At 41.7% G+C, this 288358-nt stretch overlaps 9 protein-coding genes across 36 annotated transcripts; 7 read left to right on the plus strand and 2 right to left on the minus strand.

Moving 5' to 3' along the window:
* Positions 1 to 633: 633 nt before the first annotated feature.
* On the plus strand, positions 634 to 3804 carry sike1 (suppressor of IKBKE 1). The gene is made up of 5 exons (XM_052059837.1): positions 634 to 1116; positions 1816 to 1921; positions 1997 to 2139; positions 2269 to 2382; positions 3428 to 3804. Exons 1-5 carry the CDS (start codon positions 958 to 960, stop codon positions 3560 to 3562), a joined length of 657 nt encoding a protein of 218 aa, XP_051915797.1. The 5' UTR covers positions 634 to 957; the 3' UTR covers positions 3563 to 3804.
* A 1390-nt stretch (positions 3805 to 5194) lies between these two features.
* micos10 (mitochondrial contact site and cristae organizing system subunit 10) lies at positions 5195 to 7101 on the plus strand. Its single transcript, XM_052059852.1, has 4 exons — positions 5195 to 5351; positions 5886 to 5933; positions 6018 to 6118; positions 6906 to 7101. The coding sequence occupies exons 1-4, from the start codon at positions 5288 to 5290 to the stop codon at positions 6912 to 6914; spliced, it is 222 nt and encodes a 73-aa protein (XP_051915812.1). The 5' UTR covers positions 5195 to 5287; the 3' UTR covers positions 6915 to 7101.
* A 1085-nt stretch (positions 7102 to 8186) lies between these two features.
* Positions 8187 to 14089, plus strand: htr6 (5-hydroxytryptamine (serotonin) receptor 6). Its single transcript, XM_052059806.1, has 3 exons — positions 8187 to 9821; positions 11621 to 11755; positions 13730 to 14089. The coding sequence occupies exons 1-3, from the start codon at positions 8934 to 8936 to the stop codon at positions 14087 to 14089; spliced, it is 1383 nt and encodes a 460-aa protein (XP_051915766.1). The 5' UTR covers positions 8187 to 8933.
* A 483-nt stretch (positions 14090 to 14572) lies between these two features.
* tmco4 (transmembrane and coiled-coil domains 4) lies at positions 14573 to 24027 on the minus strand. 2 transcript variants are annotated; one of them, XM_052059772.1, is made up of 15 exons: positions 23707 to 24027; positions 22991 to 23141; positions 22711 to 22885; positions 21721 to 21748; positions 21064 to 21193; positions 20834 to 20931; positions 20365 to 20508; positions 20088 to 20207; positions 19627 to 19791; positions 19035 to 19171; positions 18775 to 18859; positions 17836 to 17898; positions 17360 to 17477; positions 17093 to 17210; positions 14573 to 15373 (listed from the first exon to the last, which is right to left on the minus strand). In XM_052059772.1, the coding sequence occupies exons 1-15, from the start codon at positions 23747 to 23749 to the stop codon at positions 14885 to 14887; spliced, it is 2064 nt and encodes a 687-aa protein (XP_051915732.1). In that variant the 5' UTR covers positions 23750 to 24027; the 3' UTR covers positions 14573 to 14884. The 2 variants fall into 2 exon arrangements, with proteins under 2 accessions (XP_051915732.1, XP_051915734.1); XM_052059774.1 differs by lacking the exon at positions 17836 to 17898.
* A 2797-nt stretch (positions 24028 to 26824) lies between these two features.
* Positions 26825 to 44800, plus strand: vwa1 (von Willebrand factor A domain containing 1). Its single transcript, XM_052059798.1, has 8 exons — positions 26825 to 27104; positions 33009 to 33119; positions 34516 to 34632; positions 38044 to 38601; positions 40773 to 41102; positions 41196 to 41471; positions 42804 to 43073; positions 44347 to 44800. The coding sequence occupies exons 3-8, from the start codon at positions 34548 to 34550 to the stop codon at positions 44373 to 44375; spliced, it is 1548 nt and encodes a 515-aa protein (XP_051915758.1). The 5' UTR covers positions 26825 to 27104; positions 33009 to 33119; positions 34516 to 34547; the 3' UTR covers positions 44376 to 44800.
* Positions 44801 to 47012: 2212 nt separating this feature from the next.
* LOC127596808 (ral GTPase-activating protein subunit beta-like) lies at positions 47013 to 76696 on the plus strand. 13 transcript variants are annotated; one of them, XM_052059701.1, is made up of 33 exons: positions 47013 to 47218; positions 49666 to 49887; positions 50120 to 50322; positions 51318 to 51484; positions 51669 to 51855; positions 52952 to 53083; positions 53549 to 53727; positions 54067 to 54135; positions 54528 to 54679; positions 55476 to 55707; positions 58113 to 58148; positions 58965 to 59166; positions 59405 to 59572; positions 59737 to 59851; positions 59952 to 60099; positions 60502 to 60566; positions 60686 to 60824; positions 63452 to 63582; positions 64065 to 64247; positions 64350 to 64498; positions 64716 to 64903; positions 65001 to 65104; positions 67084 to 67239; positions 69370 to 69579; positions 69741 to 69899; positions 71418 to 71583; positions 71660 to 71782; positions 72527 to 72663; positions 72745 to 72853; positions 72971 to 73049; positions 73156 to 73304; positions 73568 to 73734; positions 74965 to 76696. In XM_052059701.1, the coding sequence occupies exons 2-33, from the start codon at positions 49711 to 49713 to the stop codon at positions 74998 to 75000; spliced, it is 4617 nt and encodes a 1538-aa protein (XP_051915661.1). In that variant the 5' UTR covers positions 47013 to 47218; positions 49666 to 49710; the 3' UTR covers positions 75001 to 76696. The 13 variants fall into 13 exon arrangements, with proteins under 13 accessions (XP_051915661.1, XP_051915659.1, XP_051915663.1 ...); XM_052059699.1 differs by having other exon boundaries at positions 47111 to 47282; XM_052059703.1 differs by having other exon boundaries at positions 47111 to 47282; positions 67087 to 67239.
* Positions 76697 to 78774: 2078 nt separating this feature from the next.
* Positions 78775 to 164819, plus strand: prex1 (phosphatidylinositol-3,4,5-trisphosphate-dependent Rac exchange factor 1). 2 transcript variants are annotated; one of them, XM_052059687.1, is made up of 42 exons: positions 78775 to 78830; positions 78947 to 79451; positions 96303 to 96368; positions 96559 to 96681; positions 102401 to 102505; positions 106484 to 106585; positions 107530 to 107691; positions 111748 to 111881; positions 112104 to 112219; positions 115184 to 115333; positions 119633 to 119780; positions 126395 to 126495; positions 127996 to 128099; positions 128375 to 128424; positions 129125 to 129200; positions 129764 to 129836; positions 133485 to 133630; positions 135102 to 135194; positions 139880 to 140028; positions 140103 to 140188; positions 142360 to 142499; positions 143359 to 143503; positions 143855 to 144030; positions 144164 to 144325; positions 144877 to 145087; positions 146164 to 146431; positions 146876 to 147094; positions 149078 to 149166; positions 149973 to 150055; positions 150919 to 151009; positions 151096 to 151224; positions 151555 to 151596; positions 152242 to 152459; positions 152981 to 153083; positions 154406 to 154549; positions 156957 to 157071; positions 158078 to 158144; positions 158291 to 158335; positions 159260 to 159435; positions 159527 to 159629; positions 162954 to 163021; positions 163102 to 164819. In XM_052059687.1, exons 2-42 carry the CDS (start codon positions 79317 to 79319, stop codon positions 163142 to 163144), a joined length of 4956 nt encoding a protein of 1651 aa, XP_051915647.1. In that variant the 5' UTR covers positions 78775 to 78830; positions 78947 to 79316; the 3' UTR covers positions 163145 to 164819. The 2 variants fall into 2 exon arrangements, with proteins under 2 accessions (XP_051915647.1, XP_051915648.1); XM_052059688.1 differs by lacking the exon at positions 158291 to 158335 and having other exon boundaries at positions 78776 to 78830.
* A 1821-nt stretch (positions 164820 to 166640) lies between these two features.
* kcnq2a (potassium voltage-gated channel, KQT-like subfamily, member 2a) lies at positions 166641 to 193995 on the plus strand. Of its 11 annotated transcripts, none has more exons than XM_052059746.1 (17): positions 166645 to 167155; positions 175499 to 175589; positions 175685 to 175811; positions 175903 to 176078; positions 177459 to 177584; positions 177696 to 177806; positions 180006 to 180101; positions 180193 to 180287; positions 182319 to 182378; positions 183285 to 183314; positions 185537 to 185742; positions 186820 to 186837; positions 187489 to 187594; positions 188216 to 188347; positions 189636 to 189704; positions 192098 to 192191; positions 192312 to 193995. In XM_052059746.1, exons 1-17 carry the CDS (start codon positions 166848 to 166850, stop codon positions 193128 to 193130), a joined length of 2664 nt encoding a protein of 887 aa, XP_051915706.1. In that variant the 5' UTR covers positions 166645 to 166847; the 3' UTR covers positions 193131 to 193995. The 11 variants fall into 11 exon arrangements, 8 of the variants coding, with proteins under 8 accessions (XP_051915710.1, XP_051915711.1, XP_051915712.1 ...); XM_052059754.1 differs by lacking the exon at positions 186820 to 186837 and adding an exon at positions 183948 to 184001 and having other exon boundaries at positions 166646 to 167155; XM_052059748.1 differs by lacking the exon at positions 189636 to 189704.
* Positions 193996 to 196137: 2142 nt separating this feature from the next.
* On the minus strand, positions 196138 to 217387 carry slco4a1 (solute carrier organic anion transporter family, member 4A1). 4 transcript variants are annotated; one of them, XM_052059764.1, is made up of 12 exons: positions 217214 to 217387; positions 208817 to 209891; positions 207474 to 207564; positions 206070 to 206191; positions 205361 to 205472; positions 203350 to 203504; positions 202740 to 203004; positions 202065 to 202227; positions 200846 to 201024; positions 200613 to 200677; positions 200035 to 200183; positions 196138 to 199243 (listed from the first exon to the last, which is right to left on the minus strand). In XM_052059764.1, exons 2-12 carry the CDS (start codon positions 209637 to 209639, stop codon positions 199073 to 199075), a joined length of 2295 nt encoding a protein of 764 aa, XP_051915724.1. In that variant the 5' UTR covers positions 209640 to 209891; positions 217214 to 217387; the 3' UTR covers positions 196138 to 199072. The 4 variants fall into 4 exon arrangements, with proteins under 4 accessions (XP_051915724.1, XP_051915720.1, XP_051915721.1 ...); XM_052059760.1 differs by having other exon boundaries at positions 202065 to 202230; XM_052059761.1 differs by lacking the exon at positions 217214 to 217387 and adding an exon at positions 210979 to 211104 and having other exon boundaries at positions 202065 to 202230.
* Between the last annotated feature and the right edge of the window lie 70971 nt (positions 217388 to 288358).

A 288358-nucleotide genomic window follows, 5' to 3' on the forward strand; every position in this document is an offset into this window, starting at 1 on the left:
GTGCCCGGTGCTAGTGGCTAAAGCTAGCTTGCTATGCTAACCTGGTGGGTCCTTGTGTGGGGTGATTTATGCTCAGAGGAAAACGTCTGCTCCCACCAAGGCCCCAAAAAACACGGCGAAGCGAGGGCGAAGGAGTGCAGTTTAAAACTCGCCCTCGCTACAAATTGTATACACCCGCTAGACATACTCATACACGTGTTGAAATATAATAAGGAACTGGAAATGATTATAAAAACTCACCCCAACAGCTTTCAGCACTGTCACCAGCGCCGCTAGAAGCAGCACGGCACATTACGTAGTGAGTCTGAAGGCAGCTATCGCGATATTTGCCAAACGCTCGAGAGCCAAAGAGTATACAGGAGGAAGAGAGGAACTTCTACCCGACTTGTTGTTGTTTGTTCACCCACGATTTTAATACAGTATCCGTGAGCAATTCTGAATACTTTTTTAAAATTAACTTTAATGAGTGTTAATCAGTTGGCCCACTCTCAGTACGACTTTTTTGTAAGGTGATTTTATTTGAAATGTGTTAAATTTGGCACCGCTGATTTGTTTTCTGGAGTTTAATGCCCCGATATTTGCCACCGATGATACCGCACATTACCCTATCAAATACAGGGGGAAAAAAACAACGGGAAAAAAACATAATTGCGGAAGTGGCGTCATCATAGTGCCCCGGGTAGAGATACGAATTTGACTACAAAACACATACTGCATTATACGTGTTTATCGACCGAAATTGCGAGGTTTATATTCCATCGGCTAGTTTTTATGGTTATAATGTTATTTGTTATATGTAGTAGATAAACGCGTACCCGCAACAGACTCTGAGCTATCTTTAGTGCACCAAGACAACAACGCTAGCGTCGGCTTAACACTACGAGGTTGTTTTAGCCAACAGGAAGTGGGCTGTGTGAGTAATTTGTCAGCGCTACATTGACGGTCAACATCAGGCAGATGGCATGCACTTTGGAGAAAGTGTTGGGTGATGCGCGGACACTGCTGGAGAGGTTAAAGGAGCACGACACAGCCGCCGAGGGCCTGATCGAACAGTCCGGGGCCCTCAATCAGAGGGTGCATAGCATGAAAGAAGTGGGAAATACTCTTCCAGACAAGGTAAAGGATAAAACAAACCATTCAACACCTAACAACGTTAACTGCAACTATTCCCTTGTGTAGCTATACCGAAAAGCCCTCAACGTCTGAATTATTTCCAATCAGCGTAATATTCTGCATTTTGTTTGGGTTGGGTGAGAGAAGAGTTGTCTGACCATACGTGTCCTGCGATTGACTACTGACCAGTGCATGGTCTAGCTCATATGTGTCAAACTGCGGTCCTGAAAGGCCGTCGTCCCGCATTTTTTTTCAATCTTTTCCTGTTGTAACACACCTAATCCAAATGATCAGCTAATCAGCAAGCTCTTCAGAAGCCTGATGTACATCCTGTTCATTTGACTACGGTGTGTTGAAACCGGGAGAGATGGAAATCATGCAGGACAGCCATCCTCCAGAACTGCTCACCTTCCAGGACTGGACTAAGATCACCTCAGGCAAGAGCTCAATTCTAGCTCTTTGCTTGGGGTGAGCTTCTCTGTCATGAAAATTGATGGATGGACCTAACTATGGCTAAAAAGCAAAAATGCATGGAGTCTTCATGCAGTCAACGGAGCAGCCATTAGAAGCAACCTCTAAAACGCAAGGGATTAATTTTTTTCCCAGCAGGTTTATGATTGTCAGTAGATGTGCAAGGCTCAGCAGCCAAATAATGTGTGTGTGTGTGTGTTTACATAATTCATTCCGTCTCTTTTTCTTCAGCATGCAGATGACACTTCGGAGATCCAGGAGATGATCAAGTACAAGCCTCATGTCCTTTTGACTCAGGAGAACACTCAAATCAAGGAACTCCAGCAGGAGAATAAAGGTTTGGAAACATAAATTCCCTCTGTTCTGTCTGTATTCCTAGTGTGATCCTTTGACATGCATTTAATGTCTGCAGAGCTCTGGTTGTCTCTTGAAGAGCATCAGTACACGTTAGAACTGATTATGGGCCGTTACCGTAAGCACATGCTCCAGATGATGATGGCCAAAGAGGAGGTGGACACCAAACCCGTCCTTACACTCCATGACGACCATGCAAAAGTATAGTGGCTGTCTTTACAATATTCACATATTGCTACAATCCAACACAGAGAAAAATACAGTTGCAACTTAATTTCATAATCCTCAAAATTCATGAGATTGATAAATATCGTATTGGCTTTTATTCAGGAAGTGCAGACCCAAGTGGAGCGAATATGCGAGATGGGCCAGGTGATGAGACGGGCCATGCAGGTGGACGATCAGCGCTATTGCTCCATTCGAGAGAAACTTGCCCAGCTGGAGGTGACTATACTTATTTTGTCCCATTCACAGAGATAAGCCCTCGGCATGGAGAAGAAGAAAAAAGATGCGAATAAATGTTAGTTCCATCCATGATCCGAACTGCTTTATCCTCATCAGGGGCGAAGGCATGCTGGAGCCTATCCCAGTTGTCTGGCTAAATATAAAAAATAAACCGAGGAAGAAATTATTCTGCTGAATCTTTTGTCAATATTTATATTGTGTGATGTGCTCTGTTTTCAACCATTGTCATGTTCAGAAATTTGAAAATGTAAAAGAGAAAATGTTTCTACTGAACAACAATTTTGAACAACTGGTGCTTTAACACAAACGGAGCAGCGTCACATAAAAATTGAGCATACAACAATACTGAATTTAAAAAATATTTTTTACTAACACATAAGTGGTCAAATGTTTGTAATCTTCACGTGGTGAATGTTCGGCAATAGTCTTAAAAATCTGCGTTACGGCTGGCGCTCTGAAACATGAGATGCCAGGGGAAAACTGCGCTGCAGTTTGTACATGCGGTACTCAAATCTAACAGTAAGACATGTCTAGAAGGAAGGGCAAAAAAAAAAAATTATCAAGAAATTAGAGTTTTGTAAATGTTAACCTGTGAACTGTTAAAATTGAAATTTGTTTGGTGTTACAGAATTACAAACCTTAATACCTTACCTGAAAGACATACAGTACATGATTACTGATGTAGTCTTGTTTCACGCCACAATACAAATACAAGTTGTGGACCTGCCAAACTTAGATTAATATTAAGAATAGTGTTATGGTAAATGATTGACAAGATAAGGGGCCTATATAATATACCATTTTACATGACAAACTAAATTAAAATTGCAACACATAGATGTCGAGTCTAGACCTCCAAATTGGTTTTCCAAGGTTATCTGACAGTGCAATGACAAAAGAATGGCGATTCTGGTCATTTTTGCGTCTTCTGACACAAATTGCAGAAAAAAATCTTATCGGACAGTGTTTTGGTTACCTGTTGTTGTTGGTCCCCATTTGTCCCTTGTCGCATTCTCTTGGTCAGATTGAGAACAAGGAGCTGCGAGACCTGCTGGCCATCAGTAAGGACTCAATGGCAGTGGCGAAAGAGGAAAGCACCCAGCCAGCAACTGCAACACATCAAATCAAGCCCCAGCCGGAGTCCAGTGATTTAATGTGAAGTGCTTCATCTGGAACTTTTAGGGCTTTAGTCCATGTTATTGTGTTCATCATGTTAAACCATAACATTTTTGTATTGGTGCAAGTTTGGATGATAATTGTTGATTTTTCATAATTAGGTGCATGGTCAAATTGATGTTAATTCAGTGAATACTTTGAAAAGAACAATTGTACAGTATGAGCAAAGGAATTTTGTTGTTTTAGGCCAAAGATATATTTAATCTATAAACACGTTTGTTTCTACCTCTGCTTTTCATTCGCTTGCTCATCATCACCCATGTAATACATTTTACTTGAAGCAGCCAAATGTATGTTGTGAGCTGTTTAATGCCAACACGATGTTTACTTTTTAACGCAAATTTAAGGCTTTACAGCAGCCATGTCCAAGTCCGGCCCGGGGGCCAAGTCCGGCCCGGGGGCCAAGTCCGGCCCGGGGGCCAAGTCCGGCCCGGGGGCCAAATCCGGCCCGCGGTCGATTTTCATCCGGCCCGCGGTCGATTTTCATCCGGCCCTCGGCCCCTGTCATAAAATCAGTGCCGTCTGGCCCGCAGGTTGGGCGCAATGGAACACGTGTTGCATTGACTGAGGTCTCGTAGACTGGTGAGTGATGTTTCATAGAGTACTGCTTCCCTCTAGTGGCTAAATGAGTAATAGCATTCACTAAATGAGTAATAGCATTCACTAAATGAGTAATAGCATTTAGACACTAGGGGGCATCACTCACGAGTTAACAAGACATCACTCCGTGTTTATATTGACTGATATGTCATATTTCAAATGATCCTTGCAGTTGTGGATATGTGTATTGCTTGTTCATTTCCCCGTTGTTCGAGTCAAAGGTTTTGTGACTATTGAAAAGTCATGGTGATACATTTTGTTTTAAATCAATCAATTTGCACTCAGGAGACTTCTGTTTAAGAAAAAGTCAAGTGAATAAGCAGTTGCATGTAATATGAACCAAATGAACCAAAAGAAATTCTTAAGATTGTTGAGATTAAAATAAAAATGGAAATGTGAAACAGACTGGCTTACTAAAATTTGTTGAACAATATTGTTGTTCAATGTAAAGAATGTCAGCCAAGGTCGGCCCCCCGACATTTTACCACATAAAATCTGGCCCCCTTGGCAAAAAGTTTGGACACCCCTGCTTTACTTCATTATTCGTATTCATCATCTCCAAATGTGGCCACGCGTCTTCATATTGGAGTACTGTACTGTACTTCTTTGTCATACAATCTACCTATAGTTGTCTCAGGAAATCAGAAATACTATATTAAAAAAGGTGTACTTTTGTGGCAAACCAAATGTCTCTCGTAAAATTGTTAAATACGATCTTAGCAATAAAACTAACGTATTTTGGGGAAATCATGACAGCGTTTATATTCTTCGGAAGTCAAGTCCGTGTAGTTCCACCCTGACGCATAATAATATCGCGAGAACTATGTGCTGCGTTCGCGTAAACACGTATAAGTGGTTGTTTCGGTATGGGCGTTGTATCGCACTTTCGTTACATTTTGAACTTGTTTTTGCGATGGTCTCTGATTTTCCTGATTCTTATTAGTTATATCTTATTGTGGCCTAATGCGGTCTACAGCCCCTTTCTGTCATCGGTGATTATATTTTTATTCTTACTTTCCTCCGAGCTTTTATTGATAACAATCGTACATGAAAGCAGCACGAGTCAGCCTTTTGACACTTGGAGGCTGCTTCAAGCTAAGAGCTCAGCATGTCTGAGAAAGAGTTGGGACAGAAGTGGGACCGATGCCTTGCGGATGGCGTCATTAAGCTTGGTAAATATGCCCCTATTTCTCTGTTCTTACTGTGATTATGGCAACGATGTTGAACAGAATGAGCAACAGCTTCTAAAACAGCAATTGTCATTGAGTGATGAGGTAGCTAGCTAGCGAAGGGCAAGCCACTGACCACTAAATAACAGTTATTTTTTACACGCACAAAACATCTCTCGGCACTTTTCAACACATATAAATCATAACATTTACTATAATGATGGATAATTCGTTCCCAATGTTTGGAAATTAAAATAAGTTGACTAATGTATGTGTGAAGGTTGAGCAAGTCCAACTGCAATAGCATTTTACGCCTTTATTTAGGATGATAAGACATTTGCTTGTCGCAGTGGTAATAATTATTTGAGAACACCAAGTATTTAAAAATGTACTTTAACACCATGGTCCACTTACCGGTAAATATTGCGTGGTGCAGCAAATCACACTGTTATGAATAATGAATATGAGTGTTGCTAATTTATTATGGATGACATTAATTGTTGTTCACAATCTTGTTTGTTTGTTTTTTTTTCCTAGGCACAGGTCTGGGCTTGGGAATTGTGTTCTCTGTCGTCTTCTTCAAACGTAAGTTAACTTCTGATGCTGTTCTACCTGATGCACAGACAACTAACGGATGCTGCACACAATACATCTTGTCTCTGATTCAAGGGCGCACATGGCCTATTACGCTTGGCTCAGGGATGGGCCTTGGCATGGCATACGCCAACTGTCAGACTGACCTGAGGTTACATTATTTGTTGCCTAAAAAGGTAAGTAAGACTGACACGCACATACACACACAAAGGTCACGATATCAGGTACACTGGCACATTCAAATGAAAAAAAAAGTGCCTTGGCAAATATCGGAATGCATATTCCGATATTAGATTAATATAGTTAATTAATATAATTAATTAATATAGTTAATTAATATATACAGCTTTTTTTGTAGTATATCCTTAGAAGTATAGCTTTCAATCAATTAATCACTGAGTTTAACATCCACTCAAGTAAATAAAAGCCTCTCTCTATGTCTATGCCATGATATTATTTTGTCCCATTCTATAGCACTTTTTTGACAAATGAACATATGAGAAGTGATTTGAAGACATTTAATCATGAATTGACCAATCATTAACAGCTGCCGCTGTTGTGAAAGCGCTATATAAATCAGCATGTATTGTATTGTATTAGACAACAGCATGTGCAGCGCCATACTTAGTCAAGCTTTTGTATATTTGTCCTGAAACTACTTGCCATGACACCGATTTTTACACTACTCTTCCAATTCAGATTATTTTATGATGCACCTATGATTTGAATAAACTATCCATGACCAACATCACCACTTGTAAGAGCACCTGTTGTACTTTTATCCACATGTGTATCAGAGTGTATAAGCACATTCAAAAGATAGCCAATGTCAAACATGTTGGTCCTCTACAACCACCGATTTATAGTCATTTTTGTTAAGGCGATGTAAAAATAGATTTTTATTTTTCATGAGCTGTATCATGTTTCGAAGTTGATGTAACCAATGTGTGTTTTCTTCAACAGGACCAGTAGTCTCAAGTCACCAAAGGATTGTTTTTTTTAACATCTTTTGTTTTCCTTCTGTGGGAGTCACCATTGGCAACGTCTTCCCATTATAGACACACATGTCTGCTCGTTGGAAGACCCTCTTCGAGTGTGGCTCTTTGTATGCTTGATCAGGACCGTCTGTGTTTATGTATTAAAATCAGTATGAAAACCACACCATGCGATGTTTGTGGTATTTCCACACAAATGCTCGTAAAACAAAACGGATGCACTCCTAATATGAGATGAATATGTGGATTAAATCTAGATTAAATGAGAATGGATTTAAAGGATTGGTTTGTTTTACTGGTACAGTTGCTGGGTATTGAAGTGAGATGGGGTCCATCATTCAATTTTGAAAAAGCAGCAAGTAAATAATAGTAACATTTTGCTGTGTTTAATTTTCTAGATCAGGCCGTGCAGAGGCTTTCCTTTTATGTACTACTTATATTCGACTTCTGTCTTGTTGGCTAACTGCCAAAATGGTTACCTCTTGTCAGAGATGGCCAACACCATTTTGCATACTACGAGCGATGGCTCATTCATTCAAATCATATCTAAACATCACAATGGCATAAAAGTCTCTTAATTCTAATTGACCCAATATTAAATATTGCTTTTTACTTCGTTTTTTGTTCCTGCTTGTCTGATGAGTGAGTGTGCAAGGCTGTTATATGTGTGCATTATATTTCATGTAACCATGACCGGGTGGTATTATGAACAATTGTTTCTCCGCCATGTTGTGAAAGTAATTAACTGAAAGAATTGACTGTACTTTACTTCAAATGTACCATAACGACAAAATGGCCATCACAACATGCTATTTGACACCCATTATTAGTTAATTTAAAAAAAACATATTTCTCTCTCCCTATATATAAATATATATATATCTTCAGTCTAAACACAGACTGGAAACTGACATTTGTATCTAATGAGCAGGTTTGCGCCACAAAATTTTATTTCACCAACATAATTATTACTGTATATGTTTTATAATCAATAAACAACTACGGTACCTTCAAGTGAAGCATACGTTTCCGCTTGGCTCAATAAAGGTTGGGAATCACTGCTTTAACGGATGGCCAATTTATTGAAAATCATTGCTCTTTTAAGTTGGGAATACATAAAAACAAATTGCAAAAAAAAAAAAAATTAAGCCAAGTGAAATACAGTGGGAGGGATTCTAGTCAAAGCGTGATTAATTTATTAAAAAAAAAACACCTCTCAATATAGTTTGAATACAGAGGCTACCGTGAACTGGAACCTGACTGTAGTCAAGTTAACAAACCCCTTTTAAACGAATCCTTTTGCGCATGAACCTTTTTATGAAGCATCCCAACTTCATCCATTGGTACAGAACGCCATGACCAAACATGGAGCACCACCACCCACTCGAGTGCCTATGCCGACAAATTAGTATGTCTTGGCTGTGATTGTGCATGCTTATGCATTAACAGCCCAACGCTTTGACACACTCCTTCTCAGAATCTGTGCGCCTTGGAAGGGGAGGCGCGCCAGAGTGGCCGATGCGGGGATTAAGGGGAGAGAGAGACTAAACGCAGCGTTACAAGGACCGTGATACCAATGCACCTCGTTAAAAATGAATTAGGTGGCGTTTTTTGGTTTTTTTTTTTGCTTCCCTGCTCTTATCTCACAGAATAGAAAGAAATCCGGGCAGAGCGTAAGCTCACCGCAGCCCTATGAAGACAATCGCAGAAGGGGCGGTGAAGTGGATTTTTGAAGAATATCTTGTTTGGCTCCTTCATATACTTGGATGACTCTTCTCTTTGGGATCTTCGTGGCCATTGGGTGGCTCATTCCTGCTCCTTGTTGTGGATGGATTGATGAGACTGTTTGGAATTTTTTGAAAGCATCTCTTAAGACTCGAGGAGACAAGATGTTCACTTCCGGAACTTCATCTAGTTAATCAAGTTTGTATATGGCTTGTCTCCAAAGAGACCGCAACGTCTGGAGCTAGTTTTCATTCACTTACCAAGCAACACCATGCCCGACTCTGGATCTTTCAGAAGCTACAACAGCAGCTTTCCAAGCAGCGGTGCTTGGAACATCAGCGGTGGCGGTCCCTGGTTGCTCGCCTTCCTGCTGACCGTCATCATCCTCATCACCGTATGCGGCAACGTGTTGCTCATCGTGTTGGTTTTTGCCCACCGTTCCTTACGATGCACCTCCAACTGCTTCTTAGTGTCCCTGTTCCTGTCAGACCTCATGGTGGCGCTGGTGGTCATGCCCCCAGCCATGCTCAACGTGCTGTGCGGGGCCTGGGTGCTTTGGCCGGCCTTCTGCCCCGTCTGGCTGTCCTTTGACGTCATGTGCTGCAGCGCCTCCATTCTCAACCTGTGTATGATCAGCCTGGACCGCTACCTTTTCATCATCTCGCCACTGCGCTACAAGCAGAGGATGACCATGCCTCGGGCGCTGCTACTGGTCGCAGGGGCTTGGGGGTTAGCAGCGTTCGCCTCGTTCCTGCCCATCGAGATGAAGTGGCACAGCTTGGGACACTTGAGTGGGCAGCCTTTGTCCCCGGAAGGGGGAAGAACCAATATGAGCTCCTACTCGGACTTGCTGTACCCGGCATCCTATTTCCAGATCCACGGCCTTTACTTTCAGTGCCGCCTGCAGGTCACGTTGCCCTTCGCTCTGGTGGCATCCTTGCTCACCTTCTTTTTGCCCTCTAGTGCCATCTGCTTCACCTACTGTCGAATTCTTTTGGCGGCTCGTAGGCAAGCCAAGAGGGTGGCGGCCCTAAGCCACCCACCGCACCCTCATCCCTCTCTCGAGGAACCATCTCAGCCTCCTTCACTCGGGGATGGAGCTCACCAAGATGGAGACGAATGCAGTCACCAGGAGGCCCCAGTGCCACAGAATATAGCGGTAAGTAAAGGTACACGATAGCATGCTGAAGTACAACTGTTAGAATTGGATCAAGTAAGTCCACCATGCTTGACCATTCAAACAAGTACAAAAAAACAACAACATTGATTTACGAGAGTTTGATTCATGAGTGCAGGCATGCTTGAGCAAGGTCCAGAATGCTAAGAGGTCTAAGAGGCCCTGAACGGTACAACTAAACAACCAGACATACATTTCAGCGCAGTAATTAGCGACTATCATCAACCCGTCCAGTACTGCACTTTTTGATCTTTAATAGCCACCGTAGTTCTCCGCTTTGGCGATGCGAATATGAGTCAGTCAGTCTGAGAACTTCACAAGTGTCCTGTAGTCCCCACCTCAGTACAGTTACTAAGACTCCTCGAATTTGAATGAAAATACATTTTATAAATACATTTTTGTCTTTAACCCTTGGGTCCTTCAAATGAAAAAAACCCTAAGTTACGCATTTTACAATTTTTGTAATGATGTATTTTGTGTTATACAAACATTTTTTTTTCAAACACTCAAAATGTTCAGAGGCATCTGTGCTATCCATACATATATAGATTTTATTAATTCTTTGGGATTTTTTATTCTTTATTTTTTGCAAAAGAGAAAAAAAAATTGTGTCTGGAGGTCCCAACCAAGCCCTACTAACAATCCCGACCGGACGTGTTCATGTAAAATGCATTGGTTTGAAGCCTCCTGCAAAAAGGCAAACTCATTTGCGATCCTCTAGCGCCACCACAATTGGAATGACCTCAACCGAACAATGTGGCATGCATACGTCTGTCCAAGCGAAAACAAAGCGATTGACGTAAAAATTGCGCGAAATGCATGTTTACATATTAGGTTTACGATGCATTCAAAAAATATGAATTATAATGGGTCTCAATGGTGCAAAATATGTAAATTGTCAAGATTGCGGAATCAAAACCTTTTTTATTATTGCTGCAATGCCTGAGAATCATCAGCCGGTGACGTCATGAAATTTAAGCCATTTTAGAACTCCCCCATACGTTTCAGCTCTCTCGTGTTTTTCCGAATGCCTTTGCCTTTGATTCAAAGACATAATTTTACATTTATCGCAACCGGTGGACTACGAGGGTTTAATAGCCCATTTTCCCCACCCCCCAATTTGCTGACAACCCACTCAGCTGTACTACAGTGGTATCGTTCCTAAAGGTTGGAGATAGACACAAAGTGACTCTTCCTTCAATTGTATATGACACTGTCACTTTAAAGTTTAGCGCCAGCTTCAATTTTGGCAATGTTTCCATTAATTATGTAAAAAGTGTGACATCATAGCAGCCTGACATTCGTTCATCAATGAATCCAGGTTAAAAAAAAAGATGCGCAAAATGCAAACTCAGCAGTTTAAACTGTTTCAAATTTCATAACTTATTTGGGTACCCGTACTAACAAATATACAGGATACGAGACTTCAATAGCCAGAGTAAAAACTAAAACTGATGACACGAGAAGCTGATCCCAATTCAAAGCAATGCGAAAATAGACTTTCACACATAAATGATTGGAGGAGGGTGTCAGAAAGAAAAACGTGGCAAAATGACTGAACAATAAACAAAATGGCATTCCTTCTTTCTCTGATATTCACTTAGAATCTAAGTGTACCCATAAATCTGCGGCTATAAATCTACGGTAAAATATATATATATATATACCGGTATATATATATATATATTTTTTTTTTACATAGACAATGATCCTGCAATACCTACTACCATCTTTTGTCTTAATCAAGCTGCAATACGTTTACATTTCACTTCTGACTGTAGCCATCAGTGAACAGTGAGCGCCATTTGGCTCACAGACAGGGTCGGAGGGCACTGAAGGCCAGCCTGACCCTTGGAGTTCTTCTGGGACTTTTCTTCTGCACTTGGCTTCCCTTTTTCATCATCAACATGGCTCAGGTCAGTCTTTTGTGTGTGTGTGTATTTTCTCCGACATTTTCATGGCATTTTTGATAGTGCCTGGGTGAATCTATAGTACTTGCCACCAGTTACCTGAACCTCAATGATTGGTTAGGAGTTGGGAAATTGGCAAGCACACTGACAAAGTAGGGAGAAGAAAGTATAGATATCATCAGACAAATAAATACCCAAGTATAGACAGGAAGGTTAAAAATGTCAGGAAGTACTGGTACAAACACCACTACAGGTAGTAGTGCCACTAGACTACTTTTACCCATTTTTTTCTTCCTTCACAACCCACCTAAACCATCATCTTTCTCAAAGCCTCATTGATGAAAATGTTTGCCTCCTAACAATAACCTTGAAGTCTGATGAAAATGACTCATCGGTCTGATGCTGTTCCAAGAATCAGCAGCAAATTAGTGGAGGTTTTTCAGCTTCCAGTCTGTGGTGTCCAACCGAGTCAGAGGTTGTTTTGTCACTTCTCTCAAATGAATATGTATGCGTGACCATTTCAGTGTGAAATACATGCATAAGCAAGATCCTTGGATACAGGTCTATTTTTGTATTTTTCAGTCACGGTTTCAAGTCCAAGCTGTCCAATAAAGACATACATGCATTGCAGATTGGCATTTCGACTGTGTGGCTGACTCATTCCAGATTTAAGAAAATAACGTTCAGTCATCACCACTTATGCTCGCTATTTATCTTCACTTGTTGATTTTCATCATTTCAAAACCGCTCCAAAACAGCTCCTCCATCTTCATCTGTGATGACACTTGTGCTGTTTTTCGAGCTTTCAGTGCTGCAGACATTTTGATTTCCCATCTGTGCCCTCTCACAACCAGCCCCCCTTCCGACCTCCCGAGCCCAAAACTGCATCACACAGAGCAGCCTGTGCCTGTTCACGTCTTCCTACTCACACTCAATGTGGCATGTGAAATGCGCGCGCACGTACACACCTCTTTTCTCTTCAACTACCCCCCCCTTCCATTTAATCTTCATCGTATTGGAAGCTGTCCTCTAGCAGCTGTCTCCTTTACCTAGTCCTTTTTCATTTGAATGTTTATGAATTACAGTCTCACTAAAATGCATGCACTCCGATACCTAGGAAAAAGTAAACCAAACAAAAACATTCATACTAATACATTAACATCTAAATACAATTTTGTTGTTGTTGTTGTTTCACGCTAATTTCATGGTGGGCCGATGGGTCCAGTGGTTAGCACGTCGACCTCACAGTGCAGAGGTTGTTCGATCCTGGCTCCAACCTTCCTGTGTGGAGTTTGCATGTTCTCCCCGGATCTGTGTGGGTTTTCTTCGGGTATTCCAAAAACATGCATGGAAGGCAGATTGAACACTCTAAATTGTCCCTATGTGTGAGTGTGAGCACAAATGGTTGTTCATCTATTTGTGCCCTGAGATTGGCTGGCAACCAGTTTGGGTTGTACCCCGACCATACTGCCCAAAGGTGGGACAGGTGGGATAGGCTCCAGCACCGCCCGTGACCCTTGTGTGGATAAAGCGGATCAGAAAATGGATGGATGGATGATAATTTCATAGGAAATTTAGATCTCAATGGGATAAGTGTAAGCAATAAAATGGGCGGGACCAACCGGTGAATGTACGCCCCCCCACACCCCTGAAAAAATGATGTCCCCAGCATTGAGCCATTTATTGTAAAAACAAAATAATAAATTCAAATTATGTTTTTAAATTGATTTTAAACAACACCACATAATAAATCTTGTTAAATCCTCTTGAAAAATTCATACTATTGTGACTCACAATCACCCCTTGAGGTATAAAGTTGCATTACAAAAAACATATAAGGCTGCAAATACAGTAGAGTTGTTTCTCACAACTCCAAACTGAAACAAATGGATCATTAGTGTCTCATCACCGAGGACAATATCAATATCTATTCAACTTGAAAGAGGGGTGAACTTCATTTGGCTGTGTTAATTCATTCAGGCAGTGTGCGAGTGTGTCCCCCTGGCGCTCTTCGACGCCATCACGTGGCTGGGCTACTGCAACAGCACCATGAATCCCATCATCTATCCACTCTTCATGAGGGACTTCAAGCGAGCACTTGGGAAGCTGTTGCCCTGTTCCTCCTCACGGTTGCCAAGACAACCGTCGCCAGCACTCTCCCTGTCCCTCCGCAACTCGGGAGAGCCAAACATCTGCAGCACACCCCCGTCCCCTCTGACCTCTGACACCACACCTCCACCTGCCACCGCCACAGACGCCGTGAATTTGGTGGACGCTGAGCATGCTGGGATTGAAGTGCCTCTTCTTCTTCTTCCCAATCAGGTAGTTACATTAAACTGAATGACTGGAAGAATGAGCGGATGAAGTCCAAGAGTGCAGAGGGCTCACTTGCGCAAAAATGGTCATTCAAGGACGGCACAAAACTGCTGAATAGCAAACGAACATTAAGTGCGAGAACTCATTCTAGTGGAACTCATAGTGTACTTTTTTTTTTTTTACAAAAAACTAAATTTAACATTTCAATAGTAAGGAGGTACTGTTTGTCTTGCATGTAATTCCAAATCTGCAACAAATTATGAGGCCTACTCCTGTCGTCATATAGGTGAATATTAGACCTGGTGTAAGTGCAACTAAGCCATGTCTGACATCAAATGGCGATATCAAAACTTTAAATCACAGTCAACCCCTGCGTACTCATGGTTTGGCACCTGTGGGTTCACATATTCTTAGATTGTTTTTTTCATTGCTTTTCCTTTTTTTCTGGGATTTTTACCCCCATACCCACCTTCATTTTCTGTGGAAAACATATATTGAATGTTTATCATCGGGGTGGGGGGGGGGGGTTGTAAATATTTTGTTGTTGTTGCAAATACATTTTTTTTCAACCTCCTGCGCCAATTTTTCTTCTTTTTTTGTAATCAAGGGGCCACTCAGAGTGTGGTCGGGGCCTGCATTCGGCCCACGCACAGCCCGTCCCTGCCCTAAACCGCCCCCCAGTGCCTTCAATTTTTGTACAGAATCCAATTCACATGACAAGTTTGTTAAAATTCCTCCATTCCTCAAAAGACTCTTCAATACTAAAACAAATAGTGGGTAAAAATCTTGAATGAAGCAGCTGGTCCTAGAGCAGCCTTCTTAGATTTTCGGTCCGCTTTGTGTATGACTGTGCTCCTCAGTCCAATATGGATCATCCCAGCTCCATGAGACGCGGTCATCGTCCTGCTCTTCATTCTCATTAAAAACAGGTCTGTGGTTAGTGGCACTCTCCTGACAGGGAGGCACATTGTTCCTGTCGCTGGGTGGACTTTTTGACACATTATCGTCACTAGTGATAGCATCCAACAGGTCTGAGATATCAGGGACATCCCAGCCATCGGCGATCTCCGTTGTCCTTGTTGAGTCCTCACCAATATCTTCCATAAGAGTCTCAGCCTGCTGGACTGGACTTTGGGTTTCCCGCAACTGCTGCATGATTTGGATTTTGTCCGGGGCATCTACTAGGTCCTTAGAAATAGTTACAGGCTGAGGAAGCACGAAGGAAGATCCCGGGACTTCTTTGGTAGGAATTCCCACCGCGACCAAAATGGTTTCCATTTGACGCATGTAGTCTAAGTGACCTTTCACCTGGGGAACATAAAAATACTAAATACATGTCTGTATTTCTTTTTTTTTTCTTTATGAACAAGATTTCTTTTATTACTTTGCTATTATGTAATTTTTTTGTAAAACCTTTTTTGATATCGATAATGGAGAATTCAAGTTAAAAATATTCTTTGAAATGTGCTCCCACTAGTCTAAACATGCTACTGTATTTTGATTAATATTGTATTGGTTGAATAAGAATGAAGATGATAAATTAACCAGTTTTCATCTCAAGTTAAAAATATTCTTTGAAATGTGCTCCCACTAGTCTAAACATGGTACTGTATTTTGATTAATATTGTATTGGTTGAATAAGAATGAAGATGATAAATTAACCAGTTTTCATCCATCTCAGGTGGCTACCATTTTGACATTATACAGCCCTCAGCTGTCTGAAACTGACACAAAAATACTCTGGGGCTGCCATTGCCAACGGTGTTCCACCAACACAATATTAATCAGAATACTGTTTTTAGACTTGTGCGAACAATGAAAAAAAAGACTAAAAACAACTTTTCTGTGCTGAGACTTCGTATCTTTGTACTCATTAAAAAATGTTCAGTGTGTGGTTGCTGAAGTGCATTGTGTTATTGTGCTATTAAACCGGGGCTTATTCAAATGTTTTCAAATAAACTGGTTTCACCATTTTTGCATACTATTTCAATGTTTTCATTTCAGGGATTTATAAATCACTGATCTTAAACTACTGTAGTGTTTGAAATTTAAGTCACTGTACTGTGAAAACAAATGCAGTGGAACCACAAGTTATGAAGTCAATTGGTTCTGTGGGCCCGTTTGAAACCTAAAATGTTTACAAATCATTGAAATGAATACAAAAGCAATTAATCCGTTCCAGTCCCAAAACTAAGTTTTACTTACCTTGCTTTTACATGTGGTTAAAAACAAATATGATGAAATAGAGAAAAAGTGAAAATACACTATTAAAAAAGTACAACACTTAAAAATAACCTTGCTGATTTAGTTTAACTAAGGAAGGGAAAAGGGGAGGAGTACAGCTACAGTATTGAAAAAACCCATTGATTATTTTTTTTTAACTCAAAGCTGAGATTGATTAATTCCTTTTTGCATTCCATTGTTTTTTTTTTCCAAGAATGTCATATGATGCTGCGGCTGTGCGCTTTATATACATCTGATTAGAAGGAAATTTTAAGAATCGGAATTACCATCCGAATTACTTTGATCTATTCATTTATATTTGTAATCTTCATCCAAAAATATTGTAGCTTGCTTTGTTCTCCTCAGAACAGATCAAACCACCAATAATTTAAAAAAGAATAGAAGAATGAACTGCAATCCGTTTGGGAATTTGGAAATTAACAAACATCAATGTAATATAAATGTCGCCCAATCTTGTGAAAGCGGACTTTTCTGCCGACTGACATTTCTGAACGCTCTTATTTATACCAATGCTGCATTCCAAACCAGTTAAATTTGATGCATTATATTATTTTATGATCTTGATCTATTACATGTATGCATTTAATCAATTTGATGATATTTGAAGCTCCATCCAACAAGAGTGTCTTAGTTGGCAGACTTCAAGAGATGTGACATTTTACAGTTGAATGGTCACGCTGCGGAAAGTGCTACCGTGAACTAATTAGTTGTATGCACTTGAATACTTACTAATACTTCAGTGATTCTATCCCCCGAAAATAATGAATAAAAAAATGTGCTCACCACAGAGGAGAGGTCTACATTGATAACACGGCGATCCTGGGTGCTGATTGGCTGTAGCCCAGCAACACAGAGCTGAGCAGCTGAGCTTCGGTACAAGAACCCCAGGAGCCAATCCCCTCTGAAAGGTGGACAGGGAAGAAAGAAAATTTAAGTGGGCTATGATTAAATCACAAATCAATCCTCCTGGAAAGACAGCAGCTGTTAAATAGTCGAAAAAGATTGCAACTTGACACCCAGCGTTTCCTCCAATATGTAAACACAGATTACCTGCAGTATCCATTGACTATTTTTCCAGCCACCACCCTGGTCATTCTCTCCCATGCCTTTTCCGAGCCATCTACAGGAGCACCTAGCAGGACCACATCCTCAACAACACCTTCACTACCTGGAGAACCGTAACAAAACAAAACATTTCTATGATTTATGTGATTTTTCCTTGCGAGTGATTCATGATAAATGCCACAGATTTTCAATAAGAGACGGGTGTGGACTGCTGGCAGGCCAGTTTAGTACTCATACTCTTTCACTGTGAAGTCAGGATGTTGTAACGTGCAGAATGTGGCTTAGCATTGTCTTGCTTAAATAAGCAAGACCAAAATCATCAGATTAGACCTATTTGCTCATGCAGTTGTTGACAAAGAGGTGACCTCGCCATCTCGTTGCTTGTAAACAGCCGAGCCTTTCAGGGATACTACTTTTATACCCAATCATGCCACTCAGCTGTTTCCGATTTACTTGTTCACCTGTAAAATGTTCCAAACAGGTGTTTGATGAGCATTCTTCAACTTTCTCAGTCTTTTGTTGCTCTTGTCCCAGTTGTTGCAGGCATCACATTCAAAATGAGAATGTTCCCCAAAGAATAACATTCATCAGTTCTTTGTTTGTTTATTGAACATAAAACATATACAGTAATAATTTGACAGAAAATAAGGTAGATAAAAAAGTTAAAAGAAAAAAATTATTCTTCATCCAACACAGTTATTATGTTCAAGGGAGTAGGAAGAAGTAAAAAACCTATCAAGTCCTACTCCGTTATGTGTTTATATCTAATAAATAATTTTTATATCAATCAGAAAAGAAAAAAGTAAGAAGAAGTCTCCATTAAGGCTCATACTTTACCCTTAACCGTGATATTTTTACAATTTTTGGTTTGTATCAGGATTATATACATCCACACCGTGGCACTCTTGTGTCAATTTTCTCTTGTATTCATAATGGATATTTCAATACCTTTCTCTATTTATCAACTTAGTTCTGATTTATCAATATATTTAATGTTTTGAATTTATCATTTTAACTCTGATTGATGTAGGTTGTTTGAACTATTTTTTTGAATTTGTTTTTGAACTCAGCAAGCGATTTACTCATTTTCAGGTCCGCTTCGAGATTATTCCACAGATAAACACCTCTGATGGATACACTTCTTTGCTTGATGTTTGTTCTTGTTTTGAGTTTTTAGAATAAGTTGGTAACAGTAGGTATCTTGTCCTTGTCATGTTTTCAATCAAGCATGATCACACATCCTCAGTTTGACCGATATGACCTTAAAGAGCATAAATTGGAAACAGCAGCTCATTGTACTCGGTTTTGCCTACGGAGCGGTGCAACTAGCAAGTCGAGATGAGTAAAGTACCACATAATAGAAAAGAAGTAAGTCTTAAGACGAAACCTGATGTTCATACCTTGATCGTTCGCGAGCTCCTGAAGACAGAAGTAGATAACTCTGGCCCCAAGGCTGAATCCTATCAGACTCACTGGCCGCTTCCCCTTGAGATACAGAGGAGAGCCAGATTGCAATCTCAGCAATTCAATCAACTCTTTGAATTTTGAATTGTCTCATTCTTATTCTAACAAGATGCTCCTGAACATGTCTTTCATTTGACACACTACCACGGGCTTCAAACAGCTGCAAACAAATAAATAAATAAAAAACATTTCTTACCTGTTGCCTGCTTCTCAAAACCTGAGCAAGGTGTTTCCCCACCTCGGCCGAGCGGTTCAGACAAACACACCAGGGATTGTCAATGACACTGGCAGCCGCCAGCAAAGAAGCGGGCCATGTCAGAGCCGTTACGATACCTGGACAACGACATTGTCGAAACCTGTCACTGAACACCAAGGGTTGAGGAGCATTGCGTGTCACCCTACGTGTGTGCTGAATACAGTGGAACTCAAACATCCCTTCAGTTTTACGACTTAAGAATTTGGAAACTCTGAAACTGAACTCTGGAAAAATATGCCTCAAAGATTTTAATGTGAGACCTCAGTATATTACGCAAGATTTTCAGTTTGGTGAACATTTAAGGCATTGTTTATTAAACCAAAGCAACATGGATGGACATTGCAACATTATTTTTTAGGCTTTTGGTGACGGGACTCACTTCCCAGGAATAAGTGGGTATCTGTAATCTGCATGATGACTGCTTTAATGCATTATGAATTACTACGGGCAACGGCTACAGAGGTTCCACCCCACGGAAAAACAGATGCAGATGTTTCAGGCAGGCGAACAGCGTGCCTTCTTCTTCTCCTACCTGAGAGAACTGTGTACTTCAAGGCCTCCTGGGCCATCATGCTAACAAGCCCATCCAAAAGAGAGGTCATGGCTGAGCCCAGGTCCCTAAGGAAACGCGACTCCCACACCAAGCAGTACTGCTCTCCGCACTCTCCCAGGCTGCACCAAGGGGCCTGGAATGAGCCTGGATGAAAGCGGTTAGCCTCTTATGTCAAGTCGTCTGGGTGGCAATTTCAAATAGAGTGCTCCTTCGATACTGCATGTTAAGTAACATCTCCTCTCTACGTTAAGTTTCTACAGCCACAATAATACAAGTGGCCATTAACTTTTGTCGGCAGACTATTTGCTAGTTTTGGATCTCATTAGAGTCCAGGTGTACCTAACGTTCTTATGGGCTTAATTAGAAGAATGAAATGTTCATTAATTAGTGCGATGGCATTCAGAGCTCCAAATATAAACGAGACTATGCTCAGCACTTACTGTATTTACCAGTGCAGAGCCACCCCGTCACTGTTATGGTAAGGTGAAGACGCTTTCCAGAGCTGAGCGGCAGAAATTCAAATTCCTCGATTGCACCAACACACTTATTCATCTTGTACCCTGATGAAAAATATAACGTTAAAAACTACAAACCACCTCAATGACAACAAAACCTCTTTGGTTAGTGAATCCAACAAATGGGTAGAAAATAAAACATTACAATGAAGATTTGGGGCAATTAACAGAGACATTTACCGGTACTCCTCTTTTCACCCACCGGTAAGTCCCGCCCCGGCTGCTCCAAAAAGAGAGGCCATGATTGCTATGCCAGTTGCTGAGCCCAGAGCGGCAGCCCCTCCAGCTCCGAGTACGGCGCCGGCCCCTGCTGCCACTAAGGGGGCTGCCAGCCCACCAGTCACACCTGACAAACAAGGATGCAAAAATAAGTGGCATACTAAACCAGTCGACCTCATGATTCATCAATGCTTTGGAACTACTTTTGAGCGTGTTTAGTGTATGAAAAAAAAAAAACAACTGATTCCCCATGCAATGGTCAGGGATATTAATTTACTCAGCTGCAGAAGGGAGCGGGCATTTATTAAGGGTAAATAATGTCTTGTTTATTTTCCTTAAAGCCTTGATTGACAGGTGATCTCTACATTGTGCACCCCACCTTTCACCATGAGATGGCTCCAGTTCTGCTATGGTCACATGATAAACGGCATGGACAATGCATGGATAATCACCAATCAATGTTCCACCACCGACTGTTGCGAGTCCAATGAGGAAGTAGCGTCTTAATTTTCGACCTCTTTCTTTCCTCCGTCGCCGGGATGACTCTTCCCTAGTTAACAAAGCATTGGAATCAGATGCATGAGTTACGTTTTGAAACAATAGTAATAAATCTGTTAATGAATCTTAATGTGAAGCGGAGGTAGACTTTTGAAAACAGTAAGCCACGTGTTCAGCATCTTACTCGCTCTCCTCTCCTCCTTCTGTCAGCCTTTCTCCAAGCGTCTCCTCAAAGTCCTCCAGCTCTTGCGGGGACACTCGAAACAGGCAGCCGACGTGCCGGATGAGCACCCTCGCTCTGGCATCGTAGTGGCCTGAGAGCATGGGGTAGAACATCTCACTTTCAGTTTATTACAAAGAAAAAAATTGGCTGCATATATTATTTCGGTAAAAATATATATAAGTAAAACCTGTGTAAAGTCAAAAGTAAAAAATACAAAACTTTTGACTTTAAGATATGTCACTCTAACTCAATTCTGTAAGCCTTTGTCATTTGCCACTCACCTCAATGTTAAGAATGATAATGTTATTGGTTTTAAGATAAGAAAACCTTTATTAGTCTCGCAATGGAGAATAAAGGTTTTCTTATCTTTTCTATTTTATCTATTTTATTTCATAATTTTAGTAGTGATTTACTTAATACTATGTTTCTGTGATTGTGAAGAATGCTGAAGATGAACAAAATGGCTTGCACAGTTATTCAACATTTTATGGTAGAGTCATTTGGACTGTGGAACACATAATTTATTTTTCAGTATTTCCGATGGCCAAATCAAAATCAAAACAAACATTTTGCACAAAATCCTATTTTCACTGGAATATATTTAGGAAGGTTTCTTACCATCTTTGACAGAGAAAGACACCAAGTCCTGCAATCCAGAAATACATTTGTTTAAATACTAATAAATACAGAACAACATGTTGTGACAGTACAATTACATTTAGTGTTGCTTTATTTAACATCAAAAATTTCTGATTCAAAGAAGACTCAAATTCTTTTGGCATTTGTCAGTGACAGTGCACATTACTACCAGCTACAGGAGAGCTGTTGTGGATTATCCTGATGGTGATGTGTTTTTTTTTCATAGCGCAGAAAGAAACTGCAAAACCTGTGGCGCAATGAACAAGTCAGATAAAATGTGACACTCTATCAAACAGCCATGGAGGGGAACAATGGTCTCCTGTGTTTACTTCATGGCATGTGGCTACAGAACAAGAGAAACTTCTTTTGTTTTTGGTTTTGATAAGAGGCCGGGGGAAGCAGATAAATGGGGCTCTTCTACAAAGCAGGTATTGTGGGGTAAAAGTACAACATCCAGGTAAGGAAGAGCACAATGCTAATCTAATGCTAGCATGTATTAAATCCAGTAAAACATGCCTCATATCAGATTAACATTCATTCATTCATTCATTCATCTTCCGAGCCGCTTGATCCTCACTAGGGTTGCGGGGGGTGCTGGAGCCTATCCCAGCTGTCTTCGGGCAGTAGGCGGGGGACACCCTGAATCGGTTGCCAGCCAATCGCAGGGCACACAGAGACGAACAACCATTCGCACTCACACTCACACCTAGGGACAATTTAGAGTGTTCAATCAGCCTGCCACGCATGTTTTTGGAATGTGGGAGGAAACCGGAGCACCCGGAGAAAACCCACACAGGCCCGGGGAGAACATGCAAACTCCACACAGGGAGGCCGGAGCTGGAATCGAACCCGGTACCTCTGCACTGTGAAGCCGACGTGCTAACCATTGGACTACCGGGCCGCCCTCAGATTAACATTTCATATAGAAAACCTTGTTTATTTTAGTCTCATTTTCTATTACAATGATACCTGTATAATGGGGATGCCGCCTGTAGACATTAGTGATTCAGCTTGCAGGATGGATAGGAAGGTGTCAGAGCCCTCAAAGCCCAGGCCTGACAGGAAGGCCCCCATGACAGGCATCACAGACTCATCCAGGGCAAGCCAGTGGACCAGGCCCTGTAGGTACTGTTCCCTGAACACACTAGTATGGAGAAAAGTAAAACATGGACAGTTGTAACGCCTTTTTTACATATCTGTTTTTAAATTGGACATAACTTGACACTGTCCAACTTAACTTTATTGTTACCTGTTTTCATCCCCGTTAAACAACTGTCCCAGTGAGACACCACACAGTGCAGCATAGGCAAATCGGCCCTGTTCACTCATCTGTCTAGCGATAATTCCCTCCGAGCTTTGTTCACAGGAGGCATCTTGTGTTGCTTCTGCCCCCCCTGGATCTGAGGAGATAAACAGTGCGGTACTGTAGTGTAATTATTAACTCAATCAACGGTGACTTTTGAGAGATCTCGCGTAAAAAGAAATACTTTGTCCAAGGAATAGGCATGGTGGGTTTCACAAACACTGTGTTAAGAATATTACATAGTTATTTTCAGGACAATGTATTTTGTCATGCCTAATGTATATATCAGTGTCACCTTTTAAGCAAGGAAGTCTTTGGTGATTGAGTATTCGACTACGTTCCAGCCTTGCAACTGAAATAGCTCCGACGACCTAGGCTATTACTGCACTAATGAGCTGACCTGAATAACTAACGTGGGAGGTCTGTAAGTGCTTCTTGAAAACAATGTAGGATACAACCACCAAAAAACCACTGTGTAAGAAAGACATCGTATTGGCAATTACAAGTAGTAACACTCGAGTTAGCATATAAACATCAAAACAGATGCGCGGGCACTCTCGGTCACTTGGAAAAGCGAATGACAATAACGTTTTCATAACGTCAACAGCGTCATTACCTGCTCTGATGTCGTGATATTGATAATAACATTTTATTTCACTTACCGGGAGTAAAAGTCGCGTCGGCACTGTTATATTTTGCTTCCATTTGTTTTGCGACGACACAACTTACACGGTTGAACTTTAGTTGCCTTCAAGACTTCCGACCATGCTCGGATAATCACAAGCCTGTTCGCCCACATAAATTAAGGTTCATAAAGAGAGCCACTGCACGTACTATGTTAACCGTTTGGTTGAAAACAACGCTCTATTTTCTCAACGACTATTGTTCTTAATAATATAAAATAAAGTTCCAATTATGAATGGTCAAAGTTACGTAAACTTTCAAAGCATCTCGAGTTGGCAACATTTTCAGTGACGTGATTCCACGTGGCCAAAAAGTGGGCGTAGCCTTCAAAGAGAGATTTCGTCTGTGCGTCGCAAACTTGTTTTGTTTTCTGTACACTGAACAAAAAATAAGGTAAACTAAACCAAACTAAACTAAACTGAAACAGGCTTTGGCACGCCCGTGACCGTAGTGAGGATAAGCGGTTCTGATAATGACCAAATGGATCGATGAATGATGGATTGATGAAATAAAAAATATGAAAAATATGTGTAGCCCCGAAACCTGTTTTTCATAACATCAATATCCCCTTAATCACGGACCTACGTATTGATGATTCTCCAAATGCAGAACACAACACAACAGATTAATTAATGAAAATCATTTAATTTGTACTCCTAAATGTGACCGTTTCATTTTCATGCAGTGGCCGTTTTTCAAAACTAAAACTGTTTACCGCATAAATATTTTATTGACACACTCGTGAATATTCACTTATTATCTTAGAAATCAATAATTACATGTTTACACGTACCCCCTACAATGTACCCCCTAGTTGGGTAAACACTCGTCTAACTTTTCTGTTCTGTTAGACTGAACCGGACAAAAAGATCACAACCCTGAATTAAAGTATAATTTTTCAGTTATTTCTATTATTTTTTATTGCGTCATGTTGGCACATTTGGCGACTACATTTTCTTTAAAATGCTGAAATTTATCCGCAAATATTGCTTTTATTGTCTAAAGCAACGACAAAATATTTGTAGCTACAGTACATGATTAGACGGACTTGGGATAATATATTTACACGTTTACTGCAGTGATATTATGTCAAGATTAGAATTTCAATATTGCTGCATGGGCAGTGGGCATCCCACAATTTCTGTAAAAACGCACTACTGTATTCTTATGTTTTTCTTTTTTTTTTCTTTCTCATATCGAGACAAAATAAAATGACAAAACCACCATTAGAACATGAAGTTTCACTGTTGTCCAATAGGGGACAGTTTCAACTTGCAAATCGATGTGAGGGATGATCTGTCGGATAGCACAGTACAGTACACTACTGTGTACACTTGGCTTTGCTCCCATCCGTTCGACATTTTAATGGGAAAAAGATCTAAATCACGTGTTTAAACAAAAAAGAAGTGCTAAAACTGTAAAACCACACAAGTGAAGGAGGCAGGCAGTCAAAGTCATGTGTAACTGTGCGTTGAGAGTAATCTGTCAAAATAATATCCCTACCTTGTCACTGAAGAATTTCCAGAGCCACATGTGCACTTTGTGTATCTCAAAAAGGCATCCTGTTTATGTTTCAACTCTAAAATATATCAGAACTTGAGCAGTTGCAGACCTCCTCATCTGTGATTCCAAATGATACACAGTAGCTTCATGTTTTGGAATCTCAGTCTTGTGAAGATTTAGGTATTATATGCTACTCAGTCCTACTCATGTAACTGACTAGTGAAGAGAAACAGACACAAATGACGTACTGGACCCACAAGTCCTCAGTCTTGATCTTTTTATCTTGCCAAAACTTGTGTGTATATTGGAGAATATCGAGTGGAAGAAATGTTAAGTGTTTAGAATGCAGTGCTCCTTTGATAGTGATGATGCATGTGAAAACCATAAATAGACAAACAACTGTTCCTCATGTTGGTCACAGGACTTTATATGAAATATAATGCATAATTATTCTTGAATGCAACCTTGAATTCATTACAAAACCACCTATCATCCATCCATCCATCAAATTTCTGCACCACTTGGGCTTTATTTTCATGCCCAGTGCAAGTCTAGCGCATGGCGTGATCCAAATCTGTGCAGAGGTGGGCTCGACCAAGTTTCTGTGTTTTCACAGACACAGTTAAAAATGGGCGTTTTGCGCCGTTTTGGGCGTGACCACAGTTGATTTTATTCGCTGCTCATCAAAGCTGCTACTGTCATAACTTTTAAAAATGACGCACAAGAGGTGCAAAGTCAGATAGTATGCCTCTGTGTATGATTTGCATACTAAATAGAGATGAAGAAATCATCATCATGAAGAAAACAAACACTGATCAGGATTTACAACAAAACAAACTGTGCCACATGATGGAATTAAATGGATTACAGGTAACCAACTCGTTATACAGGAGGTCCTCAGTTTACACCTGAGTTTCAGCAGCGACCGGATTTGTGTGCAAGTTGGAACACGCAGAATCACTGAGGAACAAACACAGTAGTAAGATCATGATTACAGTTAATATTTCTATGAAAACACCCCTAGGCCATAAATATTAAACAATAGCATGCAAAACAGTATGGTAAATGAACGTGTCTTAATGTGCTGCTTACTGACATACCGTATTCCTAAAGTGCTCCACAAGCTAGCTCATTGCATGCTATTTGTACTTCAAAATGTCAATATCATAAATATTCATGTTAAAACACACTTATGCGGTCTTAATATAAAACAAATTAAATATCTTATGTATGGCTGTAACACGGCTTCTTGTCGCACTCCTTGTAAATCTAAAAAAAAAAAAGACACTTGACATCAGTATGGATTTTTTCTTCAAGAACAGAAGCTTTACAAACATTCTCGTAACAAAACAGATGCTTTGACATCAGCTCTCTCTGTCAGTCGTTAGCCATCGATCCGCCTTCCAGACTAAAGCCTCCTTCCTCCACTTCCGCCTAATCTCTGTTTGTGTGTGCTCAGCCTCACAATGGATTACTCATTGGTGAACAGACAGGTAGACGGGCTTGGCTCAAATCAGACAGGTTCAAACAAATACCCTCCTTTTCCCATATCACAAGCAGACAATGACAATCCTTTCCTCCCTCCTGTCACCATGTCAATTGGCAGAAGTTGAAACCAACGTAGTGGACTCTTTGACCTTGAGGGCACTCCCGCAGGGTGTGTATGTTTATTTACGTAAAGTAAAAGCAGGAAGTTGGGAAACAAATGACAGAGGTGAGCTAAAAGAGGACAACATGTTTTGAAATGAATGGCAAGGAAGACTTGATTGGCGGATGTTGAGCGGATCACAAGGGGGACGGTGTTAACAGGACCAATGGAAAGCTGGTCATCTTTCTGTCAGTTTCACGGATGTCAGGATGTTCGTCACACCTGGTGAGGCTTTTGGGTATAAGTTTGAGTTTCAGCCTCACCCGTCCGTGAGGTTCTGCTCTGGTATGTCGGTCAACAGTCAAGATTTGACCAGGTGGGAGATTGTGGCTTTTGTTGCCTTTTGTGTCCGTTCTCCTATTTCTTTTACTTTGTAGTTTGGAGTGGAGAAAGCCGTGGTTTGTCTGATATCTTTAATTGGTTACAAGCTCCACCCTTGACTCAACCTGCCCAGACAAATTCCTTTGCAAATGTGCACGTAATTATAACAGGTGCCTTCTTTTTTTTTTTTTTTTTAAATCAGACTCACATACCACAAAAGTGACTTCAGCTACCTTTTGTGTGCATGTGTCGGTCGATGAGAGCATTTACTGTACTCCACAAGTACGCATGTCATATTACATGTGAGGGCTTGTGTGGGAGTTTTGTATGGAGGTCACTAAGGGTGGAAAGCAGCTGGGGTTGCAGGATGTGAAGCAGAAGTGAGGGCGGGATGAATCACAATGGGAAGAATGAATGCACAATCCAACTGCTATCCTCTGTGGCCTGGATTGTTTTGAAAAGTCTCGGCTAATAATAATAAAATAAAATACAAAATAAAAATAAAAAATAATCACCATGGTTGTATAGCACTTCTAGAAATAACGTTTCTCGATGCATGTATAAAACACCCAACAGCAAAGGGTTTGACGTAACAAAATAACCACATTCAGCACTGTGACTTTTTTTTCCAGTGCAAAGGGCTCTCTTCCGTAAAATGTCCATTTAAGGATGGTAAATTGATAAACAGCAAACCAACATTAAGATGAAAAGCCTTGTCTGCCATCTAGTGGTGAATGGTAACATTACAATTCAAAATTATAACAGGTGCCTTCTTTTGGGCAGGTGCTGCATATTGTCCGTTCGTCAGCTGCAAATTTGCCTATTTTCTGATTTTTGTTTCTTTTTTTCTATTTTTTGTTTTGTTTTAATTACCCCCCCCAAATGGGGGGGGGGGGTTATTCATCAATGGGCCAAATTGCTGCCAGTTGCCAGTCCCTGATCTAAGCTATCTAGCCAACCACAAAACCTGACCCATGCCTCACGCTTGCATGGCAAAAACAGACCATGTCAAAAAAAGAGATTTTATTTGAGCCCTTGTGTAACACTCAGCACAGTACCAGACTGTGATGAGTGTGAGATTTGCCTGTTCAATCCTACCAAGTGTAGTCAGTTTGTGGCTCTTCCCACGGGCTAAAGTCGATGAGTCACCGCTGCTGACCTTTCTTCTCTGGTTTCTGAATAATTGAGGCTTCATTATTTTGTGAATTGCTTGTTCTTTGGGATGAAAGTCATTTGCGCCATCGAGTACAAGGAAGCGCTTGGGGCAGATGGACGGTCTGAATGGAATTTGATTTCCTTTCATATTGTTGAACTGTAGTCGGCAGGCCAGGATTCAGTCTACCGATGCAGTATCACTTACTCTGCTGATGGTTTTTGGAAACAACCAGTGAAGTGTTTCCATTAGACTTTAGGTTCATTCGTGGTCAAGTTTCTCTCATGCAGCTGGAGTCAGGATCCGCCGTGTACAGGAAACCTTTCATCTCAAGAAAGTCATGACCTACATGTAGTCAAACACTGCACGTGCCTCTTCCCTTGTGCCTCATTTGATGGTCATCCCTTCACTTTGCATTTTTGCTAAGCTAATAATATCCATACATTTATTCATCTAAGTTCCTCTGGACAAGAGACCCCATTGTGTGAGCTGAGTTCTCAAGAATAGCCGAGGCTGCTCCACAGAGAACCTGCACTCACCCAACTAGGCTGAACCAAAAGCTGTGACATTTTACAGTGGAAACTTGTGGGTGTTGGCTTCTTAGCTGTTGTTTATTACAAAACAGATGTGCCAACCCGGGCCAAAGACAACCAGTAGTACTGAGGTTTACTCCAAAAAAGCTAGCAGGCATGTGGAAACTTGAATGTGCACTTTCAGCTACTCTGGGAAATGCAACCCAGCTTCTTCAGGGCTTGTGTTTAACCTAACTTGTCCTATTTGTTTAGGGGAGTCTAAGATTAAGCATTTCAAAGTCTTGGGTTCTTGTAGAACAACATTTGAGAATTTGAGGTGGAGAGGTAGCTTCGAAGTGGCGTTTCATATTTTAATTCCAGCATATGACATCGCTGTTAACAGGGACAAATGTCATTGTAACACTGTGATCTCAAGTCTTATTCCCCCGATTCTCAAATTTTCAGAATGACCTACCACTGCCCGTAATATTATCTACCGGCCTCCCCATTTAAGTAATGGATGGAGCCATTCTAAAACAGGTGAACAATATCAATCTGAATAATATCTTCCGCGCATTTAAATTGGGATTTCCTTTGTGATGCACTCACCAAACAATGTCCCTTCGCTTGAAGGTGAAATGCCTTAACAGATGGAGCTAAACAGAAAAATACCCACTGTGAACATACACAGGATGCTGTTTAACGAGGGCAGGAAGGTACTATTGACGCATGTCGGGAGGTACCATTCTGTCAGCGCTTCTCAGGAAGGTAGAAGTCACTCGTCTGCATTTCTGATCATCTTCAAATCCCAGAGAGAGGAAGTACCGGCAAATCCTTTTCACTATTTTTGGCTTGTTTTTTTGGCTGTTATTCACGATGCTTGCAGTGTTTCCTCACTTTTTGTGAGCCAAAGCACTTATTTTAAATTTTTTTGCCCCCAAAAGTTTGAACTCAGAGGTGCCACAGCAAGGCAGGCAATTGGTTGGTGCCTTCAGCCATTTTCAATGGCCTGCATTTGATCAACATTTGCTAGTTTGGAAGTAAAGATTCCGATTCAGAGCAGGATTGAGTATCTGAATAAACGTACATGCAGTTTCACTTTTCTCTTTTACAGTCAACTTACTTTAGGCCAAGGCGGGGTCAATGATCAACCCTATCTTGCAGATGGCGCTTCACCTTTCAGGATGTGTATCTTTCCTCTATCCATCCATGGGATGTGCCTTCATCACCTTCCATAATCATCACCCTTGCATCTATTTTCTCCTCAAGCTTTCGTCTTGATGTTTGGCCAAGTTCACTGAGGGACAGCCTGCATTCTTTCTCTACACATAATGGCTGACACAATAACAAATCTCAAATATCAAAGACTGGCAGAAAGGAAGAAAATACTGCAAGGTATACATCGTGGGGAATTCAGTCAAAGATGACAGAGGCAATCATAGTGCACACTGTCAAAACTGCATGTAAAAAGACTTCTAATAAGTAATTATGCTGACATCGTTCCAAGCTATGAGTTATGAGCCCACTCCCTCCCCCAAAGGATGTGCTGCGAAAGTTCCATTATATCACACCCTCAATAAGATGAACAAAATGTCAGAATGTTTTCCATTGCTGACATTTTACACTTTTTGCCTCTTCCTCCTGCACCTCCCACCGGGGGCACTGCCTGAGCTAAAGTTTACTGCACAGGACTGCTATTGCATATTTCCTTCCCTCAAATGCATCCACTTAGAGCAGGGGTGTCAACCTCATTTTTATCGCGGGCCACATTTTAGTCACGGTTTCCCTTGCAGGGTCGTTATGAATTTTGGAAAACCATAAAAATGTTTTATCACCTCCACATATTACAAACACAGCACACAAAAAAAAGTGATGGATAACTAGTTTTAAAATCAGAGGTCAAGAATAATAACTGTTATTGTGGGTTACATATGGCAATTTGAAATTTTGGTTCATGGAACTTGACATGCTTGATTTGCTTCACCGGCCACATAAAATGATGTGGCGGACCAGATCTGGCCCCTGGGCCTTGACTTTGACACCTGTGACTTAGAGCAAAAATTGCAGAATCACACATACGGATTGAGATGCTTGGACGTGCTAACACAAGACCGTGCGGTTGAAAACAGCTGGAAATGTCTGTGGATTGATGTGCAATACAGTCCAAACGTAGACTGTCATTTGAATGTACACGCGCTGCACACGGGTCAGTCATCTGTGTGTTCTGTATGCTATGTGATTTATTACGCACACGTGAAAAAAAAAAAAGAAGTGAGATATGCTCATACTTTTCCAAGCGAGAATATTCAGCATACCGGTATATCAAGCCGATTTACTGCCAAAAATGCTTGAAAAGGACTCCCATGTGTGGTTATAACACAGCCAATGACTGTGTACAGTACTGCTCATGCACATGTAAGAACATGTTCAAGTTCAGCAGAAGCGTTTCACATATGCCAGGATTGATGATGCAAATGCAATTAGAAATCAAACAGTGCTAGATTCAAGAGGGAAAAGTCCCAAACCTTGCTCAACTCTAATGGTAGTGTAGTGTTTAATCACTAGGTGCGTGTGTCCAAAAGGCTGCGTTCATAGTCAGTGCCTTTAGCGGAACAAAAGACGTATTTCAATCCCGAGTGTCACATTGGAATCCAGACCTTTGTTCAATCCCACTTGAATTCCAGCATCCTTCCCAGTCCATTTATCCCACCGGACCTCCTACTGCCTTTGTTTCCACTTGGCTTCTGTCACACAACACGCATACAAATACTGTGTTTAAGTATTTTTGGTGCCTTCTCTGTGTGCCAGAAGTTCTCTAATCTCTTCAATGGCAGAAACTCTTTTAGCCCCAATGAGTCTCAAAGTTTAAGATGTCCAAAATACTCTGCCAGGGATTTTTTTCCCACTTTTTTTTCTTAAAAAAAAAAAATAGAAAAGAAAGAAAATGGAGGAAATTGTTCCATTTGGGCCATTTGTTGATAACAAAGAAAACATTTGAAATCAGGTCTCGGAGTGCAAATAGACGCTGTTATTGTTTCTGTTAAAAAGTGCTGAAAACGGTCACCTATGAAAACAGCACTTGCAAATATGCATTAAGTAAACTGGAGCAATATAAAGAGCGTTGATCCACTTGTGAATTTTAACATTGACATACATGTCATATTTTCCTCAAATAGTTGCCAAGCCAGAATACAAAGTGCAAAATAAATCAATCCATCAAACTTTACTTATATAGTACTTTTCATACACAAGAATGCAACTCAGAGTGCTGTACAATGCTTTCAAACATTTCAAAATTACGGAAACCAAAAAATATGCAAATGCAATAAATGCATAATGCTCAATCTGCGCAGAATAGTAAGCACTATTTAAAAATTGAAATATTGAACCTTCCTTACTGTTTACTGGGCCTGAAATTACTCTTGCCCAATTGGTTTAAATTACGGTAAACGCAATGGGTTTTTTTTCTGACTCTATTTTTGTTATATAATGATCGACACATCTTTTATGTAGCATATTTGGACTATATTTCATGTGGGGTTTTTTTCTCTTTATTCTGCCACAATTGTACCAATAGAGAGCCGAAATTTGGAATTATGTCACTTGAACCTTGCAGTCCAAACGCGGCCACTGAGTGGGAAAAAGAAATCTCTATTTGGAGATGACGCACCCAGTGATGAATTGGGGAACAGCGTTTATAAGACTGGAGTCTCGCTATGTCAAAGTCAAAACCCAGACCTACCGTATGTCAATTAAGGATGCTCAAAGGACAATTTCGGATAAGACAATGAGTAGACAATTATTTGGTGATGTTACTCCTGATTTAGGATTTAAACTATAGCGTTTTCAGTCTTTCACTTACTTCGGTCTTCATGAGTTTTGTGTTGACAACATTCATCTTCTCTACGTGCAACTTTTTCAAAACACAACAAAAAATGTTGTTGTCATATAAGCACGCAATAAGTTTGACTGACTCTCTAGCCTAAAGGCTCTTAAAAGAAAAAATTGCCAAAGAGCAAAAGTCGATTGAAGATCATCCTAAATCAGATGGTATTCCCCTGTGGTGTTTACAACCTCATATCTATGGCTGACAAAGTGGGAAGAGGATGTTCTGTACTTAAAATGTATTTCCGTCCTTGCAAGGAGAACTATTCTGTCTCACATCCAAGATGCTGAATGGTGAACACGAGCTACTTTACTATTCCTGGTTGGGGAAACTTGACAGGGGAGGCGTGGGGAAAGAACACAAGTGAAGTAAGTCAAGTTGGACAGAAGACGCCTGAGGGTTTTTCTGTTGCGTTCACTTCACAATTAAATCTCACAGTGGATATACAGTAGAAGAGAAGTAGAAACAACTAAGTAAATCTGTAAAACAAAAACACAACCAGTGGTTTTGGTGCTAGAACAATCATTTAAGTTGGAATAACTTTAAAACTTGACATTTATGGCAACAATGTTAGCCCAACAAAAGAAGCACGCAAAACAATTTGGTGAGGTGTTTCTTTCTTATATCTTTAACTTGGGTGACCAATACAGGCGACAATAGTTCTGTAAAATTGGTTCTTTGTTGTGAAAGTGGTAAAGGTTCACAGCTGCAAAATTAAAAATCCATCCATCCATTTTCTGAACCGCTTGATCCTCACGAGGGTCGCGGGGGGTGCTGGAGCCGATCCCAGCTGTCTTTGGGCAGTAGGCGGGGGACACCCTGAATCGGTTGCCAGCCAATCGCAAGGCAAAATATTGAGTTCAATTGCATGATTGAAGTTTGTTGACATTTTGAGTTTGCCCAACTTTTTTTTTTTACAATTTTCTGAAAATGTGTCTGTAGTAGTTGGATAATTAACATCATAATCATAATATCCACCCCCATGCCACCCAAGACCGGTGCAAAAATGAGATCTCACTTGCTGATATGTACTGTATGTCAATCAAAGGGCAAACACAAAGGGGGGTGAGGGGGTAGATGAAAGTCTTGCACAGATTAACAATCTGTTTGTCAATCAGAAAATAAATCCAAAAGGGAAGGACTGACATCTGGTCTTTTTTGTCTTAATCAAGTATGCCATCTACACATCTTTCCGATCATATGAACAGGAAGTAGTGCGCCCTTAATGATTACCATCAAATGAAATGACTGAAAAATATCTTTCATTGAACAAATAACATTTGAGGAAGAAAATGTACTGTAGGTCTGTGCTTCTGACCGTGTTTAGGCCAGACGTGTTTAGGCCAGATAGGGCCTTGCTGTCCCTGACCGTTCATCACTGGTATTAAAAAGAAAAAAAAATAGTAAAGAGCAAACGCAGGCAATAGCATTATTGTGAAACCCTCACATTGCCGGAAACGCTGCACTTCATTACAGTACACTTGACAATAATGTTTCGGGCTCATTTGCGGCGCCGGACCGTCAGACTACTCGTTGGTCGAAGTTGTCTAACTTTCCAGTTTGCGTTTGGGGAGCGTCGTCGTTGATTTTATTCCAAATTAACGGAAGATACCGCACGGCACAAAAATAAATCCTCAATTATGCTCTAACTGGGATTTTATTTTTCAAACTTGGGAGTTCGTCGCTCCAGGTTCATTTTGTGGATGTACAGTCATATTGAAACGCCGCAGCAACACATTAGTGTTTTAATTTTTTTGTAATTAGGTAGGTGGACCAGTCCCTTTGTCGGTGCAGTAATGGAGAGCCACTTGCTGCTGACATGGATGCTCATGTGTTTGCTCCCGAAGACTTTGAATGCACAGGCTGGTGCACCTGAGGGAGGTGAGTCAAAATTATTATTATTATTTTTTAAACAGAAAGGTAAGACACTTATAAAAATACGCTAGCACAATCGCGTCCAGTATATTTGAAGGAAGGACCCCACAATAGTGGTAATCAAGGAAACGGCAGAAAAAAAGATAAGGGACAGAGATGGCCGTTTTGATTTTTTATGAACGACTAAGCGCAGTTTAACCAATTTTTTTTTAATTAGATTTTTTTTACTATAATAATGACGATGCTAATGTAGAGGGGCTGGGGGGGGGCAGAGAGAGAGAGAAAGAGAGGAGAGCGTTTGTATATGTGTACAGTATATAAATACATCTCAATATCGGCATTATTATTTAGAATTAGTTATATTCTGTTACTATTGACTATTCCATTTAATTCTGCATTAACGTGTGTTTATTGGCCAATTCTAGTTGTTTATTTGGTATTGCTTAAGATAAAATAATAATAATAATGAAGCAATATCACATGATCGGTATTGATCTACTCACCAATCTTTTTGTAACAGATTCACTTACTGGTTCAGTAATTGTTTTCCAAAGTAAAAGCAGATGTTTTATTTTGATTAAAAAGAAAACAATAGACTGTCTGTTTTCATGAAGGACAACATAAATCAGAGAATCTTTAGTTTCATAAGGATTATGACACAACACTGTACAATTCCATCCAGATATCTTGATCCTAATGGTTTCAAGCTTTTTGTTATATTCACTTTTCTCTCTTGTCTGTCTGTGTATGAAAAAACCATGATGCATCATAATGTTATTGAGACTCAAATAGATGGTTCCTTCAAAACAAAAACCTCAAGCATTCAGGAGGCTAAACTCAGTGGTACATTATAACTGCTGAGTCTGTCATTGAGAGTTAATATAGTTGTTGTGAGTGAGATGCTGCCACTGTGCTATGTCCATGAATAGGTGATGATCGTGTTGAACCCCCACAAAGTTCAGCAGCAAAAAAGAGCTTTTGCACCTGTCTAAGTGTCATCTATTCAACCTTAACAGATAGAAATAAAGGCAAATCTGTCTGTTTGCAGGGAAATTTAGAAAACAATGGCCCTTTAGTGTGAAATGTAAATTAGAATCTTGCAGACTATTTTCTGTAGTACCTTAAAGCCATCTGCACTTCACATTTGCTTATAAAAAAAATCTCCCATGTGTTCTGCAGGTTGCGAAACCACAGGGTGGGTTGGCTTCATCTTTCAATCAGGAGTCCACCAATAAATCTGGAATTCATTTCTTGTGGGTTAGGGGTAATCTCTGCACTCTACACAAACTCGGAAACGGATGCAAAATGTGGACAAAAATATTGAGACACATCTTAACAGTCACATAATCAGTCAGATTTTTGACTGACCAGTTTGCCTCAACGTGCTGTACTGGTGGTATTCGTACTCACTCTCATGCTACCAGAAAGAATCACTGCTCAAAGTCGGTTGTATTGGATTTTTTAGTACAATTTTCTGATATTTAGGTGGAGTATCATTGTTCAAACGATGCTTAATGTTTCAATGACTCGCAGTAATATTATTTCCATGAAGGCCTATCACGTCTTAATGATGTTCATTATGGTGGTACGTGGAGCACTCAGTATTTTTTGTTGATGGCATTTGGTGTGAAAGGTTTGAGAATTACTGGACTTGATCTTATCTCTTAAATTCTTAATCTTACCAAAATATTTTGATCACTTCTTTTTTTCCCCCCACAGTTCAAAAAGGCATTTTTGGATGAGTTTGATGTGGAACAAACTCACACCCCATGACCTTGAAACCCATCAAACTTTTTAGGAATAAACTTAACACAGAGAGACATCAAGCCCTCTCTCAGAATTGCCTCCATACTGTCCTCCATTTTCTGTACGTCGAGCCTTCATACTTTGGCTACAGATGTTTAAGAAAACAGCATACCTGCACAAAACTACAGATGGTGGTGAGGAAGGCGGTTGTTGTGATATGGCGAACCCCCCACACTCCAAAGTCCAAACAGTGAGACTTATTGGAAAGAATTCTCCATTGAGATAGAAAGACAAGCAGCAAGCATGTGTTTGGATGTGTTAGAAGTGTGTAAAGCTTCACACATCACTGCACATATTGAGACCTACGAGAAAAGGTTCTAATTATGATTACGATGATTCTTTCTGAGTGCATATCTGATCTGTGGCACTTACATGTTTGGTTTACTTTACTCCCTCTCATGGTCTAAAAATCTCACACTCAAATATGCCCTGTTAGGTACTCCCTCTATTGCTGTCACTTTTTGCAAAGCGTGCGTTACCATCCAAACATTCCTTGCCGTCTCTCACATGGAACTACCCGCAGACTGCCCCTCTTCTTTTTTTATAGCCTTCTCTGTTCCCTCTTCCAGCCTCCTTTCTACACTCACCCGACACCCTTTGGCCAAATAATCCTAATTTGGTACCCACCTCCTGCATGTCCCCTAAAAAAAGAAAATAAATAAAAAAATTAAACAAAGTATTTGAATCATCTTCAAATGGAATATCTTGTTTTTAGGTGATGATCTAGAAAATGTTTGTATTTCTGACAATAAAGAAAAACATAATAAACATACCCAGCCAAAACATGACCTCCTTCACATACATACTGTAACTCACTATCCTGAAAAACTGAGAGGCGACTCTTACTGCTGAGCTTGGGAGCTTTTTATAAGCACTCCGACTCTGATGATATCATATTGACGGTTTCACTTTGGGGTTGCTATATTTGTTGTGCGTCCGTCTGTCTTATCGTCACTGTAATTGCAGACGTTCATGCTTTAAAAGCAGTTTATATAACTTGGTGGGGGGGGGGGGGTTTCGACGTCAGATGCTGACTTTGAGAATGTGTAACGTGTATATTTGAGGCATGAAAGGAAACCGCTGAAAAGCTTTGAAATTGCTGAGACTGAGACTGCAGATGAACATCACAATCAACTACTGGTACTCGTTTGGAGAATCATTTGCAGGATGGAGATATGGAATTGTGGGGGGAGTTCAGAGAAAGAGATCCAGATGGGTGCAGATATGCAGTTTTGATGGTGTTAAATTATAGGACAAGATAGTGTGAAAACGAAAGAATGTGCTATCACAGTTTTCCATTTATACAGTTTCTTCTGAATTCTACAGAGCCAAAAATTCTGAATCAGAAAACTCATCCCAGCTGGGCAGCACATGTAACACAGAGTGGCCCAGTTATTGACAAGACTTTACAGTATAAGTAGAAAAATAAACACCAATTGCAATGCAGGCCCGTGTATTTCCTGCTGATTTTTACAAGTACAGTAGTAGGTAAAAAGCAACAAAAAAAATCCCTAATTTTCAAAAATAAGTACATCATCTCTGTCTGGAATATATCTGACCAAACAATGGTTGACTTCAAACTTTTTGCTACATTCATATTTTTCTACACAGTTCTTAACTGCTGCGAGGGGGACGTCCTTTTCCTGTTGGATTCCTCCGGCAGCGTTTCGTCCTATGAGCACTCCCGCATGCTCGACTTCCTGTCTGGGCTCCTCCTGCCATTTTCCCTGGGGGAGGATCAGGTGAGGATTGGCCTTCTCCAGGTGGGCACCCAACCTCGCGTTGAGTTTGGCTTTGATACCTTCCGCACTCAAAGTGGCCTCCAAGGGGCTTTGAGGGGCACCAAACCCCTCAGGGGGGACACCAACACCGTAGAGGCGCTGAAAATTGCAAAGGATCAAGTGCTGAGACCAGGACCTGTGAACGGGGCTCGTCCGGGGCTCCCGAGGGTGCTGGTGTGGCTGACGGATGGAGTGAAACCGGGCGACGTGATTGGCCCAATGACTGAGCTGAGGGAGGAGGGTGTGGCCGTGCTGGTGGTCTCCACCGGCCATGGTAACTATCAGGTGTTGAGGCAAGTTGCGTCGCCACCTGTTGAGAACCACCTGTACTTCGTGGACATTGATGACATGAGCATCATCTTAGAGGATCTGCGAGATGCCATCATCGGTGAGTTGGATGTATATCAAAGCCTAAAACTGAGAAGCCGTTTGAAATCTATTTCCATGATCCTATTGTACTTTGTATTTGCTGTACTTGGCAACCTTCTTTGCATGCGCCGCAAATCGTGCAAGAGTCACAGATTGTGATAAATAATGGAGCCATAGTTGCCAGCGACTGGAAGCCCGAGCTCACGTTTTTACTTTCCTGCTAATTTACTGAAGTTGTAATATAACTTTAACAAGCAAAACAACGGGTGCCCCCTTGTTTGATGAGACAGTGGTGGAACACACACTGTGGTAGTTCTGCAATTTTAGGTCCAGTGCAGAAGGCCTCAGATAATAATCAATCATAGCTCACTGGTTTTCTGGGTTTGGTCATGTGATATTCACAAGCTGAGCCCTTGGGCACTATGATGCAATTTGAAATGGATAAAAATGGGTGGATTTTGCTGCTTGATTCATCTTCTTTAAAATATTGATGAGAATATCATCTTTAGACTAGTGGGGGTGCATTGACCATATTATTGTAAAGAACATTTTTCCCTTTAAAATTACAACATTTACTGTGTATATCTATAGATTTTTTAACCTACGTAATGTAGAAAGGACTATTTTTCTTCTGCGGCAGCACAGCGACTCATATAAGAAGGTTCTGAGAAGTATTTAATGAAAATATTTGTATGATCTCGAAGTGCAGTGCAATGAACTAGTGGCTCGGATGTCTCCCACCCAGATGGAAGGTTGAATCCTGGCTCCAGCCTTTCTTTGTCCCCTTTGTTTCCAAGCCTTCCTTTGCACTCTTTGTTCCTCACACATTAAAAAAATATGCATGCTAGGTTCTTCAAAGACTACGTTTTCTTTTATCTGCCCTACAATTGGCCGTCGACCAGTGGAAGGTGCAACAACAGGCGAGAATTGTTGACATTTATACTGTACTGTATTTGTTTTAGTTAAATTGACAATGCGGCTTTCAGTGGCTGATGATGCCAAATTCCATCCATTTATTTAAATATAAACTCGCTCTGTTTTGCAAAGTCACCAACAAAGTCTTTCTCTTGAAACACTATGCCGAGTCAACAGTGGGCCTCACTTGAGCAAGGTCATTGCTCTTGGATGGACATAAACATTTTTCCACCAAACTGCAATGACCACTTGGAAGTGCCGATACTCATATCATAAGTTGCATTTCGATTTGCTCGAAGTTCCGTGCGTGCTTCTGCAGACACGGACACTGGACGGCAATCCGGACTCATGACTGAGCTCATGTGTAATGAGATAGTATGATCTATTCAGGGATTAATGAGTTGTTACATCCCACGCTACTGTGACAGACACGACACATACAGATGCATATATTCTTTCCTATATATAGACTGAGGAACACTTCCAGTTCTTCGCTGCCAGATTAGGTAGCTGCCTGGACCCCCCCAGGGACTCCTCGACAATTTTACATTCACACTGCTGCTCAAAGCCACATTGCATTGCATGAATGAATTAGTAATACTGTATGTGCACAACAAAGACCAACAGATCATTTTACATGCCCAGATAACACCTCTGTGTTATGTTATTATTTTGCCTCAAGGCCTGACTGGGTTGTCTATATCAAGGTCTTATTGCAGGGGTTATGAATGTATTGAGAAACCCAAGCTGGTCTGCACTCTGGTTTCTGTATCAAGCTGAGACATTTTTAGCACTCTGTCTTGCCCCATCGTCTGAATGATCGTGCGGTCTAGAATACCGAGAAATGTTTTTATATCGTGATTTTTGCATCGGGGGCAAGTACCGAATTAACTGCATAATTAATGTCTATAAATGTACTTGTTGTATTTACAGGTGTATATTTACTGTGTCTGCCTGACCTTGTGTTTGTGGTGGTACTCCCTATGGTATGCAGTGGCCCAAAAAAAACATAGTGGACTCAACTGCAAATTTTCTTCATTACGCTGTGGGATACAAACAACGTGATGATGTTTTCTGTCAAGCAACAAGTGGCAGTGCAAATGTGTTACAAAAAATTCCAGAAGTTTAATTAATGTACTGCAAAGCCCGTATGCTAAGTACATTGATGTTGAAAGAGTACACAGGACTGTAATTTTAGGATGTGGGCTCATACAGATTTGTATTCATAGAAAACATCACCTTTATGTACATATTTCTCCATTATGCCTTCCACAGAGATAATCCGTGCGGAACGTATCAATGTCCGGGATGTGTCGTCGAACGCTGCCACGCTCCAGTGGCGACCTGTTCTGTCCGGTTTGGCGGGCTACTATGAGATCCGCTTTGGTCCACTTCCATCAGGCGGGACAGGAACTGGAGGAAGCGGTCCTGGGACCAGTCCGAGCACTGGCGGGAGTCATTACGAGAGACTGGTTCAATCATCAGATTCCGACACTGTCAGGCTAACAGGCCTAAAGCCTGACACCACGTATACTGCCACTTTGACTCCAGAGTCCAATGAACAAGCTTTTAACACTCTGTCGGTCACCTTCACGACACAATCAGGTTGGATTTTAAACCTTGTAAACTTTGGAGCATGATCGCTTGCCGCAAATATGATCTTTGCTTATATTTTATTTGTTCTCGCTGTCCCACCAGAAATCCAAAGTCTGGCGATGGTCACGGTGTCAGAGTCAGGGCCAACCAGTGTTCGAGTGAGCTGGGCTCCTCTCCAGCCAGAGGCTGTCACAAGTTACTTCATAGAATACTCTGCCCTGCCCACTGGAAAGCTACATACTGTCATAGTGGACAGGCGGCAAAACTCCACGCTCCTCAAGAACCTCCAACCGGATAGCACCTACCTGGTCACTGTAAGCGCCCGGCATTCATCGGGGAAGGAGAAGGCAATGTCGGTCAAAGCCTGCACGCAGGAAGGTGAGCTGTACGAACAACTTGGTGGCTAACTAGCAGTGGCGGAGCATCGGGCCCAGCAAGGCCTTCTCTGCAGTATCTGAAGCACTGACCTCCATTTTCAACTTACATTTTAATATTTATTTCATGAAATTATATGAAATAGTTCACAAAAGTGGGCGGCCCGGTAGTCCAGTGGTTAGCACGTTGGCTTCACAGTGCAGAGGTACCGGGTTCGATCCCAGCTCCGGCCTCCTTGTGTGGAGTTTGCATGTTCTCCCCGGGCCTGCGTGGGTTTTCTCCGGGTGCTCCGGTTTCCTCCCACATTCCAAAAACATGCATGGCAGGCTGATTGAACGCTCTAAATTGTCCCTAGGTGTGAGTGTGAGCGTGGATGGTTGTTCGTCTCTGTGTGCCCTGCGATTGGCTGGCAACCGATTCAGGGTGTCCCCCGCCTACTGCCCGGAGACAGCTGGGATAGGCTCCAGCACCCCCCGTGACCCTAGTGAGGATCAAGCGGTTAGGAAGATGAATGAATGAATGAATGAATGAATGAGTTCACAAAAGTCTATTCTGTTGAATTTGTAGAATTTCTGTTGGCTGCTCCGCTTCTGTCACAGTCCTTGTATTGTTGTTTAAAAATTTTACAAGATGGAATTGTCAATCTGACCTGTCCAGAGCCTTCAGAAGTAGTAGTACTGACAGATGCAACTCAAACTTTACAATATTAGCAATTGGACAGTTTCTTTAACCAGTCAGATATGAAGCATGACTGTGCTGAGCTGTAAATGAATCGAATGATAAAAATCACAAAAAACACACTAACTTAGTGGTGGTAAAGAAGTATTTCCTCAGCAGGGATGAGGGAAATCTAATAATAGATTGACTGCAGGTGAAAATAATCTTCCTGCTGCAAGCATGTCTTCATGTTTTGGTCAGGATTAATGTTTATTCTCATTGTCCATTAACTAAAATAAAATAATAAAATATATCCATAACAGACTGTTCTATCCTACAGCTCGTGTGATGTGACAGTGTTGGTATGAAGAGGTTAAGTTAGGTAAATCCCCATGGCAGTTGCTCACTCCATTGGGAATTGGCTCTGGGATCAAGGTTCCTTCGCTAAGGGACCATTCCCTCATTGCAGTTGGTACCATGCTTGGGCATGCTTGAAAGAGGCCGGTTCGCTTGACTAACATGAGTGCTCCGATGTGTGCTGACGGGGAGTCCACTTCCTTTTCATGGGCGCAAAACCATGGCATGTTGGATAATCATTACGTACATTCTACCCAGTAATTTATGAAAACTGCCACCTTCTATTCTTGTATAGCTGCTGATTTCTGATATGTTTTGCAGAGACTCCAGCCCTGACTGACCTGCAGCTGACTACAGTGGACAGCCACTCATTGCAGGTTGACTGGAAAGGAAGCTTTGATGGTTTGAGGGGCTACTGGCTTACCTGGGAAGGGCAACAAAGAGTGGCACAGCGCTCTTCTTTCTACCTGCCGCCCAGCTCTCTGTCGACACGACTCACCAAACTTCCCCCTTCCGCAAGGGTTTGCGTGTCACCCATTTATAAGACAGCACGTGGGGAGGGACTGTGTTGCATGGCAAAATTTGCATCAGGTGAGCAGCATGCTCAGCATGTTTATTGTTCTAAAAAAATATACAGTAGTGATTGGTAGCTGGCAACCTGTGATTCACATGTGGTCTGTGCCCACACGCTGAGTGGCCCCCAAGCCGCCACTTCCTACAGTAAACCCCTCGCCATCACACATTCGGTGTTTGCTGTCGTGCTTTTTTGTCAATTATTTTTTCTTGTTTGTCCAGTGATAACCCGATATTGTTGTTTTCGCGTGTAATTCCACTTTCTGCCACTAGGGGTGGAACTGTTGTTTACCTTTGTGTAAAGTTGAAAAAATTAGGGAACAGAACGCTCAGTATTCCAAGATAACCCTCTTTTTTTTGCTGATTAGAAAAAGATTATTGAGCATCTCAATTGTCTTTACCTAACTTTCCTCATGTGAATTCTCTCAGTCCTTTCACAGATGTGTGGGTTCCCCATAAATTCTGCCGAGTAAGAAGTTGCCAAACAAACATCACTAGAAAAAGCAGAGTACTTTTATGCAGCTTGCTAAAAATGTGTTAAGTTGTGTAATGAAGTAACAACATATTTGCGGTGTGTACTGCTTAGAACATTGCTCTTGGAAGAGAACGTTTTCCTTTGACATATGGTGCACGGCACATTTGGAGGCCAATCATAATCAATAACAACTTTGCATACACCAGTTAGGCTCACTATTCTTTTTGTTGTACAGCTTAAGTCAGCACCACGAGGCAGAGAAACGACAGGGAGAAACAGCAGCACGGTAGTTGGACAAAGGATACCTAATTTTGTTAGAGTGCCTAAATCAAAGTGATACATATCACTGTGCTTAAATATGGGTCGTAGATGGTGTAGTAGGGGTCACTCAAACATTTTCAGTGGTATCAGTCTTGTAATGACAGGGTTTACTCCAATCTGTCCTTTTACCCCAATCTCACATCTTCGGGCCTGATTTAGATCTGAAAATATTGTAATCTTTTTTTTTGTGTCTACATACACTGTCAAATTCGGTCACTTGACCTATGTTTATTCAATGCAGCCATTCAGACTAATTCTGATTCCAGATCATTTTGATTCTGGCTGACATACATTGAGACTGAGATTAATCCGAAAACCGAGAAACATGCCTGTTACTACATATTAATCAAGTAATTCAAAAACAAGTTAATTAAACACAAAAATAAAAGGTTTTACTTTTCCTTTGGATCTGGTGCTGCACTTTGCTCTCATGCAAACTCACCATTTCATTATTATTTATGCTCATTGTTTTGTGTTCTCCTTCTGCCCTTCTAGATGCGTCAACGTACGGCTACCGATCATAATACTGCCGTAGCAGCGAGTGCACCTAACCAAACATGGAGGCTCACGGCAAAAAGAACAATGTTGACTTTTCATTCAGAATTCTTTCCCATTGCTCTCCTTGCTCCGTGAATATCATCCAGGAATGATGTGTAGCTTGGCGTACTGAGCACTCGTGTGGAAAACATAGACACTAAGGAGTGGTCCGCTACAATGTGGGGCATGCTGTCTGAAAAAAGTTGCAACACAAAAGAACTACTTGTGTTCATATTTCTATTAGCTTGCCTGGTTGAAATGTTTATACTCTGTGTTAATGCTTCCCCAGTCAGGTATAATTTTAGAAACATATCTCAATTTAAAGATTATTGAATAGCATCCAACAATCGTTTTTAATGCAACATTTTGTGTATAGCTGTTCTATTAGAGGCCCATTGGAGTTTGTTAAAAACATAAGCATTCAAACTAAGAAATGTATCTCAGGTCTTTGTTGAAAGGCTATGCTGAGTGTCCATTGGGTGATTGACGTGGCTTGTTTTGGAGACTATTTGTCACAAACGGGGCAGTATTGCCCTAAGCATTTGTTTTGATTATTTTATTTTTTTATTATACACCATACCTGTAAGAGAAAAGTTAACATTTTGGTCTATTCTTATAACAAGTACTTGTAAACATTGCATTTGGCAACTCCTAAATGACAATGCACTGTTCTGAAACAACCCTTCAGTGTGACCTTTGACCAAACAAGTATAATACAAATGTCTTGATTCCATCAGTAATATTTATTCACACCAGGTAACTGGAATATAATTAAAGTTATTAATAGTTAATACACGAGTATGTATTTTTCCATATCAAGGCTGTCACAGATTTAGTCTTTGCTGCCCTCTACTGTCAACAAGCACATCAGCTTACTTTTATTAAAACAGATCAACGTCCCCTAAGAGTTAAAAAAAAACTATTTTATTTTTCTCTTGACCTGTTCTCTAATTTGTCTACTCTACTCAGCTCACAATAAAGCCATTTAATGGTTTTTTTTGTATATCCAGCCTCATTTCTTGGGTCTTTGTAATTTTTCGGTCTTTTTAAATGACAACGGACAAGGTTCAGCACATTTTGACAATCCATTTATCCGTCCACTTTCAACACCACTTATCTTGAAGACGGTCGCGAGGAGTTGCTGATTTCGGGCAGAAGGCAGATTACACCCAAAAGTGGTCGCCAGTCAATCGCAGGGGATATATAGAGACAAACGACCATTCACATCCACACTGTCACTGAGTGGGAACCGATCCAAAGGTGGCCGCACCTGAGTCAGGCGTGTGTACCACTACACCAGGAATGTCCAAAGTCCGGCCCGCGGGCCAAATCCGGCCCGCGGTCGAATTTCATCCGGCCCTCGGCCCCTGTCATAAAATCAGTGCCGTCTGGCCCGCAGGTTGGGCGCAATGGAACACGTGTTGCATTGACTGAGGTCTCGTAGACTGGGGAGTGATGTTTCATAGAGTACTGCTTCCCTCTAGTGGCTAAATGAGTAATAGCATTCACTAAATGAGTAATAGTATTTAGACACTACAGGGCATCACTCACGAGTTAACAAGACATCACTCCGTGTTTATATTGACTGATATGTCATATTTCAAATGATCCTTGCAGTTGTGGTTATGTGTATTGCTTGTTCATTTCCCTGTTGTTCGAGTCAAAGGTTTTGTGACTATTGAAAAGTCATGGTGATACATTTTATGTTTCAAATCAACCAATTTGCACTCAGGAGACTTCTGTTTAAGAAAAAGTCAAGTGAATAAGCAGTTGCATGTGATGTACCTGTTTCAAATGAACCAAAAGAAATTCTTAAGATGGTTGAAATTAAAATAAAAATGGAAATGTAAAACAGACTGGCTTACTAAAATTTGTTGAACAATATTGTTGTTCAATGTAAAGAATGTCAGCAAAGGTCGCCCCCCCCCCCGACATTTTACCACATAAAATCTGGCCCCCTTGGCAAAAAGTTTGGACACCCCTGCACTACACTATCAGTAACTCACTAAAACAATGTTTTTAATAAGTCGGTTAGTGGGACTGCGTTTAATTTACTGTTGCCAAAACAAATACAAATTGTATAAACATGAATGTGTGTGGATTAATCCGAATATATAGAAACTTGCTTAATCTTGAATGAAATGGACACTGAAAGTTTGATTCAAAATTAACAGTCTCGTTTTTTTAATCACACGTTGAACGTTGACTGGGGCGGTGTGGTGAGCGACTGGTTCGCACGCCCGTCTAACAGTGCAGAGGTGTAAGGTTCGATTCTGCCTCCGGCCTTCCTGTGTGGAGTTTGCATGTTCAATTTAATATGCTTGGTTTTTTTAGGAATTCAGGAGGAAACCGGAGTACTCGGGGAAAACCCACGCAGGCACACGGGGAACATGCAAACGCAACACAGTAATGTCAGAGTCCGGCGGAATAAAACTCTGCACCTCAGCATTGTGAGACGGACGTGTTAACAATTCTATCAATGGCTGACTGGGGACCAGTTCAGGGTGTAGTCAGCCTTCTGTTCGAAGTCAGCTGGGATTGGCTTTAGCAACTCCTCGAGACACACACAAAATCTTATTTAGAACAGGCGGTGTAGAAAATGGGTGGATGATCTCTAAAATGTTTTAATAGAAATCGCCCTCTGTGGTAGACGTGCGATCGAACCTGTCGTAAACCGAGGACCGTGCAGAGTTCGAGGTGAAGTCTGTTGCTGTTTATTTGGCAACCAGTTGGAGGCGTCCGTATCACATCCCGTTTCCCGTGTCAAACTGTACTGTACTGTTCAAGCCTTGACATTGCGAAGATGGAGACTGTTAGGGTCTAAACCCAGGTAATAACCTGGAGCAGGAACTACGCCATTTGGATACCTGTTATGACTTCTCAATTTGGGTCAGGTAAAATGAAAACAGTTGCGTACTAGGCAAACGAATGCCTTTCGATTCTGTTTGATTAGTGACCACTGATGACTGGGCTAATGTCAACGACGGCGCTAACTCGGCGAAGCTAGGTTGTAAGTCGAATAAACTATAGCGGTGCATTTGATAACTGTTATGTTAAGCTCGTGGATACGCTCTTCTACATCTGGTGTTATTTCTACCGAACCGCAGAAGCCACGCAGCGGCTATCGCAAGCTAATCGTATATGTTGTGATGTTCCTGCTAGCTAACATCAGCAGGCTAATGGTACCGTTTCCTGGTTGAGATTCTGACCCGAAGCTTAGCATTTACTGATGATTACGGCCCGTTCACAAACGCCTTCGACCATAAAGTGAGAATTTAACAACAATAATGTATGTATTTGAGGCGTATGACTTGTTTTATGCGTCCCCTTTTACTGTCAAACTCTACAGCATTCACATCAAATTGCATGTATTTACACTCTGTCATCCAGTGGTTTTTTTTGTGCATAGAAATGGCACTTTATTTAATATTGTTTTCTCACACGCATCTGAATTGGTTTAACTTTGCATTAAACGAAAACTTGGCTGACGTACAGTAGCTTATGCACAAATACAGGTAGCGTGTGACTAATTAGCTGATATGGCAGCTTTACTCTCATTGGAAGATACAGTAAACATAGGTGCTGAGCCTTGCCAGGGTAATTAACACCCCACAAATACTTCTAATTTCAAATATTGATAGTTAAAGACACAAGTATACTACAAACTAGGATCCCAAAGCATTTATCTTACACTAATATCTAACGAAAACCAATTTGAATCGTAAAGTTTCAAGCAAGAAATTACAGGACTGGTTATTTTGTTGTTTTCTTCATACTCTGTTGGAATAGTATAGTGGGTCTTTTATCCATGCTTTGAAAATATATATTAAGAGCCCATATTTTGCACATATGCAGGTATTTTTTCCATATTTAAAATAGAACTTTTGTCATACATCTGTTGAGCAAATGAGTGGTCTTATGTGGCCCTCCAGTACCACTGATGAAAAATTGTGGCCCCCTCCAGCATTTAAGTTAGGTCAGTAATAAATTATTAGTGCCACATGTATTATTTCCCTTCACTGTCTGGACTCTAAAATGGCCTTTGGTGGTTAGCCGCTAACACTTGCACCTACGAAAGAAGTTGCGTCTACTTTAGGGACCTTGGGTAATTACAAATTCAGCCATAAGCGTTACTGCCGTCGAAGTAACCTATGAAACTAAATGGGACGGTGTGTTACATCAAACACGCTGTAGAAACAGATATGATATGATACCTACTAGCTGTGTGCATTACTGCAACAAAAGATGATTCGATGCGTATCTCGATACACGGGGTGCAATACAATTCAAGGGTGGTTTGATTTGTAAGTGTAATGATTTAGTGGGATGACGATTTGGTTTCAGTAAGGTCCGTTTTAGTTTGAGAGAGTATGATGAATTTGTTGTCATTTTGCATGCATATGAATGGACCTGTCGGAACTGTAAATGTGGCATTTCCTTCAAAGATATATTTCTCCAATTGAAGCCGCTTTGGAAACTTTTTTCTAGATATTCCAAAGTGGAACGAGTTGGCCTTATTTGATGCACTTGCATCTTTTAAATCAAAACCAATTTTCCAATTCAAATCGGCTTTGGTTGCACCCCTGCTACTTATCCTTAAAATGAAATGAATTCAATGGCAGTTTTGTCGACTGTTTTCTCCATTTTTTGGGACATTTTACAGTGCAGTATATAGAATACACAATAAAAAGAATACAAGATAAATACAAATCAAATAAATCAACTAATTTAGAGACGACGTCTATAATTCCATAGTGTCTTGCTTGCATGTTGCCTTTGTTCAAAAATTCTTTTATGACTCCTGTATGTCATTTTTTTCTTCATCACTGTGGGTTTGATGTGACATTCGTGCGTCATCGCAACTTCATGCTGTCCCTGCACAATTCTTCATGTCATGTCTTTAAGTGGTAGAAAAGCTTTGATTGCAAAATAATTTTTTGTGGTCAGTGTCTGACCTTTTTAAACAAAATCAATTCCAAACCATCGAATTGTGGTTCCCTCTTTTTGGCACAAACTTCTCTTCGGACTCCGATTCTATTTTGCATGTGCCCTAAACAGGAATAACAACATTTATGGTCAAATGCTAGCGCAATCTAGGCGTATTGGTTGGAGTAGCTGTAGCTACATTCCGCTACACTTACCATCAATCATTGTTCACATAGTGTAGCAACAGACCTAGCCCAATACCCCACATATAACAAGAACAATATAAACAATAGTGAGCTCCCTGTGTATCACCATTATATGTGGTGAACCTTTGAACGTGTTTGTCTACAGGTGTGAGCATGAGGTGCGAGTAGAAGTGCAGCAGACGTCGGCACCATGTACTCAGAGTGGCGCTCGCTGCAGCTGGTGGTGCAAAGCGACCAGGGCCATCTGAGTGTTTTGCACTCCTACCCCACCAATGTGGGCACCGAGGTGGCCAACGCCGTGGTTAAGCCACTCTGCACGGCCGTCAGCCCTGTAGCCACGGAGAACATCCTCAAGACCGACAAGGAGGTGAGAGAAGCTGATGTGAAAGGCATTGCATTGGTTTGGAATACCCAAGGAAGTCTGCCTTAAGTATGACAAAACAGTGCTGAGATTTGGGATATGAAATGCATTTGTGTGACTGAACTTGCCTGTAGAACATTTAATTTAGCTTTGCCCTCAACCGAAGCACCATTTTCTCTGGCCTTAGGTTTGTTTTATGTTTTAGATATTTATTCATGAAAACGGTTTGGCTCCCAAGGTGAAATGGACCATGGAGGTGCTGTGTTATGGCCTCACCCTGCCCCTAGAGGGTGACACTGTCAAGCTCTGCGTGGACGTGTACACAGACTGGATGATGGCCCTTGTGTCGCCCAGAGACTCGATGCCTCAGCCTGTGGTCAGAGAGCCCAATATGTATGTGCAGACCATCCTCAAACATCTCCACAATGTCTTTGTACCAAGGTGGGTATAGAATATGTGTCTTGACCATTTCTGCATTCGTTGTTGATGTTTGGCCACAGTCTGTTTTGGGTCGTTACGACTTTGTCAGAGAGGATGAAGACAAGTTAACAACCGTTTAACAGAAACAAATTCAAAGTAACTTAAAGTTCTAATTTAAAAATAGATGTTTGCTAAACGGTTGGTTAGCGCATCGACCTCACAGTGCAGAGGTCGTGGGTTCGATTCCGACTCCGGCCTCCCTGTGTGGAGTTTGCATGTTCTCCCCGTGCCTGCGTGGGTTTTCTCCAGGTACTCCGGTTTCCTCCCACATTCCAAAGACATGCATGGCAGGCTGTTTGAACACTCAAAATTGTCCCGAGTGAGTGTGAGTGCGGATGGTTGTTAGTCTCTGTGTGCCCTGCGATTGGCTGGCAACCAGTTCAGGGTGTCCCCCGTCTACTGCCCGAAGACAGCTGGGATAGGCTCCAGCACCCCCCGCGTCACTAGTTAGGATAAAAGCGGTTCGGAAAATGAATGAATGAATGAATGAATGAATGAATGAATGTTTGCTAAACGGTACTGACATTTAACTGTTCACATTATACTGAGCATAAATTCAATTTGTAGCTCGAAACGGTGTCACTGGACACTGCAAATGTTCAAATTGTGCATGACTTTACAGTAGTTAAAGCAATTTATTGAAATCCAGTAAATTTGTTCAGCACAGTTGAGTTGTAGTTCACTTTTTAAGTATCATGCGTTAGCATTTCATCTTGTTTACAAACATTTAGGTGCCCCCCCCCCCCCCCCCCCCAAACAAGCGCTGGAAGACATTTTAAGTGAATCCTGACAATCAAACAAAAATAGTTTTCTCATTTGCCCATATTCAAACACAGTGCTAATGTATGGTCATCATGGGAGGCATGTTTGTTTTAATACTGTATTGCGTCATCTTGAAATGTGCTGTCAGAAATTTCATTTACTCGTGTCAAACTGTTGTCTTTCTCTTCTTCCAGGCCTGAGCAGCACAGCCTGAATCACATCAGACTATGCCAGCAAGTCCTGATTGCTGTCCAAAAACTAGCACGAGAATCACTTTGCATGGTGAGGGAGACCTGGGAGGTGCTGCTGCTCTTCCTACTTCGTATCAACGACACCTTGCTTGCTCCGCCTACCGTCGGAGGTACTAATTGATGTTCTCCCTCTGCTTAATTTGCAGCTCTGATAAATGTAGCCCCTATTCATGGTAGAGATCTATGTATTTCCAAGCAGGAGGTTGCAGAATGAAAACCCAACCTTCTTAGCTGATGTCATCAACTTGCATTGCCTTACTAACTACCACAACTTCCTAACTCATTGTTTACCAGTGGGCGTCGCAGAGAAACTAGCAGAGAAATTAATGGCCGTGCTGTTTGAGGTGTGGCTCCTGGCGTGTGCCCGCTGCTTTCCCACGCCGCCATACTGGAAGACGGCAAAGGAGATGCTGGCCAACTGGAGACATCATCCGCCGGTCGTTGAGCAGTGGAGCCGAGTCGCCTGTGCCCTGACCTCCAGGTTAGGTTGGCAACAAGTCCCATTTCTGTTTCTACGCTATGTCAGACAAGAAAATTTTAGAGAGTCACACTGTACAGGAATGTGCGGTCAGGGGACGCAGGGGAAAAAGAGCCTCCCTGCATGTGACAAGCCCATTTTTTAAAATTACAACAACAAAAAAATCTTGGCGCTTTACATTGTTGTATTTCAGTTCAAACATGTGAATGATTTAATCATTAAAATGAATAAAATAGCTGAATTGATATATTTCTTGTTCAAATACATTGCATTTAGCAACTACACTCATTAATTGCCGATGCAGGCAGTTGGCGCGAGCCCACACATAAGAGACATGGCTAATGTCTTTATATCGTCAATATCCGTATTTTATCACACATGCGCAGCACATGCCAATGTTTATAGCAATCTGTGTCATACCGTATTTCATAAATGTGGGTGACATATTTAGTCTTTGTAATTAGCCAGAAAAGCGACTATAAGTGCACAATGGAGCCAAAAAATTGCCGCTGCCACAGGTGGCGATGCTGAGCTCCATTGGTGTAATGTGTGGAAGATGCATGGCGCTTTTATCATAGACATACCGGTATATAACCACTAGAGGAAGACTCGGACGGTTGAAAAAACAACAATGAGTGTTGCATAATTAAAAGCTTTGTAAACAAATATTTTTTATGAAGGTCAAAATTGAAATACAGGCTAATCTTCTACTGGGAACTGTAGAAAAGTCAGTGCCTCACCAGTTAGGAACCTCACCGCATGTTGCTGACAGAGGGTCACAAAAATCATGAGGCTTGTGTGGGTTCACATAATATACATGTTGGGAAAGTCGTTACTTTTGTCAGGTTTGCGTACTACCTGAGGATTGCAGTAATATTCTCTGCTCCTTCCCACTCTAATAGACTAGTCATTAGTCAATTTGTGTTCTTTATTTCTTTGCTATTTGTTTTTAGTAAATTGAAATTTCCAGGTATAAAAAGTGATTTTTATTGTACTTCGGTGGCCTGGCTCTTTTGCAACTGTATTGTAATAATGGCCATTGAATTGAAGGTTGTCGAAAAGCTGAGTATTATAGGAACATTTGCCATCTTCTATCCAGACTTCTGCGCTTCACCCATGGGCCTTCCTTCCCGGCTTTTAAAGTCCCCGATGAGGATGCCAACCTGATCCCTTTAGAGATGGACAATGACTGTGTGGCACAGGCGTGGTATCGTTTTCTACACATGCTCAGGTACATGAACTTCGCCTAATGTCAGTGCATCCTTCACCTTGCATGTAATGCTGTTTCTCCATTGAGCCTGTGTTTTTGTTGGGGGTGACAGAGGAGCTGTGGCACAGACAAGGAACTAAACACCATCTGTAACTAATTTTGGGGGATGGGTATTGCCTGTTGATACACTATCCTCCAATTACACCCTCAAAGACCGTTTTCAGACCTTCACCCGTGTCCATTAGCAGAAATAAAATGAAATGATTACATGATTCCATATGGAAGAGATAAGTCACAACCAAAACTTTTGTTTTTCTTTAAATTTTCACTTTAGTGATTTGAAACAGAGTGCAATAGATGATGAATGATTAATTCCCCATTTTTATCCAATAATGAATCCTGTCTTTTATTGTACAGTATCAATACGGGCTGTAGCAGAGATAATTCCAAAAATAATTCCATTGTATTGTACTTTTTTGCTGTTAGCAACCCAGTGGACTTGAGCAACCCAGCGATAGTGAGCACTACTCCAAAGTTTCAAGAACAATTTCTCAACTCCAGCAGCATCCCACACGAGGTGGTGCTGCACCCCTGTCTCAAGCAACTACCCCAGATTTTCTTCAGGGCCATGAGGGGAGTTAGCTGCCTTGTGGATGCCTTCCTTGGTAAGGAGATATGAATAAATAAACAAGACTTCCAGCGCACAGTTCTGATCGCAAGCTGGCCAATTTTTAAATGTTTGTTTTGAACATTTAAACAGTATATACAACATCATACTTGCATGAATGCATGCATGCAGTATGAATACACCTAATGAGCCATTTACTGTAACTTAACCCGAATAGGCAAAATCCTCAAGAATTACAAGGCAACATGTTTGCTTTTTTGTGCTTCTACATTAATTCAGTTACCGTACTTGAGCGCTTCCCTGCGAGAAATTCTGACGTCAGTGAAATGATCATAATCACTCCATGTCAGTGTGTATTTTTTTCTCTACACTATAGGTGTCTCAGTTGAAAAGAGAGATGTGCGGGAGAGGGTGTTCTCTTTTTGTCCAGTGCTGCTGTCCCATGGTACCGACACCAGCTGCCATGTTGTATAATATGGGCAAATGAGAAAGTGGTCTGTTCATTGGTGGTGATGACATGAAAAACTCTAGTTCCAGACCACCTTGCAGGTGCATCTGTAACACCTGCAAGGGCTCTTTTGTGGGCAAGAAAAAGTCAATCAGGATGAATATCAAGCACCTGTGATTCGGTTCTAACCACTTGTCTCGCATGTTAACAAATTAATCCTGCCTAAAATCAACTCCCAGATTCAGTTGTCACTCCATTTCCTTCTCTTTTAACAAAAAAAAAGAACAAAACAAAAAACAGAAAAACGCTTTCAGTGATTGTCACCTTCTTCTTCCCATCCCAGCTATTACAGAAAGGCACCATGTCATTCGAACTTTGTGTCTCATCAGGCATATCCCGTCCCAGAGCTGACAGTGCCCCGCCCACGCCGGTCAACAGAATGAGCATGTCTCCGCCACCCTCCATTGCCAACACCACGCCACCTCACAGCCGCAAGCAGCGGCATACGGTCGTCACCAAAACCACGAGCAAGAGTTCTACTGTAAGTCCATTTTATGCACAATGTTATTTGATTGTCCTTTATGTTATTTATTACATGACCTTCCTCCACATCAGTCATTGAAGGGGGAATAAAAAAAAAGCATTTGCAATTATATATTCCATGCCCCCCCCCACTAATTTAAACTTTGTATTGCGATTAATATTGCATTGGTGGATGAATAATCAAGTAGATTAATCCACCCATTTTCACTCATTTTATGGGGCAGCTATTTTGAGGGTACTGCCCTTTGTTGTTGACTGAAATTGACATCAGACTCCTCTCGGGGTCGCATGGCAATTATCATTGCTCACCTTTTTTCTGGATTTGGTCATGTCACGTTGTCAGTTTGGTCCACAGGGGACATTGATGTCAATTTTGGTTGACAGCAGGTGGGTGGTGCTGGATAAAACCTTGGCCTTGTGAGATATCTGAACAAAACGGATGGATTATCCATCCATCCATTTTCTAATCCGTTTATCCTCACGAGGGTCGCGGGCGTGCTGGAGCCTTTCCCAGCTGAATTTGGGCAGTAGGTGGGGTACACCCCAAACTCGTTGCCAGCCAATTGCCTGGCACACATTAATAAACCATTTGTGCTCACAAACACACCTCGGGACAATTTAGAGTGTTCAATCTGCCTGCCATGTATGTTGTTGGAATGTGGGAGGAAATCGAACCTTGCACCTCTGCACTGTCAGGCGAATGTGCTAACAAATCGGCTACTGTCCCACCCACAGATGGATTAGTTATCTTAATTCGTATTCATTCGTTGAATGTGGCATCTTTCCCAATGCAGGGCAGTGTGAGTCAACCAACAAAAGCATCCCAACAGCAGCAGCAACAAACTTCTTCATCTCCCACACTATTGTCCAGCCCAAACCAGAGCAGTTGGGAGTCGCGGCCGCTCCCTGCTCCAGCGCGACCAAAAGTCAATAGCATCCTCAACCTGTTTGGCCAGTGGTTGTTTGACGCTGCATTGGTCCACTGTAAGCTCCACAGCGGCCTCAGTCGAGACCCCAGCATGACTGGTAAGTCATGAGAATACCTCGTTCTATCGTTTCCATTCCATGCATGGGCAGTTGGGTGTTTTGCTGCTGGCCAATTAATATGCCTCTTTTTGTGGCATTTTCTGTGTTTTTGGTGTCTTATTTTTAACTGTATGTTGTTGGGATATGCTTTCCTTTTTCTTTGTCAACCATTGACTTTGAAACTTTTTGTGTGTGAATGTGTGGAGGGCTTGGTAAGAAGACTCTCGCCAGATTTTAATCCATTTACATTATGCAACAGCGTAAACCTGACTACAATGCACCCTCCGTTTATCGTGGGGGATGGGGATACATTTCAGAGCCATCTTCAATTTGTGAAGATACTGTATACAGTGATGTGTGTTTTTTTAATACCTTCCATAGTCTTGAAACATACTTAAACATATTGCAAGAAATTTATTTAACTTTAGAACTTTATTAAGTCACTTTTTTAAGTATTCCTTCAGCACCTGTGCTCATTCTCTCACTTGCAGTTCTCCAAACAAGGCAAAACCTGCTTATATCCAGCATTTTTGCCACTCCCAGTTAAATTTTACAGAGCCATAAAACAAAAGAGAATCAAACATTGTGTTTTTAAAACACCAAAATGTTCAACGAATCCCCATCATTTCATCAAATGTCAGCTGTCTTATTGCTGTCATGACAAGTTAATGGAAATTAACATGGATATCAACTCTAAACCAGGGGTGGGCAAATATTTTTTGCATAGGGCCACACGAGAACCAGAAAATATTATGGAGGGCCGGATCAAAAGTGTGAACTAAATTCGACATAATATTAATTGGATTTCTTTATTTAAAAAGCAGTATTTTGCATTTTTTTGGCACGTTTTTCAGACTTTAAGAGTACATTATTCCGTCGTATCGAACGGGATTTGCTTGACTTGGCGCTACTGCGGGCTTCCATATCGTCTCCCCATTCCTCCCTCTGCTCTGCAACTTCAAGTAACTGTGCCACCTGGCGTTGAAATGCCTGTCATTACAAGTCCAAATGAAATGAATGCAGTCTTTGACATCGAACCTTAATTGTGTACCAAGCTTCGGCGGGCAGGATTAAAAAGACCAGCAGGCCTGATTTGGCCCGCGGGCCGTAGTTTGCCCACCTCTTCTCTAAACCTTCAAATAATTGATAGCACATCAATGCATAACAAGTACAACATAGAAGAATATTCAGAGTCATATGTGATCTGCCCTGTGGGAATAATGACTATTACTTAATTGGGGACCTTTTCTCCCACTTACTGTTAATTATGCTTCCTCACTTCCCAGTAGAACTCAGTGCTGCCCAGCATGATGCAGTGCAGCGTACTAATAAATTTAAGTTGAGCAACTCAAAATTCGGACTTGCCTGCACCGTATACTGTAAGAACCCATAGAAAACGGTCACTTAAGAATCCGCAGTATAGCAGGTATGCAACAGACGATCTGCTATACCGCAAGATGAGCCAAATATATGATATGTGTCACAGCTTGGGTGGGGCCAGACACATTGCTGTTTGTTTATTGGTCGACGGAAAATTGCGACTTGTCTATTACAATGTGATTGAGTTTATTTTGGCGTGTGGTTTAATTCAAACCTCAGTGAATATCGCAGTTCCAGGCAGAAGTAATATTGGCGGTTAAAAGTTTCAACATTGCATTGCCGCATATTGCGGACCTCGGTTGGAACCTTCGAACGTCCAAAACTTTTCAGAAGAGCCCAGAAATGGCCTATTTGTTTAACATTGCATAATCATAGAGCACAAGCCATTTTCAACACTATAGATTTGTCAGCAATTTGTTAAAAAAAACACCCACTCTTGTGGACTGACCACTTGTGTATAAGTAGCGAGGATTGAGGCACCTGCTTGAACGGCACTCGTGATCAGGAAAGTTTGCACTTTTCTACACGGTTGTAAGACCATGCAAATATCATCCATCCATCCATTATCCGAATTGCTTATCCTCACGAGGGTCTTCGGCAGTAGGCGTGTACACCCTGATCTAGTTGCCAGCCAATCAGTAATTAATGAGCTTGACCGGGCACCGCCTGTATGATGACAAAAAGAACAATCTTTTTGAGGTGATGCGTTTAATTCACTGAGTGACACACCTTGCAATTAATTGCGGCGAGGTTCCCCTTCAGAGCTAAGGCGACTTTTTGGGAATGCAATCTATGGTCATTCCAAGTCCACTGAGTGACAGCATGCCGAGTACTTGCTTATACCGCTCCCTCTCTTTCCCCATCTTTCTATTTGTGTAGTGTCATGTATATGCTTCTCCGGTGTCTGTTTATAGTGAGTCAATGTCATTTATAGAGGACAACAACAGCAAAAACACAATTCATGCCTGAAATGAATTGGCTGATCTTTGATTTTGTGTCTCTCCACTATTTCTGTTATCTTGCAGCCTCTTTTATCCAAATTCTCCTTTCTTATAAATCTTGTAAGTAGGAACAGCAGCTTTTTTTTCCCCTCACTTGATTTGCGTTTCTTGATCAATCTTCCCGTTTTTGAGTTGAGTTGCCCCATGATCATCGCCATTACTGCCATCCTTTTACGTTTTCACTCCTCATCATTCCCCCAAAAAGAACCCCCCCCCCCCCCCAAAAAAAAAAAACTTCATCAGCGTAATCTCAGCGTTTTCTGGAAGTGATGGAATGATTTTCACCAACTGACCACCTGTCTCGACCATAACATTGCCAGTATGTGTTTTTATTTTTTATTTAATTTCCTTGGGTCACACTAATCCTTCTTAATTGGCTTCAGATCATCTCAAGTTCAGCTTCATTTTGTTCATTTTGTTTTGTCCGTTTGACTTGATATCTGGTTATACTGGTTTGGTGCCTCAATGCATGAAGTGAATGATCTGTGCGATGAGTGGTAGTCATTTAATTGCAACAGCCAGAAAGCTGACACAGGGATTTTGTTTTGTGGTCTTGCAACAGGCGTATTTAATTTCCATTTACCTTGTCATGTTTTATGTCCCTGGGTAGCAGCACTTTATGGCAAACTCTTTGTGTCAGAATTCCCTCTATTGTATGCTATGGAATTATGTGAGTGTTTCGATTGTCATGGATGTATTAAGTTTGTGAATGTGATATCATTTTTGTTTTCTTTTGATGGTATTTTTTACTTTCTTTTTTTAAATGCTAGCATCTAAGTTCGCTTCTCCTCTATGTGCATGAACACTAGTTATGTACTTGAATAGGCACCTCAGAATTCAGGGTGCTTTCATTCTGTCTCTTCCCACTCTATGCAGCAATAGCCACACAAGTAGGATTGGAGCTGAGAAGGAAAGGTTCCCAAATGTCCACCGAATCAATGGTGTCCAATCCCATGTTTGATGCAAATGAGTTCCCAGAGAGCTATGAGGCAGGCCGGGCTGAGGCCTGCGGGACTCTATGCCGCATCTTCTGTAGCAAGAAAACCAGTGAAGAAATTCTACCCGTTTATCTATCCAGGTAACATCACACACTATCTGATAAAATGGCATATTTTCTCAAGAGACTCTAATCGATGGCAATTCAAATAAGCACTACGCCTCAAATTGACACCTCCCCTATGGGGGGGCAGGTGGAGATGCTCATTGGTTGTAATTCATAATTGTGGCTACCATGTTAAGGAACCTAATTTAATATCATGTCTTTTATGTAAAATCTTAGAACAATATCGAGAAATGTCTTTTTTCCTTTCCACCAGGTTCTACATGGTGCTCATTCAAGGTCTCCAGATCTCTGATTACATCTGTAGACCTGTCTTGGCCTCCATCATTCTTAATTCTTCCTCTCTCTTCTGTACTGACCTGAAGGGCATCAATGTGGTTGTACCATACTTCATAGCAGCTTTGGAGACTATTGTACCAGACAGGTCAGGCTAGTACCATGTTGCAAAAAGTTTCAGATTGACTTTAACATGAATTGTGTATCTGTTTTTTTTTTTTAATGCTGGGCATCATTTGTCGTGAATATTTCCACTGGTGAATTCAAGACATAAGTTTCTTGAAGTCTACTTGCTGTGGTCATTTCTATTAGGGAGCTGTCCAAATTCAAGATGTATGTAAATCCCACCGATCTGAGGAGAGCCTCCATCAACATTCTACTGGCCATGCTGCCATTGCCACATCACTTTGGCAACATCAAATCCGAGGTAATTCATAGCTTTTATTCACTCCCTGAGCTTTTCTGGAGGCGAATGTCCTGTACAGTACATCCACTTCAGTGTTGAGAGGGATGGCGTCTCTTCAAAGGTTCTGTTGGAGGGCAAGTTTAACGAGGAGGATGGATTGCCTCACGACCAGCCTGTGTCTTTTTTGTCCCTGAGGCTGCGCCTCGTCAATGTTTTGATCGGAGCCTTGCAGACAGAGACTGATCCTGCCAACACACAGCTCATCTTGGGTATCTGCTGCTATTATCTTTCCTTTATTTCAAGATGGGCATCGATCAGTGCTTGCATTTCAGGAAAATGCTTGAAACATTTCATTTTCAATGGAAAAAAAAAGGATCAGATAGTCAAATGAAAAAACAAAAATTCAATAATCTGCAGATATGGTATACAGTGTTTTAAATTTTAGAATTATGTCTATTTCCAATCTATTTCTTTTTAATATCATACGGTGCTCAACATAAATCAGTCCAACATTTTATGAGAAAACCTTGAGTTTAGATTTAAAAATTGAATTTCACAAGTGTTCAGCAATATGTCATTCTAACAGAGTGTTCTTTTGTTTGATTGTGTATTTGTAGCCAGTGTTCCTTTCATACTTTAAGTTGTCCTTTCAATCTGTTCTCGCTTCTCAGGTGCAATGCTAAACATTGTTCAAGACTCGGCACTGTTGGAGTCCATAGGTGCACAGACTGAAACAGTAGGTATTAGTTCTGTAGTAGTAAGATTTTTAAAATTATTTTTTTAAAGATAATTAAAAAATGGTATTCTGCTCAGCGTTTAGTCCAGGCTTCTCATCCGCTGCTTTGATGTTGCTAGGGTAGTGTGGATGGCGGCCACACAACGGCGAGAAACCACAGCAGAAACAATAGTGGCATTAGCTTCACCAGTGGGGGCAGCACGGAGGCTACCAGCCCAGATTGTGAGCGTCCTGCCCAAGCCTTGCTTCGAGACTATGGTAGGATGCATCAACACACACAAAAATGTATTCCTTTTACAGTTTATGGTACTACGGGGATCCCCCACTGATCGCAACAGTTGTGTTCCAGACCCATCCACTTTATGTACAGTAAATATATGCGATATAGAGAAACCATATAAATAGTTTCAGCTTTAAAGTACCCCTCTCACACTCTGTAATCACACTTTAAGATAAGATATCCTTTATTTGTCCCACACTGGGGAAATTTACAACACACTTAAACATGGTTTGAACTCACACAAATAAAATGGAAGCATCTTGGCATCTCTCCGTTGGGTGAGTGTGAGCATTTAAACTTGCCAGACGACTGCAATCAGCTCCTTTGCTTCTCTGGGTTGTGGCTGACCAGAAAATATGTGGTTACATGCATGTTGCATCTAGCTGTGCAGCCACACTTGGCCTCGTTCGGCTGGGAAAGTGTGAGCATTTAAGCCATCCGACCGCAATCACCTCCCCGCTTGCTGTGTTGTGGCAGGCCGAACTCTCCTCATTCAAGCCAGAGACTGTGCTGTGGCCTGTGCCCATTCTTAATTGCAAATTTCCACGATAGAAACATTGATACGACGATTAGAGAAATCTGTAATGCAGCGGGGGGCATCAATACTAGGGATGCACTGAAAATCTTGTGACTACAAATTTCTTTCTGAAAATGGCCCTCCTGTGTAGTTTTGGTTTTGGACGGAAAGAGTTTTATCACTGAAAATGCACAGCCCAAAATGGTATGTTGTGATGATTCGAGTAAAAAATTTTAAAAATTGCTTTGATAAAGGACTGGACACTGATAGATCATGTAATGTCATTCTGTAAATAAAACTCCCATGACATTATTATATATTTAGCAATTAAATGCCAATACATCATATTGAATAGATAAGATAAGATATCCTTTATTCGTCCCACACTGGGGAAATTTACAGCCTCCAGCAGCAAGAATGTATGTAGAAAGAAGAAAGAAGAAAGAGAAAAAAACAACAAACATCTTTCAATTAAATGCAATATGAACACAAAATGGATAAATCGCAGTACTATTTACAATTTTCATTCACATCATTTAATTGTTATTATTGTTATGATTGTTATTTTTTATTCATCAGCCTGACAGCAGTCGGTAGGAACGAGCGTCGGTATCTCTCCTTCTTGCAGCGCGGGTGTAACAGTCTCTGGCTGAAGGAGCTACCAAGTGCTGTCAGGGCGGGCTGGAGGGTGTGGGAGGGACTGGCCATCATAGCTTTTAGCTTAGTTGGCATCCTTTCTGATCTGAACTGAAATAATAATACAAAAAGATGTCAATATTTTGTCACTAGTACCTACTCAAAGGAAGAAATTATAAAAATATGAAGACAATAATGTTGCCTTCTGGGGGTTTGTGCGTTTATTTTCAAGTCAGTCAAGTCAAATTACTGGTAATTTAGATAGCCCTTAATCACAGAAAAGCCTCAAAAGGGCTTCACATGGCCGCAGTTGACAAATATTAACGACACTCAAAACCTGAAACGAAACCCCTGATATTTACCTCCAGGAGGGCAAGGAAAAACGGAAAAAAAAAAAAAACGAAAAAACAAATTGGTCCATTTTGGCTGAGATTGGTGTCTCTGTAGCCATGGAATTGTGTGCAACGCTTGCCAGGAACCAGAGAGCTCACAATTAATTTGGCTAAATGCAAAAAATGATCCAGCTGAAGATCTTTGGATGTTTCGATTTCCGATTTCCGGGCCTTGTTTTCCCCATTGCTTGTTTTCGGTTTCAACCACAAATTTTCATTCCAGGATATCTCTGATGAATTAATTAATGACTTTAAATGGTAACATGAATCGTTAGATGCCATCTTTACTTGCTTTCTTGTCTAATTAGAGTATGAAATGTACTAATTGAACATTTTTCCCCCTTAATAGCTAACGTGGTTAAAGTGATGTGCAGATTTAAGAGGCGTTGGATAAAATGCCTCTGTAGGTGATAGCAATTGAAGTTGCTGTGACGCTGTGCTTTATTTCAACTCTCTTCGCCAAATGAAGTTCTAGAGATGCATTATTTTTTCTCCTCTAAACATATCTTTTTCAAGTGTACTGTAGGGCTGAGCAATGTTTACAACATACATTTGTACCATTGAATGTGACAAACTCAATGAAACTACTGAAATAAGACCTTGAATATACTTATAGTCCAATGCTAACGTGACTTAGGGAAAACAACAACCACCAGGCACTCAATTTTGTATGTCCTCTATTTAAACATGATTTAGTGATGGTATACACATATCACAAAAAAATTCTTTAATCTGGAGCCAAACCTATGCGGTGCCAACACTTATTTGAATGCATCACATGCAGTATTGTGTATAAAATTCTTTGTGACATCAGACATTACTGTGGAGAGGGAAAAAAAATGAAAGTTGTAAAGGAATTAATGAAGTAAAATGTTAGCATTGCCCTGCCCTATTTTGTACCATTTACATTGATATCTAGGCCTGGATATGTGCAAAATATGCTCAACCTGTGCCTCCCCCCTCATCCCTTTCTCTTTTCACGCACATTTTTAAACACCAACATGTGGTGTGTTTTCTATGCTGTGCTCTATTTGGTATTTCGGGCTGTTATATGTTTTAGCTCTTCCAGATACAGCGGCAGGCCTGTTGGTGCGTAGCATCCACCTGGTCACCCAGAGGCTCAATTCCCAATGGAGGCAAGACATGAGCATTTCACTAGCTGCCCTGGAACTTCTGGCTGGCCTTGCCAAGGTAATGCTGCAATGGTCAAACCCTACAAACATGTAGTTTGGCTTCTTGTGCCCTACCCATTCTCTTCAAACAAGAACAAGAGATGTAAAATGTAAGGAATATGAGCAAATCACTTCCATATCACAACTGAGCTGCTGTGATCTGAGAGCTTTATATCCTAAAGGTGGCTCAGATTGAGAATGTCTTCTGGACCACAGAATATAATAATAATTTTTTTAAAAATCACATAAATACAACAAATATATACAGATTTGAATGAAATTCCTTTTATAGCTTAAATCCAAATGTAATTTAGCATTCTACCCACGAGGAAGAATCTAATTTAAATTTAAATAAAATGATAAAATAAAATATATTTTAGAATATTACTTTCTGCTCTTCAAACGGTACAAGAGGTGTCTCCTAATTATGAATCAGTGCCACTTTGAGTGAGAGAAACACATAAGCAAAGCACGCTTAAACTCATTTTGTCTTTTATTTAGGTTAAGGTGGGGGTTGACTCCGCAGACCGTAAACGGGCAGTCAGCTCTATATGTGGGTACATTGTGTACCAGTGTAGCCGTCCAGCTCCTCTTCAGTCCAGGGACCTTCACTCCATGATTGTAGCTGCCTTCCAATTTCTTTGTGTGTGGCTCACTGAACACCCTGACATGCTGGATGAAAAGGTGCATGGATCAAATTGAAGAATTCTTAGATGAGCCATTACAGAAAATTAATAATCTATTGTGTACTAGCATACCTTTTAACATAATCTTGTTTTGCATAAGGATTGTTTGGTTGAAGTATTGGAGATAGTGGAGCTGGGAATCTCTGGCAGCAAGTCCCGTCAGGAACAGGAAGTGCGACATAAAGGAGAGAAGGAGCATAACCCTGCTTCCATGAGGGTGAAAGATGCAGCTGAGGCCACTCTATCATGGTGAGATGCAATTATTGTTTATACATAACGTATCAGAGATGATTTTGTCAAATGTTGTTGGCATTGAGTGATTCATTTTAACCTGCAAATTAGGGCTGAACGATTTGGAAGAATAATAATTATGAACCTGAAAAATGTAAAAATCTCCTTGTCTCAATGACATTTTTTTTAACGAAAAACTCATCGTTTTTCCATGTGCTGTTGTGTGGTCATTTAGTATCATGCAGGTTTTAGGAGCATTCCCGTCTCCTAGTGGGCCTGCCTCCACTTGCAGTCTGCTCAATGAAGACACCCTGATTCGCTATGCACGACTTGGCGCCACTGGGGCCAGTAACTTCCGCTACTTTGTATTGGACAACTCGGTCATTCTAGCCATGCTGGAGCAACCTCTCGGCAATGAGCAGAGTAAGCAATTAATTTCTTTTTTTTACATTTTGAATATTTCTAAGAATCACCCTCGGATGAGTGTGAAGTTAAATGGGCTGTGGCCTTCCTCTCTCAGACCCCAGCCCGTCAGTGACAGTTCTGATCCGAGGGACTGCTGGCAGACATGCATGGACCATGCAACTCTTCCACCAACCCAGAGGAGCTCGGGCCAATCAAAGGGTGAGATCACACCCAACATTGCTACATCCAAAATGATTATGTCAAACCAGAATAGCATCAGAGATATATTGGAATCTTTCACCCTCCTGTTGTCCTCGGGTCAAAATGACCCATCACTGTGTTAAAAACGCCCCAAAACCCCCCTAAATGATATATTTTTTAACTTGAAATTTTATGACTTTTCCTAGATTGGCCCAAACTGCAGAAAAATTGAAATGTTTTTATTCACATTTCCATGGAAGCTGTACAAAAAAAGTACAAAGCTGGTCTTCGGGTCAAAATGACCCATGAGGCAAATAGGGTTGAAATCAAGGTCACAAAGTTATTTACACACCATAGAATGTTTCAATGTTTTAGTTGTGTCTCAGATCAATTAGTAGAACACGTGAACAAGAGAGTAGCAGACATAAACAAGACAAGATAGGTGGCGTTCTTGTAGATGGCAGAACTCTTTTTTTGTGGATTTCAATGGGTTATAAAGGTGCTACAGATGACAGGACTCTGAATTCCCTCTGTGCTGACGCCATGAGTGTGCGTTATGACATTGAAGAGGCTCTAGAGCTGTTTTTTTCTGCTGTCCAGCAAGACAACTGATTCAGAAGAGGAAGTAGAGGATGTATCAAGTCAAGTCAAGTCAACAGTATTTATAGAGGATCAGAAGAAGAGGGGGAGGAATATAACCCAGAGTATGATGAAACATCTTCAGAACAAGAAGAAATCCCTGAAGCTGAAAGAGAGACTTTCCTTTCAAAAAATGGCAAAATAACATGGTCCTCAGCAGCATACAACCAACAAGTCAGGCATGCAGAACAAAACTTACAGGAGCTCCTGAGAAACCTGATGATCCACCTTCCACAGCCACTTCCCCAGGGAGGGCAAGTAAGAAGAAGAAATGCCAGTTCAGCCCTCAAAAGAAGGACTGTAAAACACGTACTGTGTGCTATATATAGGTGAAAGAAATATATCTGCAAAGGCTGTTCACTTGCATACTGCGCTACATGTGCTAATTAGTTGAATGGGGTATCTTATTTTTCATATTTTTGTCTTGTATTGTCCTAAATAGTTTACTAGAGGAAAAAAAGAGAGAAACTTTAGTCATTGGAATGAATACAAATGCATCCATAACTCAGTTTCGCACATTTTTTTCCCTTTTCTTAAGCTATAGAAATCCAAGTGAAGAGGGAGAACTATATCACACATAATGTGGTGAAGGATAAGTTGTTTCTTCAAGTAATATGAAATTTGGTGTTTAAAATTCAATTTAGCTGCTTTTTTGGGGTGTTTAGTGAAGATGGGTCATTTTGACCCGGAGGACACAGGGTGTGTACAGGAAATGAGGACAACAGGAGGGTTAACTGAAACTGACATCTCGGGCTAAACTATTACCCATTCATCCATTTTCTAATCCGCTTATCCTTGCAATAGTGATGAAGCCTACCCTCGCCATCTTTGGGTAGTAGGCGAGGTACGCCCTGTACACCCTGAACCTGTTGCCCTCAATCGCATTGCACACAAAGACGAACATCCATCTCCACTCACAATCACACCTAGCGACAATTTAGAGTGTTCCATTAACCTGCCATGCGTGTTTTTGGAATGTGGGAAGAAACTGCAGTACCCGGAGAAAACCCACACAGGCACTTAGTGAACATGTAAACTCCACACAGGAAGGTCACACTGGAATCGACCCCTGCACCTCTGCACTATGCGGCAGATGTGCTAACCAGCTAAACTAATAATCAAATTGAAATCAAGATTATAATGTCATCTTCTGTCAAATCGCACACAGACACATTTTTTTTGCTTGTCTTTTAAAAAATGCATGGGATAAGGACCTTGGAAAAAATAATTGCATATTAAATCACATTTGCAATACTGAGTAGCAAAAACAATTGCAATTAGATTACTGTGTTTGATTATTTTACAAAATTGTACAACCCACATGATCTTCTGTTCCTTTCTCTTTCCTCCTTCCACAGCAGGTATTTGTTCCCGAGGGCCGTCCAACACCAAACAACGATGTCGGGATCAAATACAACGTAAAACAGAGGCCGTTCCCTGAAGAGGTGGATAAGATCCCCCTGGTCAAAGCCGATGTTAGCATTCCTGATTTGGACGACATTGTTAGCAAAGAGGTGAGAGAAATTTCCATCATTCATTTGCAGATTGGCCTGTTACATCTAATTGCTATATTACTGCATCAATTTATGATTATTATTCCTTTTTTTTTTGATGACCGTATCTTATGGACGATAAAGCTCTCATCAGATGTAAACATTGATGAAAAGGTCTATTTTCATATATAAGACATATTTTTTTGTGAAGCATTGTATGTTAAATACTTGATTCAAATGTTGTTTATTTGATAGTGTATCGGCACTGTGCTTTACCTTTTGTTTTATGTCAGACGGGCAAGAAATTCCTTACTCAATACAATACAATACATGCTGATTTATATAGCGCTTTCACAACAGCGGCAGCTGTAACAAAGCGCTTTACAAAACAGTTAACATAAAGTAAAATAATAAACACGACACATAACATAAAACACGGACAGTCATGCTGTTCTAACCACTTTTCCATCACACGCTTTGTTTTTTGAAGCGGTTTGAGATGAAAGAGGAGAGAATCAAAGTGTCCTTTAACCAGTGGATCAGAGACGTCATGCTCAAAATGTGCACACGTCGGCTACAAGCTAAGTTTCAAAGTCAACAAGAAGCTGTAGCATCCATTGACGAAAAAAGAGATTGGTTCACTTCTCCTCTCAAGTCTCGCATAATCCGACAACGGCACAACAAAGAACGATGACTATAATTGATTACGCTTGAACTTGACTTGAATCCCTTTTTATCACAAAATTATGAAGGTGTTACAAAAACAACAAATAGAACAAATTCTAACGGAAGCGTATGCATAGTCATAGAAGTATATTTGTCCATGCCCTACTTGTATCCTTTATTATCTTTAAGTTTGTCACCACCGCATTTTTCAACATCTACTAGAAGTATAGGACAAACTAATGTAGCAGGCACACTGTTGATGTTTGAGGTCATTTCAGGATTTTAAGCACCGTATTTTTCACACTAAAAGGCGCACTGGATTATGAGGCGCACCTTCAATGAATGGCCTATTTTGTCATTTTTTTCATACATTGGGCGCACACATTATAAGACACAATCTACAATGCATCTACTAGATTGAGCTACGCTGAAGGGAAGGCCAACAGAACAATCAGATGTCAGCAAAACGTAAAAGCAGCGACACAGTTCATTTAACCAACAGCAAGTTATAACATTGACTCGTTAATGTAGAACTCTCTTGCCGCTGCTCTATTTCCGTGTTCATCTGCGTAACCGATCGCCTTAAATTTGAACTCTGCGTTGTCAGCATGTCTCGAGTAAGGAGCCGTTTTGGGGTTGACATATTACCGTAATGACGATACACAAGGCGCTTCAGATTTTAAGGCGTGCTGTGAGCTTTTAAGAAAATGGAAGGGTTTTAGATGCGCCTTATAATGCGGAAAATACGGTATGTCTGACAATCTGAAACCTTTGTTACTATATAAACTCAGGTGTGTTGTATTGGCTGGCAGGATGGTCTGTGAGCTACACATATGCTGAGATATTTTTCTCCAGACGCGAGTTAATGGGTGATGGAAATGTCACTTGTCAGGGAAGAAAAGGGTCAAGTGACTGTATTTGGTTACATGGAAATGAAAGTGGTGCTCTTGGGGGGTTTATTCATCTTGGCAATTCATGAGAATCGCTGATGCATTGAAACCACTCCAGAAAATTACCACAGCATCTTCAATCTTTGTGATAGTTTTGCGTCTGGCAAGAATGGAGCCTGCTAGAAGGCAATCAGTCAGGTTGAACATTGCCAAAGGCATCGTGCCAATTTATACATTGCACAAGCAGCAACTTAGACATGTTGGAAAGTTGGTTTGTGCTTCCAATATTTTTTCGAGGTCTCGATGTAACACGTGCCAACTCTTGGGTTGCAATATTTCAAACTCTGGTTGGTTAATTTCATCATTTCGGGTAAAATTGCTTTCCATTCCAGTCCATAAAGAGTAAAATATAAATTTGTCCTCTGATTAAATCCATTTTAAAATGCTGTTACAATGAAGTCATAACCACAGTTGACTCATTTCAGCACTGGGAAAAGATAACGCTGGTTTGGGAATGTGGTTTGTGCAACCAGACGTTGTCCGCCCTCAACAGTTTGACTCTTTAAACATGTTTCCTCTCATCCTCCTTATTCAGCTCGAAGTGCAACACGACAAGCTTCGCATTCTGATGACCAAGCAGATAGATTACGAGAATACGTTGGAGCGGCGCGCTGATGACATCTGGAAGTCCAAGCCTTTCCCTGACCCACAGATAGACTGCAAACCTCCTCCGCCTTCGCAGGAGTTCCAGACTGCTCGGCTCTTCCTCTCCCACTTTGGTTTTCTTTCCCTGGAGGCGCTCAAGGTTTGTCAACATTTCTGCTAAATGCTTTGCTACGGTTGCTAATAGCAAAGGTTATTGAGTATCTTAAGGTGCCGCTATTGTTGTTCGAATTCAGCTAAATGCTATTATTGTGTGATTGTTCCCGAATTGTTACTTCACCAATGTTGGTGAATTATTGGCAGGAGCCCAACAACAGTCGCCTACCTCCTCATCTGATTGGCTTGGAGTCATCCTTGCCTGGATTCTTTGATGACATCAACTACCTAGACCTGCTCCCCTGCCGCCCATTTGACACAGTCTTTGTTTTTTACATGAGGGCTGGACAGAAAAGCAGTCACGAGGTGAGGAAAACTAATCCACACAATTGAGTGTCTGCTATACTGATGAAACAAAAATATATTTTTGTTATTTTTATAGCATTACCAACATCAGTTTTATGGTGTGAGAGACTCAGCATTTTTCCATAGTCAAATGTTACTTCAGCAATGGATGTAGTAACACATAAGTAATGGCCAGATTGGTTGTCTGATGACATTTGTGATGGACTAACCATTAGTTTCCAAATGACATGATCTCAAAACGAAAACCTTATAATAATTAAATTTGAATGCTTGGTCACCAAATCAGTCCGTCAATGCTCTGTTGTTTTCAAAATGGTCCGCTCTTACTCCGTAGCTTTGGAAAGACCTAAGACTGTAGTCTTAGTCTGGTGATGCCACCGTGTCCTGAGGGAAGCATGGAGGATCGAGCCTAAATTCCGGTTCTAAACTGTCACTGCAGTTCTTGCTAATGTGTAATACAAACAAGTGTAATAATAATAATAATACATTTTATTTATAAGCGTGTAGGATTGTAAGTGGCTGGTTCACTTTGTAAAAAGTGCGTACAGTACCTAAGATTCGTAAGAGGTTTTTACGTAGTGCTGTATGGAAAGTTTTGTGTGGATCTTTGAATGCACTCACTCAAACTTCTTGACATCGATAACCAACTTTTTTTTTTCTGATATTGTGATGGTGGGGGCGGCACGGTGGTCAACTGATTAGCGCGTCGGCCTCAGAGTGCAGGGTTCGAGTTCGGCTCCGGCCTTCCTGTGTAGAGTTTGCATGTTCTCCCTGTGGCTGCGTGGGTTTTCTCCCACATTCCCAAAACATGCACGACAGGTTAATGGAACACTTTAAATTGTCTCTAGGTGTGATTGTGAGCGCGAATGCTTGTTCGTCTGTGTGTATGCTGCGATTGGTTGGCGACCAGTTTAGGGTGTACCTATGTGACTGTCGCCACTTAACAGCTGGGGGGCGCTCGTGTTTTTTGCGCCTGTAATGGGCAGCATTTTTCACCGCCTCATTTTTGATCAGCGGAGATGTCGGCGCTGTTGGACAGTCTGCATTGTTGTGGCTGGATGGACGGATGTTCTGGTGGAGATGAGGAGAGAGGAGCACAGATGTGTATTTGGAACTAAGAGTCGGCGTTTGGAATTGAAGAGGATGTAGATGGGACAGGAGAACTGAACCAATCTTTGTGTTTGTCAATGGACGCTGCAGCTTCTTGTTTACTTTCTACTTTAGCTTGTAGCAGACGTGTGTGACGCCACGCACGCTGTGATCATGATGTCTCTGATCCACTGGTGAAAGGCGATTTTGATTCTCCCTCACTCATCTACAACCACTTCAAACAACAAGATGTATGTCGGAATAGTTGTTACGATTGTATTATTGTTGATGTTTTATGTGATGTGTTCTGTTGTATTATTTTATTATTAATTTTTTTTTAATGTTCTGTAAAGTGCTTTCTTGCAGCTGATGTGAAAGTGCTTTATGAATAAAGATGTATTCAGAGTGCTTTCGTGCTGTGTATTTTAGATCCTGAAGAACGTGGAATCATCAGCCAGCGTTCAGCCCCACTTCTTGGAATTCCTTCTGTCCTTAGGCTGGCCTGTGGACGTCGGGAGCCACCCAGGGTGGACAGGACACCTCGATACTAGCTGGTCTCTCAACTCATGGTCTGACAGTGATGTACAACAGACTGGTCAGTGACTGAAACAGAAACAACTTGTCACCATCAGTGACATGAGAAAATTTGAGATGTTTCTTTTATCTTGCAGATGAAGCAGCTACTCCTGAGGACACGGGAGGTTCGGTGTTTAATGGAGAGAAGAAAGTTTTGTACTACGCAGATGCCCTGACTGAAATTGCCTTTGTTGTTCCATCGCTAACTGAACATTCTGGTTAGTGGGGGGGGGGGGGGGGGGGGGCACTGCTCAGTATGGCTTTAGTTGATAGACGAAGGAGTGACTTCTTGTTGAGCCCCAAATCTAAAATAGCGAGTGCGTACATTTGTGAGGATTGAAAAACTAACTATAAAAATGGGTTTGTATGTATATAGTGGAATTTTTATACATTTATTTTTTTATTCTTCAATATGAAACCTACTTTTGTATGCCTGTTACATATAGTTCTTCAGATTCAACTTTAACCTTATTTTCTGTTTTGCTCAGTTTTTTTAAATGTTGGTTTTATATTGAGGGCGGCCCGGTATCCAGTGCTTAGCACGTCGGCTTCACAGTGCAGAGGTACCGGGTTCGATTCCAGCTCCGGCCTCCCTGTGTGGAGTTTGCATGTTCTCCCCGGGCCTGCGTGGGTTTTCTCCGGGTGCTCCGGTTTCCTCCCACATTCCAAAAACATGCGTGGCAGGCTGATTGAACACTCTAAATTGTCCCTAGGTGTGAGTGTGAGTGCGAATGGTTGTTTGTTTCTGTGTGCCCTGCGATTGGCTGGCAACCGATTCAGGGTGTCGCCCGCCTACTGCCCGGAGACGGCTGGGATGGGCTCCAGCACCCCCCGCGACCCTAGTGAGGAAGTTAGAATGTGCTTTTATATTCTTAATTATTTTTAAATATCTGTGCAAGTGCACCGTAAGATAAGGATGACAACTTGGTGTGGTCTAAAAAAAATTTTGTTTTATCTCACAGAGGAGTCATCAGTCCACAGTGACTCAACACTGGAGGCTGACACCAGCATGGACCTTTTGCCTAGTATACTCAAACAGCCCAATCTCACACTGGAGCTATTCCCTAATCACTCGGACAACCTGGAGTCTGTCAGAAAGGTGCAGTTTAATTGATTGAGCAGTGTTTTGACAGGGCAGTTTAATTAAAGATGTGCGTGTGTGTGTGTGATTTTTCTCAAGCTGAGTCCTTTAGTGAAGACCAAGAGATCTTCGAGCGGAAAATCATTCCCACCCCTGGGCCCAGAGACAAAGGTGTTTGTCATTTGGGTGGAGCGCTTTGATGATATCGGTAGGCATGTTTGTAACTGTGGAACACTTTCCACAAAAGCTTTTCGTGTGATACATAACTTGATCCTGTCGTCTTAAAGGGTTTCTTTAAAATTGCTGTGTTTGTTTTTTTTTCCAGAAAATTTTCCTTTGTCTGATCTTCTTGGTGAAACCAGCACAGGTTTAGAAGCAAGCATAAGCAACAGCACGTCCTGCAGGTACTGTAAACATTGTGCTGCTCAAATATGCTTCATTCTGCGTTTTTCTCAAGTCACAAGTCATTCATGTACATTATCACTGCTGTTGATGTTGCTCCTGCTTCAGATCAGGGTTACTCGAGAAGGACGTTCCTCTGATCTTTATCCACCCTCTGAAGACGGGCCTCTTTCGGATCCGACTGCATGGAGCTGTGGGCAAATTTAGCATGGTGATCCCTCTGGTGGATGGCATGGTGGTCAGCCGCCGGGCACTGGGTACTAGCTTCTCTTATCTATGTGTCTTTTGATGAATGTTATTTTTCAGGGATTTAGCAAAGTATTGCATGCAAGCAAACTTACTGGTGGATATCTTGAACTGAGTCTTGTCAGCCAGTCCGAGAAAGTCTTTCCCAAATACAGTTTTTAAAGACTAAATGCAAATGTATCCGTCTTAAAAGTAGACTACAACCGTACTGCACTTAGTGCTTCTGAATCCTCAGACTATCAGGAAACCTACACTTACAACTCTGTCTTCGCAGGCTTTCTGGTGCGCCAAACCATCATCAACGTGTGCAGGCGGAAACGCCTGGAAAGTGACTCGTACAACCCGCCGCACGTGAGGCGGAAGCAGAGAATCACGGAGATTGTGCAGCGTTACCGCAACAAGCAACTGGAGCCCGAATTTTACACCTCCCTCTTCCACGAGGTGGGGGAGGGAAAGCCTCACCTCTAACAGTCCCTGCCATGTCCTGTCTTAACACTGGCTCACAAGTGCACACAAACACAACATGCACACAAACACACACGTATGCTAAACATGCATAAGTCATCGACAAACACAGAATCTTTATATTTATACTGTTCAATTTTGTTATTTATATAAATTCCTATATCAAATCTGTCTGACTTGGAGAGTAAAGTGTGTGTTGGGGGGGGGCTTCATTTTGAGGTCACAACAATTCTGACTGTGCCGCCTCCCTCAACGGCTGTTTACGTGTGACAGAAAATGCAACGTTTTGGTGTTTGAGCCTGAAAAACTAGCATTAATGTACCTGAAGTGAACATTTGGCAAAATACCAGTTACCGTTTCCGTGTCGTCTGTGAAAGGAGAGAACAGGCACTTTTGTTTGTGTGCAGCCTGGGTGGGCATTCACAAATATGTGATTCATACGAGGAGTGGGAATCACACTTAGTCGCGATACAGTCTTTTGCCAGTGGTAACGACAGAATCAAAATACAGTGATTCAGTTAATGATGATTAGATTATTAGTTAAAACATTTGAAATCTGAGACGCATCACTATCGAGAGTACTGAAGAAAGTATACAGAGATGTGGATGTTTGATGCTGGTGTGTCAGTACAGTATTTCTTGTCAGCGATAATGCTACGTTATATTGCCACATTGATTGGTTGTTCCACAATTAGAAACCACAATTTTGGAAAGAAATGTAAGCATATTAGAAGATGATATAATATGTATTCCAGGCCAGTCATTGCAAGTGTTGCTGTGGAAAAAAACCACATGGTGTGCATTTTTTTTTTGGGTTTGTAGCTGCCGGACAGTGTAGCAGTAGTACTAAATGTTGCGTGTTAGCTACGATGTCCTTCAATTTTACAGGCTACCATTTCTGTCTTTAATGCTGCAGTCAGTGTTGACAAATATCTACTTTTCCCCACCAAAATCTTTTCTACTTTTTGTCCGTTTTCAGGCTCAAAAACAAAAACGACTCCCCAAAACAATTTCAGCTGAAATGGTCTTGCTTGAACTTTGGGTTTCTGCTTTTGCTTCAAGAAGGATAATTTGTTCTCATCCCGAACTGCAATACAAAAACACCACAGTCAGCAACAAATAATTGTAAAAATGTTCTCTGTAATTGTGACGACATGATTTTCTTGTTGCTCACACTAATTTGTGTCCCACCACACATCTCCACAGACAGCTGGTGGAATCTCGGCCAAGGTGGAGCCATGAATTGTTTACGAATCTACCGACATCTCATTTCATCGACATGCTAAAGTCTTCCTTGTGCACGCTGGTGGCCATGGCAGCAGCTCACTAGCAGGCACACTGAATTTTGAATGATTGTTATTCATGGGCGCGGGGGTTCAGCTGTATTCTTTTACTGTATGGAGGTGTCGTTTTATATCTGCCTAAACTGGCCCATCTCACAAACCACTGCTGTGTGCATCTGCATGTGCGTTTTATGCTTTACCAGCCAGTCAACCTGACCGAGAGTGCCCCCACCCCCAATCCCCCTACCACATCAAAGGCATTTAAAAGATAACACTGTCACTTTAAGTCGTGGAATCATACAATCCCATTTGAAAAGCTTGTCTGAGCTCAGTGACAACATTTTGGAGTCCCTTCGCTTTATGAAGAAGTATTTGGGATTATAGAATAAGGAGAATCAAGTCCAAACACTACACAAATGACATAACTTTCATCCATCCATTTTCCAAACAGCTCATCCTCACTGGGGTCTCGGGTGATGTAACTTTGCAATTGTAATTAACATGAGCAAGTAATTGCTATTTTACTAGAGTAAAGTCAATATTATAACAAAATAATTTTAAAAAGCCATTAAACTCGCAATGAGTCAAAATTGTACAATAATTTTGTAATCTATTACAAACAATCGCGTGTAAAGTTGTGGTCTTTTGAGGATCCTGCCAACTTTTCACAAATGACAGCAGCACCTCTAAATATTATGGACTGCGTCTGAATTTGTGGACACACTCATAATATAATCTGATAATGATGTGTGAAAAATATGATTTAGAAGTTTTTATGCATTTTGCTCAAGTCCCTATATAGAACCACAGCAGTTAGTGTGTCATGTTTGAAATGTCTTTGCCGATTAATTTATTGGTTCAAGCATCACAGCATTGTTGACATACATATCAAACTTGCAAAACTTTTGGCTGTATAGATCTAGGTTTTTTTTTACATTCTTTTCCTATATTTGAATGGGCCCCTTTAGATCGTGTCTGAAGAAAAAGACAAGTGTGCAGTTTAGTCAACACGGTAGCTTCCGTAATTGTTTGTGTTCAGTCACTGTAATTTTGGTTCAAGGCCCCTCTCACTGTCTTGCCTGCAACAATGTGAACTTATTTATCACAAACGTGTAAAACGGCGAGTGTATTTTGTTCTATTTGGAAAGTCTTAATGCACTGAGCACATTCTGTGTTTATTTTCTTAGTCCCTTTTGGTTACCAGAACATTTCTCGTTTTTGTACCTTTTTTGAATGAGCGTGTATTTGCAAAGAAACCCCTGCTGAAGGAAGAGTTTTATCGTGTGAAAATGTAAATGAAATGGCGCTATGGACTTTTTGACTTATCACATCGAATTGTGTGACTCAATTTTTACTACGGTGCTTTATGCACATGCCTTTTATGGGAAGGAGAACAAAAAACCCTTGGAGGAAAGCCCACATAAAATCAAGATGACCCACCTTGTATCCCGTTACTACTTCACTGGTTGGATCGTATTTAAGGACTTTTGCCATGTACAGACGCGATGAAGGATGATTTGTAAATATACTATAGCATAAGGCATTTACAAGTTGTCTGTTGCATTCCTCACGTCGGGTGGGGAGACAGGTTGTGTATGGTTTTGTGTGGGACGAGTGCCGAATGTAACATACACCCATTAAAGCTATTATTGATATTTTCATTCTCCATTCAGTTTTTTTATGTTTCTTGAAAGTAAATTGAACTTTGTTTTACGATAAGTACTTTTAGATAAATATCTTATCCTCGGTTCCGTTTCTCCGGCAGCGCCAAGAATGTTTACTCACAGTCATCTCACAACCTACATGAAAGAAGTAGTGCCGTCATAACTATGTTGGTAAGAAAAAAAATATATACATTGTATCAAAGGTTAACCCTGGGTGTTTTTTGTTGTTTTGTGCCGTGCGACGTAGGTTACTTTTTCTGCCGCATGTTTTTGAAAAAGTGCATAGTGTGTTTTTCTACCAAGAAAAGTCACCATTATTAGCGTGTGAGGATTGAGGCAGTTAATTACCGTTGTCAGTTGGTGAAGGAGTGAGAAAGTGAGCCAAGAAAATATGGGCGCGGATGTGACAACTCGCCAACAGCTACGGGGTGAATTCTCAAAGCGAAGTAGCTGTATTGGACTTCAAGTCGAGTAACGGAAACAACAATTACGTACGTATAGACATTGCTTATGTTACTCACTTAAAAAGTGAAGATTTGAATTTTGACTTAGAAGTGTTCAGTGTTTACCACTGCACTGGACCAAAATAATTGTACTCTTAATATCTTAAAGGAAATAAAAACACCTTCCTATATATTATGTGCTGCATAGCAATACCATCTGTGGTGGGGTGTGCTCAAGGCCAACTCAACAGTGTAGCTAGGACTTAGACCACCATTTGCGAGAGTGGATGGTTACTTTTCTGTTATGTAACGTTTTGGCCACCACATGGCGCCCTTCCCTAAGATTTCGAAGCCAACCAGTTATGCAAAACCAGTGGTTGTATTAATAGCTTACCCTTTGTTACGTTATCCACTTTGGAGAGTATAGAACAGGGGTGTCCAAAGTCGGTCCTCAAGGGCCGCTGTCCTGCCTGTTTTCCAGCTCTCCCAGGAGCAACACACCCGATTCAAATAATCAGGAATGTCTTAATGCTGCTTCAGAGCTGGCTGATGACCTGATCATCTGACTCAGGTGTGTTGCAGGCGACAGAGATGGAAAACAGGCAGGACGGTGACCCCCCAGGCCCGGAGCTGGACATGCCGGGTATAGAAAATAACTATAGATCTTGCGTTTACAGAACAGGGGTTAGCACGTGTGCCTGGCATTTCTAAGGTTCTGGGTTTGAATCTTGACGTCCTGTTTGGAGAACATTGGAATAGCGAAAGGCCATGTATAATTGATGCCCATTGTAAGTCATCAGGATGAAAGCTGAAAAAAGGTTGACAAAAATCAACAACAAAATTTGAGGAAAAAAAATCGAATACTGTATTTGAATCAACAGGTGCCTATACGCTAGTATGCAATGGCCCACGAAATGTTTGTCTGTCTCTAGCTCTCATCTTCTCTCAATCCGTCTGTCTGTCTGCTGTGTCTGTCTATCAAACATGTGATGGTAGGTTCATTGAACAACTCTGAATCCGTAATTCTGTCCAAGTACTGCCATCATGACCAAAATTAAACTAAAGTAGTGCAGCAAATAATGTACCTCACAACTGAAAAATAGTTCTTAAAGACTAAACACAACAAGGTACATTTATCTGAATTGCATACTTAAGCAGTACTTTTTTCATATACCACATAGTAGTAGTGCTAATGTCTTTTAACGTCAGAAACTGCAATTAATTAAAACTGAACTTTAAACACTTTTATAAAGATGCTCTATTTTACAGAATACCGATCAGTAGCTCACTGAACAAAAAGGCTATACAACCAATCACTATTTGCACTTGCAAACTTTTTGAATGTATATGACCAACGATTAGAGGCTGACATGGGACTGGATTTTAAGCCCTGTCTCATCACAGTCCCAGACCACAGTTAAAAACAACCACAACAACAAAAAACTACTCGTGTATTTGAACTGGAGTTGCCAATTTTAATAATACAATCATTGATAATTATTGGGTTGTAAAATGATTTTAATGTAAAGCATGAACTATTGAGCTAAAATGTAACAATTTGATGAGATGATAAATGATTCCTTGTTTTGTTTTGACTCTTCACCAACAGAGTGGACAGTAGGTAGGGCACTGCCTCACTTGCCTACCCTGACTCGTGTTTCGTATCACAAGTACCTTCCAGGGTATGTGTCGCCGATAATTAAGTCGATTTGATTTTTATCGTGTGTATGATTGCATTTCAATTGCGTTTGAAATGCTTTCACACGCGCGCCCTCAGGCTCAATTATATTCCCGACAGACCATTCATTGCTGCGACCCCCGCGTCCGACCGAAGGTGTCAACAGTTGACTCGCCACTAGAGGAGAGTTGAGGCACCCCAAGAGTGAAGCGGCCCCTCCTCCTCGCCATCCTCCGGCGTCCGCTGCTCGGCTCTCAGCTGCTCGTTGCTCATACAAGCGGACTTCTCCTCTATCTTGCTGGTCGAGCTTCACGCGTGGTGCGCGGTGCTGCGAGCATCTCCCGCCCGGGGACCTTGTTGCTTGGATGCTTCGAAATGGACTGAAGGGTCAACTGGCAAGCCAATTGCGGATACTCGACGTGAGAAGACTACTTTTCTACCCTCCAACCTCTTGTTGCGAGGCACCTTTTTGAGGGGTCCACTCGCCACCATGGACGAGGAAGACGGGCATCAGGTCCACGCCGTCAAGGAGTCGGACCGACAACAACGACTCAGGTTGTGCGTTCTCAACGAAACGTTGAACACAGAGCGGGATTATGTGCGGACTTTGCTCTTCCTCCAGTCGGTAAGTTTGACTTCACCTCTCACCCCTTTTTGCGGTCCCATTTTTACCCTTCACACGTTTCACTCTCGACCACCACGCCAAACTCCGAGCACAAATACCTCCATTTGGACGCGACCTCGGCAGTTTAAAACGATCAAGATGAGCGTCGTGCACATAGCTGTCCGTAAGGAGTAAACTAAATTCATTAATTCGGCGCTACAGACAAAACCATTTAATGATGGATTCTCTGTTTAGCTTTGCTTGTTTTGTGTTGCAGTAAAGCGGAGGTCTTCTCTCGTAAAATCTTAGGAATCTCAACGAGGTTTGGCGTGGACATCAACGACGGCACTTTCTACTACTTGACTTACTTGACTTAAGTTATGCAACTTTTCTGCATAACCTTTACAGCACTTTGCTGTGCATTTATTTGTGCACCACTCGGTCTTTACATCGACGCATTTGACAGCGATTTGTGTTGTTTGCTGTGACTGTGAAGTCAGACAGACATGCTGCGATTTTATCTCACAGGCGTCATTCGCACCTCTCCATTGTGTTTGATTACCCAGGTTCAAAATAAATCAGCAGTGTGCACGTACATTGTTATTCATGAGCAATCAGCACCAAGACCCCCACCCCCCACCACTTCCAGACCAATTTAAGGGAACATCACACTGGCACTTTTTCTATCATTGTTTTTTTTCATATAAACATGAATATCCACGGAGTCTTGCAAATTTCTCCTCACAGAAGTCAGGTGTTGTAGCTGTCGCGTCCCAACTGAAAGTGAATAATGGGCAAACTTTTGAATGATCCGTATTTAATGTGCCAAATAGAGTGCAGCTTTTTTTGCTTTATTGCTTTTTTTTGTCACCACATGGTCAAAAGCCAGTACTCGGCTTCATGTGGCTTCCCTCTGTTTTGAATGCCGCTGTCAGCAAACTCGCTATTGTTTTATCCACATGCCGGTGGTTGTTGAACATTGGCAAGTGTTTGTCATGCAGTTTCCTCTTTCTCATCATTTCTGTCACATGTTTGTGTGCACTTCCCCACTTTGAAACAAGTCTTTTCATCCAACCTTCATGCCGTTATGATGCGGTAGTGTGCTATATTGTTCAGCCATTATGGAACGCCAGTCGAACACTGCACCAGTGTGATGCATGGATCCCAATTATACGATCAGAGTTAAAAAAAATAGCTCCTGTCGACGTCGCCGCCACGTAACAGGCGCTCGGTGCTTATCTTGTGTTGCAAGACGGTTTAGGCAGCAGCAGAGGGACGTGCTCTGTCGCCCTCCCCTTTACCGACCCAACCCCCCTCCCCCTTTCCGGGAGCAGTGATAATGGCGCAGCCTCCAAGATTTATCAGAGATGTCAATGGACCTGTGAAAGCTGGCATCTCCCCGTCTAAGTGGACCGAAGTCAATTCGGGCAGATTGTGTACATCTGCCTGCCCCTTAGTTTTTGATGCATCAATCCGGATTCTTTCTCGGATGTTCCTATTCCATTTTCATCGCGTTGATTGTCTTCTGTGTCAAAGCAAAATGTTTGTGCAGGGCCAGAATATCTTGTTTCAAAAACAAATGTGACAACCTTGTTGGAGGTCTGCACTTTCATGGGGCAATGTGTAAAAATGGTTGCTTTTTCAATGTTCTATATTTTGAAAATGCACGATTAATTTCTATAATATGCGAATAGATATATGTTCTAAAACATCAACAGAATATTTTTTAATTGACTCATAGTTGAACTAATCTCAAATTCTATATGATAGGTCACCGCCATCTTTCTGCTATGGATAAACGAAGGAGACCAATTTAGCGAACTTAGTTCCTCAACATCATGATTACAGTCAATATAACAGATGCCATGCACTTACTTCATCACTGGAGGGAATAATAAAAGTAGTTTGTGATGATGTTTTGCTTGTACCTTCGGCTGAAGAAATTGGTGTTAAGCTTTCGGAGTGTGGTCTCTCTGAGGCAACATAGAGCGCATGCTTTGATCTTAGCTAGTTGCATTCTATTAGTTCACCATTAGATGAACTAGAGACGTCTGGGACGCTTCACAACCATGACTAAAGTCTTGCATGTCAGAATGTTTATTCGTCTCTTCACACAATCACAATGTGTTGTCGGGTATTTAAAAAGTGACTTGAACAAATGAGTAAATATTGGAAAGTATACATAGCATTTCAACTCATGCTATGTTTGCTAACTGCAAGTTAGCTAGAAGCTGGTTGGCAAATGTGGAGACATTGAACAAATTTGTTACCTCATGTTCTTTTTAGAGAAGAGACAGTACATATCCCCCCCCCCCCCCCCCCCCCCACACACCCCCACCACCACACAGGAACGGCTTCAAACTCTCTCTTGATTTTTTTGGGGGTCCATTTCTGAACATAGAAACAGCACAAATGCACGTTTCTCCCCGACAGACCTGCGCCGGTGGACGGAATCTTGATGAAAGCACGTGACAACTGGGCAGAGTCTTGTTGGTGATGGATTTGTAGTGTGACCTGGTCCAAGACACAGACCGCTGTGTATCTGGTCGTCTTAACTGCGCGACCGTCGTCCACGACAAAAAGTAGTGTCGTTTTAGAAGCCCATTACTGTGTTCCATAAACACACGCTGATAAGTAAACCTTGTTTTCATGCGTTGTCATAATAGCATCTTGCTCCAACTGATTCTGTCCATCTTTTGTGATTTTCTCAGTTTTTCACAGAGACATTTTTTGAAACGAAAAACTGACCAGCTCACACAGAACCATTGCAGTGGAAATTACGCTCTTTGTAAACCAGTCAGCAAATTTAGTGTCTCTTGCTCAACCCTTGAAGAACTAACCAACGTCAGAGTGCCAAAATGTGATATAGATGAGTTTGGCGCCCTTCACACATTTTAATATGAAACATATTCATGTGGGATTCAGTTCTCTGTACGTTGTGCTGTTGGAGCCCTGCCGATTGGGTAAAAGAAAAGTGTTCTGCCAAGAGCCCTCCTTTGCTGCTAATCCTTCACTTGCTCTCCATCCAGACTCCAGCTGAGCTTGCCCTCTTACCTCAGCGGGAGCCGAGTCTTTGTTACCACTTAGCTCACAGGGGCGTTGATAAGGGGGTCCCGCCTGTGGGAGCTCAGGACACATGGTTTCCGTAAAGATAGAGAATAATTGAAGGTTCTCCATTTTCTCACTGTCTGCTCTCTCTCTCAAACCTTGTTCTGTACAATACATATCTGTCAAATTACACGTCACCACAGAGTGAGCCCATCACGCTGTTACAGAGCAAAACTGTCCTGGCATTCATTTTCACCATACTGCCATGACCATTAACAGGACAGGTTTGAGAAAAAAAATGTAATTTAGTTTTTGTGTTGGAGTCCCTGACAGTCAGGAGCCAGAATAAATGATTGGAAATGAAGAGGGTCATTTTGTTTAATGGGTTGGGAAGGGATATGAGTGATCTTTGACTTAATTTTGACACAACTGCACTGAGAACTTGTGAGATGTTTGTGTTTAAGGGGAGGCTGGGATCTCAGTTGGGATCCAAACCTAGAAGAGAACCAACTGAATGGCATTGTCTTGTCTGCAAACGATTGACAAAGTGGCATGTTATCAGAAAACTCAGGGAAGCATTATTCTGATCAATAGCATCAAGGCAAGAGTTCAGAGCAGGAAATGCATTTAATAAAAATAAAAAAAGTGCATTTAATCGTCCCATGTTCAGTCAATGAAATTTAGTTGAATATACGTTCCTAAAGCCTTGGCGCTAATTTGAGCTCCACTCAGTGCCATCGCTGAGAGACCTGGTGGAGACCTTTCCCACAGTCTCATTGGAACTTTTCATCTCCGGCAGATATCGAACATCACCTCTTGCACTAATTAACACTAATATTTTTAACCTCCCTTTTCCACCCTTTGCTGAACCCTCCCCAGATCTATAGCTGCACAAAACAAGCCTCCCAGCTAAAGTAACACACACAAAAAAAACATGAGTAGGTGGCGCTAAGGAGTTCATTCTGTGAGCTGAATGCAACCACGTAGGGAATGGTGGGGTGGAAATGGTGGTTGGGTGTTTCAAAAGACGGATTACAGGGTTGGTTTTGTGTTTCTTTTTTGAGGTGTTATCATTGCATATCTCAATTTTCTGCTGGAGTGAAAAGCTGGTTTATAATTACAAGCCAGAGTCAATTGCCATAGCAGTTTTTTTCCCCAGCCACAAATTCCCTTGTTAGCATCTGATCACTGCTTAGTGCTTTAGATTAGCGGGGATCTATTATGGATCAGCTTTGTGTTGAATCTCGCCATGTACAGTACCAAAATGTAGGCCATCTATCTTCTCTTCCTCTATTTACTTACTTCGTGCGGGGATTTCCCTATAGAAGCATAACAATGGAGTTTGCCGCCATAAAAGCTGCAGGGTCTTTTTTGGGACATCCGCCCTCCTTTGTGACTCGTTTCCACCGAAGATCAGTAGAATATAGTCGCGCTAAAACCGACTCCCTTATGGTCATGATTCACTATTTGACATCCATTCCACATAATTTGCTTCCTGCAAATAACTCCATAGTTAGCAGAAGTTTGGTGCCTTGCTCATAGGTTACTGAGCTGTGCATGCAGCTCTCACTGTGGTATTTGGGAGACTCTGGTGCAAGCCTCCCCTCCTCATGCAAATGATGAAAACTGTCCATTGTAAAAACAGAAGACATCTTTAAATATTTAGTCTTGGCATGTGCCAGTACAGCTGAGCCAAAATGGTGGAACACGATGGTGTTGTCGTGATTTGCCAGTTACTGGCCTGGCACACACATTAGAGTGTTTTGTTTCTATTATTATTGCTCAAACTGCCTCAAGTGGGCCTTCTTGACTTACACTAAAACCCCAATCAGCCTCCCCCCGGCCCCCCTCGCTTGGGTTGACGGAGCTTCTCACCTTATCTCTAACGCCTGTTCACGATAGACAACAGTTGTGGCACCCCTTTCTTGACCCTGTGAAAAGTAAATGCCGATTGAGGCGGGGCGGGGGTTTGCATCATCATGCTGTGGGATAATAGGAAGGATCTGGAAATCCTGTCCTTCCTTTGGGCCACACACACATGCGAGATTATCAAAAGCTCAGATGCTGTGTGTTGTTCTGCCTTGTGCGCTCGTTTCTCTGCAGCGTGTTGTTGTAATTGCAAACAAACAGGATGACACACACGCGTGCTTACACACAACACTGCGAGTGCAGCGAGGCCGTCACGCAGCAAGTCGTCTCGACTTCCGTTCAATCTTTAGCATGTGTCAACTTCCTTTTGTGTTCTGTTTCCTCCGCTCCTTCGTCTCAGCCCTGCCCTGTCGGTGGCACACACAAGCGTCAAGTTTCCCTGGACTTTCTCTAAGGAGGGCTGGTATAAATAGCTAACTCTCTGTTTGGCCTCCAACGCTGGTGGTTACAGTGCATTGCAACCTCACCCGAGCTGAAGTCATAGCAGGGTACGCTGCTTTTAAATGTTTTTTTTTTTTTAAACAGCAGGTAGGACAGTTACGATGGAGGCCTGCTGAGGTTTTACGAGGGTTTGGGTCTTTAAACAAGCCATATATTCTCAACGGGCAATGCGTCACACCCATTTTAATCTCGCCTTCCAATGTTGCCAGTTGCTGATATTCTAGTGCTTTGATAAAGCGAAGGGGAGAGAATTAAACAATTCAGTTTGATTGTTTTCAGCTACGGTTAAGCGGCAACAACCTCATAAAAGCGAGAATGTGCTTCTTAGAGTTGTTGAATACTTCCATGAAGACAACAGTGTTGTCTAAACATTTCCCTGTGTGCATGGACTTTTAGAAATGACTGAAAACACTGGTGTTATTTATTAGGATTAGATGAAGACAGCACTGAGCTCCAACATTTTGTTGTTGTTTTGGTTCCAAAGTACATCATCTTGAGCAACCCGTAGCAATGTTATTCTCCCATCTGCTAAAAAAAAAGATCTGTGAAAATGGACGTCAGACAATACTCCGTTGTTGGGTATGTGATGTGAATGTTATCTTGCATCCCGGCCAGACGTGAAGTAACTGTGAAAGGCTCCCGCTGTGTGTCATTCTATTATGTCCGCAGTATACCGAGCAATACACCTGAATGTGATTGAAGTGGACAATTGTGAATAAATTACAGTTGGAGACTCACGCCTGCACAACTGGAAAGTGTGCCTTGCCGATTAAAAAAAACAAAACAAAAAAAAAAACTGACCACTGGTGTTCTTATTGGTGAACGCCACATCCGGTGTTATATATTGTCGCGGCTAGTTTGAGTTTCCAAGTGGCACAGCATGATTGAGTGATTGGTGGTTAGATCTGCGATATGGCAACCGCTGTTCACCCGTGATTAAAATTTCAAATCGTAGCATGTTCGGCCATTCATAAAATCTCATTGCGGGATCCCACATCCTGCGAGACTGTTCAAGTCGCGTTGCCCTTGGTATGTGGCGGATCTCATAGCACTTGAAGACTGGCACGTTGCTTCGTGACACCTACACCATCATGGAAAACAAAGGTGAATGGCAGTTGACATTTCTTTTTTTTTTTTTTTTTGGGGTCACGTGCGAAAATGTGTGTTACTAAGCCATGTTTTTCCAGGCACAAGACTGCGGCAGGAATTTAAGGAATTAAAAGTTAACAAGTCTAAACCACTGTAATACCCAGAGGCATGAGTCAAAAGCCCCACCCTGATCTCACCTCACCTCCTCCCATCAAAAGTTGCTGCTACTGTGTATAAATATTGAGAGGAAAAATATCACATGGTATTATAGAAAATAGGTTTTATGCGTATTAAAAGGTCAGCTAGGGCTCCTTCAACCGAATTGTAAACAGAACCTGTTATATCTTGTAACATGTGTCAAATGTATCTGTTTAAGTGCAGTGTACAGTACATTTATTCATGCTGGATAATCTCGGCACTGAGGCTTGCAGGGGCTTCACCAACCGAAGTAGCAGCCTTGACATGTTTGTTGGCTTCCTCAAGTACAACCAGATGTGTGCCTTCTCCTTCAGGTCAAAAGGTCATTTGCCCATTGGAAAAAAAAAAATCGGCAAGCAAATTTCTAGAACTTTCAAAACCTGTCCAAGATTACCGAATGGTTAAATTCTTTGTCTAATCAGGAAAGGTCAGACTGGAAGTCCCAGTCTGCTTGTGATCTGTGCCAGCAAGACACATGACATGCTCAAGATGAAAATATTACACATAACCCTTTACAATTGGAAAGGGCCGTGCCATTCTGTTACTATATTGCATTTTATATATGTTTACACTATAATTCTCACTGCATTTTGAGATTATTTTAATTATTTAAGCCCTGATCATTTTAATTGGAAATTGATGACAAATGTTGGGAAGGAATGCTAAAGGTCACAGGTGTCAAACTCAAGGCCCATAGGCAAGATCTTGCCCCCACATCATTTTATGTGGCCCGCGAAAGCAAATCAAACCTCCCATGATGCTTGCTAAAATCTCGACCAAAATGTGCAATTCAGAGACGTAAAAAATAAGAGACAAACCGTAAGCATTTTCTTGTAACCAAACTCCTCGTTACAGGAACTTTAAACAATAATTGAATAAACCGTAACTATCGACTTTTTTTATTTGGTGTCAGTCATAATGGTCCTCCAATGAGAAATGGTAACTCAAATGTGTCCCACGACAAAAATGAGTTTGACACACCTCTGCATAGGCGTTGCAGTCGAGAGAGCGTAAGCCACACTACGAGCGGGTTACAATAAAAGACTGACGTGCTGTTAAGGGATTTACCGTCTGTCAAAGGTGTTGGTGTTTGAAGAGAGTTTTTTTCTGTGTGCCTTTTCTAGTGTGCGGCCATGCGAGGTGTGTGGGGGTTGCCATTTAATGTGTGACGTTCTGCTGCTACCGTGGGATGTACGCTAACATTAGCATTCGCTGGCGCTAAATTGACCAAACGTTTGTTTTGATCAATCACGGCAACGGATGAAGATGTCACTGGCATGTTTCGAATCAGCTGATTCCCGTTATCTCGATGATTGGCACGGATGCCATCATGACGTGGAGTGACAGAAATGTAATACGTGGACAGATGACGGACTCAATTACCTCATGAACATTTTCTCGATGAGCAGACAACAGCTAGCTCGCGAGCTAACAGACTTGGGACTAGTCCTAATTACTAGGTCACTCGAAGTTCTTACATAGATGCTGAAGTGCCTCACCGGACGCTGATGAAGTTAGGAAAAGTTAGGAAAACTGAAATGGTGATGAACATTTTAATGCTTTACAAATATTGGCACAATTGAGTACTACCTGTAGTAGTTCTCACTTCAATTATTTTCAAGATTTCAGCAGTTATCTTCAACACATACTGTATAATGTCAGGAAAGCTTTAGTCCATTGATGTTTCATCACCCCGTGAGCTACTGAAAGAAACCTGAATTTTTAAAGTTCTTCAAAGTGGAAGTGAGTTGGAGGGGGTCGGGTAGTAACTGGACAACATTCAAAGAAGACTTTGTTTTTTCGTGATTGCTTGTGCCAAAATAGCTTTCTTTTGGAAGACAGGGAGGGATTGGTTGGAGCGTTGTGGGAGTTTTGAGGGCGCCTGAGAGTAGAGTTTGTGAATTTGGGCCTCAGGGAGAAAGAAGTCTACTGAAGGTTTGCTAGAATCCTTCATTGTGGCAGCAACACGGAACATTCTCGGGCTCTGTTGCACTTTGCCCTCTGAAGAGGGAATTTCGACATTTATTTATTCAATTTCATGCTACGTTGACCCCAAAATAGCCCCAAGACCTCTTCAAAACTGCCCTGTGGCCCTCCTCTTTGTGTCTGGCTCACCTAGCGACCATTCATGGACGCATTCATTATTTTACAGCTCGTAGTTTTCTTGTGGACGGAAGGGGTGGAGTGTTTGCTGGTGACCAGAGAACATGGACACAACAATCTCAATATGTGGTTGGCTTGCACCCTTCTCTCCGGAAACAAAGTGCTAAGCCTCTAAATTCATTCAAGTAAATTGAAAATGACATGTTTTAGCAAAGCCCTTCTTGGTTGATTGTCAAGAGGCATGCAACTCTCTCCATTCTTGAAGAACCTGTTTTTCCTCCCAACTGACAAAGTTGGACACATTTCCTTTTCATTGCCCCGAAACATGTTTTTGCTTTGTTCAGTTTATGTACACATTCAACCATCTGCGCTCACACTCACACTAAGGGACAATTTAGTGTGTTCCCTTAACCTGCCGCGCGTGTCTTTGGAATGTGGGAGGAAACCGGAGTACCCGGAGAAAATCCACGCAAGCACGGGGAGAACATGCAAACTCCACACAGGAAGGCCGGAGTCGGAATCGAACCCTGCACCTTTGCACTGTCAGGCCGACCTGCTAACCAGTTGAGCACGGTGGCGCCCTCTCGGTCTCAATCTTTGCACTCACTTAAAAAAAACAACCAAAATACATAAACCAATGAGGTTGTTGAAACACTCCCCTGTGCAACGTAGTGCATTTCTACACTGCAATAACAAAGCATTTAATGTCACACAAATTATGAGTATTATTATCATTCTAAAGGCAGATTAAAAAAATGAATACCAATCATTCACTGTCCAAGCTCCATTTACCCACTTAAAAAGCCAAGCACAATCCATTCAACTTTTGAGGCTGTTCAACTTTTGATTGGTTAACATTTGTAATTTGTTTCTCCCAAAAGAAATGACTGAAATAGAATGAATCCATTCAGTGGGTCTCCACATTTCATCATTATACACACAATTGAGCAATCCGGTATTTTAGCATTGAAGCCGTACAGGTAAGTTTTTTATCGTAAAACTTGAAAAGCAACGCTGCACACTCATCTCACCCCCGTTTACCTTTGTGCTCAATATTCCCTGTTAAACCCTTAAGTTCATTTTGGTGATACTTTGAGGGTCAACTCAATATCCTTTTGATTAACTTGAGTTGCTTTTTCTTGAATAGCACCATTGAATCCAAATCTTCCAAAACAGACGTTCCTGTCAATAATGATATTGTGTGGACTGGCTCGATGTTGGAGGTCAAAAAGGGTTCCGAGACTGACACGGCAGACGTGAGGGCAGCAGGCTTCTTTACTCATCGCCCATTGGAGCGAACACAAGGCCACACCAGCATATGGTCCATCTGGCTGTTCACACCTTACTGTCTGGCTCTTTGTTGCTGCCCATTAACTGCAGCAGTTAGCAGACCCTCCGACACGTATCTGACCCTTTGACTGAAGGTCATACAGTCACACCGGATGGATAGTACATGACAGTGAGCACAGTTAGCTGTGATAAAGAGTGTTTGCAATGTGTCAGGTGGCAATGATGATGGATGCACTCTTAAATGTAAAGGCCAGGTTAAATGAGCGACCTCTGAGGTGGAATGCAATCAGTTCCAGGATAAGGGGGTCGACCTCAATTTGTTTTCATTGCAAAACAATTTTTGCCCATATGATGGATGAGGAAGGTGTAAGATAGTTCACGCAAGTGATTTTTCAACATTCTAAATTGTCAACAAGTATCAAGAGAGCCTAACGCCCCCTCCCTCCCCCCAAAAAACTGACATCAATAAAACAGGCAACATTTGATAACAAGTGATAATGATTCTTCAACATTGTATACATTACAGCGTGGCTGTTTGGTTACAGGTTGGTTTATGATCCTGATCATTTGAAATTCAATCATTTTCATTTTTTTATTCACTTGCTGAAATGATTTTCTTTAATATTTTCAAATCTAATGCTATTAGTGACAAATTGGTCAGTTTTTCTTTTGTCACTGGTTGAAAACACAAACCTGCAGGTGTCAAAATGAATCGATTATCCAATTAATCAACAATTTCCATAATCAAAACATTGCTTAGTGCCATTGTTAAACTCAAAATTGTCCAAACTCTCTAAAAATGAAAACATTTGCAAACATCTGCTCTCACTTTTGAAAACAGACCACATCAGTAACTGAATCAGTTTCAACGGCTTGGCGAGTACATCAGTCTCTCTCATGTGATGTGACTTAATTGTTCATTAGTTATTGTTGTTATCACTAAGCAACAATTGGTTCATAAACAGGAATCGGAAAAAAAACATTTTGGTAATACTTTGTATTCTTGGATGGAAAAAAAATTTTGATGGCGGGCTCCCTGTGTGGAATTTGCATGTTCTCCCCATGTTCTCAAGCACTTATTTGGCAAAAGATTTTAGAATCCTGTCTCGTGTGTAATGTAGCATTTGTGTATGTCCTTGTACATCGATATTGTTCTACGTTGAAGTCTCGGAGCGGAACACGGGTTCTTGTTTTTTGTCTTGAACTGAGAAAGTTTGTGAAAACCTGAAATAACTGGTGGATGGATTACTTATTTAAGACTGATTGTCGCAGACAGAGCAGTGGCATAAGTAGTCAAACATGTCCTTCTTTTTTTTTTTTTTTTTAACAAAGGCCACACTTCCTTCCCTGAAACAACATCTGCCGCTAGAAGCACTGCTTCGTTTCGCAGACTGTTTATTTTCCTGTCCCGGCTCCTTGTGCCACTTGCCGATCTGCTTGAAAAGATTGATATTTGTGTGCGCCTGAAAAGGTTTGTTTTGTTCTCCTTCCGCTTCTTCCTGTTTGTAGGCCACACGGAAACACACTCGCAGTGGTGTTGCCTGTGCACTTCTGCGGCACTTTGTTTTCACCCCAACTTCTCTTGCATCTTTTTCTACATTCAGCAGCCACATCAGAAACGCTATGATGGAACGTAGTGCAGTGCAGTGCATCTTACAACCACTATGCTGAACATATCGTATACATACCATGAACCGTGCTGATTTTTTAAAAAATGAGCATGATCATCTTTCTACATGCAGAATTTTAACATCCTGTGCTTCTATTGGAACGTATTAGATTGTGCAAGTGTACCTCATGTTGTACAGTGGTGCAATAAAGTGAATGGTGACGCAGCACTGGGCGGTTTCACAACTTGTGTCCTCATCTGATCACCGGAGGTCGATAAAAGAACGTGCGCCTATGATGAAAATCCATCTAGTGATATACTTCTTGAAACACACGCGATGCTTCTCCTCACGTGAGAACCACTTCTTGCTTTCTTCGTGGTATCTCCACAGTGATCATCTTATGGCCACATCGGTTCTTGTTTTAAGTGTGAAAATACTCAACAGCGTTTTAGGTTAGAGGAAATGCAGGGTGCAGGGTGAGAAAGCTACTGGATGTCATACAAAGCCAACATTTGTAACACGACAGAAGTATATCATCCAAAACAAGGCAATACAACAAATCTGTCGAATCATTTGAATAAGTACCACCTAAGAAGCATGGAAATGCGAGTGGAGTTTGCACAACCTGCCCACGTAAACATCTGCGGTTTACCCGCTGCTACCTAGTTGTGCAGCCACCGGATGAAAGCAGCAATCAACTATGTGTCATCTTTTCATCATGAACATTTGCAAATCTGAATGATGACCTTTGGCAATGTTTTCAATTTGCTTTCTATTTTATTGCGAGAACAATTTCCGTTTTTGAGTTGTTTTGGGACATGACCTTACTTGACGTGAGTGTTTTGAATGCACCAGGTTCGTACTTGGCAGCCTTTATAAGCGCTCTACGAAGAGCTAAACTAGCTTATTTGCCTCCTGTGGGATTGCATCATCAGTAGTTTACCTTTCAAGCCTGCCACCCTTTTGGCTCGAGGCCGTCATGTGCAACCTCTCTCTTGAGTCCTTGCTGGCAGTTGGCAAGATGGGATTTGGGTCCCATCTGATCAGCTATTGTGAACAAACTGATGGATGTTGCTGCTATTTTCACTGGCGTAACAATACTTGCATAGTCTGCGAGCAATCAAATGTGAAAAACGGTGACAAACAGGCACCAAGCCAAGAACCTTTGTTATTATATTATTGGGTATATATGACCTCTCAGGCGGCCCGGTGGTCCAGTCGTTAGCGCGTCGACTTCACAGTGCAGAGGTACCGGGTTCAATTCCTGCTCCGGCCTCACTGTGTGGAGTTTGCTTGTTCTCGCCGGGCCTGCGTGGGTTTTCTCCGGGTACTCTGGTTTCCTCCCACATTCCAAAAACATGCATGGCAGGCTGACTGAACACACTGAATTGTCGCTCCCGTGCCGCTTGCAACCTTACTTTGGCCGTTTCTGTCCATTACCATGGCAACCAAGCACAACACTACGCAGACTTCACCCGCCCCGTTTGTACATATCGCTACTGTGCTGTCAAAAGCTCATCCTTGATTCATTTGACATGATTTTTCATGTTCCACTTTGACCCTCACAATGATGTAAGCAAACTACATTTATGGGTGTTGTGAGTACCCATTGGCTGAAGATAAGAGCTTTCCTTTTCTAATCAGGAGATTATGCGTTAATGCATGACCCTCCACTAGACTCACTATTCACCACAGTTATCTGATGTCCGAAAAAAACGCACAAAGGTCATCTGAGATGGCAGTAGGAAACAGGGGCCATCAGCTGCGTCCTTTTGCCTCTCGGTATTGTTTATTAAGAAGTAATGAGCTCAACAACATGTTCAGAGGGGAGAATCGAGTTACGGTGTTTTCTTTTCATGACTCCCGCAGCAAGCAGTTTAGCTACGGCCCACGTAAGAGATAGCATCTTCAGAATTCAGCTCATGCCTTAATGTATTTTGTAATGTATATTAAGGGCTCTGCGGAATTGTCTTCTTGGAGAAAATTACATGAAGGTAGTGCTGGGCGAGAAAAAAAAAAAATTCAGGTCGGACATGTTAGAGGTCGCCAATTTTGTTTTGTTCTGTTTATGATTGTGATCGCACTCAAATGATTTCAGCGTAGGTGATCAAAGTATTGATTTCTGACACCTCACTTCGCATTTGTTTTTTACGTGCACACCCTGCTCCATCTACTGATGTCGGTGTCTGAGACAGGGTGGTGGAGGGAGAAAGCCAGAATATTCTCTCTAAACAAAACTCTGTGCTTTGTAATGGAACAATGACAACAGCCAACACAATCCTGGATGAGGGTGGCCAATAGAGAGAACTGGATTGAAAGGATTTCTTTGTTGCTCTGGCCCAACACCCTTCCTACTATAATCCATCCTGTGACCACATCTGTGCAGCACATTTCATTGCAGGATACTGTATATATTTTTTTGTTTTTAACTCGCTTTAACTTGTACCAGTAGCACTTTACCTATTTTATTTGTTCATCTTTTGCTGTCTTCTAGCCCGCTATAGTCATCATCAGCCACCTCTTTGTCTTATTTGGCACTGGACACTCTCTCACTTGATTGAACTCTTCAGTGTGGACTTGTGACAAATTGCCATATGGGGAGAAAAAAGTATTGTGTACGCCTCAAGCCCAAAGTATTGTTGGTTCCTCCCCAAAATAACAGCCAATATCCCAACAACAGATTCCCTTTATCCCTGGTTTAATTAGAGAGGGGGCACCTCTGTGTTTTTGCATTCTATTTTGGTCTCCTCAGACATTATAATGAAATGTGTGATTATAAGTGTTGGCCTTCTTTAAGGAGAGGGAGCTACTGTAAGTAACACTTGTCAAAGTTGGCGTTGACTGCGAGTTCATTTTTATAGAGCGTTAAGTGTTATGTTGCATCAGACTTGAACTTAAAGCAGCAACATGTTACTTTTAACGTAAAAATTACAGCTTCAAAATAATTTGCATGCCGCAGTAGCTCGTGATAGAGATAAAGAGCATCTCTGCTGTTGCCTTTGAGACCCAGATCTCCACCAGATGGGTCAATGAAGTTCAATGGGTAAATTGGTGATTTTTCTTTTCATGGTATTTTGTTTCCACGATATCACAAGTCACTTAAGGTATATCGTGTAAACTTTGGGCGGCACGGTGGTCGATTGGTTAGCACGTCCACTTCAGTGCAAGGTGCAGGGCTCGATTCCGGCCTTCCTATTGTGAAGTTTGCATGTTCTCCCCGTGCCTACGTGGGTTTTCTCTGGATACTGGGGTTTTCTCCCACATTCCAAAAAACATGCAATGTCGGTTGATGCAACACTCTAAACTGTCCCTAGATATGATTGCGAGAGCTAGCTGCCGGAATGAAAATGAACACGTAAATGTAATATTCTGCACATCGCCCTAGATTACACGAACTGCTTTGATTTTTGCAGAGGGCTTTGGAATCAGCTGTAAATTCTCCGATCGCAGAATCGCAAATTCCTGGAGGGACTGCTTTATTCTCCGTTGCCACTGTTGTACAGACTTGCTAATGACTACTTTAAATTATGATATTATGATTTTATTCGGGGGGGGTGGAATTGATTATTAATTACAGCAAGTACTTGCAGGCATCAAATTGAGTAAATACTGTATAATAATACTGTTCTTTTGATGGTAGCGCTGGCACCCGCAGCGGCTCCTCTTGTTGTCTGGTTGAGAGGGAAGAAATTTCATCTGTGCTGTATGTTGCACATACAGCGCATTTGACACTTAAGTTGTACTTGACTTGACTATTTTTGCCTTGAAAGGGATTTGCAAATCATCGCATCGTTTTTATTTACATTTTACGCAGCATCCCAACTTCATTGGAATTGGGGTTTGTATTACAGTGGCTTGGCAGTAATTTTATGCTTCACAATAGCTTGATGTGGGAAACTAGTCGCAAAAAAAAAAATCAATTACTTTAAAGCTGTTGGTATACCTCTCATGCATTGTCAATCGGATCGTGGCGCTAGGTATGGAGATTTCACGAAACTTTCAGACTTCCTTCGTGCAACTGTTGGCTAAATTCAGTGCCATCAGAACAGAATTGCAAGGCGGGGTTGTACTTTATGAGTGCAACACCATTCATTACATTGACAGGAAAAGGAAGGAGGTAGGCGCCGGTAAAATCTTCATTGGGTGGTTTTTGAATTGACGTCTCTCGCTTTATCCCTCTTGTTTTTTTTCAGACGATGGTTGTCTGGAGTTGAGGTCGAAAGTCAGACGGGTGGAGGAGGTTTAAGACTGTCAGATAAGGGATAATGGCCAGAAGAATGGGGAAGCGATGGCAGAAGAGAGATTCACATCCCTCTTTTCTTTTTGCTGTCTTTGTCCACATGTCACAATTGCTTCTGGCCAGCATTCAAGCAGAAACGTGCACACCTTAACTGAACACCGGAGAGATCCTGTTATTTTCGTTCCTATTGGAAGCAATTGGACAGTGGAGCAGTTATTTAGGTTTCGGTCCTCGACATCCGCTTTCCGGTGCATTAATTCAATCCATAGAACAAATATGCGGTGTCAGAAGGCAAGCAAAGTAACCAACCAAACAAACAAACAAAAAAACACCCTGGTGTGTTTCCATGACAGGACTGCAATAAACATGACATCATAGCAGCGCGACACTGTCTCACCCACTGACGAATTCAACACGGATAACACGCCACAGTTTTGTCAATTTTAAATGAAACAGTGATTCGAAATGATGATTCGATTCATTTGACTGTCGATTAGTTGATTGGCGGATTAAGTTCTTTTCTGTTCATGGCGCCATCAAATGTGGAAAAAAATGTTAATGCTTATGTGGCTCAATGTTGTTTAAAGACTTAATGCCTTACTAACCCTTTTGGGCACAACGATTACTACAGTGGACATCTTATCATGTTATCAGGTTACAGGGTGTATGAAAGGGTTAAAGGGAAATGTCAGGCTTAGAACACATTATTGTATAGAACATTTTGGGGTTGACTTCCCTTTTAAATGGGCCCATCTATCTTTTTCCAAGTTGACGAATAGAACCAATACTTCTACATATAAACTTCAGGCATACAAAATGATTGCTGGACCCTTTCAATGCCATGCGTGTTCCCTTAAATGTAAAGTGAACAGTTTTGTCAAACACACTAAACAGATTTACCGGAATTTATTTTCTCCTTTCCAGGCATTTTTGCACAGAATCAGACAAACTGCAGACGACCAACAATGTCTCTCACCTGAACACGTCAAGGTAGGACTGACTTTTTTTAAAACAACATGAATCTGGATTTCCTTCCACAGTGAATGAATTTTTCCTGCTTTACCCTTCTTTCCCTCATCTGGATCCATCTGTTGGTCACTTCCTTCCTCCCTCTTTTGCTTTTCCTTTATCTCACCATTCCTCTCTATCCTTTCCGTTTAAATCATCCCACTGTGTATAGATTCTGTTTTCCAACATTGAGGACATCCTGGAATTGCACAAAGAGGTGTTGTCCTCTGTGGAGGCCATCCTGCAGCCAGAACCCCAGCCCCATCATGCACTGGGACACGTGTTTCTCCAGTTTGTAAGTCCAACAATACAAAAATGCATCAACAGCAAAAACATGGATACTTTTCACTCTTAACTACAATGCTGGAAAATAATAAGATAAGATAAGATATCCTTTATTTGTCCCACAATGGGGAAATTTACAGCCTCCAGCAGCAAGAATGTATGTAGAAAGAAGAAAGAGAAAAAAAACAACAAACACCTTTCAATTAAATGCAATATGAACACAAAATGGATCAATCGCAGTACTATTTACAATTTTCCTTCACATCATTTAATTATTATTATTATTATTGTGATTGTTATTTTTTATTCATCAGCCTGACAGCAGTCGGTAGGAACGAGCGTCGGTCGGCTCTGTCCTTTCCTAATAAGGGTGTCCGTGTTTGTAGACCAGTCCAGTTTGTCGTTCAGAAGAACACCAAGGTACTTGTAGGAGGTCACCCTCTCTATGTCCATACCCTGGATGTTCATCGGATGGATGTTTTCTCCTTATTGGTATTCAACATCCAAATCAAGTATTGTTCTGTAGACTGGAGCATGCACATGGCTGACAATTCACAAGCACTATAAATTTCCACTCGAAAACTGTGAATGTTACATCTTTTCAGTCAGATTTCGGTCGGACCAAAGAAGAACCCTGGGCTGCCGCACTGGGGTAGTAAATAAATATTTATTATTTCCAGTCAAGAGCAAAGTTGATTAAAAATCAAAATGATGCAAAATACCGTATTTTCTGCACTCTAAGGTATACCTGGAAGCATTCAATTATCTCAACAGACGATCGTGCGTCTTATAATCCGATGAGCCGATATATGGATCAATATTCAGATTTTTTGGGCGTAATATTTGAAATGTTCTGTGAAGCGCTTTGTTACAGTTGCAGCGGTTGTGAAAACTATATGAATAAAGCTGTATTGTATCGTATTGTATGGTATTCGCTTAAGCATAGCTCCAGCTAGTGGCGCATAATGCAACCCCAGCCACTATTGTAGCTTCTATCTATGCGACTTATAATGCACGGCCTTATATATGAAAACTGTTTTAAAATAGGCCATTCATTGAAGGTGTGCCTTATACTCGGAAAGTGCCTTATAGTGCGGAAAATACGATAATTTACTGTTGGTTAACGGTGAGTTTGCACAGTTTATGGGCAGACCTAGCAAATGAAAAGGGGACGTTTTGTGTCCTTACTCAAAAGTCAAATGCCTTGAATGAATATGTCTGGTCAAGTCAGTCGGAGCAACTGTCTCACCGCCTATTACTTGCACACTTTAACCGCACGATAAAAACTGTGAACGTTACTCCCCTCGAACCAGACTGACCCCCTTCTCACTGGAAAATATTCATCTTTAACTGTTTTCTAAATTACTTGTGTTTAGCTTGATTCACAATAGCGCTATTCAATTTGTGCTGTATAGCTTTGAAAAGTTGGACAAGGTGATGTTTAAATGACACATGTAGTGTCATTTAAACTACATACAGTATGTTTGGAGTGTCTCCTTGGCTCTTTCTTTGTAAACATTCCACCCATCCACGCTGCTTTTCACCCCACCCACCACTACCACCGCTCCCCTCTGTTTGAACTCGCATGGCCTCTGGGGACAAACAAAGACGGGTCTGTGTCCTGGGAAGGAAGAGCTGCTGTGTCAGTCTGCGAGGGGACAATGCCTTTTCTTCTGGTCGCACTCCATCTCCAGCTCGCGCTCCCTCACTTTATCATGCTTTGACCAACTATTTTCAAGTCGACTTTCACTGAGGCCTTTGAGTGTCGCAGCCGGGTGCTGTGCCACGGTCTGCCGTGGCCAACAGCATCCTTAAACAATCACGATTAAAATTAACCACGATCAGGGAAGAGCTGTGATAATTACCGGTATGTTGCCGCTCAGGGGACATGAAATTTGTCATGTACATTTTGGATAACTGGGACTTTACTACACGATGTATTTAAATTTGTTTGAGGACATTAATGGGATTGTGATGCAGTAGCTGTAATTTGTTTGGTCACTTTTTATAGTTGGTCCAGCATTTTTTTTCCACACATCTGCACTATGTGAATCCCACACACAGCAACACAACTCCCTTCCGACATGAATATAAGCATGAGCCACCTTCTTCGTCCACCTCTAATACATAAATAGTGAAACCTCATGGGTCATATGAGAGGACATTTTGCCATTTGCCTGTCAATTAAGAAAATTAAAAGAAAGTCAATGCAAAATGTGCCTATGAATTCACATTTGATCACAATCCACAATATTTTTGCCAAAGCACTTTTTGCTTCACTGCCACTTAATAAATAGACAGCAGTGAGTCAAGCTTCCATCCTTCACAAGGGTTATGTGACAGGCACAGGGTTTGGAAACAATAATGATTAAAATGCCATTTAAAGTAATTAAAATATAATGTTTTTTTAAAAAACAACACTTGGTTCAGATAACTGTGATGTCATCACATGATGCCATTCACAGGCCTCAGGAAGCATATTTTAACAGTATCAGAGAATTGCTATGTTGTGCTGTGATGAATGAGTGTGAATCTCTTTTTCAAATGTTCGATTCTGCAATGGCATTTGGCATTTATATCAATAGTCATATATCCCAAACAACTCGGCAATCGCTGGTTGCACAAAGTGACTTTCGTTGTAAGTGTCTGTTGATGACTCCTTCAAGTGGCTCATCAGATAAGACCTTCACACATGTGCCTGAGACGGCAAGGCCGTTCCGTCTGTCAGGGTGGAAAATTGATTACGGGAGTCTTTTTTCCATCACAGCGTGGTCGGACCAGGCCACAGAAAGGTCAGACTGTGGATGAGCGAGCAGGAGGTACTTGGATTTGAAACTGAATTTGCTGGAAAAAGAAAAGTGTGACTACGGTAAATATGATGGAATAAATATGGATGACTGAAGGCAGTATTTAATACTGTTTTTTGTGCGATATACTGAGTCAAAGCAATCAATCAAAACCTATGAATTGATAGTCTGTATATAGTAATTCATTTTGTAATGTAACATTGCACCATGTCAAAAATGAAAAATCCAACTTAGACCATATATGATGTTATTTAATGCGTATTTTCTGTGTAAGTACATTTTAAAAGTTAGAAGTTGTTTCATATTTGCAATCATTCACATAGTTCAAATGCCTTTCAACAGACAGACATGGCAACCTCTGCATAAATCAATCAGCCTGTCCCTGCAGGGATCAATAAAGTTTTCAGATTCACATTACACAGTTTAACTTGATTTCACGAGAATGAACTTTGAAGAAATAAATCGATGTCTTATCTTTACTTATTGGTGAGCCCATTTGAAAACGTCAACGTCATTTCAACTCAAGTCCTGGATAAATTTGAATATACTAGTAGACGTTATTTAAGGAGCTTTGCAAAATGCATTTCTTTTTCTTGCAAACTAAAATATTTTCAGCAACATAACTTTGTGGGACAACCCGGCCGGCAACACTCCCCAAAACATTAAAAAATGTTATGAATATTTCTGCTGTATTCTGCTTTAACCCTTTCAGGGACAATGGTTACTACAGTTGGACAACTTATGATGTTATCAGGTTACAAGTTATCATTATTGGTGCAAGTTTAGAGACACAACATACAGTACATAATCTAACACACTTTATATATCTGACATATGCGGACCGGTATTTGATATGAATAGGCTCAAACGTATCAGAAACACATTCAATGTCATGATGTTGACATGTGGCGTAATGTTTAGGTGTTGTGCTTTGGAGGTATTGCGCTTCTCCTCACGCAGCCCCTTTGTAGCCGCATATCCATTCCGTTTCCTTTTGCAGCCCATGACCTTCGGCAATGATAGCTCTCAGCCAATTGGTTGGCCCCGTCTGGCACCCTCACGTTGTAGCCCTTGACCCCAGAACCGAGGTCAACACCATGACTGGGATTTGATTAACCTCTCACATTGTTCCATAAAAGCAACTGCCAATCACGGCTGATCATGACTATTCAAAGGCTGAGCTATTCATTGAGGAAGCGTTGTTACCGACTGGGCTTAATTTACTACAAAGTTCCTTGAGATGCCTCAAATACTGGTCTTGGAGTCAAGAAATCACAGTTGAAAGACTCTGCCCTTAGGGTAACTCCACCTCTCTGCAGTCCAAAAAGTAATTGCAATGCTGGACCAGAAATCAGAGGCGTCAATATTTGCACAATCTGGGCGTCTCTTCAACGAGTCCTCCAACACTCACGTCATTATGTGTTCTGAACTACAGTCATTATGCTTTCACTTCTCGGAGCGTGACACAAACCTCTCATCAAGCTTTAGAAATAACATTCCAGGGAAGAAGAATATAAATAAATCTTTATGTTTATCAAAGAGCTGGGGAGCTATTCTGGGCACAAGTGGATATCTTTCACTGTTGTCCTGATGTTTAAGTTCAACTCCGTGAATGGAAGAACCCTAATTTACGTGGATTTGATGCGACTGTTTGTTGACATCCAAGGACAGAAAATACTTCCAGGTCGGGCTTTGGTTGTAAGCACACCAACGGCATACACACTTATGGTTTTTGTGCATGAAAGGATTGGTCTGTTGATTCCGCTTAAAACTGCAATGATATATAATTGCAGCTTGAGTGATGTCACAATTGATTTGGGAAATACCACATTCCTCACGTGTGACTTTCCATGTGTATGCTTTTTTTGGGGGTGTTTATGAGCTGAAGTAACATACATTGCAGTGGAACCTCTAAATTCAAAATTGCCACACTCTTTCCTGAGGTGATTTAAAAATGTGTCTATATCTTCCTGCAAAATGCAACTCGGTGGTTATTTTATCGCAAAAGATTTGTGAGCTCCCTTTGGTTAAAATGAGCGGGTGTGCTGTTTAAAAAAAAAGCCCTTTTGATCGATTGTTTGCTTCTGTCCTAACTGTAGAGTGGGTAATCGTATAATACAGGCATGTATTTCAAAATTTAACTCGAGGAACTTTTGGCATTTCCTGTCATGGGTCCTCGCCACAGAGAGTTGCTTGCATGATCATGATCATTATTATTATTTTTTGGTGGGGAGGCATAATTTTCATGCTGAATGCTGAGACTTGTGACTGAGTAGTGGAGCACTGACCGGGAATCGTGCACCACTACACTGCCAGTACATATTTACAAACCTACCTAAAGTTCGATTAAACTCCACATTGTATGACCTCAGGGCCATCTTTCCGCTGCCTTAATGGCTTAGTAATGATAGTGTTATTTATTTGAAGCCCATGTGTTGGGAAAGTTTCGGCGAAATTGCGTAGAACAGCAGTTGTTGTTTACACGTCATTTATGAGGCTCATCAGATTCACGCATTGACCACAACCATCGCCTCATGTTGTACATGGTGTCGCATTGTGACGACGGTAGCTAAGTGAAGGCACATAAGAAGGGCTCACAACAGAAGGCAGATACGTTTCAGGCTCAATTGCGGCCTTCATGGTGTCCATGCATTGCAGGTCTAATGCTAACTACGTGAATAATGTATGACAAACGACTATACAGGATTTCCAGAGGCCAATGTATCAGTTTACATACGTGACATAAATAGAAGTTTCTGAAAGGTTATCAGTCTTCAGTCTATGGGTTCTTTGAGTGCACGTGTTTGAAAAGCAATAAGGCGCCCACAGCAGTTGACAATACACTTGACTTGTCATTATTAACAAGCGGCAAAAAGATTTAATATCTGTCATCCCTATTGTGTTTTTTTTTCTGTTTGGCAGAGGGAGAGATTCTCCGTGTATGGCGAGTACTGTAGCAACCATGAGAAGGCTTTGCGGCTCCTCATGGAGCTAAACAAGATACCCCACATTAGGACCTTCCTCCTGGTAAGAAGACAATTTGGCCTTTTTCATTGCCATTGTTGTATGACTGCACATCCCCCCGATTGCTTTTGTACTTTATCGTACTGAAAAACTGCTCACCACTTTCCGGCTTTGGAACTCCTTCCTCCTTTATTGTGCGTGTCTTTATGTACCGGACATTTTTTATGAGTCCGATATGTTCCTTAATGGTGCTTGTCCTTACATTTGACTTAATTTGCTCCTACTACTGATGGTGATGGCTACTGCCATCATCATCTGTCTCACTGAATTTCCCAGTGACATATTTCTTTTAATGTCATTTCCCTCTCCCCTCTTTCTTTTTTTCCTATCATCATGTCAAATCTATTTCCACGTTTTAACACTTGCATAAAGAGGCCGAGACCATAAAAGGGTCATCTGGGTTCTTCCTGCCTGGACAGGATGCAATGGCTCTCAAGGTCACTTTTGTGTGACACTCTTATAAGTGTTTCCGCTGCCAGCTGTTTCCATGTTTTGACACCCCAAACGTTGGGCCCCAGACAATATGCTCAAAGTGGTGACCAGGATTTGCGGAGGAAATTTTTTAACAGACTTGAAGGGGCTGGGGGGTGGGGGAGGGCGGTCAGCCAGCTGCGTATAGTTGGCAGCCTTGTTGGGATTGGCGGAATGATCCGCTGTACATGACTTTGTTGCCACCAGATGTTTGCTCCCGTAACTTTCTTCTGACCCGTAGGTCTGGAAACGGCAGGATCAGAGTAACAATGTTGGTGTTGACTTTTGACTTACTGTTCAGTCTTCACCGTGCATAACCGGTCCTCCATTTATGTGTCTAAAATTCTGTTTATGTACCGTACTAAGTTCGGATAATGCCATCGGCTTGATCTTGAACCCTTCAGTAAAAACCCTGAAACATTGTCACTAAAAGTACAAAGTCTGCCCAAATGATATAATTTGGTATTTAACTTTTTTTTATTTTTATAAAGACATGTAGGCGCTACAATATTCGGGTTTCTAACAGCCCTAATGTTATAATGTCTTGTAACGGGTCAACAGCTCCGTTCAGAACATCAACAATTTAACAGCTGGATGCTTTTTCTGTGACATCTTTTCCAAAAGAAGGATGTATAATATCAACTGGAGTTCATGTCAAAGCAGTAATGGTCCAGTGTTGTTATCAATGTGAAGTTTGAGTGTTTTTTGCTTTACAGTGTTTCCCTTAAGGCATTTGAGAGCTTATATGGACATGTATGTGTCATGTAGAAATGTTGATCTGATTTTGGGCGAGAAAACGGGGTTTACACCCTCGACTGGTTGAAAGCCAATCAAAGGACACATATAGAGAAGCAAACATTCATCTTCACGTTCCCAGGTTGGGAAAATTAGGAGCCTTCAATGAGCTCCACAAGCAGAGGCAGAAAATGCAAACTACACACTGGAAAGTCGGAGTCAAGATTAAAGCCCAAAGTGACACTGGTGGGATATAATGCAGTGTTTAAATTGTCCTTCCCTGAATGTGACCATTTTCATGCTAATTGGTTCACACAAAGAAGGAAGCCTCTGGAATTCCATATAAAAAATGAAGTGTTAATTACTTTGGAGGTGGAGAAGAGTAGATAAAAGCAAAAAAACCCTAAACAAAACAAAAAAAAGGAGGTCAGCCTGAAGAACCGAGGGAGAACTGGGGGAGTTCTTGCTTTAAAATGGCAAATTATAAATAAGTAGAAAAAAAGAGCGCCTGATTGGATTTAGAAAGTGGGGTACTGGAAAAAGATGGATTGGGGGGATTCTACAGTCTGTTTTTAAGAGGTTTATTTCCTCCGAAATATGATGCACAGCCACCAGTTGAAATCAGTTTTCTTCAATTCAGTGCTTATATGGATCAATTGATCTCGTTTCATCAAGACCAAGGTCCATGTATCAAAGAGACTCAACAGAACTTTACATGAACAAGTTCTTTGTGGAAGTAACATTCAAAATCTTCAACAGAACTAATTTGTTGCATGGCCAAATGCTTCGATCAATGGGATCAAGCAGATTTGGGCTAGACAAGCGATGCTCATTAACATCAATATTTGAAGCAATAATGACAGTAGTTGCTGAGGTTTAACATTGGCTGAGCTCCAATTTGTTCAGTTTAATAACCTATTCATCCCATAGAAATAATACATTTCTGACTTATTCTTGATTTATTGATCACTCAATTTACCTTACGGTACTGATTACTTTTGTTATTTTTTCGGTTCTCACACCATCTCTGACGGAGATAGTTGTGAAAAACAGAGCAGCTTGGTGCATCCTGGGAAATCCCCAAGCAGTCGAGGCCTGTGGCAGGATAACAAAGTGAAGATTCAGGGCAAGCGTGAGACAGCCTTAACCACAGTATAAGCTTTACCAAAATAGAAGCTTTTAAGGCTCTTCTTAAATATAGAAAGGGTATCTGCCCCACCAGACTGAACTGGGCAGAGCCTGGAAGATGTCTCCGCAGGAGAGGAGCCTAATTTCTTATTTTGCTTTTGAAGATTGGGAGAGCTACAAGTAGAGGTGGTCTCTGGGGGGATCCAAGGCTCCGGGATGGTTCAAAGACACTATGGGCTCAATGAAAACACACAAAGAGACATTTGACTTATTCATATCTATGTTTGTCTATTTGAGCTCTCGATTTGGTTGGCATCCAGTCCACGGTGGACTCTTCCTCTTGCCTGAAATCAGCTGGGATCGACTCCAGCAACACCCACAACCCTCGCAAGGATAAGTGGCATAGAAAATGCGGAATACTATACAACACGCAAACATGCGCACACACACCCGTGTATAATACATGTAGTGGCAATACAGCGGATTTTGCAAAATGACTTTTTCTAGTGAATGATAAGAATGAATTCTTGTGGTTGAGAATCATACATGCGTCCTTAACTCATTCAGTACCAGCTAATTCTACACCAAGTCTGAAAAGACGTTTAAAACCGTCTTTGGGAGTGAATGAGTTAAAAGTGAAGTTAGTGAATTTTATTGTAAGTTGAAAAATGGTCATGTGATGTCGCAGCTCAAAACTGACGGAAGAAGATCTGAAAGTGCGAAATGAAAGTTTGAATTTCTGAGGAAAAGTGAGAGGATGTTATCATTTGGTGTCATTTTTTTTTAACCCAAAATTTAAGTTCGCAAGAACACAAGTAATGATAATAATGCCTAGATACTGTGTGTTAACAACAGAAGCAGGATCCATTTGCCACACCTCGGTATGGTTAAAATGTAAAAACAAATTTTTTTTTTTGAAACAAAAATGTTGCATGACACATTCCATTTCATTGATAACAAAAACTTTAGTCTCGCATTGACATACTTTATACCGAGGTCATGGCTTGCGCTGTATAAAGATGTAACAATTTGTATATTTAAAAAAAAAAGATATTCCAAAAATGTGCCGCACCGCGAACGGATTTCAACCCTGCGACTGGAGATGTTGCACATCTTCTCATGCCGCAGGACACTGTTTTGAATTGATATCAAAACAATTAACAGAGGTCAGTACTGCAAGAACAGAACAAAAATGCAAACAAATGCCGCACTGAAGACTACCACAAACAAGGAGCCACAATTTTGCAAACGGGAACGTTTGACTGCAAGAAATAACGTAACAGGCACATCCTAGATTTAGATGATGGAAGTATCCCTGTCATGCAAATTCATTGATAACATGATTCATTCAAGAAAAAAAAAACAACAACAGGAATGAGCAATAGAATTCCAAATCATGAACCAAGTAAGGATGTCATTCGGAATCGTACTCAAAATGAAAGTGAAAAAGAATGCTGGGTGATGCTACTTCTGCCAAATTCACCAACTAATATTGCTAACAGCACAACAACAGACCTCCAGGCCTGAGACTTTCTGCTTATTAAAATTCTTCCTTTCTGTTCAAAGTATGAATGCTGAACAGTGTCGCGTCATGTTAATTGCACGTTCTTTTGGATGTGTTTTTGTGTGGCTTCGCCTCTCCTTCAGCACTGTATGCTACTGGGAGGGAAAAAGAGCACAGATATTCCATTGGAGGGCTATCTTCTCACTCCCATTCAGAGGATCTGCAAGTATCCGCTGCTACTGAAGGTAAAAAACAAAACGCAGCCTAGATTGTTAAATCGGTTTCAATAAAATATTTTTTTAAAACACTACCAGACACATGTTTTTATATCAACTGCTTAGACATTTTTAAGGTTTTATCCAACTTGTCAATGCTAGCTGTTCAATCATTAGAATGTCTCTGAGGAAGGTCATAATAATGCCTTGAGACCTTTATAGGTACTCTATGTCCACAAAAAAATAAATAGAAACATCTCTGTTAGCATCTGGCCTAATTTGACTGTGTGCAACGATTTGACCAGATTTTTAAAATAACAGCTCTTTATAGGGCAACGAACCATATTTGGTAACTTGAATTATAAAGTAGATGTAAATGCCCACTGCGTGCGTGTGTGTGTGTGTTTGTGTGTGTGCGTGTGTTGGGCGGGGTCCTTAAAAGACATTTTTAACGTACTGGCACAATGTCAATAAAAATACTAAATTTCTTCCTAAAAAAGATAATGATGCTAATAGGCTAACAAAATACGACACGATTTGGACCGCGGCACCAGTGATTTGTTTTTACACTAGATTAACGATCACTTACTGCAACGTACAATCCATTGTTACATGTTATTTTGCTGATTTAAGATGGCATTTGTTTCACGGTGTACTGCAGCACAACATCTTATAGGGTGCATGGAAGGGATAATAAATCCAAGCGTTAACTATAATGATGTATATTTTAATATTTCATAAAAGCTATCCAGTCTTATGTGAGAATTTTGTAAGGTTAGAAGAATTTAAGTCAAACCAACTTATGTCCAAACTTGCTGATGGCAAATCAGAAATGGAAGATCTCAATAAGATTGACTCTGGTAGCTCTTAAAATACTAATTGAAGCGTATGATGTAATTATTGACTTCAGGTGACAAATACTGGTTCTCAAGTTTGGTCTTGGTTCTCAAGCTCTCCCCGTTTGTCTACCACAGGAGTTACTGAAGCGGACCCCGAAGAAGCATGCTGACTATCCTGCTGTAGAGGAGGCTCTGCAGGCCATGAAGGCTGTCTGCTCCAACATCAATGAGACGAAGCGGCAGATGGAGAAACTGGAGGCCCTGGAACAGCTGCAGTCTCACATTGAAGGCTGGGAGGTGAGAACAAGGACAGAGTGACAGCAGAGGGTGGCCTGAGTGAGAGCGTGACGATCGTAATCACGTTGGGAAATATATGGGGGAGGCTGAGGAAATGGAGAACATTCCCTTTTGTAAGCTTCCGCTTTGTCATATTGTTATTTATAACATTCAACATTCACTTTTCGCTAAACGACATCGATTTAGGGTTAACCAATATGACGGCACGTTGAGCTGCAACTTACACTGTCCTTGAAGGCCATGGCAGCCTTGTTTCACAACTGGATGGCCGTGAGACAACATAGGGTGGGGGTGGGGGTGGCATGGGTAAACGTCAGAGGCTATGATTGCTGCGGATTCCCGTCGCGATTTATGAACTGTCCAAAAATTAGCCATGGCAGTCGCCATGCAGTTGTCAAACAGAGTTGGCCGTATCAAAAGGGGGTGGAGGGAAAATCAACCTATCAAAACGCATCACATCAAAACGTTAGAGGCGGTCCGTCGCGGGAAGGGAAGCATATACATTTGCACGGCATCTCACACTCCCCCCCTGACAACTTTTCTCCATAAGCCATGTGAAGTAACTTGAATCTAGAGGGAGGAAAAATAAGGCCATAATCCTACGTTTCAAGCAAACAAGCCAACCATGGCCGCCAAGAGCATATTTTATACTGTACGCTGCCTTACTGACTTGGCTCGACGCACAAGTGAGGCTACCTGGTTTGCCAAGTTTGCTGAGCAGATACCATGTGGGTGAATACTGAAAAGTACAGTAAATACTGCACGCGTTGGTTCTCCTCTACTGTTATCTCATTGTATTCAGTGGGGTGTAAGTTTCGCAGATACGAGGCATGCAATTCTGAAGTGGAAACCTACCACCCCAAACAGAGGTGAAAAAAAAGCTAAGCTGCAGTGGGAAAGCGATATGACAAGCCCAACCTCTTATTGACTCATGAATTTTTTTTGTCTCTATTTTTGTCACTGATTGGTTATAAAAGAAGGGAGACAGCTTGATGCTAAACCAGAGGTGTCAAACTCATTTTTGTCGCGGCCCACATTGTCGTTACGGTTTGCCTTAGAGGGCCGTTATGAATTTTGGCAAACCATATAAATGTTTAATCACCTCCACATATTACATACAAAACGCACAACAAATTGATGAATAACTTTTTAAAATCAGAAGTCACGAATAATGAATGTTATTGTGGATTGCATGTGACAATCTGAAATTTTGGTTCAGACTTTAGCAAGCATCATGGAATTTGACATGCTTGATTTGCTTTCGCGGCCACAAAAAATGATGAGGCGGGCCAGTTCTGGCCCCCGGGCCTTGACTTTGACACCCGTGTGCTAAATCGTATAATTGTTTGAGCACTGGACTTTACATCATAGGAACAAAACACACCCATCTTCTAACAGGACTGCAAAATTTACATGGGGGGGGGGGGGTGCAGAATTGCATTTTGAGGGTGAGAACTACTGTATTTAACACAGCAAAATCCTATTTTGCATACAATTGTGTTTGTGTCGGCAAAAATGTTCCAAATGTATGTCTGATTACACTCCACATAGAAGGAAGCTTATCGTGAAACCCTATTTATACAAAATCAAGCTCTGGACAGATTTTTTTTTCATACTATCCTGCAAGAGGCCCACCAATGTTTTAAGAAGCTTTCCATCAAGACTGGACGGGAAAAAGAAAACTGGTAATTGATCAAACATTTACATATAGTGCATCAAAATGTAAATACTGTCATAATTTTTAACCACAGCAACCTTCAGTAAATCATCCAGCATATTTCCTATGTATCCTAAAGAGTTAATTGCCACCAGAGCCAGCACCCTGCAGCAGGGGCACGGATGGGGCTTGGGAGCCGAATGAAGGGTCCAGTGCATTTTTCACGCCTCCCTCACCCACCACAACAGAGGCCTTGTCTCAGGAGGCACCGCAGGGACAATCCACCTACACAGGGTGCCAAGGGGATGCCAACAGGCATTCTGCCCAATCAGAAGAGATGGAGGATGCTGAGCTTTCGTCTTACCAGCCCTTGTGGTTGGAGGGGGGAGGGCTTCTATGAGGGGACCTTTGGAGGGAGTAGCGGTCCAAAAAAAAAACCCCGGAAAGGATGGACCCTGCGAGTGGGCCTCCCTAGTACATCTAGCGATTTGCTTGCCAAAACCAAACCACCATCTTCAATTTCCCCTCCACAAAAATGTCAACATTTGACCGTGGTCATCATTGAGCAGAACGCATCAGAAAACCAAGAAACTGCTCTGTAAAGAGGGTCATGCAAATAAATACTACGGATCTTATAAAAAACTTTAGATCCGTATGCTGATTAAAAAAAAGTTGTGATCCCGTTGCCTTTTTCTTGATGTTCCTTGTAGTTCGTATAATCCCCAACGATTGTATTAATCTCACTGATATTGCGTAAGAATGCTTCTCGGGTGTGCTCAAGATAAAATTGCAGGTAAAATGAGGACCGTATACAACAGAGTCGCACTGTTTACCAGTCTAATTGTTCAGAAATACTGACAAAGGGTTTTGAAAAAAATGTGTCGGACTAGGGCTGGCAAACATTCTCTTGGTACCCTTTCATGAATGTTTTTTTACAAAGTGACATCACCAACAGCTTTTTCGACAGTCATATAGTCTACTTGTTTTTTGTTGTTGTTGTTTTTTTTTTTACTTTCAAGGTTGCAGAATTTGTGTAAATGCCCGATTCCTAGTATTAACACAATCCAAAGAAACATTTTTCATTGCCCAAATAGCATTTACGTAAATACTCCACTCTGTCACACAATAGCATCAGCACGTAACAGCATCAAATGGAGAATATTTTCTTGTGTTTGAATACAGGCATTGTTATCTTACGCCTCTTAGCAACAGGCTAATATACTCCGAAAGACGCCCACTCACACCCAATCCCTAACTGCATTAGTCTCATTCTTGTTTTCCTGTCTCAGCAGACTCTCTTTAGGCTATTCACCTGCAGCCTTAATGGAAGACCAATCTGCTCGTACCCGTACCCGATCGGGCCCAGATAAATTACACACAAATGCACGCACAGGCATGCACATACACACTCACCCGGCTTAACACGGTGCAGTTAACGTGGGGTTAAATCGAACTGGCCTGCGATACAAAATCCGATGATGAGCTTCAGACAACTTTCTCGTTGTCTTTATACTTGTGACTGATGACCTTCCATCATAAAAAACATCCCCACGGGACTCCATAATGGACACTTGAGTGTGGGTGTGGCTGGTTAAGGGGGGTTTCTGCAGAGCTGAAATTTGAAAGACCACAGTGTGGTTTGAATTTGATGTATATACGTATGCTCGTGCCTGGGGTGGTGTCTGCACATGGGTGTATTTAGTTCCGGATGATTAAGAGTGGAACGAGCTGTTTCACGATGCTTAAAGAGACCTGATCATCTTTCAATTTCAGTAGGTGCTGGATTGTCCTGTATGCTCTGCTGATATTTGCGATTTTTTTTTTGTGTGTGTGTTTTTTTTTTTTTTTTGCACAGAGCAAGCGCTTGACCCAGCATTTTCGCCATGAACAAAATTTTGCTTGGTAATGAAAAGATGAGTCATCTGATCGTACCCATTTTTAAATATAACTTAAATACCAATTGAAAATAAATGCGTATTACTTTTATGTGACCGCATGTACTGGTATATTTAGTGTACATCCTAAGTTCAGAATTGATGCTTCAGGCTCCACCCCCTCTTTCCCTCCTAAATGGGATTTCCATTTCCCATAGTAGAATGTCGAGCAAGGTAAACTCCATCTAATGCTATGTTTAGTGCTTTCCTTCCATTACTGCTGCGGCCCGATGACCACATTTACATTAAGTGCAGGGTCGGTTAGGAGCATGGGTGAAATATTCGGGGTCTTCGAGTGGATTACTACCCACATACTGTACAACAATGCACATACCCAATGCATGCGTTTTAAAATGACCCAATTAAAAATGGCGGTGTTGTTTTGCATCATCAATTAAAACAAGCTGTTTGGCCGCAAGATGATTTTCATTACTTTTTTTTTTGCTTTTTTCCTTATCCTTTCAGGGCACTAACTTGACGGATATCTGCACAGAATTACTGCTTCATGGAAATCTCCTGAAGATCTCAGCGGGCAATATTCAAGAGCGAGTCTTCTTCCTGTTTGATAATCTTTTGGTCTACTGTAAGAGGAAGTCCAGGTGAGGAGGAATTGGTGCTTGGAGAACATGATTGATGAGCATTTAGAGAATAGTTTAGGAGGTTGCTATACATTGACTGTTTAACTGTGCCGGATGCAGGATGTGCATGCTTCATGTTTGTGTGCGTTTGTATGAATGTGCAAGTGTTGCAGACGCTGTTTCACTGCCACCGGCGGATGTTTTCCATGCTGAGTGTAACCACACCGCTGTCTCATTTCCTAGGGTTTCTGGAAAAAAGTCCACCAAGAGGACCAAGTCTATCAACGGTCCCCTCTATGTGTTCAGGGGCAGAATCAACACGGAGGTGATGGAGGTGGAAAACGTGGAAGATGGAACAGGTTTGTGTTTACACAGCAATATTAACTTTTAGGGACTCGCTCTCTCAGGTTGTGCGCAGAACAGTTATGGAAATTTCTCTTTTCATCAAAGCACTTCATTAAATGGCTGTCATAGAACAAGTGATATAGCTGACAAAAGTAGAATGGCAGTGGAGCGAAGATCTCTGCAAAGGCCAAACAAACCAGATTTGCGTCGCTGCATATTGAATACTTTCAGAAACACGCTTCCTGAAAATGGAGATGTTCTTTCTTCCCCTTTCTAGTTCCTTTTAATGAAATTTTGAAATGTACCTCATAGAGAATAAAAACCTTCTTTATAACATGATCAAACTTTGAGAAACATCGATCAAAATCAAGCTGACGTCTATAGTTCACATCATGTTTTGGATAATTGTACTTAGATTATGCTGTGATGAAAAAACAAACAAACAAACAAACAAACTTGTCTCGATTGAAAACAGTGTGTGATATGATACTTGTAATGCCTTGCTGAACTTGGGAAGAAGTGAAGAGACAATTGCACAAATCCGGGCAGGATCAGTGGCACTGTGCTTGTCACATGATCAAACTATGGAAATTCAGGCTGGCTGTATCTTGGAGCTTTGGCTATTTTTAAATTTGCCATGTGTCTTCATTTGCTGTCTTGTTTTAGGAATTTGGTCTTTCAGGACTAAATAGTTACGGCAAAGTTTAGCCGAATCTGAAACTCGCTGACGTTTTGGGTGGGGTGTTGTCGTTGCGCTGAGTTTCAAAGAGGATGTAGCTCCCCTCCTCATGTAGAATATCACCTTTTTAATGTCCGATATTCCGTTAAAGGTGTGGCTACAACCGCGAGGTGCAAAAGGTACCTCAACTTCAGCAAGAAACTTGCACTCTGGTTAATGCCGCGTGCCAACGCCTCGTCTGTGGGCTGGATGCGGTTTAGTTCTTAGTGCGATTCAGCCCGACACTGTTGTGAAAAATGTGTCTCGAAACACCGTCTTCCTCTCTTTCACGTGTTTCCTCTTTCTTTTTTTTCTCTTTTGTTCTTCTGTGTGCTGCGAGAATACCGCAAAGACACAAACATAACTCACTGAGTGTTTAGACTATCTGTGCAATCTCATTTTCTAAGATAATAACTGTACGTTTCTCGACTTAATATGTCACGCATAACCAACTCCAGAGTGGAACGAGATAAGAACAGCTAAGTTTTAGCTTCTAAGGCAAAAGTTAAAAATGTCCCCACGGTCTCCTAAACCTGACCAGATGTCGGTTTTTCTATTGATTTCACCAGAAGCAAAAATACTCCCCCAGTTTAACGTTTTCTTCTCCGAATACACACTGGGGCTACTCCTCGTTGGCCTTCAAGTATCGCAAGTATTTATTTGACCTCTGGCCACAAGGCTAATGTAGGCCATGACTTGAGGACAGTCATTATTTAAGTGCTGCTCATCTCCAGCTCTGTGGATGATAAAAAAAAACACACATTCGATTTTTGCTGAGTCTGTCAAAAGGTGGCATGTGGCAGCCACTACAATAAAGTGGTACATCTACTTACGAAATTAAGTGGTTCTGGAAGAAATTTCTGAACTAGAACATTTTGTAAGTAGAGACGTGTTTTTTCCATGTAAATGCCCTAATCCTGTCACGTTGTGCCCGAGGCGATGAAAGATCGCCTCGTGCACAACAAAATAACAAGGTGGATCCCAGGTAAAGCAGACACGAAAAGATCTTGTATGAAACACAAAAAGTCTTTAATAACGAACAGAAAGAGCCCGACAGGGAAACAGTAACAAAAAACGCTGGTCAAATAAGGACCAGGGAAGAAATAAAGAAACAACCGAAAATGCTCGCTGAAAAAACAAAGTGCGAGGGAGAACTGATTAGGCAATATAGCTGTATACAATTTAGAGGCAACGCGAATAACAAGAGTGATGGCCGTAAGGCAAAAAGGTAATGAGGCAACGAGTAATCATTAATAGAGGAATTAGCACGAGAGAACAATGGCACGGCGAGGAATTCTCCGGCAGTGAGAGGACTGCCGGAGCCTCTTAATAAAGGAGGATAATCAGCCCGAAATTACGGACAGGTGTGCAGATGGCGGAGGGAAAAAACCCGCCACCTGCTGGCGGGCACGTGACGTGACAAATCCAAGCCCTCCCCAAATTCTGACATAAATGTTTTATGAAGCATAAAAATGCATCAAAATATATAACAAATACATGTTACAATTTGATTATTGCACAATAGACGAGAGTTGTGCATAATGTACAAAACAAAGAAAACAGTAAGGAATAACAATGATGGTCATTTAACTTCACACGGCGTCCTGATCGTTTTTTGCCCTCTTGTGTCCATGATCCCTCTCAGAAGTGTTTTTCCCTGGCATTTTGGAAAGAACTGATCCAAGGACGTTTGCTCTTGTCAGCTTTTAACAATCCTTTGAAAATGTCCAAGGCAAACATCAGCATAGGGAGCGACCACTGGACTGGTGAACACTTTTTCTGATTGATTCATATTTACGTAAAACTATCAGAACACCTCATTGTCCAAGGGGCGAATGACGAGGATGCTGCATTGACACCTATCTATCAATCTATCTATCTATTTACACACACAGACCACATATGGTTGAGGTCCCTATTAGCCAATGGGATGCCAGGTAGTAGCAAATGGCAAAGCAGCTTTAAGTATGTTGCGTTCATTGAAACTCTGAGCTGCAAGTAGCATCCCATACTGTACTTTTACCTTTCGTATCTTGAAATTTATTTCGTAACAAGAGGCAACATTTTCCTGTTGAGACGTTTCGTAACTTGAAACATTCGTAAGTAGAGTTTTTTTTCCTGTAACCTGCTAGATACTTTCAAATATTGAAAGTCATATGAACGGCAGTGACGAGAGCAACATAGTTTCGTATCCCCTCTTATTCTTGTGATTTTGATGTGCTTTGGTTTGTTGTCAATATGTGCTTTTTTTTTCCGGCAGCGGATTATCACAGCAACAACTACACAGTGACCAATGGTTGGAAAATCCACAACACAGCGAAAAACAAGTGGTTCGTCTGCATGGCCAAAACAGCGGAGGACAAGCAGAAGTGGCTGGATGCCATCTTGAGGGAGCGAGAGCAGAGAGAGAGTGAGTAACATTTTTTAACCTCATTATTTGCTGAGCTGGGGTATGGGGGGCTTAAAATATTCCACTAGATTTCCTCTCATAAAAATATCATTATGGACAATTGGATGCTCTCAACTTTGTGGGAACGGTTTGGGGGAAGCCCCTTTGCTCTTCCAGCATGACTGCGCCGCAGTGTAAATGAGTTTACCTTTTTCTGAGTTGGCACTGTCTAAAACATGACCAATGCGGCTTACCACTGGATTTTTCTCACCCCGTTAAGATGCCCGTTAAAGTCATTGAAACCATGTTAGGCTTTCATGCAGTTGTGCTATTGTGGAGTCTCATCGAGGATATTTGCAAGGCTCCTTCAGGTGATTAATGACTGGATGTGTAATTCAATGAACACTCTAAATTGTCCCTAGGTGTGTGACTGTGAGCGTGGATGGTTGTTCGTCTCTTTGTGCCCTGCGATTGGTTGGCAACCGGTTCAGGGTGCCAACCAATCGCAGCTGGGATAGGCTCCAGCACCCCCCGTGACCCTTGTGAGGATAAAGCGGATCGGAAAATGGATGAATCACACCTTTCACCAAATTAGGATGAAGTTGCTGAAAACTATTTGCCCATTTATAAAATCAAGCAGGCTATAACGTTTGATTGTGTGAGAATCCAAATGTTAGTTCATATCAGTTATTCATAACCTGATTTGAGATTGACCATGTGACCGGATGCTTCAGTTATGTTCACTTAATTCTTTTCATCCCTGATCTGCCTTAGAGAATGTTCCCACCTGTTTGTTGTGGGCCATCTGTCTTTATAATGTTGCGCATTTCACACCGAATGGCTTTAACGAGGTTTGGTGTGTAACATAAAAGGCCACCTGATAGTATTGATGGCTTAAAAAGATCCAAACTGTGATTGTTTGGACACAATTTGGTCGGAAATGCGGGAATACTTCATGAATCATGTTTCACAAGATGGTAATTTTGCCTTTGTAATTTGGGCATATGTGAAATAATCACCCAGAGTGGATTTTAACAACGTCAGATCTGATGAATAAGCACACAGAAGTGTGCGGCAGCTTGCGGTGTTAAATTACGAGCTGGCGGAAACTAACCTGAGGCGAACAGATGCCCGATCAGTCACGGCGCCTCATTTCCACTCGCGCTTCCCTTTTGACAGCCGACACCTCTCACAGTGGTCTTACCTTTCTGTCAGCCTCTTTTATTTTAGACTTTCTTTGTAAAGGTTGTTTTTCAACAAGGCTTGACATTTCACCTGATGCCGCTTGTGTTCAGTGTGTTTTCACGTGTGCTCGCGCGTGGCTGCAATCAATTGTCCGGAAAGAGCTCAATTGTTTACGAACTGTGCGCCAGTCTCATTACGTTATCGGTATTCGGGGAAAAGTGGTTGCAGCGGCACCCTCCATAAATTGCCACAGATTCAAGTGTTTGTCTGAACGTCCATATTTTGAACATGATGTCAAGAGCATTCCTGGAATCTGGAGTTTCATCGCTCGGAGCAGCCCACTTTAATTCACAATGTTTGAATCAAGTCATTTTACCCTCATTGGTTGATCAATCTAAAATATCTTACCTCCGCTCCCAACATCAGTTTTTATTCACACTTTTATGACTTTATATTTAGCTTTCAACACTTTTGATCATATTGTAGTTGATCAAAGATAATAAATTACAACAGAACGGTCAAATAAAATCTCAAAAGCTTTTAATTCAGCAACATTTCGGCGGCTCATGTAGTACGTCACGTTTGTGCTCTTATTTGAAACCAATTAACAGAGAGAAGCAGCATTTTTTTTTCCCACCGCACTTTCCTGCAGTTTTTTTTAAACGTCTGATTTTTACTTAATGTGCAGCACTTTGTTGTTTTAAAGTGCTCTGTCATTAAGTTTAATCGAGTTCTAATCAACACGTGACTGTTTATTGATTTACTGCATGCGTAATTTTGTACACGCAGGGGGTAGTATAATTACAGGGTGTTTGCAAGTCGTGTATTAAATTATTCCTACTTTTGGGATTAAATAATCATCTCTCTCTCTCTCTCTGTCTGTGTGTGTGTGTATATATATATATACATACATACATATATACAGTATATAAAATACACACAGTAGTAAATGCCACTGAATTCTTGTGGGAACAGCCTCCTTATAAAATGTGATTAGGTCATGCTGGTAAGTGAGAGATGACAAGAAGCAGCTCAAGACAAACTGTGGCAGCTGGACAAGAAGCCGAGTGGTCTCTTCGCTGGAAAGACCCCCGCGTGTTGTTCAATAACCCCCATTGTTCTTCAGCTGCCGTCCTATGTAATAGATTTCAACATCCATCACGGCCACCAGTACATCCACCCAAGACTCAATAGACAAATTGCCTTTTTATTTATTCTTTCGTCCCACTCGGGTTTCTCTGACTTCCAATCGCAAATCAACACGTGACACATATATCTCTTGAATTTCTTTTATTTCTCTCCCCCAAAAAATGAAGTCCATGCATTTTCCATGAGTTCAAAAATTATTGGCGATACATATCTTTCATTTGAGAGGCACATATGGGACATGTTAAAACACAGCGCTGGAAATTCAGCATTTCAAACAGTTTGAGGACACTGAGACTTTCTTTTATTTCTTCCTCCATCCATTATCTGAACCGCTTCGGTTCACACTCACAATCACACCGAGGGACAATTTAGAATGTCCCATCAACCTGCCTTGCATGTTTTTGGAATGTGTTTGGAATAAGTTTGATGTGCACCGAAATAGACCTGAGTCGCTTATTAAGTTTCTGACTTTTGTTGAGCAAATGAGAGACAATGTCACAATGTAGTTCAGAAGTTCACCAAAATCCACCAGGGATTTAGGAAGGAGCTCCAAAAGTGGACTCACAGGAGGGGCAGCGCAACTCACAATGGGGCCCTTGCAGGGCATGCTTTGCTGTATATACTGTACTACAAACCACATAATCGTTAACATATCCACACAGAAACAAGATCCCAATCACAATGCCCTCATTAACTCAACAAATGGCTTGCTCAATTGAGATTAACATCTGGGTTTGTTTTCATATTTCCCCACAAGATTAGTTTGGCATGGTATCAAGGTCTAAACAGCTGGGAAGCCTAGGAATGCTTGTTTCTTCAAATAGCCCCAAGACCTGCTTTCATTCTTTGGCTCTGTGGGATGTTGTAGCACTATTGTCCGAAATAGGCTTCTGGAAGATGGAAAAGTGTGGTAAGGAGTCGCGGTAGCCTATTGGTCTCTCAAAGCACAATTTAAACCATAATAATAATAATGCATTTTATTTTAAAGCGCCTTTCATGCCACCCAAGGACACCGTACAGACAATAAGAAAATGTGAAAATGAGTAAACGAGATATTATATAAAAACAGGACATAAAATCATAAAAACATAGGAAATGGAAGAGCTATGTGTTGTAGGCAATCCGGAACAGGTGTGTTTTTAGACGGGACTTGAAAGTGGAAAGAGGTGTGCAGTTTTGGAGGTCCGGAAGTAGGTTGTTCCAGAGCTTTGGAGCAGCGTGACTGAAGGCTCTGGCTCCCATGGTGCTCAGTCGGGCAGGGGGCACTGACAGGCGGATAGAGGACGAGGATCTGAGGGAGCGAGGGAGCGAGAAAGGATATGCAACAGGCCATGAGCCACATAGGCCTGTTAATTGCATTCGATGGTAACTAGTTGTGCCACAGCCCCCCCAAAAAACCCAAAACAAAAACGGAAAAAGGAACGATGAATTTCCAATGCAAGATGTATTAAAACCGTTTTTAGATTCAAGTTGAAAGTGGGTTCTGTGGAAGACCGTTTCTGGCGCTATGAGTACAATCTACGTGACGGTTAGGCACAGTCTCGGATGCTTCATTGCATGCGTACTCCGTGCCCAGCCGTAGGTCATTACATCATTGTTTTCAACCTACATGTACTTGCACAGTCCAGTCGTTAGCGCATTGACCTCACAGTGCAGAGGTCGTGGGTTCGATCCTTGCTCCGGCCTTCCTGTGTGGAGTCTGTGTGGGTTTTCTTTGGGTATTCCGGGTTCCTCCCACATTCCAAAAACATGCATGGCAGGTGGATTGAAACTCAAAATTGTACCGAGGTGTGAATGTGAGCGCGGATGGTTGTTTATCTCGGTGTGTCATGCGATTGGCTGGCAACCGGTTCAGGGTGTCCCCCACCTACTGGCGGAAGACAGCTGGGATAGGCTCCAGCACCCGCCGCGACCCTTGTGGGGATAAAGCAGATCGGAAAATTGATAGTTTTTTAACTGCATGCCACCTTTTCTCTCTCATCGCAGGTCTCAAACTTGGAATGGAACGGGATGCCTACGTGATGATAGCTGAGAAAGGAGAGAAGCTCTATCACATGATGATGACCAAAAGCCGCCACCTCATTAAGGACAGACGTAGGAAGCTCAGCATTGTGCCCAAGTGCTTCATGGGAAAGTGAGTACGAGTCCGCTGTGTGTTTTTCGCAAGAGCTTGTATTCACTGTTCCTGGAAAGTCTTGGCAAGATTTCCTCCGTCTTCCCTCCATCCTCTATATCCTCTACCTCCGCTTTGGCTTCCTATCCCAAAGCCTTTCCTTCATCTTAAGCCAAGTCCTTAGTTCAAGTCTTCCCGAAAAGCGAGGCCAATCTGACGTCATGAATAGGAAGTGGTACCTTGCAGACTTTTACCATCAGAAGACCTCAAACTGAGGTTGTCCCTCTTTCATTCATGTGTATGTAATGCAAAGAAACAAAAGTGCCTTTTAAGACTTCCCGTAGAGATCCACAAATAACGCTTGGTGAAAACAAGAAGCATTATTGAAAACAAAAACATGGGCAGGACTGTCTGGAAAAAAAAAACAACCTTAAAATACCGTTAAGGTTCATTATTCATTTGACTTCTGAGCGATGAGCCACCAAACTGCATCCTCGCCAATTTTGAAAACATTGTCCTGCCGTGCGTCTTTACTGTGATTTGTGCTCACTTGGTTTGCTTTTGTAATTCAATTAATTTTATCTTAGATTAGCGTCTTTACACACATCAGAAATAAACATTTTCTTTGCATGCCAACATGGCCTGGCTTGTTCCACACAACATAAATAAGAACATTATCCTTTTAAATTACGAATTTGCTGTGTGTCAGTGACCTGATCTGCACTGCTGCCCTTTCTAGTCTGGTTCTTCCTCCGCAGACAGATTTTCAACTAGGGTGAACCAAAAATAAGGTTAGTCATTACAAACCATCACTTTTTTTTGGGTGCAAAAATAAAGATGACTAATGGAGAGGAAAACCCAAATAACCAAAGAAATCTTCACCGAGTCTTTGAAACCACCTCAGAAAAAAATGGAACATGGATGACATATTGGAAGATGTGCAAAAAAAAAAAGTGTCAAATATAACCATTTTCTATTTTAGCTGATTTGAAATGATGGATAAATCTGGCTGTTGGTAGATTACACAACTGAAGGTCAAACACATGATGCTCTCAGAGGCTGGAGGACATAATTTACGGATTACTTGTTTAGGTTTCGTGTTACTTTGAGAGTTCCATTCAGCAGACACCGGCAACCCCCTTAACACTGGAATGGCAAAACTCCACCTTTACAATTGTTTCATATTGTTTCACATATATATATATATATATACTGTATATATTTTGCAACTTTGAAGTTGTGACCCCCTTCCCCCCGCAAAAGTAAAAAAAAAAACATTTCACTCGAATCCTGAAACCAATTATTAAAACGATCACGATCTAAATACTTTTAAGTTAGGCTATCGGTACCAAAACTCAGTCCTTTTGAAATGATGACATAACAAACGTTCCTTGAAAATAATAAACATAATAAAGTAGTACTTATATGAATTACCGGTAATAGTCCCTACCTCGGTTTAAGAAAAGTGTGAACACCCTTGCTCATCACACTTCCAAGAAAATACATGCAAACTGCATTGGAAGTTACTTACATAATTCATACTAAAGTTCAGCAGTGCTGAAGAGAAAAGCACAAGAAAAAGAAATTGTTCCTTTCCAAACGAGTGTTTCTGCAGCGTCATCACACAAAGTCATCGGATTACAAAGAGATCACTTGCAGCTCAGCCAGCCAACACAATCCGCGCTCTGGCTTGTTTGTGAAGTGTAATGAGAACCCTTTGCGCAGCGGAGCGGGGGGTCACACTGAAGCGGTCCAAAGAGCTTTCTAAATGGCAAAACTTTGGGGTTTTTTTAGACCTCTAATATGATTTAAAGAACCAGAGTACAATAATATGATGTCATGTGCTGATCCAAATAAAACAGAAACATAAATATAGTTCAAAAAGAGTGCGACGGTTGTGATGTGCCTCTGGCCGCACTTTGCGCTCTCTGCCCTCTAACCGAATACGCCACCGTTCCGTTTGTTCCCATCGGAGCCCACTATTTTAAAATTGTGAGTCATAATTATCATGTTCTGCCCATCCACTTGCATGTCACAGCTCAGTGCCAGCAGTCGCTTTGAATCGGGTTCAGATTGTAATGATAGTCGACGTGCTCTATATCCTTGCTGCCAGTCCACGCTCTCCTCACTTCATCACTCCGTCAAGTGCAGTTGACAAGGGGCAACTCGTATTTGCGTATCTGTCTTACTGACGAATGGGCAGCAGCCAAGGTCCGCACGCTTATTTCATTAAATCGAGTGGCCGCTTTGATAACAGCCTGTTGTCCTGATAGCATAATGTCACCGCCTATCTGATCTTTGTCAGCGTTAATACACATTAACAGATCACATTTCACGTCATTTTTTTCCCCCCACATCGCTGCATCCAAGACATTAGTGGAATGAAGTTGTCATAGTATATTATATGAATACATATATATATATTTTTCCTTGCGTCTTCATGCTAGGAAAAAGACTCGAGAAATAAATGGAATCAGGTCCAAATTCTTTTATGAAGTCATGATCATTCAATCTATTGAATAAATACAACTTTATTCATTCCAGAAGGGCAACTAGGTTCACAGTGTGCTATATGCCTCTCTCTCTCTCTCTCTCTCTCTCTCTCTCTCTCTCTCTCTCTCTCTCTCTCTCTCTCTCTCTCTCTCTCTCTCTCTCTCTCTCTCTCTCTCTCTCTCTCTCTCTCTCTCTCTCTCTCTCTCTCTCTCTCTCTCTCTCTCTCTCTCTCTCTCTCTCTCTCTCTCTCTCTCTCTCTCTCTGTGTGAGATATATATATATATACCTGTGGCGAGTACAGTAAGTTGGGGGTTTTTTTTGGGGGGGGATTGCACATTTGTCAAAAACTTTGCTTGTATGCATCTAATACTAGAGCATTTTATCGCATGCAAAATCATGAAGAGAAGGCTGCGATTTCGGATGTTATTACTATAAGCAACTAAAGGTGGATGTCCGTACAAGAGTTTTACAAATACATACTTATTCCATGACTCAAACAAAAGCAATACAATATGTTGTACATCCAAGCAAAGAAGCACACCGATTTAAAAAAAGAACAAATATGAACCATACAGTTTTACAGCATCCGAACAAGGAATATATCTTTGATTGATTACAATTCTTGATACAAAATATTTTATTTATTTATTCAGTCATTTATTTATTTGTGCGTATGTTTCTTTCTCTGAACATATCAAAGCAAAATACAAACGCATGTCTGTCTGTCTATCTTTTATTCACACACGCACACACATGTAAATGTGTGTGTGTGTGTGTTTGTATATATATATGTATGTGTGTGTGTGTGTGTGTGTGTGTGTGTGTGTGTGTGTGTGTGTGTGTGTGTGTGTGTGTGTGTGCGCATTATAAAAAAGTATTGGATTGATGGATTCATTTCCTTGGTGGTGGTCATTTGCTGCCACTGAGTGTCCCACCAAATAAACAACCAGCATGGGTGTGTCCCACCAGGCCAATTTCCTTGTCACCCATCATTCACTCTGTGGCGCCGGAAGGTTCTCTGCGTTTTCTCTCGCCTGCGCGCACTTCTCCACACATACTATCAACCCTCGTGCCATGCAGGTACACATCATGTACACCTGACATGCGTTGTGTTGCAAAAAAAGAAAATGCACGCCATGCATGGGTTTTAATCCTCGTGGCATGCATTTGTTTTTGCAACACAACACATGTCAGGTGTACATGATGTTATTACCTGCATGGCACGAGGGTTCCGTGGTCATCGTGATAATTCCTTGAACAGCACTTTAACCAAAATTAATCTTGTATAACATCCACACACACTTGAGTTCTGTCGTCAACTTTGATTAACGGTCACTGGCCTTGACGTGAGCGTTCACATACAAAGAGCCACCACGCGCTCTAAACCTGAACACAAGCCACTATGGACATACTGTTAAAAAAACAAAACAAAACACATAACCGACATCGGATGCACCTGGCTGTTCACCGCTCGGAACAAAACAAATTCTGATCGAGTGCTGCCCGATGATGGCTGTCATAGGGTCCAGCACGCCCACGACCGCTCGTGATAATGAGCGGCTCGGGTAATGAACTAATGGATGGATGCAACTTTTTTATGCCGCAGGCTATCAACAAAGGTTGCTATGGCAGATGGTTCAAGGTGTCCGCTCGCTTCTGTTGCATCCTCGATGTGCATGCACACGCTTGGAGACTTATACCAGCTAGGCGTGTGTGTGCACAAAGGGGGTCAGCAGCAGACGTCACACATTAATTACACAGATGCCCGAAAGCGTAATCTAAATGTAAATGCGTCTAAATTCCTCGCGGCTTTAGCCTGGATGCACGCACACGTATGTGAGTGCGCACTCGCGGTCCTGCATTCAAGTGATGTGAGCAGACTGATTAGATTCAAGAGAATGATTCTCTTTTTTTTCCCTTACATGCACCTTGCACATTTCAACTAAAGACAATCAATAAAGAAAGAAAAAAAATCATTGTGCAATAAGCATATGCATCTAGTCTTTGCGTTTGATGAAGTACAGTAACGTCATACTTGAAAAGGGAAAATGCTGTCGACCGAACTTTGGTTCGCATCCTTGCGAAATCCTGCAGGATTTCAGGGTGGATTTTGCAGTCTTTCTGAAAGAAAGAAACCTAAATCTTACTCGTGTGCATGTTTTGATGCAAATATGGAACTTCTGTCTACATCTGTGGAGGATATGTTTTGATTTGGTGTTGCTTACTTTGTTTTACTTTGTGGCTTTGTGGGTAGATACCGTATTTTCTGCACTATAAGGCGCTTCGGATTATAAAACGCACCTTCAATGAACAGCCTATTTTAAAACAGTTTTGATATATAGGGTGCACTGCATTATAAGGCACATAGAATAGAAGCTGCAATAGTGGCTGCGATTGCACTAAGCTAAGGTAAAGCATTACAAAACAATGCAGCTTTTTTTTGATATAGAGCCTTAACAAACCGCTGCAGCTGTAACAAAGCCATGAGAATTGGTCACAAACACGGACATGAAACATATAAATACAAGTTGCATTGCAAAACAATAAATGACAAAAGTTATGACGGCAACCGATTCAACAAAAAGGTACACAAACCTTGTAGGCTCACATCCACAAGTCTTTCTTGTCTCATTCTTCCCTCATTTAGTCAGTAGTTAACTATGCTTTTGGTATTATCTTCAGTTCATAAGGGCTGCACACACAAAGTAGTTGTCTGTTGGAGTGTGTGTTGGCGAATGCACGTCAGTTCGTGTCGGGCAGAACCCTTTTAGGTTAGAATTGGGTCCTGTTAGTCACCACTAGATAGCGTCAGAAAACGAACAAGGAAACACCTCAATGGGGAATATAAAGAGACTGCAACACCATACATTAGGCGCATCAGATTATAGGGCGCACTCTCGACTTTTAGGAAAATTCTATGCTTTTAGTTGTGCCTTGAAGTACGGAAAATACGTTTGTTTTTTTTTTGATTTTCTGTTTAATTTTTCCACCACTTATGCTGTGTCTGATTAAGACTAACAAGTGAGTTGGGGCCTCTCCCAGCTGAATTTGGCGTTCAGTTATCATTCCCTGTGCACATCTTGTTTCAATAAATAACCATGCACACTCAGATTCACATTTATGGGCAATTAAGGGACTCCGATCTGGAGAAGGTTTCAATATAGTTGTGCTTGTATGGAAATGTACTCATTTCTCCCCTATCGATGCTAATAATTAATGTTAATTTGGATGGGGCTTTATCTTCCTTTAGCTTTAAAGGCCCAACATTGATTTCACAGGTGATAGATGTGAAGGTTTTGGTGGATTTCTATAATCTGATTGCTCGACTAGTTTTCTAGCGCTTGTTTGTTTGCATTTTTCTCAGTTGTTAGACACAACGAAAACGCTGTCTCAAATGTTCTGCCTTCCCATTAGTACACAAGAGCCATTTAGCGATCAATAGCACGGTCAATAATACATTGCTCTTCTTGTCATATAGAGACAAAGCTTTGGGCAAAAAAAAAGATGCTTAGTCCACACAAAACATGTTAGTCTGTTTCTCCAAAGTGCTTCTTCACAGTTAATGCTTGAAGAAAGGTTCAAGCTTCTTTGGCAAACAGGATCCAACAGAAACCGTTGGATTCTTCACGTCCTCTCTGTTTCTTTTGGCGCACAAATATTGTTGAGTCTTTACCACCCAAGTGCGTGCCGCCGCTGCCGCTGCTGCCGGATTACTAAAGACACTTCTTTCTTTCACAAAGTGAAACCACATCCAGCTGCTCCGCTATCTCAATTGAAGTCCCAGGAGGTGTACTCCCCCCGTCTGAAGACTGAATTCAGTCTGACGGAAAGTCTTCGCAGCTAACATGTGGATATGTTTCAGATGGCACCGTGTATAACCGATGCAGTGTGTGTAGCTTCTAAATTGTTGAATAAAATGACTCAGCAGATTGCTAAGGTTTTCTGATTTGGTTGACGATCCCCAATTATCAAGTGGTGCAATCAAAAGTTGAACTCACGGCTCTTTCTGATCGTGAATGTGTTATTCCTGTGACTGCCGACAGACCAGCCTGCCCGAAGTACTTGCCTCCCTGAAATCGGCCTGCAAGAATCGAAATAAAGCAATCCTTATTTGACCTCCTTTCTGTTTTTGTTCTTCTCAGCGAGTTTGTATCGTGGCTTATCGAGAGCGGAGAGATCAGTAAACCTGATGAAGGGGTCAACTTAGGACAAGCCTTGTTGGAAAATGGCATCATTCACCACGGTGAGACTACAACACAAAATCGACTTCCTCTCCCTCTCTGTTCTTACTTGTTTATTTTCCGTTTTTATTTTTACCAACCATACCTCCAATATGTCATGTTTTTATCTACTTAGCTCCACCAAGTTTTCATTGCAATTTTGTTCCGTAGCAGCGGTAAGCAAATGCTCCTGAAATCGATTTTCCTTTGAGGGTTCCTTTGGAAAGCCAATGTGCATTAGAAAATTATTTTGTTAAGCTATGAAGAAAAGCATTTTTCTGTCATTTTCACTGCTATTTATAAAACAATGCTATTTTCTCGGTTGCAAGACGTTCACCCTAACAACGTTCAATTTCTAAGATTATCTGGATTTGGGATCCAGGGAGTCATTTCGTGGGGGGGGGGGGGGGGGGGGGGGGGGGAAATAAAAATCAAGTATTGATGGAGACCGACCCTCACAGTTAATCATGCATGAGTCTTATTAAAATTCATGCATATGAATGAGCTGGGTACCTATGAAGGTATGAAATCTGATACCGATTCAAATGAGCACCGCCTTGCACTTCTAGTACCATTCTAGTATCATTTCCCTGCTTCAATCATTCGACTGATGATATCTAAGTTCCTGTTAAAGGGGAACAACAGCTTTTCCCCAAACCTTGCTTCCCATGCTGTTTCTCCTCTGCACTGAAAACTTTCCCAAGCATGACATTTTCAGTTCCACTGACCTGAATTATACATCGGGCAATGAAAGACTAACAAGCAGCTGTAAATAATGAATGAATGAAGGCGGTGGTCCACAACGGTGCTGAAGGGTCTCTTTTCCATCGTAAGTGCACATTGGCTGCCTGGGTTGTTTATTATTATTATTTTTTTTGGGTTCCTATGGAAAATCCCCCTGAAGTCTAACGTCATCGTGACCTACCCCCCTGAAGGGGATGCAGTGCTGACATGCTGGCTTCTGCGGGTTCACACTGAGGTTTTGGCAAAAATGTTGGTCTTGCACACTTGGTGTCAATAAATGAGGTCGACCCTGAGAAGTCGTGTGCACAAACTGAACATTAGCAGTGCATTTAGCTTACCACAGTGCAACCCTGAAAACTCAACTATTCATTTTTAATCTCCTATTTGACACTTGCTAACAACTGCTTTCCCGACGCATTCCTTTGGTTTATGAAAGAAACGACGATGACACCCGTCAGCTCGTTTGCTGTGGCGTCTTCAGCGTTTGGCCAAATAGTTCTTTTCTAGTTTCTGAGATGGGTTCACTGCAAGCGAGAATATTTTAATGCGACGAATTGCTTGGAAGGATGTTAATGGAAATTGATAACTGTCTGCCAGGGTGAACGTTTAAGACCAGTCGTGAATTTATAACCGGAGTTTTCCCCGGAGTGCTCGCTTTGCTCCTTAATCTTGCATCAGTGGACATATAATCAGTTCCAGGATTTTAAGACCAGATATTTTCTGCATCTCAAAATGTTTTCGCATGACAGTTTCCACTCCCCACTCTGGTTTCATTTCAGTATCAGACAAGCATCAATTCAAAAATGAGCAGGTTTTATACCGTTTCCGCTACGACGACGGCACCTATAAGGCCCGCAGCGAGATGGAGGACATCATGTCGAAGGTATTTCATGCGTCACTTTTGTCGTCATCCTCTGTTCTTTTTTTTTTTTTTTCCCCATATAAGACATTGAGGTTATCACTCGGTGATACTCATCTGGCACCGATTTCTGTTCTTTAATCCGATTTGGCAACATTAGGTTTGATATGCGCTGGCTAAAAGACAGGCCTAGGGCCACCGCGGCTAAAAATTTCCCACCTTGAAGCCGTTTGTGTGCTTGTTTATGAAAGGTGTGTAATGTTCTCTGACTCAACCGCAGCGTGGTTCTTTTCTTTTAGGGCGTCAGGCTTTACTGCCGCCTTCACAGCCTCCACACCCCCGTCATCAAGTAAGTACCTGCCCTTTTCTTTGCTGACTTGATTTTCTTTTTCTTTCCCTGCGAAGCTTATCTCAGATAGTAAAAATGAAGTTGCAAAACGGAGAAGAAAGGAGTTTCAAAAGCGCACTGCTCATTTAAAGCACGTGTGGAGCTTTTCATTCCTTCATCCGTCTTATTACAGTCTGGAGCGTTGCATCGGTGCAAGCAAAAACCTTGTGCCAACAAAAATCTTGTATATCAATAAATCCTAAACATACAAAGGCAAATCACTGCATGCCAGATAATTTCAGTATGGCATCTGGACCCGCTTTTTAACTCATTCACTTCCAAAGACATTTTAAAACGTCTTTTCAGACTTGGTCTAGAATTGGCTGGTACTGAATCATACAATTGACATTGTCCACCATGTTTCAAACTTGTTGAGTCAAGATTGAGAACTTGAATATGACAAACATTGAATATGACAAAAATGTATGTACAATTGTGTTGTACATGTTTTTTTGTATAGCGACAGAAACACAAAACTAGTTTGGGGTAGTTGTATAAAACGTGACCCCCCCCCCCCCCCACCACCCCAAAATGAACGGATCAAAATGACGAGCAATCAATGAGGCGTGTTCGTCATTGGTTTTTATTTGACAAATGACAACTTTTTGATTGCACTTGCATTGTATCACCAAATGAATTTGCGCTCTTTTTGTTGCTTTAGGGACAGAGATCATCATCTGAAAACGTTTAAATCCGTGGTGCCTGCTTGCAAACTCGTGGATTGGCTCCTCTCACAGGTACTGTCACTTTGTTTCAATTAAAACAACAGTAAGGAACAATCGTTTTGCTCCATGTCTCTCCTCAAAAGTATGGAATGTCCTGCAATGTCTCTGCATGCACCCTATGCACAGATCTGCGACTGTAATTGACACATGTGATTTAGGGGTTTCCTAAATAAGTGCTGCCTCCATGAATTAAAACACAATTGATTGTTTTACTGTCTATATGGGTGCTCGTGGTTCTTCAGGTTGTGCATGCCTCTTCTGCTTGTGCACACACGTAGCTCGTATCTGACCGCATCATCGCAATCTCTAGTTCTGCCCCCGTCGTCACGGTAACACACGGTGTACTTGTGTGGCATTTAAAGCATCTCCGTTTAGATAAGGTTAGGAAAAAATGCTTTAAAGTATTATATTGAGGCAATGCTAATAGTGTTTTTTTTAAATAAATCAATCTCCAGAGTTGTTGAGTGCAAAATATACTGAAGGCCCCACGGTTTGGTAATCCGCTTTGCGTCAAGGTGTGTGAAGATGTAAACAGGTGATGACGGTGAATGACAGTGTGCGTCATCGTTTCCCAGGGAGACTGTTCGACTCGAGAGGATGCAGTGACGCTGGGTGTGGGTCTCTGCAACAATGGCTTCCTGCATCACGGTCAGTTTTACCCCTGCTCACACTCTATGTATGAATGCTGCTTATCCACCCGAGCTTTCAAGTTTTTTTTTTTTTTGTACAAAACAACTATCTTTAGTAGAAAAGTCAAATAATTGGGTGATTTCTTGAGAAGGACTTGATGAATATGGATTATGTAAATAATATGCATTCTTGACAATATATCTCGAATTGCTTCGAAGCTAAAATTAATATTAACAAATAGTCTGAGCAAACATTGCAACCTTTTTGTGTGCCAAAAAGTGGAAACGATGCTTTAATTACTTTTTTTCTCTTACAACACAAATGCAATCAAATCAAATGCTTAAAACGACGCATTCTAAATAAACACAGCATTGAAAGCTCTGCGTACTGATTGGTTAGGTCGGATATTTATTAATTATAATAACATGTTTTTCCTCTTTATACACTGGGGGAAAAAATGGTGTGTTGAATGTACTCAATTTTAGTTCATCCATCGGTTATGCAAAATAAAATTATCTGGATCCTGATGCATTTGAAGTAGAAACCGCTTGACAAAACAAAATTGAACAACAAAAACTTTTTTCAAAGTACATTTCCACTAGTTATAATTTCGGTTTGAAATCCCATGATGTAATTGTAAGAACAGGCTCCATTTGCCAACCTTTAGTAGAGTTACCTATTCTGGGGTGTCTGTTTTTTTTTCTTTCCTCTTTCAGGGTCAGAACCGTTTTCTTCTCAGCCACTTTCACCTCAGTCAGCACATCTGTTGCCCTTCACCTAGTTCTTCATTCCTCTTATTTCTTATTTTTTCTGGGTTGTCCTTGAATCGCTGCACAGTCCCCGCTGTGTTGTGGTGCAAAACAGGCAATGTGATGACTTCAAAAGCAAAACATTGAAGCGTTGAACTCCGTGTGAAAAGCCACCAGGCCACTTTCACTCGCACACAGTCATTTGCCTCGGCATAACCCTGAACGTTTTAATGTCATCTATGGTGGAAATTTACTAACGGGAAGAGAGTCCCTTGGCAGCAATAACCTCAACCAAGTGTTTCCCAGTAGTTGCAGACCTACACCAATGTCAAGGAGGAATTTTGGACAATCCCTTTTGTCAAAATGGTTTCAGTTCTGCAATATTCTTGGGCTGCCCAGTGTGATTCAGTCATGTCACATCATCTCGGTTGATTCTATTCCATTTTTTTGTTTTGTTTCCATTCTGGATTCGTATTTGAATTTTGATGCAGATTTCCATGTTACATGTCATTTGAAATTTTATCGAGAATCGGGTGGCCCGGTGGTCGAGTGGTTCGTGCGTCAACCTCACAGTGCAGAGGTCGTGGGTTTGATCCTGGCTCCGGCCTTCCTATGTGGAGTTTTGCATGTTCTCCCCATGCCTGCGTGGGTTTTCTTCGGGTAGTCCGGTTTCCTCCCACATTCCACAAACATGCATGGCAGGCTGATTGAACACTCCAAATCGTCCCAAGGTGTGAGTGTGAGCGCGGATGGTTGTTCGTCTCTGCGTGTCCTGCGATTGGCTGGCAACCGGTTCAGGGTGTCTCCCGCCTACTGCCCGAAGACAGCTGGGATAGGCTCCAGCACCCCCCATGACCCTTCGGAGAATAAAGCGAATCGGAAAATGGATGGATGCATGGATGAGAATCTGCTGTTGGGAAACAACCACTTACTGAAGCCATGCCACCGATATTATTGGAAGATTCCCTTCTGAGTTCAAAATGTTTGTTTTGTGTGTTCTGATATTGCTGCAGTTAACCTTTTCATGCAACCTAATAACATGGTAAGCTGTCTACTGGAGTAACCGCTGTTCCTGAATGGGTTAAGCATCACTGCCTTGTCTAATTTTTTTGTTTTGTTTTTTTTGTTTAAATAAACACAGTGCGGTACTCAGTCCCGTTGAATAATTGTTATTATGAGGCCACAGCCTCTATGACTCAGAGGAAATAACTCACTTTGGTTTGAGGAGCCACAAGACCAACGTCACCGCGTGTGTATAATCAGTTTGTGAGGCTTTATGGAACTAGGGTGCCAGGTGGTTTTTAAATTTCTCAGCAGCTGGGTACCTTTGGCTGTGTGCAGCCTGTTGTCTTACATTTGTTTACCCATTATATCACCTAAACACACACACACAAAAACTTCGGTTATGACCGAATCCAAGACAACCACATAAATTCCATTGGTATTGTTTTGTCATTGCTCTTTTTATGTTTTTTATCTGTTTCCCTTTAAAGAAATCAAATGCAACAATTGCATCACCAATTGCCTTTCATAATTACATTTATCCAGATGTTAGAAAGTTAACGCTCTGACTAAAGCCAAAATTATGAAGCCACAGGCATACATAGCACGATATTTTGTGGTCAGACATGTTGGGATCCATGAACAATTTCAGAATCACGCACATTGTGTTGTGATATGCCCGTGCTTGTGCACTGAGTTGATGCAAAATACAGCACAATGAATGCCATCAGTGAAGTATTGTGCAAATGTTGCTCACGCATTAGTATGCCTCAAGGGAATGCGCAACGTGACAAAAACGTTGTGTTTTGTATTTATAATGTCCCGCTCACCTGTTTGAGGGGCCCCATGTGTTTGAGTGAGGCTGAGCAGAGATGAATACGACACTGCCTGCTTCTTGAATCCCCCAGGGGGGCCTGCTAGCTATGTCCTGTTTTGGCTATATTAGTGTCAGCATCATGACCACTCAACCAATAAGGCCTCGTTAAGTGTAAAGAATTGTGCACCGTTAAGGCTTAAGTTCTGTGCGTTGAAAACTCTTGTGTCAACACAACTTTTTGGTAACCACAAGTGTACATAATGCATGATACTACAAACGGCCCAAAACATTTCCAAAACAAACTTTACAAAAACTGTGGACACTTTGTGCTATAGATGCTTTTTACATGGTATAATATACCATATCAATAAAGTATTTGCATTTATTTTATATCTCAATATAGTTTACGGGGGTATGTCAGATCATAGTATTTTCAAATGTCAATCTACATAATAAAAAAGATGCTTCTGAAAACAACATCAAACAATGTATTGTTTGCGTACGAGCGAACAAACATTTCCTTTTCGTATACTCTCCAGCTAAGTGCTTGTGAGAACTGGGTCTTTCGTGGTTACTAGTGAAGCATTACATTTTAGCACAGTTCCAGGAACATGTGTTTGTGTGGAATACCGACCTAAGAACATCGAACAATTGGTGTTCTGTCTTGGCAAAACATTTGACTTTTAAAAAGTAAATATATTTTGTTATCTTTCGTAAGCCAACACGTTACGTTTTGGTCACTACTTGGTTAGCTTGTCAGTTGTAGATTTAGCTAGCAGGGTTCCACAAACATCGATGTAACACGATTGTACATGGAACGAAGAAATTTGGATAAAGATAAAAATGAACAATTACAGAATTAACAACACACGTTTGCTTCCAGGAAACACAGTAAAATAGCCATCACTCCATTTTCACTTTGCCTGTTCAGTGTCACTTCTGAGCTTTGGTGCATTGTGGACTGGTTGCTAGCCACAAACTCACTGTACACAAATGACTGTCGAACTCACTGGTATCTTTTGCTGTGGTATGTATTTTAAATATTCAAACACCAGACTCTCTTTTGTCTAATCGTTATATTTTGTGTTCCAACCCCAGTTTTGGAGAAGAGTGAGTTCAAAGATGAGTCTCAGTTCTTCCGCTTTTATGCCGACGAAGAGACGGAAGGAACCAGCTCCAAGAGCAAACAGCTCCAGCGTAATGACTTCAAGCTCATCGAAAACATCTTGGTTAAATCTCTGGTGGTGAGTGTCAAAATATGTTGGAGGCAAAATAAGTCAAAAGGATCCAAAGCCAATCACTGATGAAAGCAGCAGTCCTGTTTGGACATTGGCCCTTTTTTTCTCACAGTACTGTAGAATACATTAGTTGGTCTCTTGCGCCATCAATTTTGCTTCATTTCTTTTTCCTGGGCAACATATTGGAAGGATTTTTTTTTTTTTTTGCACAACACAGTTAAGGAAGGATTGGATGGATTGGCATGAATAGAAAATCAGAGAGAATCACACGAACACTCAAAAAATTAAAAATAAAAATCTACACTACTGGAATAAGTATATTGAGATGAATTTATACTCATTTCACGGTCATGACTACATGTATTTCTCTAATATTAAAACAAAAAAAAAAACTCTTGCCACATCACCACCTGCTGGTCCAACAATGGAAAATTCATTGTAACGTAGCAATTTTGTCCCAGCAGCATGGTTGCGGATACATGATTTAAGTTTGGTACGATGATATCAAAGTCGGAGAGACAAAATCTGGAATTGGAACTCACATTTTTTAAATGCTGCTTTGCAACATAAATTGTCATTGAGTATATCTGGATTGTGGTAGATCGTGGAATTGAACACACATCTACAGCCCCGGCCCAAATTTGTATTCAGCGTGATCCTTGCGCCACACAGTCAAAAGCATTTCGACACAGGCAATTAATCGGGGGTGAACTGGACCACTTAATCCTTCCTCAATCTTATTTCTTCATCTTCACGAGACATGTTAACTTTATAGAAACCCTTTTTTGTTTGTTCCGACATTTATATGCCCCATCACACACATCAAGGGCCAGGTAAATTTCAGAAACTCTTTATTTACCAGCGACATCTTCCTCTCATCTGACGCCACTATCTCCATCTTATGAGGCTGTGCAGCAGGAAGATGGCCCTGAATGCTCACTTATTGGAAGCCAGCTAATGTGCTTGCTTATGACAACATCGAGCACCCCCGTGAACTGAGCAGTAGAGTGCAAGAAGCAGAGAAGCGGGATGCTCTACGTTATGCACACATATGCTCATAACAGCAAACATACACCATTAGGCGCCAGTGTACTCTTTGCAAAGTTTCAGTATCGGATTAATACACAAGTCACGTATAAACCTCGCATCCTTGACCCTTTCATGCACGAATAATTATAACCTCTTATCCTGATAAGCTGTCCACTGTAGTAACCCCTGTCCCTGAAAGGGTTAAGATGGGTTACTTTCATATCGCTACCAGACCAAGTGAAAATATGAAAGACAGCCAGCTAACAGCTAAGTCTAACCTCACAGTTAACAACAGCAACAACGACGGCCATGCTGTATTGCTAACAGTTTCAATCAAAAATGAGCATTATTATATTTGTGAAGGCAGACTATTCGATTCCGCCAGAAGTGGCCAATGAGTGTATGTACGAAGCAGGTTAAATTGAGTAATTCAATCTTTGTGTGCTAGATTCACCCCGAGGAGGAGGATTACGGCTTTGAGATTGAGGAGAAAAACAAGGCCATTGTGGTGAAGTCTGTCACCAGAGGCTCACATGCTGAGGTAACACACACACGCACGTACACACGTGCACACATGCAGACAGAGTGTTCCTTCTCTCTGCCCCATCACATTAGTTTCTGTAGGTGAAGGCTGTCTAATGTTTGGACGGCTGCTGTCTGTCTCTTTCTAATTCCCTGAAGGAGCTTTGTTGTGATTGGATGTTGAGCCGTTGGGCAGGCCCACTCACATTCCCAAAATAAAACACAACAATTAAAGTAACAATGTGCCGCGTTAATGGTTGCTGTACAAAATGGACTGTGAAACTACTTTGGATAGACAGATGATGCATCTGGCTGAACTCTTCTGAACAAGTGTGAGCTTTGTTGTTCCCCGTTTATTGTAACACTTATTTTGTTCATTTAAGCCTGGTGAGGAGGCATGCTTCATTTGTGAGCTAGCAAAATGACACCACAAACTTACAAGTAAAAAGAAAAAAATCTGCAAATCTACGTGTGCCAAATTTCAAATACCGTATTTTCACGACTATTCGACGCACCGTACCAATGGCCGCAGTCTCATTAATGGGTGACATTTCTGTATTTTACACATATACAGGACGCACCGCACGAATAGGCGCAGTTTTAAAGTGGTAAAACATACGCTTAAACATACGGCATGCATGCATGCTAACACGTTCGCTAACACGTTAGCTTGAAGCACACACTGAAGCTCGAAGCTAAAACACGTTTTTAAAAAGGCAACGAAAGCAGAACTGAGTTCGGGTGTATTTTATTTACAAGGTACTCACGTTTTTTGCTCAAGCATCACTCAGAAAGCCATCAAAGTCGTCATCTTCTGTGTCCGAATTAAACAATTGTGCAAGTATCGGTAATCCATCCAAACCGCCGGGTTCCCCCTCGTTGTCAGAGTTACTCTCGTCGTCATGTGGCTCCACGGAAATGATGCCGGCTTTGCCAAAAGCTCGAACAACTGTACTAGGAGCAACGTTCGTCTAAGCAGCTACAATCCATTCACAGATCTTGGCGTAACTAGCCCGGCGCTGCCTCCCACTCTTCGTGAAGCTGTGTTCGCCATCGATCATCCATTTTTCCCATGCCGCTCGCAACTTCACCTTGAACGCCCGGTTGATGCCGATGTCCAGCGGTTGGAGTTCTTTCGTCAAGCCTCCGGGAATGACGGCAAGCTCGGAGTTCATTTGCTTGACTTTGTCTTTCACCGCTGGTGTGAGATGGGCACGCATGGAGTCGTGCGGAAAACGGCCAGCTTTTCTTTGTAGTCCGCTGGAAGTTGCTGAGCCACGGTCGTCTTCACTCTCATAGATAGATGGCGCCGTTTCATAAAGCGAAAGCACCAAGACGGACCTCCTTTAAAATGTTCAATTTTCAATTCTTCGGCTAACGTTTTCGCCCTTAGTCGAATGGTGACCGTGGAGACGCTTCTGCCGGCTGCTCTTTGATCAAGAATCCACCGCTCCAGTTGGTCTTCCAACTCTGGCCACCTCGCCTTATTTCCACGGAAACTGCGCTTGGTCTTTTTGACTTGGCGAAGCTCGTTCTCCTGCTTCCTCCATTTGCGAACCATGGATATTAAATGATATTAAATTCTCTGGCGGCTGCTCGATTCCCGTGTTTCACTGCATAACCGATGACTTGGAGCTTGAATTGCGCTTCGTAGGCGTGTCTCTTTGTGGAACTCATTTTCGGGGGTTCTTGAAAACCAAAACCGAAGTTGTTTTGCAATAATGCACACACTCACATTTTATACATGTGCTGGTACCTGCTAGAGGCGTGCCTTACACGCCCACCCTTCACTCATTGCCGGACCCACCCCCTGCGTGCCTGTCCTCCCTCACGTCCACCTCTCTTCATATATGTAAATTATGGAGAGAGAGAGATATGTAAATATAAGTGTGCGGACGCACTTCACTGATTGGCCGACCGATTCCCCGCACTTCACTGATTGGCCGACCTCACTTCCGCCTTTTCTCTATATAAACAGCATGTCGGGTCTCAGCCAGATTTTGGAACTCGGCTCATAGAAAAGACGCATCGCATTATAAGGCGTCCTGTCCATTTTGGAGAAAATTTTAGACTTTTAATAGCGCCTTATAGTCGTGAAAATACGGTACACAGGGCTCGACTGTAGTTTGTACGTTGTAATATCACTAATCACCACTAGCTGGCAGACATGTCTGAGTTGTGCTGACACTTGGTTTTATATCCCTATACTGTACTACAATGTGAGTAGGCCAAATATGGTTTTGCAGGACAAACATAGTACAGTGGTACCTCTACTTACATTATGCACAACTCTCATTCATTGTGGAATAATCTAATTGTAACATGTATGTGTTACATATTCATTTTTGTGCTTTAGAAAATATTTATGTCTGAATTTTGGGGGCGCTTGGAACAAATTAGGGCATTTACATGGAAAACGCGTCTCTACTTACAACAATTTCTAGTTAAGAAATTTCTTCCAGAACAAATTAATTTTGAAAAAATATAAAAAAAAATACCAAAAACAAGACTTCTTGCTCTTAATGTCAGTTTCTTGTTCAGCCGTTTTGTGCCATCCTTGAATGGTAATTTTTATGCAAGCGAGCCCTTTGCTCTGAAACAAAACTACAATGTGTGGTTATTTTGCTCAAACCTCTTTACTGCTGGGTTAGGATAATGGATGTTTAATAAATGCATTGAAAAATGTACCATAAAAACTGAATTACATTAGGAGCATGTATTTTGCACGTATTTAATCAATATTTAAAACAGCGTGCTCTGCTGTAATTGTGCTCCACTGCAATTTAAGTATCATCGAAAATTCTGTTTAATAGATTCAAACTTTGAATCTAGTCGTAATATGGATTGAGATGAATTGTGAAGATCTTCACTGGTCACTCATTGATTGATGACGAATTGATTAATAGATGACAAATGTTTACGCCTCAGCACCGCATTTGATTTTTTTGTGTGTGAAATAATAGCTGGATCTTAATGATACAAGTCAGGTATTGTGAGCAATTTAGTTTTTGATCCAAATTAAGATCATTTGACAAGTGTTTTCATTCTACTTGGTGCCATTACTCTCAGTTATTTCAGTTTCCCACATCGCGCGCCTTCTCGGCGTCTGGATAATCTCTCTCTTTTTCTCTCTGGGCAGTATTCACAGTAAACCCTCAATCTGTGCTCTCTTTTCTCAATTCCTCTCTTTCCCTCTTGCTCTTTTATTCATCATCCCCAACCTCTCCACAATAACACCATTGGGAGTTGTGACATCGCCAGTGTGCCAGGGCAGTGAATACGGCTCAGCCGATTCCCATGGGGCTCTGAAAGGGGTTCTCACTCACGCGCGCACACACGCACGCACGCACACACACACTTGCACAGCCCTGTGATACTATTACATCAAGTCAGGCAAACTTCTCTGCTCCTCCCGGTCATTCATCCATCCTGGGCCGTTACCCAGAGTCGGGGCCCCAGCTCAACTAAGGCCATCCATCCGGATGTGTGTTCAAGACTAGACTCACACTGGAGTCACATCATTCTCACAACGTGACCACATTTCATGTCCTATAGCAGGTTGCCACATAGTTTGTAAGTCATTAGTAGCTTGTAGCGTGTAATATTGTATTGAATAATTGTATAATTATTTGAGAACTGTGTTGTACAATTGGCATTATTTGGTGTCGGGTGGTCGTTTATTCAGCGTATGTTATTTTGCGCAACTTCACAACAAGAGGATTTTTTTCAATACAGAGCAGGCTTAGGAATATGCACTTTATGGTTAAGTAGGCCTAACAGAACCTCACATGCAGTAACATTTTGACCTCAGTAGTAAAGGAAGAATCCTACCAGAAGGAAACCTTTGGGGTCGTCTTCCGACTTAAAACAATGGTATGAGAAAGTTGTTGCCTGAATGACATGTACATCGGTAAGAGAGAGAGAGTGAAAATACGGTGGACTCCCACTATTTGCAGGGCATAGGGACCAGGGCGCCCCTCAAATAGCGAGAATCCGTGTGTAGGTCCATTGAAATACAATTGAGGTATTTTTTTTAACCCCCAAAGTTATTCAAAATATGCTGACAAATCTCCCCCAAATTGGTTTATTTATATATAAAACAAAAAAAAAACTAATGATGCATGCAGCTAATATTTCTACAGAATGCCCCACCCCCCAGTTTTCCCCCAAAGATGCATTTTATGTTTCATAGACTGGAGTCATTCAAGTGTTATGTGTGCAGTCAAAATTGACTCACAGAGGTTGGGGATTTGAATGGGTGGAAGGATGGATGAATATTTTTTTTCTTTAGCCGTGGGCAGTATTTCTCAACCTTTACTGTGCCGAGTCACACATTTCACAACTGGGGGGGACAAACAAAAAAACAAAACAAAACAAAACTACCTTGTGCCGTCAGGTGAAAGGGCATGACAATGTCTGTCAGTATACAGCACTGGCATAAATGGAGGACGAAAAGATACATTGTATGGCAAGAATCATTTTCAGAGCAGCTAGTGGAAGATTGAATAAAAACTCCCTGGATGCATTGAATAGTTTCATGTTGGCGTCAAAATTTGACAGTGCATTGAACATGTTCACACTCACACCGGTAATACATGAACTCATTGCATCGCTCTCATGACACTCTTACTATCAGACCACAGGCCTGGTGGGACGGTGTAACCTATTATTAAAAAGATCATCCATGTCCATCTGTCCGTCCAGATGGCAGGTCTGCAGGTGGGCAGGAAGATCCACACCATCAACGAGGACCTGTTGTTCCTCAGGCCTTTAGTCGAAGTGGAAGCCATGATCAACCAGGCCTTCTGCATACGACGCTCCTTGCGGCTGCTCGTGGCCACCAAAGCCAAGGAGTAAGTGAACGCACGCATAAACGTGTGCGCAAGCATGGTTGGTGCTTTGGTCTGATGGTTTATATCTCTTTCAGGATTGTGAAGGTCCCTGACAACCCAGACAGCCTTTCCTTTCGACTATGCGGCTCGGCACCCCCTCATGTCTCTGCTGTCAGGAAAGGTGAGTGACCGATTTCATTGACTTGCTGTACACAATCGTTAAATTCATTCCCCTGTGGCATGCAGTCTGAATACCCGATCGTAGACCTCCACCCAGGTTGCACATATCTCATTGACGTTGGCACCAAAGAGTGCACAATACAAGATCGCTTCCATAGTTGCCATATTTTGCATGTTGGAATACTTGAAATGACATTACTTTCTTTGTAACGATTGAACAGTGGTACCTCTACTTACGGACGTCTCTTCATACAAAATGTTCACGTTACGAAATGCTTCAACAGGAAAATATTGCGTCTTGTTACGAAAGAAATTTAAAGATACCAAAGGTAAAAATACAGTCTGGGCCACCGCAATTCAGAGCCCAAGTTGAGCAAAATCTTTATTGACCAAGAACAATCACAAATGATATCATGTATCGTTAGTGTCTATCACAAAGGTAAAAATACAGTCTGGGCTGCTAGTCGCAGCTCAGAGTTTCCTGAACGCAACGTATTTATAGCTGCTCTGCCATTGGCTATTACCGAGCATTATCCTGGCATCCCATTGGCTAAGAGGGACCTCTACCAAATGTATGTGTGTAGATAGATATGTGTTTATGCAGCAATAACATCTGAAACAAAATGTCTACCTGGTTTAGTTTCAGCGTGTATGTTCACTGGCAAAAGTAGTTTTGCTGATGACAAGTGCGCAGCTGCTGAAGTGTAATTGAATTTACATTTCCCAAACTTAGTTATAGGCCTCCTATATTTCGCAGGCCGGACCCCATTGTTTGGGGATCCGTGCACATATTTCAGCAAACTTATCCCTCCAATGACACCATCAGCGCTGCTGAATGCTTTGAAAGTGTTTATGGTGTCAAAAAGACAAATAACATTTCTGAAATCAAGGCAAGGATGAAGCAACCCGAGCCTTTAGCCACCTGTTCCATTCTGCCCTTTGTGAGCCTTTATTGGGTTTTTATGACCACCTGTCACCCACACTGCATTTGGCCAAGGTTCAAATCCTTAAAAAGATCAAACTCTACTTCCCAGTCGCTTCTAATTATACCGGTTTTCTGCACAATTACACCGCCCTAATCCTAACCAAAGCTGTTGGAGGAAATGCAATCGAACATGGATCACCTAATTTAGTTTCCCTCTGTGCTGTCCAATATGGGTCCAGTGGAGTTGTAGTTAGGTAACTGCTGGCGCTCAAGGGAGGAAATGATGCAAGGGATATTTTTAGAATGGGAGGGATACAGATAATGGAGGTGTTGATTGGGCATCTATTCTGTGAAGCCATTAGTGGCTTAGAACCGCATGTTCTGGGGAAAATGGATGGTCTGTTTTCTTGCTGTACCCAAAACAAAAACAATGACAACAACAACAACAAAAAAAACCCTGAAAGGTTATGTTCTGATAATGTCTAAAATGAATTTCACCCCCCCCCCCAAAAAAAAAAGACATGCAGTGGAAGCTTTATGGTTCCATCTCAATTTGTTCAGATTCTTTGAAACCCCTACAAAATAATGGAAATATTCATTGCCATTGTAAAACGTTTGATTGTAGCGATGCTGGTAAAATAGAAAAAATTGCAACACTTAATGATGAGAAGTAATGAGATGTATCACAAATGCACATGAATTGACAGTCATTGTCTCACATGCGGGTATGAGTCGAAACTTGATCTTCATCTGGTGAACAAAGGGCACCAAACAGTATATGCTAACGCAGGAGTTACTGTTTTAGATGCAAATTTGCTTTCTCTGTGTAAATTTTCTGGTCATATTCTGCTTCTCTTCACACCCTTTGTTGAGGTGGGCCATCCTTTTGCTAAGAATTGTGGGAAAGTTCCGCAAACTGAAGTCTTGTGGGGTGCACTCAGGTCCGACAAAATATAAGAGTTAATCCTGCTCACTTAGCTGAGGTTTAGCAAAATTTGCTGACCTTTTAATGACATCGTACATTATGTACTCCAAAGTTTTTGTTGTTGTTGTTGTTTTTTTTTTTTGTTTGTCCTTGTAGGAATCTGGGGTTCCTCTCTAACTTAGGGTTATCCCTCAACAATTGCCACATGTTTTTAATTTGCTTTCTGTGGTCATCCAGCAGTTTCAGATTACACATGCATACTTTTTTTTTTCTAAACTCAACCGATCTCCCCTTTGACCCTTCTCGTTGACACTCTACACAGGCTGGGAGGCAGCAGGGGCGGGGCTTCAACCCGGGCAGGTCATCCTGAAGGTCAACGGCAACAACGTCAACCGCAGCGACTACCAAGAGGTTCTGGAGCATTTCAGCGCACGACAGACAAACCTCGAGCTTCCCCATGTGGTGAGAAGACACGCGCCAGTAGGAACCAAACATGGCGATATTATTGTTTCATATATATTCTAAGACCACAAGTATGATGACATCATTATTCCACTTTGTGGCATACACAACTCATGTCTTGGTAGGTACACAAGACATGAGCATTAACATTATTAACGCTCCAAAAGTCCAACACGTCGACAAGACAAAACAAATATTTCAAAATAACAAGCTTGTATCTTTCTTCAGGAGGGCCAATCACTGCTGCCAAGAATGTTTCGGTTCAATTTTTATTTCCCGAAGTTGTGTTTGAGTTCAGAAGTTCATTCTTAATTCTACTCGTGGAAGCATCCAACCTGCAACGCTCACGTCTGGGTCACAGGAAGTCGGTTGGTGCCAGGCACTTTTTCACAGGGCTTCAGACAGAGTGGGACGTCTCCTCATTGTATTAAGGGCACTGCAGTGTTTTGTTCTCTTTCAGTCATCCCCCGCCTACTATTATTCTCTTTCCAAATCCTTTTCGCTCACACCCAATGAGCAGGCTCAGCCAAAGTGTGAATCCTCTTTGGTTTTGTTTCACCAAATCGTTGCAGCTTCATTTGATATCAGGATGTTGTTGTTCATGTGGTTGGTTGCACTGCCGGGTTTTTGGGTCGAGCATGGACTGCACCCTCGGCGGAACTTCTTATTTCTCTTTATTAAAAGCATATCCGCATATGTTAACTGTTGGAATTCTGAATGTAGATTAAGGAAAGTGGGCACAGTGGGCACACTTGATAGTTAATCATGAAAAATTAACAATCACTTATCAATTAATTCTTAAATATTCTATTCATGGATGTACCGATTAATATTCGGCTCTACTTTTCTGCATCCTCAGTGTCAGTGGGTGTACCGTGCTTTTGAGGATGTGGAAGAGCTTCAAGGCCCGCAAGCTTTAGCTGAAAAGGAAGAGAGTCCGTTCAGGCCTTACCCTGTAGAAAACGGCTCTGACCACAGTGAGGAGAATGGCACCAACGGAACAGGTGACCGATTATTCGCACATTTTTTTTCTTCTTTCTTTTTTTTTCTCCATACATTTTACACTGTTTTGTGACTCTTTTAAGATAAGATAAGATAAGATATCCTTTATTCGTCCCACACTGGGGAAATTTACGGCCCAACCATTTCATTCTGACCAATGAACTATTGCTGGTTTCTGTATGATTGAGTAATAATGCAACCATAAGATTTCGTCATTGCTTCTTACATCAGGATCAGTTGATTCGAAAATGCATGGATGGATGACCATATGTTACACAATCTGATGTTTGGCGTAAGGGCACAAAGTAGTTATTAATGATTTTCTTTCTCATTTCTTATTCGATGGTTCACAGATTATAGCCTGGGAAGCCTGTCCATCTCAGATGACACACCGCTGGTCAATTTGACTGTGGATAATGTCCACCTGGAGCATGGGGTGCTTTATGAATATGTCAGCACTGCTGGGATCAAGAGCCATGTCCTTGAGAAGATAAAGCAACCCAAAGGCTGCTTTAGTCTCACTGCTAAGGTAGTTTACCAGGTTAAGCCTTGCTAAAATAGTATTTTGCCTTTACTCGTAATTTCCATGAATATGTTATATTAACGTGTGTCACAAATTAGGTGGTATATTTCCTTCACTTCTCTGCTATCTATGCACGCAGATCCTTGAGGCATTCTGTCGCGATGACAGGCTGTTTGTTAGCAATTGCAGCCAGCTCATCTCGCGGAGTGACAAAGTGGTCACGATGCCCCAGTATGAGTTCAGGCACATCTGTGACACCAAGCTGGAGAGCATCCGATGGCGCATCAACAACTACCAGCAGGTATGGAACCCCCCTGGTCTTGCTTCACGAACATGAGTGGAGCGTGGTTCTTGTTGCTGGATATTTAATCCTTTCCAAACTGGTAGACGTCAATTACTTCATATCTCATCTGTTCTTGAATTTCTTTGCATCGTGCTGTTTTGTTGCGACTTTTGGCTGACTTCGTTTGACCAGACAGGTTCTATATCAAAGTGATTTCTTGATTAAACCGATCTGGGGGTAACTAGGCTTGAATGTGATGAGTGAAATTAAGTCAGCTTTCCAAAAAATGTGATCAGCATCAGTTAATTCATGATTTAACAAGGGGGTTGATCCTCTTTCACATAGGGCCAGGACCCCCCCACGCCCCCACTAACCCCTCTTAATTATAATTTATAAAATCACCATTTAAAAACTGCATCTCATGTTTACATAATGGATTATCTTTTTCTCACATTCACATTGGTTTGATGATTTTAATTGCTATTGCCCTTTTCTGCTGCAGTGATGATTAAGGATTGCATGTAGATAATGAACTAGTTCTCGTTGTGTTTCCCATATTTTTCTCCCAGTTTTCCTTGGAACTTCGAAACATGGCCTGGCCCACCTTTAGGCAAGCCAGCATCGGAACCCACCCGCTCAGCTGCATGGACTTTGTTCCTACCAACTTCCACGTCAACCTGATGCAGGTTTCCTACCCCAAAAGTGTTACCTCCGCTGGCAGGACTTTTAGTATCCGCTTTGGACGGAAGAACTCTCTGTATGGCCTCGACCCTGATCAAGGTAGTACAGTACCCCTATATATTGATAAATATTTATACACAATGTTGAAAATGGAGGACATTTAATCCGATTTCAGTTATATTGGTGAAAACAATGCAGTACGTAAATATTCATTTTAATCTTTTGAAATCCGTCCGTGATGGTACCGGGGGTAGTTAGAGCCGACTTAACAGCAGCTCAGAAACGTCTCTGGCTAATTGACCTTTATGGCCAGTGAAATCCCTCAGTGCAGGGAATGGAATGCCATTAGTTCGCTACAGCTATTCCCATAGTACATCCGAAGAGTGCTTCGTTGTTCGGACCCCATTAAGCCCTCTGCCACGTTCTTGCTATTGACAAGTGACTGGTGTTTTTTTTACCTAAGTAAAAATTTGATGGCGCAGAGGTCAAAGGGCAGAGAAAAATTGACATTGTGTGTACATCAGGGGAAAAAAAAGTCTTCACGCAATAATTTTATAAAACAATTCTTTTTTTTCTTTTTGTGAATAGTAGATTTCCTTTTTGATTTACTAAACAGTCAAATAATTCCATCCACTTTCATGAAAGATGTAAATGCAACGCAGCTGTCTCGACAACATCTCTTGCATTGTTCCTCGGGACTTACTTGTGCGCCGTCGGACATCTGCCTCGCAGTTGCACGGAGCAGATGTTCCCATTCATCTAAAAATGCAGGTTTTAAAAATAGAGTACGAGGCACTGCTTTATGTCAAAGTTACTAATAATACTCAGTTTGGATTCCGAGCGGGATTTCTCAGGTTACTGTCGCTTTATTTTGACTTTCAACTTATTTATTTAACTGAACTCTTGTTTTTCAGCCGCCGGAGTGCATGTCAACAAGCTCTCCCTTTTAAATGGAAAGCAGACAAACGTGTTAACTTCATACATTTAAAACATCTGTTGTGGATATCAACGACAGACAGTCGAGTCTGTTTTATTCACCCGCCGCAGCCCACAAGTGTTTTCTACTCTTCTCTACTTTACTCTGCGATATTTGATTCCATTCTTCATCGATTTATCTTTTTTCCTCAGCCCTTCTTATACCCTGCATTCATCTATTCTACTCTTTCCACACCCAGCTCAACTGAACCCGATGTCACACACCCAGCATTGCGTCACAAGCATGGGAGCGCCTTCGTGGAACTCTTCGGGCCCGGATGGGGAGGACGGAGAGGACTCTGTGAATGGGGGCGAAGGTTTGATGGACAGCCGGGGTCACGGCGAAGGCGGCTTGAGCTTTTTGCTCAAGCAGGAAGACACGGAGACGCAGGACGCCTACCTTCACTTGTACAGCCGCCTGGACGTTGCTGTTCGGGAAATGAAGCAATATGTGGCTCAGATCGACGTGTAAGTGGGATCGGTTGATTGTTCCCTTTTCGTCTTTCATTCAACAGGAAGTCTTGACTTATCTTATCATAACATTGGGATAGACGATGATGCGTGTCTCGCCTCCACAATGATATTTAGAAAACTCTGTGGAAAGAGTCGGTCAGTTGTCAAGCCCACATTTTTTTGTGCTCTTTGCTTGTTTAAGGCTGACAATTTAAGAAAAGAACATTCCTAAGGCCCAAAATATTTATGAACCAGGTCAGTGCATAAATAGGAGAGAGCGAAACACGCTCATTTTGAGTCAGTACGGAGGAAGGGGTGTAACATGCAGCAGTGAGTGAAATCTTTGATTGTGAGGGAGGGAGGGAGTCTTTGTCAGCATCATGCAGTGTACTTTGCTGTCGTAAAATGACTGTCAGATTTTATTTTTTAATCTGAATATTTTTTCTTGTGTTTCTGCAGTCTCCTGTCATCCATCACCGAGCCTACACAGATCCAGACAGTTGGAGGAGAGGCTCCCGTCTATGATACAGCCCAGCCCCCTTCTTTGGGTGCCTCTGAGGACAACTGCGACCAGGACAAAGTGGAGCAAGGTGGCATCAAACGGGTTTGCTTCAAGGTGAACGAGGAAGACCAGGAGGACTCAGGTCATGACACAATGAGCTACAGAGACTCCTACAGGTGACTGAAGCATTTCTTGAGCTTTCATGATAGCTTTGAAATACTGTATACTGATACCTGAGCTATCTCGACTCATTGCGCAATATTTTCCCAACATCGGATTCTCAAGTTCTTGGAGACACAGGAAACTCTTGTCTCACACCTGGATTAAACATGAGCAAGTGTTTCAGTTCGTTTACTGACTTCACAAACCCATAATGCAGCTCATCTCCCCCCCCCCCCCCCCCCCCCCATCCTTTTGGAGCCTGACAATTCATTCCAGATGTTGGCATCGTAATTTAAAATCCAATGGCCAAAAATGACTTCAAAATGTTTTGGTCTGATCTGGTTATGTAATTTGCTTGTTGTGAGCTCACTTGAGATTGTGTGTGCGTGTGTGTGTGTGTGTGTGTGTGTTGCCCCACTGAGGCCCGCCCTCCACCACCCACAAAGTTGTAGTTATTGGTTGTTGATGCGGTGGGTTGGTCTATAATCGAGCCAAGCGTTTGGGGTGTGGCCTTCTGGCCCAGTCTCTCATTAAGGCGCCGCCACAACATGTTGGAACTACCTCATTGCAATAAGATGTGATGGGGAATGTAGGCCAGGCTTTGTTTGTTAGTTTGACAATAACTTTAAGGTAGGAGGGTGCACAGGGAGGGGAATATATTTATTCATCATCGGTCTGGGTGGTATTAAATGTGACTGCAGGAAGTGTGTGCAAATATCACGATTAAGTAGCTTCTGTTGCAAACTGCTGTGCGATTGGTTATAAATCTCTTACGTAAATCCTGAGATGACTAGTAGTGAGTTTTAGGGATGTTGTTGATCCCTCCGGGTTTCTTGTTGTTCAATTATGGTTTGTTTGGGTTTTGTTTCTGTTGATTTCCGATCTTTTTTTCTATGGCTCTAAAATGATCCGGGCTTTGAGTAAACGGAAATTATATGGTGACATCATCGCCTCGTGGGCTGGCATGCATGTTACAGTGCATTAAGTCATTGACCGGAGATTGTTTTGACTGTGTTGTCTGCTGCCTGTTACTGTAATGACTAAATTACAGCTGTTCCACTATAGTATTGGCTTTCATTATGACATGCAACTCTATTTAAACATCTGATTACACTGTAATTATTTATATTCGTATAGTATTCCATCACCTTGTGGATATTTCATTCCATTACCCAAGCTTTTGTGTACCGGTTTACATATTTATTCTATTTGATACTTATATGTCTGGTTTGATGCAATCTGCATTTCCTGGCCCTGTACCCGTGGCATACACTATTAACAATGAATCTATACATCGTTTTTAAATCTAAGTTGGACGTGGGAATGTGAATTGTGAAATACTTGATGCTATATTTACTGCAGCCTAAACAAACACATTTATTAGAGCGGGTGCATTGTTGCTTGCTTGTATGAGTGCACCGGTGAATAAAAAGTGAATGGTGAACCTGAGCCAAACCGGTGACAGATTGCTGTGTGAACACAGTCCGCTTAATTGCTGCCATCCTGCGCACCCCCACCAAGCTGACACGCACGCACGCACGCACAGAAACGCAAAGTAGTCAAGCAGGTGATAACTAGCCATTGCCCCCCCTCCCGTGCCATCCGGGAGGAAGAGAAAGACGGTTCTTGTCGTGTGGTTCACTTCCTGCTTGGCCATCCATCACTTTGCTCTCTGTGAATCATTTGCAACACGTCTGAGCCACTCAAGGACGCAGAATTAAAATGGCTGTGTAATTAAAGCCACATAAATCGTCATGGTGCTCCTGCAAATCTCGTTGATCATAAATACCTACGGTATAAATACCAACCTTAAAATAAAAATAACAGTTCTGGACATTTATTATCGTCTTGTTTAGCTTTCGACGCTATCAGAAACGTATTTGACAGCATAATTACAAGATAAAGCTTGGCAAACGTCCTCAGTGGTTGCAGAGAGGAATGGCGCATTTTAACTGTGTTTGTGTTTGTTTGGTTTTTTTTATGTGCTTTTATGTTAGTGAATGCAACAGCAACCGAGACTCTGTCCTGTCCTACACGAGTGTGAGGAGTAACAGCTCTTACCTGGGAAGTGACGAAATGGGATCAGGTAACAAAAACCCGAAGAGAAAAATGTAGGGCAACCCTTTATTTTGTTGTTAGGTATTCATCCAAAATGCCACGCTCTCATTCTCTTTTTTATCTGCTCTTACACACTTTCAGTCCTTTCTTTTATTTTTCTGCCTGGCTTCTCGCCACATTGGAGACTAACGTCCTGATTCAATGCCAGAGCCAACGCGAGGGGAAAAAAAATGTGTCAGTGCATCTCACAACTAACATTGAAACAACTTATGTGCACAAATATTCATGCCCTTAGGTGCAGTTCTTTTTTTTTTTACGCCAACCTTAATAAAAATATGACTTATCATTTTTATTTATTTATCAAAAGTGTACGATCATGACATCTGGCATCACACCTTAAAGCTACAATATTTAAGAATCGATCCTAAAAACAGCTCTATAATTTGTGAGCGGTACACCAATTTGTATCAAGTTTGGAGCACAGTATAGTGTATATTTGTGGTTGCAATGGTGGCCGCTGATCTTTTCCGGATCTTCCACTTCCCTCGTATGTAATATTGATGGACTACCCGGGACTAACTAAATATAGCGTACGTATGGACCAAGGCGCCAAGAAGTGACAGTGGAGGTGTGACCACAGTCATCTTCAAGAAATACGATCCGTTTAGTGAAATGTATCCTTTCTTAGAGTAGAGTAAGCCCCCCCCCCAACCTCCCCGCCCTTTAATAGGAGCATTTTCAAAAAAATAATAAACAAACCTGAAACAAATACACTTTTGCACCGCTGAATTAAATATCCACATCATTTTACACTGTATGTGTTCTGCTTGCCAGGGGATGAGTTGCCTTGTGACATGAGGATCCCCTCGGACAAACAGGACAAGTTGCACGGCTGTCTCGAGCACCTTTTCAACCAGGTGTGTTCACTTTTGAAGAAATGTACTGTATGTATGTGTTCAACAGTGGTCGCACCAAAGTTCTGTCAAGTACTCAAGTGCTTCTCAATGTTGGATATGAGTACCACTGGTGGTACACAGGGCCTTTCGAGGGGTGGGTGGTGGTTGGGGGTGGGGGGGGGGGGGGGGATTTGGAACACTGAATACAAATAAAATGTAAAACTTGCAATACTCTCCAACATTGCATTTGTTTTCCACAAAACATGAAAATGAGACCGCTCATTGGCTATAATCGGCAGCTCTGTTTATCCGTTTTGCTTTTTAAAAAGGATATTTAAGTGTAACAAGTATTTTGAAGGGTGGGGACTTGGTGTGTGTGGGTGTGTGTGTGTGTGTTGTGGTTCTTAATAGAGGTATAGCAGTGGAATGCGCTCCGCCCCGCACACCTCAAAAAAAATAAATAAAAATAAAAAGCCTCCTCTGTTTCGTAGAAAATATCTTGGATGGTATCACCCATGAAAAATGGGGAAACACTCTGTATGAGAGAGAGAGAGAGAGAGAGCGGTGGAGAGAGAGATAGTTACATGCATACATATACACACACAAGATTAGTTGCAAAAAGAATAAGTACTTGGAGTTGTGGGTTTTTGGTTTGTTTGTTTTCACATGGAAGTGAAGCAATTCCTGCCCTGTTTGTTAATTACTTTTTTTGTATGTGGAAAGTTGTGGCGGTTAATAAAGTTGCACGGCAATATTACCCAACAAAAAAGCCCTCCGGTTTGGGGTGAATGCGGTAGATTTGTTTTCATTCATGCGTAAGTTCATTTTTGTGCGTGTGTGTGTGTGTGTGTGTGTGTGTGTGTGTGTGTGTGTGTTGCACACAGGTTGACTCCATCAACTGTCTCCTCAAAGGAAGTGTCATGACCAAGGCCTGTGAGGAGACCAAGTACTTCTATTCCGATCACAGCCAACCAGGTTCATATTTGTATGTTTTTGTATGTTTTAATAGTGTCGCCAGCCACAGGCAACACTCACTTATTTTGCTATTTTTATCTCAACAGAGTTTCGCCAGACGGAAGACTGGACAGTTCGTTGTCGTTATGTCATCCACAAGAACATCCAGGAGGACCCTTGGAACCTTCCCAACTCGATTAAAACTCTGGTGGAGAGCCTGCAGAGATTTGTGGAAGGTTTGTAAATAAGTACACCAATATGTATTCTTTGGCGTTCGACTCAGCATGATTTGTCCTTGATTTTACTGCTTGGTCCTATCCACCGCCTTTATTACCGATTCGTCTTACTGTTTATTGTGTATGTTAAATCGCTCCATGTACAGCACTTTGTATGCAGCGATGGCTGTTCGAAAGTGCTCTATAAATACTGTTGACTTGACTTGACTTGACCTGTGCATCATACGCCAGCATGACTGTATTCAGTGCAATCATATTTGCAATATGTATAGATTTATCGTGGAAACACAATTATCACGACATCCTGTTTTTCATCTTTTTTTTTTTCAGATGGAAAGAGCCAGCTTCTCCTGGCCCTGCTTAAATGCACAGGTTAGTGTAAAACGTCATTGTTTTTAATGCGACGGACAATAAAACTAAGATGACAACAACAATGCAAGAGTTTATATTTTGTCTCTCCCAGCTGGATCCAATATTGTCGCGGGTCAGTGTAGGGTTGTAGCCAATTCCCTGCTTCTCATGGGTTTATGGGTTGCTGTCTAAGTTCTGGAGCAAGCAGTCCAGCAGAAAGAAAGACTTGGCTCCTCCATACTTGGTGGATCTGCCATCATTTTATGCCCTATTAGGTCACTGCAGTATTCTGACGGTCTTTTACTGACTGGCTTTCACATTAAATATTAAAGATGATCATGATTTGCAGTCCATTGCTTCTTAATTGTGAAATGCAATTTTCTATTAGCTGCCACTTAAGTACTTTTTTTTTTACAGGCAGGCATTGCTTTCAGACTTATTCTATTTTTTTACTGGGATTTGATCAGATACCGTAGATTTTTTTTTCCTTCTAAGAACTTTTGTCAACTGAAAAATGTAAATGACTTTGGAGCGTGCATTTTAACCATGTGAAGGGTTCTGTGACTTCTCTTGGGTGCGAAGTACTATAAAAATATAATGTACTTCTTGTTCTTACCCACCTCATTCACTTTTTTCAAATGAGGATTTCCATCTTTCTTTCACCAGACACAGCTCTGCAGCTTCGGCGCGATGTCATTTTTTGCCAGGCCGCCACAGCTGCTGTGTGCACACTGGCCGAGCAGCTGCTTGCCGCATTACGATGCCGCTTCAACAACGCCGGCGAGTACCAGGAAGATAGCAAGGAAACTAGCCGCAAATGGCTGGAGCAAATATCTGCCATTGGCGTGCTGGTGCACTTGCAGTCCACGTTAGCGCCCCATGTGGTGAGGACAAGTGTTGCAGATCAGCTCACATTTTCTATTCCAATGCTTCGAAGTGTCGGTCTATCCATCCATCCATTTTCTAATCAGCTTTTTCCTCACGAGGGTCGCGGGCGTGCTGGTGCATATCCCAGCTGTCTTCGAGCACTTGGTGGTCTACTGTATAGTAAAATCTACAAATTGGAATCCAAGTAATAAGAGTCAGCAAAACATGGAGTTCAAACTGTAAAATCACAGCCATAGCCTATTGATGACATGTTGCGCATAGAATCACTGAAATAGTGTATATGGGAGAAACAAACACAAAGCTCCCGCGGAAACACGCAGTAATTCATTTACATTTTTTTTATAATTAAAGTGATCCCCCTCTGCAAAAAAAAAAAAAAAAAAAGACGACGATCCGAGAATTTGTAACTGGCAGGAATTGATTTGAATATATTTGTTGGAATAGATTTGTGCTTATAGTGCATCAAAACTGTCCTCCCGGTGCCTTTTCTCATCCTGCCCCCTCTCTCCTCCATCAGAAAGAAGAACGGACCATGCTCGAAGACATCAAGGCGGCTCTGTCAGACTTGGACAAAGTCACAGTGTTCTTCAGGCAACTGGAGGATGAATGTCTAGTTGCAAGTAAGATCACAAAGACGTCTTCAGTCGGTCCAGCCCAGTCAATCCAGACGGCTGGTGATGAGCAGCTGTACGGTTAAACTGAATTTGGGATAAAATTGCATAATGTGTGCATATGCTCACTTAGACTTGACCGTAATACTTTGTTCAAAGGAGAATGACTAGTCAGAATAGCAATTTGTTCCATTGCGTCAAACGCGTTAGAACTAAGACTAAGAGCAAAACAGCATAAGAATAATTAAAAAAAAGGAAACTACAGTTGTTGTTGTTCTGGCCATCTTAAAAATAAATGACATCCAGTTATAGCCCAAATAGAGCATCTATAAAACTAAGTTTGTTTTTTTTTCGTTTTTAACCAATAACCTTCTCACACAAAAATGGGCACACTCTACATCTTGCCATATCTATCTTTCTGACCTTTTTTTTTTTTTTAATTGCTTTGTACCGGTATTCACAACCCAGACCCGCAACAATGCTATCGAACAGTTTATAGCGGCAAAGCCTATTAGACATTATTGATCAACCTGCCCAGGACTACTGTAATGGTAGCGATGTGAAGTATGCAATCACCTCATAGTCTCTGCCGTACACATCTCAGCCAATTTCATAGGCTGACAGTTGGTAGGCTTTTTAAGGAAACATGCTGACCCCAGAAAGACTCTGTAAATGTGATCGTTTCATTTTTCTGAGTGGTGTGTCACCATTGTAAAAATCCCATTACCGCTTTTACAGATTCTGGAAGATGTGCTGTGCCACTGTAATAAAATCAGGAGAAGCATGGATTATTTGTGGACAAGGGGCGGACTAAATTATTCTTTTCAATGTTTCTTTGTCTCCAACAGCACTGAGCAATTTTCTGTTGTTGTTTTTTTTTTTAAAGCAATCCCGATTTTTATTCCATAGACACACTTACACTTTATAATGTAGTAAATCAAGTCAATAGCAGTTTTGTGGTCTGCCTTTTGCCCAAAGTCAGATGGGTTAGGCTCCAGCGCTCTGTGGCCCGGAACCTGGGTAAAGTAGCATTGAAAATGAATGGCCCCTTCATGAGCCGTCACCTTATCGTAGTGGAGGGGTTGTCGAGTCCCAATGATCCTGAGGAATGATGTTTTCTGGTGCTTTATGACCCTGGAAGTGTCACACAGGCCCTTCAAGTTCAACAAATTTAACATGTTTTGGACAAAGACTGATACTTGCGGGTGTTTATCTCCACGTCCAGTTATAGAATGCTATTTACAAACGTGTAAATGCTGTCTCCCACGTGTATTCATTGTGTTTCACGGATGTCTCGATAATGGCTCTTTGTCTCTGCCTGTGTGTTGCAGACTCACCAGTGTGCTACCAGGTGGAGGGTAGCCGACAGGCCTTGAAGGTGATGCTCTACCTTGACAGCTGGCACTTCAGTGAGCTACCCAGCCGGCTGCAAAACGGAGGCCACCTCAAACTTCATACCATTCTCTTCACCAGAGGTATGCAGGAGATAAGTCAGTGAGTGGAAACTGATTGCGCTGTTTTAACTAACATCTTACGCAAACAATGTCCGATACGCATATACAAAGTAGTTCTGTGTACTCCGTTTTGTTATCAGTTGCCCAAATATACACGACTGTTCACACTGAGACTTTAAATTACACCTAAACAGACATCCATCTATGATCTGAAATCGCTTACTCCTCTCGAGGGTCATGGGGATGCTGGAGCCTATCCCAGCTGTCTTTGAACACACGCTGAACTAGTTGCCAGCCAATCGCAGGGCACACATAGACGAACAACCATTCACACTCACACTCACAATCACACCGAGGGACAATTTGGTGTGTTGCATTAACCTGCCATGCATGTTTTTGAAATATGGGAGGAAACTAGAGTACCTGGAAAAGACCCACTCAGGCATAGGGAGAAGATGTAAACTCCACATAGGAAGTGCGGAGCCTGAATCGAACGATGTATCTCTAAACTGTGGGGCTCCTAACCAGAAAGACTCATTCAAAAGCATGCTGTTCTGATTGCTCCATTTACTACATATTTCACAGTGGTGTTCGGGAAATGTCACTTAAAACTCAAGCGGTAACATTTTCAACTCTGATTTCATGGATCAAAGGGGTTGCCAGGTGCTTTCATGACACATTTAAGCGCTTTTATCAAATGTGTTTGAAGCCATTTGCTTATACACCTTTCACGTTCCCCCCTTCACTTCAAAAGTGCTCTGTTCTCGGCCAGTCTCAGCCCAATGTGAATACTTCACCTCATGCATCATTGCGCCAGTGCCATAATGTCATCAATTTTCCACAGACAATAACTATTTAGAACACTCATCCAATGAAAGAGCTCATATGTTGTTCATATGTTTGAGCGCAGCTGCTGGCAGCATTAAGGCTCAGCTGTGAGAGAATAGGATGATGTACATCGCCCCCTAGTGGAAGGCACTGTTTTCTACAGATGGGGAAGAGACCGATTTATGATCTGATTATGGATTAGCGTTGTCTTTGTTGGGGTATGATTTCAGTAGAACCCCCCCCCCCCCCCCCCCCGACCCGTTTTTAATCCATATACGGGGGCTGCCACTTGCTGTGGACTGAAAATTGTCTCACAGTGCCTAAGGGCTCAGGTAACAACTGTCATGTGACGTTCACAAGGTGAGCCTAGAAGTCCGTATCTCACTGAGTGGCGAAGGTAGCGAATGTTGCTTTTTCGTCAGGGTTCGTTCAAGGTCGCAAATGGTTGCCGATCCACTTATCCTCACAAGGGAGCCTATCCCAGCTGTCTTGGGGCAGTAAGCGGGGGACACCCTGAACCGGTCGCCAGCCACTCGCAGGGCACACAGAGATGAACAACCATCCGCATTCACACTCACACCTAGGGACAATTTAGATATTCCATCAGCCTGCCATTGGAGGGAATCGGAGTACCCGGAGAAAACCCACACAGGCCCAGGGAGAACATGCAAACTCCACACGGGAAGGCCTGAGCCAGGATCGAACACACGACCTCTGCACTGTGAAGTCAATGCACTAACCACTGGACCAACGGGCCCCCCGTTATTAAAATGATGTTATTAGAAACTGATCACTCTGTATAACATTTCACTCCCAAAAATGTCCCATCATGTAATACAGTCTATTGTAGTTTTCTGTGTAATCAGTTTAGTTATTAGCTGCCAAATTAAGTGCACATATCATCTCTTGGTTGGTGTGGTGCTTTTGAACATAATTCACAATTCAAATTTTCTTGGCAGGAAGAAAAACTGTTTGCGAACATCTTTGTGAGCGTTTGCATATTTGAACAAACCCTAAAAAAAAACTAAAAAAAACCCTTCCCTCCCTTCGCAAACACCGTCGCCGCTCAGTGGGATATTGGCTTTAAGGCCACTGTGATGTCATTTTCCGTCAACAGCTTAGTGGCAGTACAAGGCAAAATGAGCACCCTCTGAGATGGACAAAAACGGGTAGATTTTTATGCTTCATTCATTTTAATTCATTAATCAGAATGCTGTGTCAAGACTAGCGTGGGCGCATTGAAAAAAATTATTATCAAGAATATTTTTGACTTGACTTCCCTTTTAAGGTAAAATATAAAGTGGCTTGAAAGGATTTTCAAAATGGCGGGAAAATCCTTTTGAGCAAAAAATGGGGAAAAAAATACATGGAATGCATAAAGAAAACACAATTAGATTGTAGCATAAAAACTCAAGATAAAAGCAAAGCTATAAAGGCTACATCATATGAAGTCAAAACAATGAGATTTGTGTTGCTTGTACGGATCGTCAAAGGTTTTTGTATTTGTTTATGGAAGGGAACTGAAATCCCAATCTGTCACAGGTCACATGCTACAAAGATGAACTATGCAAATCTGACTCTTCCCCGCCATGTTTTCCAGCACTGGAGCGCCCAGAGGGGCTGTCCCAGCAGGACTACGTCGCCATGGAGGAGTTCCAACAGCGCACAAATGCTGTCTCCTTAGAGAAGGTCAAGGCCTACTACCGCAGACTCAGGTAGTCATTTAAGACGCATTCCTCAAACAACTTTTGTGGTATCGCTCGCGGGCTTCCGCTAAAATTGTGAAGCGTCTTATACGATTCGGAAATGTTGCATTGGGTACTGCTGCGAATTCCAAAGCTGGAGCATCAAAGCATTCCACGACAAAACACATGGTTGACAGACATGATCAGCTTGTGTTTAATTTCTTTGTGGATAGACTATTTGAATGTCACCAGTCGGGACAAATCTGTATTTTGTGGAGGCCTTCATCTATATTGGAGGGCTGTACACCACGCGTTGGATTAGTGGCTAGCAAATCTGCCCCACAGTGTTTGAATCCGGGCTTCAGCCTCCTTCTGTCGAGTTCACATTTTGTCCCTGTGCTTTTTATGGGTTTTCTCCAGCTTTTTCCCACTTTTCCAAAACATGCTTCTTAGAGTTAATTGAAGTCTCAAAGTTGCCTCTTGGTGTGATGGCTTCATTGTTTTTGTGCTCTGTGATTGGCTGGCATCCAATCCAGTATGTAGCCCACTTCTCAAAGTCAGCTGGAAGAGGCTGCAGCTCGCAACCCCAATGAGGATAAACGCTCGAGAAAATGGATGGGTGTACCGTATTTAAAACAAACAAAAAAAGCAGATCTAGTGATCATGCTATGCAGCAATTTCCTCACACCACAAGTTTAAGCAAATTGTGATAGCCTGCAAGTACAGTACGAATAAACAATACACACGAGAATCATTTAGAAAGAGACTTGCAGTTGGTTCCAAGGCAATTTTTCTATCCATGAGTCCAAAATTTTGGACTTCCGAGGTTTCTGGAATATAGCATCAATACAAATGCACGGTAATAAATGATCATTATTTCCCATATTAATAGAAATCTTCCGTATCGTGTTTGATCATTTTAGTGCAGGACGGAGTTATTTGAATTCTACTTACAATGATGTGCATGAGACGATTTGTGGGATTTTAAACTCGAAAAACCGAGAAACTGACTCGAGAACCTTTGCTGTCACGATAGGGCCTTCTATTTGGAGAAATCAAATCTCCCCACAGACTCCAACACCACAGCTATGAAGATTGATCAGGTAAATATTCCCTCACTGTCACTCGTCTGTCTTTGTGCTTCTTTTTATTGCTTTTGCTGTTTTCCAATATCAAGTCTTATGTAATTCCTGAAACTTAAGTCCAGCTGTGTGCAATGTTGTGACTGAATGTATAAATGCAAGCACAGATACTGGGCCGTGAAGTTAGAGATCTTCGGCCGAGCATTGCCAAAGTAAGATGAACTGGTGTCCCGTTCCCTCACTGGAACCCCGTTAGCTAGCCAAGAACCTTCCATTAACTCCAACTAACATCGTCGCATCCTCTGTCACCTCCATTTATTGTTGACCTCAGCATTGATTCTATTTTAGAGCCCCAGACTGATGATAGTGCATATAGTTTCCCGTTAGTATCTTAAAATACTCCAATCCGTAGATATAGTTTCCCGTTAGTATCTTAAAATACTCCAATCCGTAGTGCTAGCCTGTAGCATTTTGTTCTGAAGTTGTGATTGACTTTTAAGTGTCATTCAAGTGTGTTTGATTACTTTTGTTCACATCCATTGAAACGTCTGGTCAAATGTAAACGATAAACAAAAAATCTTTTTGTGACATTTTTACATTATCGCTGGCATCAGGCCGAAAACCACGTGTGTGTGTGATTTATTTATATATATATATATATATATATATACACACACACACACAAATGAATTGAATTGAATAAAACTTTATTTTCAAATGTGCTGTATGTATTTGACTGACCAATTCCAAGTGTTGAAAATGGCTGGCTCTCTTTGATCATGTCTCGTGACTGAAGTTCCACCGTAACTGGAGTTTTAAGTTCTCTCATGAATAAAATTTGGCTTGTCATGGCCCAGCACCATCTTTTGGCAGGGCTAGCGGCCACCGCACACACTCTACATGTCATCCAATCTGCCCCATTCTGTTCATTTTGTCACATTGTAGAAACTAGAAAATAGAAAACAGCTTTCAGTATAATGCAGGAGGGTACCTCACCAAAAACTACGACATGAACATTAGCCTTTTTACAAATGAGACAAATCAACAAGAAGAGCTGCTGACGCTATCCAAACATTATTGTCGTGGGTATCGTGCAGCCTTGCCTAAATTGACCCTCTCTTCTATCTATCTCACAGCTCCTCCGCCCCCTCAACACGTTGGACGACCTTTGTCGGCTGATGCAGTCGTACGTCAACGTGCGCCCCGGTACCCACGGCCACCCTTCGGGTGTCAGCGTGCTGTGCGTGTCCTCAGAGCTGTGCAATCGCCTCGGAGCCTGTCACATCACCATGTGTGCCACCGGCATGCAGAGGTAGGCCGTCCTCATGCTCCCCGGTGACGTCATGTGAGCGCGGCCCTAATTCACATTTTTCCTAATAAATGTTTTTCGGTGTTCTTTGCAGAAGTACCTTAAGTGTGACACTGGAACAGGCAATGATCCTTGCCAGGAATCACGGCCTCATGCCGCGATGCATCATGCAGACCATGGATGTCATGCGCAAACAGGTAAACCCTTGGATTTCAAAAGTAGTAGTTTCGACCGTAAATATAAACCTTGATCGCAAAAACGTTGATGTCATTTGCATTCTATCTTACATTATCCTTAAAAGTATTAGGTTATCGATTATTAGATTTGGGGGTGGGGGGAATCACTGGAAATGAGCATCTTCACAGACACAAACTAACATTTTTCAACCTTGTTTAGTCAATAAACCGAAGTACTGTACATTTCTTTTTTCTTACATCCGTGTGGCCCGCCGGTCCAAAATGGCCTGCATTCCTGTCCCGTTCCATGGCCCGATGGTTTGGGATCACCAAGCTAGTATATGAAATGTGCTCCACAAATATAGCTGCTACCCTGGGCACTAAAAACCTGAAAATATGTTGATGTGTCAGGGTTGTAAAGACAGTTCCACACTTGGGTTTGTGTGACGCTTAACCTTTTCAGGGGCAGCGGTTACTACAGTACTGTATTTTCTGCACTATAAGGTGCCTCAGATTTTCAGGTGCACCTTCAATGAATGGCCAATTTTTTTTAATGTTCATATATAATGTGCATACAATAGAACAGGTGTCACCAACATTTTTGAGGGTGAGAGCAACTTCATGTGTACCGATTGTGTGAAGGGCTACCAAATTGATACACGTCTGAAATAACATATTTGTCCAAAATACCTTCAATAATATGAGGATGTGTTATTTTTAATACTTGATGATTTAAATTGTCAGACTTTGATCGTGTTTCGAAATGTCTCACAGTACTGCCAATGTTTGCATTTTTAAATCATAATTTCTACTAGCAAATCACAATGTCCAGGCACTGGCGGGCTACTCAAGTGGTCTTCACGGGCTACCTGGTGCCCGCGGGCACCATGTTGGTGACCACTGCAATAGAAGCTACAATCGTGGATGCGATTGCGATATGCATCCACTAGATGGTGCCACACAATACAATTCAATATGCAATTCGGAATGCAAATTTCTCCATTGTGGGACAAATAAAGGTTTTCTTATCTTATCTTAACCCTTAGATGCATGAGTGACTGGCCCCTACACTCTTCCATAGGTGGGTGAAAAATGACCCATAATAAAATTAATGCTTTTTTAATGACATTTTTGTCATTTTGGTTAAGAATAATCACTTGTATAAAATTTAGTAATATATTTAGGACCATACAGGAATGATTTCATGTTTGAAATATCTTTATTTTTAATTTTTTAACATTTTTGAAAAATAAAAATTACCCAGAACAGCAATAGAAAAATGTGAACATCCATTTTGTGTGTGTGTGTCTGTCTGTCTGTATGTATGTATGCATTGCCTGTTTTGCCTTTCTGGCAGTGATCATTGCACACAGGTACATTGCATTTCCCACACCTATTGCTGACTTTGCGATCTTTGTTACTTGGGCAGATCTGACACCTTTTTCACTTTGGTTGGCCCTGTGTATTTCTTTCCTGTGTCTTAGTGGTGGCTTTTGTCACCCCGCACCTTTTCATTGCTTCAATAATCGGGATTTGCAGTTGGGTGCAGCTTTCCAGTCGACTCATGTAGGGTGTGACAAGCTCCTTTGACAGCTCTTTGAGGAACAGCAGTCGTGCATTGGTGATGCCACTCTTGAAATCTGGGTGCTGAGCCATGAAAAAGGTGTAGACATTTAGGGTGCCGATCTCAATTATGTTGGACCATTGCACCATGGGCCACCTCTGTGTTTGTCGCTTGCACGGGTAGTTACCAACCATCTGGTCAATGGTGTCTACACCTCCATTTGTCTCATTGTAAAATTTGATCACTTCTGGTTTTTTTTTTCTTTTTGCCATGTTCATCCACTGCTTTGTCGTGGTGCATCGTGCTCAGGAGCACAACAGCTTTTCCTATCTTTCTGTCATAGCTGACCATGGTAAGGCTATCATTGAATCCAAACTCTGTGCTGTAAACCTCCCTGGACTTGGAAAGCTTCATCAGAGTAGGGATGTCTGGCTTGTTCTGACATAGAGTCCCCACAATAGTGAGCTCCTTCTCCAGGAGATGCTGCGCGAGTGGCACACTGGTGAAAAAGTTATCCATGGTGATGTTGCGACCGGTGTTTCTAAATCTACCACACAGCTGCTGGACAATATTTTCTCCCAGATTCTTCTGAACGTCTTCCCCTGGTTGTCTCCCCGTGTAAACTATACCATTTATTGCATAGGGGATGCGTGCATCACAAACCCAGAAGATCTTTAGGCCAACTTGGCAAGCTTGCTTGGCATGTACTGTAGAAACTTGCACCTTCCCCTGAATGGCACAAGCTGTTCATCGACAGTGACACAATCACTGGGGATGAATTGCTGTCTGCAGTTGACCAGGAACAGGTACCATACATAGCAAATGATCTGTTTCCAGGCGGAAGGCCAATTTGTAGATAAATCATAGTCATGAACAACACACAAACAATTTTTTATGAAGATAATACTTAGACGTATCAGCTCTTACAGTGTAAAATAATTTTCCTGAGGGGTTCATTTCTGATAGTATAGTCTGCCCAGTCCGCAGTCAATGTATTGCTGACAGCCAAAGTCGATTCGAATCAGTGGTTCCCATTGGACTCCATAGAAAATGTACACGGGTCACTTTTGACCCATTTATGGAAACTTTGGGTAGCAATACAAAAACTGAAATTTCTTAAAATGTATAAAATGTAAGTTAAAATTGTGAATGACATTATATAAAAAACATGTTTTTTGAGGAATACCTGGAATATGAAATTATAATAAATTTTCAGTCCAAAGATATTTCAAGAAAAACACCTCATCGGGTCATTTTTGACCCACATATGCATCTAAGGGTTAATACAGCTTTATTTATATAGAACTTTCCCAACCGCTGCAGCTGTAACAATGAGAACTGGTCACAACTGTCAACAAAAACGCACACCAACCTCATGGGCTCACATTCACAAGGGGCTAAATATCTTTAAAAGTCTTACTTGTCTCCACCTTCCTTCATTTAGTCAGTAGTTAACTCAGTTTTTGGCATTATCTTCGTTTTAAAATAATGGTTGCGCAGAGTTCACAAAGCACCTGTCTGTTTGAGTGTGTGTTGGCAAATGCACATGTCACGCAGAACCCTCTTAGGTTCCAATTGGTCCGTGCTAATAATCACCAGATGGCATAGGAATACTAACAGGGGAACTACTCAATGGGGAATAGAAAGAGAGGTACAGTCTCTTTATATTAGGTGCATTGGATTATAGGGCGCACCTCTTTTGAAAAAATTGAATGCTTTTAGCTGCACCTTAGAGTGCGGAAAATACAGGAAATCTCATGTTTTTCTCTGCCTGCCACCAGGGGTCCAGAGTTGAGCTCTCTGCTAAAAACCTCATGGTAATGGACCAGATGCCGCCGTCAGCACCAAGGTACCACAAAAATGTATTCCTCGATGTATGGCTATTCTCTCGGCGCAATTCCCTAATCCTATGTTTTGTCTTTGAAACAGACTCTTCAAGCTATGTTTGCCACCCTCAGATGGAGAACTCTAGGAAAAACAAAACAAAACATCCAACTCAGCGAGAACTCGCAAATGCGGGCAAGGAAGACATGAAACAATCAAATGTTTCGCCATTTTTTCCATCAAAAGCACAGCGCTTATGGACAGAACCTCTTCCCGACAGCGCCTTTGTTGCCATGGATTCCAACACCAATCTAATCATAAACGCTCAATAACGTCTGGCTTCACCTTTCGAAACCAATGCAACCTGAAGTTGATCATCCAAGTCCCTATCGGGAAGCAGCCCAATATCCGCTTGCGCTGCCGCCACAGACCTCACAATAACCGGATTAACCAAACTAGCAGTAACTTCCACCCGAAAACTCAAAGATTGTCCTTTTTTTTTCCCTCAGACTGCAACTCCGGAGGACGGTCTGCGTTGTTATTAAGACTGATGTTCCGCAGGGCTCAGTGTTTGTCGAGGGGGGAGAAACAGAAAGTCATGGCAAAGTGATGGAAGGTCTGGATTTTAGGGGTGGATCCAACCCAGTGCATGTGGTTCCTGTGCAATTACTGTAGGCTTAGTGTGAGTACTGTATTGCCGCACTATATGAAGGATAGTTATTTATTGTGTCTGAAAGCAGCTTTTTTTAAAATCCCTTATACCACACCAGGTTTTAAAGAATCTACTAGCATTCCAGCTGGCATATTGAACAGTATTTAAAGGACCAATGACCTGCCATCAGTGCTTGTTTCTTATGATCTATTTATATAAGCTTTTGTCCAGGAGGTCTTTCATTCATATTCAGGAGGTACAAAAGGAGGGAGATGGGGGGGGGGGGGGGGGATTACCAGAATCGCAACAAACAAAACAAAAGAAAACCACGAAACATTTTGTCCAGTCAACGGACAACAATATTTAATCGTTGGTAAATTATTAATATATTCATTAAAATGTACTACCTGAAGGATTACCTTCTGATATTGATGTTTATTTTAACATGTTTAAGTGGTCATAAGACTAGGTATTAAAATAGACTCAATTGAGGGCATGTGACAGTGTTAGCAACAACAACAAAAAAAGTACTGTAAAGAGTTGTTAGGTGGCGCTCAAGAAAGGGATCTTCGTAACATTTCTTTGTACATACAAGCTGTAGCCGTGACAAGGAGCAATTGTTAGCTTATGTCTTAAAGCAGATAAACAATGTCATTTATTGAATTGGGTATTTTTTACGTCAAATGTAGTACGTCAAAGGTGTGCTTTTTAAAAAACAAAAACAAAAACGAATGGACGCTTTGTCAGTGTAACCTCATTGATCAGTGTTTTTTTCTGGCTATGACAAAGGTTTGAAATGCATTTCAGCAATCTCGACACGCTGCGTTCATTAGACCGCTGGCTTCTTCTACTGACTATTTATTCAAAAGAAATCAGGACCCAAACCACATCCAATTCGGTCTTAAGGCGAGGTCCTTCATCGCTGCGTCAGCTCAACTTCCATGTATGCGTCGTTGGTTTCGATTTGCTAATGACTGCAGCATGTTGAATAAACAAAAGCATGTCGTCGGTGACGCAGTGTCTTGACATTATTCTAATGTTTCTTACTGTGTATATACAATATTTGCAATTTTATCTCGCTGGAAAATAACTGTACAAAGAATCTTTTGTTTCTAAAATGATCACTGTAAATGCAATCTTAACAAGCTAGTAAATAAAAATGTTCCAAGTATTCCTGTCTGTGGTATGGATAACGAAATCAACCCCATCGAAATTTGTGGAAGTGAATCATTGTTTTTCCACGCAGTATATCAGCCTTTAAACATTTGTCTTTATCGTGTATATTTTACTTCCTAAGACAGGGGCGTCAAACTCATTTTGGTCGCGGGCCACATTTTCGTTACTGTTTCAATTGGAGGGCCGTTATGACTGAAACCATACAAAAAAGGGAAGAATAACTGTTGATTCAACTATTGTTTTAAGTTACTACTGTGAGGGGTTTGGCAACAAGAAAATGCTTAGAATCTCTCTCTTATTTATTACATATGAGAATTTTGGTAGACATTTTAGATCATGGAAGTTGACATGTTTGATCTGCTTTCATGGGCCACATAAAATGATGTGGCGGGCCGGATCTGGCCCTCAGGCCTTCTGTTTGACACAGTGTCCTAATTATTGCATAAATGCTGTAGTGTGATTCTACTTTTGTCTAAATGTTATAATAATGTAATTTTTACTTGATGGCTTTTTCTTTCGGGGGGGGTTTCCTGGGTTTTCCCATCACTCATTGGCGTAAATGGCCTTGACAGTTCAGTGAGCCTTTTGTGATATAGCTTTTGAGTTGTTTTCTTTCTTTCGTTATTATCTCTGGAGATGTTTACAGCATCTCAATTCCCTGAAGGCAAGTGGATTCTTTTTAAATGTTTCTAAATACTTGCTAATTGTCCTGTTCTATTGTGATCTCATCTATAAACATAGCAGTGACATTACTCATTGCACTCCAACTCAATTGGAAAATAACCTAATTATCATTCAACTATGGGGGTGGGGTGGAGCTCCATTGCAAATGAACCTTTGCATTACCGTGGCACTATTAAAAATGAATACTAAAAAAATACGGTTGCATTATATGTGAAAAACATGCGATATGGGTGTTGAATAGTGAGGTATCGATATTGTAATATTTAACACGCACCTAAAGACAGTAGGCTAGTTGTATTCTCGGGTCATTCATTGGGATGACAATATTTTTGGGATGTACAGTATATTGCTGTTGGCTTGTATACTTCCTGCTTGCAGTTCAGTTATATAAGAAGTGGAGCTTGACCAGCAAGCATTGCTTCACAGCATAACATCTACTTGATGGCATGAATATGATGTTTTAGAGGAAATCTCAAATGGAAAAGTCAAAGGCACCTTAGGAGGATCTCTCTCTGTCTCTCTCTGTCTCTCTCTCTCTCTTTCTCTCTCTCTCTCTCTCTCTCTCTCTCTCTCTCTCTCTCTCTCTCTCTCTCTCTCTCTCTCTCTCTCTCTCTCTCTCTCTCTCTCTCTCTCTCTCTCGCGCTCTCTCTCTCTCTCTCTCTCTTTCTGTCCTTACATCAGGGATGGACAACTGGTGGTCCCCGCCACATCACCGTGAGCCTCCCTTTGGTTTTTTGTTTATTTATTTTTTGACGGGGCTGGTAAATAAAAATGTTTCCTCTCCTGCAGGTTTTTTTCAATATTAAAAAAATATATATTTTTTTCTGAGCTTTCTCCTAGGTGTCCCTACAATAGCGTGACGGCAAAATTTGGCCCCCTTCCAGCATTGACTGGAATGCCTTTACATCATTTGTGAAGGGATGCGCTCAAGTTCTTGAAAAAGTGTCTTCAAATCAATTTTCATTTTAAACTTAAGCTCCGCTTCAGCATTTGTGCACTCTTCGTTACAAATTCCGATTCAATGTGAAGAAGCAAGACACATTAATTCCACTAAAAGGCAACATTGATCACTTGGGCAGCAGCTAATTAGATAAGCTGGCAAACTAAAGAAACGTATTCGTTTTCCTGACCTGCAAGGCAGGCGGAAATGGAAAAGACGAGGTGAAAGTCAAACTGCAATCAATGAGAAGAATATTCCATTTTGCTCTCCCGCACCGACCGCATTGGCCGCGGCACTTGAGCGCGCGCGCACACACACTCACACACACTCCTCATTCAGACACGGCGATGCATTCCGACGCTACGGACCACTCCTCGCTTGAGTCGACACGGTTTTAGGATGGTGCAAAAATCCCTCAACGGTGGCGTTTACCCAACTCAAGCCGGCGAGAGGAAGCACAAAGTCGGCTTCGTGGGTCTGGAGCCAGGGGGTCCCGAATCAAGCCGGGACGGGACGCTGCTCATCGCGGGCGCGGAGAGCAGCACCAAGCGGGGCAGCGGCATCCTTTGTAGACCCAGAGGCAGCATCTCAGCCGGGGGGAGATCCAGAACCCCCAAGAAGAATGCCAGTTATCGCAAGCTGCAGAATTTCCTCTACACTGCGCTGGAAAGACCGCGGGGATGGGCGTTCATCTACCACGCTTATGTGTGAGTAATGCTTCTTCTTGGCCTTTTAGGTTTCGACGGGGGCGGGGGTACTGACAGACTGCTGTTTTTGTGCCATTTGAAACGATTATGCGAGGCATATTCTTTTCTGATGACTATCGTAGTAGTCAAAAGTTCATAAGGTGTTGGCATCACTTCACGTGTGTCATCTTTTTTAATTGTCATTGTGTTGCTGTCTCTCTTTGTTGCGACATTTTGATGAGTGATCGGTCCCGATTGGATTTTTCATCTAACTTACTTTACTCAAATGTTTGGCATGCCTGTTTTCTATTCCTGACATTTGTCAAAATGGGCTCGTTACAACCTTCACCCTCTGCCAATGAAGAAACAATGGAAAACAAACAAAAAAGAGGATAAAAGGAGAGATTTGAGAGCTTGAAAAAACAGGGACATAAAGCAGCAACATGCCGGGGCAGCACCAAAATCTTAGCCCCAGGGGAGGAAGGGTGCTTGAATGTGTTTTAATGTTAATTGTAGTTATTTCATTCGTTTTCCTTCACAGTCAGTCAAATAACCTTTGCGTGTAGTTAAAAATAAACAAAGAACAGTCTGGACATAAGTGAACCCCCCCTTTTTTTTTAAATGAAGAAATAACACTGCGTTCATTAGTGTATCACTGTGAACCATGTTTGCCTTTTCACGTCAAGTGCAGAAAGCTTTTGGAAGCGCATTGCATTGTGGGATATGGTGGCCATTTTGGCCTATCCGTAACAATGGTGAATGTACACAAAGCTCTTTTGTCACGTCTGTTTCTTGTAAAATGCAAGAAAGTGAATGGGACTTACATGGAAACAGACCACAAAGTCTCACTGATACTATTTCTTTCTTCTCTCTACTGCGTCTTTCTTGGACTTGTTAGCTAGTTGGTACAAGTTAGCAGCTTCTTCCATGGAGGAACGGTGAAGAAACCGTCTCTGATGTTCAGCATGTTTGAGTGGTAAGAATAGTCTGACCATAAAAATAAATAAATAATACGTGAATTGATTAAAAAATATATATATATATACCGGTATATGTATATATATATATATATATATATATAGAGAGAGAGAGAGAGAGAGAGAGAGAGAGAGAGAGAGAGAGAGAGAGAGAGAGAGAGAGAGAGAGAGAGAGAGAGAGAGAGAGAGAGAGAGAGAGAGAGAGAGAGAGAGAGAGAGAGAGAGAGAGAGAGAGAGAGAGAGAGAGAGAGAGAGAGAGAGAGAGAGAGAGAGAGAGAGAGAGAGAGAGAGAGAGAGAGAGAGAGAGAGAGAGAGAGAGAGAGAGAGAGAGAGAGAGAGAATAAATATTGCAGTTATACAGATGGTAGATAAACTAGCTGCTGGCAGATGGTAGGTAAACTGTGCAGCACGATCACAACCACAAACAACAGTCTCATTTTTTATTCAACATTCTTATTTTTTTCAGTTTGCCCAATATTTTTGTGCTTCCTGATAACACTAGCACTAGCAGTCCAGCGTTTCACCTGCCTTGAGCTACACACTGGACTCAACTATAGCCTATAGGTAACACGTTAAAAGAGAAATGTTCATATTCATACTGGAATATATAATAGGTAAACATAATGGGGAAATGTTCACAATCTGGCTGTGAGTAAGTTATTGTGGTAGTGAAAATGCATGCTTGGGTAGTTGGCAGTCAAATTGGCCCAACTACTGAAATATTTACAGAGCATGGCAAATTGACTGCCTTGGAAGGAGTAGTAAGACTGTGCTTTCATGGAAAAACACAGACACACACTGACACACATACGCTCACGCACATGCAAGCTGTCTGGATTGTTGAAATGTTAGTTTAATACCTTAACGGTGGACTAAAATTCCATCCTCACCAGTTAGGGGAATCACAGCACTCAGACTACATTACTTGCATTGTGGATGAGGTGGATGCTTGGAGAAATACAGGAAAACACATTTAGATCCAATCTGTAGCGAAAATCCTAAAATATTTTCTGTGGAATCCTTCAAACCGTTGTCATTACGTCTCATAATTAAAGTGGGAATTGCCGTTTTTCAAACTGTTAGCAAGATTTGAATGCAATACATTCATTCATTCATTCATCTTCCAAGCCGCTTGATCCTCACTAGGGTCGCGGGGGGTGCTGGCGCCTATCCCAGCTGTCTACGGGCAGTAGGCGGGGGACACCCTGAATCGGTTGCCAGCCAATCGCAGGGCACACAGAGACGAACAACCATTCGCACTCACACTCACACCGAGGGACAATTTAGAGTGTTCAATCAGCCTGCCACGCATGTTTTTGGAATGTGGGAGGAAACCGGAGCACCCGGAGAAAACCCAGGCAGGCCCGCGGAGAACATGCAAGCTCCACACAGGGAGGCCGGAGCTGGAATCGAACCTGGTACCTCTGCACTGTGAAGCCGACGTGCTAACCACTGGACTACCGGGCCGCCGAATGCAATACAATACATCCATATTTATATTGCGCTTTCACAACAGCTGCAGCTGTAACAGAGCGTTTAATAAAACAGTTAACAAAGTAAAATAACAAACACATGTAGCCTCAAGACAAAAAAAAGATTCAAATTGGAAAATAGCATGTATCGAGTTATATATCTAATTGTCTTTTATGATACATGTATGCTGGCTTTGAATCACTTTGACATTGCTGATGATTTTTTGTTTCGTTGAATTTAATTAACTTGGATGGTTTGGACATTGGAGAGCTTTTTAATTTTTTTTTTTTTACCTGTTGTTGCATTTTCATAAACATGACAAAAACTACAGCTGTACCATGTTAAATCATACCGTAGCCCATGTATGACGAATCTTAGCAACACATCTTTTTTGGAGAGATTCATACCCTGAGTAGCCTCACTTCCCCAAAGCGAATTTGTGCGAGACATGCACTGTAACGTGCATGGAAAACAAGGTGTCCTTAGCCATGGTTGCTATATTGCGAGCATGATTTATTCATGATCAAGTGACATGTTGCCCTTTTTTTGTGTGTGTGTGTGTGTGGGGGGGGGGGCTGTCCAATTCCTTCTTTTCCACTCTTGTTGCAAACCAGGGGTAAATAATCCGGCCAAGAAACCGTGACTGCTGGGTGTGCCCATGTGTGAATGGCATATGATTGGCAAGAATCCTGGGTCACACCTTCTGTCTCCACAGTCTTTGACTGGCTGTTCTTGTGAAGGTCCGTCCATCCATTTTCTGATCTGCTTTATCCTCACAAGGGTCGCGTGGCATGCTGGAGCCTATCGCAGCTTTCTTCGGGCAGTAGGCGGGACACACACCCTGAACTGGCACACAGAGACGAACAACCATCCGCGCTCACACTCACAGCTAGGGACAATTTAGAGTGATCAATCAGCATGCCGTGAATGTTTTTGGAATATGGGAGGAAACTGAAGTACCCGGAGAAAACCCACACAGGCATGGGGAGAACATGCAAACTCTACGTAGGAAGGCCCGAGCTGGAATCGAACTCACGACCTCTGCACTGAGGTCGACGCGCTAACCACTCCACTACCAAGTTCTTGTGAAGGTGTTTTAAAAAAAATCATGATTAGAATAAAATGAGAGACATATATTGAGGTCAGGGAAGGAATATCTAAATAATTTAACTGAATGGGTAACAACAATAAAACAGTAACATAGCTGCTTGTGGCTCCCAGTGTTGCCTTTTCTGTGGAAACCGGGTCGAAACGGCTCTTTGAGTGTTAAAGGTTGCCAAATCTTGCATTAGACACTCAGAGGTACAAATCTTGTGCCTTTTTTTGACACTTAATGTAATGCTCCTCTGGCCATCCCAACAGGGAATCTAACCCGATGCATTTCGACACCATTTCTTTCTACAGGGTTCGCAATCCCGGAATGGTCCAGCATCAAAAGAGACCATTATGGACTGTCAAGGTCATTCGTGTGGATTGTACATTTAAGACATGCAGATCAATCACTGACATTCAGCTGTTTGATCTCTCATTAGCAAGGACGCCTGTTGTCAATAAGATTGTTATATCCAACATCATATCCCAGCTTGTCCTCCGAGACTTATCAGTTTTTGAGTGTTGGCAGCGAATATGGAGCTCAGACTGTGAGGCCAGATCCTGTCTGAGCGTCATTATGTTCTTTTTGCAAAGTAGAGAGGCCTCTTCAGCAGTAAAGATGCAATTCGGTCACCTGCACCCTCAAGGAAAGACAGGAAGGAACAAAGTAAGGGAAGGAAGGGCACTGAGGACGGATTGAACTTTAGTTTTTGGCTGAGCTAGTCAGCTGAAAACTAATGTCGAGGCAAACAGATGCTCCCTGCAAAGACGCTGCCTGATACAGGCTCGGTTAGCTTTGGCGTGCCTTTCACAAACACCTTCATAAACCACCTTCAGTCTTTTAGCAGTTTTCAATAATATAGTACTTCTACAACAGGGAACATCAATGAGAATATATTTTTTAATACACCGTGTTCAACTGTTATCAATGGAAAGGCAAAAAAAATACATTCTTTGACAAAAAATGTCACACTTGTGGAAATGCCGCTTAGCAGTGACAGAAATCAAACTGGCAAAAATGTGAAGGGAGAAATGGACTGTGGCTAATAATATGAGTAATTTGGTGTCATGTTCTAATACAATGTTTTGATCTCTCCGACTGTGTTGGTCTTCTTGTCTTGATTAGACAACTCAAATGTGATTTTCTTGGAAATGGGCTCAATTTTCTCGTATTAAAAGGCGCCGGTTGGGCCCAACAAACCCGACAACCAACCCCAAAAGAATTTACCGATTTCCCCAGCTCGAGTTTGTCGCAGTCTATATTTAGCTTTGACGAGCATGTCGAGGGAGGCAAAGTAACACTGAGTGCTTGATCTGCAGCTCAGCAAAAAATGTGTACTTTTCTACATCCAGAAACCTCTACTTGGCTTGATTAATCAATAGTCACATTTCTACTTGCTATATTTTTCTGTATCGCTGCATTCTCCCCAAAAATTTAAAGTTGGAAATGGCCGGCCACCTATGATGAAAAGTGCCATGGAATGACACCATGCAGTCAAATCTCAGACTCTAGAAGCTGGGGGCAAATGAACCCACTTTAAAATTCTTCATTTTCCAGAAATTCCAGATTTCTGGAAAATGGAAATGGAAAAAATGGAAAATGGAAAATAGAAAATGGAAAACCTCCAAACCGGCCACCGGTTTGGAGGTCTATATGAATCTTTGTCTTTTATGAGAATGTATAAGGAAAAAGTAGAAACTAATTGTTTGGCTGCTACAGGGGGAGAATATCTTCCCCGGTAGTTACTGATGATGAAGTTTGCCGTGAAATGCTTCCGGTTTATCGACATTCCCACAGATAGAAGTCCCGGTAGTAGATGGCCTGATGGATAACTAGATTTATTTAATGGCCATAATGCAGTAAAGCTTTTCAACTCGGAGCGAGAAATGTTAATGTGTGAATAGTGCAAAAGCTGACAGAAGCAATACTGCACACAAATGTGATAAGTCAGAGAGAATGTGAAGACATTTTTTACTCTCATTCCAACAAATTACAAGACAGGAAAACTCATAAAAAGAACTCTTGGATGGCGAGGCAGAACATAAGCTTCTTTCACACATTGTAAGTGCTGTGTTTTACCCAGCAGGCTTTGACTACAGTGGCCATCAATGATGTATGGGATGCTAAAAACACACACGTTCATTACAGAAGATGACCTCACCGTAACTTGAATAAAACAACCTAGTGTGTGCAGCAAACACACTTTGACGTGCACATGTAAATGCGCTCTACACCAGAGATAAAAAAACCCAAATGATTTCTACTGTTTCTTCTCATTCACTCTTTGTTTGCAAGTCACTGTTCCTGGAGTAGAACGGATGTGATGATTCACCATTGACCAATCAATAGAGAGCCGTGGGCCCACATCTGCCCTTTTGCTACTCTGCCATTGTGGGCAGAAGTCCAACAGATATGGTCCAAGTTTTATCTAGTACCCTTGACAATTTTGCTCGAAACCGATCCCAAACTGTCAGGACTATGAGGCAATCAGACCTTTGAGACAAACTTAAAAACTCAAGAGAGACTACAGGTCAAGCAGAGTTGTCTCTGCACAAGGAGAGTGAACGGGTGTCATCCATTGCAATCGCCGAACAGCTCTGGATACAGTTTGCTCGTCTGCCCCTTTTTATTGTCTCATGGATCGTCCTAATATACAAACTTTTAAAGGGGTGGGGAAACACACAATGTTCAGTATTTCTAGGCGAGTGGACGAGTCATGCTGACGATTGGCTTGTGAGAGCAGCTGTGGCCGAAATCTCCACTTCCGGGTTGCGATCAGGAACAAGCTGGTGTCTTCAACACGATAACCTACTTTGATTCGCACACCGTGTACTTTTCTTTTCACTAAGTATGTCAATGAAGTCCTTGCAGTGTTGGACTAGTAGGTTGATTATACATCTAGAAGCAGATAGTGATAAATGAAATCCAATTATTCATTCATTCATTCATCTTCCGAACCGCTTGATCCTCACAAGGGTCGCGGGGGGCGCTGGAGCCTATCCCAGCTGTCCCCGGGCAGTAGGCGGGGGACACCCTGAATCGGTTGCCAGCCAATCGCAGGGCACACGGAGACGAACAACCAACCACGCTCACACCTAGGGACAGTTTTAGAGTGTTCAATCAGCCTGCCATGCATGTTTTTGGAATGTGGGAGGAAACCGGAGCACCCGGAGAAAACCCACGCAGGCCCGGGAAGAACATGCAAACTCCACACAGGGAGGCCGGAGCTGGAATCGAACCCGGTACCTCTTCACTGTGAGGCCGACGTGCTAACCACTGGACTACCGGGCCGCCCGAAATCCAATTACTCTTACACAAACTGAACCAAACGCTCCGTGGAAATGACTAGAGTGAAATTCCCATGTGTAGTCTGCAGTATAAAATCTTGATCATCTCCCACATAATAATTGACCCGATTTAAGAATTTTGTCAAATGTATGGAACCCAATTTTGATTCATCCTGGCCTGAAGCAATTCATGCAAAGTTTTGTGCAGTATTTTGTTGCAAACAGCAAAGGTTTCAACTAGAAGAACACAAAGGTGTGATTTAGGCGTGACCATTCTAGCTGTGATTCCCCCCCCCCCCCCCCCCCCCACTTTCGATGAATGATTTTCAAATGATCATGCCTAATTACGGCAACATCTAATCAGCCCTCTGATAAACCTAATGGTTCTGAACCAAAATTGGCTTTTGTGTTCTGTCCATTAAACCAGAATAGGGTTCATCACAAAGATATTAGGGTTGTGGTCAAGGACTCTCCTAAACTGCTTCCAACAACGTATTTAAAATGTCTTTGAAAGATGGAGAATTACCAGGCAGGGAATATAGGGGTCTCAATGTAAGACTTTTTGATAGAATTCATAAGATAAGTACAAACAAACAAAAAAAAAATTTATATGTTGGTTGAATGAGGTCATTTATGTTAACGTGGCCAATTACTTCCCAAAGTGAACAGGTGACACCTACTGTAATTCCGAGCTCTTGTGGTGTGTGGCGTCATTACCCTTTACTGTAATGAATGCCGCTCATGTCAGATTCTTTTTCATCTGCTGCATTGGTCCCAGTTTCGAATTTCGCCGGGCGTTCTCCATTAGCTCGGCATTGGATTCTTTCCAGGAGATCTTGTCTATAGGAGGTCCCCGAGGGTGTGTCCTGCCGTGTCTCATAATTCAGTTATCTCACATCCAATGAAATGATAGCTGGAAGTCATTTTGGCATGGGAGGGGCGTTTGCGGAAATGATTTTTTTCCACTACTACTTCAATGACTCAAACTCCATCATGTGCTTGTCTCCTATTGAATTGATAGATCCTTACTGATTACTTTCAGCTGCAGTCGTAGCTGTGCAATCAAATCTTTTTCGCGATCGCTGAAATCAAAAGCTTGCAGTTATCTATCTTGGTTTCTTCTAAACTTATTTGTTCCAAAATGTTCCTTCCTTTCCTACTCACTTCTGCTATCATTAGTCATCCTTAATGAGCTACTTGGCCAGTCTCTGTAAATGAGAGCACCGCCCAGACATGATTCATCCATTTTCCCAACTGGGTTCATTCAAATTCTTGGAATCAAGTCTTTTGTTTTGAATTGACCTACGCAAACAAAGCCCAGCGTTGAATCTGAAGTGAACTAAGAATCTTGGTTGCTTCAGATCAATGGCCACCTTGCCAAACAGTCCATTTTCCCTTGTTTTTTTCTTTGACGTTACATGCCATTGAAGAGAGAGAATTTGACTTTCTTGACCCTTGTAAACAAAATAGTAATTTGTCACCATTGTATAACAATCGCATACTTACGGTCTTCTCTTCTTGTGATCTTTCCTAGTTTCCTCCTGGTCTTTTCCTGTCTCATTCTCTCAGTTTTTGCCACCATTAGAGAGTTCAAAAATAGCTCAGAGAGTGCCTTGTACATCCTGGTGGGTATCCCTTCCAGAATTTAATGCACAACCTAATTTATGTTTACCCTTCAGCCCAAACCGTGAACGCCACCCTTTTGTTTCTGCTCCTACAGGAAATTGTGACCATCGTGGTGTTTGGAGTGGAGTACATTGTGCGGATATGGGCTGCTGGCTGCTGCTGTCGATACAGAGGATGGAGAGGGAGGCTCAAATTTGCCAGGAAGCCTTTCTGTGTCATAGGTGAGAAACGTTCACGTCAAATGTCCATGGAGATTCTCTGTCGGAGTGTTTTTGGGCAACGGTGTTCAATGTGGCGTGCCGCCGTCGTCAGACATGATGGTCCTGGTCGCATCAGTGTCGGTGCTGGCAGCTGGATCGCAAGGCAATGTTTTTGCCACATCGGCCATCAGGAGTCTGAGGTTCTTACAGATCCTTCGCATGCTGCGTATGGACCGTCGTGGGGGAACTTGGAAGCTACTTGGATCAGTCGTGTACGCCCACAGCAAGGTGGGCAGACAAGCGGCATGTACCGTAGAATAGTGTGATTTGGTCGAATTAAAAGTGAATGGAACGTTCTGTTCCAGGAATCAAACTCTGTCATCATAAAACGTTTGTTAAACACATTGGAAATGGTTACATAAATGTTGTAAAATCCTTTGACAAAGGATTGGGATTAGATTTGACCAATTTTTCATTGTGTAGTCGAATTCGACTTTCATTTGACAGATTGAAATGCAAAAAGAAAAAACATCAGATGAAAATGGAATATGCTGTACTTATTAGTATTGATGATAGTGCTTATTGTTATTCTTATTTTCTTTATGATGTGCCTAATGGCATAGTGGTACTTTCACCCGACTTGTTTGCAGGTAGCGTGTGTTCAATTCCCATTCAGTGACAATGTCAAGAGTTTTCTGTCTGTTGCCCAATGACTCAACGGTAGTCTGCCTTTCGTCAACAGTCTGCTATGATACGGCTCCCCGTGACCCTGAAAAGGATAAGCATTATAGAATACGGATAGACTCTCATAGTATTAGATTATCAGTCTCATTCGCCAGCAAATTGCTGCCTGAGTGACACACTTAACGTGCAGTCGTGTATCCTGTTAATGCATCCTAAAAGTGAAGTATTAGCGAGCACTATAAGGCAGCAAACCACAGAAGGCAGTTTATGTGAATGTGAGGTGGTGAGAAGGAGCCACAGCTGATGGGTAAACATCCAAAGACAAGACACGAAATAAAATGGAACTTTGAGTTATGAACTTCCCTTTTTACATTTTTCAAAAATGACCTGTACTTTTTTTCTGGATCTACGTTGTATCCTTCTGTGACATAGCACAGAAAGCCATAGGCAGACGTTCCACCTCTGCATCCTTTGATCATCCAATCACCATTCTAAGAGCAGTTGCCTACAATGATTATGCTACCCAAAAAAAAGTTTCACTGGATCGGTGTGCCAGAATCAAATCAACCAATGAACTAGGAAAGAAACACTTAAATCAAAATTTCCCCATGTCATTATGAAAAGAAGACTTTTTCAACAAAGGAGCTCTTTCTTGGTTTAAATGTTCAGTATTTTATTTCTTTATAAAAGTGTATTTTAACTTATTTCTATATTGCATCATATTTATTTTTAAACACACACTGGTAAAAAGTAAGGATGATTTAAATTAGGGGCCGGAACGGATGAATTGCATTTCCATTCGTTACAATGGAAGTCATTACCTTGGTTTATGAACATGGTCAAGAAACCGATTAAATTTATAAATTGAGGCTCCACCGTACTTGCCCGAGATGAACACCATCATGTCCAGTTTTCTAACCATTTTAACGTCTCACTGTATTACTGTTGGTCTGCTGATGCTTCCTGCATCGCCTATATGTGCAGGAGCTCATCACAGCGTGGTACATCGGATTCCTGTGTCTCATTTTGGCTTCATTCCTGGTCTACTCGGTGGAGAAGGAGTCCAACAAAGAGTTTGAGACCTATGCAGATGCCCTTTGGTGGGGACTGGTAGGACTCATCCATACTTCTTCATCATAATAATGGTCAAACCTTACAGGTATTTGTTCATTCACTTCATCATTTCACCGAAGAAATGTCTTTTCAAAAATCTTTCCCCAGATAACTCTTACCACCATTGGCTATGGAGATAAAGTTCCAAAGACTTGGAATGGGCGCTTACTGGCGGCCACCTTCAGTATGATTGGTGTGGCCTTCTTTGCGCTTCCTGCTGTAAGTGACATACAGCATGTGCTTTGTTCCGTAGTGCGTCATAAAGAAAGATTTGGTTTGCTTGCTGTCCGAGGATGTAAAATGTGTATCCATTCAACTTCCAAGACAGCTGCAGTAGGCTCCAGCATGCCCGCAACCCTCGTGAGAATAAAGAAGAAGATTTGGACCATAATATGTCAGAAAATAGGCAAATATTTTGATAATTGTTTTCCAAAGTAAAAGCATATGTTTGAAAATGTCTTACTTTGATTAAGAACAAATCTGATCAGTCTACCTTCATGCTTTTGCCAACCCACGAAAACACTTAATTTTCACAAGATCTTTATCTCCTTCACATTCACAAACCTCCTCTGTGGCCGACTCCGGATGTATATGTTACTCATTACTACACGCTCAGCTTTTTACCTCTGATTCAAAGATGTCAGAGTCAGCAGTTGTACGGGTTCATTGTACCCTTTGTGGGAAAGGAAAAAAAAACTATCATGCAGTGTCAGCACTCAGTTGACATGGAGTTGTGTCTGTGAAACAAAATTTACACTTTCGCTACTTTTGCTAAAGCCTACGAGCTGCCTTTGGGCAAGTGGTCACGAGGCAATCACAGAGCACGTGTATAGACAAACAAGAATTCACACTCACCGGCGGCCCGGTAGTCCTGTGGTTAGCACGTCGGCTTCACCGTGCTGAGGTACCGGGTTCGATTCCAGCTACGGCCTCCCTGTGTGGAGTTTGCATGTTCTCCCCGGGCCTGCGTGGGTTTTCTCCGGGTGCTCCGGTTTCCTCCCACATTCCAAAAACATGCATGGCAGGCTGATTGGACGCTCTAAATTGTCCCTAGGTGTGAGTGTGAGCGTGGATGGTTGTTCATCTCTGTGTGCCCTGCGATTAGCTGGCAACCGATTCAGGGTGTCCCCCGCCTACTGCCCGAAGACAGCTGGGATAGGCTCCAGCACCCCCCGCAACCCTCGTGAGGATCAAGCGGCTCGGAAGATGAATGAATGAATGAATAATTCACACTCATATTCACACTCATGGGCGGCCTGGTAGTCCAGTGGTTAGCACGTTGGTTTCACAGTGCGGAGGTACCGGGTTCGATTCCAGCTCCGGCCTCCCTGTGTGGAGTTTGCATGTTCTCCCCGGGCCTGCGTGGGTTTTCTCCGGGTGCTCCGGTTTCCTCCCACATTCCAAAAACATGCGTGGCAGGCTGATTGAACACTCTAAATTGTCCCTAGGTGTGAGTGTGAGTGCGAATGGTTGTTCGTTTCTGTGTGCCCTGCGATTGGCTGGCAACCGATTCAGGGTGTCCCCCGCCTACTGCCCGAAGACAGCTGGGATAGGGTCCAGCACCCCCCGCGACCCTAGTGAGGAACAAGCGGCTCGGAAGATGAATGAATTCACACTCATGATGGACTAGTAGTGGCTAGCATGTACACCTTTCTTTTCTTCTCTTCTCATGTTCGTCACTTTTTTTTTCCAAAATCTATTTTTGTGTCCAGCACAAGTCTAGCGCAAACTGCAGTCTTAACTGCGTGCATTTTTGTTTTTTTTTAGTATTTTCATGGTTGGCTGGAGTTACAAATGTGCATTTCCACTATTCTGGGTGTGAACACAGCCGAATTGATTCAATCGGCTTCCCTCATTCCATTCGGCCTACCTGTCAGAAGAACGGTGTTTATAAGGAACTGCAAGATCTCCATGCGAGGATTATGTTAAGTTGGCCGCTGCGAAGTGGGCACTTTGAGACCTCCTTCAGATGAGAAGATGATAATACTAATTATCATGCATTCAGTTAATTGATTTCTATAATGATTGTGAGATAATGATGCATGCTGATGTCATATTTCTGAATGAAATACGATGACATATCCTACGAAAACAGCATCGCCAAAACTTAGACCTGGTATTACGTGGTCTAAAGTTTGGTCTACTTTCTGTTCCCTAATTGTCTGGTGCGCATATAACATGTAATAGAAATTGCCTTTGGTCTGCAGGAACAGTCAGCGAGACCCAGTGCAGTGTGTCAAATTCCTAAATGCAGTAAAGTAGACTTGCCCTGGCATAAAAATTAAACTATTAGACGTTTCATTTAAAACACAGTAGTTTCCACATTATGTACTAACATGAAACAGCACAGTCTGTTGCTTTTCACTGCATCTGGAAAAGAAAAGATTGATTTTTAAAATCCACTGTGATCTTTTGTAGGGCATCCTTGGTTCTGGTTTTGCCCTCAAAGTCCAAGAGCAGCACAGGCAGAAACATTTTGAAAAGAGACGCAATCCTGCTGCAAGCCTCATCCAGGTACCTGTTGAATGTCGCAAAGTTTCACTTGGCTCGCTTGTCTTTGTCAGAAACCATCACCACCATAATTTTGTGCCACATCTCCCTCAAGGCTGCATGGAGGTTTTATGCAACCAACCTTTCCCGCACAGATCTGATATCCACTTGGGATTTTTATGAGCAGACTGTAGCAACCCCGATGTACAGGTAGGCTATCGTTCAATCCGATGTTCCCTCACAAAAGTATGAATAAAACAGTGTCAGAAAAGTGAGGCGGCCCGGTAGTCCAGTGGTTAGCACATCGGCTTCACAGTGCAGAGGTACCGGGTTCAATTCCAGCTACGGCCTCCCTGTGTGGAGTTTGCATGTTCTCCCCGGGCATGCGTGGGTTTTCTCCGGGTCCTCCGGTTTCCTCCCACATTCCAAAAACATGCATGGCTGGCTGACTGGACGCTCTAAATTGTCCCTAGGTGTGAGTGGGCGTGAATGGTTGTTCGTCTCTGTGTGCCCTGCGATTGGCTGGCAACTGATTCTCGGTGTCCCCCGCCTACTGCCCGGCGACGGCTGGGATAGCCTCCAGCACCCCCCGCGACCCTAGTGAGGATCAAGCGGTTCGGAAAATGGATGGATGGATGTCAGAAAAGTTCCAGGGCTGATATTACAAACTATGAGTTTTCCCCTTCAGTGTGAGACAGACTGCCAAGCAGCACATCTACAAAGTGATTCTGAGACATTTGCTTTGTTTAATGCAAGAAAAAGGTGAGAATTGTACCGTAACCTTAGTTTGAAACCCTACTTTGAAACCCTAACCCTAGTTTGAAATCTTTATTGTAAACCCTAACCATAATTTGAAACCCTAATTGGACACCCTAACCCTATTTTGAAAGCTTAACCCTACTTTGAAACTCTATGTTGAAACCCTAAACCTGGCCTAAAACCCCAATTGAAAGCCCTAATCTTAGTTTGTAATCGTGATCGGAAACCCTAACCCTAATATGAAACCCAACTTTGAATTCCTAACTCTAGTTTGAAACCCTAACCATAGGTAGAAACACGAATTGGAAACCCCAACTATAGTTTGAAACCCCACTTTAAAACCCTAATCCTAATTGTAAACCCTAGTTTGAATCCCTAATCAGAGGCCCTGACCATAGTTTGGAAGCCGATTTTGATACCCACACCTTAGTTTGAAACTCTACTTTGAAAGCCTAACCTTAGTTTGAAACCCTAATTAGAAACCCTTTCCTAGTCTGAAACCTGAAGCCTAGTTTGAAGTTCTTCTTTGAAACCCTGCCCCTAGTTTGAAATCCTAAATGGAAAACCTAACTCTAGTTTGAAACCCTACTTTGAAACCCTTACTGTCGTTTGAAACCCTAAATGGAAGCTCTAACCATTGTTTGAAGGCCTCTTTTGATACCCTAACCCTAATTTGGAACTCTACTTTGAAACCCTAACCAAATTTTGAAATCTTTATTGTAAACCCTAACCCTAATTTGAAACCCTAATTGGACACCCTAACCCAGTTTGAAAGCTTAACCCTACTTTGAAACTCTATGTTGAAACCCTAAACCTGGCCTAAAACCTCAATTGAAAGCCCTAATCTTAGTTTGTAATCGTGATCGGAAACCCTAACCCTGAATGGTAGCTCTAACCATTGTTTGAATTGTTTTCCATTGTTTTGATACCCTAACCCTAATTTGGAACTCTACTTTGAAACCCTAACCAAATTTTGAAATCCTTATTTGAAACCCTAACCCTCGATTTGTATTCTACTTTGAAGCCCTAACTAAACCTAGTCTAAAACCCCAATTGAAAACTCGCACCCTAGTTTGAAACCCTACTAAGAAACCCTAACCCTAATTTTAAAGCCTACTTCGAAACCCGAAACCTAGTTTTCAATTTTAATTGGAAACCCTCATCCTACTTTGGAACCCTTATTGAGGGTTCCAATAATAATAAATACCATTCATCCCAGTTTGAACATTCAGTTCACAAGCTGCTTTTGTGACTGTCACAGCCAACAATTTATCCTGGAGCTGGATATTGCAGCTTGTCTGCTATGCTTAGAAATTTCATTCCAAGTCGGAAATGAAAGGTGGAAAGGTGATGAGCCGCACAAAAGTCAACTGCCAGAGTGAATGCAATTAACACCCGCAGGCGAAAATCAACCTTTGGTCAGCAGGGGAGTGAGTATATTTTTACAGAATAGCTGAACGTTGCAAGTGTCTCCCTTTTCAGATTAATCCCGCCGTTGAATCAACTGGATCTGCTGAGGAATCTAAAAGGAAGGTCTTTCAGGTACCATCACCACACTAAAAAAGACCAACTAATAAAGTGGAACCTCTAAAGTCAAACAGAATCCATTACAGGAAGCTGGTCTAACACTCCATCATATTCCAACACAAAAAAGGACATCATACACCCACTGTTGATTGTACAAATAACAAAGTCAACATTTTAACCCTTTCGGGGACAGCGGTTAGATTAAGATTAAGAAAACCTTTATTAGTCTCGCAATGGAGAAATTCCAGATTCACAGCAGCAAAGTTATGAAAGGAAGAAGTAGAACAACAAAAAAATAGGAGCTGCTGGAAAGGCAGCCACTCTCGCGGCGCCATTTTGAAGTCAAAATAACAAAAATAACACAAGACAACACATAGGACAGAGACAGTCGTGCAATTAGTATAGTAATAATAATAATAATACATTTTATTTATAAGCACCTTTCAAGACACCCAAGGACACTTTACGATAACAAAAAACACAAAACAATACGGTGGACAGTTCATCATGTTATCAGGTTATAGGTTATCATTATTGGTCCATGAAAGGATTAACTTGATCTGTGTGAACCAAATGACCCAACCAAGTTTGAATGTGGTGGTTCTTCGGAAGTTTTGATTTTATCCATTCACAGTTTTGTAGTCATGATTTTGAATTTGGCACCACTGGTTCAGTGTGTGTCAGTGGTAACATTACGATAAACAAGAGAGGTGACATTTTAAACTTGGAATGCATCTCAACATGCAGAAGTCGCCCAGTGGAGCCTCTTCTATCGTTCATTTTTTCAATGGATTACTTTAACCAGATTTTCAAAGACAACCATGATTTTTAAAGGCTGCTTGGAAGACGTTGTTTGATTAAAAATTATCTGTTGCTCCGAGCGAATCTTCATTTTGACCAATGTGCCCATTCTGTTCACAGGAAGGAGTCTCAAACAGAAACCTCTCCCAGGTCTGTAATATGATTGATTCAGTTGTCTCTTCTTCCTGTTGGCTACTCTTCAACTCTGCTTTTAGCTGCTGCTGAGCCACTCTTCTTGGGGGGAGTATGTGTGTGTGTGTTTTTGTGTATGTGTCAGTATGTGTGTGTGTGTGTGTGTGTATGTGTGTGTGCGTGCATCCGCGTGTGCGTGTCTATTTGGCAGCCATGGGTGTGGCTGTGCGTTCCGAATTCCTCCTTCAAGAATGGCCATTCTGCATTTGCATACAATGTGTGATGCTCAGGGTCGAGTGCTCACAGCTTCCTTATACATCCCATCAATAAGCTGATTTTTGACAGCAAAGCGTTCAACATCACCACAGGAAAAAGTGTTTAGTTTTTTTTTAAACACTTTTCAATGCTTTTGCTTGTCGCCTGCTTCCCTCAAACTGGAGAAATATAGACATCGCAACAACACTTTATTGCGACTGCCGGAATTAGAGTGAAATCAAAACACCAAAATGTTGAAATTGATCATTTAGGGCGTCGATGCTCGCGGAGATACGCTATTTGCAATAAAGTGTCTTTACATACACGATGTAGCACATTCCGCTGTTTTTGGCACTGTACCCACACTTTTGTTTTTGTCTCCTCTAACTGCTCCAGTAATGAGAATGCACACAAAGACAGACTTTGTGGTTGCTGTCCAAGAACTTTTAGGTATCGTTATTGCACAGATACTACCCACTGCACTGCAAGTTTGTGTCTCACCGCCCGTACCTCACTTCCAATTCCTCCTACAATACAATTTCTTTTTTCTTTCTTCTTCTTCTTATTTTTGTTAGTGTAGATATGATAAGTTTGGTTCATGTGAAAATTGCAATTTTTTGCATCTTAAGTGCACCACTCGATCCAGCAAAAATAGTGTGCGATTGAAACAAAAAGACAGGATGTGATTCAATTGTAAAGAAAATATATTAATTATTGTATTACTACGGAAAAATACATTTTTATTTTCTTGTCATTGTTTCATAATCTAGTCTTGTAACCTGATAGCACGTTAAGGTGTCCACTGTAGTTGTCATGTTTTGCATGATGGTAGTACAGAGGACCCTAAAAAGCAGGGAGGCAGGGAGGAGCAGGGTGGAGTGACCAAGATGTATTCAACAAAATGTAAACAGGAATACACTGGAGAAACTAACTCAAAAACTCACTCAAATAAAGTGCAGCAAAATTACAAGAAATCAAAGCAGCAACAACCTAAGACGGAAAACAAAACATGACACGTGCACACAGCAACAAAGACCCGACATCGAGTGGTCGTGCCGGGAGTCCTTTTAAGCAAACAAATTAATGACACAATGACCAACAGGTGTGCAGCTGCAGGCGGAGCGCTACAGTGCCACCCATTGGCCACAAACAGAACCACGACAGTAGTAACCGCTGTCCCTGAAAGGGTTCCACTTGAAGAAATATTCGTTGCATCTATATACAAAATCACACCCCCTTTTCTTACCCTCAGGGGGAATATTCAGCGTTACAGTAACATAATACATTGCCTGTCCAGCAGAAGTGGCATCTGTAAAGCTAACAGCGCAGGGGAGTTTAAAGACCAAGGAGCAAAAGTCATGGAGCAAAAGCTGCAATACTGCAATACAGACCAAAAAAAGAATTTGGGATCACAAAGGCATTTGCGGCATATCTGTGTTCAAGTAAAGAGAGCACCTTTTATAAAGAAACAGTTTTTTTAATGTAATTTTTTTATTATTAACCTATCATAGCTAATGTATTTAACATTTATTTGAATCAGCTTATAATGAAAGCTTTTTATTTGCTTGCTGCCTTTTTGCCGCTACTGTCAATCTTCTGTCTTCTGTTCACAAAGGACATTGAATATGATCCTTTATTTCTTTATCGCATGATTTGTTTCGTCCTTTTGCACACACAGTCGAAAGAGACACCACCGCTCATCCTTTTGAGATGTCACTTCCCATGCATGCTTGCTTGTAGCTTCCTGCAGCTTGCCTGACCTGCTGAATGTGCCCTACTATGTTCCGATACGGACATGGCTTCCACTGCTGTAGGTTCTCTTGAGGTAAGCGTCACATGAGCGTGATATCTTTTTACATTTGAACAAGCCAGAAGATAATGAGACAAATATTGTTTACTGAACAGATTATGACTTTACGTCGCGGTAAATATGACGTGCTATTATTTCCACAAAGGCTCACCATTTCTTGACTTGGTCCTTCTAGTCGGAAGGCGAGCCTAAAGGACAAGATGTTCCCCAGTCCTTCCAAAGCTCCATTGGCCAAAGGGAAAGACCAGTCTCCTGGGCCAGAAGATGGCGCGGAGGCGAGCCCCAGCAAAGTCGCTAAGAGCTGGAGCTTTACGGAGAAGAACCGAGGGCCCAGGCATTCTCTCAGAGTCCGAGGCAGCACCTCGCGCCAAAACTCAGAGGGTAAAGCATCTCACATATACTGTGTGTGTTCATTCTGCATCTCCTGAATGTTTAATTGTGTAAAACCTTTTTTAAGGCCATACAGTTTTGTGCCTTTAGAAATTTCCCAGACTTCTAAAATTTTGGGGAAGCAAAAATATACTTCTGCTGGGTTGCTTATGGTGTCATGGTACACTTGCCTGACTTGTGAGCGGGCAGCGTGGGATCGATTTCCCACTCGGTGTGCAAATGTTTGTCTCTATATGTGCCATGCGACTGACCGGCGACCAGTGCAGGGTGTAGTCTGCCTTCTGCCCGTAGTCAGCTGCGATAGGCTCCAACAAATCCCAGTTCAGGATAGGCGGTGTTGAAAATGGATGGATGGATGGATATTTCTGCTGTCTCTTCGGAGTAAATGAAAAATTTGTCACGTTAGCTCTATTTATTGCTTCAGAATACATTATAACAGTGGTGTCAAATGTACAGCTCGCGGGACGGAATCAGACCCCAAAGAGGTTCGTTCAGGCACGCGAGATAATTTAAATGTCAAAAAATGCATAAAAGAAACGGAATGAATATTTTAATAGGATGTAATTCATGGATTATACGCTAGGGGGACACCGAGTAGAAGACAACATTGACTGCTGTTGTCTTCCTCTGATCAAAACAGTCTCCGTCTGTCACTGAGACATACCTAAGACAGCAGACGGTATCAACGACATATGAATACTTTATTTTTCACACATTTAATAGCACTCTATTTAGTTTAGTGTAGGCAGGGATTACATTTAGATTTTATGTGACCTTCAACAAAGTAGCGTATTAATGCAGTGTGAAATTTTGCCCGCTGGTTACACGATGCGAGTGTATGCCTCCGGGTTTAATCCAACGCATTCCTTTTTCAATTCATGACATAGTTTTTATTGACATTCATTTCAGGACATATAAAAATACAAACTGTTCATTGTCTCCCCATATGTGCAGCTCGTGTGCCAAGGAATTCCAAGAACAAGTATATCAAATTTGTCTGTTAGTGGCGTTCTCACTCGACTCCATAATGAATTGTTTTTTGTGTCTTTTCTTTGTCTCTCCTTGCAGCAATTGAAGGTTTAATAAGTAAGAAATTGGGATATTTTGGGTTGGCTTATATGATAGTTGTCAAGACACGCTTCATTAATATGAAAAACATGCATGCTGAAATCTGCAGAGATTTTTTTCACTTGACATGAACCCTTTTTTTTTTAACCACCGAAATTGGGGATCTGGAGCCACCAACAAATTTGAAGTGAACACAATGCCATTGATTGTGGGTGCAGTAAATTCATCGTGGGTTCAAATCAAGTGGTGTTAATTAAAAGGTCAAATGCCTCCAAATTGCCCTAGTCACCATTTTGCATGAAGAGTCCTCACTTTTTTTATCGAGCATCCGCCAACAGCAGTCAGGCTAGAGAACCTATGCCCGACTGCTGTCAAATTCATCACCTGGCTCAACTGAATTTAAGAATTACTCTGCTTAATTTTAGACTACTTGTCAAAGGTTTCAACAAAGCTTCACACTATTTGTACTATCCTTTGATTCTTCACTGATTTTAATTCTGTTTCACAAAGCCAACAAACGTCGCTCACAAACATGCTGTTGACCACTTCCCATTCAATTCTCTGTCAAAGACAAAAGCAGCAGCTTTGCTTTGCCTCTTCTCTTATTCTCTAGAATCGCGTAGGCCAAAGTCATCTTTTCTGAAAAGTGTCTTTCTCTCTGTTCTGTAGAGTCAAGCTTTCCAGGAGAGGACATTGGCGACGACAAGAGTTGTCACTGTGAGTTTCTCGCTCAAGAATTGCCACCAGGGTTAAGGGCTGCAATACGAGCAATATGGTAAGCGCTCGCATACAATTCTCCTCTGCTATGTTTAGCTGCACCTGCGAAAATGTTGTGGTTCATGTTGGTCCGATAACTACGATTAATTCATACCTTCATTTAGCGTCACCATTGCTGAATTTTCCATGCTCCTCTTTTCATGCCTGTTATACGTCCAACGTGTGTAAATGTAGCATTTGTAGGCAAAACGCAAGTCTGCAACTGAACGTAGATTTTGCTGCGGCTTCTTCCAGAGTGAGTCACTCGTATGATTTGTGTGATAAAGTGTTTGCGTTGGACACCCATTCCTGAGGCAACCCACCAATTAAAAAAAAAATAATCTGATTTTGGATTAGCAGTGGCTGGGCACAAAAGGCAACCGCAACACTACTAGGCCTGAATCCGATCGTGGACATTTCATGCTATTTAATAATTGTTTGAATAATATCTGTTTAAAGTCATCTTTTATTTTAAAGACAAAAACACATGTTCCCTCTCCAGCTAAATGAAAGGATTCACCTCACTATTCCAAATCCAGTTGGAAACCGTTTCAGGGCAAAACTTATCATGTTATCAGGTTACAGGTTGTCATTTTTGGTGCATGAAAGGTTTAATGGTGAAAAATGTGACTTCCCTCAGCATCATGACCTTTCTGGTGTCAAAGAGAAGATTCAAAGAGAGCCTACGGCCGTACGATGTTATGGATGTGATCGAGCAGTACTCTGCAGGTCACTTGGACATGTTGACCCGAATCAAGAACCTACAATCCAGGCAAGCACGCGTTCACTGTCCAGGGCAAACCTAATCAGCATCACCTTACAGAGACAGAATGTATACATGAAGAATGTACACAAGCATCACTATGTATAGTATGTACCGTATTTTCCGCACTATAAGGCACACTTAAAAGCATTCAATTTTCTCAAAAGCCGATGGTGCACCTTATACGCCGATGTGCCTTACATACGGCTCAATATTCCGATTTTTTGGACGTAGTATTTAAATGTTCTGTGAAGCGTTTTGTTGCAGCTTCAGCAGCTGTCAAAGCTCGGTATGAATAAAGCTGTATTGTATTGTATTGTATTACCTTTAGCGTAGCTCCATCTAGTGGATGCATACCACAACTGCAGCCTCTATTGTAGCCTGTATTCCATGTGCCTTATAATGCGGTGTGCCCGATATATGAACACAGTTTTAAAATAGGTCATTCATTAAAGTTGCGCCTTATACTCCAAAGCGCCTTGTAATGCGGAAAATACGGTAAATGTTGACTCTTCTTGTCGTTGTAGTGAACATACGGATTATCGTGTTATTGGATATAAGCCATGTTTTTTGTATACACACATGCGCGTAAGCCATTTGCCCGTTTCATTTCTCAGACATGTGTTGTATTCAGTTGTTTACATTAGTGACATTGTAAAAAGTACAATTCACTAATTTGAATCTCAGATTGCGACATGTCGTTTGCGGTACGAGCCCGTCCTAAACAAGATGTCATTGTTTATGTCCATGAAAGATCTTCTATGAACCGTACATGCAGTATATTCCAACAGGAAAACTCTTACCGTCACTGTCGGGCAGAAACCTCTTATGTCCAAAGCTGGTCATTTCTTATTTTTTCACAAACTAATTTGGCAATCCCAGTGTGATAGTTGTTTTTTTAATTATTTTTTTTAGATTGTAACAAATTTACAAATCTAAATCCTTTTGATGGTGCATTACCTGAATAGTGATGGTTTTTGAAATGTGAGGATTGTGCCCAACTCCAGTGTTGCACTTTCATGCAGATTTCCTTACCTGACTGACTATGTCTTTTGTCTATGGTATAGGTGTCAAACTCTGGTCCTCGAGAGCCTTTTTCCTGCATGTTTTCTATCTCGCCCTGTTGCAACGCAGCTGATTTAAATGATCAGCTCATCAGCAAGCTCTGGAAAACATGCAGGACGGCAGCCCTCCAGGAGTTTGACACCTGTGGTCTCCGGAATATATTGAAAGCGAAGATTTGCCACAAGGCTTCATTTCTGGATTGAGCTCATATCGTCTCTGTGTGCCTTGCCAGGATAGATATGGTTGTTGGGGCCCCTCCCCCATCAACACCTCGCCATAAGAAGTCCACTGAAAGTCCTAGGTTAGGTCAAAAGACTTGTACATCCAGAGTGATCATTTTGCAAGCTTTGTCCTCAGTGTTGAACGAGCGATATAAGACGCTAACTAAAACCAATATATTTTGCCAGAGAGACCCCCTTTTGAGTTCAAGCCACTTGTATGTTTCAATCAAAGAGAGCATGCATGCAGACAGACACATAGTAACACTTGAGAGGACTATGTACGAAAATCAAAGCCGTGATAAGTCATGTGACTGTGGCCTCACTCAGATAGGGGTCCTTTGCTTGGTGTCAAACTGGAGAGACAGATAGCAAAAGCCCCCCCACCATCAGGATGAAATGTTCATGATGACGCATGAAACCACAAATACGTATGCAAGAGCATGTTCTCACATTGATTTAATACAATTTTGTACAAATAGGGCGGCACGGTAGTCTAATGGTTAGCACGTTCGCCTCACAGAAGTGGGTTCGATTCTGGTTCCGGCCTTCCTCTGTTTTTCATGTTCTCCCCATGCCTGCGTGGGTTTTCTCCGGGTACTCCGGTTTCCTACCACGTTCCAAAAACATGCGTGGCAGGCTGATTGAACACTCTAAAGTGTCCCTAGGTGTGATTGTGAGTGCGAATGGTTATTTGTCTATGAGTGCCCTGCGATTGGCTGGCAACCAGTTCAGGTTGTATCCTGTCAACTGCCCAAGGACAGCTGGGACAGGCTCCAGCACGTCCGTGACCCTTGTGAGGATAAAGCGGATTAAAAAATGGATGGACGGATGGATGGATGGATTGTCTAAATCGTGATGCAGAAGAAATGTTTTGGTTGCGGGAAAAGTTTATTTTTAATTCTTAAAAATAAATAAATAAATAACCCAACCCAGCTTCTAAATTTTGTAGAAATGTAAAGTATTTAATAGTTAAAATTAATTGAGGTCTGGGCTTGGGTTGTTTTTTTTTTAGCTTGCTTAGAGAATAGTCATTCTGTTGATTACAATGCCGTCCTCCTTTTAGCTACAAAATTCTTGTGAGAACATGTTGCATGCATTGTGTTGCATTTTGGACCAGGACCTTATTCTCTCACTAAGCACCACATCATCGTGATTGGGAAACAGTGAACTGTATATGTTAAGCATGTATTAACACCTCAGATCAACAACACATTACTTATTTGAATATGCTCACTTCATTTTCACATACAGCGGAACCTCAAAGGTCCAGCAATATGTTCTGCATCGTGACAACTTCAATTTACAAACTTTAAAAAAATGTGCCATGTTAAAACTGGCACTTGAAAGGGTTGGACAACCTCAAATATAAATTATCTACTCACCAGATGGAAAAGCTGACTGTATCATTACTGCTTGTAAAGTGAGTCGGTTCACGTTAATTGTAAAAGCAACGAATTTTGCAGTGTACATTTGTACTCTTCTTCTTTTATGATTGGCAACTTATTGTTGCTTTAGCGACTTCCCACTTCCCGCCATCGCAGTCAGTTCGATTGTTTGAATTTCAAATTGAGCAGAACGAATGAATTGCGCTACTAAAGGGGAAGCTGAAATCAGAGGTTCCACTGTAGTTTGTTGTCGTTTTTATTGTTTTTTTTCACCGTTAGCATGACAACGTCAACTGTTTTCATACGTTTACCATGTAAAAGTAAGTCACACTTTGTCTTTTGCAAAGGTAGTCTCTGTGGAGTTTTCTGCTTGCAAACATGGGCAAAGGTCCGCTCAACACTATATTTTTTTTCTTTTTTAAGAGACATTTATATAGCTATTGTTGCTGTCCAATATAAAGTATGCATTTGCAAGTTGGGGGAACCGCACTAAATTTGAAGATATGTTAGACAGCAATGCTATACAGTAATCCATCGTTTATCGTGGTTAATCAAAAACCAACCACCTGCGATAAACGAAAATCCGCGAAGTAGCGATGACCCGCCCCTCCCCCCTCCATGTACCGGTAGGTTCATGTACATAATATTTATAAGGCCAAATTTAATGGTATACATGCATGTAGAAATACATTTTGAAGTAATTAACATGACTTAATGCTGTATACTAATAGATTTAAATTTGTATAAGTTAGGTTAGCTTATGAATAACAAAATACAATAAACATATACTGTACATGTAGTACAGTACTGTACATGTTGCTCTATGTGACTCACTGTTGTTCTGCTGACTTTCGCTGCTTCGGACCTTTTGTAGACTTTTTGCGGACTTAAAAACAACAACCCCCCAAAAAATTGTGAATTCGTTTGAAGAAATCCGCGATAAACGAACCGCGAAATAGCGAGGGATCACTGTATGTTCCTACGGCATTGTTAAAGACCAGAAAATCCACAAATTACCTTTTACCTTTGTGTATGTTACATGAATATACAATTTTTGTAACCTCAGATCTGACATTTTCTCATGCTAGAGTTGACCAAATAGTGGGAAAAGGTTCAAAAGGTGAGGCAGAGGCTGCGGAGGACACAAGCATGATGGGACGTCTGGTTAAAGTTGAGAAACAGGTGAGGACGACAGCTCTGGTTGGATGGATGGATGAATGGATGGATGCTTCTCAGAGTGCGTTTTATGTTTTGGGTGGTTTTCATGTTTTCTTGGTTGGGGGGCTTCCCTTCTGCCTGCAGGTGGTCTGCATGGACAGAAAGCTGGATTTTCTGGTCCATGTATATATTCAGCGCATGGGCATCCCTCGCTCTGAGACAGAGGCCTTTTTTAACTCCAAAGAACCATATCCGGCGCCACCTTACCACAGCCCAGTGGAGAGCAAGCAGAAGGACGAAATGGTCAAGGAGGAACGGGAGATGGACTTCTTGTGCACTGAAGGGTCTTTAGAGCAGAAAGAGCCTTTGTCGGATGCGCATGTGTCGGGATCAGCGGCTTCCCCGTCTGGTAGTCACAGTCGCCCTTCTACCTCGTGGCAGCATCAGCTGCAGCACCCTGTCAGCCAGCCGGCCTGGAACAGCAGCGTGGCCAATACCCCTTCGCCCGTCGGCGGCAGCGATTCCCCTCGACTGTTCCGCCTTCCCCCTCCGCCCGCTCCACCCCACGACCGTTCAAGCCAAGAGAGCGGCTCCCTCAGCAGGAGACGTCACCGGAGGCCGAGGCGTCGTCCGCAGGACGCCACCAATGCCGGGAGCGACACGTCCCTCTCCATTCCGTCCGTGGACCACGAGGAGCTGGAGCGCTCCTTCAGTGGCTTTAGCATCTCTCAGGCCAAAGAGGACTTTTTCGGGGCGTCTTTTTTCCCAGGCTCCGGTGGCGGCGGAGGAGGAGGGTCGACAGCAGGGACAGAAGCCGGAGCCCCAGCGCCACTCTGTGCCAAGTTGAGGCCATTCCTCGCGGAAGGCGAATCCGACACAGACTCGGACCTCTACGCTCCCTCGCCCTTGTCCTTCTCTGGCGAGGCCTCCTGTGGAGAGAAAGGATGGCCCGGACTCAAGTAGCTTTGCCCACTACGGCCTGCTTGGCAAAGACGCCAAAATGGTCATGTGACCTAGAAGCCAATGTTGCTTATCATTTTTATTCAATGATTTTTGATTCAATGATTTAATACTGAACATGGACACGATTTGCCCTCAAAGCACTGTCTGGGATGTAGTAGAACACAATAAGCAATGCTTTAATACAGAGGTATCATACTCAGTTTTGTCACGGGCCACGTCAGAGATATGGTTTTGCTTGGAGAGCCATTATGACTGTGAACCCATACAAGTGGAGATCACATATCACATTAGACACACAGGGCTGGACTGCCACCAAAGAAGGCACCGCACATGTAACGTGCGGTGCTGCGAGCTGAGGTGGCAGCCACTAGCCATGGACAGCTAGATAAAGACTTCTAGATTTTCACAGGTTCTTGTGTAATTGGTAGCAAAAAGCAAGCTTGACCATGCTTGACTTGAGAGGGAGCCAAGTAACCAATTGACATATTAAAGAGGCGCCACCATGTGGCGTGATACCGTACTACCATAAATGACGAGGATGCAGCACGCGTATGTAAAGTTTACATTGTAAACATACACACTTGTGCACGTTCGTGATTGACAAGTGAAGCTTCATAAAGCACTTGTGATAGTTTTTGACTCCTCTAGATGGCACTCTTGGTTTAAAGATGCCATGGAATTTTCATACATTTCCATTGGACTCACCTTTATAGTCAAACAAAGAGCACCATCTTGAGGAGTCAAAAACGATCAACGATCAAGAGCTTCATGAAGCTTCGTTTTCACATCACGAGACTGCACTTGCAACCATGACTGTGGATTGTATGATAAACATGAACTTCTCAGCCATGTTCTTTGCTTACTATGGCGTGAAAATAATGGAACTATTCTTAAGACAGATTCTTATAAAATTTGTATTCAGGCATCACTTCTGACAACACCTGCCTACCGCATAGTACCTACCCCCACTGATGTTGATTGGCTCACTTTGCACCCCACATTGTAGCAAGGAGGAACACAACACTTTCCAGGACAAATAATTAAAAGATAAGATAGAGGTAAGATACATATTTTCACTTTTTGTTGACTTACTGAACTTCTTATGCACCTGATTTATAGGTTCCAAAAATAATTGACATCTGAAAGTAAATTTCCAATATGGGCAATTGATGCAAATGAAAAATGCCTCCACGGTAACACTAAAACGTAAGAGGACAACGCATGTACAAATTAACAGCAAAGCAGTTCAACAGCACACTTAACACAGTAGCACGGACATATCATCACACAATCAATCAACAACATTTCACAGTACTAGATCTCAGACGATACACAATTTGATTAAAAAAAGGGAAGAAAAAAAGAAAAGAGGAAACCATCTCACTGGCATGTTTGCTACCAACCAACACCTTCATGTAATTGCACTTTCCTCTTTCACAATAAAATTTTTGTACAGCTCCAAAAGCGGTTGCTTCTTTTTTATATAGATAGCTTACATCGTGCTAAAGAGGAGCCGTTTATTGCTAGGTGGTGATCGAAAGCTTAATTTCGGAAGATCATCGAGATGGTTGCAGACTACTTTCGTGTTTGAATACAGAAATTCGCTGAAGCCGATTTGTGGCCTTCTCTGCAGGCCTGATCAAAAGCCTCGACTGACTTTTTAATCTTAAAATTGTATTCACTTTTTTCCCACAGTCTATTCTCCTCGTTCCGTAGCTTTCCTCTTTGCTGCTTTGCTTCCGGTACGCGTCTGCAGTTGTTGGATCTGGCATCCAGGCAGATTTCAGCCTTGACATGAGGCTGAAACATTCTAAATCTGTCCAACACTATCATAATCAGGACTATTTACTACTACTAATAATGGCAGCATTCTGGTGTTTCTGTACTTAAGATTTTAAATACTCCTCACCTTTGTCTGATTCACTATTACATGAGTATTTTCCCATTTTCCTCGGTTGAATGTGATTTGATCATATTGTTCTCAACTCAACTGTATTTATAGAGCACGGACATGGAGCAAATATCATATACACAACAATAAAACATAAAATTAAGAACAAAGACCGAGTCATGCCGAGTCAAATGCCAAAGAGTACAATTGAGTTTTGAGAAGAGTGTTAAAGATGGGCAGCGAGGGGGCTTGCTGAACGTTCAGTGGGAGGTCATTCCAAAGAGAGGGACCAGCAACTGAAAAGACTCGATCCCCTCTTAGCCTCTGCTTAGCTCTTGGTACCTTTAATAATGTCTGGTCCGCAGACCTGAGGCGCCGGGCAGGTGTGTAGAAGCGGAGGAGCTCAGAGAGGTAAGGTGGAGCAAGGCCATTTAAATAATTGAAAAGAAATAATAGGATCTTAAAAAGAACTCTAAAATGTATCGGGAGCCAGTGAAGGGATGCCAGAGCAGAAGTTATGTGCTCCCTCTTACAAGTACCAGTTGAGAGACGAGCAGCAGCATTCTGGACCAACTGGAGACGCATCACGGAGGATTGGCTGACTCCAAAGTCAAGTGCGTTACAGTAATCCAGTCGGGGTGTAACAAAAAGGAGAGGTTTTACTTTAGCCAGCTGCCTAAGATGAAATAAGTTACATTTAACAATAGGACCAATTTGCCGATCCAATTTAAAATCACTGTCCCGGTTTAAGACCCAGGTTTGAGACTGTTGACTTAAGATAAGGAGACAGGGGGCCCAAGTCTACAGGATGGGATGCACAAGGGCCACTGGGACCAAAGAGACAACACTTCTGTCTTCTTTTCATTGTAATTCAAGAAATGTTGGGCCATCCAGGTTTTGATTTCCTCCAGGCAGGATAAAAGTGGCCTGAATGAAAAAACATTTTTTGCTCAGTGGGACAAGTCAAATGAAAGTCCAGTTCCATTGACATAAATAATAAAATGCTGCTCGTAAAGAAAAAAAAATCTCTGCGAATGACATTGATCCCTACCTGCAAAATTTCCAAATCTTTCAATTCCATCCCGTTAAAACAAGAGCTCCCACAAAAACCACTGGTCCAATTTTATCTCAAACTTTAATTATATAACACTTGACATCATTGAAACAGCACGTAAAAATATATTCAAATTCATCTTCCTTAAAAAAGACATTCAGGATATGAACAAAAGTCTGAAAAACACAGCTGGCTGGCTGTTACGTACGACATTGGCAACATAAATCGCAAGTCCATCCAAAACAACAAGAGACACCATCTTATGTTAACAACGGACAGAGGGCAATGAAAGCAATATTTATTGAACATTAAATCATGAATGTGGATCACAAAATGTGGTCATACAATACAGTACATCATCTCTTGGCGTATGTTACAGCAGTGAAGAAGTATAGATTTGTCGGGCAACACGGAGAAACTAATGAGCGGTTTACCTCTTCAATCTGCCAAATGGGGCAAATCAGCTGAACGACGAACCAAAATGAGAGAACCCTGCAAAACAATTGTGGTTTTATGATTTCCGCAAAATCCAGCACGTGACGGTCAATCTCATCGCCCGCATGTTCAAATTGATAAATACAATTGTGCTTTTCCGTTTACTGTTTGTTTGAGCACAAGCTTTTCCAAATACTCTAACGACAAAAAAAAAAAAAAAAAAGATTCGGAAGACATCGGGCAGTAGTTTAAAGGCATGGCTTTATTTGCAGGGAGCAATGTAGGTAAAATAGTGGCTACGGTATCTTCTGTCACTGAGGCGGAGACAAAAGGAGCAAATGGATTGATATGCTTTTCTCTCACTTGGCAGTTCAAACTTAACGCATGGAATGCTGAGTTTCCATCTTGTCATCTTTTAAAGTCTTCATGCTTCTTTCTCATGCACATTTGAATATAATTTCAATCTTAGCTACTGCAGATTCATTGGAATAGATTGTTTAGATTCGAATATCGGGGTCATAGAGGGGTATTTACGATTTGTGGGATATTTTTGCAATGATATATATATTACTATCATCCTTAAATTTCTAACACATGGGCCAGTCATCAGACTTTTGATTTTTGCTCCGGAGGTCACTATCAATTTGAAAATACAGTTAAAACTTAATTAGGCCCGTGACCTCGTTTGTCACTTGAACTGTTCATCAAAACGAGGTCATGTTTCCCACTGAAATGAATGGAAATGCCATTTTACTGTGCCAAGATTTTTTTTAAACAGTGTGTAGTTAAAAATAAATATAATCCATTATAGACATATTTGAAAACACACTCAAAAGAAATTAACCTTAAAAAAAACACGGTAACTATTTATTGCTTGCTAACTTTAACAAAGGAGGAGAGAAGTGGAAGAACGACCACAGCGTCCCCATTGAAAAAGTCGGCCTCCATAAATAAAAACATTCCTTTTTTTTTTTTGGTATGTCTTTCCTTTCTAAATCATTTCTTGATTTTGGTAAACTGGTCCAAACTTGTCTTTGCTCCAAAAATGTCATAAAATGGTACGTCATATCGTCATTTACTATAAAAGATTAATTTGACATTTCTTTTGAAAACGTTTTTCTTCCATGTAATTTTTTTTTTATTGTCTCCCTCACATTATCACCAGCAAGCTCTTTGTCAAGAACAACACTTGCTTCGCATGATGCACACAGCCAGGCTACACAACAAGCTTCTTTTTAACATTCATTATAGCAGCTTCCGTTTTCTTTGCAGCCATTCCAATTGTAAATACTTTGTCTAGTTGTTCAGCAAAAGGTCAAAGTGTCACCGTGGAACCTACTGACGCATACATTCATAACGCGACTGCTTCTGGCATTTGCGATCGGGTGAATGTACTGTCTGTAGTTGGAACTTCCACGACAACAGGCGTTGACATGATTCAACCGACATTAACCGTTCATTGTCTTAAAGAGACGCTACATACCTTTAAATAAAATATATTGTAAATAATATTTTCTGATGAAAATAAAAGAACTTTTTAGACTTTGTTTGGGCGATCGTGTCCATCGGTTGTCAATGGATGATCGAGAATGCTAATAATGGCTGTGTAGCACGAGAAGGAGGATAACATATCCATCCATCTGCTCATCCATAAAGATCGTTCGTATATTGAAAATTGTACATAGATCATTTTTCTATGGATATATTGTGCAAAGCCCAAATAGTTCATAAAATGGAGATTCATAACTCGGGGTCCACTGTATTCTGATTCAGTGGGAAAAGGATTATGATGGAATGATTAGAGGTCAACATTCTCACCTGTTAGAAAACAGTTAATTGTACAGAAGTTACATGTACTGACAATTGGTAGCGGAAAAGTGCTTAAGCATTTGGTAGCAGCAAAGGCAATCAAATCAAATATGGAGTATGCAGTCTTCAAGCGTTACATACTAGAATCTGTAATTATTGTAATTTCTGTACTACAACTGCTACTGAATCATGATGTTAGTCATGAGCGGAGTTCAAAGTGAGGCTAGGATGATATATAGGATGAGGATTGGTGGTGGGTTTAGTGTGCAGGATGAAAAAGCAGAAGGTAGCCATCAATTACTTTTCTCGGGGTGCTATTGTATAACTGGCTAAGTTTGGCATTGTTGTGGGGGGGGGGGCATTTAAAGGTGTTTAACTAAGTCAAAAATTAAAAAAATACAAATAAAAAACCCGCGTGATCGCTTGTGCAGACCTGCGGCTCATAAAGTGAAGTGGCCATAACATGTACATACCAATATTCGGTTTTATGGCTACATTTATTTGTTGCGGTCTCTGGTCAGATGTGCTCTGTAGCCCGTAAATTACGTTCAGTGATTACACTTTGTTTTCCTTTAGTTTGTCACTTATTTCAAGGTAATGTAGAAATGCGGAACTGATAATGCAGAAAACGCAGATAATGGGGAACACAGAAGGTTAGCTTCAGTTTTGGGGAACAACAACTTCCCTATGACTGAAGGTATCAAAAAAGCACCGTCACATAAACCGAGACTCCACAGATGAAAGCCTCTGTTGTCAAAACCTGGCATGCGGGTTGACAATGACACCGTCTGCAGAAAGATCTTTCACAGGAAAGTCGCTCTTGTTGCAGGTTTCGTGGTCACTGCTTTCGCAGCTGCTTTGAGGTGACTCCGGGGGAGGCTTGTACAAGATGCTGGCCAGCAAGAAGAAGATTGTCCCCAAAACCTGAAAGCAACACCAAAGTCGACTCAGCCACATTCCCACCAACTAGTCTAATTTAGTATAACTGTACCGTATTTTCCGCACTATCAGGCGCTTGGGAATTTTAAGACACACCTTCAATGAATGGCCTATTTTAAAACGGTTTTCATATATAGGGTGCACCGCATTATAAGGCGCATAGAATAAAAGCTAAAATATTGGCTGAGGTTGCGTGACGCATCCACGAGATGGAGCTACACTAAAGGGAATAAAATAAAATACAGCTTTATTTATACAGCGCTTTCACAACCACTGTATCTGTAACAAAGCGCTTTACAGAACATTTAAAGAACATATTTAAGGCGCATCGGATTATAAGGTTCACCGTCAGCTTTTGAGAAAATCGGAAAGCTTTTAGGTGCGCCTCATAGTGTGGAAAATACGGTACTTGTGTGTGTGTGTGTGTTTATTTTATAGAGAGAGAGAGAGAGAGAGAGAGAGACCATTTATGAATGAAATGTAAAATTTCACCACAACATATGAATTAAAAATGATCATGTCACACTCAATGCCGCATCAGATGGCGCACAGTCTTTGTAATATTTATTGTTTGCGCTTGTCATTGTTAATCTCATAAACTCCAGTGCAGTGGGATTCTCCAAGTCGGAAAAGGTTTGGCCAGTTAAAAACACACGATTGCCCAGCTAAAATGTATCCAGTCTTGTGAGTGTTGGAGTTGAGTTCAGATGCATTTTACATATAAATGATTCACAGGTAATCGAAGAAAATTCAGAGCGCTGATGTCTAACATTTACCTTATAAAGAATGCCAGCGAAGAGCGTGTATCGGCTCATGGCCGTGTTCTGATAGAGGTAGCAAGAGCCCTGCTCTCCACACTTATCCTGCCATAGTAAGCAGGAAATATCAATCATGGAGCCAAATGCGATGGGTCCAGGAATACCACCTGCGAGGAAACAGCAATTGACATCTGACTGATGATGCGAGTCAAAAATCACGTAGTTGCATTTAAAGAGTTTAAAGCAAGACTATAGTATGTGGTCACTAAATCTTAAAAAAGCAGCTTCCAAATGATCGGGTTGCTACACTGGGTTATATTAAGTAGAAGAACAAATGTCATTGCTATGGTTACAGAACGGATGACCACCTCTCATGTTGTTTTTTGTGCCATGTTCAGCATTGACGTAACTGTTCAGCATAGCCGTTCAGGATACACAATCACTGGATTCTAATACCATTTTCACGTTAGCAAAAGCAGGTTCACAACTGATCATAACACAAAAAAAGTAATTCTACTTGCAGAACTATAGGGAAGCCCAGATACAAAAAAACAAAACGTTCTCTCTGACTCCATTAAAGTAAACATGAATCTTACCAAATGTGCGTACGACAATCCACTGGATGCCTAGTCCAAAGGATCTCTGACTGTCTGGAACACACCTAAAAGAGTACAATACTAGTTATAATCATTACAAACGCCCCAATAGTATGATGCAGTCCGGGTCTACACGCCGGAAGACTACACCTCCAAAACAGCATTTGCGACTTGTGTAAGGCAAATCAAAATCGACAGTTTCCTTGGAAAAATGCAATATTTGATGAACTTACCTGAGTGTGGCAGTGAGTGCCGGGATGCTACAGAGAAAGGTGAAGAAGATGATGATGAAGAAAAACGAGAGGAAGGCTGACATGTGTTGGCAGCTGCTGCCACACTTTCCTGCCGTAGCAAATCCATTTTGGTCCAAAGAGCCATTAGCCGACACCACGCAGCTGCATCCAGAGTACACCTAGGTGCATGCCACAGGATGTTATGTGGGGCACTGGATCATCCTCCCTTTCTTTTTTTGTGTGTGTGTGTTAGAACTAAACACGGTAATTTGCACTCTCTTCATGCAATAGCGCACCCGTTCAGGGTCACTTTCAACTCTTTCATTCCACAAGACGTCTTTTTAAAATGAGGACGCATTTGTACGTCTTAGTCTCTTTTTTTTTGCGTCATAGAGAGGAGGGTCTGATGCAATCTGTGAATGAAAATAAGCCGTTTGCATTGTAAATCATGCAAAAGAATTGACCAGTAGGTGGCAGTGGTGCACCACGTGATTAAAATGCATGCTTTTGCAAAAAGCTCTTTTTCTCCGTTTTTTGCCTAAGAATCGCCATTTCCATGAAACTTAGCCATTTTGTAATGCTGATTGCTGAAGAATGGAAAAAGATAAAAACAATTTTTTTTCCTCCTGAACGAAGAGAGTCCCAACTATATAGCATTAGAACCAAATATTCTGTGGGTCTTGCAAGATCAGTCACAATCCAGGGACAATGGCTGAGATTGAATGAGCTAATGATGTCACACCAACAAAAAGTGAATTCATACATATTTCCCAATCAATCATCGGCCATTTTGGAACAACATTTATTTGTTCTGGCTGTCACTTATATGCCACTGGTGCAGAGAGATACATTTTTCCCAGGCAATAAATCAGTAATTTTCAGACCAATTACCATATTTACCGCACCATAAGGCGCACCTCAAAGCAAAGCAATTTTCTCAAAAGCCAACAGTGCGCCTCGTAATCCTATGCGCCTTATATATGGCTCAGTATTCTGATTTCTTGGACATAGTATTTGAAATTGCCTGTCCAGCGCTTTGTTACAGTTGCAGCGATTGCGAAAGCTCTACATAAATAAAGCTGTATTGTATTTTATTCCCTTTAGCGTCGCTCCATCTAGTGATGCATAATGCGAGTGCAGCCACTGTTGTAGCTTCTATTTTATGCGCCTTATAATGTGGTGCGCCCCATATATGAAAACAATTTTAATATTGATGTACCTTTTTGCCCGTGGAGTCTTCTGTGTGGTTGATGGAGGTACAGCCAGCATGGCAGGGGGAGTAATACATGACGTTATCAGCACCACAAACGGGGTTATACAGCTCCCAGACACAGCTACAACCTTCATTGCAGCCCACTGTCAAGCTCTCCGTTACAGAAGAGCTGCTGAAGGAATTACCCAGCAGCCAGGATGGAACAGGAAGAGAAGGTTAGATGGCGCTTCCTAAACTATAAATTCAACGGCACTGAAAAAAAATGAGTGTCTTGAATTTACTCATTTGTACTTTTTCAAATGGTTGCACAAAATACAAACTCAATTCCAATGAAGCTGGGACTTTGTCTTACACATAAAGACAAATACAATAATATGTAAATCACTAGAGTCTTGAGAAATGATAGAAATGAAGCATGTAAGCGGCTAGGCCAAAAACCAACATTGGCGACACTGCATCAAAAACTGACATCAATGTGCCAAGGATTTCATCACATAGCCTCAGGAACACTTCAGAAAACCGTCTGCCGTTAAATACAGTTGGGTGCTACATCCGTAAGTGCAACTTAAAACTCTGCAAAGCACAAGCCATTCATCAACAACACCCAAAAATGCCACCGGCTTCTCCGGGCCTGAGTTCATCTCAGTGATCTGCCGGAACTAACAGTTACCAGATGATTACCTGTTTCCTGCCGTGAGATGATTAGGTCGGTCATAAAGTTGCTGGAACTGGTCCATTGGGTTTTTGACCGGCGACCGGTATGGGGTGGTGATTCCGGCCAAGGGCACATTTGGACAGTGGATGAGAAAGATGAAAATGGCGATCAGACTGACAGTGGCACAGATCATGCAGAAACGAATGATGCCTCGGCAGCGGAGGTTCAGTTTCTTTACGATATAGCCCCCCAGGAAAGTACCCCCGCCTCCTGCTGGTACAACCATGTAACCTGGAAACATGGACAAAGGAAAAAACAAAGTATTATACAATAGTTTCTATCTATAAAATGAATTCTACTGCTATGCTTGTACTGTATTAAATTCCCAGAGACCATGGCAATGAAGAGGGAATGAGAGAATACCCGCCCCCCCCCCGGTCCATGAGTTGGGAGGTCAGAACACGGGACACTGAGAAGGAGCAGGCAGTCGCGCCCACCCACACGCCCACATAGCTCCCAAAGACAAATGGCTGGCATACAAGTAAATCTCACTTTTCACATTTTCACAAGTACAAGCAGTATTGAACCCTAAAAATCTCAGTTGTTCCTGAATACAGTAATGTTTTCATCACTCACCGAACCAAGTGGCAGCTTCAGATGCACTGAGGCTGAATTGAGACTCTAAGAATTTGGGACCAAATGTTGACATGCCAGCAATGAGAGTGGCCTCTGTAGCACCAGCCAAGCACAAAAACAAGAAGGTGGGATTCTTTAGAAGCAGCAGCACAGATCTGGAACATAGGGTGGGGAATTGGATGTTTGATACCACTTTTTTCCAGACGTTTTCGATCTTTGAGCACTTACCGATACCAAGGAACTGATACCACAAGTGATTTTGATACACAAAAGAGTTATTGAACCAATCACAGATATTTTTAAAGACCTTTCGTTTATTTCTGACAAAAGGCAAAAATAGTCACTCTGCCATAGAGAATTGAAGTCCAAAATAAAACAACTAACTAAATTTAGGATTCATTCGTAATAAATTAAGTGAATCCCTGAAGCGTATTCCTTGTTGAAAATATATTGCAATCTACCGCAAAATAATACAGGTTCACCTGTTAACTGTTTTGTATGACACTATGAAGTTGGAAAAATATGCGATACGGCTGAAAATTTGATCACAATTTAAGTATTTTGGAACAGCAAATATAATTTTTAACCAATTCAAAATAACAAAAATGGATTAAAAAAATCCACCCAGAGGAAAAAAAAATACCATTCTCAGTCGATAAATAAGTACGTGCATGACGTACCGCAATAGAGAACGTCATCACACCACTCAGTGAGTTAGCAAATAACCATATGTTCACAGCAGCACGCTAATAATGCATTCTAAGCATTGATTTAGACATATACTCATAGAAATCACATCTGAATGGGAAATTGAGAAAATGGACACGGATGGAATTCAAAAAAGAAAAAAAAAAAGAGCCAGCCATGAAAAAACTGCACTAGCAGATAACCAATTTTGGAAGCAAAACACTCATAATGCACTCTAAGCATTAATATAAACCCTATAAAATAGAAATCTCAAACCTAAAATCTAAAAACCTCTTAAGGGGCACGTGAAAGGATTGACATGGACACAATTCACTTCTGAAAATCTTCCGTCAGCCATGTATGCCATTTAGTTCCTGATAGCGGCTAATAAAATAAATAATAATAAAGCGTCTACTCAAAGGGCCCCTTTGTTATCGGTGAGCGCCGTGCCATCGCGAGTGTTGTGTTTCTTAGTGAACTGCATGGCAGATTAAGGCCCAGCTAATTGAATTACTTTTTTAATTAAAACCGGCTGCTCTAATCCCAACAGCTCTGAGCTATTCTTGGTATGGTTTCATTACTATGGTACGACATTGAATGATATGTCATGTTACATAATGTGCCCTGCTTAATCACTGTGGATTAGCTAATGTTAAACCTTGAAACGGTCTGTAAAACCGCAAATGTTTGAATGCAATTTTTTTTCCCCTGACTTGTTAGTATTGTGTGCAATTTCTTTTGGAGTTCTCAAACAAAGGTGATTATTTTTTTCAAGATAATAAATCCACACTAGGCCAAATTATGTTTTACTATACATGCATAAACTGGGCAAAATGTCAAACACCTGCCAAAGCAGCAGATGGCGCTATGACTCCTAATAGTTTTACCATCAGGAGTCATGAAAAGTTACTTTAGCTGTCAGAAATTTCCAGTAACAACTCCACTCAAACTCAATAGATCACAGACCCTTTTCAAGATTCAAATGTTTAAGGAAAGGCCCAGAAAATTTCCCCAATAAAAATGGGGGTTCTGTGGTTGGATTCATGTGATACTGTGTATTCGTCTGTCCTTCCATATATTAGTTTCAGATTCACTCTGACGAATTTAAGATGCAAAAATTTGAACTCTGGGGTCACTGGGAGGATAACCGTGTGACTCATACAGAGAGAAGAGAAAATATTCTTGGTTTATTATTATTCCACAAAGTATCTGGGAAATAGTTTTATAATTTGGACGTCATTTCAGTTACATACAGACCAAAAACATTTTTGTTTACATCTGGATCTGACCATTTTCAAAAACCGCAGAGTCGAGCCCTGCTTACCTTGGCATGTCTTTGACTGATTTGCCAAACTGAGGGTCCGAAGCTGTGGTGTGACTGCCATCTTTGAGCTGGTGGGCCTCAGACACCCGCGTGGCCTTGTGCTCCTGAGAACCTGGAGGAGGACCAAGTGAAATGGGACGAAAGAAAAACAGAACCAAATTCAATGAAGATGTTACATAACAAAGCTATCTCTCACTATTTTATGTTATCTATTATTTTAAACAATCATTTGAACATGCACAAATTTCAATTTCAATACATTAGCCATTTATCTCAACTGTATGCTATATGCATATACTATACTAGCTGGTTCGCCGCCCTCCGGGCGGCTCATCAGCTAGTTCCTGCGGAAGGCTGGTAAGGTGGGCCTTCGGCCCACAAAAGTGTTGTTGCTTGGTTCAACTTTTTGTTCATCTTCATTGCTTATCGCGAAAATAAAGAGATGTTTAGCTCTACTAAATAACTAACAATTTCATTGCAATGCTTGTGGGTAGACAACATTTTTTCGCTAAGATGCCCGCGCGATCGTAATGAGCCACTGCCTGAGCGGCGCAGTGGCGGCGCACAGCGGCGGGGTGAAGTAGGTACGTTTTGAAAAGGGATAGACCGCGTGCGGGACGACGCGCAATATATATATAGATATATATATATACATACACACATATACATATATATACCTATATATAATATGTGTACCAATTATGAGTACCTGGCAGCTGTCTTGGATAGCCCAGGATGGGAAACGCCACCAACAGAGCTGCTGCTCCACCGAGTAGGAAGCCAATCCACCAAGCACCAACCCAAAGAGGGTTCTCTGGGGTCATCTCTGTCCTGTCACCACACATTCATCCATAAGCTAATTATAGTGAGCATTATTTTAGAATGTATTGAGATTTTGCATTTTTAGCAACACAAAAAGTGAGTCAAGAAGCAAACCCGAACTTGAGAAATGACTTAACTGCTAGCCTCCAGTTTAGTTGTTGTCAATCTTTTGACAATGGACCACATAAAAAATACTTTTCTCATGACCAATGTCAAAATAGAGGGCTATAATAGGCCTAAGTGTTCATAAAAAACACAAGCTATGTTTTATTCATAAAAAAATTAACATTACTGTATTACATTATTCTTGTAAGCCACTGGGACAATATTCACAGTTGGAAAAAAACTGCGATTTAAGGGGAAGTTAACCCCAAACTTTTCTTTACAATATCTTGTACGCACCTTCTGTAGTCTAAACACTGCATTCTGATTCATAGTACATTTGTGGAATACGAGTTAAGCAGCGAAATCCACACGTTTTTAGCCACCTCAGAGGGCAGCCATTTTATCACTTTCTGTCGGTGGAAATTGACCTGCAGTCGCTTGGGGCTCAGGTAACGACCAATCACAGCTCACCTGTCTTCTGAAGCTTATCCATGATTGGTTGTTCCCTGAACCCCCAACAACGGTGATGTCACTTTCATTTGACAGCATGTGGCAAAATGGCCGCCCCCTGAGATGGACGAAAACCTACATAAAAATTGTACCTGCAAAGTAAATATAGTTAAGTAGCAGTTATGAAAATGTATCACACTATACACATCACTTGTTCAACCCAAGTGATGTATATTTTGGGCAGGGACCACACTTTCAGAAACATGACACTTAAGTCCACCATGCTCCTTCCTGACCAAATTGAAAATAAAAACCAAAACAAAACATTATCGAGGGTGTTTGTTCTTCCCTGCAGACAGGGTGGGTTCAGTTCAGTGTGAAAGTGAAAGTGTTCTAGCGCACTGTGTTGTCCAGTGATTAGATGCCAACAAGTCTCGTCAAAGTCAGCGGGGAACAGCGCCTCCTTTCTTCAATACTGAACAAAATAAGTCGTCATAGAAATGGATGGATTCATCCGTCCATCTGCTTGATCTATTTTTTCATTCACACTCTGCGTTGACATAAACCAAACCCATTATTTTTTGTGCAGTCATGTGAATGGACCGGTATCCCCGACAATGACTTTCAAAACACCATGTCATTTCTACTTCTCTTACTTTAAAGAAAAATACACTGTCAAATAATTATTTAAGAATGCAACTCTCCCACAACACACACATACTGTAAGTAAACTCACGTGAGGTGGATCTCAGTGTTAATGTTGAGGAAGTAACCCCCAAGTAGGTAACCTGCTGCTGGACCCACAATGGCTGCAGTATAAAAGATCCCTATGGGACAGAGAATGAAAGCATGGGTGTGTCACTTCAGGAACGTTCTCTTTCTTTTTTCATAACAATAACTCAGTTTGTGACAAAGGGTCACTTTTCTCTGTTGCTGTGTTTTTCTGCTCAAAAATGGATCAGGTTTCATAAAGGATTATGATACATGATACTGTTTTGGTCTTGTCATCACACAAATTACACACAAGGTAGTGAAAATCCTCGACAACGAAATCATGTTTGCAGCAAGAAATTTTTCACAACAGGGGGTTTTTGACCGTAGCAAATTTGATCTCAGACGTAAACGCGCACGCACGTACGCACGCGTACACACACAAAAAAAGAAAGTGTCCTCTTTATTTTTATTCCAATAGTGCATAACATCTGTTTTCGACAAGCCTATTCACTCAGACCATAAAGCCAATATTTTATTTATTTATTTTTGTTGTATTTATTTTTTCTTATTTGATGTTGTTTTTAATATTGTACTCGTGATTTTAACTGCTTGTTGTAAGGTGTCCTTGAGTTTCTAGAAAGGCGCCCACAAATAAAATGTATTACTATTATTATTATTATTATAAGTATGAGCATATACATATAGTCAGTATAGAAAGAAAAAAAGGGAAAGAAATTGCGAAATTTACGATCAGCATTCACTTTCACTTACATCAATTTCTTGGAAAATGTCTTATTTTGCTTCCTTCTTTCATTTTTGATCACTTTTACCCTCTCTTCTGGCGTTAGAGCTCTTCTTCTCTTAGCTGTTTGACATCCAAAGGTCTGTTTTGTAGCCATTTTAGCACTGACGCACTGAAACTAACAATAACAAATACTTGCTGGACTACTGCGCATGTGTAAACCAGTGTGGTGGTTGCTGTTTCCGAACGAAACAGTAGAGGTCGATGTTGGATTAGACTTCATTGTAGTGAATCTCGTTGCGAGGCAAGAGCAGAGAAAAATATTTCGTATGACACAACAGGGGGAGTTTTCGTTGTATGGGGGGCAGGATAGTGGGAACGATGTTCCTGCATGAAGAATTTTTTTCACACTAAGGGGTATTTTCGCCCATGTAGGTTTCATTGTAGAGGAGTTTCTCTGTACAGCAGATAGGTCAACAGCCAGCCAGTTGGTCATTCATCCATTATGTTTCACATGATCCGCAAATTTGTTGCAGTTTTAGTAATCGCCACTTGAAAATGTTGGATGCTATGCAAATTCAACCCCCCTTGTGCTGTATTTAAAATTGCAAAACGTGACTCACCAGTGTAAACAGGCCCGTAGTTTGACTTGACATTCTCATCCAGATACGTGACACCCAGTGTGTAAAGGGGTGTAGCGCCCATGCCGTGGAGAAATTGTCCCAGCATGAACACAAATCGGTAGCTGGACAATCCCCCGCCCTCTTGGTCCTGGCAAGGGCTGGTCCGGTTGGCAGAACACATTCCACTTTGCTTGGACAGACTGACCCGGTAAGGTGGCGTGGTGAAGTGAGGCAAGGCGAAGACCAGAGAACCCAGAGCCATGAGAAGCACCCCCCAACCCAGCCAACGAGGCTTGTGGCCCGTCCCGCCAAAGTAGCTGACAAAGGCCAGGCAAATGCACGCCGCGATGTCATAGGAGCTGGCAATGAGCCCAGCTTGGTAGCTTCGCAGGTCGAAGCGCCTCTCTATGGTTGTCACCACGGTGTTGATGAAGCCATTGATGATCATCCCTTGGAGGAAAGAGGCCACACACAGGAAAAACAAGACCCAACGGGGAGTGTTGAAGACTTGGACAGCTTTGGGTGTCAGAGCCCCCCAGCCGCAAAGCTGATTTGAGTCTGTGGGGATTTGATTCAACCTAATCTGTGACTCTGAGCAAAGGCTGCTTTGTGCCCCATAGATTTGTCCTGGAAAGGTGGAAACTCCAGTGAGAATGGATGGCCGAACGGGAGCATCGGTGTGTCTGGCCCCCGAGTCTACGAGGCTGTCTATGTGAGAGTCCACGGGGCTTGGGTCGTCCAGAGAAGGATCCCTGCTGAGAGGGGGGCCATGTAGGTCAAGGAGCTCCCGCCTGGAGCTGAAGGAGGCATCAGAATTGAGCATTGAGGGTTTTGGGCTGCAGATGGGGTAAGAATGGGGACACTGCTTGGCGATGACAAGTTACACTACTTGTGAAACAGCTTAATCCAAGGGGGGCAAACTGAAATGTTCCAAGGTTCTAATCCAGCTGGTCTCTGCAATTAAAAAAGTACTTTTTTCTTGTGTACTGCATTCCCTGCATCCACACTTTCTGAGTGATTCTTAAGGCTGTTCTGGTGCTTTATAAGGCAACACGACTGGTTGACTCATGGCCTCCTACAGAGGGACGACAAAAAAAATTAATTAAAACGTCACCATAACTGTATATAGTCACAGAACAGTTTCCTATCCCCTTTGATGATCAAGGAGCATATTTGGTGACGTTTGTTTTCCCCTTAAATAGTACAATGACAAAATGCATCAGGTGGAAAACAAGACCTGTATACAAAGAACAAATTTCTTTTTTTTGTGGGCATGTGACTGTTACTCAAGGTCTATAACCAAATTATAGAGAGGATACTGTCTGCAGCAAAGAGTATGGAGCAGCAGCAAAGTTTAAACTGTGGAGTATTTTACTGCACACAGCAAGCGGGTGAGGGCACATTAGCATATGTGTTCGATTTTTGATTTTTATAAATGTTGATGGAATGAAACACCCCCATGACCAACAGGACATTCTTGGGAAGTTGTTCATCCAATCAAACACAGTACAACATGACCAAAGATATGTGAAGGAATGTGCACATCTGTTGTATTGCACTTGTTCAACAAACAATAGTTTTTTTGAAAAATTGAAAATACGACTGAGTAAATGTTTACATTATTCAATCATTTCTAGAAAAATAAATCAATAAAACCCTCCTCTCCTGCTGAAATATTTGTCTGTGCTCTGTACATGGTATCTTCCATTATACTCCTAGACAATATTTAATGGAATTTATAATCAATATGTGAAAAATAGCTCATCAAGCATGATGTGACCTTGGAAAAATCAAATGCTCAATAAGGAGGCAGGCCAACACTCCATCCAGCCATCTTCTCTACCGCTCACCGTGTTCAAGGATCGAGGAGCTGGAGCGTATGCGAGCTGCCTACACCCTGAAGTTTGGTCGCCAGTCACCACTAACCATTCACACTCATTCACAACTGACACCATCACTAATAGGAACCGAACCCAAGCTGCCTGCGTGGTGAGCGAGTGAACCACTATACCGTCAGTAATGCCGAGATAAGTAAGCGTTATAAAATGAGCAACCTAAAAGGTTTTGAGTAGAGCTGACAAATATAAAATTGATTGTTTAAGAATGTCCTCAAAAACACAAGAGTTGCTAATTATAAAAGATAGTGAGTTACAGCCTCCTACCTCTACTCCGACATGTCACAATCAAGAGGTCTGCAAAAAGGTCTGTGGAAGACCGAAAGGAAAAGATGAAAGTGAAACAACTTCTAAGAGCATCTCAGAAAGCCTCTTATAAACTAGTGCTGAGGCAGCAGACCAGGACACGCCCATAAGGGTGGGTGGGGGGGGGGGGGGGGTCGGCATGCTTGCTCTGGTGCGACATAAACCACCTGCGAGACTCTACTTTCCTCCTGTTATGACTCAGCGGGTACATCGTGATTCAATTCACGAAACATCAACCCCCTCTGTACTGTTTAACCTCACGCAGGTTGCAGGTGAGCCAGAGCCTAGCCCGGCTAACTTTAGCCCAGAGGCGGAGTACACCCAGAACCAGTTGCCAATCAATCGCAGGTCACACATCGCAGTCACTGAGAGGCAACTGAACTGCTTGCAGCCAAATTAGGCGAATGCTGCACCGATCCGTGACTACAGTACAAACATTTTCATTTGCATCCTCGGGAGGTCTTTCCTGCTCTGTGGTAAACAAAGGCTTCTGAAAAAGCAAACGACATGCCTCAAAGTTATGCTTGGCAGGAGCAGCAAATTCAGTTTGGCTCCGTTCAAACTGAAGGACTTAACGTTCACATGACACCCTAAAAATGTCTGTGAAAATCAATATGTCAATCAAACCGTCCAGGTTCTATACTGCTTATCTCATTGAGAGTTAGGGGTGAGCTGTAGGCCATTCAATGAGCTAAAATTTTGACTCCGCCCTACAATAGACTCGTCGCCAGCCTATTGCACGGCATTTAAAGACAGACAACTATACCCACTCACATTCAAACCGTCACTGAACGGGAACTGAAGTTGAGTAAACCACAACACGCCGATGACCGTAAGTTGTTTCCTCAAAAACTGTGGTCTTGTTTCCAAAAGAAGCAGAGTCAACTGAAGAATTGGTTCCTTTTTTCCCTTTATGATTCTTAATGTTATGCTACTCTATGACACTATACCTCTGATCATAATAACTACAGTACTACCTCGCGATGGAGATCCGTGAGACAATCAACGCACAGTCACAGAAAATAACACCACTGCATTAAAAAACAATGCATAATTGTACATTATGAGAGAGAAGCGTTACAGGAAGTCATTGACAGTCATGAAACGGTTTAATGGGAAATTTACCAACAGACTGAAATTGTATGCTGCACAGATATGAATAAAACAGTTTTGATATGAGTGTCGTGAGCATGTGTGTTTGTGTGTGTGTGTGCGCGCGCGCGATAACGGTGACTAGCCTTTATTTTCTTATTCTGCTCGCGAGTCAGTGCTAACCATTGCTAGCATGGCTAAAGGAAACCCCAAAGTTTGTTTGTATAAAGTAATATCAATAATCATAAAAAAAAGCTGAATACTGTACCTTAATTTTAAATGTAGGTATCTCCTCTTATTTGATGTCTCTCTCAAAACCCAATGATGTTCCTTCGCTTTTAACACAGCCTTGAGACGCTGCCTTTGTTGGTGTCTTATTGTTTTATTGTATCTTAATTATATATTTGTAGTTTTATTTGTGTATACAGCACTTTGTTTCGGCTGCGGTTGTTCATAAAACGATTTGTCCTTTCCCCTTGACATTCTATAACATGTTTGTGTTCTTTGCTCTTTAGTCAAATAAAAGCTTTGTTCTTGTGCTTCCTGTTGGACTTACTTCACAAACACATCAAACACATCAAACAATTACTTTGAGTCAAGGACTGATGTTTTGTTTTTTGTTTTTTGTAATTACCAACCTTTGTTCTGTTTTTTCATGCAAATAATTTCCGTCATGAAAATTTCCCTCATGAATTTAAGGTATTTTTTATTTGTCCAATATTTTCAGATGCTGACATCAATGAAATCAATAATGTGAATTAATTTAAATAAAAACGTGCCGTTTTCCTTGCAGTGCTGTGAGTGTTTCCATGAATATGTGCTAATTTTGTTCTGTGTGTAACACCGGTGTCTTGAGACACAGGGAACTTGGTTCAGTTCCCAGTCAGGCCAGAGAATGGATAACAATGTGAGTGGTTTACATCAGGAAGGGCATCCAGGGTGAAAACTGTGCCAAACCTATCATGCGAGTGACTCGCTGTGGCGACCCCTGATGGGAAAAAGCCCCCAGTCACTTCTAAGACAGAATTGTTTGATGTGTATGTCTGTGTGTGTTTGAATGTGCGTATTTAACATAGCAGCCAGGCCAAGCTACTTTGAGCGAACTCGTGCAAGCACCGAGAGAACATGCAAACTCCACATTGGGAGTGTTAGGGTCGGGTTAGCATTCGGTTCTGGGTGAGGGTTGATTTTAGGGTTAGGTTAGGGGTTAGGGTTAGGGTAGGGTTAAGTTTGGGTTTAGTTTTAAGGCTTAGGGTTAGGTTAGGGTTGAGGGTTAGAGTTAGGTTTTTGAAAATCAATCAATCAATCACCTACAGCGCTGACGTAAGTGTTTATAGCGCTCATAGCCTTTTTCAACCTGTGCAAGATGGAGCAACACTGTGCAGAGATGAGACAATCAACCGACCCGACCCTTCCATAGGCAGAATCTATCAACTGATATTACTTCACCTTTTGCCGTAGTAACATTTCAGTACTGGTACTGAGCTACCGTATTTTCTGCACTGTCAAGGCGCACATATTTTCTCATCTCTTTCCTCTATTCCATATCATGCTCACTCCAGTCGGCGCTAGTCAAAGGAATGGAGTAGTACCAATGAATAGTTCCAAATCATTTTTATTAGAATGTTACTCCTTGTGAACAGACGCTTCTACTGAGCAATTCACTAAACTATCAACAACAAAAACAGATTCTACTCCTAATGCTGGAAAAGCTGCTGAGTAACAAGTAATCCTCTCTGACCCACCAAGCAGATCTGATTACTCGGCAGATGTTATGCAATCTTACACTGAGCAAAAATCAATCCAGAGTATTTCAGAAAGTTCTTATATAAGATATTTGATGTACCGAAACAAAAAGGTCAGCATCTTACTGTTGTGATGATTCATTGTAAGTCGTAAAGTGCTTTTTACACTTGCACAGAAAATGAGAATATTTCAAAGCGTAAAAACGGAGGGACACCTGTGACCCAACGCACGACACGGTGATAATTGCTACAGCAACAGAACATATTTTAAAAAATTAGAAACAGACTTGGACAATGATTCTTTCACATACCAGTAGAGGGAGCCCAAAGGTTCAGAACCACTGCTCTACAGTGTAGCTTTTTTCCTGTCCTTCCTGATACAGTGCACTCCGCTTAATAGAACACCGGTTAATAGAGTAATCCGCTTAATAGAGCAAAAGGCTCTGGAACCGATTTGCCTAATGCAATTTCCTATAAAGATACCCCGCTTAGTAGAACAGATCTCCGCTTAATAGAACAGGCCGTAAGCAATGAACATTGTAAACTAGTGGTTTTCGAAGTGTAGCTATCGCGATACTGTACCACTATCGCGAGAAAACGCGGTAGTTCTAGCCGTATACAGTAACAGGTAGCACGCGTCACTGCACACATAGACACACGCACGTCACAATGGCGTCAACTTCATTCAAGAGACGAGAGAGAGACGAAGTGTAGCTATCTTGATACTGTACCACTATCGCGAGAAAACGCGGTAGTTCTAGCCGTATACAGTAACAGGTAGCACGCGTCACTCCACACATAGACACACGCACGTCACAATGGCTTCAACTTCATTCAAGAGACGAGGGCCATCACCTGCGGATAAGAAGGACGTACTCAGACGATACGATGCATTGCCGGATTCTCAGAAGGTACGCCGGCGGTTTCCAGGACTTCCCTCTTATCCAGCGCATTGAGAGGGAAGTCAACCGCAAAATTACGGACTCCTGTTTCCAGACAAAAGTAACGAAATTTTTCTCGTGATTTGAGATGTTTGACTGAAGTTGATTAAAGTTGTTGTTTTGTTGTTTGATTAAAGATATGGACGTCCACAGTCGAAATATCTCTTCTAACTCGCCAGCAGGGGTTTTTCAGCGTGCATAACTTGGTCGTCGACGTGTCTGAAGGTGTACCTAATAAAGTGTCTCCGGTTAATAGAAACCCCGCTTAGTAGAACAGAAGCGCTTCGGCCCAATGGTGTTCTATTAAGCGGAGTGCACTGTACTATCACTGTTGTGCTACAGCAGTGTTTTTCAAACTTTTTTGAGCCAAGGCACACTTCTGTCATTGAAAAAAATCTCGTGGCACACCACTAGCTGAAAATGTGACCCCCCCCCCCCCACTATTTGATCAATTAACGTGTTATATTGTTACTACGACCGTTTTTAACATTTAAGAATGACGTTATAACAGCTTGAATTGGAATGAGCACAAAGAAATAAGTATTTTATAATCTTTCTCATTTATTGTTTCACTGTCGTCCTGCATTCATGCGGCACAAATTCGCTTGTCTCCAGTGGTCGAAACACAAGGCAATTGGCTAGCTGTTGCTGCCCTCTAGCGTTACGAGGGTGTACTACACGATTACTTTCTGGGCATACAAATTGGATATTACTGTATACCGCGGCACACCTGACAGGTTTGACAAACACTGTGCTAAAGTGCAGAACACAAAGCAGCACATTGATGCGCTTTTACACAGGTTCAAGGGGACCGACATTTTTGAGACACACCCATTTTTATCAAGGGCTCGGACGAAAAAAAAACCCCAAATAATTTCTCCTTAAATAATTCCCACTTTTACACAATTGTACGCTTCCAACTTTTTATACCTGTCAACTCATACGGTTTAGCCATAGTTCATACGGATTTGGTGGTGAATCTTACGTATATGGCCGTTACGCACAAATCATACGGATTCTGAAAATTTCCCCTAACAGGTAGTTTCGTTTGCTTTTGCCCAGAATGGTGCTAGTCTGTCTACTTGGATGCTGTCATTTCCGGTAACTTTCCAGTAAATCACGTAGTTCCTAGTTGAAAACAGCAGAGTATCAATTGCATGCTTCGGTTGTGTACAAGCAAGTTCTACAAGGAAACAAATTTCCGAAAATCGTTTGCACCAGAAACACTGACAGCATTATTGTTGTGCAAAGTAATTATGAATGGATGCTGTAACTTCGAGCCGATGGATCAGCATTTAGAGTTGGTGAAAAAAGTAACGCAGGAATTACAACTCTGAGTACAGTAATGCCACTAAGTAGAATGATGATTAGACATTAACCAGACATTGTATTATGGAGATCTACAATAAATATAATTGAAAATTTCGTGGGGGGGGGGGGGGGGGGGGCTTCTGCCGTTATTTTGACATATAAAATGCGCTGGTATGTTATAAGGATTTTTTGGTAGTGTCTACAGGTTGGCGCTCCGAAAAGTTGACAGGTATGAACTCCGTGTGAGCAGTTTGGGAAAGGCTCTTTTTTGTTCTCTTGCACACAAAGCAAGATCAATAAGCATGCTCGGATGAGTTTGTCGGGGAGGAACAACCCCAATCACGTGGGAGACAACCTGAAGAACCACTTCATTGGGTTCAACATAAATCATCTTTCGCTTAAATAGACGGAAATACATGCATATTGTTTTAACATAATTAGATAGATAGATAAATGGTTATTTTATCTATCATCAGAAAAAAATAGATGGTTAGTGTACTGTATCTATTTATTATTGTATTGTATCCATCTATCCATCCATCCATCATGTTGAAATAATGTCTTGCTCTCAGATGATATGCTCATCGTAAAGCTTAGACTCGCCATTACGAACAAAAACTACGAGCATTGATAAAAACGGGTGCAATAAACATAACGATCTGGGTCCAGGTCTTAGTCTCTGTGAGCCCGTCACCCCCTGCAAGGGGGAACCACCCTCACGTCTGCGATCAAGCGGTGACATATGTAGCATCATGCATAAAAACACGCGGTAGTAGCGATTATTTTTCCAGCGGCTGTCGGCAACCTAACAGATAAAACAAACAACTGCGTTCTAATGAATATCTTCGCTGGAGGAGGGAATCACGTTAACAGTTGTGATGGAACATGCCTGAATTGCTGATGTGTTTTAATCCTAATAGCGTTTATTTTACCGTCGTCGCCGTATTACTAAACATTCCTTTTGTTCGGCGTTGTCGCGAAACCCGGTTCAGGTTTGCATGCTCGATGCATGTCTGTGGCGTCTAACTGTGCACCTCTCGGCAGCTTCCGCACCATGGGGCATTGAACGCCTGTTTTTTTTCCTCCTTCCAAATGAACGGCGCTTACCTTGAAAAGAATCTCCATAGACACCCTTCCTCGTGTCACCACGTCTGGTTTCGTGAGAGAAATATGACAAGTGCAAGTGCTGCATGCTGATAACAAGTAAGCACGATGCCGCCTCGCGAGACTGTCAATATGGCCGGAACTTGACACTGACACCGTGACAATCAAAACGGAGCTGAATCAGTAGTGCAAAATACATACAATTTATTAGAGGTAGCCTCCTTTGTTTCCATTGGGGGAGGCGGGTGAATTATAAATAAAGTTTTACTGGGTTTTACATTCGCTGTCTTAAACATGTCCACTATACACAATCACTTTGCATTTTTAACTTACATACGTTGACAAGCAATGGTGGAGCTCGACTTTTCTCCTTAGGGTTGCCAAGGGTTACCAAGGCCATCACAGGGGGCTCCCCAAAACCAAAATTTGGAAACACTTTATCGACAATCAACATCCGTTTTTTATACTGAACCCACACGCTGTAGAAATACACATTTAAAATAAATTGTTGCTATTTTTTTAAGTCTTAATAACGGCATTGTGCTTTTCACTCTTTCAATACATTTTTCAAAATGTAAAATGAATGAATCCAATTATATCCCAGGTAGCTTGACTTTTCATTCAAACCATTGATATCATCAGAAGCCTTTTTCAAGAGCTATAATGTAAACAAACAAACAAACAAACAAACAAACAAATAAACAAAACACCCACTGTAATTTATTTTAATTTATAATGTTGAATATATTGGCACCACTTAGAGCCACACAATGTCATTAAATCTCCACTTACAGCCGACAAAACGTCAGGGCAAACAGACCACTTTTATATTGAAACCCTTCACGTAGCTACCGTGGCAATAATCCTCCATTTGCTGTTGTATGCATTTTTGAACACTAGGGGGTGCTAAATGATTATGTATAACAACATCCTGTGCTCAATAAAACTCATTTTTCAATTTCTAGGAGTCTTTTACTTCACGCTGTTGACAGTAACACTTGTGCCCCTGTCATGCCTTATTTTTGTACAGACATTATAGATTATAGAGAGACAGTGAGGTTGTTTCTAGTCATATGCAAAATTTTTGCTTGTATTGCTATAAAATTATTGTGACTGTGTGACACCCAAACAAATGTAGGCAGTCATTATTTGAGACATTAATCCACAATTATTCCACGTGATAATTGACACGTTAATCAATTATTAAAAGGAACATTAGTTACTGGCTTACAGCCCTAATCAAGATACGTATCGAATATTCGAGCGCTGCACACCCCTAATTTATAAAATGTTTGATGACTAGTGAATAGTTTACTATTGAGAGTCCAAACTATAAATCATTGGATTTCCTATTTCCACTTCACCGCAACTCACTTTTTTATAAAAATGTACTGTCATTAAAAGCAGTTACAAAAAATGTTAATTGATGGAATATATGGAAAACATAATTTTAAACATTTTCATCTCCAAAGTGCCTGTCAGACACCTTTCAGAAAACCTCAAATCTGAGACCTTTCCTTGTGGAGGCCTCCACGCATTTGAACCAGTGCATGTTCTCCCCGTGCTTGTATGGCTTTTCTCCGGTATCCTCCCACATTCCCCAAAACATGCATGTTAGGAGATTAGGTCCAGGTCCAGGGTGTACCCCACCTTTCATTTAAGTAAAACTAGATCGGCTCCAGCTCTGCATTGTCAACAGTATCAGCGACAGAAAGCAGATGACTGTCTGGAAGGGCATTAACCCCTATGGTCAGTAGAGAAAAACGATGTGTCATGTTGACTCAATACGTACATCTTACTGAAAACTCTAGGTTACATTCAAAAGCGACATCTCTAGCTAATGAATTGTCTGAAAGCAGTTTATTGCTCAATTCATAGAAATCGTTTGTGGTTTCAAGCTTATTTTTCTAAAATGATTTCACTCTATTATTATTATTGCGTGATTGACATTCTCATCAGCAAAGAAGAAGCCGCAATGTTTCAATCCTGTATTCAGTATTGCCTTCTGAGAAGAAGACCCTCTGTGTGTATTATACGGCGGTGATAATATGCCATGTAAAATTGAAGTATTCCTTTCCACGAAACAATTGTGCTCGGTAGTGATAGATGTCCCGGTCGGCAGATGCAGACATCCGGCACCTTTTATAGGGCCATTTTCCGTGAGAGTTGAGTGATGTCACATGAAATGAAATTATATTTTGATAAATCACATGCCGCGTGGAGACAAGATCATGTCTCTTTCTACTCCACCAGCTCTCAAACTCTTCGAAGCTGCATGTTTTCTCTCTCTCCTTGCCGCAACACACCTGATTCAAATGCTCAGCAAGCTCTACAGAAGACTGATATTGATCCTGATCATTTGAATCAGATTTGTTTTATCAAGGAGTGATGGAAAGCACGCATCAAAGCGGCCCTGTTTCCAGATACAATGCTCTCATGGTTAATGTTTTTCTTCATATGAAACACAAGAGGGCGCTCTCCTCCCTATGGTGAATCCTCTAACACGGAGGGCTCACACATACAGGTAGGTCTAATTTATTTTTGGTTCATTAATTATCTGTGAGGTACCAGTTCATTTTCTGGAATGTGAGTCCACATGCAAGCTAATTTACATTTTGCGGGTTTTTTTGTGTGTGTGGGTTTTTTTTTTTTCAGAAAGAGTGCTCAACAAGTCATGTTGTACTGCCCCTCATTGTAATTAAAGTACTATCACAGTGGTTCCTAACCTTGAGGTACCGAACGCAACCAGTTCATATGCACATTCACTGAACCCTTCATCAGTGAAAAAATATATATATTTTTTTACAAATTCAATACGCATTTATTAAAAACGGAAAAAAGTAAACACAATTAATTGCAGTATGAAGTTTTTTTGTTTTTTAATTATGCACAAAATGAACCAGCCAAGCGGGCGTATCATAACTAATTTACATATTGAGTTGGATTCAGAGGTTCTGTCGAACCCCTGAAACGGATTCACCGAACCCCTATGGTTCGATCAAACCCAGGTTAGGAACCACTGTAGCAGCTGTAGAAATACGGCAGACAGCAATGACTCATTTGCATCAGACAGGACCCCCCCCATTAAACTGACTAATTGTGAATGTTAATAACATTGAATTATTCAGTTTTCTTCTCTTCGTAATTTTGTTTTCTTTCCCGGAACATGTGGCGGATGAAAACGAAACATCGTCACTGCTTTGAAGATGTTTCTAAAAGGCTGTTGGGCGGAAACACTAACTTGACTCAAGTATGCAACTGACGCTTGAAAATACAAGTCTTCACTGATAGAAATCTGTTTGTGGTTTCTGTTCTCTGTTGCCACACACACACATACACACACACACACACACACACACACACAATTCTGCGTGATCATGCCGTGCTTCCAGAGGAGGTTGCGATAGTGCTGAGTGGAGGGATCTTGATGTTGGGGGCTTCAGCATTCACCACACTCAGTCATACACACTGCAGTAGCCCCGAGGTCCGATCCGCTTTAATTATGAGTGATCCAGCTAATCGATAAGAAGAAGGATAATTTCATTTCAACACCCAAAATGCATTTATGCCGATGACAGATTTAAATGACGTGAGCCTTGATTACCTTAATATTGTGGTTGTGTATTTATTACTGTGTGATCTATAAGGCACTTGAAGGTGTCTTGCATTATGATCAGCATCAGGCTGAGCACGCGTTTGACTGGAAGGCGAATCTAACAGCGGTGCAGGAACATTCATAATATAAGATAAGAATGGATTTCTCAAACCTTTTCTATTCCTTGGTGAATGCATTTGTCCCCCCACAAGCCAAGAGTAGAGAAATATAAATCAGCATGTATTGTATTGTATTGTATTGTAAATACTCGTCATTCTCAGCGCACAGAGAGGAAACAAGAAAATAACAATATATGCCCCACGTTCACACTCATGGGCAATTTAGAATTGAAACTGAAATGAACATAGATTTTATGAGAAAACATGTTAACAAGATCACACAAAAACGACCTGATTTTCTTTGGGGGGGAGGGTTGAAATTTCTTTTTGCGATATTCTATCTTTTCCTTTTCTATCGTTTCCGCTGCTGTTGAAGATCATAGGGAGCTTCAACCTATCGCAGTTTTCAAAAGTAACTTGAATATGTGGTTCTTAACCTTGTTGAACCACATGTTTAATATGTGCAGTCACCTTCGTAAATCGCAAAATAAAAACATAATTTATAGATGTATTTGATTAGTGCACAAAATGGACCATGCCTATGTTGCACACCAAAAAATAAAATCAGTTTTCAAAGAAGAAAAGCAACAAAAATGCATTTCACACCAAAAAACAGCTAACTCAATAATAATGAATATTTACTGCAAATGTGACTATTGCTGTCGCCTTTGACGGACAAGTTAAAAAATGCAATTAGCACTCATTATATATATTTTTAACCATGTCTTTTTGATTTTGTCTCCCATTCTCAAACCGTTTGAACACAAACACAGTGGATGCTGTCAAAAAAGTAGTTTTTTTAATCACTCGTACATATGAAATGATAAAAATCGATGACTCTTATTGTAAAACACAAGATCTGTATATTATATATTGTATCAGTACAGCTTCGCAGCAACCGGTGGGATCTTGCTTCCTACCGTTACAGTCAAGCTATTTTTGTGATACGATACACCATTTTTGATTGGCTACTTTCATCTGTGTCGTTCTCATGAAAGCTAATTGTAGAACCCTGCGTTATGCACTCGGGTACAGCGGCATCAGGCTTGCCTTAGTTTTTAAAGTTTAAAAAATGTTTAAAAATTGTCCTCGGTCTGACCTTTGACCCCAACCACCCAAAACATCTTGTGTCAGCTTGCCTTTTAAAAGCGCCAAATGAAGACAAGTACTTTTGATTAAACGTCAGAAGACCAAGTTGGTCGGAGTAAAATTAATCTGTTGGAGCATGAAGAACATAACCTGGATGTGCATCATTAGCTCGGTGCTAACACAGCGAGAGTTGGCTCCATAATTTATTCTAGCCACAAGGATTATTATTTTAGATTGAAATGGATGTGATCCTGAATTGCTCTGCACCATTGCTTGGTGTAACATGAGTGATGAGTTCAAGTGTGTGTGTGTGTGTGTGTGTGTGTGTGTGTGTGTGTGTGTGTGTGTGTGTGTGTGTGTGTGTGTGTGTGTGTGCTTTAAAGCTTAGAGTTGTCTGTGCATTTCAGAGCGGGTCAACACCATGTGTCGAATATGTGAATGAAAACTACTGAAAAGCGTGACACTCACCAGGAGGTTTTCAATCATTTTACTTGAGCCTGATGCCTACGTTTCGGTTTGGTACAGTAAATACTGATTTGGTTCGTTTTTCCATCGCTAATGTGTGTGCAGAAAGTAGTCCCCCCCATATAGTATGGCACAGGCACGGCTCCAGGATTTTTTACTCTCCTAGGGCTAAAGGGGGGCATGACTGATATACAGTATAGGGAACTGCAATTTATTTTTCTTTCTAAACATATTTTAGATTATCAAATGAAACGGTTAAAGAGTAACTGGGGCTGCATGAATTTCTATAGATACCCCAGTGTAGCGTCATCCCTGGTGTGACATCATAGCAGAATATTCAAGAAGAAACGGACAAAGCAAAGTGCTGTGTGTCAATATTATAAGCAGAAAATATCTGTACCGCGATCACATTTTTGAAACAGCACTTTTGTTCAGTGCAGAAGTTGTGAGTTGTGAGGATCTGGCCTTCCTGTGTGGTGTTTGCGTGTTCTCCTGTGTCTGTGTGGGTTTTCTCCGGATACTCTGGTTTCCTCCCACATTCCAAAAACATGCCTGGCAGACTGATCGAACACTTAAAATTGTCCCGAGGCGTGAGTGTAAGCGCGGATGGTTGTTTGTCTCTGTGTGCACTGCGATTGGCTGGCAACCAGTTCAGGGTGTCCCCCGCTTACTGCCCGAAGACGGCTGGGATAAGCGGATCGTAAAATTGATGGACGGATGGATATATCGGTCGACTGGTTAGCACAACAGCCTCACAGCGCTGAGGTCACGGGTTCAAGTTTAAACCCGGCTTGCCTGTGTGGAGTTCCAACACGGCTGTGACCATTGTCAGGAAAAAGTGGCTTACATAGTTATTTTTCTCTTTTTTATGTGAATACTTTCCTTTGGTGTAAGTATCAGAGACACACCCACTCGGGGGATTTGTTGTAAGCTTCTAAAAAGACATACGACCTCACAGGCGGACACGCATCAGTGTGACGGAACCGTCTGCTCTCTCCTGTCGCCTCATTTGTTGCACTCATCAGGCTGCTCTCTCAGAGGAGGCCTCATTTTATGTCCTTGTCAGCAAACTTCAGCTTTCAACTGTCCTCACTCATCGCCCCCCCCCCCCCCTCCTTTTCACTTCCCAAACTCTTTAGTTCCCTGCCACGCACCGATCATGCCGGTATTGTACATCTACGCTGTCCTTCTCAGTCATTGTCTTTTTCAACTTCCTCGATGGTCATAACCTGACTTTTTCCATCATTGCGTGCTCGGTATTTCAGTTAGCAGGATGACACGCAGTTAATTTTCGGATGGCACATGGATCATTGATGAACCCATGATCACTATTTGCTTTTAAAGCCTTTGGCAGTTTGCCACCGCCCTACAAATAAAATAGTGCAGACTTGCCTGCTCATTCACTTCTTTCAGATTCTGGCACGCATACTTTCACAAGCACGAACCTTGTCATTTTATGATTTTTTTTTTTTGTGTGAGCGAGGTAGTGTAAAAGCCAAAGAAGTCTCAGTGGTAGAGTAGTCGACTCTTAATCCAGAGGTCGGGGGTTTGATCCCGGGCCATTGTGACCATGTCGAAATGTCCTTGAGCAAGACACTGAACCCCCAGTTGCTCTTGATGCCGCGTCATCAAGAGGCAAATGAGGAAAGAGTGTTAAAGTGCCCCACTTGGGGTTAATGTCAAGTTGGCCAATGTGAAGTGGAGCCCGGAATCCACCCCCACTCATGTGTCGGTATGTGGATGCTTTTTAACATACAACACCAATGCTGGAAAAGTAACCATTTGTGGTGCGCACATAAAATCTTTTTGGTTGTGTGCGTTTCTACATTTGCAGTATATTTGATATTATTTGTTTTAAAACCAAAACTATTAGGTGAAGGCGGGGTTGTGGTCGATTGGGTGCTAATTTAGTTGTTGACATTTGTGCGTGACTGCTGGCCTGCGTTTGCGTTGAGTGACTGTGTGCGTTCGGGTTGTCGTTTGTTTCAACTCAACAAAGCCGTTCGAGTGTGAAGGAGGGTCACGACAGAGCAGAAATGCATTTTTGGCGAAGAAGTGATTGTCAGGGGACACATACAAGCAAGTGAAGTGAAATTTACTGCTTCATCAAGCTGTTTGGTTTTTGCACTGTGGGCAGTCAGTACCATACGCACGCACACTGTGCAGAGCATCTGTATTTTTGAGGAAAAGCACACTGGCTTGACTTTACAGATCCAAAATGAAAGTCCACCTCTCTCAGTCGATGAAGGTCACAGTCTGCATACTGTATGGATGTATGTCAGGGGGATGGTGTAGCAGACGGCCAGTAGATTCAGCCTCATTCTTATGAATGCGTGCTTGGATAAAAGACGAATAGAGGTGATCGGGGAGGATTTTGGGTGATAGAACGAAACAATGGGGGAAAAAAGCAAGGTGGGGGTAGAGGTTCAGTTACAATGCAATTGATATCATGTGAAAGCACTGCATATTCTTTCCTTGTTCTGTCTTTTTTTTTCCCATTGCTCTCACTGTGCGGAATGGATGGAGGTCGTTCATTATCTGTTGGCCCACTGGGACCAATGTCTTCCTCAGCAGTTTAAACAACCACCCACCGCAGCAGTGGGGGAGGACTCAAAGAGGGCTTGAAGGAGTTCATGGTAGCCATGTTGGTCTCCTCACAAGATGCTAAAGCCCGCAATATTTTGATTTCTTGGACGTAATATCGTCGATGTTCTTTAAAGCGCTTTGTTACAGTGGTTGCGAAAGTGCTATATAAATAAGATAAGATAAGAGAAGAGAAGAGAAGAGAAGAGAAGAGAAGAGAAGAGAAGAGAAGAGAAGAGAAGAGAAGAGAAGAGAAGAGAAGAGAAGAGAAGAGAAGAGAAGAGAAGAGAAGAGAAGAGAAGAGAAGATATCCTTTATTCGTCCCACACTGGGGAAATTTACAGCCTCCAGCAGCAAGAATGTATGTAGAAAGAAGAAAGGAGAAAGAGAAAAAAAAAAAACAACAAACATCTTTCAATTAAATACAATATGAACACAATGGATAAATCACAGTACTATTTACAATTTTCCTTCACATAATTTAATTATTATTATTATTATGATTGTTATTTTGTATTCATCAGCCTGACAGCAGTCGGTAGGAACGAGCGTCGGTATCTCTCCTTCTTGCAGCGCGGGTGTAACAGTCTCTGGCTGAAGGAGCTACCAAGTGCTGTCAGGGCGGGCTGGAGGGGGTGGGAGGGACTGGCCATCATAGCTTTTAGCTTAGTTAGCATCCTTCTGTATTGTACTGTATTGCATTCTCTTTAGCGTAGCTCCATCTTGTGGATGCACAACGTAACCGCAGCCACTATTGTGGCTTCTATTTCATGCGCCTTATAATGCAATGCACCCTACATATGGGAACAGTTTTAAAATAGGCCATTTATTGAAGGTGCGTTAGCGTTAAACGCCGAAGCACCGTATAGTGCAGAAAATGCGGTATACATTTGACAAATAAATCCTTCCACATTTCCTCTTGTAATGACAACCCCCGCCCCAAAAAAAAAACATCCAAGTGACACAAATTACTCTCGCCACAGTAGCAGTGCGAGTGCATTCACATTGCCACTAACAATGGCATTTTTTTTTCTCCAGAACATGGTCATTAATAATTTCTTGATTATTGTACACGTATGCACGTGCACACACACTTTCGCACACACACACACACGCACACAAAAATGTTGAGGAACGATAAGTGTGAGCAGCGTTTCTGTACCACTTTCCGATGCTAATTGAGGTTAATGAGTGTAAATGGTAAGTAAAAACACATTAATGAGCGCAATTAAGATTACCATGTGTTTGAGACAAAGTCAGTTGCAAATCCCACAGCGACCGACGATAATTTTTCTACACCTCCGCTGTCAGAGATTGAAATACAGCCCCTTGATTGAGAATTTATACAGCGCCATAAAAATAAAATACCTCTTGGGTTACCTATTTGTTTTAGCACGCAGTCGGTAATGACTTCGTCTTGGACGTGAATGAGGTGAGGACAAGACAGAATGCTGTACATACACGCAAAAGGTACGAAAAACAAAAAAACAAAAAAACAAAGACAAGTGTGCAGAAAGTGGTTGTGCATATTTAAACTGCATCAGCCGGACTCAATGTCGCACGAAGGCATGCCAACACATCATGCACTCACTTCTTGGCCTAAAGAGAGACAGCTCAAGATAAATAGGAAAATGACATCACCTCCATTTCAATAAAGGCGACCTGACTCCTCCCTCCCTTGTAACTTGCCTCTGCAAAGAAGACAAAAGTCAGCTTCAAAGTTGTGAATTATGTTTCATTTTATAGGTTTCAAAGATTTCGATGGACAGCTTTGGACATGTCAAATCTTCGTCTCATTTAAGCTCCAACCTCTTTCTGTGGTGTTCACCTCAGCACCCATCTTGAGTGCCTTTGAGAAACGCTTTCAAAGTTTTTTTTTTCTTCCGTCCTCTAGAGTAGTAAAAACCAATGCGAAACTTTATTGAAATTTACATTTGCGGCAAAATTTTGCCAAGCACGGTTTTAAAAGAACTACAAAATCTAATGCGGGACTGGATTATATTCTAAATGTCATCTAAGTATATTTTAAAACAGCATTCATGATAGCTGCTCTTATACATGTGAATGAAATGGACTCATATTATGTTCTGCCATTAAATAATGCATTTTGAATAAATAAGTCCATAAATAAATGTACACGCTAAAGACGGCGTTTAAAAAACACTTTGCCAAAGCACAGCTTTGCGTTATAAAAGGAAAAAGATGCAAAGAAGGTAACACATGAACGAGGCATCAAACTTGTGTCTTAAATGCCATACTACTAATAACTACAGTAACACACTCATAACTGACACAAATAAGACAAACTAATGTACAAAAAAAAATGTAACATTACAAATATATTTTGCCATGGAAATGCATTCCGGAACATCGGAGCAGTTTATTTTAAGGTCCAGTCTGGTATCAACCCTTCCGTGCATCCTGTAACCTGACAACACTCTGGTAACCGCTGACCCTGAAAGGGTTAAGTACCTGAAACCGACTAGTACAAGTACACGTATCTTAGAAGAAAAGTAACATAGTATGTGTACTCGGTTACCTTACTTTAAGGTGACAAATGTAAAGAAAAGCCAAGATTTACCTGTTTTAAATAACAATTTGCTGTTGGCTATACTGATTGGGTTTGACCATTTGCTGAATCACTTAATACACAATTATTCTTTTACACATCATATTTTAACGGGAGTTTCTAAACTCCCTTTATCATCCAACCATACTAGTGATAGAAAATGCCAGACAATTACTTGACTGTAACTATCTAGCGGAACCCGCGGGTACCAAAGCTGCCATTATTTTCTGAACACAGAATTGTACACACACGTGTGTGCGTGTGTCTGTGTGTGCTTGTGAATGAGAGGGGAATGGGATGCGGGGAGGGGTGGGGTGGGGCGCTAGAAGAGGACAAGCGGGCAGAAATCAATACATTTTAACTGAAAGCCCTTGTGTAGCAGAAACAGAGACATGAAGCAAAAAAGCAGGAGACAGAAAAGAGGTGAAGAAGTTCAATAGAAAAGGAAGCAAGGAGGAAACGCCTGTCAATCATTTTGACCTTATTCAGGAGGACGTTGCTCCATTCGTGAACGGAAGCTACACAACTTTTGATTGTGAACGGATTTGTCTCCCGCAAACACAATGAAATAAAAACACAACCATGATGTAGAGACATACATGTATACGGACTTGTAACTGAAAAAAAAATGCTGTGTTGAATTTACTCAATTTTATTTCACCAAGCGGTCGCACAAATAAAATAATCTGGATCCAGTTACATTTTTTAAAGCAGATGGCTAGAGTATAAATGTTTTTTCTTTTTGACTTTAAATTGAGAATTATATTATATTGATAATGGATTGATGGATGGATGGATGGATGGATGGATGGAAGGATGAATGGTAATAATTCATTTGAATGATTTATGGCACAGTAAAGAGGTCATGGGTGCGTGCCCGGCTCAGGCCTTCCTGTGTGGAGTGTGGAGTGTTCTCCCCGGGCCTGCGTGGGTTTTTTCCGGGTAGTCGGGTTTCCTCCCACATTCCCAAAACACGCATGGCAGATTGATTGAACACTAAATTGTTCCTGGGGGTGAGTGTGAGCGCGGATGGTTGTCCGTATCTGTGTGCCCTGCGATTGGCTGGCAACCGGTTCAGGGTGTCCCCCGCCTACTGCCCGAAGACAGCTAGGATAGGCTCCAGCACCCCCAGAGACCCTTCTGAGGGTAAAGCGGATCGGAAAATGGATGGATGGATGGATGGATGGATGGATGAATTATCGCCCAGTTTTGATGCCCCCAAAAGTCCACGGCCCCTTTAGCATCTTCCTCTGTGGCCGAACGGGCGATTCACAGTACCCAATCTTCTTCATGCCATTACCATTGTGTTAAAGAGGCAACATTTTAAAAGTGATTTGACTACCTTCTAGGAAGAAACAAAGGAATCCAAATGATTAGTGTGCGCATAGCATCAATTTACATCAGTGACCTACACATGCACGTACTTAGCCAGATGCTACTTCCACTATGTCTCCGCAAACGCAATATTCTCTGTTCTTGAATGAGAGCATATTAATGTCAACTCGCATTTGTAGCGGGGACACAGGACACAGAGTAAAAACTTTTGGATTCATTTCTCCTTGCAGAATCCGTTTCATCTTCTCCCACTTTGAGAATTGCGGAAGTGAAGCTGATAAAGCTTTTAGACAGATGGATCCTCTGTCAGATCTCAGCTGGCGGAGTCACACATTTTAATGGTTAGTGTACAAACAACATCTACTCTTATATAGTATTGATGCAATTTACTTGAATGCTAATGACCATTTTGAGTCTATCAAGGTGTTTCGTTATCAAGCATTTCAAAGTAGGAAATAGGACAAAACGTAACCGATCAAGACATCCAACAAATATAACTTTCTCCATTTTTCTGTGGATATACAGTACCTGAATAAGTTAAAGCAGAAACAGCTATGTCATAAAATATAGATTTGCAAACATTAAGTAATGTTTCACTGACTCTAAACTGCAGTGAATCTAGCCTAAAAAAAAGACTTAAAGCAACAGGGAATATCAAGAATTCTGTTTGATTCCACGGATTGTGCATACTTATGATTTATTGAAATCATGGGGGAGAAAGAAAAGTGATTCATATTCATGCTGTGCTAAAGCAAAATCCTCATTATACATGTCTATCCATCCATCCATTATCCATTTCGGTTGTCCTCCCAGCTGTCTTCGGGCAATAGGCGGGGTAGGTACACCCTGAACTGGTTGCCAGCCAATCGCAGTGCAAACATCGACGAACAACCATCCGCGCTCACACTCACACCTCGAGACAATTTTGAGTCTTCAATCAGCCTGCCATGCATGTTTTTGGAACGTGGGAGGAAACCGGAGTACCCGGAGAAAACCCATGCAGGCCCGGGGAGAACATGCAAACTCCACGCAGGAAGCCCGGAGCCGGAATCAGACGCTGTACCTCTCCACTGTGAGGCAGACGTGCTAGCCAGTCGTCCAGCGCAGACTCAGAAATATGACGATAATAAAAGAAATGTATTTGCCGAAAAGCGGAAGACTGCGGTACAAAATAGTCAACAGAAATCGCTGGCGACATAAAACAGGAAAACCGAATAAGAAACAAAAAGCGCTTGCAAACGGCGAGGTAAAGTTACGCACCGAAAAGACACAAAATGATAATGAAAATGAGTCCAATCTTACGAACATGAAAAAATGGTCAACAAAAGTATGACAAAATAGATACTTACAAAGCCAAAAGCCATAACGAGGAAAGTGACTCTGAGCAAGATGTCTTGAAAAAGGCACTTGGGCAAGAACTGCGCAAAAAGAGCAATAATCTGACAGGGAGATCATGAATTTGGCAGTCCTTGAATCCACTGAAGCTTGATTGGCTGATGAGAGACAGGTGCACCGCCGAAGGGTCACGCCCAACTCTTCAGCTGGTGTGAAATAAAACAAAAACAAATTCCTGTGCGGACTAGATAGAATACAATGGATTTACCCTATGTGGCCTGAAAATGTCTGCGATGATGAACAAAGTTGCGTCTGATGAAAATATTTTGCGTCCACCATTTTTTGACTTGGTCGCATTGATGGACTTTTTTTTTTCACCAGCCCTCCCTTAAACCAGGGTAATATTTTACATTGGCAGCCATTGCAAGCCAAATGAAGCTTCTGTGATGTTGCATAATGACAGTAAATTAATCTGTCTGTCAGGGTCTTCATTTATTCACTCCCAAAAAAGTGATTCCAATGTCTCCCACCTCATCCACATAGGCAACTTGGAGCTAAATCAATCCATGGCGACAGTTTGACCTTGGAGATCATTTCATTTTATCGTACTATATAAACTATTATCTTAATAACAGTGACAGCCTGGATTGTATATGTCAAAAGAAAGTGTGAGGGGGGACATCACACGTGGAAGTTGGGAAAAAAAAGTACAACAACTATCGTTGCCTTTTAAGAGTCAAATCAGCAAGGCCTGATGGATGATGTCCAGCATCACTACAAGGTAATGGTTGTACACACACACACACACACACACACACACACACACACACACACACACACACACACACACACACACACACACACACACACACAGCCTCCACTGTTTAGATTGACCCCTCTTTACTTATCTTGCCTCTAACCTTCATTTCAATTTCTTTATTAAAATGTCTCCCATTGTTTTATGAGACTTGGCACATTTGTTCCAATGTACGAGGTGAGGCTGATAAATTTGCCGATGTACGGTAAAGGGCAAGGCTTGTGCGTACTCGCGTTGGCTGACATGTCTGGCACCAGTTGGTTTAACTTTTTTTGTGAAAGTGGAGGACATATTGATCCTCATAAAGGGTTCCTGTTGGCTATAATGAAGCTTGAGGTTGCAAAGGTGTCCTTTAGCGTAGTTTCTCCAAAATCGCACCTTATCAACTTTCGAGGGACCACCAACTGATGTTTACTGTGGTATAATTGTTGTTTTGGAATAATGTATATAATTAGACAATACATCTATCCATCCATTCATTTTCCAATTTGCTTTAGCCTCACAAGGGGGGTGCTGGAGCCTATCCCAGCCGTCTTCGGGCAGTAGGCGGGGGACACCCTGAATTGGTTGCCAGCCAATCACAGGGCACACAGAGACGAACAACCACCATGCTCACACTCACACCTAGGGACAATTTAGAGCAGGGGTGTCCAAACTTTTTTGCCAAGGGGGCCAGATTTTATGTGGTAAAATGTCGGGGGGGCGACTTTGGCTGACATTCTTTACATTGAACAACAATATTGTTCAACAAATTTTAGTAAGCCAGTCTGTTTCACGTTTCCATTTTTATTTTAATTTCAACAATCTTAAGAATTTCTTTTGGTTCATTTGAAACAGGTATATCAGATGCAACTGCTTATTCACTTGACTTTTTCTTAAACAGAAGTCTCCTGAGTGCAAATTGATTGATTTGAAACATAAAATGTATCGCCATGACTTTTCAATAGTCACAAAACCTTTGACTCGAACAACAGGGAAATGAACAAGCAATACACATATCCACAACTGCAAGGATCATTTGAAATATGACATCAGTCAATATGTAAGTTGAAGGGTTCGCAGGTTTTAAATGGATTGCTCTACGTTTAGAATGGGCAAAAAGGAGAGGACGACTTCGTTTGAACACAGCTCTTTCTCTTTTTTTATTTTTCTCTCCTCAACCGCTCCCCGCTAACACTCCAACCAACACTCCCCCTTCCGGTAACGACCCGCCTTCCTGTTTTTCTTCTCCAATCAGACGTAAGCAACCTAAGAATATTTCAGGACGTATTAAACAGAGTATAATTAAGGTAACTAACATAAAAGAATATAATGCATGAATATAAAATGATAATAATTAACAATTTAACAAACGCTTACAAATATAAACACGGAGTGATGTCTTGTTAACTCGTGAGTGATGCCCTCTAGTGTCTAAATGCTATTACTCATTTAGTGAATGCTATTACTCATTTAGCCACTAGAGGGAAGCAGTACTCTATGAAACATCACTCACCAGTCTACGAGACCTCAGTCAATGCAACACGTGTTCCATTGCGCCCAACCTGCGGGCCAGACGGCACTGATTTTATGACAGGGGCCGAGGGCCGGATGAAATTCGACCGCGGGCCGGATTTGGCCCCCGGGCCGGACTTTGACCTGCCTGATTTAGAGTGTTCAATCAGCCTACCATGCATTTTTTTGGAGTGTGGGAGGAAACCGGAGTACCCGGAGAAAACCCACACAGGCACGGGGAGAAAATGCAAACTCCACACAGGGAGGCCGGACCTGGAATCAAACCTGGTACCTCTGCACTATGAGGTCGACACGCTAATTACTGGACCACCGTGCTGTCCTAAACAATACATACAGTAATAAAATAGTTTTATGTTGAAAAAAAAATTGTTTCAATGAATGCCTCCCCCACATTTCATAAAATCCCGATACCGCCACTTAACCTGTGATCATACTTACGTAGCATTCAGTGAAATGTACCACAGAACCACTCCAGTGACTGAGTTCAAGTCAACGAATGAAATACAGAGAATGATCAACATCTACATCAATCAGAGTTAAAATGATAAATTCTAAACATTAAATATAATGAGGCAGCCCGGTAGTCCAGTGGTTAGCACGTCGGCTTCACAGTGCAGCGGTACCGGGTTCGATTCCAGCTCCGGCCTCCCTGTGTGGAGTTTGCATGTTCTCCCCGGGCCTGCGTGGGTTTTCTCCGGGTGCTCCGGTTTCCTCCCACATTCCAAAAACATGCATGGCAGGCTGATTGGACGCTCTGAATTGTCCCTAGGTGTGAGTGTGAGTGCGAATGGTCGTTCGTTTCTGTGTGCCCTGCGATTGGCTGGCGACCGATTCAGGGTGTCCCCCGCCTACTGCCCGAAGACAGCTGGGATAGGCTCCAGCAACCCCCGCGACCCTAGTGAGGATCAAGCGGCTCGGAAGATGAATGAATGAATGAATAAATATAATGATAAATCAGAACTAAGTTGATAAATAGAGAAAGGTATTGAAATATCCATTATGAATACAAGAGAAAATTGACACAAGACTGCCAGGGTGAGGATGTATATAATCCCGATACAAACCAAAAGTTGTAAAAATATCACGGTTAAGGGTAAAGTATGAGCCTTAATGGAGATTTCTTCTTACTTTTTCTTTTCTGATTGACTAGCTGGTTCGCCGCCCTCCGGTCGGCTCATCAGCTAGTTCCTGCGGAAGGCTGGTAAGGTGGGCCTTCGGCCCACAGAAGTGTTGTTGCTTGGTTCAACTTTTTGTTCATCTTCATTGCTTATCGCGAAAATAAAGAGATGTTTAGCTCTACTAAATAACTAACAATTTCATTGCAATGCTTGTGGGTAGACAACATTTTTTTTCGCTAAGATGCCCGCGCGATCGTAGTGAGCCACTGCCTGAGCGGCGCAGTGGCGGCGCGCAGCGGCGCGGTGAAGTAGGTACGTTTTGAAAAGGGACAGACGGAAGGACAGACCGCGTGCGGGACGACGCGCAATATATATATATAAGATAGAAGATATAAAAATGATTTAGTAGATATAAACACATAACGGGGTAGGACTAGATAAGTTTTTTACTTCATCCTACTCCCTTGAACATAATAACTGTGTTGAATGAAGACTGATTTCTTTCTTTTTACTTTTTTATCTACCTTATTTTCTGTCAAATAATTACTGTATATGTTTTATGTTCAATAAACAAACAAACAAACAAATGATGGCAAAAATTGACATTGAGGCAAAAAATCAATCCAAAAATGCAACACCTAAATGGAAATGTACGTACTTTTACATGACCCTTATTTCTGTTAAGATGTTTAAGTTTTCACGCAGACCCATCTGCTTAACTACTCGTTTCTTTCCTCTATGTCATTGTCAAAAAAAAGGAAACCCATACGTTTGTAATTTTCCTGTATCGTAATTTTCTCTCTCACTATATTCTTCAAAAGTTCCTCAGCCTTGCACACAGAGGTATTATGACTTGATTGATTGCTTCACCTCTTGTTGATCCTCACACTCATTTGAAACACAGCACAGGTGTTTTCAATAATCCCACGGATTTAACGGGTTGTAAACACACCGCGATCTTCATCAAAATGCTATCGCTTTGCTTGTTTATTTGCAAGTTTATTTGTAATGCTCATGTTCCGCTTGATTCTCTCACTTCTATTTCCAATTTTGACAAACAGTGATTCATCCCTGCTGCAATTACCGGTACATCTACAACCTACCCATTTTATAATGGCTCACTTGCCCATGACAGCAAAAACACAAAATCACTGCATCCGCTGTTTCAGTGTGTGTGTTGGCTCCACTGCCTCTCTATCCTCGTGTCCATTGAGAGAGAAGCCATCATGCGTATTAAAGTTTTATGGCCACATTCATTATTTAGAAAAATGAAATATAATTCCAAACAAAGCCCCCCCCCCCAAAAGCCAGGGAAGTGTTTTACCTTTTTTTTTTTTTTTTTGTGAAAGCCATTTCAAAATTCCTCCATCCAATATGTTTTATTTGATCTTCTGAACTTTTTGGTTGTGAAATGTTCGGCAGATTGTCATTCGAAGCAAAACAATCCAGACATAGATATCCAATCAGTCAACTCCTATTTCCAAACCTAGCCAGTCCACACTATGTCTATAATTTACATTGTCTGTGTTTTATTACCGATTGATGGACTGTAGTATGTCCTTCCGTCTGTCCCTTTTCAAAACGTACCTACTTCACCGCGCCGCTGCGCGCCGTCACTGCGCACCGTCACTGCGCCGCTCAGGCAGTGGCTCACTACGATCGCGCGGGCATCTTAGCGAAAAAATTTTGTCTACCCACAAGCATTGCAATGAAATTGTTAGTTATTTAGTAGAGCTAAACATCTCTTTATTTTCGCAATAAGCAATGAAGATGAACAAAAAGTTGAACCAAACAACAACACTTTTGTGGGCCGAAGGCCCACCTTACCAGCCTTCCGCAGGAACTAGCTGATGAGCCGCCCGGAACTAGTCTTATACAATCGCGGTTCATTAGTACGTTTGAGTAACAATGTTGCTAGCCATATAGCTGTTATCATTGAAACAAACACTCGCACAATTTCTCTTTTCAATCAATGACTTATCCACATTGCCAGTCTTCATGTTTATTTGGAAGTTGCCAGCTTGCTTTGATTCGTTAGCTAAATTGTCAGACAGTTAGCCTTACTGCTTTACTACTAAATATTTTTGTATTTTATTTTTTAGGGGTGACTTTAAGTAGCAAGTCGTCTGCTACGGGATAGCCACTAACAATGTAGCTTAGTTGGCTTTTAATGTTCTTACGATCCCCCCATCATTGTGGCCTAAACAAATGCATGTAGGGAGTAACTCACATGATGTCCGGAAGTCGAAAGGAGCTATAGGATTATCAAACATATGAAGCAAAGTAAGCAGCCTATTTTTTGAAGGATAATAATGTCATATAATGGGGTATTATTATATGAGTAGGGCGGCCCAGTAGTCCAGTGGTTAGCACGTCGGCTTCACAGTGCAGAGGTACCGGGTTCGATTCCAGCTCCGGCCTCCATGTGTGGAGTTTGCATGTTCTCCCCTGGCCTGCGTGGGTTTTCTCCGGGTGCTCCGGTTTCCTCCCACATTCCAAAAATATGCATGGCAGGCTGATTGAAGACTCTAAATTGTCCCTAGGTGTGAGTGTGAGCGTGGATGCTTGTTCGTCTCTGTGTGCTCTGCGATTGGCTAGCAACTGGTTCAGGCTGTTTCCCGCCTACTGCCCGGAGACGGCTGGGATAGGCTCCCCCCGCGACCCTAGTGAGGATCAAGTGGTTAGGAAGATGAATGAATGAATATTATATGAGTAGTGTTTATGAAAATTTGGACAGTATTGTGATACGTCATACTCCGGTTGATTGACAGGTCCCGCCTATAAGGGGGGGTTCCAGGAAGTAACTGAGAATAAGCGCATGCATGTTTTACTGCTCTGCCACGTTGTTATTAAAACGTTGCATAAAACGTGAACCTTGTCTGCTGACCATCATTACAAATAATTTTATGTGATGTAGATTTCACTGTAAGACATGGACAACATAAAGTAGTAGTGTTTGAATGAATGGGGTATTCAGTTCGCAATTATATTGAGAATGCATTGAAAACTCACCACCTTTGCCTGAAATCAAGAAACAAAATTCCAACAAATGTATCAGGTAATCTTGTCTTTTATTGATTGAAAGATTAGTAGCACAATCAAAGCTTGTTTGTGCATGCAGACACAGTACACACATTAAAAAAAAAGCATTTATGGCGCCACAGTTTTCCTTTCACCGTCCCTTAAGATACTAAATTACAATGACAAATGACAGTTATTCATGCAAATAGTGTGTATATGTATATGTGTGTGTGTGTGTGTGGCTGTTGAAAGTGCTGCATCAAACACTCTTCTTTGCATAAATTGGTCCTTCGTATTTGCAGGCACACGCGTGTGACAGGGGGGCGAGCGGGTGGGGTGAGTAGTCGGAGCAATCAATGCACAGCTACAGCTGGTTGAAGGGGACCAAATCCATTGAACAGTTGATTTGGTTCCATTTTACCAGCTTTAGCAAAGCATTTACATAAGTTGTTTGGGATGGGGAGAAATTGGATTCTGGAACAGAAGGTTGTTGCAGCTGGAGAACCCGTCTGGGTGGACACCTGCAAGGGCCAGACAAGGAAAAATAATGTCAGTTCATGTGGCTGGAGCATCGAAACAAGCATGCGCAACACGCTCACACGAATATGGAGACACACAGTCAACACTGATAATCAGTCGTTGCCCTTGAAAAAGTGCCTGTTTTGCATTGAGGAAACATAAGTATACAAAAAAAGGGAATGAAGTGAAGATGGAGGAAGTAGATGAAGAAAATTAACAGGATAAGGGAATGCAGAAAAGGAAAGCGCAAACAAGATGAAAATTGTGTGTGTGTGCGTGCGTGCGTGTCTTTCTCTCCGTCTGTGGAGAGCCTTAAGAGATAAGAAAGAAGCTACCGAAGTTGCGGAAAACAAGAAATTCATCACCTAAATTGTTAATAGCACAAATGAAGGCACACAGGATGACCTCAAGCATTGTGCAACATTCGTCAGCTGTTAACGCATCCACACACACTCATTTTTCTGCATTTCTGCGGGCCATCCACTGTCTCGAAGCTCCGCAGTGCCCAGATGATGCACTCAGCACTCTCGCCTCAGCGGGACACAATTCCTGGTTCTGTTAGCCAATTGCTTAACATATAATCATTAAGGAATCACCCCGTTCAAATAGAGTATTGACCCCGCGGTGGAAACGGTCAATATTTTCTGGCTGAATATGTAAACCTTCTTTTCACTAAAGCGGGAGCACATAACTCTTGGCATTCGCTTCACTGGCTACCGTTACTTATTAGAGATTTTTTAAAGATGATTTCTTTTCAATTCTTTAAATGGCCTTGCGCCACCTTACCTCTCTGAGCTCCTCCGCTCCTACACACCTGCCCGATGCCTCAGGTCTGCGGATCAGATATTATTAGCGGTACCAACAACTAAGCGAAGGCTCAGAGGGGATCGAACCTTTTCCGTTTCTGGTCCCTCTCTTTGGAACGAACTCCCAATGAATGTTTGGCAAGCCCCCTCGCTGCCCATCTTTAACACTCGTCTCAAAACTCATTTTTATTCTACGACTTTTGACTAAGCATTCGATTTTATGTTTAGTTTGACTGTTTTTGTGCTTTCTACTGCCTTTGGTGCTAATTTATTATTTTATTTGTTGTTGTCTAAATAATCTTTGTTCCATGAACAGCACTTTGGTTACCACGGTGGTTGTTTTAAAGTGCTCTATAAATACGGTTGGGTTGAGTTGAAAAGAGCAAATGTATACATAGAATGTCCAATCAAACAACGCACTAAAAGCAGTTTACTATAGACCTCCAAACTCTATGAACTATTTATGCTGCGTCATGTTTGCAGCTGCAGGTTCTCTCCCTCAGGGCTGGCCTCTTGTCTATTCCGGGTGTGTGCTGTCCACTGCATTCCTGGCCTTATATTGAAAGAGAGGAAGGCAAAGGACCGGGTGGGGACAGTTTGACACCAGCACCGAGGGACAAGGCGGGGCATGACGCAGTGGGAAAGTCAGTCAAGGGGGTCACAGCGGGAAGGTCAGTCACGGTGCAAGGTATCCCTGGGGACCCGCTCGCAGTACGAGTGAGTGTGTGGTGTGAGGGAACAGCTGCCAAGCCACCACCGGGTTCGCCACTTCCAAGTCAGTCCCACAGCAGACTCTGTCACTCTAGTTCAGGGTCTTATTTTCCATTTCCTGGCCTGACGCCAAAACCTTACGAGCCCAACTTGCCATCACTCACACTGCTCTGAGTGTCGGCTTCTGTTTTCCCTCAGCTTCCCTCTCAGCCTTCTCCCCTAATCAGCCCAAAGCGGATCTCGGAGAGCGACCCGCTGTCGAGTTACAGCGTGAGAGTGCCACGGGCGAGGCCTTGCAAACCTCAATGCGCCACATCCTGTCGCACTCTCACCGCGACCAACTGATCGAGAGGCCTGGGCAACAGCGAGGCCACTCTTACGAAATATCCATTAAAATCCACTTAAGAAGGCAATAATCCTCGGTAATGCTGCATCGGAATGAAGCACATATAGACATGGCAACCTAATGATGTTGCATGTCTGATGAGAGTGTCTGCCAGTTTGGTAATTAGCTTAATGTGAGGCCCACTATAGCAATGAAACAAACGTTGACCTGTGGTCAGCTGTAAATTTAATCATCTGGGCCCAATTCCTGCTGGTCTTGCTCAGATTCGTTGAAGAAAATGGGAGTAAAAACACAAGTGCTCCATATATGATTTCTTTTAGGTTATTGTTGCTGACTGGTGAAAAACTTGAACAGCTAAAAAATATATACTGTATATTTTGATTTTTTCCAAAAACATGCATGCCAGGCTGATTGAACACTCTAAACTGTCCCTAGGTGTGAGTGTGAGCGCGGATGGTTGTTCGGCTATGTGTGTCCTGTGATTGGCTGGCAACCGTTTCAGGGTGTCTCCCGCTTGCTGCCCGAAGATAGCTTCGATCGGCTCCAGCACCCACAGCAACCCTTGTGGGGATAAGCGGATCGGAAAATGGATGGATGGATGGAAGAGAGATCAGATAAACCACAATGAACTTGACCTTACATTGAATATCCTTTTATGTTTGTTTTTTTTTTTGCTATCACGTTGAAAAGTGTTTGAAGCATAATCAAAAGCTTTGACAACAAATGTTTAGGTCAAAAAACAAATACAGTCAAACCTCGGTTTTCGAATGTCTTGGTTCTCGACCAATTCGGTTTTGGATCAAAAATTTCGAATTTTTTATGCCACGGATGACAAATTTCGATGCTCGAACAAACTGCGCGCACTTGAATTCACCATTTGACTCCTCTTGCCTTCCTTACACGAGGAAGTGACGCTTCCTCGTGTTGCTTTCCAATGTGAGCAGATGTGTTCAATAAACATTTTCATTTTAAAAAGAGTGTGGTTTCGGTTTTCAAACAATTCGGTTTTCATGGATGAAAACCGAGGTTTGACTGTAAAGGCTAATCTTCTACAGGTATTTTAGGTTAATATGTTTACAACTCCAGAGGCCTCACCGGTCACCTCACTGTGCACCACTGCTAATAAGCACCCTCAGTCCAAATCTAATGGTAGCCTGATACTTTTCCACTGTTGTGTAAGTCTGATATAAAACAATAATGGAGCTAATGCAAACATTCAAGGTGGATCAAATATAACTGTTGCACTAAAACCCCACTCATCATTTGGTTTGGTCATGCTAACGATGGTGCAGTCCACGCTCGACAATAGCTAACTCTAATCTGCCATCGCGCCGCTCCCTGCGCATCGACTCAGCATTATTTCAGCATTTCAGAGCCTGACTGGTTAGTCAGAACAAGACTTGGGGGTGTCACAGAACCCATTTTTAAATGTTTTTTTTATTATCCGCTTTACACTCGCTGAAGATAAAACACGTCTTATTGAAAAAAAAAAATTAAATGAAACAACGCGTGATGACCTTGCAAGGCAACTTCGGCTCAGGTATTGAAATGCTACCGCGAAAAATGTAGCCATTATCGTTTGACATTCCTCTGTGGGTTAATGCAGTTGGTGATAATGCTATCTACTCCCCGCCGTCGCTTGCTTGACCTTGTGTCACTGCTGTGTTTGTCACAGAGCGCACGCAAACGAACCCGTGAGCACCTTTGGTCGTGATCCTGAAGAAAATCTTAAATGCCGTTAATGGAGGACCTTATTGAGCGTTCTATACATTGTGATTTTTGCAGTGTTTATGTTCTTGGTTTTACATCATAATGATTTAATCCCTCACCTTTTAATCCAACAGCAACACCCTGCAGACAATCAATAGCTATTTAGATGATATATTTAATTATATCCGCTCCTCTTTGGTGCACACATTGTCCTGCCCTTCTTTGAGGATGATAGCACCATGTCATTTAGTTTTGCCCATTGAAACATTCCAGGATTCAAGAATCTTGATCATGCTACATATACAACAAAAGGGTGCGTCAATCTAAAATGTGTCAGATCTTGCTTTAACCCAGCAACATGAGACATTTCTGATACCCAAGTATGGTTATGATACAAAATGTTAGCAAAAAGTAATGAGCAGCATTTATTGATTGGCAGACACACAGTACACAACAAAAATGTGCACAATAACATATCTGCCAAGGAGATATTTTTTTTTTGTAACCAGTTGTTTTCTGATTTGTTTGTTAGCGTACTTATGCAAAAACTGCTCAACATAATTCCACAAAATATATTGTCGACATCATTTTGCATGACCTCAATGACTTCAATTAAAAAAAAAATAATTCAGTTATGGCCTTTGCACGCCTTGCATGCATACTTTCAAGGTTGGCCAGTTCTCCTGTCCACACATCTCACACACACACACACACATGACTCGGTGAGGTTTGAGGATAGCCCTAATTTCCAGATCGTGAAGTTTTCAAGGAACATGTGATTTCCTTCAAGATCCATTCGGTAAAATGTATCACACTTTGAATGTGAAATAAACTTGGGTCGCGGATCCAGAAGTTAAACTTATTGTTGCCAATGACGTGTGAACCACTCACTTATCAAATGTTACTTAAGACTTTTACATTTCATAAAAAAACTGATTTTATCATTTTAACAGATTATATTTTAATTCTATTTCCTAAACAGGATCCATTGTTCATTGCAGGATGCAAATATTACAGTTAAGAATATAACTCAAAACAGAAGGAAAAAAACCCAAATGCTCCTCCTATAAACGATAAAAACAATCGTTTTATTTATCACTGCTTTCATATGTGCTGATTTGTGTTGGTTAAAACACACTACACAGTAGATTCAGTAAGAATGTGCCAAATAAATCATAACTCCATGTATGTGTTATATCGGCCTCAGAAAGACGAAAAAAATCCAACCAGCCTTGACTCCTGAATGGACATGTCATCAACACCTTGAATGAAAGAAATAATACAACAAAGACAAGAATAACGTCTCTGCCAATGTTGCAGCTCCTGTGATTTTTATGTGTTGAGAAAATACTGAGATGAAGTTTCAAATAATGTTGTTTAACCCTTTCACGCACCTGATAACGTAACCTGATAACATGATAAGATGTCCACTTTCGTAACCGCCGTCCCTTGAAGAGTTAAAGATGATTCAGTCTTTTTTTGTCTCGGCCAATTGTCTGATGGGAAACGAAGCTCATATGTGGGTATATACGATGTGTGTGCGTTTGTGAGTGTGTTTATATGTATACGTGCATTGCACGATGGGGAAAGTAATGGCAAAGAGATAAAAACGACCTTTTGTGATGAAGGAAAAAGCTTCACGTTTTCTCATAAAATGAGATTGGACTGAGATGACAAAAGGCACAGGCAGAGGTCAATGAAACAATTGCAGGTACTGGATTTGTGTATTTGCACGATTTCTTTTTTTCTTTTGAAGGACTTCCTCATTGTCAACGTGGAGAAGATGTGGTTTCAACTTGCGGGAGAGTGATGTCATGATCCACACACGCCAAGCTGCCGCAACCGTGCCTTTTATCTTCACCTTCACGTCTGTATCGGTGACGCTGATTCATACGCTGAGCACGCTCCGATGCCGCCCCTCCTCCACCGACCCCGCCCCTCCCCCTCCCCCTTTCAAACGGCCACCACTTCTACTTATTTAAGCCTTGATTCATTCGAAGCCGTAGTGGGGTCACATAGGTGTGGACTTAATATACATTCTGTCCAATGCAATTAAAAACACTTTTTTGGCTCCCTGCTAGGAATTCTACAGTATATGTACGAGTGATGTGTAAGTTTAAATTTGTGGACCTCCAAAAGTATCCCTGTCATCAAACACGTACGGCTGCAGTTAAAACACAATTGCTTGTAATCTTTCATTCATCATCGATTTTCTGGACTACTTCTCCTCATTTGGGGACATATATATATATATATATATATATATATATATATATATATATATATATATATATATATATATATAGGCAGCCCGGTAGTCCAGTGGTTAGCACGTCGGCTTCACAGTGCAGAGGTACCGGGTTCGATTCCAGCTCCGGCCTCCCTGTGTGGAGTTTGCATGTTCTCACCGGGCCTGCGTGGGTTTTCTCCGGGTGCTCCGGTTTCCTCCCACATTCCAAAAACATGCGTGGCAGGCTGATTGAACACTCTAAATTGTCCCTAGGTGTGAGTGTGAGCGTGGATGGTTGTTCGTTTCTGTGTGCCCTCCGATTGGCTGGCAACTGATTCAGGGTGTCCCCCGCCTACTGCCCGAAGACAGCTGGGATAGGCTCCAGCACCCCCCGCGACCCTAGTGAGGATCAAGCGGCTTGGAAGATGAATGAATGAATGAATGAATATATATATATATATATATATATATATATATATATATATATATATATATATATATATATATATACATATATATGTGTGTGTATGTGTGTGTGTGTATAAGATGTATAAGTTAGGTTAGTGTATAAATAACAAAATACAGGATCACTGTAGTATGAACGCTTTTCTCTCCAAATTCATTGAGTTCATCCATCCATTCATTCTCTGAACCACTTATCCTCACGAGAGTCGCGGACATGCTGGAGTCTATTCTCATTGAGAGAAGTGGTATGAACATGTCATCGTGTCAATCGCAGGGTCACACAGCTCAAATAAGAAGGCAAATAACAAGACACCGGATTGAAACCATCAGCTCATCAGCAAGCTCTGTCAAAGCCTGAAAGGATCATGATCAAGTGAATGAGGTGAGTTGAAGTCAGGAAAGGTCTAAAATAGGCAGGACATGGCTCTCGAGGAACTGGGAGTTCCCTACCCCTGTAATAGGAGCTTTTTTTTAAATGCAGTATTACAGTGTGATTGATTGTCTCTCTGCATGCGCACACCTATTTGAGGTTGGAGGTGTGCTCACTTGTTTCGCAGTTAATGGAATTTGATCCTGCCAAGGTAATGCACTGATATCGTTGGATCCGGCGAGGGGGGGAGGGGGGATTGAGAATGCATTCACTGTTCTACAAAATGGACCCCATAAGTGGTACAACAGCCTGAGGCCAGCACACACACACTCCCGCTGTTAACACTAATAAAGGGTTGTTCTTTTTCCTTCTTCCGTACACGAAAGCTCCAAGTTTTGCCGCATCTCTGCTGCTGATTCAGCGCTTCTTGCAAGTGTGGAACTCTCACTCGTACCAGCGTTCATATACTGTTATAGTCTCAGGGCCAGAAAATGGAAGCAATTATCGCAAAGCACACAACGATCTAGGGAACAGATCACAATGCGTAACTCTTTATGGTTTCGGAAGATTTACTTTGAGGGAATGGCGCTAGTGCACTTCGGAATTTATATCCTGTATGACCGAGTCCTCATCTTTGATTGTTTTTCTCTTTTTTTGTTGGCATACTGACCACTGAATCCAGATGTTTCTTGTAAGCTAAACACACACAAAAGCGTTTTAATGTTACCTCGGCTTACTGAATACTGAAGGGCGGTGGAGGACCCACTGAGCATCTTTGGCTCTTTCAAATGAGGGGCTACATGTAGGGATCTTGGCACTCAATACTTATCCGTGGCAGAGACATTTTATTTTTTACTAAGGTCAATTTTGTTTGACGACCAAGTCAGTGTGACATAGCAAACATTGAGAACGATGTAGCATGCCACAAGGTTAAAAACGGAGCACTTGTCCAGAAGCCCGCACTTTATGACTGTAATTCTGTGCTCAGAAAAGCCAGAGAGACAAGTAAGTCCTTTTTTTTTTAAACCATTGGACAGTGTTGTCATATAGTCAAGCTTTCTGACTCATGAAACAAGCACATTATGCTTGTCAACTCATACATACAATTTGAAAAACGTTTTCGTGAAGGAAATAAAATAAAAATGAAAACAAACTGAAACTACATCTTAGTTGATAAAACTAAAACAAATTTATATTTATATCACTGTGCGTCCATACAGAAGAAGGAAGGTCAAAAAGTCTCTTGAGAATTGTAGTTTATTTTATTACAGCATTTACTTAAAAATAACAATAATAAAAACAAAATTAAAACGGAGCAGTTAAAAAAAATAAACTCTTACAAACTGGCTTTTAAAGCTATTTGATAAACTAATTAAATTTAAACAAGCAAAAGTCAAAACAAGATAAAACTAACTACCGTATATTGATTTTTTTTTAAATGATTCTAACCATGGACACGTAATGAAAACCCCACTTGCATGCGCCTTTGAACTTATTTCCATTCATTCGAGAGAATGTCAAAATCTGCCTGTCCGCCCACATACAAAATGTGCATATTTCCTCTTACAGACCATATCAAGTGCTTCAAGCATTTTCTTCCCATAAAAATTTCCGTAGGGATAACGGAAATATAATGCAAATTGAAATGGTAAAAATTTGGTAAAATCAAGCGACGTTAAGTGGCATATGTTTTGTCCACAGGTTGTTTTTCTGTTCATTTGATTTCCTCGTCTTTCCTCTGTCAGAGTTGGTGGGCGGAGTCCGTTTTTGCGCACCTGCAAGCTATTGCAATCTGTTGGGTTTTTATATGCCTTGCTGTCGTGGAGTGAAAACGGAGTTTTCAGATTATTACCTTTGCTCACGGCCATCTGGGGCTGTCACTGTGAAATATTTTTATAATCCATTATTCTCTGGATTATTCCATAAATTAATCAAAGAATGGGAAACCATTTCTTTCCCTGATTATCATCCAATTTTTGTTGTTTATTTGGTATTGTTTAGTGATTAATAGTCAAGTCAAGTCAAGTCAACAGTATTTATAGAGCACTTTCAAACAGCCATCGCTGCATACAAAGTGCTGTAAATGGAGCAATTTAACATGCACAATAAACAGTAAGACAAATCGGTAATAAAGGCGGTACAAAGCACCAAACAGTAAAACCAAGAACAAATCTAAGTCATGCTGAGTCGAATGCCAAAGAATACAAGTGATGTTCAGTGGGAGGTCATTCCAGAGAGAGCGACCAGCAACAGAAAAGGCTCGATCCCCTCTGAGCATCAGTTTAGTTCTTGGTACTTCTAATAGTAATTACTATTAATAGTAAGTACTTGTAATAGACTGTTACACCCGCGCTGCAAGAAGGAGAGATACCGACGCTCGTTCCTACCGACTGCTGTCAGGCTAATGAATAAAAAATAACAATCATAATAATAATAATAATTTTTATCCATTTGTGTTCATATTGTATTTAATTGAAAGATGTTTTTTTTTTTTTCTCTTTCTCCTTTCTACATACATTCTTGCTGCTGGAGGCTGTAAATTTCCCCATTGTGGGACGAATAAAGGATATCTTATCTTAATGTCTGGTCCACAGACCTAAGGCGCCGGGCAGGTGTGTAGGGGCGGATGAGCTCAGGGAGGTAAGGTGGCGCGAGATTATTCAGAGATTTGAAAACAAAGAGGAGGATCTTGAAAACAACTCTAAAATAAATGGGGAGCCAGTGAAGGGATGCCAGAGTAGGAGTTATGTGCTCCCTCTTACGAGTACCAGTCAAGAGGCGAGCAGCGGCATTCTGGACCAGCTGAAGGCGCTTAATGGAGGACTGGCTGACTCCAAAGTAGTAATCGAGCCGGGATGTGACAAAGGCATGAATTACTGTCTCAAAGTGTTCACGTGAGAGGAGAGGTTTTATTTTGGCCAACTGTTTAAGGTGAAAGAAGCTGGATTAAACAACGGCACCAATTTGCCGATCGAGTTTGAAATCACTGTCCAGTTTAAGGCCCAAGTTTGAGACTGTTGACTTAAGATAAGGAGACAGGGGGCCCAAGTCTACAGGATGGAATGTACAAGGGTCACTGGGAACAAACAATATCACCTAATAAACCTATAAAACAATGACACAAAAGTTAAGCGGCATTACACGAGAGGGATTGATGTTGTGCTCACTAACATTTTTTAAATGGATTCAATAACTGGTGTGGTCATAATATAAAAGACTGTATATAATTATAATATAATAGTGTCCAAGTGCCTGTTCTGAATTTTCTGTATTACTTACTACAGGTGCGTTATTAGCTTATTAGTCGTTTGCATTACTTACCTCACGTCACACCATACGCTGTTATCGCTATTGTTGTATTTTGTATTTATTTTTTTACTTTCGTACTTTGTATCCATGGTTTCCATGTGTTTTTTGTTGATGAGACACCAACGATTGTACTCAGTTTTCTTGTCTTCCTTGGGATCCTGAATTAAACCGCCTGAACACTCAAGACAGCAAAAACCAATATCACAAGAAATGATTTTAAAGCTATTTCAAGGTGACTTTACTAAATAATAAACATTCCAGAACAGGAACAGATTGAGCATGTGGCCGGTAAGATGAACATGTTTGGGGAAGAGGCGGCGTGCTACTATGCTCTTGTTACTTTAATCACTTCACAACGACAGTGGATATCATTATACCATGCACTCATTTGAAGACAGCAGTAACCCCCACCCACTCCTACCCCACTCCCCACCCTCATATTTGCTGTAATGGACCAGCTCTGGTGTCCGCAGCATCGCGCGATGTACAGAAAACACTTGGGGGAGCCATTATATTAAACTCTGGCTAACACAACTGTCTTAGAGCTCATTCTTCCCTGCACCATCAACAATACGTACAAAGCTGCCTGTGGAGGTATTCATTGTATCCAAGTGGGTTGAGAGGATGCACCGGATTTACAGTCGTATGTCTGCCACTACGCGGTCACAGTACCTGAACAGTATTTCATGGTTTTCATTGCGCGTAGACACATTGCGGGGGTGTCCAGCGGGTTACATGGTGGTCATCTACTGCTGCAACATCTATCGAAAGAAGCCACTGTACATGGCTTTTAGCATTAGGCAAGAACTGAGGAAAATTAGTGACGCGTTTACAAATCCAAGTTGCTGTTATGTTATTCAGTGACACAAAATAGAGGAATGCCACACATTTTGAAGAGTCCACATACATGCACATGGGAGGGTGCACGCGACACACACACACACACACACATACACGCATGTTGTGTAGGGGTGGGGGCCTTTGGCAGTCTAATGGAGTCTAATTCAAACAGATGTCTGTTTAATTGATTGAAACAAATGATCTCAGCATTGATCTGATCTCCATCCCAGAGTGGGGACTGATCAGCTTCTTGGAGGTACAATGTGTTTGTTGTGTCAGACAAGGGGACGCAATTATATGACTTTGGAGTGAAATGACGAATCAAACGAACGAGTTGAATTTGGATCATGTTTCCAATTCTGACTAAATATATGATTGAAATTGATTATCTCATCAAAACGGTATATTGAAAAAAAATCCGCAATCAATCATGACTCCTACAGTGCATAGCAACAACAATAAAAATGTCAATCGGTCACAATGCAAACCAAGCATACAAAAAGAGTACCGTAATCATTTTCATTTAAAGAGACTTTTAAAAAAGCACCGGTCTAATCAATAAATGGGAATCACACATGGATGGTACATGGATTCCACTCTCCGTATGGGGCTTGGAAATGGAATAGAAGTAGAATGTTTGCTGCGGTCAATGACGGGAGTGTATAAATCAACCATTCCTTTCCATGTTGTTGCCATGCATATCTTCCACGATTGCTCTATTTGGAGCTGCAGTGGGACTTTCTTATTCATTGTTGCTCTTGGGTTGGCTCACAGATGGGGAAGCAGTCAAGCAGCCGGTGCCCAGGCAGTGAGGGAGAACGGGGAAAGAAGGTCGGGGCATCCCCGTATGTGTGTTCTGCATGTATGTGTGTGTGTTGCTGTTTCACTTGTAAAGGACCCCCTCCCACATGCAGTCATGCGGCTACGGCTGGCTCAGCATGGTGCCGCAGTCAGCATTGTTGCATATTTAATGTCCTGATGAGAGCTTCCACCTGCTGACACAGGAAAAGTGACAGAACAATACCCGCCCAGAACCCCATCCCCATCTATAATACCAACCCCACCCCTTTCCATATAATACACGGTCAAACACCAGCGCGGGACATTACATCAATCCAGTCAACACCTCTTTTTGTCTTGCTTTATATCACGCGCTCGCAGCTCCATGACTGCCTCAAAGCGCTTTGGGAATTCAATGGCAAGTGTATCCTGTATTGTTGGATCTTACAAATTTCGCTCAGCAATTTCATTTTGATTGTCACTCTCTGATGGTGTTTGCGTACTAAAGCCACACTGGGATTTTTTTTCGTTTAACTGTTTAAAGAAAACTCATCAAGTCATGAGAATACTACTTCACTTTTAACAGTTCGTCATAAAAAATCATGATGTTATCAAAATGAAGTGTAAAAACGTTCAAAGAATGAAACCACATTTCAAGGATGAAAATATTATGCTACAAGAATATATATATATATATATATATATATATATATATATATATACACCAGTATTTTCACGACTATAAGGCGCCATTAAAAGTCTTAAATTTTCTCCAAAATGGACAGGACGCCTTATGGTGCGGAGCGTCCTTTATATGCGCTGAGTTCCAAAATCTGACTGACAGCCGACACGCTGTTTATATAGAGAAAAGGCGGAAGTGACTGTGGCCAGACATGCGGGAGAGAAGTCGGCCAATCAGGGAAGGGTGGGCGTGTATATATACATATATGGAGAGAGAGAGAGAGAGAGAGAAAGGACGTATAATGGACGCTCCGCACCATAAGGCGTCCTGTCCATTTTGGAGAAAATTTAAGACTTTTAATGGCGCCTTATAGTCGTGAAAATACGGTATATATATAATATATGTGTGTGTTTTTAATTTTTTTGTCTACAGTAGTGTAGTCCCTACATTATGAAATATATGCATGTTAATAGACTAAAGTCATAATATTATATGCAGTTGCAAAGAATGCGACACTTCAAGAATTAAGAATTTAAAAAGTGGAAACAAAGTGAAAATATATATTACAAGTAATTATCACACAAATGAGGTCTTTGAATATTTGGTCTTCCTCCTGTTTTTGTTAGTGCAGTCTTTTGAGGGGCTGGGATGGGGGGCGGGGGTGGGATAGTCAAACCCAAACTTGAGGAAATAAAACACATTCATAGCTTGTACATACAAAAGGAGTAACAAACAATCGAAGAAGGGCATGGAAAATGCTGCTATTTATGGTCAGTGTGGACGATCGTTGAAATGGAAAATTACGCTTCTATACAGGGCAGTATATTTGGAGTCCTACAGATACAGCCAGGGTGACTACAAAGAAGGAGTCGAAACTGACAAGACATCTGCGTCCACTAGCTAGACTATCGCTCTCCAGTGAAAAGCTTAGCCCACGTTATCCATTAAGCAAGCATTAATCACTGTACCATTGACCGGAAACAGGTGGATTCTATCACTGACGTGTCTATTGGGGGTGGGGGGTGGGGGAACAGGGCAGAATAATCATAATCAAGATGATATTCGAATCTTCTCCATGAGCGCGCAATAGAAACATGAAGTTCAATAAAATTAAAAGATACACTGAAAGGGCAACCCCCAACAACCATCTGCGAGGTTACAGCAAACAACTGCTGACTTGTGCTGTTGCAGCATCTCCACTTTGCCACTCTGTAAATATTTCGGCAGCACTGAAGCGACTGGATTCAGCCCGACCTCATCAGTGGGCGGGAGGCAACTCATCTTGTAGATGTGTAGAAATATACGACTACACGTTCTTTACTCGCAATGTTGCAGTCATTTTGCAGACTGGTATATGATGAACAACTGGTTGGTTGTCAAATGTCCCGACCTGAGATACATACTTCTTTACATTCCATAGCTGCTCTTGTTCATATGGGCATATAAAGAAGTATGTCCCCCAAGTGGGCCACAGTCCTTGGTGACGTTAAGCCCTGGTTCCTTGGATCCCACCCACAACCTATTGAGGGGCTGTGGCCAATCGAAGCCTATCCCAGCTGGCAAGAGGATCCCAGAATAAGATCAGTTAAAACTGAAATAAAGTCTACTGAAACCACTTAGCAATAAGTCTCAGTTACACACGTCAAGTTACTTCCCCTGAACACATTTTCTCTTCTTTTAACCCAAATTTCAATGGAGGAATAACATCCGGGTGGCCCGGTGGTCGTGTGGTAAGCGCGTCGAACCTCACAATGCAGAGGTACCAATTCCGAATTCCAATTCCAGCGCCGGCCTCCCTGCGTGGGGGTTTGCATGTTCTCCCCGGGCCTGGGTGGGTTTTCTCCGGGTACTCAGATTTCCTCCCAAATTCCAAAAACAGGCATGGCAGGCTGATTGAAAACTCGAAATTGTCCCTAGGTGTGAGTGTGAGCGCAGATGGTTGTTTGTCTCTGTGTGCCCTGCGATTGGCTGGCAACCGGTTCAGGGTGTCCGCCGCCTACTGCCCCAAGATGGCTGGGATAGGCTCCAGCACCCCCCGCGACCCTTGTGAGGATAAGCAGATTGGAAAATGCATGGATGGGTGAGCTGGAGTCTAACCCAGCTGACATGGAGTGAGAGGCGGACCAATAATCATTTACAATCACATTCTAATCAACAATTGACAGCATTCAATTCAAGAGCCCAAATTGAAACCTCAAGACTTCAGAACTGTGAATTGGATTTGGAAATCACATGTACCACCCTGCCGTCCTCAACTATTAACTCTTGTCACATATGCGCTGTTCAGTTTTGGAGGCCATTTTAAACCTATTTGCTATCGTGCCACAACCTTTTAGTGAAGGAACTTACAATTTAGCAAAACCTAGTTGGGATTTGAGTAAAATAGTCCAAAACACCACACGGTGCTGTTCTGCTACTACACTTTGAGACCTAAGGTTGATTCGCGGTCAAGGTGCGCAAAGTGCATTTATAAGGAACTTGCAAGCAGACCTCCATGACCCCGATCATATAAAGTTGGCTACAGGGAAATTAAAGATATAGGAGTCTGCCTTTCACCTGGATTGTACGCAGGTATGTGTGCGTCTGACCACCCCCTTTTTTTCCCGCCTAACCTTCATAGCTGTGTCACCTACAGTGGGATGATTATGTAAAATATATAACAAACAAGCCCGGTAGTCCAGTGGTTAGCACGTCGGCTTCACAGTGCAGAGGTACCGGGTTCGATACCAGCTCCGGCCTCCCTGTGTGGAGTTTGCATGTTCTCCCCGGGCCTGTGTGGGTTTTCTCCGGGTGCTCCGGTTTCCTCCCACATTCCAAAAACATGCGTGGCAGGCTGATTGAACACTCTAAATTGTCCCTAGGTGTGAGTGCGAGTGCGAATGGTTGTTCGTTTCTGTGTGCCCTGCGATTGGCTGGCAACCGATTCAGGGTGTCCCCCGCCTACTGCCCGAAGACAGCTGGGATAGGCTCCAGCACCCCCCGCGACCCTAGTGAGGATCAAGCGGCTCGGAAGATGAATGAATGAATGAATATAACAAACATGATCTTGCAGCTCCGAAAAAGGAGAATTGTGGTGTTGGATTTTAAAACGTATGCTATATTAATGCTTTTCACAGTCTCAACCAATACAATCACGCCCTTCTACGTCTCCGTGCCTTCTCTACTACCGTTCGACTCGAGAGACGTTCAAGGGCCGCCTCTGAAAAACCGTAAATTAATGATTACTTCAATGACACTCGGAAAAGTCAAAATAATGCATTAAAACAGAAAATCAAGCGAGGAAATCACAAAATAAATTCTATGGGTGGGGGGCGGTTGTGAACACACAACAAAGGAGTGAATAAAATAAACAATTCTGAGACAGTCCAGTCTCCTACAATTATAACAATTAAAAAATAATAATCATGCATTCAATGAATTGATCCGGTAATCATCCAAGAGGTTCGAAGCACACTGTTGTCAAATTTAGCAATGATGTCCGAGGACCTCAGAATCTGCTGCACCTTGATGCAAATCACGAAAATCACGTTACGCTACCTGCGGCAATACGTAGACATTGTTCCAGCAGGCATAAAGTTAGCTTGTCAGTTGTACCGGGACACATGTCACATGTCAAAGAAAATGTCCTCGGAACACTCGGCATGGCACAAGGATGAACCAAATTCCCAAAGGCGAGGCTTTAGGCTTGCCTCGACACAGAAATCCAGATAGTCATGGTTTTTACGCTCGAGTGCAGCTGCGCTGTCTAAAATTATAGAGGCCCACTTTTTACAAGTGGCCTACAGCTGTATGATAAAAGATGGCTGAAATTAATCTAACAAACAAATCTAAATCGGCAAAAAGCTTGATGAATAACAGCTGGAGGAACTGATTATGGATGAAATATTCAAGATGTAAAGGAAAATGAAACCGTAACGCAAAGAGCTAAATCTGGGATAAGTAATAGGAATCATTTTGGGACTAAATATACCCAAAAAAATGAGAGCCTAAACTGTAACATAACCGCTGCAGACATAATCTAAGAACCAGAACTGAGAATCCTGCTCACGGATAAACTGAAGAGAGAACGCTAAAGCCACACGACTAAAGACACAGTTCCAAAACTGCAATAACAATGCAGTATTTATGCTGATGTCTAAAAGTGACGGACAAAAAAGTGCAAGGGCAGGCTAAAACCCAGACTTAAGTTCTAGGCCTAAAAAAAAATTGCAGCGCTATAAATTGCGGAGGTCTACGCATTCCTATAACATCTGGTGAGCATGTCATCCATCAGCATTGTCACACACTTCACCTTGAGTGTGAAACCCCCAGTTGCGGGGTGTGTATGAATGTTGGGGGCGGGGCTGCAAAGAGGAAAATGAGGGAGATGTTGTACTTACCTACTGGCAGATGTTGGATTGCACCACCCCGCCGCATACACACACGCACACACTCGCCCTCCTCAACTACCCCTCTGCGCTCACTCCCTGATGCATCAGGAGAGAGTATCGAGAGCAAAGAAAGGAAGGAATTGACTCTCTTTGCTCTCCTTCTCCCTTCCTTCAGTCAGCGTAGCCCAGGTGCTGCCTCTGCAGTCTGTATTCCTCTTTCCTATCTTGTTCCCGCCTCCCTCTTCCCCGTGCGCTAAAGTTTTCGTCCGGCACGCAGAAGCCAACCCCCCCCCCCCACCCCCTTTTAGAGCAAGCATTTTCAATTCTTCTTGTCTAGCAGATACGCGGAGATACATGATGATTGTGATGATGGTAACATTTACAGAATTAGTTAGAAAAGCTGACACGTAGACACGCAAGCGCGTACCAATACACACACACACACACACACACACATGCACACACACACACACACACACACACACACACACATATTGGTGCACCACCACTTTCTCCGGGATCAATACCAATTTATAAGCAAATGGACAAAGGCCGAGCTGTGCTTTTAATGAATTGAACCATCGGCCGCACCGGGCATTTCATGATCACTCGGTAAAGAAAAGGGTTAGTCGCAAAATTTGCATGTGTGTTGTGGGTTTGTGTGATTAAATTGGATGAACAGCTGTTACACTTCGCACCCCCCCCCCCCCCCCTTCCCCCATTAAAAATTTGATTGCACCGGTGGAACGTTTACAACAATACAGAAATGACAGTCTTGATGTGTGAATGTTTCACCTCGACCGTCAATGTGAAACTGCTGACACAGCACAATATTCTCACAAATAACGTTTTTTTTTCCTTTGAATGCAGGACAAATAGACTTTTAGAAAGGTTGTGGAAATTTGTGTTTGTGTCAAATGTCTTTTCCCGTGTCCCATGCTTTGAACAGGGTCAGTGATATGAATATGTTGTTTTGCAAATAGGGCCACAGTGGCACCGCACCTCAGAGCTGCCCGTCCAGTCATTAAACGAAAAAGTCTCGAACATAAATCACGCTCATCCTCCCTTCTTCCTTTCATTCTCGCTCGCTTTCCTCGGGAAGGAAGAAAGGTTGAGTAAATCAACTCATCAATGAGAGTAGAGTCACACGCGCACGACGACACCAACTGGCACAAAATCACACATGGACGCCAGCTCATTCAAAATGATGTTGCGAGACTTCAGTATACAAAAAACAAAGTGACCTCATCTAGTGTAGTTTGTCTGTAGTCTTCACACTTGTTTCCTGAATAATTTTGGAAATGCTTCTAGTGTGTTTGTCATTGCCATTACGCAAGCAATACATATGTAATTAAACCAAGTGAATTGATCCATAATTGACATCTTGACAGCACAAGGAACCATTTTTGGTAAAATTAAGTCAAAATTGACCTTTTTTTTTCATGAATGAGGTGAAATCTCTATCGAGGGAATCAGTGAAGGTGACAAGAACAATGATAAAGCTATTTGCAATATCTTGACATGACCATCAATCCGTGCATTTTCCATAACGTTCATCCTGTTCAAGGTTGCGGGGAGCTGGAGCATATCTCGGCTGTTTTAAGGGGGAAGGCGGACACACCACCCTGGACTGGACGCCAGTCAATCACAGGGTGGCAGCTAAAGATTGAACAAACATTTGCTCGCTAATTGACACCCTCGCTTGATGGAAACTGAACCCAGGATGTATTTACCAAAGTCAGGCCATTATAGCGCCACGCCGTCATTGACTGACTTGATACATCATGATTATAAATTACAAGAATTAAAGCTATTGAATGATTTCAAAGAAATTGAATGATTTCAAACCATTCTGAGCTTTTCATTGAGCTCCCTCGTGGGTCAAACGGTCATGAAGTAAAGTAAGAAGTAAAAAAAAAAAAAGTAAAGTACCATTTTGCTGAAATGCTGCATGATTACAAAATAACAAAGAGAATGTGCTAAGTTTAAATCAGGATCTTTTTTCCAAATGTTGATGAGTGAACACAATTCTCAAATTTGATCATGTTTTTATTTTCATCGCCCTCTCCTCTTTTACTTTTCAAACACCTTTTTAGCCACCATTTTGTTGGTTTAAATCACAATGAGTGGCATCGAACTGGCAATAAAAGGAGACTTTGTATTCAACTTGTGTTACTCGGCAGCCTGCCGAACTTAAAACTCGGCAAAGAACGATCCATTTTCCCAAAAGGAACTCCTGTCATGACCTTATCTGAGCTCATGCTTTTTTTTCTTGTACCTTCAGTATTTATATTTAAAAGTCCAAGTCCACATTAAGTTTCACATCCACTCTGCTTAACGCCGGTACACACTCAGAACCTGCACACGATGCACACGATAACAGCTGCATGTCGACTATAAGCAGCACAGCCATGCCACACCGTGTCCTTTCGGGGCCCGGACACCTGACACTTTGCCACCTCCAGCATCTCCGCAGGAGAGTTTGACAAGACAGCTGAACACCGCTGATCTTCACGGCATTTGCAACGCGGGTAAAATTAGCCGGTGCAAGTTAAGGGAACGGAATGCGTTACGCTTTTAGAAACTTTGCTTCAAAGTATTATTAAACCTCTCTTCCCCGCCTTGCGGAGAGTGACACACATGTTGTCTGTGGATAGAAGATGAGATCGAGATAATTAAGGTCACGCCTGGGATGTGAGGACGCTCAGCTTTGAATTAAGGAGAAAAAAAATCTTTAACCAATCCTCATGGGAAGATCTTTTGTATGAGTAGAAAAAGAAACATGCAAATATATACATACATATAACAATTGACGATATTTATTGATTGACTGATTGATGGGATCGTTGGGGCACCCCGCACCCCCCCCCCCCCCCCCAAAAAATTGCAAACAGGGTACACCACTGACTTAACAAGATCACTTCCTTATTTCCAGCAACCTTCTCACTGGGAGAATTCTGGAAGTTGAAATTATTGTAAACCTCATAAGTGAGCGTGTACATTTTTTAGTATGCGAGCACAACAGCGCCACTGTTGAAGCTAATTGAAAGACACACAAATAGAAGCCTTGACCTTTTCACCCCAACTAAATGTGCCTCAATCGTGTTCACTGCTGAGGCAAGTCTGACGCAGGATCTCTTAAATGTTTCGCGAAATTGACTGCAAGTCACACACATTGACCACTGAGTGGTATGATTTAAGAGAATAGTCACACACGGTGTCACACCCCCGCGCACGTTGAGCACAGATGCTTCAAAAGTCCACTTAGTTTTTTTCATCATGCAAATAAAGAGACACTTCCGCACCTACCAGAATCCAAGTGGTCCAGATGAGGCTGGCGGCCCGTACGGAGTGAGGCGGTCGCTGCAGGCGGTGGCTTTCCTTCCTCCTTCTCCTTGCTGGGAGCTGAATCAGCGATGGAGAGTTTAAGGATGCGGGGAGGAAGAGGAGTGAAAGAGAGGACAGGAGAGAAAAGGAAAGGGTCATGGGACTTGCCTCTCTCTCTTTCTCTCTCTCTCTTGATGGTTATAACGAGAGAGGAGGAGGAGGCAGGAAGAAAGGAAAGGAAGGACGGACGGAAGAGGGAAAAACGAGAAGGTGGAGGGTGACCCGGCGGAGGCAGGAATTGACGGCCAAAAAAAAAAAAAAGGAGTCACTGAGAGGTTTGTCTAAGAGGAATGTTTGTGAAGTGATGACTGAGCACTAAAATGTGTCAGCTGTCCATCCATATTGGACGGAGGGCAAGCAGATGAGGCGGCAGAGGAAGGAAAGAAGGAGATGCAGCGAGATAGTAGTGAACGCTGATGGAGCTGAAGGACAAATGGGGACGAGAGGGAATGCTGGTGGCAAGGGTGAGGAGAAGGATGGAACGATTTAAACATATTACAAAGGACAACTATTTGGGCATGCTGGTGAGCAGGATTTATAAAAAATCTCATTATGCGCAGTAGGGAAACTGTCATGGTGCAGATCAAGATACAATTTGTATTCAATATATAGAACATATAGAATGAAATAAATGACACTAAAAATAAAGTATTGTTACAACGTCAGGATTTTTTTTTTTTGCCCTGATATGAAAATAGTAAAACACAATATAATAGTTTAGAAAAAAAACCCAAACACACATTGTAAGACAGAGCGAAAATTCAACACGGTCGTCTGCTTTTGCGCTATTAGCAGAAGCATTCTCGTGATCCTGCACACAAATATAATTGAAGGTATGTTGATTTTATGACTAACAATTAAAAAAGACATTCTTCATTTTTTTAAAAAATTTTTTTTAAATGATCAGTAGCATTGACTTCTGCGAGAGAAAAAAATCTCAATTATTGCTTACTCTCTTTCTTGGCCTTCTCGTCCTTTTGCCATCATATTCCTCTTTGCCACCCCTTCAAAAAAAGGTTCTCCAAAAAAAATAAAAAATAAAAAAAGTGATTTATAATAGCCTCCCAAAATAATTTTTTATCAGTGTCATGATTAGCAGAGTTTTAAAGATCGAGCAAAGCAGGTTAGACAGAATGGAGTTAAAGGACGCAATTTGGGGGAAGCATGAGAGACAGAGAAAAAGAGAGAGAGGTGGAGGTGATCAGAGGAAAGCCCCGCTGTCCCGGCATTTTTATACCAAGGTACGAGCTAGGGGCTCACACCCCTTCGCCAGCCAGCTATCCTGGCCCTGTTGCACAGCCTTATTTAGTGAAGAGTGGCAAAAAATAGCCTCCCAAGTGGCACTGGGAGTGTTTGGGGGTTGGTGTGGGGGTGTCAAAGTGGGAGTGTCCGGGCGGGGAAGACTTGAGGTGAGAAAGAGTGTCAGTCAATAGAGCTGCTGGTGCTGCTGCTGCTCACCGTTTCAATCCATTCATCTTTGAGCAAGCTTGTGTCCTTTAGTCACTATCTGGACAACTTGGCCTGATGGCACTCCCCTCCAAAAGGAAAAGCACCAAAATGAAGTCACACCCATTTTTATACAAAGCGCCCAGGCCCTTGACGACCAAAATAGAGCCCGATGTCATATTTTGTCATTTGACCCTGGACATCAGGGTTCGGTTGATGCTACACTGGCCTGTAAAAAGGGACCAACACATCTCTGCCATGCTGTCCTCACATGGTCTTCTCCTGTTTGTCAGTCGTTGAACGTACATTCTGTAATTTTACGCCAGATGTATTCATTCGCCTTCTTTTTCTCCTGACCATGTCTTAAATGCTTAACAAACGCACATCTCAATTAATAGTACAGCTTAATGATCTCAACATAGAGTCCCCAAGGTACGTGAGACTGCATCTTGCGAAATATATTGAAGGGAAAATAATGTGATCCAGTGGTCACTTTAGTATATAAATAATTATAATAAGAAGAAATATAAGAAATAATAATAATAAATAATGTTGTATTTAATATAGAATGCATGCTAACATATTTATTATTATCGTTATTATTATTATTATTATTATTCATTATAAGGTGATGGTGTAACAAGGGTTCACTCATGTGAGTCATCTGTTTAGTAATGTCCTGCAATGACAACAAATGCATAATAATACCACGCATCACATATTACACACTTATTTGAACAACAGGAACCAACAATAATTATTAAAATTAATTCAACTGATCAATTCTAATGTATTTGAACCTTTTTTTTGCCTTTTATTAAAATTAATATTTGCTTGGCTCTTATGGTCCCATTATCCATCCATCCATTCATTTTCTGATCCACTTTATCCTCACAAGGGTCGCGGGGGGTTGGGAGGCGGGGGGTTGCCGGAGCCTATTCCAGCTGTCTTCGGGCTGTAGGTGAGGGACACCCTGAATGGGTTGCCAGCCAATCGCAGGGCACACACAGATGAATAATCATCCGTGCACACACTCACACCTAGGGACAATTTGGAGTGTTCCATTAACCTGCCATGCTTGTTTTTGGAATGTGGGAGAAAACCCACGCAGGCACGGGGAGAACATACAAACGCCACACTGGAAGGCCAGAATCGAACTCTGCACCTCTGCACAGTGAGGCCGACGCGCTAACGAGTCGACCACCAAATACTGACTTCAATCATAAGTTCTGACATTATTTTACAGCTGGCTAATTAGAGTCAATTAACATTTATTCTGAGAGTGAGTTTCCCCTTTGTCAGGCAAAATCAAACTGCATTGAGTTGGCAACTGTAACAAAGCGCAAAACTGCTGGTTTCTCAAAGTGTTTTTGCAACATGCTTCACTGCATAAAAGCTGCACACACTGCTACTAAATACCTAAATATTTACTTTGTTTTTTTTTCCCCCTTCCTTTCTGCCCTTCTCCGAACCATGAAAATTCCCAGGAGACCGTTTCCTGAGCAGCCATGTGAAATGGCCTTAGAGATGAATGTTTTTTGCAGCATTACCTGTTGGCAGGGAAGCAGAGTGGACGCAAAGTACAGATCTTTTTAATCTCTGTGCTGGTTGCCTGCGGCAGGCCTGCTGAAAAAGTCAATGGGAAGAGTTTTATTTAACACCCACGGGGCAAATAGAAAGGGCCAAAAGAATGTGCGACAGACAGAATACAATGTGTGTGACTATATTTTGTCGTTAGTAAAAGTGGATAGACAACATATTGGCACGGCAGGATTTTTAGAAATTTTCTCACACGGCAGAATACTATTGTAAGGAGCTGTGGGTCATGACGGAGAGAACGAGATCCCGTTACAAGCGACTGAGGGTTTCCTCGACAGGGTGTCCGGGCTCTCCCGTATTTTATAAGGTGAGAAGCTCGGTCATCCAGGGGGGACTCAAAGTCGAGCCGCTGCTCCTCCATGTTAAGAAAAACCAGATGAGGTGGCTCGGGCATCTGATTAGAATGCCTCTAGGATGCCTCCCTGGTGATGTGTTGCAGTCATGCAGGGCATGCTGGAGAGGTTGTGTCTGCCGGCTGGCTCGGGAACACGTTGGGATCACCGGGAAGAGCTGGAAGAAGTGGCTGGGGAAAGGGAAGTCTGGGCTTCCCTGCTAAACCCGATCCTGGACTAGCGATCGCAAATGGATGGAAGGATGGAGTACAATTTAATTGCTTTACATAGATAAAGCTTTTTTTTTCTTGTTCCAACCCCCAACATCATCAAAGTTTATAAGAACAAGTTTGGCAGTTTTTGGAGTATCGTAATTTGCTACTCAAGAATCAAGAAGTGATTAAGTGATAACCTCCCTGGCGCATGTAATAAAAACAAGATGTCACGGGAGCGGCAGACGACAGTGTCATTAATATTCACGGATGCATTTTTGAGTGACATTTCAGTTTGCGTGCTGATGCAGTGTCAGCAGATTTGTTTCAATGACTGTTGTTGGCTACATACTAAAGTGAAAGCAGCACCGGAAGATTTGTGAAGGAAACCCCAGTAGCATCATACATGTAATTTGTTGTTAAGTTTGGTTCTGAACCAATCGATAAAAGTCCATTTTTATATACTGTATGTAGCACTTTTCATACATAGAAATTTAATTTAAAATGCCGCGCGGTAAAAACATCCAAAAATAGAAAATTAAAAGAAGACATGCCCCTTCCCTCGTAACTCACCCCCCCCCCCACACACACACAAGATTAGATAAAAATAGGTCTAAATTAAAAATTTGAAAGAAATCATTGAAATCTAAACTAAAAGCTCTTTTGAGCCTGCTCTCAAAAATCTCAACAGGTTCTGTGGACCTGATTTCTTCTTGCAGGCTATTCCACAGCTGTGGACAAAAATGGCTGAATGCAGCCTCACCGTGTGTTTTGGTTCTCACCCGAGGAATAATTAAAAGGCCGGTGCCAGAGGACCTCAGGATACACGAAGGCTGCTGTGATAAAAACGGGTCAGATACATGAAATGGCCCAAGACTGTTAAGACATTTATAAACTAATACAAACACCTTGACATCAATTCTCAAACACACGGAGAGACAATGCAGCGATTTTAAAAAATGGCATAATGTGCTCCCTCCCGTCCTCTGCTCCTCGTCAGCACCCGTGAGGATGAGTTCTGCAGTAATTGTAAGCTTGAAATATTCTTTTTATGAAAACCTGAGAGCAGTCATTTATCTATAAAATGTCTTTCGTCTTTGGATCTGAAAGGCAGTTGTTGGAAACTCGACCAAGTGTCCCTAGCATTAACCACGGCAAAGCTTTCCAGTGTTTCCTGAGCTAAAAATAACTGTCAGTGGTTTATAAAAGCCTACATTTCGACAAGCTAAAATACAGGATTTTACGTTATCGATTTTACGTTGGCGTCTGTTGGTATGTGTGGAGACTTTGTAAAATTGGAGCTGGTTTAAAGAACTCTGGGTTTGTTTTTATTCATTGTGATGAGATTTGAAAAACAAATATGTTCTTACCCGTCTGACTGACACCATTGACACCATTTATGAGGTTTTCGCCCCGCTGTGTGATTTAGCGCTCAGGGTTGTAACCGTCTCTGCAGATACCTAAATTATGGGCCGCAGACAGGCCCAGTGTAATGTGTCAGTTGCAAATCAATGAACACATCTAAATATAGTCATGGTTCACGTAACGCTGACACAATCACCGCCACCACTCTTTCTATATTTCTATCCAAATCCTGCCAATGGATGACAGAGTCGGCGTGACAAAGGCATCAAGAGCTTACTCCACTACATTTTTTTAACAGCTTCTGTGGTTGTTCCTTTGTACACCTGCCCAAGTGCCCTTGAGCAAGATAATGAATCTTACTTTTTCCTCTGATGCTGTTTCATTATCGTATGAAGTAGCCGTTTACTTTCCTAAATGGCCATCAACCACGTCCTATAGCAACTGTTTTTTTTTTACAATAATACATAACCATCAGGTTGACAATCAAAAGCCTGATGAAAGTCAGTTTAGTAAGACACATTTATCAAAAATGGCAATCGTGTAATTATAAGTAGTGAGTAACTTTAAAGTGTTTTACATGAACATTATACTTGAAATTAGGGTTAATAGGAAAACATTTGTCTGTGCCTTCTTGTTTGATTCATATTCATAATGTGAGTATGCAGACTATCACTGCTGTCAAGTTCTGGCTTTCTGCCTGCTTGTGACATCATTTTCCGTGATCGCCCCGGACCCTTTCGGGAGCACTGGGTTGGGTGGGGAGTCGGGGGGGGGGGGGGGCTCCTTGCCGCACCTGCTGGAAACTTACTCTCAGTCGTATGAAGGGGCTGCTTCAGTGGACAGTGAAGGCGCAGGAACAGTTTTGCTTCTGGCTGTTTGCTAGTGACCAGTATCGTCTATGTCAAGTTCTGTTTTCATATAAGTACTTCTGTGATTTATCCGGGGTTTTTTTGTGCTTCAACCTTTTCTGAAGGGTGTTTTCATTTTTTATTTGTACTCGACATGTTTGGTTTTTATACTTCATGTTCATGAATGGTGGCCCGGTAATCCAGTGGTTAGCGCATCGACCTCACAGTGCAGAGGTACTGGGTTCAATACCAGCTCCCTGTGTGGAGTTTGCATGTTCTCCCCGGGCCTGCGTGGGTTTTGTCCGGGTACTCCGGTTTCTACTCACGTTCCAAAAACATGCATGGTAGGTTGATTAAACACTCAAAATTGTCCCAAGGTGTGAGTGTTAGCGCGAATGGTTGTTCGTCTTTGTGTGCCCTGCGATTGGCTGGCAACCGGTTCATGGTGTCCCCAGCCTACTGTCCGAAGACTGCTGGGATAGTCGCACACCCCGCGACCCTTGTGAAGATAAGCGGATCGGAAAATGAATGAATGAATGTTCATGAAAATTTTTACTCAATTAATTCTAATGATGTTTTTCATTGTGGAGTCATCTCTGCAAGAAATTGGGTGAGAGGCATGCTCAGAACCATGAGCCAATTCTAACCATTTACAACATGGTATTAAAAATTGTGTTCAAATATGAGCTGGAGTGTCAGCAATTAGATCCATTGTCTTGGTGAGGAGGGTAGAAGATATGCAGGAGAGTCATTTAGGTTTGAATGTCATTCATCCGTCAAGGACCTTTAGGCTGAAAAAAAGCATTGGCTTACCCTTTACACACTTTTTAACATAAGATGCACCGTACCTAATGTCAAGGTCGGGACTGCACAGTACAATGACAACATAACCAATGAAAATGAAGTGAAACGTTTCCATTATCCTTACCAAGAGCGCAAGTGTGCTGTAATTTGTGATTGTAATTGGTATTCTGTTCTCTACAGTGTCAGCGCTGTGATTGACAGGAGGCATAGAAATTGGATGGGAAAACCCGTGGCTTATACTGACAGTAGCTGTGTGTGCAAAACACTACAAAACACACCTCACACAGTTATCTGTTCATTCCTCTTTGCTCAGGGCCGAGGAGTTTCCACCAGGTGATCATTTCTCTGTGAATTAGAGCTGAGTAGAATCCATTAGGGCAAGTGTGCTGTATCAGTGTCGCTCATAGAGTCAATTGAGCATGAATGAGCAGACATGCCCACACACTGCTGCTCTTGCCTACAGACAAAAATGTCTTCCCAACCAAATTTGCCACTTCCAATGGATCCCACCAAAATGTGCACACCAACATTGAGTGATTTTTTGGGGGGGAGATCTTTCATACTTAATTTTGTTTAAATAGGTTTTGTTTTCCAAATGAAATCAAACTGGCTGGTCTTCTCCGTGCAATTCTCATGTTACCTTGTTGTCGAAGGTATTTTAGATGCGCCCTTTTTGAGATGTGTTCTTCAATATTGACTGTATGTCAGACCCATGTTAGTTTGGTCATAATTTTGTCTAAGAGGTGCTTTTATTCAGATTTTGTTCTGCACTATTGATGTCCAAAGCTGTAGCTGAATGTGCGAATAAACTATGTACGAGGCGCTTTCACTGACTAGTCGTAAAATCAAATTAAAGGTGTTTAACAGTTATAGCTTGAAGTCAACGTATTGCCAAATGTGTGTCTGAACATTATTATTTTGAAGTATGTGTAGATTATTTTGAAGTTTGAATTAATTTTGACAAATGATCATATCAAATTACGGGTTGCTGAGTGGTTACCATGCACATGCTCTGTGTGGGTATTCATTGGGTATCACGGTTCGATGTTAGGTTCACAGAAGACTGTGTATCGTCCAAAGGCGTGAATGTATGTGAATTTTGTCTTTATAAACATTGTTACTGATAGATTAGTCCAAGGTTTACCTCGAGCCCAGAGTCAGGTGGCAGAGGCTCCAATGGAGCTTATTGAGGATAAGCAATACAGAAAATGAATGGATACCCCCCACCCAAAAAAATAGACGACTCTGAAAATTATGAATGCACTGCCTGTGTTAGTGTAAAAAAAAAATACTGAGGTCCACAGTATGTTGGGGGAAAAAAAATCCAACATCAATGCATCTGTGCTGTTGAGTCAAGTAGAGCCAAACCGAATGTGCCAATCATTTCCGAACCTAATTGAAGAGACTTTTTATCCACACCGCACAAAGATTTCTATGGTATTCATCCACTTCCCAGAAGATTAACAAAATATCAGCTGAATGATAAAGCGGGCTGGTTCTGAGGCTATTATAGAAGGAGAGAAGGTGAGGTGGTAAGATGTGGTTGGAGGGTTCGAGCCGGCTCCCGAGGACATGGTGAGACGTGGCTGATGAAAGGCTGTGGGGTCTGGCTGGGATAATTTGTTGAGATATAGGCGAGATAACAGCAGCTTCAGGGCCTCGCGGCGGACTCTGCGGAGCCTGAGGCAGGCTGATAATATAAAGTGGCTTTTTGAAACCTTAAATCTTACCTCACTTCCTCCTCACTCAGTCACTCTTCTCCTCTCACCTGTTCCAATTTGTGGCATGTATGGCAGCGCTAACATTTGAAACCCTCTTTCGCCATTGTCCTGAAGACTCCAAATCAGCACAATTCAGCGAGCCAACAAGAAAGAAAACAACAAGAGCGAGGTCAAAACAAAATGGCTGATACAACTGCTATTGTAAAGGAAAAATTCTGGAGAGATTATCAAATTATTTTTAAAAATGGTTTGATGGAGAGGCGACTCGGTCGTCCAGTAGTTAGCGTGTCGACCTCACAGTGCAGAGGTACCGGGTTCAATTCCAGCATTGTGGACTTTGCATGTTCTCCCCGGGCTTTTGTGGGTTTTCTCCGGGTACTCCAGTTTCCTCCCACATTCCAAAAACATGCATGGCAGGCTGATTGAGCACTCTAAATTGCCCCTAGATGTGAGTATAAGCGTGGATGGTTGTTCGTCGCTGTGTGTCCTGCGATTAATTGGCTGCCAACCGGTTCAGGGCGTTCCCCGCCTACTGCCGGAAGACAGCTGGGATAGGCACCAGCACGCCCCGCGACCCTTGTGAGGATAAGCTGATTGGAACATGGATGGATGGATGGATGGTTTGATGGAAATAAGTTACTGCTAAACCAGAAATGTGTATTAGTATCCGGTTCCAGGTCGATAGTGTAAATTTAGAAAAAGGTACATGAACATTCATTTCAAGGGGTGATTATTGATGTCAGCATTTCCTGGAAACGTCATATAAAACACACACAAACCAAGCTGTATAGAATCATTTCTGTCCTGTCCAAAGTCAAATATTCCCTGAATCATACATTGCTCCATATACTTAATAATTCATTGATATGACCACATTTGAATTACTGTTCACAGATCTGGGTAAATACAATACAAGAGGTCTTTATGTGCATCCTTGAAAAAACAGCCATCAGAATAATACATAATGGAACATTTCACGAACACACTCATACATTATTCATATAGGAGTGGGTTTTTTTTTCCCCCAAGATGGCGCCTGAGTAGGCAGCCTTCGGCAAGTGCTCTTCAAGAGCCTTGCTTTTTTGTTCTTTTTTGCTGTTTTTGTCTTTTGTTTTGTCACATGCTGTTTGTTGTTTCATTGTGTGGACCTGATATGGACTGTTTTCAGCGCTTTTTGGCCACGACATTCGTCAAAGGAGCAGTATCTGTGCTTGGTGGTTGCGCCTTCTCGGCAGCACACCTGTACCAGCACAGATTTTGATTGGGAGGAATGTCGGCGCCATTGACTGTCGGTGCTGGACAGACCTGGGGCGCTTGTGTTTTTTGCGCCAGTAATGGGCATTTTACACAACCCCGATTTGTTCAGTGGCTATGTCAGCGCTGTTGGACAGTTGGCGTGGTGCGGCTGGATGGATGGCTGCTGAAGTTGAGGATGAGGAGAGAGGAGCGTTGCCGATGCGTATTTGGAACCGTGAGTCGCCGCTTGGAATTGAAATGGATTTCCATGGGACAGGAGAAGTGAACCAATCTCTTTTTTCGTCAATGGATGCTACAGCTTCTTGTTGACTTTGAAACTTAGCTTGTAGCCGACGTGTGCACATTTTGAGCATGACGTCTCTGATCCACTGGTTAAAGGACACTTTGAGTCTCTCCTCTTTCATCTCAAACTGCTTCAAACAACAAAGCGTGTGACGGAAAAGTGGTTAGGACTGCACGGCTGTCCGTGTTTTATCTTATGTGTTGTGTTTATTATTTTACTTTATGTTAACTGTTTTGTTAAGCGCTTTGTTACAGCTGCCGCTGTTGTGAAAGCGCTATATAAATCAGGATGTATTGTATTGTATTGTATTGTATACAGTCCCAAACTTTTAAATTAATGGATCTAATTAAATTCTAAACTGCCCAAACAATCTACAGAGCTTGAAATATTCTGTTTCCAGGAACTAAACCGACAATGTTGATCAAAAGGGAGTGGTAAAGGGACGACTACATTTTAAGGTTGGCCGCACATGCACAACGAAAAAGACCTTTTGTATCACCATCTACAAAGTTAAACTTTGGAATAAATTAAGTGTTGAATGACAGAAAAGTGCCAGCAAATTTCTCTTTTCCATAAGTTGTGAGTAGCAGAATTTGTAGTTCACAGAATCAGTCTCCAAAAACGTTTTCATGACAATCTTATCTTTACAAAAATGAGTCGTAGGCAGGATCAAGGTTCGAATCGCTCTGGCGTTCAAGTTTTATTGGAAGAATAGTAAGCATTTGGCCAGTTTTTTTGTTTTGTTTTATTTTGTTTTTTTTTCTTTAACAACAGCTATGTCAAACCTGTGTGATCCAGACAAAAACTCCAACACCCTCCAACCTTTTAAACATTATAGTTATCCTTAGATGCTTCATCATCAGTATACTTATTTTAGGTATCAATATTTTTGTCTGATATCAAGGTATGGGCTGCTGGGTACAGCATAAGTTTGATTAAAAAAAATGTGATAAGGGATGATTATGCACTGGGCATTACACTGTTATGACTTGAAAAAATAATGGCTTCATGACGCCACCAATTCTATTGGAAAAATTGTGAGCAAATCCAAACAAATCGAAGGTTGACTGTTTTTAGCCATCTTTTATAGTATCTCTTTTTCTTTCTATCCTGCCTTCCAGCTTTTGAGTTCTGCCAGCTGGGGCTGAAATGTGATGCCGTCAGCCCTCGTAAGCAGACCTCTGTTACTGAGCCTTGTAAGAGCCGTATGGTGGCTATTTTAGCGTGGACGCTTGTGGCTGTCACGTCCGATGGTGAGGGCAGCACTGATGTGTGGCGGCAGGCGGGCCAGTCGAGTTGTTAGCCTGGCCTCATACTCGAGTGCACATCCATTACTGTTTATAGCAGCACCCACATGTGCATACTGTATGTCTCACTGCTTGACCTTGGATTTTATTTTATTTTATTGTTTTGGCGTGTTCAAGTGCACGTCTTACAGCTGATTTTAAGCTTACATACTGAACGTGGATATGTTATGTTTGCACATTGTCACATTCTAACCATTTAACAGGATTTTTCCGTAGGGTGGAGCATCGGTCAAGGATTTGGCAAATTTATTAACATTTTGGTGCTGACTTTACTATTTTTTTTGGACAGGATTAGTTTTTCTAAATTTTCCAGTGCATTTCACGCAAGTTTGCATGATCAATGACTTTCAATTTGTTTGAGTGCCTTTTTTCTTTTTTTTTTTGTCGCTCTTGTGAAAGCACCTTGATGGTTAAACACAATTGGCACTATTTCATCAAATCGATGAGAAGATTTTCCACTAACACAAGAATCCATATGCCGTGCAAGTTTTTGTGTGAAAATACCTAGTGTGTGTGTGTGTATGCTGTGTGTATATATATGAGAGCTGTCAGTTTAGCGCGTTTTTATTGGCGTTAATTTAAATGAATTTTAACGGGATTAAATTTTTTCTCGCGAGATTAACGCGTCACACGTCACAAGCGGATATTACGTCGCTCTATAAATACACCAGAACAAAACAACAAGCGCGCTGCAGAAGTCCACGCCCATGTCTGTTTTGCCAGCCACGGCAGCACGAGACACCGAAAACGGATACTTAAAGAGTTTATGAATGGAAAGTTTACTTTTGAAAAGTTGCCCGATTGCTCCACTGACAAGACCAAAGTTATCTGTTCTTCTCTCTCTCTGTATCATACAGGTATACGATGTATGCCACTGACACGATTGTTACTTGTTTGGAACTATTTTGTGTGGAAGGTTACAGTGTTCTGCGTCCATATAAATAGAGCGGGTGGAGCTTCTCTGTGTTTGTCTAACAGTGGTAGCGACCTAGCGAAAGTAAAACGTCTCCAGTGTTGTCATCGAACCAAGTGTAGTCATTCGAAATGAGGTATACACACAAACCGTAGAGAGACTTCCGCACAAGAAGGACCAACACAATCAACATAGCCTGACTGTGTTAGGGGGAGTGACTCCCCCCCCCCCCTTTTCAGAATGGTTTGCCCCAGCAGCATAGGGGAAGTGCGTGCGCTTTTTTGTACGGCGGGCAGTTTTGAATACAGCGGCACATAATGAACACTGGTGTCTGGTGTCTCGTTATTCTTCAACAAACATACAGAAACAGACTGCTGTGTTCAAAGCAAACTTGAGAAAAACGAAGTATGCAACCATGGTTTAAATGCACTATAGGCTGAGTACTAGTTTACCTTTATAATGCACTTTATAATGCACTTTTTAATGTGCATTATAAAGTGCACATTAAAAAGATGTGCACTTTATAATGTTATATTGCTCTGTTTTGATTTTATTAAAAAAAAAGCTGTTAAAGCAGCTGTTTTGTGACAAAATATTGTTTTCACTGTTGTTGATGGAGAGTAATATTGTGTGAGAGATTATGTGTGAATAACTGTAACCGATTTTCAATGTTCATGTAAAATTGAAAATCGAAATTGTTATTTTAGTAAATATTTGCATTTGGCACATAGAAAACTGATTCATGATTCCATGTTGATGAGAGCATTAAAATGGGAGAAAATAGGACAAAAAATGTAAAAGGAAATTCAGAAACGATAAAAAATGTGTGAGAAATCACGATTAATTTTTTAGTCCATTTGAGTTAATTATGACAGTTGCATTTTTAATTAGATTAAATATTTTAATCGTTTGACAGCTCTAATAAATATATATATATATATATATATCAATGCCAATGTGTGGCTCTCTGTGTCTCTGTGTCGATGATCAGTAAATCATTTTTATCTTTTCCGTCTGTATTTTACACAAGCCTACACACACACATACACACACACACACACACACACGCAGACACACAAACCTTGCTCTCTACATTACACCTCCGTCCATGACCTAGTCCCTTCACATGATTAATTCAGCTTTATTCCACTTTATGCATTAAAATCTATCTCAGAAAGGTCAGCAATGAGGAGATCCCTCCATTTAGAATCGTTTAGAGGACTCAAGGCCAGTTTCCTCCCAGTAAGCTCGCTCGTCTGCTTAACCTCCAGCCTTAGAAACAGTAGTAGCTGCCCATTCAATTACTGTTAGGGAGCTACTTACCGACTTGTCTTCCTAAGTCAAAATGCAGTTGGATGGACAGTTTTTTTTTTCTCCAAAATAAGTAACATTCCCACGGGTGTATTGTGAGTTACACTGACACCCATCCTGACCATCACTAAGAATGAGTGAAAGGAAGTCATGAAGATAGAAACACAAAATCATCAATCTCCCTGTTTCCTCATTCTGTTTTTGACATCTTCCTGCAAAATAAAATGTTGACAGTACTCTGACACCGGTTTGTCTTCTCCTTGACCCCCCCCCCCCCGCCCCCCAGGTGTAAGCAGTCGAGATTTCCCTGATCAGCACTTTATTCCTCTTCGCCGCTCTTCTTTTGCCTTTTGCAAGGGGGCAGGGGTGGGGTTGAGGTGCCAATCCCACAATCCCTTACTCCGGGAACTGGGGAGGGGGTTGTGAGGGGAGACTTTATCATTGTCTGACTGTCCTTCAAGAATTACTCCCACCTTCCAGAACCTGAGTCAGCATCAGATCACCTTTTGGAGAGAATGCCGTTAATGGACTCGGTTCATTTTGAAGTACTTTGTAGCAGCAAGGTGGAACAAACCAATACATGTTTAGTCACGCACACACACACAAGCCAAGCTAATAAAATAAAAGGTTGAGTCCGCAGATTGATCAATTGACAGACATCTTTATCTGGAACTCGTATCGGTTTGTACAGGACAACAACAAAAATGACCGTTTATCAATCAAACATGCCAATGCCACACTGGATGCAAAAAACTGGAAGAAGTCCAGCCGTCAACGAGGAATCAATCTTCTCACAACTAATTCCCTAATTTGATACAACCAAGGACGTTCACTGTTTCTAGACGCGCTCTCCGCTTGTACATTACATTTTCAAGGCAGCCGCTATTATCTTCATCGATTTCTTAGTGGAAGTTCATCAAAATGTGGCAATTTGTTGGTGTTAGGAAACGGAGGGTGAGAGACATAAAACCTGCTGCACACCTAAACATATCGGGACAAGATATTCTTCTTGAGGCTTTCGTCTGTGCTCTTAAGCGAGACATCCTCACGACCATCAGTGCAGGCCCATAAAATACAAAATAATTCCATGCATATTTCCGGTTGATACGAAACTTGTAGGTTAGTAAGAACAATAATACAAATTTTAAAAAAGGACGTCATTTATGAATGAAACACCTGTTCTATGCTGATTTATCTGACTACATGATTTGATTGTTCTACACTGTATTTGCCCCAGTTGTTTCTAAATGAAAAAAAAAACAAAAATGAGGGATATAATTCATTCTTATTTCACCCCATAAAAACGCCACTAAACATTCAAAAATAAATATGGCCGACCTCGGCTCATCTTCCAACACCTGAATGCCGGAAGCTAAAAGACTGCCAGCAGCAGCACTTTGGGGTTAATAAATGAGCCGCAAATGGGGAATGACCTCCAGGAGATACATAAGATGATTAAAAATGTTGCTTTGACTCAGCACAAAAGCAGAGAGCCTTATGACAACCTTGACATTCTAACTGAGTGATTTGTGCACCCTCATATACTTGCCCCCTCTTCGTGTCTCCCACACCATGATATCATCTGTTGCCAATCATTACTCATTTGTTGGACAGATTGATATTACTGTTCAAACTATTGCTGTCGTTCATGCTGATAAATCCAACAAGCAAATAATTCACCCCCACCGAGGAAATAACGGGACAAGAAACTAGAAACATCAACGCCCGCCCGGGTTTAACTTTTGACCTTATAAAACTTTTATGAGAGGGAAAAAGCAAAGTGCTAACTGAAATGTTGTCATTTATTTTGACACAAACTCAAAACTAAGTGGGTCAGTTTCAATAAGACATAAAATCAGTCAGTTTCACTGTGTTTAAATGGATGACGTAACAAGAAGAGAGAAAATACAATTGACGCAAAGCCAAGACACACAATCAGGGTTTCAAATTAAATACTAAAGTCGAACATCCATCAATCCATTCATTTTCTCAACCACTTTATCCTCACAAGGGTGGCGGGGCATGCTGGAGCTCATCCCAGCTGTTGTCGGGCAGCAGGCGGGGGACACCCTGAACCGGTTGCCAGCCAATTGCAGAGCAGACAGAGACGAACAACCATCCGCGCTCACACTCACACCGAGGGACAATTTAGAGTGTCCAATCAGCCTGCCATGCATGTTTTGGGAATGTGGGAGGAATACCCGGAAAAAACCCACACAGGCACGGGGAAAACATGTAAACTCCACACAGGAAGGCCGGAGCTGGAATCGAACTCGATACCTCTGCACTGAGAGGTCAACGTGCTAACCCACCGGACCACCGGGCTGCAAGTCAAACATTAAATGCTTCTATTTTATGTTGGCCAAGCAGATTAAGCTTATTTTTACACTTGTTAGTTAAGCTTATGAATGACAACAAGTGCACAAAAACGTTTGGAATTTTTTTTGATAAATATTCATTCATTCATTCATCTTCCGAGCCGCTTGATCCTCACTAGGGTCGCGGGGGGTGCTGGAGCCTATCCCAGCTGATAAATATGTTTGATAAAATGCTATTTATGGCAAAATTTACAATACATGTAAAACATGTCCGAAACATTTACATACATGCGGGGTATGTTGCCATTTTTAAAAAAATTCAGCTCCAATGAGTTTTGTATTGGTCGATCTGAATTGCAAAACGCTAACCTGAATGAATTGCTCCTAAAAGAATTCTTATGAGAACTGTCACGTGCGTATCTCCCTATGCATTTGAGAATGGTTCTCTCATACAAACATACATTAAAGTATGTACAGTATGCCAAGAGTGTAGATGTGACTCAGTGTCTCCCCTAAGCTCCTCCTAATTCCTTTTCTGGGATGGTCACGTTTTAAGGTGCAGATATGAAAGCAAAGAGCTTTCAGGGTGAGATGTCGCAACGCACACACACATACACACAAAATTTGAGTTGAGCACTGAGACCTGCAATATGAATGCAGCCTTTAACGGAGTACACACACACCACAAAAGAAAATAATAAATCACAAAAACAGTAAGCAGGTGTTAAAAGTGAAGTCGCATCGCAATCAGTGACAGCGGACTGGCTCACGAAAAGATTGAATGGTCAAAGGATCGACAAACAAATGATTGCATTTCCAAGTGTCCCTGCGGCTGATATCGGACAGTAAGCATCTTCTCTTCTTCAGCCTCCTCATCATCCTCACTTGCCTGTCAGTATTCCATGTGAGGTCTTAGCTGGGGCCAATCCCTCATGCAAGAAGAAGGCGGTTTGACTGATACCAGACCTTCACCAGCCGGCCAATTTAAACCCGCACACAAACATACACGCGCGCACATGCTTTCTTGCCGAATACACACACAACATGCGGCAGACGCAGCACATTCTCCTCCTAATGTTAATGCCGCAATTCCGCTGCTATGGTTCGCACGTGCCTAAAGGGGGAGCGCGTCGTAAGAGATTATCTGCGTAACCTTGTCCTTGGCTCCTTTTGTTCTACACAAATGTTGACGATGTGGTTAAATGCAACACAGTGTAAAAAAAAAAAAAGGATATATATATGCGCACACACACACACACACACACACACAAACACGCACATGCACAGGAAATTGTAGGTATTATAGCCATTTTTCATGAGGTTTAGTTTCCATTTTATTCCATTTAAATTTAATCTCGTCTCTTGTTACTTAAAGACAAACAGAAGATTGCAGCCACTTGATCACTTGGTCATCTTAATGTAACTGACATATTTTATTACTGACCTGGTCCCCGTCCTTTCAATGAAAGTATTAACGCAAGATAAAACAACAAAACCGATTTCATCCAAACGAGGTTTTGACGCCTGCTTAATGTTCCACTTTCAACTTCATCTTGTTCAGCGACAGGAAGCAAAATAATATTAGAAACGTATGCAATGTGGAAAAGCACCAATGCAAATTATAACAATAGTTAAAGAATGTTAAAAAAGAGCAAAATGAGTCGTAAAGAAAGAAAAAAAAATGAAGAAAAGTGGAATGCATTCAAACTACTTCATCAAATAAGTTTGAACAACTTTGCAATGCATTTGAAAAACATAGCTCTGTCAGAAATTTTAACGCCGCATTGGCAGTTAACATGCTTCTGTAGTAAACAACTTTGTGATGTAACACCAAGTTATTCCATTATAGAACAAAACTCAGACAAAGGTACTCTGTAGATTGCCACACGTTATCCAAAGGTAAAGATGGCGGTTGTACAATCTGTTTAACACATAAACAGAACCAATATTGCCACATCACTTATGACCATGAGCGAACCATTCATGTAACCAGCATGAAATGTCAAGTCAAGTCAAGTCAACAGTATTTATAGAGCACTTTCAAACAGCCATCGCTGCATACAAAGTGCTGTGCATGGAGCAATTTAACATGCACAATAAACAGTAAGACAAATCGGTAATAAAGGCAGTAGAAAGCACCAAACAGTAAAATCAAGAACAAATCTAAGTCATGCTGAGTCGAACGCCAAAGAATACAAGTGAGTTTTGAGGAGGGCTTTGAAGATGGGCAGCGAGGAGGCTTGCCGAATGTTCAGTGGGAGGTCATTCCAGAGAGAAGGACCAGCAACAGAAAAGGCTCAAGGGATGTTCAGGACAAGTCTCCCCTGGAGTAATTAGGTGACATAAATACTGTATATAGTGTGTGTATACACACAGTAGGTGCACTGATATACTGCATGTGAAAGCACAAAATATTGTCGAGTTGTTGAAATGTAGTCTACATTGACTTGATTTGCCTCTCCATCAAATGCACCCTTCATCATATTGCCAGTTTTTCCATTACCTGGGTTGGGACAGTCAAAAGACAGTGTGTGAGTGGAGAGCAAAAGAATGAGCCGAAAAGACCTTGGTCGGAAGCTAAGGACATCCAGGAAAATCTCACTGAAGCCCATCTGAGGAGGGAGAAGGAAAATGAGTGGAGGGCAGGGGGGGACTTGACTTGGACAGAGTTTCGTGGAGACCTCGAAAGCATCCAACAAAATAATAACACAGTCCAAATTGAGTACCGGTAAGTGAGTCTCAGTGAGTGCATCTCAATTATTTCTTTTTAAGCCCCCCCCCCCCCCCCACCACCTCATCCCCAGGAAGAAGCAAACATTCCACGGCCCTCCCAACTCTCCGGAAGGACTAGATATAATATCTTTTGTCTATCAAATAGTTTTTAAGTACACTCCTGTAGAGGAGCTAACACTGTCTGACAATGGGCGCGCCACTGCCAAGACATCTTTAATGGACATGTAATACATACAAAGCGTGTGATGGAAAAGTGGTTAGAACTGCATGACTGTCCGTGTTTTATGTTATGTGTTGTGTTTATTATTTTACTTTATGTTAACTGTCTTGTTAAGCGCTTTGTTACAGCTGCCGCTGTTGTGAAAGCGCTATATAAATCAGCATGTATTATATTGTATTTTTTTCTAGTATGACAAAAAAATAAATATGCGCACATTCCCCTTTGAAAAGGACAAAAGATGTAGATACTGCTTAAACAAATGCATTAATTTTATTGCTGGCTGGAAATGAGATCACAGAGTTAAAAAGTAGCAAAATAAATAAATACATTAAAAAACGGAAATAAACGGAAAAATTGAAACTCAAATTGTGTAAATTCTCCAGGAACATTAACAGAAACAAATTGAAGCCAATTGTTTTCCTTAGGTGAATAGGAAAATGGGTGAATAGCATGTCCGCTTCAGAGCGCAGAAGATGTGAGTTCGATTCCAGGCTCTGGCCTTCTTGTGTGGAGTTTGCATGCATGTATGAGTTTTTTCTGGGTACCGTACTCTGGTTTCCTCCCATATTCCAAAAACATGCAGGGTTAGTTAAGTGATTACTCTAAATTGAGTGTGATTTTGAGTGTGAATGTTTGTTTGTCGATGTGTGCCTTGTGTTTGGCTGGTAACCATTTCAGAGTGTAGGAGGGATAGGCTCCTGATGAATGGATGGGTGGATTGGACAAAGGGTTGAATTGCAAGCTTTGAAATAGAAATATTAAAGAGACCAAGAAAATCATTCTTTGTCACACTGCAGTCCTTTAAGGGGCAGTATTACCATGTTATTGTCAAACGAACAAATGAGAATCAGACATTTTTCAAGTTTGTAATCAAGATCTGCAAATAAATCTGAAGTTGAACAAAAATATTATAGTTTATTCCAGTTGGAAAACTGTCACAAAGTTTTTAAATTATAATCTCCGTAACACCTCAGTGATGGATGCATTTAGACTATTATTACACATTAATAAATTACATTATACATTAAACGTGTGAAACGTCTCATTTTGGCTCCAACTGAATATATAATGCATTTTTTTTTCTTCATTTGGCGATTGTACCAGCAGGATTTAAAGTAGGAAAATTCTCACTATAAAATATAATTATGACGAAAGAAACCACTGCATGAGTGGATTGGTCTTGTGTAAAACAGCAGTGCTGTAGTTTGTAATACAAGTGAAGGGAGAGCATACAGGATTTGTGCAAGAAGCAAAAGCAGCGGGAGAGAAGAAAGAATAGTCTCCCCCTGGGAAAAAGTTTTTAAAGTCCCTCTAATGAAACGCTGGAGATGAGATGATGGGTAGAAATGAGGGGAAGTAGATTATAGAGACACACTATCCTATCCATCATGTGTGTGTGTGTGTGTGTGTGTGTGTGTGTGTGTGTGTGTGTGTGTGTGTGTGTGTGTGTGTGTGTGTGTGCATGTTCATGTGCATGTGTGTGTGCGCCTATACACTGCCTCTCCTCAAAAATGCAATGCGTGCATTTGAATGCATGAGGGCAAACAATGCACAATATAACCTTTTAGCGTATATGATTTGAATAGTGTATTAGCAAGTAGGGCTGCCCCACTCCTCGACATTAATCTCCGGTTTCACAAACTGCTCAAATGTGGAGGTCATGATGAAGGCGGTCACATGCTCATGACATCCAGAATCGACTGATGTAAATATCACTTTGGATCCAACCACTTCAATACCTCAAAATGAAAAGATTGTTGTCAAGGGATCGTGTCAGTCTAGGTCCCCACTTTTCACACACATCGCACTACCATACATTGAACCTTCCTACAAAGTTCTCCAAAATCAGGCAACTTTAATCTCATAGTTGTCAGACTCCATACCAAAGTCTCCGCCCCTTTGACGCAAGACTCCGACACCCGCCTCAAGAAAACAAAACACTAAGGGCCTGATTTTCACAGACAGGTGCCGATATTCTCGGCATAAAACATGGTAGTATCTTCAGTTTCATGCCGGGGCAAGTGTAGTTTAGCGTGTCTGTGAATTTGGTCAACCACACTCTGTGTCAAGAGACGTTTCATCATAATCTATTGCATGCCCACCGCACATCTGGCAATTTGGTGACGAAACGGAATTGATAGGTTAATGCCATTGAGGGAAAATTGCACTTCAATTAAACATGTCACAGTAGAGCAGTTGGGGCTTCCGGTTTTTTGCTCGAGGTTTCGTGTCAGTGCTTGAGAACCGAACTGGGCTGTGACAAGCAATCAATTCTATAAATCCATCTAGCCATCCATTTTCTGATCCGCTAATCCTCACAGGGGTCACGAGGCAAGCTGGAGCCTATCCCGGCTGTCTTCGGGTAGTAGGCAGGGGACACCCTGAACTGCTTGCCAGTCAATCGCAGGGCATAGACGAACAATCATCTGCACTCACACTCACACCTAGGAACAATTTAGAATGTTCCATTAACTAGCCATGCAAGTTTTTGGAATGTGAGAGGAAACTGGAGTACCCGGAGAAAACCCACACCGGCACATTCCACACAGGGAGGCCGGAGCCACAATCGAACCCTGCACCTGTGCAGTGTGAGCCCGACGCGCGAACCAGTCGACCAACCGGGCTGCTGATCAAATTCCAAATCAACTTAATTTTCTAATCCTCTGTTCCCCTTACCAAGTTGTGTTTCGGACATTACCTTCACTGCAAGGGCACTGTCAAGACACATCTAAGAAGGCCTCTCCCCAAATGGCTCTGGCTATTTTGTTCAGAGATTTGTCTATTCTTCACTACGTTATACTTCCTATACATATAGAGTACAAGCCATTAACTAAAAAAAAAACCAAAAAAATGAATGGACTCATGAGGGTTGGGTGGAGACATGACAGTATAACCGGCAGATGCTTGAGTCGAATAAACGTTGACAACATAAAAGGCAGTGAAGAACAAGAGCTACAAAGAGAAATACTTTTTTTTTTTTTTTTGCTATATTCAGAGAGAGAAACAGATGACCCGGGAGAAGAGCTGACATGCTGCTGTATATAAAGGTGGCAACAGCTGGTATAATCTGCTGTTGTCAGGGAACTCCTGGTGCTGGAACACTTAAGTTCCCTGCCAATGCATTCTCGAATAGCTTGGTATATAAAAGCCCGAGCATTTGGCCGGACAGCAAAGGCTAAAGAAAGACCCAATGCAGGCACACGCGGGCTGGGATTTTATAGGGGGGTGGGGGGGTGGGGGGGGGAGCAGCTCAGATGTCACTGGGAGAAACTGCGTTGGAGGGTTGTATTGATGAGTGAAGACCTTCAAGGGACCCTGCTTGAGACAGTGTCACCTTCCGCTTTGGTAACTATTGGCCATGACTATACAAATAGCCCTGCACACCTGTCTCCACGAGCTCTTCTGATGTGGGAATCTCAATGATTACATTTGGACTTGAAGTACAGTGATCCCCCGCTATTTCGCGGTTCGTTTATCGCGGCTTCAGTGCATTGCGGATTTTTTCAAACATATTCATAAAAAAAATAATAAAAATAAGAAATAAAAGTACAGTACTGTATATGTTGCTCTACGTGACTCGCTGTTGTTTGAGATATCTTTTATTTGTCCCTCACTGGGGAAATTTACGATTTGCTGACTTTCGCAGCTTCTCGCGGACCGTTTGCGGACTTTTTTTTTTGTGTTTCCTGTATTTTGTTATTCATAAACGAACCTAACCTATACATGTTTAAATTAAGATTAAGATATCCTTTATTTGTCCCGCAATGGGGAAATTACAATCAGAATTCAATTGAAATCAGAAATCTATTAGTATACAGTATTAACTCATGTTAATTACTTCAAAATTTACTTCAAATTCAAAACATTTACATGTACCTATATGGGGAGAGGGTCGCTACTTCGCGGATTTTCGTTTATCGCGGGTGGTTTTGGTCCCCATTAACCTCGATAAATGAAGGATTACTGCATCCCTCTGCGCATGCACTTTTGAAATTGCGTTTGAATATTACAGGATAGAACTTTAGCGCACTAAAAAGCAGCGTAGAGTTTCGAATGGCAATCTTGTATTCACTGGTGTGTGGCCAGAAAATTTTCAGAGTGGGTGGCCAGGGTGACACAAGAAGGTGTGGGTTTGGTGGGTCAGCATCAGTTTGATATTGTGTTCTTTTCTGTAAAAGGGAGGGTGTCATGAAATAAAATGAAATCATGTCCAGAACAATGTCCACTCGTAATACAAGCAGGAACAAGTCTCAGTAAGAAAAATAACAAAAAATGTAGGTATCTCAAACTACTGCTCAGCAAAATCTACAGGGTCCATTGACCTTTACATTAGGAGTACAAAGCGGAGTCACGCTGAGCCTTGTTGACACTCTAAAGTCTTGTCACCTTTATTTCTATACCAGCGTGTGGTGGGCGTGTGCACATGCAGTTTTCAGGTGCACACAAATAGGGTGAAGTACTCGTCTCTGAGAAGTGCTTCCGCAAATTCTTGAAAATCTAGTCAGTACATTAGCAACATTAGTAATCAGATCACTCTTAGTGTACATACTTGAAAATTCTCAAAGCAGTCATCTTTCTTGGTAAGGCCTTTGCCTTTTGGATTCCCTTGACATCGTTACTCACATCACCGATACTGCTGAATCAAGCCTTATTAGTCACTTTGCATTCTCAAATGAGCAGAGAAGCACTGCCCTCGTCCACACACACACACACACACACACACACACACACACACACACACACACACACACACACACACACACACACGCACACACACACACACACACGCACACACACACACACACACGCACGCTAGAGTACCCGTAAAGACAAATACATGGCGATGTTGATGGATCATTGTGGTCGGTGTGACCCTGGTGTATGAGTCAATACGTGCCGCATCAACAGGCCTCAGCTCGTCTGAATATACAATATGATCATGGATCACAATGACATGCACCAGTCATAACCTACACCACAGATTCCTTCACTACCAAATAGATGGATAACGACACTAACCAATTTATCTGCACTGGCTCGAATACCTTCACCGCCAAACCAGTTCTATTGCTACATTGATGAAAGTCGACTATGAATAAACGCATAATGCGGCGTCAAAGGGATGCAGTGGACTTAATTCAGAATTACAATGACCATACAGACAAATAGGGGGCATTTTTTTGCGGCACAAATTTGTCACTGGACCAAACACAAGCCATCAACTGGAGTGGACTGTTCTCAATTGGCCGGGCAGTTATATCTGTCACGTGCTGAGCAATGATACTGAGGTCAGATTCTGGTCAGCCAAATAGTTGTGGCCGAATGACACCTTCCAATCTGTTTTATTGTTCCATCACAGTTAACTGTTTTAGTGAAACAGTGATACAAAGAGTGTATTTTGCTATACAGTGTGTGTGTGTGTGTGTGTATGCGTGTGTGTGTGTGTGTGTGTGTGTGTGTGTAAATTAATGAATATCATCATATCTTGATAAATTAGCCATGCCTCCAATTTATTTTTCAACTGACCATATCCACTTCATAATCCTCAACATTATGTCCATTTATCACTTTTAAGCCAATCACTTGTCTCCATCCGAGTATGGAAAGCACACACTCGTTTAAAAAAAAGGCTTTGAAGCAGCTGTGGAAGCGGTCACAACTACTTTTCATCAAAGCTTCCATGCTTACTTAACCTCATGAATAAATTTATTTGCCATCAAAAACTCCGCTACGGATGAAAGTATATGCAGCAATGATCGGATAATTAAGGAAAATTTGAAAATGTAGGTACATTATTTGTTATACTGTATATATTTTTGGATGATTGACTGCAGACGAGTCCAGGGTGAAGTCTCCCTTTCGCCCAAGAATGAGTGCAATAGAAAATGAGTGGGTGGATGAAGGATATTATTTGATGTATTAAAGAAATGCTAAGTTGGCAGTTTGCCGCACGGCAGCAGCAAAAAATTAAATATCCAAGGGCTTTAGACTATAGAAGTACAATGACCAGATGACAATGTGACAAAAACAAGTGACAATGAAAATCTGATGACTACAAATTCATGAGGGACAGAATGGTTCTGAGTCATTTAAGGTGGCTGACATAGGAGTCAATTACAAAGTGCAATTAATAAGTAGACACAGGAAAGCATGAATACGAGTGAGCACAGAGAAATCGAAAGTCCATCTGGAAGTAGCTGCACAAATGAACCTGTGCAAAAGGGAGAAAAATAAATACAGAATATGAGACCATTGACGGCATTTTTCTCTGAGCCCATCCAACCTCATGAAGTCAAGTCAAGTCAAGTCAACAGTATTTATAGAGCACTTTCAAACAGCCATCGCTGCATACAAAATGCTGTACATGGAGCGATTTAACATACACAATAAACAGTAAGACGAATCGGTAATACAGGCGGTAGAAAGCACCAAGCAGTAAAATCAAGAACAAATCTAAGTCATGCTGAGTCGAACGCCAAAAGAAGTTAGGAAGTGCCATAATGAGCTCTTATCATTTTGAATGGCAATGAGAAATTCTTACTGAATTCACTTTTGTACACCCAAATTAGAGTGCCTTCACTGGGCTACCCTGAGAAGTCAGACATTTATTGAGTGCAACATTCACATGCTCGAAAAAATTCCCCCCTTGTGAGGAATTCATGGGCTATTACTATTTATTCATTCATTCATTCATCTTCCGTACCGCTTGATCCTCACTAGGGTTGCGGGGGGTGCTGGAGCCCATCCCAGCCGTCTCCGGGCAGTAGGCGGGGGACACCCTGAATCGGTTGCCAGCCAATCGCAGGGCACACATAGACGAACAACCATCCACGCTCACACTCACACCTAGGGACAATTTAGTGTTCAATCAGCCTGCCACGCATATTTTTGGAATGTGGGAGGAAACCGGAGCACCCGGAGAAAACCCACGCAGGCCCGGGGAGAACATGCAAACTCCACACAGGGAGGCCGGAGCTGGATATTTCTATTTATTTATTTTTTAATAGACGCATACGTGTGAACAGGGCTTTAATAATACCCCCCTCACACACACACACACACACACACACACCTACATCCCCACTTCTCGGATTCTTTGCCCATGTCATGTTGTATGGGTATATACCAGGTGGAGTTCATATTCTTCAATTGTTATTTCACCTTAGGCGAACGAAAAACACGGTCACTCCCATTAGAAAGGTGGCAGAGCTTCACGGATTATAAAACTAATGAATGGATAATAGTTTTCAGTTAAATTACTGCTGTGCATTAAAAAGGTTCCCCAAGTCACATTTTTTTTCCTTTGCAATAATGTGTTTGGAATATTGTGTGGAATATTGTGCTTGTGGAATCTGAATTCAGGAGAGAAATCTGCCCATTTTTATCCATCTCTGGGGGCACCCGTTTTGCCACTTGAGTGAAAATAACATCACAATGCCCAGGGGGCTCAGGTAACAACTAATCACGGCTCACCTGTTTTCTGGCTTTTGTCATGTGATGTTGAAGAGTTGAGCCTTTTGGCAGTGTGATGTCATTTTCAGTTGACAGCGAGTGGCAAACTGGTGATCCCATGATATGGATGGAAACGAGTCCTTAATTCATATTCCGCCGATGCATTATTAATCAAAATACTGTGTTTAGACTAGTGTGGGCACATGGAACATATCATTGAAATGATTTTTTTTTAACTGGCTTCCTCTTTAAATACAACATGCATATTGAAAACAAAAATGCACCCCCCCCCCCCTGATTCTATTGTAGAGTGGCTATTGCCTGTGTGACAGATTGAATTGTCACACAACACCTACGCATGGTGCAGTAATATACAGTACGAGCCTTCGACCACCCCCTCAACACCACCCCCACCACTGCCTCCCTAATCTCACTCACCTCCTGAAGGTCAGTCCCCGGTGAGTTATCTGCCATTTTGCTGAGTCCACCAAACAGCGGAGCGTCACGACCTGGCCAGCCACTGACGTCCTGAAACCAAACGAGGAATGACAGCTGTCGCAGGCTCCCCCTTCGCCTCCCGTCTTCACCCAGTTTTCCTCACCTGTGCCGCGCACCCCCTCAACCCCATTTTGTGTTGATTTATGGTTGATTGTTCCTTATCCCGTTTCAAGGTTGCTGCAGCTCAGGAAGGCCCAAGAGAGAGGGGTCTCAGAACTGCTCCCTCTGTGGGCCATGATGCACATCATCAGTCACCGAATCTTGAGAGTCAGTTTTTCTAAATTGACAACACACGCACGCGCGCGCACACACACACACACACACACACACACACACACACACACACACACACGCACACACACACACACACACACACACACACACACACACACACACACACACACACACACATACATGAATGACATAAAGGAAATGTGATAATTTTTTGAGGCGGTGCATGATTGTAATCTCATTTATTTGAGGGGAAAACGTTTGACGACTCAAATCAAAATGTGGAAATTTGCTGTCATTTTGTTGTTTTTATGTGACAAATTAAAAACTGTGTTTTCATTGCTGTGATTTTGCATTCTGAAGCTATGGTAAAATTAGTCACTTATTTTTGGAAATATCACACTCTGGAGACATTTTTATTCTTTGGCTTTCAAATCAGCATGAGACAGAATTGTTTTAGTTAATTATTGTATCTACTGTTTCGATTTTATCTTTATTTATTTATTTGTTTATTTTAAATTGACAGGCCGCTTGTCCCCCACATCGAGAGGAGCCAGATGAGGTGGCTCAGGCATTTGATTAGGATGCCTCCTGGACGTCTCACTGGTGAGGTGTTCCGGGCATGCCCCGCTGGCAAAAGGCTGTGGGGATGACCCAGGACACACTGGAGAGAATATGTTTCTCAGCTGGCCAGGGAATGCCTCGGGATTCCCCGGGAAGAGCGGGAAGAAGTGGCTGAGGAGAGGGAAGTCTGGGCTTCCCTGCTAAAGCTCTTGCCCCCGCGACCCGACGCCGGATAAGCGGTAGAAAATGGATGGATATATGGTTGGAGTTGAGTTATTCTTGCCATGCACATTAAGCCTGCCCCACATTTTTCCTAGAGGTCAACACGTTTGGTACTTTGATTGAGTGTGAGGACTACACTGGCACTAAATTCTCATCTTTAAAATTACTTTTATGTTTCACTTACTAATAATTGCTCTGCGATTGACTGGCGACCAGTCCACGGCACTCTCCACCTCTCATCCAAAGTCAGCTGGGATAGAAAATGGATGAACTTACTTTACGACCCTGATCAACTCCTGTGGTGGTCTACAATCATAGTTGACCAGCCGAGATACTGATTGTTCTCCGCCCATTTATTGTTACCACTGGCTTAACAATAAATTACACTGTACCCACAACTCTATATGGGGTATCCTGGAGCAAATCAAACAAATTGTTCCTTGCTGCTCCTTTAAGGTGAGAGTGGAGGGCAAAAGGAGCATTAAAACAAAAATCGCATACTCACTGCAGCAAATGTGAAGCAATCAATCCATCACAGTGCTCCCAGGAGAAAAACAGTCACGTAAATAGAAATTAGAGGGACAGTAAGATCCAGTTATTGGTCTTTCTCAAAGGCAAACAAACAGTATGTGTGTGTGTGTGTGTGTGTGTGTGTGTGTGTGTGTGTGTGTGTGTGTGTGTGTGTGTGTGTGTGTGTGTGTGTGTGTATAAAAGATGGTCTCACTTATTCATCAGTTTCACATTGTGTGTACGAGCCCCCCAGTTCACTTCAGGTTAGGCCAGAGAAAATTGGTTGAGGGGGGAAAACAGTTTGGAACCATCATAAAAGCATAAAAGTATCCCAAAAATAACCTTTGCCGTTTATAAAACCGAGAGCAGGGATGCTCAACCTTTTTTGACCGAATATGTACTTTTCAAGCAACCAATCTCCCGCGATGGACCCGTTATCGCACATCTATGCATACAAACACACGCGCAAAAGTGCACATCACATGGCTTGACAAGCAACAGCCATAACATGAATGAAACAAAAAATTGAAGTAGACATAATAGTTTGTGAGTTTGTGAAAAGGAAATCGCTGCCTACCTTTGTCGAGACCTGAGGCAGAAACTATCGCAAGTATTCAATTACAACAATTCTTAAATTTATCATGTCATATTCTAGACAGGTAAATTTTTAACTAAAGTATATTTAGAATGACTACATATGGTTCTATATCGACAGTGTACCACTTGGAATAAAAAGCAATTTCCCCATTTGTTTGAGGCCACCTAAACTCACCGATGCAAAATTGTTTATTATAATTGAATGTCTTATTTCACTGCACCAAAATGTGTCAACTAAATCAGAAAAATGGAAGGATGAAAGAGTCAATTAAAATTGTCCAACTTTTTGAAATACGCTAGAGTCAATCAGGAAAGCAATTATATATTGTTCGCATTGTCTAGTTATTTCATCAGCTTTCTGTTAACTGTGTGAAGGCAAGCGCCCTCTATTTACAGAGCAGATTCAGCTCTGCACTTGACACCAGGCCGCTGCAAAATAGATGGCGGGCCGCAAATGGCCCCCAGACCATGGTTTGGACACCACTGATCTAAATGAAATATTGAGTGGATTACTGATACCAAATATAACTAACATGAATCTCTGATGTGTTATTTCAAATGTGATTTTTTTTTTTATGTGGTGACATCATCTTGGGAATTTAAAAACATGCATACACATCAAATATTAGGCAATAGTTTTGTTTTGTTTTTAACTCCAACATACTAGCCACTTTACTGGACCGATAGAAAGAGGGATAAATGGAAAGCTCTTCAAAATGAAGAAAAATGATGTGAATTAACTTTCCGAGTGCATGGCCTACATTAGAAATATTTGAGTATTGAGAGAACAAAAGTTTTGCAGAGACCCCATTTTCAAAACAAACCCCCCCAACATGGATCCACTTAGAATTTATTTATTTTCTCACAAATCAGCCATCTAATCTCAGAAATTAGATGTGTTCTCGTGCCAAATCTTGCAACCTAGACATCAGCATCAGCAGTCCAGTGAGCGATTTATGACGACCAGAAGAAGAATGGCCTCTTGCGTGGCGTTAGCACCGTGAAGCCTCATGGCCCCAAACACTCGGGGGGAGAAATGAAAGACGGGAAGAAAGAAGGCGGAGTGGGAAAACACTCAAAGAGATTAAACGCGATTGTATGATGAGAGAAAGAGGGAGAGTCTGTGTGTGTGTGTGCGGGTGTGTCTGATGATCCTTTATTTATTAGTTGTGGGTTGGCTCCGTTTTTATGCAATATACTGTATATAATTCATCACTAATGGACACATGAAGATCTTCTGAGGTATTATTCAATGAGAATCACATCATTCCACTGTCGGCGCTTACGATATTGCTAATCTGCTGGTGTTAATTCAAAATTAAGACATCCTTAAGTGTTAATTTTAACATCGGAAAAGCATCTGAATTCATCCACGCTACCCAGTGTTAAAGTAACATTTTCTAAGGTGTTAAATGTTCAACACTCACTTGTGTGTTACAGCAACAAATGTGGTGTTGACAGTGTAGTAATGATGACAGTCTCGAGTGTTTGGATTAACATTATCGAGTGTTCATGCTAACACTATACAGTGTAGGGAAAAATACCCCTTGGCCCCTTCAACCGTAAATAATGCATATTACAAAATTTCAATTCAAAACACTTTTTTAAAATTTAAATTTTATTTCAGAGAGCTCACACAAAAAAGTAGGAGGGCACGATCTGTGTTCTGTCATCATTTTGATGTTCTGTCATCATTTTCATGTGAAAATTATCCATCATCATGCCGATAATAATATCGGGTCAGACACCTCATTAACAAGAAACAAATCCTCATCAATTATAAATGTATTGAGGTAATCATCAAAATCCATCATAATAACATTTGTGGTCAAAAGAAATGCTCTATCATCACGAAGATGTGAACAAGTTTCCTGAAAGTAAGGAATTCAGTTTGTGCTCTTGGCAAGCTACCCATTCAAGTGTCACCTGTTGCTTTGACAGGTGAATACGTGGAGTACATAAAATGTGGCTTCTTTTGCATGTCGTAAAAACAGAAAAACTACTTTTGATTTGGCATCCATCCAATAAAAGTTTTACATTTCATTACAGTGAATATATGTACACGACCTGGATTCAAACAAATTTTCACAACCAACCTTTTCATGTCTTCATACAAAAGCAGAGAAATGTGCTTGTCAGCATTTGCTTTCGTGAATGTCCTCACCGGTGAGGAGTGGAATAAAAAACAAAAATATATATTTTTAAAAATCGATTTATGCTAAATAGGTTTGCTGGACACTATCGATTCGAGCTCAGCTAAAGTGAGAGTGGTACTAAACTCTATCAGAAAATAAGACAAGGAATCTTCCAAAAACGGCT

The sequence above is a fragment of the Hippocampus zosterae genome, chromosome 2, assembly GCF_025434085.1.
Source record: "Hippocampus zosterae strain Florida chromosome 2, ASM2543408v3, whole genome shotgun sequence".
NCBI lineage: Eukaryota > Metazoa > Chordata > Actinopteri > Syngnathiformes > Syngnathidae > Hippocampus > Hippocampus zosterae.

Coding starts and splice junctions, on each gene's coding strand:
- sike1 (XM_052059837.1), top strand. CDS start 958: ATGGCATGCACTTTGGAGAAAGTGTTGGGTGATGCGCGGACACTGCTG. Junction 2,140..2,268: donor TCCATGACGACCATGCAAAA/GTATAGTGGCTG, acceptor GCTTTTATTCAG/GAAGTGCAGACCCAAGTGGA. Junction 2,383..3,427: donor AGAAACTTGCCCAGCTGGAG/GTGACTATACTT, acceptor TCTCTTGGTCAG/ATTGAGAACAAGGAGCTGCG.
- micos10 (XM_052059852.1), top strand. CDS start 5,288: ATGTCTGAGAAAGAGTTGGGACAGAAGTGGGACCGATGCCTTGCGGAT. Junction 5,352..5,885: donor GGATGGCGTCATTAAGCTTG/GTAAATATGCCC, acceptor TTTTTTTCCTAG/GCACAGGTCTGGGCTTGGGA. Junction 5,934..6,017: donor CTCTGTCGTCTTCTTCAAAC/GTAAGTTAACTT, acceptor CTCTGATTCAAG/GGCGCACATGGCCTATTACG.
- htr6 (XM_052059806.1), top strand. CDS start 8,934: ATGCCCGACTCTGGATCTTTCAGAAGCTACAACAGCAGCTTTCCAAGC. Junction 9,822..11,620: donor CAGTGCCACAGAATATAGCG/GTAAGTAAAGGT, acceptor TTCTGACTGTAG/CCATCAGTGAACAGTGAGCG. Junction 11,756..13,729: donor TCATCATCAACATGGCTCAG/GTCAGTCTTTTG, acceptor TAATTCATTCAG/GCAGTGTGCGAGTGTGTCCC.
- tmco4 (XM_052059772.1), bottom strand. CDS start 23,749: ATGGAAGCAAAATATAACAGTGCCGACGCGACTTTTACTCCCG. Junction 18,860..19,034: donor TTTTGAGAAGCAGGCAACAG/GTAAGAAATGTT, acceptor CTGTATCTCAAG/GGGAAGCGGCCAGTGAGTCT. Junction 17,478..17,835: donor CTGTTTGGAACATTTTACAG/GTGAACAAGTAA, acceptor ACGGTTCTCCAG/GTAGTGAAGGTGTTGTTGAG.
- vwa1 (XM_052059798.1), top strand. CDS start 34,548: ATGGAGAGCCACTTGCTGCTGACATGGATGCTCATGTGTTTGCTCCCG. Junction 38,602..40,772: donor TCTGCGAGATGCCATCATCG/GTGAGTTGGATG, acceptor TGCCTTCCACAG/AGATAATCCGTGCGGAACGT. Junction 41,103..41,195: donor CACCTTCACGACACAATCAG/GTTGGATTTTAA, acceptor CTGTCCCACCAG/AAATCCAAAGTCTGGCGATG.
- LOC127596808 (XM_052059701.1), top strand. CDS start 49,711: ATGTACTCAGAGTGGCGCTCGCTGCAGCTGGTGGTGCAAAGCGACCAG. Junction 63,583..64,064: donor TTCTGGCTGGCCTTGCCAAG/GTAATGCTGCAA, acceptor TCTTTTATTTAG/GTTAAGGTGGGGGTTGACTC. Junction 64,248..64,349: donor CTGACATGCTGGATGAAAAG/GTGCATGGATCA, acceptor GTTTTGCATAAG/GATTGTTTGGTTGAAGTATT.
- prex1 (XM_052059687.1), top strand. CDS start 79,317: ATGGACGAGGAAGACGGGCATCAGGTCCACGCCGTCAAGGAGTCGGAC. Junction 135,195..139,879: donor CCAGAGGCTCACATGCTGAG/GTAACACACACA, acceptor CTGTCCGTCCAG/ATGGCAGGTCTGCAGGTGGG. Junction 150,056..150,918: donor TCGAGCACCTTTTCAACCAG/GTGTGTTCACTT, acceptor TGTTGCACACAG/GTTGACTCCATCAACTGTCT.
- kcnq2a (XM_052059754.1), top strand. CDS start 166,848: ATGGTGCAAAAATCCCTCAACGGTGGCGTTTACCCAACTCAAGCCGGC. Junction 182,379..183,284: donor CTAAAAGGAAGGTCTTTCAG/GTACCATCACCA, acceptor TTCTGTTCACAG/GAAGGAGTCTCAAACAGAAA. Junction 187,595..188,215: donor GCTGCAATACGAGCAATATG/GTAAGCGCTCGC, acceptor GACTTCCCTCAG/CATCATGACCTTTCTGGTGT.
- slco4a1 (XM_052059760.1), bottom strand. CDS start 209,639: ATGCTCAATTCTGATGCCTCCTTCAGCTCCAGGCGGGAGCTCCTTGAC. Junction 205,473..206,069: donor CTATCCAAGACAGCTGCCAG/GTACTCATAATT, acceptor GTCCTCCTCCAG/GTTCTCAGGAGCACAAGGCC. Junction 203,505..205,360: donor TCAGTCAAAGACATGCCAAG/GTAAGCAGGGCT, acceptor CCTATGTTCCAG/ATCTGTGCTGCTGCTTCTAA.